Source organism: Martes martes (assembly GCF_963455335.1).
Source record: "Martes martes genome assembly, chromosome: 1".
Lineage (NCBI taxonomy): Eukaryota > Metazoa > Chordata > Mammalia > Carnivora > Mustelidae > Martes > Martes martes.
In genome coordinates this window covers 131,254,774-131,498,566 of record NC_137888.1, presented here as the reverse complement: position 1 = coordinate 131,498,566, position 243,793 = coordinate 131,254,774, and the positions used below count along the sequence as shown (strand labels likewise).

At 44.8% G+C, this 243,793-nt stretch overlaps 3 protein-coding genes and 1 long non-coding RNA gene across 7 annotated transcripts; 2 read left to right on the top strand and 2 right to left on the bottom strand.

The window, feature by feature from the left end:
* Positions 1–899: 899 nt before the first annotated feature.
* Positions 900–38,012, bottom strand: OXNAD1 (oxidoreductase NAD binding domain containing 1). 4 transcript variants are annotated; one of them, XM_080821709.1, is made up of 8 exons: positions 37,668–38,012; positions 29,327–29,453; positions 28,971–29,034; positions 16,393–16,499; positions 9,634–9,775; positions 3,161–3,403; positions 2,269–2,377; positions 900–1,605 (listed from the first exon to the last, which is right to left on the bottom strand). In XM_080821709.1, the coding sequence occupies exons 2-8, from the start codon at positions 29,443–29,445 to the stop codon at positions 1,451–1,453; spliced, it is 939 nt and encodes a 312-aa protein (XP_080677835.1). In that variant the 5' UTR covers positions 29,446–29,453; positions 37,668–38,012; the 3' UTR covers positions 900–1,450. The 4 variants fall into 4 exon arrangements, with proteins under 4 accessions (XP_080677835.1, XP_080677837.1, XP_080677836.1 ...); XM_080821711.1 differs by having other exon boundaries at positions 3,161–3,306; positions 9,634–9,755; XM_080821710.1 differs by lacking the exon at positions 37,668–38,012 and adding an exon at positions 31,222–31,303.
* Positions 38,013–38,220: 208 nt separating this feature from the next.
* Positions 38,221–45,140, top strand: DPH3 (diphthamide biosynthesis 3). Its single transcript, XM_080828609.1, has 3 exons — positions 38,221–38,454; positions 39,194–39,268; positions 42,703–45,140. Exons 1-3 carry the CDS (start codon positions 38,347–38,349, stop codon positions 42,766–42,768), a joined length of 249 nt encoding a protein of 82 aa, XP_080684735.1. The 5' UTR covers positions 38,221–38,346; the 3' UTR covers positions 42,769–45,140.
* A 23,591-nt stretch (positions 45,141–68,731) lies between these two features.
* GALNT15 (polypeptide N-acetylgalactosaminyltransferase 15) lies at positions 68,732–111,311 on the bottom strand. The gene is made up of 10 exons (XM_080803377.1): positions 110,226–111,311; positions 97,061–97,227; positions 92,989–93,193; positions 86,236–86,403; positions 83,820–83,937; positions 81,605–81,799; positions 78,859–78,990; positions 78,397–78,501; positions 73,204–73,347; positions 68,732–70,749 (listed from the first exon to the last, which is right to left on the bottom strand). Exons 1-10 carry the CDS (start codon positions 110,750–110,752, stop codon positions 70,606–70,608), a joined length of 1,905 nt encoding a protein of 634 aa, XP_080659503.1. The 5' UTR covers positions 110,753–111,311; the 3' UTR covers positions 68,732–70,605.
* A 37,062-nt stretch (positions 111,312–148,373) lies between these two features.
* LOC308354718 lies at positions 148,374–172,024 on the top strand. The gene is made up of 3 exons (XR_013967900.1): positions 148,374–148,468; positions 149,402–149,530; positions 171,432–172,024. It is a non-coding gene; the product is annotated as an uncharacterized lncRNA (long non-coding RNA).
* Positions 172,025–243,793: the final 71,769 nt, after the last annotated feature.

Sequence of the window (243,793 nt, the reverse complement as noted above, 5' to 3'; positions counted from 1 at the left end):
CCTCCTGCTGAATTTAAATCTGGGATTGAAACAGTTGAGAAATGATCTCTGCTTAAAACTTGACAAAATTCAAAATGGGGCAGAGGCTGGAATACTGGTGCCAGCCATCATCAGGCCCCAAAAGTCAATGATGTGTCGAAGCCCCCAAAGTCCTCACACTGTAAGGCCCACAGCCCCAGAGATGACAAGGGCCAAGCTGTCTTTTCCCGGCAGCTCAGGAACAGAATCCCAGCTGGGGCTCCTGTGTCCCCAGGACTGATCTTTCTTTCTCCCCAGATTCCCTTTACCCTCACAGTGTTCTCCAAGCTGGTAGCCTTGGGCCCAACACTGTGTGTCACAGAAAGAATGGCCTGGCCTCAACCTATGCCCTCCTTTTGGATTTTATAAAAATCTAAACAAAAGTAAGGACAGCAGTCTGCTTTCTAGCAGTTTCATTAGAGCAGCCTTGGGATGAGATGAGGCTCCCCCATTGTCTCTAACTATCTTGGAGACTGCCCCCATCCCTGGGCTTAGCAAGGAGTTAAATGTCATTTGCTTTCTTTCAGTCCTTTAACAAGTATGTGTTGAAGAGCTGCTGGTGCCAAGAAGAACCCGGGCAAAGAAATGAAATAAAAGACAGGAAAACAGGATTTGGAAGTGGCTCTGTACCCCCTAATCAATCCTCAGCACATTCTTATAGCCAGCCAGCCTAGTCACTGAAGGCAGGTCCGATATACAATCCAGCAGTCACCAGTGCCTTTGTCCCAAACAAGAAGCCGCCTCCTACACAGGGTGTGAAGGCAGGCGGCCAAGACGCAGAGCACGGGAAGGGTTTTGTTTGAGAAGAAACTAACAATTAGTCAGGATACATACTTAGGACATTCATTAACATTAAGCAAACATGCCAGATACTCAATTCCCTAAAGCAGTTTTCCTCATAATCTTCCACTTCCAAACCCACCTTTGATGGTCTGAAGAAGCAAGGCTTCCAGCTATAGGAAGGTGAATGAAGACATTAAATATAAGAAATTTCCAAAGTAAAATTATTAGGAACTTGTTTAAATTTTAAGTTTATTGTGCTATCAAATAAAGAGAGCTTACATTTTACACACAAACGACATTTTTATATGATTAAATTTAAGTCTGTGTCTCCTTTTTCCCTAAGAGGAAAGAAACTCTTTATTGACCACTTCAAGATACATCATGAGATAATCAAACAGTTATTAATAAAAGAAAATCAATAAAGTAAAAAATAATTTAATCAATGAAGTCTTTGTAAAAAATTTATCATCTAAGTCTGTCAGCTGGTTTTTTTCTTTTACACTCCATCTGGTCACTTAGTTCAGCCTTAAAAAAAAAAAAAAAAAAAAGCAAAGCCAAGCAGGGGTAAATCCGTCGTGCCACAAATCCTGTCTCTGCTGCTGTCCTGAGGAGACTTCGCACCTTTCTCTTTTCTACCTTTGCCCGCTCCCTACCACCACTTCTCAAAGCAAATGTGTTCTGGGGGAACATGGCTGTTTTCCAGTTGCTTGGAGAAAAAGTCTGTCATTGGAGGTGGGCCACAAATATAGAACAAAGTCTCTTTCGAAATATGATCTCTTATCTCCTTTTCCGTTATTCTTCCTTCTACCAGAAAAACAGATAACACCAAATAAGCCCAGCATGCTGGTACTGGAACGAGGAAGGATTAACCACAACTCAGCAGCGGGGTTTACTTCCAGTAACCCAAGCCCCCAGAGTCCAGTGCGGACGCACTCACGCCGATGCCTGGTGGCAGCCCCGGGCCCCAGACCCAGGGACAGGGTGCACCTCCAGGTTCCCCAAGCGTATGGCGAGCCAACTGGGGCGCTGACCACCATGCACTCTTCAGACAGGGCCAGTTAGCTTCCTGGTCTCTGGTAGAGATTCAGGACTGGCTTCAGCAAAGTAAATAAACTGTCCAAGTAGGGGAAACCACGGGTAATTTAAATGACCATTAATGGCAAATGGCATCAATTCAGTCGGGGCTGGAACATAAATTCTTTGTATGCATACTACAGCGATGACGCAAAGGTCCCTTTAAAATATGTGGAAAATGAATTTTTAACATGGGCAGTAAGAACCCTGTATATAATAAGTAAATCCCACCAAATCTCTCCTCCTTTTTCCATGATGAATCACCTCCCAGTTCCCCAGGTAGGGACATTCCCAGCCGGCAACTCCCGACAGGAAAGCGTCTTCCCTCCACCAGCTGCCCGGGGCCACCACACAACTGTGTGGAGAGAGTCCAGATCCCTCTAAGGGACTCACCCGTGATGTATGGCTTGAGTTCTGCACTGATTTGTGTTGTCTGTTTTGTAACATGCAAACGGCACGCAATCTTCTCAGGAAATTCATTTACTAAATCGAGGATATTTTTCTGGAATGTCAAACGTATCTGGTCACACTACAATTTTAAAAAATCAAAACAGATGTGCACAGCCACTGCCGCTGAACCTCGACTCCCATTCTGCACACGTCTGCCACTCTCTCCACTTAGAGAGGTATTGTTTGCAGCCTAGCGGGCCGGAGCCTTCTGAGTACAGAGGGCTATTTGGCTTTAATTGAAATCTGAATATGCTAACAAGCATATTACTAACTCTCCGGGAGTTTTTTCTTTTCCCTTTTCCTCAAGCATTGGCAATTAAGCAGCAGTTTCACTGACCACAGTTGTGTCTTTTAACTGTGTCTGTTCTTTTGTTCATCCCTGCAGCTGCAAAGCAATCCAGAGTGAAAGGCTTCTCCTGTCCCATGTACTTCCTTTCAACAGACAGAACCGACGGAGGTTTCATTCACCCGGTGGGGGCCAAACTCGGTGCCTCTCACCTCCACCTGTACCCGTGAGCCCCTCTGTAGGTCTCCTGACTCCGCGGCCGCTTGGGCTGTGGTGACCTTTCTGTACATCCGCCCCCCGAGTCAGGCCCACCAAACCTGTCCTTATCCTGTCCTTTCACTGGAAGCCTCAACACTAGCTGTTTCGCTGTCCTGCCTAACAAGTGTTGCTTAACTCCCCACCTGAGCATGGTTAAGCCTTGCCAGGCCTAATGTTGCAACAAACTCTTTTGGCAAAGACAGAAGTAACGGGAAGAAAGTTCCGTGGACGACTCACACCCCACCACGCGTTCGCTCAGGGCAAGCTAGGACACGTCCGCTTCTCCCTTACCTTAAACAGGAGCTCACTGGTGTTTTGGGCACTGTAGAAGAGCTTTATCGTCCCCATCTCGTAGCCGCCTCCTCTGTCTGCCCATTCTCTATGCAGGTCAGCCGCGTGCCGCAGGATGGAGAGCAGAGGGTTAATTCCGACTCCCCCTGCAATCAACACGAGGTTTCTGGGAGCATCTGCAGGCTGCGGGTCAAAGAAGAACTCTCCGCCCACTCTCACGGCCACTTCCGAGTCAAGTGTACACTATGGCAGGAAGGAAAAGATCCCTAAGTGCCTTGGGGCACAGGCCTTACACCTAATGCTCGCCTTTAAGAAAACGGACTACATCCACCTCCTGCCTTTTTATCAGTGTGGAGGATGATTTTTACAGCCACTCTCAGTTGTCGGGGGGCCTGTGACCTGGTTCCACTTGTCCATTATGTAGGCCGTTTGCTCCTCTGCCTTTGTGATCCATACTGCACAGTCGCTCCAGAACTGAGAAGAGGGGACTCCCTTCAGTCATGCTGCCACTTGTTCACTTCTTAGGGGATGAACGGGGCTGTGAGAGAGACACTGGACCCAGTGGACAGCTCTGAAGCAGGAGTTTCCTGAGTGGTGCTCCTTTTCTGGTCAAAGCCATGGAGTGGAGACAGGCAGGTGGGGCAGGTGTCATTACACTGCGGCTGCCCTGGGCTGGTCAGAGAAGACTCTGGGTCCCAGGGAAGCTCCCTCCGGGCCACCAACAGGGCACAGCCAGAGCTGCTGCACAGGCTTAAGGCTGGGACTACAATGCTGACTGGGACTGTTCACTTCTCTCCGGAGCAGCAAGAATGGGCAGCTCAGGCTTCCCTCACCAGGCAGCGACTACCATACCTGCCCACCCTTGAGAGCACCTGTTGGGTGAGGTCACTTAGGAAACACCATCAGAGCTGAACGCACCAGTTCTCCATGGGGGTGACAGCAGCCCTGGAAGGGGGTGTTTGGGAAATACATGGTGATACTTTTTTATTGTCAGAATGGTTTGGAAAACCCGACTGGCATTTAGAGGGCAGGACCAGAGATGCTAGGTGTCTTGTGAAGTTAGCAGTGCCCTGGAGCTGGCTCCCACTCAGCTGATGGTGAAATTTTAAAGGATTTCATGAACCAGTATTTTTTTTTTTTAAAGATTTTTTTATTTGAGAGAGAGAAAGACAGCACAAGCAGGGGTAGCAGCAGGCAGAGGGAGGTGGAGAAGCAGGCTTCCCTCTGAGCAGGGGGCCTGATGCAGAGCTTGATCCCAGGACCCTGGGATCATGACCTGAGCTGAAGGCAGATGCTTAACTGACTGAGCCACCCAGGAGCCCGGTGCACCAGTTTCTACTGGTAGTTTGAGATCAGCCATTGAGGGAATATCTGCAATACAGAGATCAGCAAATCCTGCAAATCACGACTTTTCGTACTCAGCCGATTTAGCAGCATATCCTCATTGCCAATGCACAGGACTGCCCTGCAGAAATTGCTAAATGGCCCACAGGACATACATGGAGGTGAAAACTGGTTTGTAATGATCTGAGCCTAGATCCTAACTCATTTACAAAAAAAACAAAGCACTGTGTATGGATCTAGTGGAGTCTGAATTTTCTAGAATGTACCCATTGTGTAGACTGTACTCTACTGAATCCAGAACATCACCAAATATGTTCATCACTGTTCTGGCCAACAACATGCCAGCTGGAAACCTGCATGTGTGGTCCTTCGTCATCACACAACCGCCTGTCCCATCCGCACCTGCAGACAGGGCACTCACGACGCTGATTCTATGCCGAGAAACAGCCATCTGACCACTTCATTCTCTCTTCTAGTTAAGATCTGCCCAACCACTGATCTAGTGAAATACATGGTCTGTGACTAGGAATCCCTTCTTTTTATTTCTCCTTGGCATTACACCTAAGAGAATTATGTCACCCCCCAAAAAAAAAATCTTTCATGTGTTGATTACATTAACTTTGAATTTCATTTCAGGAGAGTTCTAGAAAGAGGGCATTGGATCTGACAGGGTTGAGACCTCTAGTTTGGAGAAACTGTACTGACGCAGGAGTCAGAAGACTGAATTTTAATCACAGTCTATGAAATCCATCAAGTTCCTTCATGTCTCTGAGCCTCTGCTGCCTCATCTCTTAAACGGGTACCAACATCTGTCCTGCTCACCTCACAGGGCTGTGGTGGCCATCACATGACACCTGGTGGGAAGGTACTCCCTGCTGGCATCAAGCTCTATTATAAGAGAGGGTTCTAGTCATTGAAGCCGCCAGTGAAGAAAAAGTGCTGGGGGTGCCTGGTCCCTTCTTCCCTGTCACTAAAAAACAATCTAGGACTAAAGAAATTCGTATGCAGAGCAAAGGTTTGGCTCCATTACATGTTCCTGATGTAAATCAACGAAATGAATTCCCTCCTAAGAAGCAGTAAGTTGTAATGTGCTTTTTAAAGACCAAACCCTCAGCACTCACTCCTCGGCGCCCTGCATGGCAGGTAGGCAGTTAAGTACTTTTTGACATGACTTTACTTTGGGGCTTTACAACTTAAAAGAAGTCAAATCTCAAAGAAGAGTTAATCTCAGAGAAATAGAAGAAAAAATGAAAATTATTTTAATTCACAAAAGAGGTCCTTTCTGGTATAAAACTATTAAATGAAGGGAAATCCTTTCTCTGAGGGAAAAGAAAAACATCTAAACTTAAATATGTGGGCCATTTTTATATGGAGGAGGATAGGTGAGTTTTATTTTTGACAAAAGAAATGAGCAGCAAGGGAGCATTCTGTTAGGAATAAGTACAATCTAGGAATTACTATACTGGCCACCAACATGCTTTAAAATGCCCCTTCTTTGCAAGTTTCAAAAACAGAAGCTATGGTATGAGAAGTTCTGCCTAATGATGCCAACAAATTGAATCTCTCTGTCCCCTCCCTCCCAGTCTCGCTTGCCTGTGCACCTCTCTTTATCCCTAAGAATCGAAGAGTAAAAGAGACGAAGAAATGAGAGAGAAATCATTTTCCCCAATGGTCATCTTTAGCAGGCTTAGTAATGACAACAAAGCCTTTAGGATACTGTTTTTGAAACCAGAGTATTTTTAAAACCTGAAAGTTGGCCAAAAAATTTTTAAAAAAATAATAAAAATAGAAGAAAAGAAAATGGGCCTGTCATCTCCTTGGTGACAAAATAATCTTAAATAGTCTGTCTTCTCATTTGCTAGCATCTGGAAAGAACAAAAAGCCATCTTTGTCTTTTATTGATCAATAAAAGCTGCCAGGGTAGCACAAACACAACACCCCGAGTACCGTACACTGTAATACGGAAGTGAGCAAAAAGACATTACCTTCCATTATGCGGCCATGTTTCGGGTATAGATTTTCTACTTGTAAAATAAACAACTTTTCCACAGCAACCGGAGCCCAGCACACAATAGGCGTCTAGAACCCTTTACCCTGCCAGGAGCCCGAGCCAAAGCAGATAAAATAAAGGAAGACATTTATGGCACTTTATCCCATGTCCCAACAGAGCAGCCTGTTGCCACCCAGACATTCACGTGCCTCCATTGTCCACCCTAATGGCTTAATAAGACAAATCCTCAGGAGGAAAACAGCCACCTGAGAATGGCTCCAAGAAAAATCTGACTTCATAAGGGCTGTTTGCAACTCCCACCGGGCAGAGTGGAGCAGGCACTACAATTAAAATGTGCATTCAAGCAATGCCACTTGGAGATTTTTTACAGCCTCCAAGAATAAGTTCCTTCACTGAAATGCCAATGAGGCATGAAACCAAGCAGGGGGCTGTAGACCAGCACCAGGTCAGGTCACATGGGAGGCAGATAAACAGAGGGAGCTCCATGGCCCTAGGAGCCAATATGGCCAAGCTCACTGCAACCCTGGGCAAGGGATGCATGGAAACCTTGTCGGTCCCACCCCCACGGCATTTTTTAGAGGCTCAGGATACAGCCTACAGACAGTAATGGGTGGAAATCCAAAAAGAATCTAAAAAGGAATGAGGCAGATGAGGACACATGGAAGGAATGACTCAGAAGGTCAGAGGGTAAAAATGTGACAGGATACACTTAGAATGGAAATGCTAAGGCAAGCAGCTGCCTTATTCTGAACAGATACAACTTGACATGTAAACCATAATTAGATTAGACATTTTCTGTGCCCCTATAGATTTAAAAACCTTTTTTTTTTTTTTAAATAAATTATCTTGCAGTAAAACTTGCTTGCGGAAGCAGGGGAGGGAGTATAGTTCTGTGAATTTTAAGACACATAGATCTGCCTACCTCCCACCAAAACCAACATACAGAATAGTCTTGTCACTCCCCACCCGCCCCCCTGCTTTCCCTCTATGCTCACACCTTTCCCTACCCCTAACCCCTGTTAACCACTCATCTGTTTTCCATCATTGTATTTCTGTCTTCCAGAGTGTGAAAAAATGGGATTATGGAGTACGTAACCTTTGAGACGGGCTTTTTTCCACTCAATATGTGGCCTCTGACACTCACCCAAGTGCAGTGCATGAATGGTTCATCCATTTTTACTGCTGAGTAACAACACATTGTATGAATGGATTACAACTTGTTTATCTGTTTACCTCTTGAGGAACATTTGGGATGTTTTCAGTTTTGATAATTATGACTAGAACCACTATAAATGTTCACATACAGGTTTTTATATGAATAGAGCTTTCAGTTTCTCTAGAATAAAGACCCAGGAGCAGTATTACTAGGAGTTAATGATAAATGTACATTTAATTTCATACAAAACTACCAAAATGTTTTCCAAATTGGCAGCAGTATCTAGCATTCCTGCTAGCAATATAAGCTATATAAGGAGTTCCAGTCACTCCACATCCTTACCAGCACTTGGTATTGTTAGGATTTTTAACTTTAGTCATTCTAATAGGTGTGTAGTGATATCCCACTATATCCGGTTTTAAATTGTGTTTCCCTATTGGTGGTCAACATCTTGCCATTGCTTACTAGCTGTCCTTATATCCTTTTTAGTGAAGTGTCTATTCAGTCTTTTGCCCATTTTTAAATTACGCTTGTTTCCATTCTGCTGACTTTTGAGAGTTCTTTATGTATTCTGGATATTACATATCCTTTGTTGGATATCTAATGTGCAAATAACTTTCTCTGAGTCTGCAGCTTGTTTCTTAACATTCTGTTAACAGTGACTTTTGCAGAAAAGTTTTTAACTTTTATTAAGTCCTATAAATCAATCTCCTCTTTTACGGATCTGGCTTTGGGTGTCATGTCCTAACACATCTGCCCTCAAGTTCAGAATATTTCCTATGTTTTCTTCAAAAATCGTTATAGTTTTGTGTCCTCTACTTAGGTCTACAACCTATTTTGCGTGAATTTTCAACATATAGTAGGACGCTTAGGACAAAGGTTTTTTTTGCATATGGATAAACAACTGTTCCAGCACTGTCTACATGCTGAAAAGGTTATCCTTTCGCCACTGAATTTCTTCAGTGCTGTCGTCAAAAATCAAATGGCCATATGTGTGTTGGTCTACTTCTGACCTCTTTATTCTGTTCCATCAATTTTATGTGTCCATCCCTTTACCAAGACCACACTATTTTGATTACTGTAGCTTTAATTTTAAATTTGAGCAATGTGATTCTTGCCAGTTTATCCTTTTCCAACTGTTTTAGCTATTCTAGTCCCTTTGCCCTTCCATATAAATTTTAAAATCAGTTTATCTATAGCTACACTTTTTGTACTGGTACATTCCTTTCTGGCAAAGATAAGAAGATGGGATGGGATGGGACAGAGGTTGTTGGTAACTACAGAAGGCACACTCTAGAAATAAAAGGGATGGTCAAAAACTAGGAAGACAACTGACTTGTGCTGAGCTCATTCCTTGTTATCGGAGTTCTCGGAGGTAACGAACAGTCAGCTTATGTGGGATTGTGTCAGGTCCCGTGGTGAAACATGAGTGATAAGCCACAAATGTGGATTTCCTGCCAGGATCCTGCATGAACAGCTCTCCAGAGAGGCAATGGCACCATGGATTTAGCCGCACTCAGCTCTGGGCACAAGCGGGATGTAATCAGAAACCACTACCTTTCCAAATGACAGAACGATAGTTCAATTCCTTTTACTTAAGATACTTAGGGGACAAAATAACCTGATTTATAGATTTACCATTTATAAGACATACAGACAGAGAGCCAATTTAAAGAAACTTAAAGTAAAATGTTTCAATACTAAAGTAGTACTCAACTGAACACTGGTAACCTAGAAGATATTTTAAGATCCCAAAGTATCTTTGCATCTTCCTTAAGGCATCAGAAAGTTTCTGCTTCTTTGACCATTATGGAGTCTGAGTACTGGGTGGGGGGGAGCTCATTGTGAGCATGTACCCCTCCCACTCAAGCCTAGGTTTCTTAGGTGCATTAAGTGAGTTGAGCACAAACTTTGTGGGTAGGAAGAGATGCCCAGATCTCCAAGTTTAAACAGTTTGCTCACCTGATTGTGAATCCAGAGAGCAGGAGGGTGGTTCGTATATTTCACTGCCAATTCTATCATCCTCTCTTCTTCCAGCAGTCTGGGGCTGGAGCATATTGAGAACCCACCAACCACTGAGACTCCTGGGATAAAGAAATCAACCCTATAAAGAAAGGCAAATAAACTGAAAGTGGGCAACAAAATAACTAAAACTGACAAACTTTAAGCTAGTTAGGAGAAAAGATAAAATTAGTAAAATCAAGAGTAGAAGAGGGGATATCATCACCAGCCTTACAAAAATAGAAAAGGTTATTACAGGAATTCCATGAAAAATTGTATGACAAAAATTTGGGTAACTTAGATGAAATGGATACATTCCTAAAAAGACAGAAATTACCAAACTGGACTCAAGAAGACACAAAAAATCTAGACCCCTAACAAGTAAATTGTTTTAGTTAATTTCAAGACTTACAGAAAGAAAAGGATAGGCATCACTGGTGAATTCTACCAAACATTTAAAGAATGCTAATCTTTTACAAACTCTTCCCAAAAAAACAGAAAAGAACATTTACCAACTCATTCTATAAGACCAGTATTACCCTGCTACCAAAACCAGACAAAGATACAAGAAGAAACTAAACTAGAGTTCAATAACCCTTGTGAATATAATGCAACAATCCCAGGAATACTAGGTTGGTTTAACATCTGAAAATTAATCAGTGAAATACACCACTTAGTAGAATAATGGGCAAAACCCAGGTACCATCTCAATAGATGCAAAAAAAAAAAAAAAGCATTTGGCAATATTTAAGACCCTAACACATAAAAATACTCAACAAACTATGAATAAGTGGGAACTTCCTTAATCTAATAAAGGACATCTATAATATATCCAACATTTAACGGAGAAAAGCGACAAGTTTCTCCCCTTAAGACAGAAACAAGACAAGGATGTCAGTTCCTACCACTTCTTTTTAACACTGTACTAGAGGTTCTAGCAAAGGCAATTAAGCAAGAAAATGAAATAAAAGGTACGAGATTAGAGAGGAAGAAATTGCAGATGACATGATGTTGTATATAGAAAATCCTCAGGAGGGCGCCTGGGTGGCTCAGTTGGTTAAGCGACTGCCTTCGGCTCAGGTCATGATCCTGGAGTCCAGGGATCCAGTTCCGCATTGGGCTCCCTGCTTGGCAGGGAGTCTGCTTCTCCCTCTGACCTCTTCCCTCTCATGTTCTCTTTGTCTCTCATTCTCTCTCTCTCTCTAAAATAAATAAATAAAATCTTAAAAAAAAAAATCCTCAGGAATCTATATCTACTATAAGAATATTAGAACTCACAGACAAGTTCAAATAGTGTTGCAAAATACATGAGTAATAAAAATCAATTGTATTTCTATACAGTAGCAATTAACAATTTAAATATGAAATTAAGAAAAATAGTTTTATTTATAATAGCATAAAAAAGAATAAGACAACTGGGAATAAATTTAACAAAGTAAGTATCCAAGACTTGCAAACTGAAAAATTACAAAACGTTATGGAGAAAAATCAAAGAAGATCTAAATAAATAAAAAGACATCTAATGTTCATGGACTGAAAGAAAAATATTAAGATGGCAATACTCTCCAAACTGATCTACAGATCCAATGCAATACCTATCAAAACTCTAGCTGGTTTCTTTGCAGAAACTGACAAGTTGATCATAAAATTAATATGGAAATTCAAGGAATCCAGAATTTAACTATAATCTTTTTAGATTTATATCTTCTCTGAAATGAGCAGGAAATAGAGGTGGCTGAGTGGCTCAGTCAATTAAGCACAGTACTACCAATGTCTACAACACAAACATCCAATCTAGATGTTTCTGCGCCATCAAAGAGCAAAAGTATCATTTATCCCCATTATTTTATTTTCACGTAAGCCAGGAGGCCTACATGAAAATCACACTATGTTCTCTACTGATTTGATTTATGACCTTAAAAGATGTTCTCTTCTGATCTTTGGCCTTAAACATCTGGACATTTTCTGAGTCTTAAAAAACCAGTCTGGACTGGAAGTGCTACAGAAAAGGTCCCCAGAATACTTTTGTCTATAGTCACTTGATTGTTTTCCACCAGTATTTTTATTTCCTTTTTTTTTTTTAAAGATTTGATTTATTTATTGGACACAGAGAGAGCGAGCGAGCGAGCACAAGCAGGGGGAGCAGGAAAGGGAGAAGCAGGCTCCTGGGATCATGACCTGAGCTGAAGGCAGGTGCTTAACTGACTGAGCCACTCAGCAGCCCCTATTTCCTTTTCATTTCAGACAAGATATAAATATAAAATAAAATATAAATATAAAAAAACTATAGTTAATATTTATTAACACAGTTGCTGTATGCTCTCTGAGAAGAAATATAATAGTATCTCCACAGTTTCCATGTTTAAAAAAATAAGTTAATCGACGAGCTACTCTTGCGGCTTCATCTCCTGAACTCTAGCGCCCTCTGCTGCTTGACGTTGATCAAGATCATTCTCTCAGGTGAGTGAAAGGGGATCCTTCTCTAGTAACTTTGGAAAGCAACCTTTAAAAAGAATGACTCCCTCATTAAATGCTACAGAATTCAAATGACATAAAAACTTCATCTGAATGGATTTAAGAAAATATGCATGATACATATTTAATGAAGCATCTGTGTAAGAAAAAATTTAAGTTTTAAACACACACACACGTACACTTAAAAATGCCCCTTGCAAGATTAGCATTCTTGAAGCCGAGAGCTGAGGCACCTACTGCACTCTCAGGTGAGTGTATATTAGAAGAACTGGGAGGAAGAGCCTATTTCTGTAGTGAAGCCGCATATCCGCATCCAGCTGTGACCCCAGACAGCCCCGTCCCGCCCACAGATGCCACCCAGTGCCCGGCACACAGCAGACACACAAGTCGCGGCTGAATGTTGATGCTTTACCATGAGATCCTACAACTCTTTAGTCCTCAGTGTGAGGCTTGGAGGCCCTGCCTCATTCCCTAGGCGCACACCACAGACAGCTCCTGCTCATGATCTACAGGCACCACTGTCGGTGCCAGAGGTAGAGATGCCAGCATGTCTGGATTCCTGCCCTCAATAAACTCACCCTAACAGGAGGAAAACTAACAAATGTAATTACATGGACTCTGACAAAAATCTGCTTGGAGGACAGAAAATGCCCATCACTTAAGACCTGTCTGGAAGAACTGGTACTTAGTGTAGATTTCTTCGTAGTCCCTACATATGTGATTCTGATTTTATCAGGAAAATACTAATAAAACCAACTATTTTATTTTTTAAACATCTGTTTGGAGGGAGGGAAGCAAATGAAGAAGCAGTCAATTTTACCAGGCAAGGAGGGATTAACAAAGACTTCACAGAGGAGTCTTAAAAGACATACAACACTCACCAGACAAGCATGGAGGAGGACACAGTCTGAGCAAGGACACCAAGGACTGCGGCACTGTCTCTGTGCTGAGAGACACAGGGCTCTCACACGTGAGGGGCAGGGCTGCCGAATGCGGCCATGTAGGTTAGATGCTGTCTACAATGCAACGGCCCTGCTAGAGGGAAGGGGTAGAGTCCTTTTTCTCTAATCTTACTCCTCTCCTCTATTTCTTCTTGGAGTCCTTCTCTCACTCACTTTCCAACATGAAAACTATGTTCTCTCATATTAAGTCAAAGACCTTGCTCTTTCCAAAAATGCTTTGGCCTTGCTTCCTTCCCCTCAGTGCCATGCAAGCCCAAGTGTGGAATGTGTACTGACTAAGCAGGAAGGGTGCCATCTTAGTGGAGATGCGCACTCATCCACTACTATCTGGCCTGCTGCTCTTCCAAACAGCAGGGGAACCAGCCAAGGAACTAAGAATTGGAATCTGTCCCCTGGGCCTCACCAGCACAGATGACTTAACTGACTGAGTGAAACACCAGCTATAACAAAAAGCAAAAGCAAACTAAAGAAGTTAAACATTAGGCATTGTGTTAAACACCTGACATATCCCAAAACAAAGGAATATTACTATTCCCTCTTTAACGACATGGAAACTGAACTCAGAGAAAGAAACTACCCACAACACAGAGCTAGAAAAGACAGCGTGTGAGTCATGTGGTCTCCAGAGAACTAGGCATATGACACTGTGGTAGAGACTCCCTCAGGGGATGGACCCCGCCCACAGCAGTGAGCTCCGCAAGGAACACTGAATCTGCCAACCTTAGGCACGCACACACTACATGAGGACTGCTGGTGGCACTCTAGCCCCAAGAGAGAATCCCAACCTTTCTACTATCAGGAAGGAGAACTGATTAGGTCAAGAGTGGGACTCATGAAGGAGCTACATGCTAGGCAGTGGATCTACTGGTGATAAAAACCTAAAAACCATTGCTCCTAGGAGCAATGGTTTTGAGGGAGTACCCTCTTTAGATTGGATTTCTTGAGTTCTTGGAACTGGTTTCCCAGTACAGGAACTAGACCCCTCTGTATAGCACAGGAAGAGCCCCAGAGGCTGATGTCTGGTCTATACTGAAGGGTCTACCTGGAACTCTCTACCCAAAGTTTCAGAACATTCATCCAGAGCCTCCCCGTCAGTCTGGCAGGTGTCAGAGGAGGCCAGTGGTCAGGAATTCAGAGACGTGGGATCATGGCCCAATCTCTGACCCCAAAGATAAGCCCAAGAACAACCCTCTTACCTCTAGTGGCACTCCACTCCAATAATCCTAACTGTACCAGCTGCCCGGAAGCTACAGCCATAATGTCTCTCTCTCCCTGACCCTTCCCTTCTTCCCCAGAATGCCACACAGAGCTTACTACCAAGCTGATGGCCTCAGAGAGCACATAGCGAAAGCCATCCCAGCAACAGCACCGAAGATGCAGACATCACCAACCCAAGCAAATGGCCATCCTGTAACCAAGCAGTCAAATACCCAAAGGAACTTACAACCCCCAGAGCCACACACGAAGTCAGTGGTAAGGGAGCAATCTTTTAAAAGGGGACATTCAGATGCCAGGAATGAATGCTGATGGACACCTGACAGGGAAAGATCAATCGGTACTTAATAGCCAGAGATGACCCTTGAGACATCTGCCCTCTGGAGCGGAGTCTGTCAGGCACATTCTAAAGCCAGTCCCGACATCAGTGAGATTACCAAATCCATTCATCAATATGGGATACAGAACACTAACCCTGAAAATTTTTACCTTGAGGATCACAAGGGAACCCTATTTGTTTCTGAATCACTAAAAATACCACTATATATTTTTCTGATCAGGTAACTGCAGTTCGCAAGAGCTAATACACTTGCAGGCACACCAAGGTAGCAGCATTATAAACCAGCGCCCGGGCCTTCTCTAATCCAGTGTCTTGATGCAATCCAGAGCCAAAGGCCCAGAGACAATGCTGTGCACGGGACCCAAACGCTTCCACAGAAGGGAAGTATGGAAAGACAGATCACTACAATTAAAGTTTCCACTTTTCAATGGAATAACTGCTTAACTATTTTTGAAGGGTAAAAATGTTGCCCGCCCCCCTAAAACAGCCCAAATGCATTTAATATGTATCACTGAACATGTGCAAAGATTGCAGTAAATTGCCTCACAAACGCAAATTAGTGCAATCAGCATCTTGTTTTCTAGTTCTAAATTCAAAGGCAAACTATTAACACAAGACTGCTCTCTCGCTATTATCACACATCCTCCTCCTAACAAAACCGCATTTCCAGATGGACTGCCAAAATTAGTCAAGTGACTCCTAAGAAACACTACCAAGATTGACACGCCAGAAATTCACTTAGAAATGAATGCTTTATTTAAATAAAGGAAACATACACCCAAACACACCTTTCCTAAGGAAATACAAGCTGCTTTATTTACAACTCCACTTGAATTGTAACTCGGTGAGGCCACTCGCAGGAACAGTGGGATAGCTGGGCCTGTCAGTATTCTGACCAGTCCCAGACCACCCCATTCAGCAGGGAGTCAAACTGGGCAGAATCAGGAGCGTGGTGCAGGTTGGGCCTGATTGGGGAATCCTGATAATAGATTCAGCAAAATATTTAAATACAACTCAGACAAGTAAGGCAGGAATTCAGTCGAGAGGGTGGTCAGCTCTGTGACCAAACTGGGCATTCTTCTTTCCAGACTGCTGTGTTTACTCTCTATCTGACACAACAACTAATTTTTAAAAAAATGTATCCATCCCCAACAACAAATAATCAAGCAGATTAGATTATTCCAGTGGATTCTATCATAGCAACCATTTCTGAAGAGCATAATCATCAGTTATCAGGTCCGTGGCTCAGAACTAAGCTTTGTTTCAATCTACAATACTGAAGGCTGCAATTTTCATCTATGACTGAGAAGATCAAGAGCTCAAAACCAAGGTGAACTCTGGGGTGAGGAAGGGAATCAGATTCTCCATGCCGAAAAAAGGCTCCTCCTGAATGGAGATGGTCTAGAATTCCTATTCCTCAGGAGAAACAGCTAGTCAGTAGTCGTTTCCAGAAGAAAATATAAGCCCTTCTAGGGGCACCTGGGTGGCTCAACTGGCTGGGCATCCAACTCTTGGTTTTGGCTCAGGTCATGATCTCAGGGTCATGGGATCAAGCCCCGCATCTAGATCTGCACTCACGACAGTCCACTTGAGATTCTCTTTCTCTCTCTTTCGCTCCAACCCTATCTCCCTCTTCCTGCTCTCTTTCTCTAAATAAATAAATAAGCCCTTGTAGTTGACAGCACCTTTTTGAACACACAACACTACGGAAACAGAAAAGCCACTTACCACTGGCCAGCTTTAAAAGAAAAGTCTTTATCCGCAACAAGCAAGCGGAGCCTCTTCACAGACGGCGACTCATTCGCAGCCCCACACACCTTAGCAGCTGACACAACCTAGAGCCAAGAGATGAACTGTGGCTGAGGTTAGTGTGTCTACACACCAGGAACAAACAGTGGCTTTCTGGTAACTAAGGTTTGTTGAAATCTACAAAGACATGATTTTTGAAAACTACAAACCAAGGAAAAGCACACTTTGCTTTAAAATGCTGCCCACCACCTGGTGAACAAATTTAATTATTTTTGAGAGACTTGCCATCCTACTAATTGAATTTTATTCTGCAGACAAAATTCATCTCTTAAAGGGGCTGTTTAATAAGTATTGGTTTGTTGAGCATCTAGTATGTTCCACGTACTGGGCTGGGTCATCTGAAAAGAGCCTGTGGGAACGGGAGCCCTGTGAACCACCTGCCTAGTGGGAGTATGTATGACATACATAAAGTGAAATCCACTGTAGGATATGAGCTTGTGTGTGTTCTGAGCCTGCGAGAAGTCCAGGACTAGCAAATTTCAGAAATTACAAGCAAGCACTAGAAACTTTTTTTTTAGCAATTTCACAGTCTGTTGAATCTAATTATAGACAACAAATTGAGTTTGTATTCGCTATGTTTTTGGTTTTTTTATTTTTTCTAAATGAGTGTTGATTATTTTTTATAAAATACAAACAGTTCACAACCTTTGAACAGTATCAAAACAGCCCTTCACTACACATAGCTTGAGAAGCACTATTCGAAACAACATATCTGGTTTCTAGAAAATCCTAAAGTGTGAGCTAGGCTCTCCTCAGTGTCATCCACACCTCAGCATGCCCCAAATTCAAAATGCCTCTATTTCTTCCTTCCTTTTTTGTTTCTTCCTTCCTTTTTTGTTTCTTCCTTCCTTTTTTGTTTCTTCTACCTTTGAGTTTTTCTTCCTCCTGAAATCTATTTTCATGACAGAGGAGAAAAGACAATATGACGATATGACTCTCTCCTTGACCTCTGACTGCCATTCAACTCCACTTCTGGAAGCAAACAAAAGCAGTAGCAGGTGACCAAAATACAGTCATCCTCCTTAGGTGGTGGTAGCTTCACTGTTTCACCCAAGCGTGCCTTGGAAAGTTGTCAAGATCAAAGGACCTCACACCCTAAGCTGGCTCCTTCAGCCCCCTTCTCCAACAGGCCTAGGTCGAATCCAACTACCAGTGGGAAACAACTTTTAAAAACCCACTGCAAAGTTCTCCAGATGGATGGTGGTCTCTCTCACTGACTCAAAACATCTCTGGAAATGTCTTACCCTTCTCTTGCTCCCATAAAATCCCTTGCTTCTCTTCCTCTGGATTTTTGCCAGTCTTCCTTCTCCTCTTCCTGAGAGCAAGTGGGGGGTGTCCACACCGAGCTTCTTCCTGCACTTCTGGTCCTAGTCTTGCCCTCCCTCTCCAAACCAGGGTTGAACCTACTCCCACCGGCCCCTTCCTTCAGGGTCATGATTCCTCCCCTTAGACCTCCTATTTATCAGACACGGTACCTACTGCCATTTGCCTGCCCTAAACAGTTCAAGGACAGAATAAAAAGCAGCAGCATAGTGTGGCTGCCAACAGCACGGGCTCTGTCACCACACTGTCGCACACTGCCTGGTGTGTAATCGTGCCCCCAGCACACACTTAGCAGCTGTGGGCCTCTGGGCACATTACCTAGTCTCCCCTCGGCTATAAAATAAGATCAACACCTGTATCTCAGAGCTGCAGGGGGGAAGTAAAGAAGTAATACATGCAAACCACTTATAATGCTGCTGGCTTGTAGTAAGTACCCATTCAATGTCGGTTATAATGTATCTTAATGCATTCGTTATAATTAGCTTATTAGTGTTTATTATATTATATTATACATTACCCTATATTCATATATTGATATTTATACAAAACTACCCCAGGGCTGCCACGCAGGCCCTCACACACTGAGTGCTGCACACCCCCAGGGGCCTATTCTCATGAACAACACTAAGCACCTGTAAAGTACAGTGGTCTCGTACCACATCCTAGCTATTCGCCAGAACAGACTTCAAAGCCATACTGTCTTTAAGCTATTTTAGAAATCTTGTCTTTAATCTCTGGCTCTACTGATCCTTGCTCATTCAACAGAATCTTCTCTGTCCTTGACACTCTTGGTCAACACAGCTAACTGGGCTCCCACTCTCCAGCAATAACTTCTAAAGTGCATGGACACCTGCCTGAACAACCAAACTCAAATGTACAGGCTCTGTTCTCCCCCTCCCTGAGCTCTCTGCGCTCCATACTTTTGACTTCCTTCCCTCCTGACACATTCTCCTTGCCTGGGAGAGCTGATACGGAACTCTCCAGGTCTCCTCCTGCCTCTCCGACCCGGTCCTCGTACTTCCTCAATGGCCTCTCCCTCTAAACTGCCTCACTCCCACGCCCTCTCCCACCTCTAGGCCACAGCTCTCAGGCATTCTCAAAGTTACTAACCCTCACCCCAACTCATCGTTACTTTTCTGGCAATCAGGCCCACATCTGTGCTCCCCTGTGAGTAACACCCAATGACTGAGGAGCGTTTATCTCAGGTGTATTCTAGGTGCGGGCTTAAGGGTCTCATGGACACCAATTCATTTAGTTCATAGGAATAATTAGATTGTATCCCAACGGATGCTGCTACCCTCCATTCTGAATGAGGCAACAGAAAGGTTCGGTAACTTGCTCAAGATCACTCAGGAATGGCTGAGTCAGGATTTGAACCTAGATGCACTTGGCCCCTTATTCACAGCAAGCTCACTTATGTGTCCAACGAAATCCACCATATTCATCCCTTCCACAAACATTCCCTGAGCATGTGCTGCCTGGCACTGGAGACGCAGAGACAGGGTCCCACAGAATCAGCTGCTTCCCCTCACCAGGATTTCCATTCAGTTCTTATCCTGAACTCAAGAGTCAAATCCATTTTCAACTGGTACATGTATACGTGTAAATGTACACACACACACAGAATCCTTGACTCTCCTCCAAGCATCCTGTCCCTACCATGAACAAGTTTCACAAATTCAGCTCATGTCTTTTCCTCCCCATGCTTACCCACTGGCATCCTAAGCCAAGAATTTCTTCTCACTTGAACCGCTGCCTTAGCCTTCCTGTTTCTCTCAAAGCAGCCAACAGCTAAATACTGCTAGTATTCTGACCTCACTGAGTGACCCTCCAGCTCAAAAGCCTTCAGTGGCTAACACTCAACTGGAAAACAAACAAACAAACAAACAAAAAAAAAAAAACCCAACAAAAAACGCTAAATGGCCTTTGTAGCTTGACCTCTCTTGTATCCCTAGGCTAGTGGTTTACCAGCCAAGCTGGACAATCTGCTGGTTCTCAAAGGCACCTGACATTTGCCAGCCTCCCAAAACCCTGCCTAGGTCATTTGGCACACACCACTATCTCAGCCCCGTCCGTCAACCTTCTACTCACCCTTCCAGGCCCTGCTCAAAGACTAACCCCTGCCTGATGTTTTCCTGCTTCTCTCTACCCCATCAATTCTACCAATAAAATGTTTCCATCTTCTTATCATACTTAGCACATCTCAATGTAACCACCAATCCTCAAGAACGAGTCTCTTCCACCACACGAGACTACAAGCCTCCCAAGGTCAGGTACAGGGTTCAATATGCGTCTATATGAATTCCCCAGATCAAGCACAGGGCTCAATGCATGCTGAAGATTGAGTAAATACTCGCAGAATGAATGAAAACTCTAACTACGAGTCACTTAAAGTTAGTTTCCTGAACAAAAATTAGACGTTCAGGAGCCTTTTGTTGTTTAAGAAGAAAAGGAGGGGTAGGGGTAACCACTACAGAAAATCTAGATTCATGCTTAATACTGTGAGAGAGGTAAGGGAAGGCAGAACTTCTTCAGTAGAACAGGAATCTTCCTTCGTCTGCCAGATACTATTTTAAATACCTTATTACAAAAAAAAAAAGTAATAAGATGCACCAGAGGACTTTCCATTATGTTATTGCTCTTATTTTTCTTAGATATACCAAAAAAAGTTTATTGTATAAACATTCATTATTTTCTTTCAACATAATAATCTGTAAAAACATAGCCAAGAGCTAGATTATTTCATTTTTAACAGTTTAACTGGCATCTGTCGGATTCACTGATAAAACTAGACAGCTTTAAGAACATCCTCAAGAGTCATCTGGGGGCAGGGAAACCAACATTCATAATCACTGAGGGGGAGCCAGGCAGAGGGGCACAGAATTTCAGCTGGAAGGTCAGCATGCTTCAGTCAATGAAAATGAAATCAACAATCACTTGCTAATGTTCAAATATAAAATTCAATGAAGAAAGGAAAGAAGTTACACTTTCTATTAAAAAGTCATATTTTCACTTAGATAGCTTTTATGAACAAAAATGTTCCAAGATATTTTATGCTTATTGCTATTAATACAAACGGTAATACAGCTGTTGTGATCAGTCCTACTAACCCGGGCAAAACTGCTCTAACCAGTCACACAAAATATGTTGCATGATTCATTATTTTTTAACACATGCCTTCCTATTAATACTTTATTTTATCCAATTAATACAAATCTACATACTACATAAAGAATTCTAATAATGTAGATTAAAAACATTAGACAAATCTTTTTAAAGGCCACATCTTTATTTTATTCTGGAGCTAGTTTCATATAATTAAAATCTGTAATCATGGCCCTTGTTATATGCCATTCTTTCTTTACTTTTACGAATAAGCAAAACATGATGGAGACTATACTTTTTAACATTTGTACTTGTTCTCATGCTTAACGGATCAAAAGATTTCACAACTGAAAACCTCAACTAGCCATGTCCTAAGTTAAAACACATGGCAGGAAATGAAGTTTTCCATAAAATAACATTTAGACTCTTCTACTGTTCAATAAAATAACAATAGGTTTGCCAACTTTTACTAGCACACATTTTTAATGGTTTGACGGAGTCAGCATCTAAAAGGAAATTCCATCATACTGATTTTAAAAACTGGTTTTATGTAGGGTACTTTGTTGTTACTGTTGCTGCAAAACTCTCTGTGCAGGAAATAGGTCTTTCTTTGGGAAACCTAGCTGGCTTCCTCTGTTCACTCCCATCCATTTGTTTGCTGTTTAAAAATGTAGACAAAGCCAGGATTAGAGAAAACCTTAAACAAAAATACCATTAGGACACAGAGAATTTCAGAGTTGAAGGAAATTTTAGTCATTATCCAAAATAGTACATCATTTTACACATAGGGAGATCAAGGCCCAGAAATATTCTTTAAACTGTGGCAGAAAACCAATGTGATAAGTAGGAATCTGACTAAAAGAAACTGGTTTTACTGAAGTGATTTACTGACAAGGAAAGATCACAAATTCCTGCCAACTGGACACCTTTGTAAGTAGCTTGGCCTGTCCACACCTTGTCCTGGCATGACAAATGGAATCTCCTTGCTCCTACCAAAGGCTAACTTGTCCCCCTGGGCTGAGTTTCCTCTCTGCTTTCTCCAGCAGTACCCTCTCTCACACATCACTCCTCTTCTCCCCTCGCCACAAGACAGAGATTTTGCAAGCACGCGATCTTCCACTCACGTAATGTCCGCCGCAAACATCTACGCACAACTTACCACGCGCCAGGCACTTCGTGTACACTCATTCATGCATTCTTTGCAATAAATCTAGAAAGCAGGCATTATTATTGTCATTCCCATTTTTTTTAAAGATTTATTTATTTACTTCAGAAAGAAAAAGAGCACAAGCAGGAGGGGGCAGAGGGAGAAGGACAGAGACAAATCTTAAGCAGACTCCACACCGATATCGGTGCCCACTGCGGGGCTTGATCCCAGGACCCCAACATCATGATCTGAGCCAAAACCAAGAGTTGGAGGCTTAACCGACTGCCCCACCCAGGTGCCCCTCATTTTATATATTTTATATATAACAAAACTGAGGTCCCAAGGCTAATAAGTGGCAAAGCAGAGATTCTAATTCAGGCATCACTTTGCTGCTTCTCAAAAGACAAACAAAACAAGCCTCTCCCTTAATCCAGTTGTCTGGCCGTTTCTCTGCTCACATTCACATAAAACATTTTCAAAAGGGCATATAGCCCTGGCTTCACTTCCTTCTCCTTCTCTCCCATTCTCTCTCCAACAAGCTCTCCAATCAGGCTTTCACTCTCAGCAACGTACTAGCGGTCATTCTGGTCACCCATCTTCTATTTTGCTATATCCAATGATGCCTGTCCACATAGAGTTAACAGTTGACCACTCCTCCCTTGAAACCCTTTTTCCTGGCTTCCCCAACCCCCTGCTGATTTCCCTCTGGCCTCACTGGTCCCTCCTTTTCTGCTGCACCTCCAAACGTTGACACATCCCAGGGCTGAGCTGCAGGCCCCTTCCCCTACTCTCTACAAGGCTAAAACCTTTTATTTCCAGCAGTGAACTCCAAACTCATATATCCAACTGCTGATCTGAATTTCCATTTCAAATGACACATCTAACATAAAACTCTTTTATCTCCCCAAGCTTCTTCCTTTTTATCATTATGGGAAATTGAAACATATACAAAACCAATAGAAACAGTATAATGAATCTCCACTGTATCTGTAACCCAGATCAACAGCTGATAGGAGCTGATGAAACTTACCGCTAACCTTGTTTCATCTCTAACTCTACCCACATTCTACCCTCCCACCCCAGATTATTCCAAAATCGAGCACTTTGTTTCCCCTCCTCCAACTCGTTCTTCTCCATATTAGCAAATATATGCATCATTATCTACTCAGATTATTCAAATCCCAAAGCTAGAAATCTCTTGGTTTCTGCTCTTACTGCATCCACTACAGCCCTTTCACTCCCAATCTGTGAATCCTATCAGCCCTTCCTCTGTCTTAGTTCCCCACCTGAACCCCTACAACCCTATTCAAAGCCACTGTGACTTCTCCTGGGACCGGGTCCTTTGCCTCTAGCTGGTATCAAAGCCCATCAAAAGCTATGTTCTATCGAGCAAGAGGTGACCCATTGAAAATACAAATCATATGGCATTTCTCGGCTTAAAACCTTTCTTCATCCCCCTCAGAATCAAATCCCAACTCCTTATACAAGCCCATAATAGTTTATACAACCTGGGCCCTGCCTACCTCTCATCCTACCACCTTCCTCTGAATACGCCAAGCTCATTCCTGCCACCAAGCCTTGGCTCTTGTCTGTTCCTCTGCCAGAAATGCTGTGCCCGTGGCTGGCTCTTCTCCTCTTGTCTTGGCTCTGGTGTTACACAGTGTTACACACCAATTTAGAACAGCACCCCGGCCGCCAGCCAGTCCTGCCTCCCAGGACCCCACCCTGTGTTACTGCCTTCATGGATCGATGACCTCTGACATTCTCTGGCTGACCTGCCCCAGAACGAACTCCAATAGAGCAGCGACTTTACCTGCTTCAGGCACTGCTGTAGCTGCTGCACCTGGAACAGGGCTGTGCACACAGCAGGTATTAAGAACAGGTCTGCCGAATCTAAAATAAAATCTATATCATCAGGTTAGATCCCCTAGGGAGAAAATGGAAAAGAGCCTTGCTTTTCAAATGGCTTAATTTGTTGAGCAAAAGTATGTCTGTGAAAAGCACTGACACTACACATTTTATTTCTTATTTTTATTTATTCATTTGAGAGAGGGAGAGCACAAGAGCACAAACAGGGGTTAGGGTCTGAGGGAGAAGCAGACTCCCTGCAGAGCCAGGAGCTTGATGGAGGGCTCGATCCCAGGACCCCGGGATCATGACCCAAGGAGAAGGCAGATGCTTAACCAACTAAGCCACCCAGGCGCCCCTACACATTTTAGACAGTAATAAGTTCTGGGTACTGCTAGGAAGTGGCAGTATAGGCAAGTCCTCATTTTTCATAGCTCCCACCTGTGCAGAACCACACAGTATACTTGCACTGTCACCGCCTCCCTTGAGATGGAGACCATTACCATTCCTACTACAGAGTCACTCATCCAAGGCAGTACAGGTGATCAGCCCCAGGGAGGTGGGGGGGTGGTTAACACTCGTTTCTTCTACTCAGTGAACATGGAACATGGCCTCTGTGCCACCAGCACTGTGCTGGACCCTCCGGATCAACACTGGCATGCTGGGCCTTCCACCAAGAAGCCCCCTTCCCCATTGGCCTCCACCCGGAGCAGGGTAGGAGCCACAGGCCGGCTGCCAGGCCATCATACTACACGGCCCTGAGAGTCTCACCGCAAGACTGGGCCCAGGCCCTCCACAAGCCAGACAGCTACCTCTCGGAGATGGAGGCCTGAGCTTTCTCCCCACCACGCTCTGCTGTTGGAGCTGAGAGTGTGGTAAGGCTAATGCTGTCTACGGCTCATCCTAGACTGGATAATCTCTCCAAGGCTGTCTATCAGACACTGATGAGCACAGCAAATTAGGCATCAACTGTTAGAAACATTCCAGATTAAGGAGATACCTGCCCAGAGGCCCCCAAGTTGGAGAAGGCCATTCCAGCACACAATCTTCCAGAATGTGTAGGTGATGACTGGCAGAGAATTTTAAGGGTTCAACTCAGGACACGGTCCAGATCTCCAGTTAAGCAGCTCACCCCACTCAAACCCAAGCCTCCACAAAACCACAGATCAAGCAGACTATTAGCACTTGACAGTCAGCACGGGGCCTATAGGACCCCCAGAGCTCTCTGCCCCAAGAGCCCAGCCATTTGACTTTATTAACTAACTACTATGCCAGCCCCAACTCTCTCCTTTCTTACATCGACACTTAAGTCAAGTTTTGGTTTAGAACACAGATGAGGGTATGTGAAATTTATCTTCCACTGTGTTGCTCAATTAAACTTGGTCTAAATCAAGTGTCACATTGTTCTGTTGTAGTAGAAAGAGAAACCAATTTGATATCAAAGATCTGAATTCAAGGGCTGAGGCCCCCACCTACTAAACAAGTCCTTCAAACCTATGTAGGCCACAATGTAATTTGCATCAAAAACAGGGCACTTGAGGGGCGCCTGGGTGGCTCAGTGGGTTAGGCCTCTGCCTTCAGTTCAGGTCACCATCCCGGGGTCCTGGGATCGAGTCCCGCATTGGGCTCTCTGCTCAGCAGGGAGCCTGCTTCCTCCTCTCTCTCTCTACCTGCCTCTCTGCCTACTTGTGATCTCTGTCTGTCAAATGAATAAATAAAATCTTTAAAAAAAAAAAAAAAAACAGGGCACTTGAGAGAGTGAAATAGGATGACAGCCTGGGCAAATCAGGAAGCAGGGTCATCCCACCTAAATCTCATCCGTGAAATGGGGTGAGGACCCCTTCACCTCCCTTGCAGGGTGCCTGTGAGAATGAAGTAGCAACTTGTAACAATTCAGTGCTTTGTCAACAAAAAGGTAATGACACACAGAAGGCATTTTTGGATAAGGCTTATTAGGCTTCTAAAAGAAGCAAACTAGCACAACTGAAAAAGGATCAGAGGTTTCTCTGCAGTGAACCAGGTGCATAAAATCAGCCTCTTCTGATCAGCTCCCACTAGAACATGAGGTCAAGGACTTTATGTATCACGCTCAGTGCTGCATCACTAAAACCTAGCCTAGTGTCTGGCATATCTCCAAATAAATGCATTCGAATTTGTCATTTTAAAAATGCCTTTCCTTACCAAACTCTGCTGTCAAACTGAAGGACAGAGTCCCTCTTGCTCAGTGGGCGGGCATTCTAGAGGCCAAGCATGGAGTGACCCCTCCAGTGAAATCTTGGTCTCACTTCAAAAATCCTTACAGCATTACATAATCATACTTTTATCTCCTTGACACTTCTAAGGTTACCCACACAGCTTATTCTTTGAGCCTTAAGAAAAAAATCTGAACTTGAACACCAACAGTCAAATGTCATCCAATCCAGACCTCAGCTTCCTGCATCAGCATGACCTCAGGCTGGTTACATTTACAGCCCCAGATAAGAAAGAAGCATTAACATCATAATATGGTCATTCAATAAATTCTTCAGAGGGAACTCAAGCCCTAACAAGGAAAAAACCTTTCTGCGTGGGTGAGTGCTCTATTCTTTAGCCACTCCTGGAGGGGCAGCAGGGTCCTGAGGCCTAGGAGTCAGAAACAGGGCTGGAGCTTCCCTCAGGGAGAGCCACTAGCTTATCTCCTTGGCTCTGCTTCCTCATTCATAAAATGCAGATGCCGTTCTGTTCTGAGGCTACCTCACAGACTTGAACTCAAGAGCAAGTGACATGCCGGGAGTCTTTTTTGTAAAGTGCACTTGCAATACAAGTTAAAGGCCAGAGTGGAATGAGTCGGTGATCTATCCAGTTCCATTAGGGCCCAAGCTGAGATGTTGTTCATTTCCGCCAAGTCCAAGGTCAGGCTCCTGCTCTATGGCTAGGAGCCATCCTCTGGAGGAACTGTGATGAGACCCCACAGACCTTATATACACACTGAAGCTGTAGCCCAGACACCATATGGCTTTATCCAGCTCCTCCTAGCTCCCATTCTGTTTGGGAGATGAGAAGAAATAAAAAATGAAGAAAAAAAGAATTGCAAATGGAAAGTTCTTCTGCCAAGGTCATACCATGGGTACATTTTCTGATTTCTGGACATTACAATTCTTAACTTTGCAATCACACTATTAGAGCTTACATTAACTTCCTGTGTAGTTTTCTTAAAACTTTACTCAGGGACCCCTGGTTGGCTCAGCTAGTTAAGCATACGCCTTCAGCTCAGGTCCTGATCCCAGGGTCCTGGCATCAGACTCCCAGCTTGGGGAGGAGTCCACTTCTCTTTCTGCCCCTCCCTCTGCTTGTACACACTCTCTCCCTCCCTCTCTCAAATAAATAAAATCTTTAAAACAAAAAACTCCTCTCAAAAAACAACCCAATAGTCTCAATACTTTTGTCCTACAAAATTCTGAAATGCTACTCTAATTCAGCAATTGGCAAACTATGATCCACTGGCCAAATCTGGGTATTTTGATAAATAATGTTTTATTGGAACACAGTCGCTCAGATTTATTTATAGGTAATGTATGACCCACTTCACACTACAAAGGCAGAGTTTCGTAGTTGTAACTAAGACAACATGGCCCATGAAGCCTAAAATACTTACTATCTGGCCCTTTATAGAAAGTATACCAAATCCTGTATACCAAAGTATACCAAACAACAGAAAAGAATGTAGTTCAAGCTTGTCAAATAAACTGCTTTTTCTTCAAAACCAGCAAGAGTTCATTTTTTTTAATTAAAAAAAATTTTTATTTATTTGTCAGAGAGCAAGAGACAGCGAGAGAGAGAGAGAGAGCACAAACAGGGGTAGTGGCAGGCAAAGGGAGAAGCAGGCTCCCAGTTGAGCAAGAAGCCCAATGCAGAGCTTGATCCCAGGACCCCGAACCAAATGTAGATGCTTAACTCACTGAGCTATCCAGGTGTCCCAAGATTTCACTTTTTAAAAAGAAATCCTAACAAGTTACATATTTACAGAATGAGCATTTTTGTATGTTGAGCAAACCAAAAAGAAAAAACGAATTTTCAGATTTATCATCACTGGGGAAACTGTACTTTCCTCTACATCCATAAATCTATTATGCTGAACTATTGTATTGGCCTAAAGTATTGGCCTAAAGTATTGGCCTAAGTATTGGCCTAAGTATTGGCCTAAAACTGAATCTACAAACACACTACCCCTGATCCCAAAGCAATTTTCTTCAGAATTAGCTTGAAAAATGGGGCCTAAACAATAGTCTTTTACATTAAAGTATTATCTTACTATTAATGCTAAAAATCAAATTCCTGCAACAATGCGATGTTTGACCATGTTTATAGAAGTGTGTAATAATTTTCTTACTGTTTGAATACACAACAACACTAAGCTAAATATATCTAAATATGTGAAGAATTACTCAAAAAGCAAAATCCAATATCCAATTTATGTTTGTAAAACAAAATGGGATTACTCACTGAGTTAAAGGGTGAGGATCCTTTATTTCCCAGCCCTCGACACCCCTTCAGGTGGTAGATTAGCTTTCTAGGGTCTGAAAATGGTGGGAAAAAATCTGCACATGGGAAGGATAACAAGAGCTCATCCACTTTCCTTTCTCAGATGTTAGTGCTTTCTCCTCTGATGAAATAAGAAGTTGTTCTAAAGCAGGGATAAGAACAAGGACTTTAAGACATGATGCCAAAAGAAGCAAACAAACAAACAAACAAACAAAAATAGAAAGAAAAAGGTAAGCTACTCATAAAATGTAGGCTGCCAAAGTTCTATCCTTAAAATATAACCCTAAACACTACACGTCCTGAGCGAAGGTCCTTCAGTTGCTGTTATACTCCATTTATTCTCAGTTTTAAAGGAAAAATGTGAGTATTTCGCTGCCAACTTTCCGAATCAGTTGTCATGTCTTATCAGCAAAGTTCTGAACAAAAACATAACAAACTTTCCCAGACTGTCCTTCAAAGGGATGGAGCTCATCTATGGCCTCTTCCATAAGCTGGTCATAACTGTGTGCACTGTCCAGCCTAGAAAAACTTGCCACAGCCCAAAGATACAAACCTCCCGACGAACGACACTGGCAGTTCTCTCCAAGTGATCAGTTTTCCTTTTGGATTTCATTATGCTTTAATAGAAAGTAAAATTAGATTATTAAGTATTATCTTCATAAAAGTAATTAGTTGCCCCTGTAATATCATGATTATCCAAAATACACAACAACATTACAGATCCTATAAAGTGGTCAGTGAAAATTTGCACATCTAACTCAAGTTTAACAGTCTATGGGTGGCAAGCATTATTTAAGCAAGATGTTCTGCTATGCCTTCAGGAGTCTGATAAGCCTCCCATGACCATCAGCAGGTCAGGTTTTTGAATCACCTCAAATGAGCCAGAAACTCAAAGGGCCAGAAACCCACCTTGTCAGAGTAAGGTGGCGCAAAGCGCTGGGTGTCAGTCTCAGTGAAGCAGCCGGACTGCGGATGGTTCCAGAAGAGCTTCGCAACAACCTAGGGACCAAAACAGCAGCACAGGCCATGACACCTCCTGGGCAAACAGAAAACTGAAGTTAAAATATTTTAAGAAAAAGTAGGGAAATACCAGACTATTTTAGGGGCCAGTGAAGGTTTGGATTTTTGCTTGTAGTGTTATGATCTGATCTAACAAAACAAACAAAGCAGTTAAAGGCCTAACTCCACCCTGACAAAATTTCTGCCACTATTTAGAGCTGATTCACCTGATCTCCACAGTACATATATATGTAATTAGTGGTACCATCAAATACTCACGCTATTAGTTTCCAAAATCACTAACCAAGCTCATGTGACTAATCTTGTGCTATGATAGAAGAGGAGAGTAGATTTTATAACTGCCCAATAATTGTACTCCACCCAAACAGCACCACATATGTCTTTAATATTTCTTGCTAGACGAAGTGCAAGGAGCAAATCTTCCGACGTTCAAGGCCATGAAGATAAACTAACTGCATCGATATGCGGGCACACAGATGAGCATCAAATACCACACTGAATGAAAAGAGTAAAAGCCGGACTCAAAAAGAGCATATGTTGCATGAGTCCAGTCATAAAAAGCACAAAAACAGACTAAATTAATCTATCAAGTTCAAAATCAAGTTAGCATGTAACTTTGGGGAGGTAATAGTGGCAATGCTGTTTCTTAATCTGAATTCTGATGGTGTGGGTATTTTCATTTTCTAAAAATGCATCAAACCACATAAGATTTTTAGGGGATTAAAGATACTCTGTCCGGTACCATAGTGACAGCAATAGATACATGTCTTTATCCGTTTGTCTAAATCCATGGAACACGCCACACTGAGAGTGAAGTGAACTACAGATTCCGGGTGATTACGTTGTGTCAGGGCAGCTCGACAGCCGTCACGGATGGACCACTCTGGTGGGGGACGCTGACAATGGGGAAAGCTACCCAGGTGTGAAGGCAGGGAAAACACGGAAAATCTCTGTACTTAGCCCTCAATTTTGCTGTAAACTTAGAAATGCTTAAAAAAATGTTAAAAAAATTAATTTCAAGCTGTCCAAGGATTTATGTACTTCTGTTTCAATAAAATGTTAAAAAACAAAACAAAACCAGAAAGATTACCCAACATTTAAATTCTAAAACCTATAGGCTTATCAAAAAAAGAACTGATAGTGAGTCGGATGATATTTTTGGTTCCTACCATTCTGTTGTCCTCTGCCAATTTTTGAGTATTTGTCTCAGATGGTCACACTTAACATATTATACTGCCATATATAGCTATCCTTTCCTATATTAGAGAATAAATGAAAATGTATATACACAACCTTTTTTCTGAACTTTATGGAAGATACTATATAAATTAATTGTAATAAATTTAATGTTAGAAAAATTCAAGCTAACTGTGCTTACGTTCCTACTCCGTATTTGTTAAGTTAGTTCTCCATCGGACATATAAAGAGTCCATTATGTGGCAGACACTGGGGATACAGACATAAATGAAACGAAGACCTTCTGAGGGAGGTTACATTTTAGAAGACAGAGACAGAAAACAAATAAAAGTAAATAATCAAGTGATATAAAAGTCAGTTATAACCAAGTCATATCAAAAAGCACTGCTTTCTGACTAAAAGATCCATTTCCTGTCACAGTGTGTCACAGCATCATTGTGGGTAAACATGCTACTCACTTTTCTAAGAAATGAAAAAGCATGAGGCCTTTCACCTCATGTATGACTACTAAATGTAGTTTCTCTCCTTTGAATGTACTAAACTAAAAATGGGGCATTCGTTGTTGGAAGAAGGAAGGTGAAACTTACTTTAGAAGTCCATGAGATTTTAGGAGTCATTAAGTATGTGGCTGGCTGACTGCCTGACATGCAATACTTTGGTCCTGGTATTATAGTGAGACCTTTGGATAGACAATGGTTGGAATAAGGGCGGTGTTTCCATATACTGAAATTCTCACAAAGTTCCTGCAATAGCAGAGATGACATGTAAGAACCATGTTCTGGGAAACCATGAAAAGGCACTCTGGGCTGCAAAAGGCAAGGCTCATTACAATCAGCAAGCATCACCTCACAGCAAGTCCACTCTTCACTACCTCCTTCCCAAAAATTCTTCCTCCTTGTGTTTCCACTTGTGTCTTCTGATTGTTTCCTCTTAATGCTTCCCTTTTTCAGCTTCCTCGGCCTTTGACTCTTTCTCCTTATGATAACCTGCCCCCACCCACATCCCATGAAAGCCCAGAGCAGGGGCCCCTGGGTGGCTTAGTCAGTTAAGTGTCTGCCTTCTGTTCAGGTCATGATCCTGGGATTGAGCCCCTTGTTGGGCTCCCTGCTGAGCAGGGAGTCTGTTTCTCCCTCTGCCTCTGCCCATACCCTCCATTCCTGCTCTCTCTCTCTCAAATAAATAAATAAAATCTTAAACAAACAAACAAACAAACCAAAAAGACCAGACCAATGGCTGGAATGATATAGTTACATGTCACTTAAGGCTAAGTTCCCTGATAAAATTGAACTGATACAGAGTTAACATAACACTGTTTTGCTCAGTGTTTTAGGAAACCATTGCTAAAAAAAATTATCCTCAAATAAGACACACTTTTTAGTGATTATGCTGTTTAAAGGGTCTACTGCTCAACTGAACTTGAAAATAAAGAAGTCTTAGGGCAGGCATCTGGGTGGCTCAATTGGTTAAGCATCTGCCTTTGGCTCAGGTTATGATCCCAGGATCCTGGGAGAGAGCCCTGTATTGGGCTCCCTGCTCAGCAGGGAGTCTGCTTCTCCCTCTCCCTCTGCTCCTCCCCACTGCTCATGCTCGTGCTCTCCCTCTCTCAAATAAATAAACAAAATCTTTGAAAAAAAAGAAAGAAAGAAAGAAACATTATTTTTTTTATTAACATATAATGTATTATTTGCCCCAGGGGTACAGGTCTGTGTACCCCTGTGTACAGGTCAGGCTTATACATTTCACAGCACTCACCATAGCACATACCCTTCCCAATGTCCATCACCCAGCCACCCTAACCCTCCCAACAACCCTCAGTTTGTTCATGAGATTAAGAGTCTCTTATGGTTTGCCTCCTTCCAGATCCCATCTTGTTTCATTTTTTCCCTCTCTCACCCTGCCTCTCAAATTCTTCATATCAGCGACATCATATGATAATTGTCTTTCTCTGATTTACTTAAAGAAATGTTAATTTTTAAAAGCTGTTCTCTTTAAAACTCTAAAATCTGGTTTTTTGAATGCCAGTAAGCATGACCAAGAGTGCCACCTACTGGTTTAAAAAAAAAGGTATTTTTATCAAATTGTGTTCAGAGGGCCCCCCAAAGCATTAAGGTATTAAAAAAAAATAAAAAACAAAAATATACCCATTTTTTGAAATACATCCAGTGGTTTCATATATTCAATGTAAGTATTTTGTTAGCTATAGAAAGTTAACATACATTAAGGATTTTCTAAAACGATACAAGAATATTCCATCAATGTTTCTATCCTCACAGGCCTTACCTCAACCGAAAAATTCATACTTAACTCTATTACTGAAACAGGAAATTATCTTATGATAAGTAAATAAACAAACTATCCACTTAAGCCATAAAAAAATTACTGCAGGCAACAGATTAAGATTTAAAATGAACTATACTGGTTTCTGTTCAATAAGTACACTCATTTTATTTAAGAATTGCTGGGGTGCCAGGCACTATTTTGGGTGTGGAGACACACTAAAGAACCAGACACAAAGCCCTTGTCATCATGAAGCTTTAAGTACAGTGTGTCCAGCCAATGACAGTAAACAGGTAATTAATGAGACAGATACAGATTACAATGAGCATGATAAAGGCAATGAGTGGAGGAATATCAGGAAAGCTCTCTCTCAAGAGACATCTGAGCTGAGACCTGAAGGGTGAGGAAGAGGCAACCATGCTGACAGTAAGGACAGAGCCATCAGGCAAAGGCCCAATCACAGAAAGAAGCCTACGATGTTACAGGAATCACAGCCAGTATGACTGGAGAGCGGGGAGCTAGGTGACAGTGACAAGAGGTTAAGTCCACCAGATAGACATGTGCCAGATCACATCAGACCACGGACAGAATATTTACTCTAAGGGCAATGGGAAGCAACTGAAGGGTCTGAGTAAGCCTGGAAAGGTTTACATTAAAGGATCTAATTTACATTTGACAGAACAACCTAATTTACATTTACATCAAAAGAGCAAGCTACTGTGTAAAGAATGGATCACAGAGGGCGAGGGTCTCCAGTTAGAAGGCTCCCGTCCAAAATGAAAGCAGGATAAAGTTTTGAGATGGCAGAAGTAGATGAACAGGGAGCATATTTTGGAATCAGAGTCCTGCACTTGGTAACAGATTGGGTAAGGTGTGAGAGTAGTTAAAAAAAGAAAGGTAGAGAGAGAGAACCCAAGAATGCCTCGCAGAGCATTTATATACTGAAATGAAGTAAATTCACTGAACTATTATGGCACCTGTTGATTCAGAACCCTAAGTGTCACTGAGGAAGCAAAGGGGCTCCCAGCATCTAGCTTTTGCTAAGGGAATCCTAGCAGTACCAAAGTTACGGAGTGCTTGACCTGAAATGGGTGAAACAGAGCTCAGATCTGATTCCTTCCTACTCTTTCATCTTGAACAAGTCACCTCTTAAAATTTTTAAATTGGAATGCCAATACCACTTCACTGGATTGCTGAGAGGAACAAATGTCTATGCAACTGCCTGGCAAGCAAGAGTGTTACTAAGAATCAGGTCAATCCCATTAACCCCTGCCCTCTGCTCCCTGCTGAACTCTACCTAGAGACGGTGGGATACCACCAAAAACAACTCCCCTCAGCCTGATACACAACCGCATTCACAAAACACAGTTTCTATTCAGAATTATGAACTAGTTCTAAGTTCAATCACATGCTGAGAATTTTGGTCATTTTCCACAGCAGCAGTGTTAACATTTTATGATTGAAAAAGAATTTTTTTTTTCTCATTAAGCTTTTAATGGGTCTCAAAATTCTGTGACAGATTTTTGGTTGTTACCATTAAAAAGTACTGATTTTAAAAACTAATAACTTGGGGCGCCTGGGTGGCTCAGTGGGTTAAAGCCTCTGCCTTTGGCTCAGGTCATGATCCCAGGATCCTGGGATCAAGCCCGGCATCGGGCTCTCTGCTCAGCGGGGAGCCTGCTTCCCTTCTCTCTCTGCCGGCTTCTCTGCCTACCTGGGATCCCTGTCTGTCAAATAAATAAATAAATAAATAAATAAAACAAACTAATAACTTAAAACTGCCACATGCACAAAAAAAACACAAATGGTCCGCAAAACACTCTTCTTTCCTTCTGGAGGTTTTAGGATGCATTATCATCATTAACCATTTACTACTAAACGTAAATGAGCAATAGATACAAATAGTTCTGAGGCCATTCTTCCACCACCAAGTAAGACTGGGGGCAGGAATGGGAGATCATATTCATTTAGCCTTCTGAGCTTTCTGGGCAGACTTGGTGACCTTGCCAGCTCCAGCTGTCTTCTTGTCCACTGCTTTGATGACACCCACAGCAACTGTCTGTCTCATGTCATGAACAGCAAAACAGCCCAGAGGATGAGTCAGAGAAGCTTTCAACACACACAGGCTTGCTGAACCATATCAACGATGGCAGCATCACCAGATTTCAAGAACTTGGGACCATCTTCCAGCTTTTTTCCAGAACGACAATCTTCTCCTTCAGCTCAGCAAGCTTACAAGCAATGTGAGCTATGTGACAATCCAGCACAGATTTGGTCTGGATAGTTCAGGATAACCACCTGAGCCATGAAGCCAGCTGCTTCCACGGGTGGGTCATTTTTGCTGTCACCAGCCCCACTGCCATGCCGAACATCTTCGACAGATATGTTCTTGACAAAGAAGCCCACGCTGTCTCCAGGGAGAGCCACACTCAAAGTCTCATGGTACATTTCAACAGACTTGACTTTTTTGTGAATTATAAGTTTGTGATTGCAAATGATCCTATAGCAATTAGTAAATCTGCTTTGGTCCTACCCTCACCGTCCAAAAATGGCTCATTACAAAACATTTCCACTCCCTTTTAGGAATCAAAGTAAAGTTTAGTAGTCATTGTGATGTTTTATTTAAAAATGTTAGGTGGAGTAAAAAAAAACAAAACAAAACTGCATTACATGTTTGGTTATGGGTTATACTTTCTTCAGGACAACATGAACTCAAACTGCGCAGCACCATACAGGGAATCCCCTCTGGCAGACAAGGCCTATGGCCAACAGACAGCACGATGAAAGCGGTATGGAAAGCCAAGCAGACTCCCAAATCTAGGTTTCAAGGGCACCAGCACTGCTCTAGCCAGACAATCTCAGCAGTCTGCAGAGCTTCAGGGCTGGTATGTTTCACCTAGCTCTGCTTCAATGCCATCATATCACAGATGACATCAAAGTTAATTAAGAGCCTAAGTTCTAGCATCTGACAGATCTGAGTTCTCACCACAATTTACTGCCACTTACCAGCTTTGCCTCCTTACTTAAGTTCTTCAGCCCCTGGTTTCCCAATGTTGCTGATGGGATTAATGATACCTATACCTCACTGGCTGTTTAATGACATCATGCGTACAAAACATTTGATACAGTGCCTCACACATAGAGTCCATTATTACTGAGAAGTGGTCCATTAGTTTTTCTTTTCCCATTTTAGGTAATACATACTTCAAAAAAGTTGGAAAGTTACAAGGAAATTATTTTAAAAAATTTACCCAACAACGCCTGTAACTTCCAAGGCTATTAACCTCAAATTTTAAAATTCCCCAGCATATTGTTTTTGCTAGGTCCAAATTGCTTTCAAAGAGGTCTATCAATTTATACTTTCAAGCACCAAATATGAATGCAATCATTTCTGTACATTCAAAAATGGCTCACCTTTAATTTGTACATACTTATGCTGAGAGGCACTGAAGAACTAAAGATGATTCCCAACCTCAAAATGATCACTGGGACTACAGAACAGACCCTGGAAAACTCTCCCTTGTCCTCCTGTCTCCAAGGGACTACCTGGGAAGTATCTGTGCCTATAGAGATACAGGGAGCAGCCACGGAGCTGGGTGGGCTTTGCTGGGATTTCTCCTCTGCCCAGTCACACCAGAATCACCCCAGGTAAGCCTCAACAAGTTTCACAAGTGTTTCCTAACTACCGGGTAGATCTTCAGTTATCCAAAATGTGAGGCCTTTGGGATAACCTTCCACAAACTTCTTAAATGTAACTTCTTGACTTTCTCCCAATGACTCCTCTGCCTTCAGGTTTTCAAGCCTCAAACCAGGTGGAGCTTCAACTCAGTATGCACAAAATTGGTAGCTTCATGCAAACGTGAGTATGTGTACATAAATAAGAAGAGGAATGTGTATACATGTAGGTATTACATGAAACATACCATGTAAATATAAAGGAAACATGGTATATATAAACCAGCAAATCTCGTAATTTCCATGCAAAAGTAGAATGTTAGATATGTACGTTATCTTGCATATCATCTCTAATCCAAAACTTTTTTAGTCAATAGACAAAATAAGGCCCAAAAGAATGTAAATATCTAGCTCCCAGAGCTAGCTCCCAACAGTCAGTCTGATCCCGACCTATTTCTTAAAAGTATCTTTTTCACTGCACTGCATTCCTTCTCTACCGAAATTTGAATAACTGTGTGGTGATGGAGCAATATCCCCACGGAATGTGGCTGTATTAAAACAGGCACTACCAAAAAAAAACAAAAAAACAAAAAAACAAAAAAACAGGCACTACCATTGCTTTCAAGACAAACCACCTTTTATCTGCATTCCCTTTCAATGCATAAAGAGGCCTCATGGTAGTATCTGCTGATGCCATTCCTGGTTCAAACCGTGGTTCAAATAAACTAAGTAATTTGTCTCCAGGTTTCGGGGACAGACAGGACCTTCATTTCCTAACTGGGTGATTTTTCTCAAGATACCCAACTCTCTGTATCTCAGTTTGGAGGTTAATAATATGGAATAACATCTAAACTCCCGGGGTTTATGTTAAGAATCGTACCCAGCGCAATAACCTGGTACATAGCAAACTCCCCATAATAAAAGGGGATGTTATTGCTATTTTACAAATCACTGTCATGTAATGATATGCTTGGCAAACACAGGACTAGAACGCAATCTGCCTTCACTCTCTTGGTCTTCTCGACAACACAGTGTAGGGTATTTGAAGATAAACCGGGGTGAGGAAGAGCCGGGGGTGTACCTGAGTAGCGAGTGCAGCCACAAACTACAAGGCAGGCGTCGCCCAGAGCTCAAGGTCATTCGGTGAATCAAAATTCCAAGAGAACTTTTCGTCCGTCACCGGGGACGCCGTAAGGGACGTCCGAGAGGCAGAGGTGCTCCGGTCGCCGCCTGAGACCCAGCAAAAGAGCGACTCCCCAAGGACGTCAAGGGCCGGGTCGATGCCACCGATTCCGCGGACCCAGCTTAAGGCCTCTCTAAGCTCCGCGGACTTGAGGACGGCGGCCGCAGAAAGGGCCCTCCACTGCTCGCGCCGCGGGAACCAAGCGAGCCGACCTGCCGAACTCTGCCACCCTCTCCTGGGAACTTCCGGTAACGTGACGTCACAGCAGCGCGAGCTATCCTCACATTTTATTGGTCGGTAACTCCGACCGCTGGCGTGGAGCGCATAGTACCACGCCGCGAGCCGCCACATCCAGTGTCTCCGCCTCTTAGCTCCGCCATCTCCATGGCGACCGCCACCCGGTCACCCATTTGGCCTCCGAGGCCGGAGTTGCGTCATTGTCTATGCGCCGGAAGCGATCGCTCCTGAGGCGGCGCGGGCTGACAACACCCGGCTGGGACCAGCGCCCGCGAAGTTAGACCTTCCCGAGCAAGTGTCGGCGGGCGGGGTCTTCGGACCTCTGCTGGCCCCTGGGACAATGTCCGTGTTTCACGACGAAGTAGAGATCGAGGACTTCCAATATGACGAAGACTCGGAGGCATATTTCTACCCCTGCCCGTGTGGGGATAACTTCTGCATTACCAAGGTAACTTCAGAGTCCCGCCCGGAGGTTTGTCGGAGCACGCGCGTTTGCTCTTCCTCGTTCCTTCCGCCGTTCTGTCACCTTGCGGCTCACACGCCCTCTTTATCTTGTCTCTGAGTCCCCGTAAAATTGATACTTTGATCTGTCAGTGGGCACATCGTCCTGGTCTTTAGTTTGGCCGAGGGGTGGAGAATGGGGGTGGGAAAAGCTAGATGGCGGGAGCATGAGTCTTGCCATCCTTCCCCACTTAGGGTCCCACTTGCTGGGATAGTTATTTGGAGGCAGGGTTACGTTTTCATCCCAGGGGTTTGAGGCGACGAACCTTGGCTAACCTTCCTGGGTCAGGTCTGGTCTTTTTTTGAGAGAGGGAGTAGAGGCGGGGGGGGCGGGGTTACGGCATAGGAGCAGAGGTAGGAGAGAGAGAATCTTAAGCAGGCTCCAGGCCCAGTACGGAGCTGGGGTGGGGCTCGACCTCAGGACCCCGAGATCATGACCTGAGCTGAAATTAAGAGTTGGTTGTTTAACCGACTGAGCCACCAAGGAGCCCCTCTTCCTGGGTATTTTTAAGTACCGCTTGGCCGGAAGAATGGAGTTGGTATTTCTCTGGGCAGGCCTTTTTGCCCCTCACAGACCTTTTAGGGAGGTGAGCCACAAAGGAGCTTGCCCCTAGGGGTGGAAGGAGTTTGGAAGGAGGAAATCGCAAAGGGAAGACGATACCAAACGGTTTTTTATTTTGTTATAGGAAGATTTGGAGAATGGGGAAGACGTGGCAACCTGTCCTAGCTGCTCTCTTATTATAAAAGTGATTTATGACAAGGTAAGTAGTTGAATTTTAAAAGGTGTCAGGGAAGGTTGCGAGGCAAGGACCTAGAGCAATCTGTAAGTGCTGGAGAATATTTCTTAACAGTGTGTTAGGTAAACGCTATGTTTTTTTTTTTTAAACAAATTTTACCCCCCCAAAAAAACACAAAATTTTAAAACTATTACTAAACAGCTGTATTGTAAATCACAACTTGAAAAACTCAAATTAATTAACTCATTTTAGCTTTTGAGAAGGCAAAAAAAAAACTGCACTGTAGTTAATGAAAATTGTTGATTACTTATTAAATAGAAAAATAATATTTAATTGGCAGTCTATTCCTCTTTTATTTAATAAGTAATTAAAATTGCAGAGCTCCTAGACTTATTTTGGCGGGAACAGTTGTATAGTATTTCTTACTTGGCTTCTATGTATAGAACTCCACATTATCTTGTTTGAGGTATGTCATAGCTGCAATTTTACAATTTCATTTTGGTCTTTAATTTACTTACTGTTTTTCACTCAAAGATATTGACAGTAGAAAACAAATGTTCAATAAGAACAATAAACCCATCCCTACCCCAGCTTTTGGCCAGTATTTTGAATGGAGTCTTAAGTAAGAAGCTTTAACAGGATTTTTTCATTTTTCCTTTTTTTTTTTTTAATATGATTGACATATAATGGAGCTTAACATTCTTAAGGCTGAACCCTAAACTGAGTATAGGGAATGTAGCACCAGGCACTTAGTCTCATGTGAGAAGCTTGCTATAATTTAGAAGTTTACAGATTTATTCTTATATCAAAATGTGTTCTAGAACAAAAACAACAGAATAAGGGAGATTAGGAGTGCTGGTACGAGAAGAAGTTGCAATTTTAAATAGGGTGATCAGGGCAGGCCTTATTGAGAAAGGCCTTATCAAGTATAGATTGAAAGAGGTGAGGAAGTGAGCCCTGGGGTATAAAAAGCAGTCCAGCAAAGGGAACTTTGAGTGGACAGACCCTAAGGCAGGATATGTGTCTGATTTTATTGAGGAACAGCAAGTGTGACCAGAGCAGAACAGATGAAGGTGAGAGAGTAGCCCAGGAGGAAAGTAGCAGAGTCGGGCAGATCACAAAGGTATTTCTGGGCCACTTTAAAGACTTTGACTTTTGCTGTGAATGACTTAGGGAACCATTGGAGGATTCTCAAGCAAGGGAATCCAACTTAAGTTATAATAGAGTGACTTTGGCTGCTGTGTTCAGAGTAGACTATGTGGAAGCAAGGATAGGAGTTAGGATATAGCAAGGGTAACAGTTAGGAGGCCCTTAGATGAACCAGAGTTGGAGATGAATGGCTTGGACCAAGCTGTGGCACTGGAGGTGGTGAAAGGTGGTTGGATTCTGAATACACTTTAAAGGATAAAGATTATTTTTACTGATTGAATATAGGATATGAGAGGAATCAAAAATGATTTCAACATTTGTGGCCTTCATAACTGGAAGGATGCATTTACCATCAACTGACGGGGAGGTGTCTGCAGGCTTAGGGGCTAGAGTTAGACATACTAAGTTTAGGAGGTCTTTTTTTGATCCAGTTGGAGAGCAAGTAAGAAAGCAACTGGATATGTAGGTCTACTGTTCAAAGAGAGAGATCAGCTAGTGCTGTAAATTTGGGAATTATCAGTATATAAATAGCATTTAGAGCCATGAGATTGGAAGAAATCACCAGGGCTGTGAATATAGGTAGAGATGGACAAAAGAAAGAGCTGAGCTCAGCCACTCCCAATATTTAAAGGTCAGGGAGGAAAGTGGGGAATCAGCAAAGCTGGCCAAAAAGAAAGGAGGAGGAAAGCAGCGGTACCATATCCTGGAAGCCCGATGAGAAAAGGTAGAAGAAATGAACAACCTTATCAGATGCCACTGATAGATAACTGGAAATTAACCATTGGCTTTAACGGGGAGCCATTTGTATGGTGGTAAGAGCAGTTTTGATGAAGTAATAGAGACGGAGCCTGATTGGTGGAAAGCTTACTGGAGAGAACAAGAGAAGAATTTGAAGTAGCAAGCATAGACTTTTTTTTCAAGGAGTTTGCTGCAAAGGGGAATAGAGACATGGGACCTGTTGATAGAGGATCAGGAGAGGGTTAAGGTGGTAGACAATCAGCTGTGTTGGTGAATATAGACACAGGAAGTTAGATTTAACCAAGTTGGTGGTTTTGTCAAGTAGGTAGGAGGGAGTGGCAGAAGAGGGATTGTAATAATTGACCGTGGACTTTAAACTAGGTCCAGAAAACATAGAGAGGAGCAGTGATGATATATGTCATGACATAAGAGTCAAAATTGGTGGGTTGTAGGGAGAGAAGGAGAACAGTGGCTGAAAGGAGCAACCAGGCCCTCCTCCTGTCTATGTGGTACCAGTGCTCTGAGAGAACTCCCAGCCACTGGGGAGGTTATAGGGGAAGCAGTGTCTTTAGGGGTTGGCCTGTTCTCAGACTCAGCATTATGGTCATTTGGGGCAGAATAACTCCCTGCTGTACAGAGCTGTCCAGTGCATTGTGGGGTGTTCAGTAGCATTCCTGGCCTCTACCCATTTGATGCCAGTAGCACTTCCCCAGAATGTCTCCAGATAATGCCACATGTCCCCTGGAGACAATATTAGCACGCCCCTCCCACTACCTCTTGAGAACCACTGTGTTAGAGCAAGAAGGCATGGGAATGTTTTAAGGAAGAGGTTGAGAATATGGAGCAATGTGCTGATCAAGAGATCATAAATTCCAAAGAGGAAGTTGGGGTGGGGGAGGAGGCCCCAGGTGCTGGGTAGGAGTGGACTGACCCTGCTGGAGATCAGCCTACATGAGATGAGGGGTAACCTGGAAAGCACAGGTGTCTTGTGGTAGTGGACGGAAGCCAGGATACATAATCAGACTGAACATTTACAACGTAGATGACCCTGCAGGTTATCTGGTCAGGAAACAAAGAGCTACCCCTTTTAGTTGGAAGAAGTGATTACCTTGAAGAGGATAGGTCTTCAAATGACTGAATAGTGAAGTGGAGAAGTTTTAGTGTAGTAATTAATACAGAAACTTAAGAAGATGTGATATATCTTTACAAATCAGATAAGGTGTTTTAAGTGTGAATTCAGGGCTAAAAACTGAAAAGCACTTTTAAGATTATAATTCTGGTGCTGTCGTGGACTCTTTGAATAAAGACGAAGTGGTGTAGCAATGAAAAATGAACAGACCTGCAGGGCCCCTGGCTGGCTCAGTTGGAAGAGCATGCAACTCTTGCTCTCGGGCTTGTGAGTTCGAGCCCTACGTTAGGTGTAGAGATGACTGAAAAATAAATAAACCTTGAAACAAAAAAAAATTTTTTAAACCTTAACAGCTAGATTGATTCTCCAACAAAACTAAAGTCAAATATTGATGCATTTGTGACACACTCCATGATTAATATAATTTCTTACTCTGTCTTAGGATCAGTTTATGCGTGGAGAAACAGTGTCACCCCCTTCCACCCACAAAGAATTAGTTAAATGCTAAAGAGGACTTTAGGAATCTACATCCTGAACATTTGGGAGTGAGCCAAGCTGGAAACATCAAATGCAAAGTCACCGGCTTCCTTCACGAGGACAACCCTTCCATAGTTGGCTGTGCCATTAGCGTGTGGCTCTTTACCATTGGCTGCTGAGTTCATCTCCAATTAAAGAAGCAAGTCCATGACGTGACATGCCTGGATTTTGTGCTTAGAACTTTGAATTGAAAATGTTCTCCATTTTCCATGTGAGTTTAAGGGAAGATCATTTCAAATCAGCGCTTTCTTTCTCTCAGTATCATTTTTATGTCTTACACCTGATTTCTTCCTTATCCGATAACAGCATCATCTACCTCAAAGTCATTAGGATTCCTTAAAAAAAGGGGGGATTATGTTTTTGGCTTAGTTATTAAGATTATTAGAATTAGCCCTTTCTTTGAAATTGGACATCCACTTTGCCATTCTAAACTTAAGCAAATTTGTTGCTTTGTCCCGCTGTGGTTTCAGGTCCCACACCAAGCCAGTCTGCTCAGTCTTGCATTCATAAGAACTCAGTTCCTGTTCTGTGTTGCATACCATTACCATTGTACTTCCTACATTCAGTTCTGGTCATGGTATTATAGAGAAAGTATACCGAGCTCACAATTTTTCCAGAGCCCGAAGATAGAAAGTAAGGTCAAAAAGTGAAATGGTCAAGGAATTGGAAGTTTCCTTATCCATATTCTACATGTGCCTTGAAAATTGGGACAAGATAAAAAGAAAAGCAGCCAAAGGAACTGAAGTTGGAAGCAGAACAAAAAGAAAAAGTTGCCAACTTAGTAAACTGAATGCTTGAGTGGCTTTGCCAGATCCAAGCAGACCATATTTGTGTGATCTGGTCTTGTCTGTCGCACTGTGTTTAGCTAAGGCTAATGACATGACGCGAGAGAGGGCCCCCTATCAAGGCTTCGTGGCCGGCAGCAGCACTTTCGGCGTCACCTCGGCATCAGGTCACTAGCCCTGAAATGTAGAGCTGCTACAACAGCTCTTGCTGAAGATGAACCTGAAGATGAGATGCCTCTTCTAAATAAATATGTCCCTAGGGACACATCTAACCAGTGTTTATAGGCTGTAACTGAACCAGACATCCACTCTTACAGAGAGATGTTGCCCTGGAAAAAAACAAATTTATAAAGGTAGGCTATCAGTCCTCCTTTGCTGTGGACAATAGCAAGAAATTAGAATCACATGAAAATCCAAAAATGTCTTTCATATACACAACTTTGCAATGTGTTTCTAAAATTTAAAAAAACAAAAAACAAACAAACAAAACAACCTCACTGATGCCTGGCAAGTTGTTTGGGGAACAGCTCCTGCAATTAAAAAAAAACAGCTTGCCAGAATGTGACCATTCTGACCGTTCTACTACTGGTTGATAAATGGGCTGCATTAGTCTAAGGCCTAATAATTCACCAAAAATTGTATGTGAGAAGGACGGGGTACATTATGTATTATTATATGACATTCTTCATGGCATGAGAAGTCTCATGGCTATTTGGGGACACTGATGTCCCAGAATTCACCCATGGATTAGAACCAGTGGCAGCTCAGACGAAGAGAGCATGGTATATGTTACCTCATGGGAATGAACTTCAAAGAGCAAAGAACTGTTCCATGCTCAATTTTGTTGGTTTTATAGATACCGGTAATACCAGCTCCTTCAGCTGATGATGAATTTAAAACAAACAGGCACCCTTGATGTTGTGAACATCGAAGGAATAAAAGTTGCCCCACTCCAAACATTCCAGGAGGAGTGAATTAAACTGCACTGGCAATCAGTGACCAGTGGTAATCCTGCAGTGACGGGAGTGAGTTCGTTTCCAAAGCAACTGAGTTACTAAATTTGCTAACTACAAAAGAACTTTTCTGTTAAGCAGAAAGTAAAACCAAGGTCTTTCAGACACGATTACAGTTCTGTGTGATATTCTGTGCCTTGTGTACCTTACCAGACATTTCAGACCACCTCTGAGAACTGATCTGTAATCCATGCTCTGTCTCTTACTAGCTTTGTAGTCTTTGGCAAGGCCAGTGGATTTATCATCTCTACAATTTGAACTGTCAGTATTATAACTTGCAGGAGCTGAAATGATAATTGAAACCTTTATAGACTCAAAACTAAATCATGAACTACTAGAGAAAGACAATGCTTCTTTATAACTTGACGTCACCACGCTTCTGAGTTTGAAAATAAAGTCAGCTATTTAAAGTATTCTGCACATATTTTAGTGTACACATTTGGAAGCAGTTTTCCTGGGAAGCACCCAACACTTTTGATTGCTGTACAAATAATTTATTACCAGAATAAATTATTGACATACTAAATAAAGTCATAATTCAAATCAGTTTGTTTTCATGTGGTTTTCTTCCCCTAAATACCAGCATCTTATATTAAAAAAATTGGGGGCCTCCTGGGTGGCTCAGTGGGTTAAGCCTCTGCCTTCGGTTCAGGTCATGATCTTGGGGTCCTGGGATCTAGCCCCGCGCTGGCTCTCTGCTGGGTGGGGAGCCTGCTTCCTCTCTCTCTCTCTGCCTGCCTCTTTGCCTCCTTGTGATCTCTCTCTCTGTCAAATAAATAAATAAAATCTTAAAAAGGGTGTAAAAAATTTTGATGTGATTTTGTATGAGGTAGAAGTCTTTTCAACCTGTTTTGGAAAATTGTAAGGAAGTTTCTGGTATGAACAGGAGAGTTTTGAAATGGTAAAGAAATTGCCACTGATTCTACAGTTTGGCCACATGGGTTTTGATTCTGGATTTTTTCCCCCTGGGAAAAATCTTTGAGTCAAGTGGTGAAAAGAGTTGACATTCTTAGTTGAGGAATTCAGTTTTTGCTGGAAAAGAAGGCTGCTATTCTGTTTAAGGCTGAAGATCCATTCTTGCAGCAGTTTGAGAGCCCAGCTATGATCAGAACACAGTTTGAACCTCAGTTTCTCCACTATGATCTTGGACAAGTTACTGAATCTTTTTGTATCTCTCTGTGCTTGTATGTGAAATGCAGATCATCGTAATATCTCTCCTATGGTTGCTCTGGATTCATTCATTAAGGAAGTGCTTATGGAGTCCCCACCACATGCTGGGCACTGGGTAGGGTCTCTGCATGCAAGTGGAAGAGAGGAAGTAAGATTAACACGCTGCTGTTAGGGCCCAGAAGGAAACACACTAGGTGATGGGAGCTGCGGCAGGTGCATTGATAAAGGGCAGGCAGAAGGTGTCTCAGGTCCCATACTTTTTCCAAGATCTGAAAGGTAAGAAGTCTTGTGACAGATTAAGTGAGCTAAATAACTAAAACATTTAGCACAATGACTGTCATATGTGCAAAATAAAGGTAAACTCTGCTAATTCCAAAAGGAATTCAACATGGTTTTGAGCATTGACAGCATTCTTAGACTGAATATATGAAGTGAAAATTATTGGACACCCTTCCCCCACACTTACTGAATCTGGGGTGGGTTTTAACAAGCACTGCAAGTGATTCCGATGCAGCTAACATTTGAGAACCTGAGAATCTCTGTGTTGATTCTAATATGCAGCCAAAGCTGAGAACCACTGGACTAGAAAAACAGAAAATTCATAATCACAGAGTAGAGAGAATCCAATTTTTTAAAAATGGTCACACCTGCTTTGCCTGTGGAAAAGGACTGTGGGCTCAGTTGACCCCACACCTTGTATTCAAGCGTGCAGTCAGCCTCAGCAAGTGACCTGAGAGCCCAGGCTGGGCCAATGAGCACAGTGGGAGAGCCCCACCCTGGGCAGTCCCTGGGCTGCACCCTGTTTAAGCAATCATGTGTTTTCCAGCATACACTCTGGCTGCTAATTACACACCTTCCAAAAGTGACAGCTTCTGCAGATGTAAGTAATTAGGATTACTCTAACTCCATTTGATGATGCCTGTCATTCCCTACTTCCTACAAAGCCAATTGCTCATGATTACATGTTTGGGAAGCCATTTTACAAATGATTCCTCGTTAAGGGTTTAAAACAAAAGATATATGAATAAGAAATAGTTAAAAATACTCCCACCCTGCCACCAGCTCACAAAATGTTTAAAATGTGGGAGGTGTATCTAAGGAAGTCACATGAGGGGCATTTGACGGGGGTAGGTGTTCGATTCAAAGTGGATCCCAAATAGAGGTAAATGTCTAGTAAGGGATCAAGCATCCCAGTAAGTGGCACAGGGTCACAGAAGCCACTTCTGTGGGTCAGCACTTGGGACTGAGGCAAGTAGTTCCCATTTGAGACCTGATCATGGTAGCAGGGTTTAGTCACTAAGCAAAGATTTGGCAGCTGACTTCATTCTTAGAGGGGAACTGAGTTCTTGGATAGGGGCAAATGTGAACCTTTGGACAAAAATTAATGCCAAGATTGAGGGTGGAGAAGAGGGGAAACAAACCCTTAACCCAAACCCACACCTATGTTCCAGGCTCTTTCTGTAGGAACAGCACTCGCCATCCAGGGTTACCCAGAGGGCACTGGGTCCCAGTCTGCAATCCCAAATGGAAGAACTTGGAATATTACTGTACTGGCAGGTATCTCTGAACTACCAAGTGGTGATAATGGCAAGAGTGAACCAGCCTGGATGAGGAATGTGGACCACTTAATGAGATGAAATGAAATAATACATTTGTTAGAGTGCACATAGTAAGGGCTCAAGAAATATTTAATCTCACATATTTCTTGCTCTGTTGGAAGTGACTCATGACTATGGGTCTGGGGAAGTTGCCTGAATTTACACATTAAGACAACAGATTCAGCCATGATGTATAGGGGTCTATCCAGAGACACCAAAGAACCATGAGTGATAGAGAATGAGGGATTTGTTAAAGGATTAGACTACCCAGTTGTGAGAACTGGAGGCATCCAAGCAGGGCTGTTACCTCGGGATTGAGCCTAAAGTAGCTATAGGTCAGCTAACCCGGTAGTTGGAAGAGAAAGCTTGATATGAACAAGAGAAAATGCAACCTGGAACCCACCTCTGTCTTTCACCACCTCCTTGACGCTGTGGGTGACTTCAGGGGAAGCTGGTGTCCTTCCTTGTGGAGTTGCATAATTAGTCAGCCTAGAACAAGGCAAGCTAGTAGATCAACAACAATGTGTGTGAGCACCCACTATTTCCTGGTCCCCTGCTCCAACCTTTAGAGCATAAAAAAAAAATGTGTGCTGCTTTACAAGTCTTTTTCTTGTGGTCACTGCTCTCTTAGGACCATACCAGAAAGGGAATTCTGGGAAGGCAGTCCTGTAGTCCCAGTTTAGCTAATTTGGCACCACATGCAATGTTGGGGAAGCTAAGGCAAGAGTGGGGCGCTTACCTGTTCTTAAGCAGGTAAAGTGATAACAGCAGGATGTCATTTAGATTACATTGTGATGTTGATATCATTATCCCCGTGTTAACTGTTAACGGAAACAAAGTCTTTATCAATGTGTCAATCAGGTGTTGTATTTCAAAGTACCCAAAACTTAAAACAGTAGTCTGATAACGTCTCTCTTACGTGTCTAGGGGTCCCTGGGGTTGGTTGATCCTGGCTGGATTGGTGGCTGTGAAGAGCAGGCTGGGTCTGGATCTGGTCCCATGCCACCCTTCTTCCTCAGACCAGAGACTAGCCAGGACAGAGGTGCAACAGCCATGTCTGCCAGTTTACAGTTGGCCAAAACAAGTCACGTGGCTGAGCTCACTGTCAAGGAGACAGGGAAATAGAATTCTCCCAGGGAGGTGGTGGGAAGGGAAGGAGCGACTATTTTTAGAAAGTAATCTAATCGGCCACAGTCATTAAGTGTCAGGCTTGGCATTTCAAGCCAATACTTTTGACTCCAAATCGCATGTTCTTTCTTCCGTGGCAGGGTTGGAATAATTGAAAAACTTCCCAAGTGATAAAATGGAAGCGGTTTGAAACATTAAAGCAAGTCAGCCCCTCTCATGTTGTTGGCCAGACATCAGACAGCAAGCCCATGGGACTAGTTTTTGCTACATACGCGTTTTGAGATGCGCAAGGCTTTGGCTGCCTTTTCCATATTCAAATTCAGAGCAATATAACTCTAGTCATAGCAGATCAATATTTCCAAAGTCTGCCATGCAATCCAGTTGAAGATATTTATTAGCTCTAATTATAGAGAGAAATGGGGCTTGGGCTCATACGATGTCATTAAAAATGAGATGTAATACCCACGGGAACCTACACTACCCACCTTCCTGATGTGTTTGTTTCCCGGTTGCTGGAACCTCAGGAAGATCATTTTGAATGATCCTATGGCAACTAATTCCCTGACGCGTTCCAGCGGTGCCCAACAGTTTGCTCTCCAGAATTTTTCAAATCAGGTGAGCAGTGCTCACTTCAAGTCTCAGATGACTTGTGTGGCCATGTCTGAAACCTTGAACTTTGGACATTGGACAGAGTCTGCTAGTTAGAGCTTACATGTTTCTAGCCAAATGTGACCTATTCATGACTTGTCCATCTGGCATGGCTAAGCACTCACCACTCTCTGCTGAGCTGGGAAAAAAAAGTCAGTGAAGTTAGACACGAAGCAGGACTTTCTGCTTATAAAAGTGTGAAGATTGTTAGTAGTTACCCCCAAAATGTATAAGTAGTGTCATTCAATCAGTAAATATGCTTGAAGCATTTTTTTGTTTATGAGAGTTGAGCCTAATCTGTACGGGGGGGTATTTAAAAAATAGAATTATATTATGGAGAATCTTTAAGAACAGGATGGAAATGTTTTTCATCTGTAAGTGACCCAGATGCCTGTGTTGGTAGTTAAAGGATTGGAAACTTGGTGCTCTTTGCCAAACTTATACCTTACGCATCATCACTATTTTTTTAAAAGATTTTACTTATTTGGGAGAGAGGGAGGGAGGGAGAATGAGAGGGGGGTGCAGCAGAAGGAGAGAGAAAATCGGGCTGCTTGACCAGGGGTTCTATCTTAGGACCACAAGATCACAACCTGAGCCAAAGGTAGGTCTTTAACTGACTGCAGGCACCCCCGTCATCACTTTTAAGGGAATCACTGCATGGATGTTAACTAGGCAGAAAGAACGTCGACCACGGCCAGATGGCTCCAGTTTTCTTGCTTGCTCCTGTACCATCTGTGAGCTCAGTGGGTCAGGGCCCTGGGGAAAGAGGCCAAGGACATTACTGGTCACCTGTCCAGGCTTTGGTCTCTCAACTGTAAAACCAGGGGGGTGTGAAGAAATAATTCTGAAGGTCTTTCTCAGCTCTGTTCTGATGTGACTTTTGAGCAGGTAAATGATTATTTCTCTTGTTTGATGTAGTTGTCCTGATCTGCCTGCAGGAGGAACCCAAGGATGAGTGCTGTGCTCTGGGCTGGGGGAGGGGGTGGAGGAAGAGAAGGAGTGGAGAGCTGACAGGGGCTAGGGCTATGGAGGGAGCCAGAGCCCCACCGGACAGGAGTGTTGACAGCCCAAGACCGTGCCAGCAGCTGAAACCTCCTGGGTCCACATGCTCTCCTTCCCAAGGGGCAGCCTACTTAAGGTAAGCGACATCTGTGGGAGCTTCACTCCAAGGTCTGAGGCAAACACAGCTGCCTGTTACTGGCCTAGGTGACATCTTGAGACCACCCACCTAGCATTCTGGCTTTTGCATTCTGGAACTGCCCTGTCCAACATGGTAGCCACTGGCTACATGTGTTTTTGTTTTTTGTTTTTTTCTTAATCTACATTTCAATTCAGATGAAATAAAGTTAAGAAGTCAATTCTTAATTTTGAGTACGCGTGTACACATGTAGCTGTGGCTTGCGGCTACCACATTGGACGATTCAAGTAAAGAACATTTCCATCATGACAGAAAGTTCTATTGAATGGCTCTGTTGTAGAATGCCATGCTGTGCTCAAACACTGAAGAAATATAAAATGCCTCTCCCGACTTCCTCTTCTTAGTTACCTTTCTTTCTTCGCTTGCATTAGAATGGCCTAGTAATACTTTCTTAGAGACTGAAAAAGATGAGATGTTTGACATCAAAGACCTGGGTTCATGTCTCAACTTCCCCATAGCAAATTTACAAGAGTCACTTCCTCTGTTTCTTTGTCAGTAAAATGAGGGTAATGAATCACCTCCCCCAGGCTGTAAAGATCAGATGGGATAATAAGCATGAAGTTATTGGTAAGCCCTATTACTGTACAAATTCTCATCAAGTAATGCACAAAGAGTAGAAAGGGAGGAAATTGTCATTAGAATTCTGTCCAAAAAGGGTTGGCTTTTGGAATAATATTCGTGGGCTTCTCAGAGGGACTGTAAAGGTAAAATAAGGATAATTTCCTTGAGGGGGAAAGCACCTACCTCCCACTTCCCGATGCTTAGGGGGTCTTCGTGCAAACACGGTAGGCCTGAGAAGAGGCACGACCTTGTGATTTTATAATGCAAGGTCAAGGGCCTTCTGACCCCTGGAACTGTAAACACACACCGTGAACATGAACTCAGGAGTCTCTGGAGGTACTTGGAAGATCCTCAGGAGGCTCGCTGTTTGTCTCAAGGAGAGGAACGGCAAGAGAGGTTTTCCTTCTTCCTTCGTCCACGTGACTGCCTAAATTCATGTGAAATTGTGTCCATGCTCCAGTCACTTTCAAGTCACCTCCCATGTGAGTCTGTTGGTTCTCACCTAACAATAAATTGTTAATAAATTAAATTTATTGAATTAATTTATAATTAATTAATTAATTAATTGTCAATGCATTGTCTCTCTTCTGTATGAGTGTGAAGGGATCTTTTTTGTTGGCAAGATTGTTTTCTTTGCCCAGCGGGACCAGAGGATACTTGGATTTCTGATGTGGAATGGAGGTACCAAAGGGAAAGCCCCCTTCTGGAGGAGATGGGCTCAGAGGAGGCAAGGGCTGGGTTTCTGGCTGATTTCATGCTTGGGATGCTGCAAATGAGACTAGGCCAGAGGACAGCAGCAGCTCTGGTACCCCGAGGTGCAGCAATGACGCAGCTCAGGAAGGGAGAGGAGTACTACAGGCCAGTCCTCAGACTGCCGGGCTTTATGCCTCTAGGATGGCAGACTCATCGATGACTCTTAAAGTGTTACCTCTGGAAAAGTCCTTGAAGTGAAATCTCTCTCTCTTTTTTAAAGATGTTATTTGTTTGTTTGTTTAGGGAGTGAGCAGAGGGAGAGGGAGAGAGAGAATTGCAAGTGGACACCACGCTGAGCACAAAGCCCCATGAGGGGCTCGATTTCATGACCCTGAGATCATGACCTGAGCCAAAAGCAAGAGTCAGATGCATAACCTACTGAGCCCCACCGATGTCCCTGAAATTTCTGTTTTAAGTGCTACAAAGCTTTGCCTTACATGGGATTTCAAATCGCTGAGCTTTCAACAACAACAGAAGTCCTCTAAGTTTCCCAGAAGCTGGGAAGGAGCCCCAGGTCATCCTATGAATTAGTGGTGGAAGCAGGTGGCAGATTTGGGGAGCCCGCGTGCCCTTTGCAAAAGGGTGGTGGGTGATGACACACACCTAAGTACAATGCTACGCAGGGGCAGGGTGCAGGGCGCAGGCGCAGGGTGAGGGGTGCCCAATGGCTGTGAGAACTAAGATGGCCAAGGGACAGACAAATGAGGGAGGCAACTACTTCTTCTCACCAAATCTGGAGCTCACGCTTGGGTCCAAAAAGCAAGTCAGCTGGTAATTTCTAAGACGAATTTGGCCAAAACCAATATATACATATATTCCAGTCAATATTTTCTCCATTATTCCTAATTTTGTTACATCGTGGCATATGATATTGGACAACTGCTTTGCACACATGTATAATTTGGGGGATCTTTTCCCTCACTCCACCTCCTCATGTAGGCATTTCGTCATGTCACATCATCACAAAAACAAGGATGAGGACAGTACAGTAAGATATTTTGAGCGAGAGAGATCACAGTCACATAATTTTTTTTACAGTATCATTATAACTGTCCCATTTGTTTAATTAGCTGTTGTTAATCTCTTCCTGTGCGTAATTTACAAACAAGACGAGCATTGGTGGGTATGTATAGGGAAAAACAGTATATGTAGGGTTCAGTCCTACAGGTGGGTTCAGGCATCCATTGGGGTATTGGAACGTATGTCCCAAGGGTACGGATTGGAGACTACCGTAGTGAAAACGGCGAAGAGAGGCCTGCAACCGAGTGGGGAATGGAGCAGTGGGTGTGCAGAAGGAGAATGACTGGGATGGGGAGTTATAATCACCCAAATGTCCTGGCTGCCCACCGAGGAGCTGGAGGCCTCTGGGCTACGAGCAGAAGCCCTGTGGTTCCCAGGAACACCATGAGCGGTGGGAGGTGTTGCCAAAAAGCCGGGCCTTGTGGGCACAAGGTAGATCTTCAGTATTCAAACAGGATGGAAGGCAGCAGATTGGGGTCAAGGGAAGCCTTGGAAATTTGGATGGGTCAGGGGGATGGTAAGGGGCTTCTATGACTCTCGTGCAGAGAAAACAAATTCGTATTTCAATAGAAAACTCCGCTTGATCTAGAGGACACTCCTGCGGGTTTTCTGGATCCAGCTTCTCATTGTCTTTGAGCTATTTTGCAACTCCAGAGTTGTAGGCAACCCCGGCTTCACCACTAGACCATTCTGGCCTGCACGTTCTGTATTGTCCAGTAAAGGTTCCATTGTCTGCCCTCCCACCACTTGAAAAGCCAGATTGTGCCTCCATTTGCATATTCATTTCAATATTCATCCATGAATGTGTCTGTTCCTTGGATTCTCTTTTGAACTGGTTATAACATCTCCTGGTCTCTCCTTAGTTAAATAAAATGGTTCCCCCATTAGTTAAATATAATCTTTAACATGTTCCCTTTTGTATCTGTATGAGGCTCATGGTTTTACCATTTGGTTGAGAATTATCTTCTAACGGTGTTCCCAGGATTGTGGAGAGGGCAGCTGGAAGTGGGTGAGGAGGAAGAGCCATCTGGACACACCTGGGCGCGTGGAGAAGTCGGTGATGGACACCGGGTATATGTGGAGGGACAAAGCCCAGGCACAGGTGAGGAAAGGAGTTGGGGGTGCTGTCATGAGAGTCTGCAAGGTCTGGATATCTGGGAGCCTCAGGGAACCCACAGTCCTGGGTGAGGAAGCTCTGTACAGGACTCCCCCTAGCACAGCGCCAGTTCTCTGGTGACGAATTTTCTTATCCTTGAATCCCTCGTCTACAAAACTGAGGGTCTTAGGTGCTTTCTGAGAATCCCTGCAGGATGAGGATTCCACGTTGTTCGGGAAGTATCTCAGGACTAGTCCAACGGTTCTGCTAAGAAATCATCTGAAACCTATAAACAAAGCAAAATGATGGCTGTATGTCCTTCCAGTATCATAGCGGGATATTAGCCAACAGGACCTACCTAAGGATGATCTAGATCTCTATAGACACGTGAATCTGGCTTACAATATATTATTGGCTAGGGCTCGACTCATGAGATTAGGTGTTAATTTAGGTGTTAATTTGTGGAAGAGTGGGCAGTTCTAAGTGACTTGATCCTGGTACAGAAGCAAATAATTTCTATCGACCAGAAAATATAACTCCCAAAGATTTTCTTGCCCTGTGAGACATTACCTAATTTCCACATCTTATTTCAACATTCTTTCTTCCCCCACATGATTATGCCAGTCTCTCCTAATCTTCTTTGAACCAACTTTATCAGTCTGCGGATTCCCTCATTAATGAGCTAAATAAACCTTCGGCACATGCTCACTATAATTTGAATGAGGGCGATATTGTTTTAACCTTTTGAAATTTACCATATTGACAGTGCGGTTGGCAGCTTGAGGTAGACTCTGTGTAGTACCGTCCTGAGGTCTCCCCAAAGAGCAGTGTGATCCCCATTCTTCCGTTATACACCCAGTGCCCACCTTGTGCCTGACACCACGCTGTGTGCTGAAGTTGCGGGGGGTGGGGTGGGAAAGAAGCAGACACTGTTCTCAAAGAATTCATACCTGTGGCCAGAGAAAACTTGTTTGTTTCTTAAATTGACAATTATAATGAAATGTGAGTCCCGTAATAGAGGTTTTCCAAGCTAAAGCTTAGATACTTAAAACAACCCCCAGCTGACACATATGCTCATGTCATCTTTCGTATAATGGGCATTTAAAATGGATGTCGAAGATGGTAGCTGGACTTAAAAAGGAACGAAATCTTGACATTTGCAACTATGTGGATGAAACCACAGAATATTACTCCAAGTAAAATAAGTCAGTCAGAGGAAGACAAATACCATATGATTTCACTCATATGTGGAATTTGAGAAACAAATGCACAAAGAAAAAAGAGACAACTCCCCAAACAGACTCTTAAACTATAGAGAACAAACTAATGGTTACCAGAGGGGAGGCGGGAATGGAAGGGTGGGTGCGACAGGTGATAGGGATTAAGAGTAACAGCAAGGAAGGGAGAGAGGGAGGGAGGGAGGGCGAAAAAGAGGAAAGAAATAAGGAAAGAAAGAAAAGAAAAGGAAAGGAAAGGAAAGAAAGGAAGAAAGAAGAGAAATGAAAAATGAACAAATAAAGTGGTAGCTGGAATCTTTAGCGGCTGAACTGGTTTTGAGCTACTCAAAAGTGTGGTGACGTTTGAAAGGAAATAGGAGTTTCTTCTCTGAATCATTTCACCCCTTCAAGGCATGCCCAGCAGCCCAGAGTTTTGAACTTTCCTGAAATCTCCTGACACTATTTGTTCTTCTTTTGTATTATGGTGGCATTAGCTTTTGTTGACTTTTTTGATCATGGTGTTGGGGTGACGGTGGGACACAGGCCCGTTTGTTTTTCCAGGTTTCAGGAAACTTTCAGGGGCATGTGGTATTAATTGCGGTATTAATTGTCCGATGCGCGAGGACCTGGTGCCTATTCCAATTGTGCCACTAGATGGCGCAAGTTCACCAATCTGGGCGGCCGCAGCTTCACACGGAAGAACGCTAGGGCATTGAGATCCGGTGCTTCGGGATTTGAATCCTTTGTTAGTTTTGTGACCTTGGGCAAGCCAGTTTCTCCCTCTGTAAAACTGGGATGATGCTGGCTTAGGACAGCTCCGTCAGGACCGGGTTCGTGGGCCAGTGTGCCCTGAATGGAGAGTGTGTGAGAGGTGGTTAGGGCTGGGCTGTGGGTGAATTGCATGGAACATTAAGCGGGTGGGATCTTTGTCTTAGACAATGGAGAGCCACAGCAGCCTTCTGAGCGGAGGAATAATGGGACACTGTCACCTGTCATGACCCCTGGAAAGAGCAGGGACTGCCCATGGCTGGGGACTAGATAATTTCATCCTCATTTCCTCCCCAAATCTCCTTCCTTCGCCTACCTCCTCTTTTTCTCACCTTCTCCTCCTTCCTTCCTTCATTGATTGATTCATCCATTCAATAAATATCTATTAACCATATCCCATACTGAAGATATGTTTTAGGTACTTGAATTAATCAGTGAACAGCAGTGACGAAGCTTCTTCCTGGAGCTTACAGAAACCCATTCACATTACTGTATTTGTAGATTCATTTGTCTTCTTTAATATGAGCCTCCTGAGCTGTTTGGGGTCACCTTCCTCTCCATGTAAAGAATCTGTGTCATGCTACTCTAGGTTGTATTATACGAGATACTAAAGTAACCTAACTCTGTATCTAAAGTAACTAGATACTAACTCTGTATCTAAAGTAACCTAACTCTGTATTATACGAGATACTAAAGTAACCTAACTCTTAAAGTAACCTAACTCTGTATCTCCCAGCCTCCGTATGACTAAGCACACTTAAGTGCATGTCTGCCACATGCTGCCGAAAGGTGCCTGTTAGAAAGGCTGACCCATCAAAGAAAACGGAAAAGAACTTGATTATGTTAGGGTGCAGGACTAGCCCTGTAGTGGGGCCTGGGGCTCCATGGCAGGATTCTCAGAGGCCCTGGTCTAATTTTGCAGCTCTAAGTTGAAGAAGGAATGTACTAGGAGAAGGAATGTGTTAGCCCGGAAAGCTAATGTAATAAAGGAAGACTGTGTTCATGTGTGATTTCATTTAGATTCTTCTGAAAGCAGAGCCTGGGGCAAAGTTTTGGTACAGTGGTTGACATGGGAGATGAGCCTGGGTAGTAGGACTGTGGGAGTGAGGAAGTGAGATAGGAAAGAAGGAAAAGCCAATTTAAGGGCACATTCTCAAAGTTGCAGCCTGTTTTGCTAGACCCTTCTGAGAAGTACACAGAATGCCTCCTAGAATTATCCAGCTAAAAAAAGGAGACAGGAACTTCCTTGCACAGATTCCCATCCCCACAGTGACTAAGAGTTGCCTTGGGATTGTTAACTTGCCCAGCAAGCCCAGATTCTTGCTCCCGGGCTTTGTGAACACCTCTGTTTTCAGAGAAGACCCTTATGATGGGGCTAAGGGAATCAGAGTCACACAGAGCTGTCCAGGAGCCGTGGCTGGAAGAAGAAGTGGCCTGATGGCATGTGACGCAGGCACCGGAGATGTCTCAGCAATGCCTTACTGAACTTCGTAGTCATAATAAGTTGTATAACCCAGGCTGGGTGAGACACTGCTGGCTAGATGAGGTTGTCTCTGGCTTATAGCCAGAATACTAGCCTCTGTGCATAATCCCAGTCTTAAACATGGTGAGAAAATGTTGAGCTTCCAGAAATTCTGATGAGATCCTTCTTTGATTTTGCACAGTTTGAGTGGCAATGTGAGGCTGATTTGGGGATCAAGGCGTGTGAACCTTCTTTGGAACATGTAATTTTCTCTACCACGTACCCTGACTCTGCTGACTTTCTTAAACCTTTGACTTGTCCAATGGCATTAAAATGCCTGACTGTCCTCTAGCCTGGGCCACTGTAGGCATTGGTCAGCACAGTAGCCATGCACAAACCTTGCTTCAGAAACTGCTCTACATGCTCCAAGTCCCATTTAAAGTACTTCTGTGATAGTTGCAGGCAGCCACAGAGTCTACAACATGTGGCATGCCTGTCACTTTCCTCCCTGACAGCCTGACTTCGTTTAGCTGAAGTATTTTGGGGCTGGGAAGGTTGTCTGAGCCATCACCATCATGCTTTGTCACCTGCAAACAGACGGCAGGAAATGAATTGGTGAGCCCTGATGGTTTCTGAGGTTGGGCCGTGAATATCATGGTTGTGAGTCACTGAGGAGGTAGAGAGAATCTTCTATGTCTCCAGTCACACTTAGAGTTTTTCGAGAAATGGAAGAGTGCTCCTGATCTGTGCCTACTCTTCTGCTCCTTGTGCTTCATGAGTTGATTTTGCTCAGAGCCATGCAGCTGGGCTAATGAGGGAACCTGTCACCTGTGAGGGCAGAGCTTGTATCATATGAGACCCGAGAAAGAAAAAGACACCTGCCACCAAGCCTGGCACCCATACCTGGGCTGCAGAGTTCCCTCCCTGCTTAACACACAACGTGATGAACATCAGCCTTGGACAAGGTCACTCTGTGTCCAGGATGGAATGAAACAGAGCAAGGCTACATTGTCAGCATGGATGAGCAAAGACAAAAGCAAGAACTGAGCAAACTACAAGAATGGTCCAATAGCCTTCTCTTGCTGGAAAACATGAATTGTTGTTGATCAACCATACTTTAGTCCCCCTCTGTTCCTCCCACTGCCTTCTATAAAAAATTACTAAGATTCCCAATCGTAAAATTACCCCACTTTCTGACAGCCTCCAGTCTAGAGCAAGACCATACTTCCTGGAACTCTTCCCAAGTCACCCAACTCGAGCTCTGATCTTGTAAGCCTCTTTCAACAGCCTCCTACATGGTTCTTCATGGTGTATGGTATCCCTTATTGCAACAAGTGCCAAAGAACCTGACTTGGATTGGCCACAGGTGGTGTTGGCTGGTGCCACCAACAGGCCCAAAGGGAAGATGGTCTGTGCTGATCTGCTGCATGGGAGGGGCCCGTGGATGCCTGCCACATCTACTGCAGAAATGTTCCCCTGAGCCACTTGGCAAGGTGATTTGGGCTCTGACCCCGCAGGGGACTTTGGTTTGTTGGCTCATGCGGCAGGTGTTTTTGGTACCTAGAATCACATCCCTGGTCTTCTTTGGATTTCAGCATCGGCTCTGGGAACACATTTCCATACATCTTACACCATATCTTACACCATATGAAGGTCAAGCCCATGTCTTCCCACTTCTCTGCCTGGGGTCTTCTCTGAAGCCCTGGGAGCCTGCTTTGCTTCTGCAGGTACAGCCTGTTAAGGTGCATTGGAGATGCCCCCAAGGGAAGCCTCCAAACTAAGGGAAGGGAGCTGGTGGGAAAATGTTCCAAGGTAGAAGAATCAAGCCTCATTGCTCACAACATTCTTATATTGGCTCTTCCTCCCTCCTTGTCTCATTCCCACTACTCCCTCCCTCTTGCTCCCTGGGATTACCTCCCAAATAAAGCACCTGCATACAAGACCTTGTACAGGTCTGCTCCTTAGGTTAACCCAAACTAACATCCCTTCCCAGGACCTACCCACCACCATTCCCTCCCTATAGGATTCCTTAGCCATAATATTGGCTGGGATTGTATCTACACCCAGCTCCAATCACATGACACCAACTGGAGCCACATGAAACAGAGGAACTGCCTAGTTGAGCCATTCCCAAACACCTAACCCACAAAATTGTGAGTTATAATAACAACAGTTGTTTTAAGCCATTAAGTTTAGGGATAATTTCTTACACAGCTATAGAGCACTAGAGTAGTGTAGTGGGTGGGGGTGGGGGGTGTGAGGTCTGGAATGATTGTAGCCAGAAGAGGAGTCTAAAGCCATCAAGGGACCATCTTGGGGGAACCAGGTAATAGAGCTAAACCAAAGGAAATCAGAGCAAGTGATGGATCCTTATGATCCTGTTTGAGTTCTGGATCAAGCCAGACCTGCAGGTAAACTACTCCAGACTTGCCAATTACTTGATTATTATTTCCTCCTTTTGCTTAAACCAGTTCAGGCCAGGTTTTCTTTCGCTTGTAAACCAAAATATCCAGAATGATCCAGCCCCCCCACCCCGCCCCATCACCAGTTTTCCTTTATGTTGTGAAGAATATAAAGTTTAGTTTTGTTCTGGCGTCTGCAATTGTTGAAGGGCAGTTACCTGATAAGGGTACATGTCAAGGACATCAGAAACCCCTGAACCTGGCTACATGTCGGAATTCATCTACATAGAGATCACCGGGTCTGTAGCATTTACTGCCTCAGGGGAAAAACAACAATTCAAAGAAAAGGTTTGAGAGTGTGTGAAAGCCTGGGTTCTGAGGGAAAATGAGAGTATACCCCCATATCCTAAACTCTCCTGAGGAGCCAGAGAGAAACATCCATATAAGCCCCCGCCTCGTTGTCTGAGAGATTGGACATGCCCAGATGGAGCCCGGCAGACTTGGGAAAGCGGTAGAGTGGGGTAGAGGCCGGTATGTGCTTTGGAAAGGGTGCCGGGCCAGTGCCCACCCCCGACTCCAGTCAGGGGGCTGTTAAGTGCAGGGTACATCTGTGGCCTTGCAGGAGGGCCCCCATCTCCCTGGTTTGCTCTGAAACCCACAGATTCCATGTAGAATGCCACGCCTTCTGCGGGGGAGGCGGTTGTGTACTTCCCATCCCCCAGCACTGGTGTCTTTCCTGTCTACCACTTCCACGCCCTTTGAAGCTTTTCTCCTTAGTCTCCTCGGTTAGAAAAATGAGTTGTGCTCAATCCATTTCTAGTCAGAGCACTCTTGGCTTTTCTGATTTGTGTCCCTGTGTGCACTATTTGGAAAAAAAAATTTTTTTTTAAAGACATTCTACTTTGTAAAAAGATTCCTTTTGATCTCAATGAACTAGACTTGTGCACTCTTCAAAGAAAATCTTTTCTCCACTGATTGTCTTTGTCTCCTAGTCTATCAATGCTGGAAGACTGAAAAGTGGTCAGGAAAAAAAGCCTCTGAAGTTTGACCTCACGTAAGAGCTCTTGGGTGACTGCGTTTAAGTTCTCCAACTTTTCTTCTCTTGCTTTTTTACTCCACCTGACTCTGCATACACACACACACACAAGACACCATGACCACTTCAGTTCAAATTCAATAAACCTGTGTTTTGTATCTAACAGAAGTCAGAAAGTGTGCAAAGGCCTCCAGGCAAAAAGGTATGCAAAATGTAATGAGTCTAGTGGAGGAAATGTGTGCAGTTATTGTAATACGGAGTGGTCCATGTTTAGGCAAGAAGGTGCACGTTAGGTCCAGAAGAGGTGCACTTAGCCCAGCCTGGGAGTTTAGAGGGATGATGGATGAGCAAGTCTTGCACGATAAGCAAGATGGTGAAAGGAGAGAAGGGTGCTCTGGGCAGAGGGAACAGTGTGGCCAAAGTAGAGACAATAAAGTGTTGTGTTTGAGGACTGTGTGTTAAGAGATGGTCCAGTGAGTCCAGAGGTTAGAGCCCAGGGTTAGAAAAAACCTTGTGGGCAGGTTGTGTTGGGAGGGCAAGGCATTGTTTTGAAGGCAATGGGGAGCCATGGAAGGATTTCTGGCAGGAGAGCAATTAGGCTATATCACTTGGGCTCTAGTGTCAATGGAAGGTGCCTGGATGAGTGGGTCTGAGGTTCCAGAGGAGTCCAGGCTGGAGAAATACCTGGAAATGATCTTAGCATAGCTGAATTATATTTCAAGGATCACTGACGGCTGGGCATGTCCTCATAGCAATTTTGGAAAAATAATTGTTATGTTATTTACAAATTTAGGTCTATTTTGTGTCCTACTTGGCAAATGTATCAAAAGGCGCATTTGCTTCCTTTCCTGGAATTGTTTTTTAAATATCTCTGCCTTCCCAGAAACTGAAGAGTACATATCCAGCTCGGAGACTGAGCTGACACAACATGCAGTGAAGATGATATTTTGCAATGTTTCTGATTCATGGGTGATTCATCAAGATCAACAGAGCTAAAGTTCAGAACACACAGGGGACAAGGACCTGGAAATGTTCTCGGCACATAGTAGATATTCAAGGAATATTTATAGTTTTTTGTTTGGAAAGTGACCCTAAGAGTCTAGAATTCACTCTGGAAAGAGCATTATAATCTGGGTTTATAGGAGTAAACGTATCACTCAGACACTTAACTTTGTGCTTTGTAAACCTAAGCCAAGCCATTGAAATGTCTGGGATTTTCACTGCTTTGCCTTGCTTTCAGAGCCCAGAAAGATTTTAGCTTTCCAACTTAACCCTCACGGGTATCAGCCAGATGCTCTTGCCTTCTGTGGTTACTGACTGGATTAAGAGGGAGAAGATTAGAACCAAAGAGCTGGGAGTTTTTTATTAAGCCCCCGCCTTATGGAAAAGCCTTGAGAAAATCCAGAGGCCCCTTGACATGATCGCATAATAGCTTTCCTGCTCATGGGAAACAGATGGGGTTCACAGGCTGTAACTCGTTTTAAGCAAATTCCCAAGCATCTTCCTATATCATATACTCACTCCCATGTGATATACAATAAAGGAAGAAAACCACAATACATCCCATGGGAAGATCACCCTCTCATATTTTTAAGCCATGCTTCCTTGTTTTCTATGTTTCTTTTAAAAAGCAAATAGAAACCTGCCTCTGGGAGACAGAAATAAATGAAAAGGGCTTTTTGGGGTGGTACTTTTGGGCCGTAGTGTTTTTCAAAGAGGTGTGTAATAAAAGAGATCAAAACACTTTTGCTTTGTAGAATGTCTGACCAGTTGTGATGGTGGAGGGTAATTTCCAGATGGCAGGCACCCTTATGCCTTCCTCATACCCCAGCATGGGTAAACTGAGCCAGGTCTGGGGCAATTGAAGAGTCCTACTTTGGGCAGGGGGTAGGAGTTGATCAGATGATACCATGGGGTTGGGTGCACAAAACTTTATAGGTCTTTGTCTCAGTGTCCTGTCATTTTTGTCTCATAATGATACACTTGATCTTAGCCAAAAGGCCACAAAGCGATCATCATCTCATAATGATAAAAAAAAAAGAAAAAGAAAAAGAAAAGAAACAAAGCCCACCCTTGCTTGAGGGAGGAGTCATTCCCCAAATACAGACACTGTTACTGGTTAACCATCAAGCAACTTCCCATCTTCTCCACTTGCAGACGCCAGTTATGTTCTGGATGGCACTGTGCCCGGCCTGTTCCCACTTTGCTGAGGTACCTTCTTGGTCGTTTTCCCAGCTTTCCATGCTGCCAAAGGTGACCATGTGTCACGGTTCTGACCAATGAGACAGAAGGAGAAGTCCGCTGGGGAACAAGGGGGCCTCTGGGGAAGAATAGAAATAAAGACGTTGGGGAGGAGCTTCCTTCTGCTGCCTCTCTTCCTTCCTATTTGGGATATGGGGGCAAGGATGTTTGGTGTGGTGTTTGGTGTTGTGGCAGCCATCTTGTAATGACAAAGAGATAGATACCAGAATCAAAAGCCACGGGGGATGGTAAATGGAAGGTTAAGAAGAGCCTGGGTCCTAGATGATGTCTCTGAGCCATTGCACCGAATATGGAACTAGCTACCATTGCATTGGGCATGTGTGATGACTAAAGATCTTTATTTCTTCAGCCCCTGGGAGTTGGTTATTCGGTTAATGATGCCTGAACACATCCAGACTAATACATCTAATTTTGGCAGGTCCCAGGTCACCTTGGCCCTGATTTTCACCTCTCTCCATTTGGAAGGTCACTGCTTTACTTCATTTTCTTTACTCACAAATATTGGGAAGGAGTAAAATGTGTAGGTCAAAAGCAAAGGCTTCTGGGCCCATTTATATCACTTTCTAGTTGTATGGCCTTGGGAAACTTATCTGTGTAAGCTTCTCTTTTCTCAACTATAGAATGGGATATGTAAAATAGAATAATAAAGGTACCTACTTCATTGGCCTATTTTGAATATAAGAAGAAATAACGCAAATAAGAACTTAGTACAGGCTTAACACTTGTGGTTATTACCATTATTTCTGATGATGGGTACCTATATTTGTTCACAGAGGTCTTACTGGTTATTGTTCATTTGGTATCCAGAGTTTTTTAGACCTGATTTTTCTCCCAACTCTTGACATTTCATTCTTCTGTATCCCACCTCCCGGATTTTCCTTCTCCATAATATAATCCATGTAGTAAAGAACCCAGCCCTGTGGTAATGGTAAGGGGGGAAACAAGGAAATATGGATCATGGCTCTTTGCTTTAAAAAAATGCCTATTGCTTAGTCTGGAATATAATTCCACCATGAGCCACATTGAATAACAACATAAGACAGGAGTCATATTAAGGCAACCTGTATTGTGTTTCCATCAGGATTCCACATGCAAGGTTAGGGCTAGCTGGATAGGGAAGCTATGCAAGGAAGTGGCAGATGGCTTGGAGAAAGGTGCTGGAGACCAACCTGACCATTTGGCCATTGCCCTAACAAACATGTGAAGGGATGTCATTGCTGGGCACAGAGCTGGAACCTTAGGGAGACAGTGGGGGCTCTACCACCATGCAAACCAACCCACCTCCTAGAGCTATGTGTGAAGGCTTCCCTTGGAGAGTGGTCAAGGATATTCGCAAAGAGTTGACTGAAGAAGAAAATGATGTTCCCAATGAATAGTAAGAACAGGGCTTCTCATTCTTCCATCACTTTAAGCATCTGATGAACACGGGGGAAAAAACAGGATCTCCCCAAAAAAGAAGTCAACAGCCTTCAACTGTGGCTTCCATCTGGGTAACCTGAGCTATGGAGTCATCTGTCCCTTGTGCATGGTGAAGGCTCACGGAACAATGACAGGTGGGATCAGCAGGGGGGAGAGTAGATATCTCTCTACAGGTTGCAAGGTAGGTTACAAGGTTGAGATGGGCTCGGACAGCTTGGGCCCTGTCTGTGATAGTGGGGAGGAGAAAGCACCCTAGGCTTTTTTTAAAAATCTGGAGCCAGTCTTGGATGTGCCAACATTGACACTTGAAGGGGCATGATGGACCAGCAGCCCCAAACATAGATTATAAGGATCAGAAGGAGCCCCTGCATCTGGCCTCTAAGCATGTGTTACAGGCCTGTGCTGGCTTAGGAGCACAGGGAGTGAGACTTGTTGGCCTGGTACACCCCTGGCCTCAAGCCAAGCTTTTGGAAATCCCTTGGCTCCTCTTGACTTTCGCTGTTTGTGTTTTGAAGCCTGGTGAACTTGGATGTCGGGGATGAGAGTTTATATAAACACAAAGAGGTTATCACTTTTGCCCACACGAGAGTTGGTGCCTGACTGACTTCAAATCCCAATTGCAAGAGAGAACTGTGGCAGGAAAGGGAGGGAGGGTGTGTGTTTCCCTTCGTGAGCATCTTCACCACAGTAAGGAAAACTACAGTGACAAATTTTATCTGATAGCACAGTGTAATCCCACCGGCTTGGCTGAAAGGCTTCTTAGCAGCCCTCCCTCCTTCGTCGCTGGTCTTACTGCAGCCTTTGGCTCACTAAGAAGGCTTGTTCTGCCTAACCGCCAATGACAACAAAGGCCATTGGAATCTGTATGTCCCCAGAGGAAAGAGGACTATGGGCCGAGTGTCAATGTTTTATATTTTGATCAAGAAAAAGAGATTTATTTGTTTATTCCTATTTCTTTCTAAAAAGGACTGAAGTCTGCTTACCCTGGGAACGTGCTATACTGTTTTGTTTTTCTTTGCTTTTTTGTTATTTATAGTGCAGAAATACTTTGTTTTTATATTTTTCAAGGATACTTACAATTTCTTTGGTACTATTTTTCTGTTTTTTTAAAATCTGTGATTTATCTCCTTCTGCAGCTGGGTCAAAAACTCTACTCCCCGGGGGGTGGCAAACTAGGGTTGTGGGCTAACTCTGTTTTTGAAAATGAAGTTTGATTGGAACACAGCCATACTCCTTTGTTTACTATTGTCCATGGCTGCTTCTGTGTTACAGTGGCAGATGTGAGTAGTTGTGATGGAGACCAAAGAGCTCACAAAGTCAAAAATATGCATTGTCTCACCCAGTATAGAAAAAGTTTGCTGATCCCTGCTCTGGTCCATAGCCTAATATAATTTTAACAAACAATCTTGCCTCAGTGAATTCATCCTTATTGACATGATGTGGCAGCAAGAACTTGTGTCCGTTCTTCTATACACCAATGTTACCCTGCTTCCACCGAATGCCTAGTCTCACTGGTATCAATCTACCCAACCTGCACAGGCTCTCTCTTCCTTCTCTGTCCTGGACAGGGAGCTCAGCCCTGTTCCTTGATTTGCACCCTCCAACACAGCACACAAGTCAGTACATGAGTCACGGCCAAAAGTGTCTGGTGAATATAAGGAAACACCTTTGTAGTGTGAACTAGTCACCTAACTCTGAAAAATCCCTCTGACAACCCCTCCTGCCCCCACTGGAAAGACCTCCAGGATCACGTTGCTCTTCAGGACTTTACCATATTGTCTGGCCCACCTCTTCCTCAATACCCACCTTATATCTGAGTCCCCACACTTGGTCATGGAGAACAACCATGCTCTCCGCTCCTAACTTACATGGATACCTGTACATCCTCTTAACACTGGTATATACCAGTTACTGGACAAGAACTAGATATGAAAGGGAACAGTGTGTGTGTGTGTGTGTGTGTGTGTGAGAGAGAGAGAGAGAGAGAGAGAGGGATATTCAGGGGGAACCTAGGCTCCCTCAGGCTTCAGGATTCTACAAGGAAGGATATCAGTTAGGAGAATACTTGTGGCCTCTCTCTACCACCTCACTCATTCTTCCCCAGGGAGGAGGGATGTCTAATATTATTGAATATTTGGGATAAAGTCTGTGCATATTGCTCTTCCTCAGTCTCTCCCTTCCTGAGACACACCTTCCTAGAGATCCATTCTCTGGTCTTACAGTTCAGTGGAATAAGTTCAGCTCAGGGGAGTGGGGCGTCTGATGGGTTGGGACAACTGATCAAGACTGCCATTTGATAAGCAGAATAACTCCCTCAGGTGGAAGATTTTTGAGGGCCAGGCATGTACGTGAAGGCGGGTTTGCCATTAAGAGACACTGAAGTAAGGATTTGAGTGTAAGTGGTTTACCTGGAAGGTGAGTTTGGAAAGCACCAGTAGGGGATGGGGTAGGAAAGGAATGTAGCCAATTGAAGATGTATTATCAAGTCAGCCAGCGCTGTGGATGATTGGAGTGTAATCCTGCAGTAGGCTCTGGGAAATAGTGTAGAATTTGCACCTCAGCCTGAACCTACTGGAGCAGTGAGGGAACTGAGGTATCTATACTCTCAGCAGTCATTGATTGAGGGCTGCTTCTTGGGGGTTACTTTCTGCCCTGCCCCACATCATAAAGTAGACTTCTTCAGCTTTAGGAAAAACACTTAGGCAAAGAAATGCAGATACTGCCAGTTGAAAGTTCTTCAGGAGTTCCCTGAAGCTGTAAGACAGGAGGGAGGTGGGTTGGGCCAGAATACTCTGTGTCACCACCAGAGACTCCCATGTCAAAGGGTAAATTTGGCATCTCCTTCTTGGTTAGTTGTGCTTTACCTTTATTGTGTGACTAAAGGATTGAGAGAATCAAATTTTGGGCTTTGGCAGGATTTGTTTTCTGGTCATCCAATCTTATGTCTGGCTATTAGATGTGGCTGTATTCAGAGGTCACAGGTCCTGACCCATCTCCCAAGGGTCCCCTACATCTTCCTCTCTGTAGGTCCTCTATATAGGGCTACCTGGCTGCCAGACCCCAGCCACCTCCTCAAGACAAGGGCTGTATTCCCATGCCCAGCAGTAGGTCCTTTAGTAGCCCAGTCATCTCATGTTCATGTGAAATGACATGTCTACTCCTCCATACTCTGGATTATTCTTGGAGAGAAGCTAGGGCTGAGAAGAACTAAAAAATTCAACAATTGATTGATGTGCTCAGTGTTCCAAAAATCCTTTGGAGAAACTGATGGTGTTCACTCCATCAAGATTGGTCAGTTGGACTTGGTGATGGAAGGGCATAGAATGCCTGAGAGAGGAAAGGGAGAGTGAGAGAAAAGCTGTCACAAGACCATGGATGCTGGAAAAGCAGCCTTGATCAGAGATGAAAAAAAGGGGGAAGCTGAGGACAAGATAAGAAAAGTGAGGAGATCGTAACATAACCACAGGCCAAGCAGAAAAATAACAAGAAAGGTAAAGAACTCTCCTGGTCAAAAGAGTATAACTAGTAGACAGAATGAGAAAAGAGGAAAAGTGTTGATGGAGAGAGGAAAAGGAATTACACTGAGCAAGGTGTGTTTTCTTATATCATACAGGAACAAATCATCCTGCCATGTAGATTCAAACAGAGCTCGATGAGAAGCAAGGAATAAATAGTCCAAGAACTGGTCTGGTGGCCACTCTCCTAGTTCCAAGTAGCAACAGACTGCTGTTCACTGCTCAGAAAGTGGCCTACAGACAGCATCAGCATTCCCTGGGAGCTCTTTAGGAAGGCAGAATCTCAGGTCCCATCCCAGACCTACCAAATTAGAATCTGCGTCTTAACATAATCCCCATGTGATCTGTGAATACAGTGAAAGTTGAGGAGCACTGGATTGAGCCAAAATATTATGGCATGTCTCATGGACTCTGAGGACAGGGATCTAGCAAGACCTCAAGAACAAAACAGAAACATTAACCTGAATACAATCAAGATGTTCCATCGATCTCTTACCTCTACTCCTGAACAATAAAGTCCAATCATAAAAGTGAAGATCAAATTCTTGGGAATCAAATCTTTCTACTGTCAGGTTTCTCTACTTTTAAAATGATCATTATGGATAAAATCAATGCAGGGTCCACAGAGAACAGAATTTGAACACTTGGTTACACTATGAGGAAAAGGTTGAATGTCTTTTTGAACTAAATGGAGACATCTGTTTTGTTTAAATTAAGGATTTGTAAGTACCAGCTAGGGACTGAGTTGACAGCCATTTCTATAATAAAGTAATAAATCATGGGGATGGTTAAGGAAGCAAGGAACCCCACATTCTTGCTTTATTCAACCAATTAAGCAATAAGCCATCTGGGTCCTTTTGTTAATTACTGTCAAACACAACTTAGACAATTGAATTCAGCCTTTTATTTAATTATATTAATTTATTCCAGCAACTTCAAATACTCACAATGCCAATAATTAAGTTCATTTAAAAAAATAGAGGTCTTGTTTAATTTTTAGTTTGCAACTATTAATACCATTTACAAGGTTGCTGTCTGAGAATTTTTAGCTCCATCTCAGCCTCAGGATATTAGAGGAATTTGTTTTAAATATAGACATGTCTGAAGAAGAAGACAGTGGCTAAAATCTCTTCTCTCAGTGGGATGATCAGTCTACCCAGATCAGTAGAACTATCTGCCATGATAGAATATTCTATGTCTGTGCTCTCTAGTACAGTAGCCAATAGGCATGGGCAGCTATTAAGCCCTAGACATGTGACCAGTACAACTAAAGAACTGAGTCTAATTTTTTTTATTTTTAGTGAATTTACATTTAAATAGCCACATGCGGCTAATGGCTATTGTGGACAGCACAAGTCTGGAGTGTATTCTGAGGAAGGAGAAATGCAGTGGGCCATTGACTTAAGCTGATGGAAAAAGAATACATAATTATAATAGGCATTGTTTAGAAACCCTCACGTCCTACCTAGTTTTTCTTATTTGAAACACACTGACTTCTGAGATAGCCCAGAGGAGACCAAGATCTTTGAAGGGAGGTTTCTAAGCTGACCATAGGGAGAGTGAACTCTCCTCGGAGGAGAAATAGGCATAAATGGTGTCTCCCTAACAGCAGAACCAAGCCCACTCAACAGCTCCTTTATGGCCGAACCCGGTAGGCCAGGTCACAGCAAGGAGAGCCGTTCAGGTCTTGCTAGCACTGGCTCTGCTCTACTGGAGGCATGTTCCTTGCCCAGTTGTGAACATTCAACCTGCAGGCACATATGGGGGTCCCAGGCTAAGAGATGGCCACGTCAGTCCTAATGGACATTAATACCCAACTCTAGTTCCTTTCATATGAATTTTGGCTCAAATGCAGGCATTTCCCTTCTAGCAGGCTTGCCTTTTTATGGAGGTTGCTATTTCTGATCCAGTCCATGCAAACCCTATAACCGGGCATCAGGAGAGTTTCTCAACTTCGTTATTGGGAACGCTCAGTCTGAGCTGACCCTTCCAATACCAACGACTAAAGAGAAATACATTGCATAAGATTCTGGTTGGGGTTAACCAAGGTATAGAAGGGCTAGGGCAGGGCGAATGGAGGTAGAAAGTATGGAGGAAATTCTCATTTACATGAAAACATCCTATTCCAGATCCGCTGGCTCTTTCCAGCTGCCAGGTTGAGCTGGAAAATTAAGTCAAAGCTCTTCCATCTCTCTTCAACCCAATTCTTTGCTCAGTGGCTTCTCTTCCTTCGTCTATGGCTTAGCCAGTGAACATGGAATTTGTCCTAATGAGCTTAATCCAAAGTTCTGGAAACTTCAGGCCTTTACAACCTCTTCACACTTTAATTTTCATTGTTGGCTACACAGATGATCCAAAGTAAGGCTATTTGTAAGAAATTTATCGATTGGATTTATGTATCCTTGGAGGTATTGCCTGAGACTGTCCATGCCTCTTTCCTTTATCAGAGATAAAAGCAATTATCAAGTGCTTAATAGAAAAAAAAATCTTATGTACTATGTGATGACCATCTACCAGTGATGAAGACAATGAGACAATGAATCCTCTTTTTTCTTTTTCTAAAACAGCCAGCAGTCAATGCAATAAGGTGCAAGAAGGAAAGACTTTCTATATTCATTCACAGAGCTTTCTTCTCTACTATCACCAGGAGTACAAACACAAAAGGATCTGCTTCATGAAATATACATGCTCTTGTAGTTCTCTTGGGGCCAAACTGTGATGACCAAACTTCTCTATTCCTTCTGACACTGGCATTCATCATTTATCCACACTGCTGACGTTGTCAAATCGCCACAGCTGGCTGGCTTTTCCATCACACTGGCGCAGGTACAAATCTTTACTGTTTTCCTGCACCACAGCTTCCATGCATTTCCCAGAAAGAATGTGGACAATCATTCCATTCTGAAAAGAGGGGAAAAAAAGGAAAAGAAAAAGAAAGGAAAAGAAAAAAGAAGAAAAAAAAAGTCAGTTCCCAGCAATCAGTCAGCAAAGGATATTCCTAAGCTTTATGCTAATCATTATGAGACTCATAGAGGTGGTGTGAACTGGTCTGGTAAAGAACTGTAGTATGTTGGTTAATATAAAATATAATTTAGTAGCCCTAAATAAAAATATCATTTGGAACCTTGAGGTCATTAATTAAATTATCTTTACTGAGGTTATGTAATTGTGCTATTTTGGAGAGTTCTGGTTGGTAGCATGCCAGTATGTAGAGCATGTTTAGTCTTTATACCTTACTGGCGACATTCACTGTTATCACTGTACTTGTACATTTTTGTTTTCAAAAACATTTAGTTTGGGGGTGCCTGGGTGGCTCAGTGGGTTAAGCCTCTGCCTTCGGCTCAGGTCATGATCTCAGGGTCTTGGGATCGAGCCCTGCATTGGGCTCTCTGCGCAGCAGGGAGCCTCCCTCTGCCTGCCTCTCTGCCTACTCGTGGTCTCTCTCTCTATCAAATAAATAAATAAAATCTTAAAAATTTTTTTTTTGGTTTGATCTCTGCCCCCTTGTGAATCCTGCAATTTAGCACTTCTGCCACCAGGTTGCAGTAGAGAGTAAAGGCTCAAGGATACACAGAGGGCCAGTCAGTCAGGTTTGGAGGATGATGGCTGCTTCCTGCTCAAAATCCACCAGATTTGATATTGAATCCAGCCATCCCTTTTTCAACAACAACAAAAAAAGATTTCTTGTTGAAAAGTTAAACATTTAACCAACAAGGCTGATAATGTCCATTTGTGCGTTTGTTTTTTGTTTTTTTTTTTAGATAAAACTCACAAACCACAATATTCACTCTTTTCAAGTATATAACTTGATGACTTTTAGTATACTCACAGAGTGTATGCAATCCTCAGCGTAAAAAGAAACCCACTATCCATTAACAATAACTTCCTGCCCCTCCCTCCTCCTAGCTCCTGGAAATCACTAATTTGCTTTCTGTATTAATGGATTTGTCTATTCCGGACATATCCTATAAATGAAGTCATAGAATACATGGCCTTTTGTGATTGGCTTCTTTCACTGCATGATATCTTCAAGGGTCATCCATATTGTAGCATAAATACACCTAATTTCTTTTTTTTTTTTCTTTTCATTGTGGTAAAAACAGATAATATAAAAGTTACCATCTTAACAATTTTTTAAAAAATTTATTTATTTGACAGACAGAGATCACAAGTAAGGAGAGAGGCAGTCAGAGAGAGGAAGGGAAGCAGGCTCCCTGCTGAGCAGAGAGCCCCATGTGGAGCTCGATCCCAGGACCCTGAGATCATGACCTGAGTTGAAGGCAGAGGCCCTAACCCACTGAGCCACCCAGGCGTCCCCATCTTAACCATTTTTAAGGGTAAAGTTTAGTAGTGTTAAGTATATTCACGTTGTTGTGAAACGGATATTCAGAACTTTTTCATCTTTCAAGACTAAAACTCTATACCTATTAAACAACTCTCCCCCACCCCCAGCCCCTGGTAACCACTATTTTACTTTCTGTTTTTATGAATTTGACTACTTTCGATACCTTATATGGGTGGAATCATAATGCATTTGTCCTTTGTGACACATTTATTTTACTTAGTGTGATGTCCTCCAGGTTCATCCATGCTGTGGCATGTGACAGAATTTCCTTTCCTTTTATTGAATAGTATTCCATTATATGTCTACCACATTTTGTTTATCCATTCACCCATCATTGAATGCTTGGGTTGCTTTTACCTCTTGGCTATTGTAAATAGTGCTACTATGAACAGTACTTCATTCCTTTTTATGGCTGAACGACAATACTTTAAATTTTAAAGTATTAGTTTTTAATATCTGAATTATACTGGGTGAATCTTACTCACTAACATTTTCCTTATTATTTTAAAATGCTCTTTTTAAAATATATCTTATCCACAGGACTTGGTTAGAATGGTCCTTTATGATCATTCATAAAGGACCTTAACTTGGTTTCCAAGATGTCTTTGAGCATGTGTGAGCCCCGAGTTTTAGGTTCACTTGTCACCAAGTAGAGAAAGAAGGGCCATTCTATCGCTCATAAAACCACATCACTGAAGTAGCTGACTGCTTCTGTAACACGCTCCGTGGTCTTACTGGTGACCTGAACTAAGAAACTTCAAAAAGGGACTATCTCTCTGTCTGCCATGGTCACGGTCAGAGCTTTACAGAGATATGACAAATCAGTACACTTTGTACTGTACAACTTTGCTGCAAGGTTGGCTTTACTTCTCCCTGAGGACTTAATGCTAAGTCACTAAGCTCAACAGCAGGGGCACTGGCTGGTATGGTAGCACTTGACCTCTTGGAAGACCCTGGGATACCGTCCCAGCTGGAGACACTGCTGCATGCTTCTTGAACAGATTACATACCTCTTGGAAGTCCCAGTACTGTTGATGGATGTCAGGGCCTTCCTCCGTGCAGTTCTGAAGAATCACCTGCTCTTGCCTGACAGCAAAGCACAGGTGCTGTGGGCTGCCAAAATGGATCCCCTTCCTGCTGGTGTGCTTCAGGTGCTGGGATAGGGGAATGGTCGTTAGCATAGCTAGAAGGAGATCTTCTCCAAAGCTGGAGATGCAGGAAGAAGAGCTCACCATAGGGCTGAGGTCCAGGGGTAATCTTTAGATTCTACGAGGGTCAGCAATACCATATCTCATAGTTAAATCTACACATACAATGCTAGACTACACTTAGCCTCTGAAATCTCCACATGCCACCTGCTGTTGCATTCATATTTGTATGTGTTCTGGCATGTGTTCCCATTATTCTATTTCCTGCATCAAGGATGAGGCCATAAAGAATGCTGTGTGTTGTGGGAGTGCCCTGGGAGAGGAACAGATGAGGAACGCTCTTGGGACCTAATGGGATCTCTTTCTGGAGAGATCTGACCTGGCCTGTAACTAATTCTCCTGCTGTCTGTTGCATCTGCTGACTCTTGCTCATGGTCATTTTGTCCTCCCATTTTTTTTTTTTTTTAAGATTTTATGTATTTGACAGAAATCACAAGTAGGCAGAGAGGCAGGCAGAGAGAGTCGGGGGAAGCAGGCTCCCTGCCAAGCAGAGACCTTATGCGGGGCTTGATCCCAGGACCCTGAGACTATGACCTGAGCGAAGGCAGAGGCTTAACCCACTGAGCCACCCAGGCGCCCCATCCTCCCATGTTTTATAGTATTGGATGTGCATGTCTTTGCAGAGGGGCTTTAACTGTAGGAAGGCTGTGTGGCCCAGCTGGAGAGCACTTTCCTAACAAAACCATTTTCTGTTCCAGCCAGGTGTAGCCTGAATGATTTTCTATATTAATTTTGTGGCTGGGAGACAAAGTGATCTATGCATTCATGTGGGGCCTCATGCCTAGAAGAGTTCAATGGTTTGGGTTTAATATACTTGGTTTCATGTTCTGTTGTTACTATATTGAAATTCTTAATAATTGTTGAATGATGGACCCCACATTTTCATTTTGCACTGGGACCCACGAATTAGGTAGCCAGCCCTGCTTTAGGATCCCCATACCACACATAAATTTGAACCCTAAACCCAAATTAGATGCAGATTTGTGGTTAAAAGAATTTTTTTTAAGTTCCTTTCTCTTATACAAAGACCCTGTGGAGACAGACAAGTTTCCTTGTCATCTTCCTGTGGCAGTGGGTGGATTTTTCTAGTCAAACTTTTGGCAGATAGGTTACTCTTTGAAGGTCAAAGTTGGCTTTATGTGATGTCTCATTTCCAACTTCTCTTCTGTCACAGGCTGTAGGTGGGCTCTCATTAACTACTCTTACATGTAACTAATGACTTTGGATTCCCCAGGTTCCCTCACCTCAGGCAGGATAGCTTGGCCAATGCCATACAGCAGCATTTTCAGTTGCCTTCTGATTTTTGGCCCCTGGAGATTTCCCTTTGTTACAAATTCAGACAAGCATGTATTTCTTCTTAATTTTTATATGGCATATCTAAGTCCTTTGAGGAGAAGGGCTTTCAGCTTATCTAGCTCGTGACTTTGCTACATATCCTTGCTAGTCCTTGCTAGTCCCCTCTTCCCCACCAAGAATCAGAAACCCCACAAAAGTGAACATTCTGGTGGCACGCAGGAGACTGCATGATTCCCAACTGCAGAAGAGGAAACCAAGACTGGGAGGTGTTAAGAAAGCTTCTGGTGTCATACAGCTAGAAAGTGGTGAGCTGTTTCTACCATGTCACATGGCTTCCTCACTTAGCTTTATATCTATGTCCTCCTCCCCTGTGCCAGGGCTGAATGCATTTTGATATGTTCTGGAACATATCTGGTAAAGGGCAAAACTGAAAGAGGCCACATGGATCCTGAGCACCTGGTTCCACACGTGCCCTCCAGGTGCAGGCCTTCCTCTGGGATCCCCCGGCCCACACTGCCAAGCCTGGCTTCCTGGGTCCTCCCTGCAGGGCTGGACTCCGGACCCTCCAAGACATGTTCTGGAGTTTGCTCCTAGTCTCTTGGGGCCTTACTTGACTCATTTGATCAACGATCAACTTGTATTTTGTTATTTATTTTTAACAGAGGCCTTAAAGCAAAGGCCCCTGTCACAGGCAGGAAAGCTAGGCTTTCTAGGTTCATCCAAGTTGTGAAATGAGTGGACCCACCAACCCTCAGCTAGCATCACTGAGGCTTTCCCACACCTTGGAAAGTTATTCTGTGATAGAAATTTGAAAAGAAACGATACCATAAGATACAAAGAGACCTTTCCAATAACCAAGAGGCCTACATGGGTGCTGGAATGACCCTGCAGCATCTAGAGCCTTTCCCTGACTTAGTTACCTTCTTCTCTCCTCAGGCAATAGTGGGCATGAAGTTTATCAGCCTCTGCAGTGCTGCAGGAGGAGACATGGTTCTTCATGTTGACTCCTTCCTTTAGCTTCTGGAAATTACGAACCAGGGGTTTTAGAGCCCATGGACCATAAGGGGCTTCAAGAGATCCATGAACCCTGGAAATTTTAAAAAATTTTGTCCAGATGTGCTTACATGTTTTTTTCTGGGAAATTGTCCTTAGAATTCATCAAGTTCTTAAAGGAACCATGTGACTTATAATAAAGATTCTGACTCCATGTGTGATGTCTGACCTCTGAGATTTCAAGCTCCACCCCCTTCGCCTTATCCCCTTGCTGTGCTTCAGGGCAAGCTCATAAGAAATCCCAGTCCTGGGGTGCCTGGGTGGCTCAGTGGGTTAAGCCTCTGCCTTCAGCTCAGGTCATGATCTTGGGGTCCTGGGATTGAGCCCCACATAAGGCTCTCTGCTCAGCAGGGAGCTTGCTTCTCCCCCCTCCTCTCTCTCTGCCTGCCTCTCTGCCTACTTGTGATCTCTGTCTGTCAAATAAATAAAATCTTTAAAAAAAATTTCTTTAGAAAAAAAGAAATAAAGAAAGAAAGGAAGGAAGGAAGGAAGAAATTCCAGTCCTTTCTTCTTTGGTGTTGGCAGGAAGTTCAAACCAGGTCAGCCCCGTTGGACCTGGGAACACTCACCTGGCCCAGCCCCCGACCACATAAGTGCCAAAGCCAGTTGCCTCCTGCCTGGGAGCCTACCCTGCTCTCCCCGAGAAAGTCTCATGATGCTTTCCATTCTCTCCTGTTTCATGTGTGGAGTCATCAGTCTCCAGATCTGAACCAGATTTGGAGTCAAGGGTTGATCTGCCCCCATGGGGCAACTGTCATATATGACCTAAAAAGGTTAAGAACCACAGGTGGGGAATGGACAAGCCACTGGACTGACTCGTCCTTACTAGGCCTAGATTTTAACCAGGCACCACCTGGATTTCTCAGTGTTGATTTCAGACAGTCTGCCCTGTGGTGAGCCACCTCTATCCAAGAACAAGAACTCTGGCTCCAGGACGGGCCTCTCCCTGTGGGCAGGGTGCCTGTTGGGCATGTTCAGCCTTTCTCTTCAGCTGCCCTTTGGGCCTTAAGCTTCTGCTGTTGCCAAGGCAGCCCCATCTTTGTTGGGTCCTGCCAGGGCCAGCTGTGCTGCAGAGTGGGGCCTTGGGGGAAAGCCATGCAATTTCTGTCTTCACTGAAGCCTCTTGTCCCCTCCCCAAACAAGGCATCAGAGCACTGGATTCAAAAGGGGCCCTAACAACCTGGGCATCCCCGCAGAGCTCCTGTGTTATACCCCTCTGCTCCCGAGGGACATTTGTACCCTCTGCTTTCCTTCTGAGCATGGAGGAAAAGGCTTCCTCCCTGTGGGAGGCATTTCACAGACTAAATTGCTCTGTGCTTGGGAAATGTCCCGAATGAGGCCAATGCTGAACCCGGGAGCCAACGGCTCCATCCGTGTGTAAGCCTTCTTCTGGCAAGTGGAGCAGATGGTCACCTGAGGCCACGAGGCCTGTCTGCCCCAAACTCAGCCCTCCTTCTCCGCTTCACACAGACACACAAACACATGCGTGAGCACACACACACGTGCAGAGACACCCACACAGAGAGACAGACACACACACACCGGCCTCCTGTGGCGCCCTAAAAATCCCCCCTTTGTGCACTCTGGCTCCTATAGAGCCGCATTACATTCCTGAAAGCCACAGCACACCTGTGTGGGAGGCCTCAGAATCAGGGGACTGAGAAAAGCCTGTAACCATGAGTCATGGGTTTGAGGCACCCCCGCAAATGGAGAACACTTTCTGGGCTCCCCTCGTCTCCTCAGTGCTTCTGTATCTGCACAGCCCACTTGGGTGACCCGCTTTCCCCGTCTCTGGTCCTAGTTGGCTGAAGATCTCTGGCTGGTCCACATGTTTCTGCCCATGCCCCAGCGGAAATGTGTGTGCACGTGGTGGTTTTCTTTGACCTCTGATTATAGATGTTTAATTTAAATGAGGAGATTTTCCATAAACCCTGGACTTCAAATGCCTTTTAAAATTTGGGGGTGGGACACCTGGGTGGCTCAGTTGGTTAAGCGTCTGCCTTTGGCTCAGGTCATGATCCCAGGGTCCTAGGATCAAGTCCCACAACAGGCTCCCTGCGCGGCAGGAAGCCTGCTTCTCCTTCTGCCTCTGCCTGCTGCTCCCCCAGCCTGTGCTTGCTCTCTCTCTCTCTCTCTCTCTCTCTGATAAATAAATAAATAAATGAATAAATCTTTAAAAAAAATGGATGTGATCTCATATGTTGAGCCCACTTTCAAACTGAAGAGAAGACATCTGTTGAGTCTGGGGGACGGGTACCACCGTGCTTTCAAATGGGCATGAGCTCCTCAGGCCTGGCAGCCTCCACCCAGCTCACTGTGCTCACCCCCTTTCCCTGCCTGACCCTGGGCATATCTGAGCTTTTAACCCCCAGGCTGGTCACTTTCTGAATCTCAGTTTCCTCATCTGCTCCATAAAAGCATCGACCAGATAGTCTCCATTTCCCTCAAGCCCAGATATGTGTCTTCTCTGATGATGGCCCGTGTTTGTGCTTGTGCCTGGGGGCAGGGTCAGAGTCAGACAAGTCATCGGAGTGGGGGACATGGGACCACTGAAAGGAGGTGCCCCAAGGGGAAGTGAGAAGCATCCCAGGGAAGACCATTCTCAGGTCAGCCCTTGCTGTGACACTGAGAATTCTGATTACCCACCTGCTGCTGCCGGCTGTCACTGCAAGGAGCTAGCCTCATGGCGCAGCCCAGGATGTCCCCCTCCGCCTGGCAGTCTACACAGAAGCCAAGTCCAGTGTTGTGGAGCTGAAAGTGGACACCCATACAGAAGTGAACCCCGACATCCACTGTAAAGAAACCCTCTGTCAGGCGCCATTCCTCTCCTCTCTCTCCCCAGTGTAGCTCATGGGGTCAGGTTCAGACCCGAAATGAGCAACGTCAAGCTGAAGCCTCTAATCCCAAGGGACAGGAGGCAGGCCACACCTGTCACAAAGAAGGACTCTGAGACAGGTTTCATGGCAACCAGTCACCTCCCTCAGGGCAGGCACAAAAGCATCTGGGGCCCCATGGACCTTGGGACTGTGTGGCCAGGGTTCAGTTTCTGTCTTGGGAGGCTGCCCGCCCTCTCTCCTTCCTGTTCCTCTTGCCCGGGTCATGCCTTGCCTTTCCAGAGAACCTGGGCCTGCACTCCGATGGGTACAGCTCAGGGTAGATGTTGGCCAGAAACCAGTGGAACATCCGACAGCCCAGCCTCCTTTGCAGCTGCAGGCGTTCTGTGCAGTCTGGCTTCTCGGCCTGAGAAAGACACGGGCAGTGAGACGGGGAAGAAGCCTGCTGTTCGCCACCATTCACACTCGGGGAAGGACAGAGGTGGCTGAGGAAGTGGGACAGAGAGAGGGGACAGAGGCCGTGGATCCCCAGGGCTGCAGACAAGGGGGAAGCTCATGTGTTGGGAGAAGAGGTTTAAAAGGGACAGAATAGGATGGATGCTCCCTAAAGAGAGTTGTGGAACCAGCAATGTGGGTGTGAGGTCACTCCCTCCCCATAATCCCTCACATTTTCGGTCAACAGAGACCATTATGCCGGAGCTCTAAGGACTTTTCTGTGGAAGCTGGCAAAACGGTGGGGCTTTGCTGGTGTGGTGCAGCACTAGAATGAACCTTATGGAGGCAGGAAATGGCCCAAAGGCCACTCAGATGAAATAAGCTGGGAAATTGTGGGGTGCGGTGGAGACAAGGCAAGTTTACTTTTCTTCCCCTCTAAGTGCCCAATCTCATCCATTAATGAATCATTCCTTTGGGTGATGCTATCCGCTTTCCTTGAGATCTTCCTTTATAATACAGTTGTCCTGGGATGGATATCAGGTAAGTCCTTAACACTTTAGTACAAATTTACCTATTTGGCTATATTGATAAGATCTGAGAAAACCTGCCCATACATTTGGTACTAAGTCCCGGTTTAGGGAAGACAGGGGTGCTAAGGAGTGGTTGGAAAGATCAAAAACAAAAACAAAAGTGGTGGGGGGGGCGCCTGGGTGGCTCAGTTGGTTAAGCATCCAACTCTTGATCTCAGCTCGGGTCCTAATCTCAGGGTCATGAGTTCAAACCCCACTTTGGGCTCCATGCAGGGCACGGAGCTTACTTAATAAAAGAGAGAGAGAGAGAGAATATGGGGTGAGGAGAAGAAAGGAGAGAGGCCTGGAATAAGAGGTCCATTTCAGAGTTTCAGCTTGATGGCCTCTAGGCTGCCAACTAGACACTGGGCTAACAGACTGTATGAAGTGAGTTTGGTTTGATTCGGCTTCCTCCTTCTTTTACTCCTCAGATGGAAACGTTGGAAGGAGTAAAGCCTGAATCCTCCATGCTGAAATGCTCTCGGTGTGCTCCTCAAATTGCAATCCCGAGCACCTGGCTCAGAAATGCCCAAGGAAATTGTTAAAAATGCAGATTCCTTGGCCCTATGCCAGACACCATGGTTCAGTAGGTGGGGGCAGCACTCCAGGAATCTGCATTTTAATCATCTCTCCTGGTGAGTTTCAGCCACAGGAAGTTTGAGAACAACTTCTCTGAGGCAGGAATGTCTTGCTTGTTCAGCATTTGTACCTACCATTAACCAAGAGATCTATTACTCTTTCCTCTAGGAAATTAGTGTAAGTTTTTTATCATTTCTTGGCATTCTGAGTGTTTGCCTAAGACCTCGCCAGCCACGCCGTAGGGCTGGACTTTTCTCCCAGAGCAGGAACATTCCTTCATGCGCATCCCATCCCCTTCACCTTTCCTGATAATGAAACAAACTGGCAAATCAACCCTGTCCTTGTCTGACCTCCAATGAGGAGGCATGCTGACAATGAACTTGTCCTTCTGTACAACCTTGCCTGAGAGGGAAAAAACAAGACAATATTAACTCTTCCAACAGTGAAACCCTGGCCTTGTCTTTTGGGTGCCCAGAATTTCTGCATCTCAAAATCCACGTGAGGGTTTTGCAGGTGGAGTGGGAGAGGGGAAGGAAGGATAGAAATTGTAGAGCGAAATTAATTTTTAATTATTTAAATTTAAAGTAAATGCCTCCGCCTTCAGGGAGGCAGTGATATTCTTAACATCTCGACACTGACGTCAGCAATAGGACATTTCCAAAACAGGAATTAATAGGAATGCTCAACAGGGGAGAAGAACAAAAAAGGTCTTCTCATTTACCAGTAGGAGGTGCCATTGTCCTTATGAAAGTCATCAGATGAACAGATGGGGAGATCTGTGGCTCAGAGAATAGAGAACACCCAACAGTGTAGGCTGACAAGGGGCTTGAGGGAATTGTCCCAAGACCTTTGTGGGTCCAAGACGTTTGTGGGTCCAGATCTTACCTTTGGAGCCCCTACTCCCAGCATAGCAAACATCAATGGGAACCCACATCTCATGTCAAATAGTGTTTATGTGTCACCCCATAAGAATTGAGCTGAAAGGCAGTTGAAAAAGCACTGCTTACGGACATTTAATTAAATGTTTAAACTTTAATTTTTCTGTGACTTGTTTTAGATCTTTTATGTTTATTTTTATACTTTATTTGTTTCTTGTCTTGGATAATTTCATAGCCTTGAGCACTTTGCCCAGGATTAAAGGGCCCTCTGAGACCTGTTACTGCTTCTTTCTTGCCCAATCTGTCCTCTGCTCCCATGTGTCCTATGCCACTTCCCATAGATGTCATCCCACCGACATCTCTCCTGGTGGGCTCCAGACCAAGACCAGCTGGGAGGCTCTGATGCCTGGAAGAGATGCTTGGGAGAGATGGGCAGCCCTGCCTGGTAGAAGAGCCCCTTAAGAGGGGCAACTTAAGGGAAGCACAAGCCGAAAGCTGTTGTTTTCCCCTCCGGGCTAGAGGGAGAGGTCCAGAGGCCCCTGCCAGGATCTCTCCTTACCTTGCTCAAGGTGAAGGCCTCTGGGCTGTGCCTGTAGAAGGTCTCTTTGAAAGAGCCCAGCCAAGTCTCAGCAATGCGAACCTTGTTCCGCAGAGCGGCCTCCTGATCAACAGGGGAGTGGGTTTCCCGATTCCGGTAGATGTGCCCCACCCGAGAGCAGGGGAGGATTTCAACGGAGCCACCACAGAGCCAGACCTGCCAGAAAAGGAGAAAAATAAACATCTGAACACTATTGCAAGTTCACGGGAAGTGAAGGATCCAGGGGCTGGCAAAATGCACAAGAAATCAGGAGCGCGAAACGGGAAAGAGAATTCTAGTCCTCGGGGTGCCGCAGAGTTTCTGGGTCTGAGAGTTCTGGGCTGGGGAGTGACAGGGTGGGAAGAATGGGTCCAGCTGTCCTGGGTCAGAGCCAGTGGAGTAAGGGGGCCAACCTGAACATGTCCTTCCCCTGAAGCACACCCACACATTTAGAGCTGCTAGATGTGTGGCTTAGTATCTCTGTTCCCCAAAGCTGCTTCCACAGGGAATGATGGGTCCCTAGTGATCAGAGAATTTCTCAAAGCTTGTGATGTCCTCTGTTGCAAAGGCACCAGAGCCATTTATGTGGAGATCAAAGCAAGCTTTCCTTAAACATAGTCAGTCTCCCCTTTTTCAAGAAGGTTCTCACTTTTCTCCACTAACCTTCCTGCCTGTTCCCACAGGCCTGGAAATCATTTGACAGGAAGCCTTTCATGTCATCCTTAGGGATAAAGAGGAAAAACAACAACGTTCCTAGCATAGGCAGCATATGAACTGGAACACGCCAAAGATGGAGTTCCCAAACTGTATGCCAAGGTACCCCAAGGGTGCCCCAGAAACCTCAAAGGGCCTCAAAAGTATATTTTAAATGTTTGAGAGAAATGTAGTGACATCTGTCGGATGTTCTGCAAACGACAAGCTTGAGGTAATTCATGGTTTCGACATTAGATGGCTGCACTTTGGATAATAAACATCTCTACTAGGTCGGGATTTCAGTGGTTGCTGTGATGAAAAAGCCAGTATCGTGTTAAAATTGACATGGAGCGGGAAACGAGGGTGGTGGTGTCTGATCTGATTCTGAGGTTCGAGGAGCTGTGTGGTGCCCAACAGGTGCTGAATTTTTAGGACAAATACTTATTTTTTGGAGCTATAGTAGTTCCCTCTTATCCATGGGAAATATGTTCAAGACCCACAGTAGATGCCTGAAATCACGGATAGTTCTGGATTCTCTGTATACTATGTCTTTTCTTAGACATACATACATATGTACCTGTGATAAAGCTTCATTTATAAATTAGGCACAGAAGGAGATTAACAACTAATAATAAAATAGAACGATATAATGATATACTATAATAAAAGTTACATGAATATGGTGTCTCTCTCTCAAAATATCTTCCTCTTTTTTTTTTTTAAAGATTTTATTTATTTATTTGACTGAGAGTGAAGGAGAGAGAGAGAGATTAGAGAAAGCACAAGCACAAGCAGGGGCCCCAGGAGAGGGAGACACAGGCTCTCCTCTGAGCAGGGAGCCTGATGCGGGACTCGATCCCAGGACCCTGAGATCATGACCTGAGCCGAAGGTCGATGCTCAACCAACTGAGCCACTCTGGTGCCTCTTTCAAATATCTTCTTATAGGGTACCCGCCCTTCTTGTGATGCTGCAAGATGATAAAATGTCCCCGTGATGAGACGGAATGAGAGAAATGTGGCAGACACTGTGACCTGGCATTCGGCTACCACCAACCTGACGATACCTCAGAAGGATGATCGTCTGCTTCTGATCATGGCTGACCACGGGCAACTGAGACCACGGATAAGGGACCACTGTACTTAGGGCACGGAGCTTTCTGGCATTGGTTTGGGCCTATGGGTGCTGTGAATAATGATGGAGATGCTGAGGGGCCGTGCAAAGAGAATGTACAGGAATCCCTGCGTGACAGTATTCTTGGCTGATACCGTGCCCTTTCCTATGGGCAGGTTTCCTAGCTGGCTTCATGAGGGAAACTGGGGGCACAGTCTAGGTAGGGCATGAGACAGATGGGAAGGGGAGATTTGACATACCCCATTTCATGATTTTACACTTTGCCTGCAGCCTTCGACCTTACCAGGAGCATTTCTAATGGCTGCCCCCAAGCTGGAGCCTTACCCACTACTCAACAGAAGCCCCTGGCTCCTCCCTTGGTCCAGGACATACCTTGAGAGACAGCTCGAGGTTTTCGCCACCCTGCAGAGACATGAGAGGGTCATACGCTCCAGTGTTTTGGAAGTAATGTCTGTCGATGGCCACAACCCCGCTGGGCACCACGGGGCTCCTGGGCAGAAAGAAAATGGAACAGACGGCAGTTCAGAACCCCGAACGTATCAGGAAGGCTTACCCTGCGGGAGCACCAGTGGCCGAGAGAGTGGGCTACGGGCCCAGATAGACCTCGATGCTTTTAACTGCAAGACCAGAGCCAAGCAACCGTGTCAAAAATCCCAGCATTTTATGAGAAGGGAGCTACAGTTGCCTGGGCCCTTTTTACCTCCTAAAGGGAGGGCCATGGGGCTGTACCCAAGGCTCCCCTGACCTCTGGCTTGAGTGCCTCTAGAGAGACCTTTGGGAAGAACCAAGAAGGTCTTGGTTCGCATAATATAACCTTAGACAGGTAACACCAAGCCTGCACAAAGGGAAACAGTCAGGATTTTTCTTCCCACATCCCAAGGTGGGACTTGGGCAGATACCGAGAGGAGGGTGCAGACCGCTGGGGGCCGGGTGTGCCAACCTCTGGCTGGAGGCCATGACTAGTCAAAGTGCATCGTGGTGAACACTGATGCTGGACAGCTTGAGCCCAAGGTGGGACACTCCCTCCCCACACCGATGCTGTACCCCCCGCAGAAGTCTGGAGCTCAATATCAACTTCAGGGGGACAGGGAGAGGGGACAAGCCTAGATGATAGATTTGAATATGAAGTCACTAAGCTGTCATGGAATTTGACTAACTTGCATGAAAGTTTTCTGCTGTTAGGTGCAAAGAGGGGTTAAGATAGACATGACCTAAGTTCAGTTGTTAGAAAATAAAGACCATTTTTTTTTTTTTTTTGCACTTCCAAGCTTGTGGCTTATCAAACTTCTGTTAGAGTCATACTCCCTTGGGCAGACCCTTGGTAAGGCCTATTTGTGCCTAATGCCTTCATTCTGTGTCCCTGTAGTAGGCATTCAGAAGCCAGCTGCATAATTGGTGGGCCTTGGGCTGCGTATGATGGAGATGGACCATGGCTACTGGAGGTCAACTGCCCAAGGTGAACACCACAGGATTCCTTGTCCCACAGGTTCTTCTTACAATGTGACATTGACGTGAGGGGTAGGGTCTATGACTCCTTCCCTTAAACCTAGGTGGGCCTGTGATTTTTCTGGAAATGACCCTGGGTGACTTCTGAGGCTTAGTGAGAGAAGGGGATACATCCTCTAAAACATTATACTGAGTGAAAGAAGACAGACAAGAAAGGTCAAACATCATACGATTCCATTTATATGCCATATCCAGAATAGATCTATACATAGAGACAGACAGTGGTTGCCAGGCACTGGGGGGAGGTGGGGGCGGAGAAAACCACTTAATAGGTATGGGAGTCTACTTTAGAGTGATGGAAATGTTTTCGGCACTAGATTGAGGTGGCGGTTCACAACTTGGGCTACTTGCTACAGGATTTTTCGTATTTAAATGGCTCGTTTGTGGTATGTGAAATTCACCTCAACAAATTGTTTTTCTAAAGGGAGAGGGGGATACAGCTTGTTTCACTTGGCCATCTTGGGATACTTAGTCTCAGAACCCAGTGTCATCATCCAGCAAGTCCCAGGTGCAGTGGCCTGCTGGAGGGATTGGGTAAGTTCCCGTGGGGGTCCCAGCTGATGGCCAGTATCATTGGCGTCCCACCCCCACTGCCATCTTGAGCCATTTCCTGCCATCTTGGATACCATGCAGCAGAGACCACCAACCCTAGTGCTCTCTTTCATAATTCCTGACTCCCAGAATCTGTGAGCTTAATAAAACTGTTGTTGTTCTACAGCACCAAGTTTGGGTGGTTTGTTATGCAAAAGAAGATATCTAGAACATCTTCTTAAACAGAATAATCATCCAAAACCCAAACATGCCCCAACACCAAAGCAAACAACCCATAAAATTTGATATATTTTGAGAGGGCGTCTTAGCATTTACCTGACTGAATCCTTCTTTTTTAGCAAAAAAGCACCTGAGGTTAAGGAAATCCAGTGTTACCTGGGGAGGAAGAGTTAGGTCAAGATTCCAGCTCAGGTTCTCTCACTGCCCCAAATGGAGACATCCACTGAAGAAATCACCTGAAAGAGCTTAAGCTGGACCCCATTCCCATATGAATATACTAATAATAACACCAAGGGTTGAGCGCCCAGTACTATCTCCATGCTTTTCGCATAGTGACTCTTTCAATCTTCACAACAACCCCGTTATCCCCAATTCACTGATGAGGAAACTGAGGCACAGATTAAGTAACTTGCTGGGAAACTTGTGGGGCCAGGATTTGATCCCAAGCAATTTGGCTGTCGAGTCCTTCCTGAGGAAGCAAAGGAGAAACAGGCTGTGTGAAGAGCCTCACCTGATGGGGCTGATGGGGGACTGGAGGGCCTTCCTTTCTCGCTCTGGCAAAGGCTCCCAGTGGAAATCCAGCTTCCAGTCCAACACCCCACGCTGCAGGTCCTTAGAGGGGTAATACTGGAAAGTCTTCCAGTCAATTACATCTATGACAGGAGACACCACTCGGCTCCTGGAAAGAATCATGGAATCAAATAAGGGATACAAACTGTTCACTTGCTGGGGGATAGACATGTAATCTACACCCACGCTGTGTAACATGGCAGCCAGGAGCCCCATGGGGCTGGTGGGCACCTAAAATATGGTCTGTCTGAATTGAGATGTGGTGTAAGTACAAAAAACACACTGGATTTAGAAGACTTAGTATGAAAAAAAGATGTAGAAATCTCAGTAATTTTGACATCGATTACATGTTGAAATGATAACATTTTGGATATAGTGGGCTTACTAAAATATATTATTAACATTAATTGCATCTGTTTCTTTTTGTTTGGTAATATGACTATTAGAAACATTTAAATTATGTACATGGCTTATCATATTTCCATTAGACAGCACTGTTCTAGAAAGTATGTTTTTCCATAAGGAATCAGGGAACCATTTAAGTAAAGAGCATGCCTGCCTCTTTCTTTTTTGAAAAACCTCTGTTGACAGCAGCAAAGGACAAGAGAGTGGGATTCTAGGCTCAGCTCTGCTGCACGTGTCTGGGCCTCAGTGTCTTCAGTTGTAGAATGGGAATTTGAACCACTTTCCATAGATATCTTTCTCCGCTGTAACGTTCTGAGACTATGGCTCTTGACTTCTTTACGGGCCTTTGATCCCTTTGAGAATCAGGGGAAAACTATGGACACCTCTTCAGAAAAAACTCGAGCAGCGTCCCTGGTATAAACGCACGTGTATGAGCACGTGGTGTCTACAGGCCAACCACAGTCCCAAGTCGAGGCTTGCCTGGTTACCCACTTACTGATGCTGATGGTGACTGGATTTTACCCCTTTTGTGCTGTTGTCGTCGTTTGTTTTGTTTTGCTTGTGCAGCCTGGGGTATGACTTCAGAAAGGGTGATGGGGGGAAATGATATAGGTCAGAAACCTCACCTTTTAACCAAACAGGTCATCACTTAGGCGTACCAGGAGCTGATCTCCTCCTAGCCAATATCTCAGTCACATTTTTTCCTGGCCTCTCATGACTCTTACTTCTAAAATCTATGCCATGGTGTGCCCAAGTGGCTCCATCAGTTAAGCCTCCAACTCTTGATTTTGGCTCAGGTCATGATCTCAGGGTCGGTCGTGAGATCAAGCCCCGCATTGGGCTCTGCACTGACCCAGGAGCCTGCTTAAAATTCTCTTTCTCTCCCTTTCCCTGTGCCCCTCCACTTCCCCCCTGCTCACTCTCACTCTCTCTCTCTCTCAAATAAAATAAGTTAAAATCTATGCCATAAAGTGGATTAGGCCTGAACTCAGGGGGTGCTGGAAGTTCTCATTCGAAGAGAAGAGAGATTCCTGGCAGGGAGAGGCCCGCCACACTGTTTATACTTCTATCGATTTCCATCTCTATTCCTTCCATCTCACAGATGGCCAGGCTGGAGTAGCCCAGGCTACATGGAGAGGGCCAGGCTGGTCCTAGGCCTCAGTTATCTGTCCTTAAGTGGCTGACATTGACAGAGGAGTCATGGGGTTTATATTTAGAACAAAGATCCCAATATGATTTTCCTGTCCTTTTCATACTCTTCCCTCTGGAAGGTAAAGGAAACTTACTCCGTCTGGGTCCCCTCTACTTCTGGCATCCTGAATTGATCTGAGAACACTGAGAAGCAAGATCAAAGAAAAAAGGAAGACACCCAGCCCCCCTCCCAAGTCCCCACTTACTGGGGAGTGAACTGAGCAGATGGAATGGATTTGGCTACTGGCAAAGCATTTTGTGGAATTTCAGAGTCAAGAGCCAGGGAAGCCATGTGGCTGAATCCTGAAGAATCCCATCAAATTCGTGCCGTCTTAGTTATCACAGCAGGACAGGAAAGGACATTGCATCCAGGCATCCATACAACTAGCTGGTCTTAGATCTTTGATCTGGGTCCTTCCTGACAAAGCAGTACATTACTTTTGACCAGAAAATGGGAACTCTAGAATATTGTCAGGTTTCTCTATTTGCTCTGTCTTGTTGGAAGCTCAGAGTCCTATGCAAAGATCATGGTTGATACCCGTACCACCCCAAATATCCAATGCTATCTTTTTCTGTCTGAGATCTCCCTTTCCTTCTGTTTTAACGAGACACCTAAGTAAAGAATCAGGAGACACTCTGAGTGCCCTTTGGATAGAGACAAAGAGGATAGCAGCTGCTTACCCACGGCTGAATTAGGGAGTAACTGCAGTCACGTGACTCAAAAACAGTGATTTAAAAAACCCAAACAGTCTTATATTTAGTTTCGGGTTCTATACCTACAGATGGGTCTGGTGTTCTTGGAATACATTTAAAGCAAAATAGCAACGCTGCCCTGTTTGACTTGGAAGGAGCTAGAAGTGTCTGCTTACACCTTCATTCTGTCTTGCAAATTGAGTTTTAACTCTCAGGCAAGTACAAGGTTGATTCTCTCTTAAGCCTTTCTAAGCTCCAGGGAGTCACGCAGCTGGGTTTCCAAAGACAAACAGGGGTCGTAGAGCTGTCTGCAAAGACTGGCTGACTGCAGAACGGGAGCTCAGCTAATAAACCACTGGCCAAGTGTTCAAAGGTAACTGTGGCTTCAACCTTACCAACCGGACCTAGGCTACTCATCAGCCCTAGCTTACCTCATCCCTCTTTGTTACTCCTGCAGCTCCCTGTTCTTCCGGGTCTGTGATATCTAAAGTCGTTTTGGAAGTTCACTCAAATTCTTGGTGTTGCGGAAAGTATCTTTCTTTTTTTTTTTTTTTTAAAGATTTTATTTATTTGACAGAGATCACAAGTAGGCAGAGAGGCAAGCAGAGAGAGAGAGGGGAAACAGGTTCCCTGCTGAGCAGAGAGCCTGATGTGGGGCTCGATCCCAGGACCCTGAGATCATGACCTGAGCCGAAGGCAGAAGCTTAACCCACTGAGCCACCCAGGGCCCCTGCAGAAAGTATCTTATATCGAGATGTAAAAGTCTCTGAATTCCCTAATCCCAGAGCTCTTGCTTCTCAAGCGTGCCCCCAAGACTCAAGAGTCAGCCGTTTCAGGACTCTGTCATGTCGAAGGGTGTGCGGTAGGATGAGGGCTGGAGAGTTTCCCTGGGGCAAGAGACCAAAAGAAGGCTGCTCCCTTTATAGGCTGGAGGTAGCTTGGTCCCCCTGTTGCTCCTCACCACACACACACACACACACACACATTCACATGGAATTCCTCAGACTGCTTTCCATCACTTAACCCCTTGTACGGCAGGGTGATTGGAGGTGGTCTGTTCCCTGTCCTACCTTGCTCCTCCCCATTGAGCAACCTCAGCCTTAGCTGAACACTATGTGACTTCATGAACTAGATGTCTCGAAGATACAGGACCAGATCAAATTCAAGGGGAAAACAGCTTGGACAGCCTGTGGAGCCGGTATCTTCCCTCAGGGGCTGTTATCTTTCAGCACTTCAGAAAGGACTGCCCCTTTCCCAATGGAAACCTTCATTTTTCTAGCACCATGACTCTCACTTCATGGCTTGGCTATTAGAGCTGACAGTTAGCAGAAGGCAGTTGACAGCTGGCAGCTGGAATAACAGCTACCCCTGATCTTCATCTTTGTTACTTTACCTGGAAACCAACTACCAATCAGCACCTCTAACACTACTCTAAAAAATGCTCTTTGAACAACTCTGTCTGCTGCTATGTACAGTTATGTGGGTTGTGCACTGCCCAAACTTAGAGAATGCTTCAAATATCATAGACACTGTAATTTGCATACTTAATTCTAAAATTTCTGGTAGTTATCATTTAAGTAACTTGTTCTAAAAAAATGAATGTATTATGACACATGTTCTGAGAAATGAGAGTAAAGGGTAATGAGGAAGGGAATCCTCTTACCAGTTCACACAAAGTTGCCATATGGCTCTCTATAGACTTGTTCTGTGGGCAGGGGTAGGGAACCAGAGCTAGGAACCAGGACTTGAACCCTCTGGTCAGGATGCTGAGGAAGTTATGACTCTTTGAAATAGCTGATTTATGGCTTATTACACTGTTACTCATCACCCCACTTTACCTTTTAAATGAAAGGTCTTAAAGACCATTTCTTGCCTTCTGCACAATGGGTCCTCACCTGGGGACAGAATGTTTCTTGCCACGAGCCTCAGAGGCAGTTGGGGCCCCTTTCCTCTCTTCAAGGGCAGCAGCTATTAGAAGTGTGCCCAATGGCTTCTACAACTTAGCTCCCCATGAGGTGAGCTACTGTGGGAGGGCAGAGGAAACACTTGAGCAAAACTGCTGTAGGAGCAAAGAAGACCTTGAAAGGGCCACTCTCCCAGGCCATGGATTTCAGAGCTTCACTGGGTGTAGAAAGAGATGAGAACCCATGAGAGCTAGCTTTTCTTTCAGACCCTTACCTACGAAGGCCTGCAAGCCGAACACTAGGTCCCAAAGAAAACAGGGTACACAGGAAGTTGTGAAAGAGGTGTGGGATGACAAAAAGATGGTTAAACTATAGAAGAGAAGGGACATGAAAAGGAAGCCAAGCCAAAATGGGGTCTAAGACCAGAGGCCATGTGTGTGTGCATGCGTGTTGGGGGGCGGAGAGGCAGGGGGAGAGGGAAGGAGAATAAGAGGGAAGAAGAGGGGGAGGGGAGAAGTTGGATAAAGAGGGGAAGGAAAGAGCCCAGGAAATGAAAATTTCATGGACCCACCTCTTAACTGTGGAAGGTTTCTCAGGGAGCCCCATTTTATTTATAGCTGAGGACACTGAGGGATTGCCAAGTCTTCCTCTCTCAGCCTAGAGTGAGAAATCTCCAGATCTGTGAAAATGGCACCAATGTGAGAAGCAGACGTGAGGGGCTCGTTCTAATCAATGTTTTAACACATGTCTCACAACGAGGGTGGAGGGAGGGAATGAGTAAATGTCACTCCCTGATCAACTTCTCCAATTCTTAAAATAACTCAGACAACAAAAAGAGCAATAGACTCAGAGTTAGAACACCTGACTCAGTGGCAAAGTCTCCACGTGCCCTCGTAGATCACGTCACCCCGTGAAATCTCACTATCCCTCTCTGTGAAACAGAAACAGAAGTACCTGCCTCAGGCATCTCATGGGGGGTCAGTAAAGAATTGTATGAAAAAGGTCTATTTGGGTTATACATACATAAGGCTATAAATTAAGTCTTGGATTCCTAAATGTCTGCATAAAAGAAGCATAGACAACAGCCTAGCTGTTGAGTGACTGTGTGACCCTGAGGGGTGTCCTTTGCCCTCCCTGGAACTCAGTTCTTTTCAGCAGTGAAATCGTGAGATAGGTCTAGATGACCTTACAGGTCCCTCTGAAAGCCATCTTTCAGTGACACGGGGATGAGAATTAGATGGGGAATAGGCTGGACCAACTTTAGTTCCCATGGCAATGATACACGGTCATTGTCATTTTGAGGGCAGAATCCAAGATGGCAGCATTTGTCAGGTTTGTGTGTTTGCTTGTCCTCGTCCTGGTGCTGGATTTATACACGTCTCCTTTTCTTCTGCGATAATAGACAGGAGTGGGTGATAATCTGTATCACAGTACTGGGCAAAACTAATCCTTAAACTCTGATTGTTCTTTATTAAAAAGGAATTGTTGGACTATTAGCAATTGACATCATATTGCTTGAAACCTCCCTCATCGAGGGGAATATGCTAATTCCTCTACCTCCTCATCCAGAGAGGTCTTTTCTCAGATGTTGTCAACCCCAACTTCAAAGGAGAGGGTGAACCTTCACCATGGGGAGGAGTGCAAGAATAGAAGTCATAAAGCTTGGTTCTGGCATCAGCCCTATCTGGCTGGCCATCATCAGAAACAATCGTTTGTTGAGCTCCTACTGTGTGATAGGCCTCCACAAACCCCCAGGAGTATGCCTGGGTGGGGGGCCCAAGGTGGGCTTGCCACCAGGTTTTGCTTTCCTTACTGAGATATTCAGATTGAGGAAAATGGTTGACAGAGCATATTTAGGAACTGTATGAGGAGAACAGGGAAGTGGGGAGTGAATGACAGCATGATGGGGGAAGAACAGAGAAATGGTCAAAGAAAAATTTTTAAATGTGGGGCTAAGGTGTGTGTAATGCAATTCTCTCTGACTTCACATTCCTGAGGACTCAGTTAGAACCTTGGAGACCCCTCATCCCGAAAACCAATGCTGGTTCTTGATGGAAGTTTAGCAATCACAGAGTCTAACATGTTCTGTTTAGGGGTAAGTACCTATGAGCAAAATAGGAAGATTTTTCCCAGTTTATCTGATAATCCTGATTAAAATTTCTGACTTTTCAATGAAGGGAGTGATCACCATGGTAAGACGTTACCCTATCCAGGAGTGTTTGCCACTTAAGAGAAGCTGTTTCTCCAGGCCCCTGTTTTGGTCTTTAGAAAACAAGACAGATGGGCTGGAGGACCTCTAACTTCCCTTCCAATGTACCTCCTATGCTTTCGGAAAAGGATCGAACTCAAACATCTGAAAAAGACAAAGAAACATGTTGCTCTGGCATGGGGGAGCCTTGGGGACTTGTTCAACGGTGACTAGATGTTCTGTGAGTGGCGGAGACTGTAGACTCTTTCTCCCAGCCCCACCTCCGCCCCCCAGAACCCGGGGGCGAAGTTACCTGTCACCAGCTATTCTGCTGAGAAGGGGCTCCAGCCAGCCCGGGTGGCACTCACAGTGGGAATCCATGAAGACCAGCACATCCCCGGTGGCCCTGGTGGCCCCCAGCCTCCGGGCCCCGATGGCCCCCAGCCTCCTGTTGCTTCTGAGCAGCTTCACCCCCTCCAGCCTGGCCACATACTCGCTGAGAGAAGACTTGAGTTGTCCTGGAATCAACAGAGTTGTGGTCAGCGGGGTCACAGATGCTGCAGCCAATGAGATCATGATGACTTGTGTCTAAAATCATTGTCAGCCAGTCTCTCCCTTGGGAGCCGTGGTGAGCACCAGGGTCCCAAGAGTCAGATACATGACACTGTGGTCGTTGCTGAGATATAAGTTGCTTCGTTAGTTTGTGGTGGATCAGTACTCTCTCCAGTAAAAGCCAGGAGAGATGGTGTCATAAAACCAGGAGAGGGGAGAAATGGCTAACCTTCTCTAAATGCAATAGGGAAGTTACGCAGATACTGTTGGTGCCTGACTCAGATGGCCTGGGGTCCCTTTTTAGGTTTGGTTTGGTTTGCACGTAGTCAGCAACTGTAGGTCTGCTGCTAACTAGTCTGCACCCTTCTCTGGAGACACGCCTTTGGGTATCAAACTGCCTCTCCAGTGAGTGCCAGTGAGTCCTGCAGAATGCCGCCCCTGGCCCCAGGTGCCAAGGGTCAATGACCTACCAGCGCAGGGCAACCAAAGCCCACTTCCTTGCCTCGAGGCAAGACAGACTCTGAGATGCAGTTGGCACTGCAGAGCTCTCCATGGGATCAGGCTATGGCTGGACTTCATCTGAAACCTCATCTTGGCTCAGCTCCTTCCTCTGCATCTCCTGCTTCCCCTACCCTCCTACAGGCTTCCCCTGAGAGTACATCCCCTAAAATTCACAAGCCCATAAGTCCCATCTCAGGCTCCACTTTTAAGAAATCTGACCTAAGACAGTGGTCAAAGAGGTCAAAGACAGAGGTCCATTAAATATGGCCACCAGTAGATCATCAGGGGTGCTGGCCAAAGTGGCTTCATTGTAGTGGTAGGGGTGGATGGACAATGCAGTGGGTTGAAGAGAAAGTGGGACATGAGAAATCAAGACCAACAGTCTGATGTTCTCTTAGGAACCATGATTCTAGAGGAGATAAAGGAAGAGAGAAGCTTATTAGGTTTTGTGTTTAAGATAAGAAAAGCTGTGTGTGTGCACCCACATACATGCATACATCAAGATGAGCAAGCCAGTGGAGGCAGTAGAAATAACGCATTCATGGAGAAGTAGTGTCCTTCATGAAGTCTTGGAAATGGGGTGCCCTTAGTCCACTGAACTAAGATCTCAAGGGCAAGGATTATACCTTCTGCATTTCCAGGGCTCTGATCCCTAGCACAGGGCTGGCCCATGGTAAGCATTCAGTATATGTGTGTTGAACAGAACTGTGCCAAAGGGCAAGAGTTTCCCTGGTTCTCCAGCCCAGAGGCAGTCTTGATGGGAATGCACATAGACTTGCTACTTTGGTAGCTGCGTCTCCAGGGGGCTGGGGAAAGCTCAGGCAGCCTTACCTGAAGACCCCACCAGATTCCCTGGAGAGTTGTCTTCTGAGTAGCATGCAGCTCCTCAGGGAGACTTTTCTATAAAGGAAACTGTCCTGAGCAGTGGCCATAAGGTTTCCCAGTCGATGGCTGTTGGATTTCTTGGTGGCAAAATATTATGCCAATTTATTACTTTATAATTATTTTTCTGGTAAGCTTGTTAGTCCCAAGTCCATTCCCTAGAGAAGGAGCTCTGTTAGCAAAGCTATTAAAATTTCTGAACTTGAATGTATGATAGCCAGCCCCTCGGTGACCCCACTGTACTGAGAACTGCTAGTTGTCTTGTCCAACATTCATTCTCCCCTTCTACCGTACTAGCAGAAACTTGATTTTGTTCAGAGCAGCTAAAAGCACTAACCTACCAAGACTCTCTTGCTGTTGCTAATAGCCTTTTAATCTAACTCTGGTGGAAATACACTAGGTGAGAAGATTCTGGAAAAACTATTGTTTTACTGATTTTTTTCTAAAGGACAAACTTGGCTGACCGCTGTCTATCTGCATTTCTCCCTTTCTTACTTGGAATGTGATGTGATATCCAGAGGTAGAGCAACCTCATTGGATTATGAGACCAAAAGCCACACTCCCAAGTAGGGCTAACTGGAAAGAAGAAGATGCAGAGGGCGGGGTGCCTGGGTGGCTCAGTCAGTTAAGCCTCTGCTCAGGTCATGATCTCAGGGTCCTGGGGTTGAGCCCCATTTCAGGATCCCTGTTCAGTAAGGAGTCTGCTTCTTCCTCTCCCTCTACCCCTCCTCCCTGCTCTATTTTCATTGTCTCTCTCACTCAAATAAATAAATAAAATCTTTTAAAAAAAAAAGGTGAAATGATTTAAAATAATTAAAATAAAATAAAATAATAAAAATAAAAAATAAAATAAAATAAGAAGAAGATGCCAAGGACATTGGAGGACCTGACTGCCCTGGAGCCCAGCTCCTCTGCTTCTGCACACACAAGGAGAAGGGAAAGCTACCAAAGGACACTGACATAACACAGTTCATCAACTGATAGGGGAGGAAGCACAGATGTGCTCTTGGGTGGACTCTGGCACAGTCGAAAGTTCAGAGACTGTGGGTACTTCCACCAGCAGCCAAGCCCAGCCCAGGAACTGCTCAGTGGTCCTGCCTAATATGCAGCCGAATGTACCCCAGTAACCTCAGGCACTTCCAGAGCCTCTGGCTAATCCAATTCACTGCCATGCCCGAGCTAGGCAAACTCCCCACATGAGGACCTACAGAAGACCTAACAGAGGCCTGTGGCTACTCAAGCTTGTCTTCTGTCATTCCCTTCAGAAAGGTGTTTTTGGGACCTCAGCAAGCGTTCATTTTCCCTGGGAGCAGTCTGTTCTCCCCACAGAGCCAGGGGGGACCTCCACAGGCCATTTGGTTGAGCCAGAAATAAAGCCCGAGGCTCCAGCCGAAGAAGAGCAGTGGTTCTCAAAGTGTCATCCACGGACCAGCATCATGCATGTCACCTGAGACCTTGTTAGAAATGCAAATTCGGGGACACCTGGGTGGCTCAGTGGGTTAAACCTCTGCCTTTGGCTCGGGTCATGATCTCAGTGTCTTGGGATCGAGCCCCACATTGGGCTCTCTGCTCAGCAGGGAGTCTGATTCCTCCTCTCTCTTTCTCTGCCTGCCTCTCTGCCTACTTATGATCTCTCCCTCTCTATCAAATAAATAAATAAAATCTTAAAAAAGAAAAAGTAAAAGAAATGTAAATTCGTGCGTCCAGTACCAGATCCAGAAACTCTGGGGAGATCCTAGCAATCAGTGTTTTAACAAGCCTGTCAGGCGATTCTGATGCACATTCAAGGTTGAGAACCACTGACCGAGAACCTTCTTCTGGCTCCATCTTCTCTGAGTGATTCAGCCATTCAATGGACTGGGCCCTAGAAGTGAGTTTCCCGTCAGTGGAAACATTGGAGCAGATTCTGTAAGTCTGGGCTCTGGGCCTGACTCTGCTGCCCTTGGCATGACTCAGTCCTGGTCAATTCTCTTCTCTAGGCCTCAGTTTCCTCCGCTGGAAAATGAATGGATCGGGCTAAACGAGAATGATTTGGGGACTCATACCTGTCAAGTGCTTCACCCAGCATCTAGGAGGCAGTGAGACCTTAGGAATGGCCACCCGGCTGTGATTCCTGAGTGTCTGGGGAAGAAGCATATTGGACTGTGTGGAGGCTGGGACTGGGAGAGATCCCGCTGGAATCAGGCTGCAGCGCCCCTCCTGAGATCCTCGCCGGAACCTCCTTGTCTTGCTTGGCTGCTTTGTCTTCTCTGTCTTCTCCCTGCAACTGCCTTACTGGGTGCCCCTGGGGCTTTTCACTAATGAGTTACCTGCACCTGATCATCACCTGGAGATATGCCTCTGGGAACATTGACTCTACAGGCTCTAAACCCTAATCTTTGCGTGGAACTCCCTCCCACCCCTCCCTAGGTCTCAGCCCACCCGAGGAGCCAGGAGGAGCCCATAGCCACCTTGCTGACTGAGGTCGTCCACCAAGATGATCTCCTTCAGAAAGGCCCTGGGCACCGTGTCAAGGATGCTCTGCACGGTCCTCAGGAGGGTGGACCAGGCCTCGTCGTGGAAACAGAGGATGACGCTGGCAGTGGGCAGGCTGTCTCCGTGGTGCTGCTGCAGACACCTGCAGGGAAGAGGAGCAGGAAGCCATGGGAAGAGAAGACCGAAAGGAGCACTGGACCTCCTCCAACACACTCCCTGGGCCCTGGCTGGGGCTCCCTTAATCAGATAGCTCCCCAGCCCCCAAACTCAGTAGCTCTCTGGATTTGCTTGAAATTTCCATGGAAAGAGAACCCAGCACGTCCTCACAGTAATGCTGTCTGCTGTCTCCCAATCCTCACATCCCAGGAGCAATGTTTAATCCACGCCTCTCTCATAGCAGTTGAGAGGTACTGGCACTCTTCCCTGCAAACGACTGTTCTAACCTATAAAATGGGAATATATGACATCACCAACCTCATAGAGCCTAAAGAGGATGAGGTACATAGTGAGTGTCCTGTGAGCACGCCTTGTCCTTCGTTTAAGGGCAGAAACACAGTTTTCTTTATTTTTGTATCTATATCAACTAGCACAGCACCTGGCACATCATAAATGTTAAGCATTATTAGTGTTCTTGAAGAAGGGAAGGAGGGAACATTTGTGAGTGCCAACGATATGCCAGATACTGTGCTAGGTCCTCTACACATATTACTGCTTGTTCACACTGAAATAAGTCTTTGGTTTGGGCTCTTACCCCCATTTTGTGGATAAGGAAACTGAAGCTCAGAAAGTGGTCAAGACTTATCAAAACTCCCAGTACTGGTAAGTAGCAGAGCTTTGAGCTCCTGGGCCGTTTCCCCTCTGGGGGTTTGTGACTGGAGAGGTAGGAGTGGGAGGTACCACCTTTGAGAGGAGCCTGCCCTGTTCCCTCTTTCCTTTGCAGATGAGTAAGAAACTCTGTTTTTGCATTGCATCTGGGGAGAGTTCTGAGTGAGACCACAGTGGAAGGACTTATAATAACAACTGGATGCTGGGAGCAGTGTGTGGCTCACAATTGTTCACAAAAGGTACTTTTTTTTTTCTAGATAGCTTCTGAATGTCCCTCCCGATTTGCATTTGAGCAGGGGTTGGCTCAAGGACCTCAAACTCCAATACCTAAAGGCAATTATGACGGTAGAACTGTCTGCCTGACAGACCGCCGGACTAAGGCTGGCCCAGCCGGAGGGAAAGGCACTGTCCGGTATAATCCTAACCAAGGCTGAGCCTCTCAGTGTGCAGGACACCTGTGTGACTCCAGGTAAAAATCCTACATCGGGGTGGAGGGGTAATACAAGGTAAGTGCTTTAAGGTAACAGTAAAACAGAAATACTAGATTTAAAAAAACAAAAAACAAAACAAAACATATGAACATCTCACAAATCAGCTGTCAATTATTTTATCAGTTAATATATTAATGTACTATAATGTGCTATTTCTTTTCATAAAGGATTTGAAGTCATTCCCAAGGACTATGCATGATAAAATAACGGTAATATAAAAGTAAGGATGGGGGCACCCGAGTGGCTCAGTTAGTTAAGCCCCTGCCTTTGGCTCAGGTCATGATCCCAAGGTCTGGGATCGAGCCCCACATGGGGCTCCTTGCTCAGTGGGGAGCCTTCCTCTCCTTCTGCCTGCCTGCCTACCATTTCCCCTGCTTGTACTCTCTCTCTATCTCTCTGTCTGTGTCAAATAAATAAAATCTTAAAAAAAAAAAGTAAGGATGAAAATTCAGGACATGAGAATATAAGTAAGAATAGAAGTCAAGAGGTACCTGGGTGGCTCAGTGAATTGAGCAGCCGACACTTGATTTTGGCTCAGGTTGTGATCTCAGGATGGTGAGTTGAGCTCTGAGCTCAATGAGGAGTCTGCTTGAGATTCTCTCCCTCTCCCGCTGCCCCTCCCCATGCCAGTGCCCTCTCTCTCTCTCAAATGAATAAATAAATCTTGAAAAAGAAAGAACAGAAATTCAACATCTAGAGAAAGAACATAAACATATAGGCCATAAGGGCCTTGGAGTTTCCAGAATGAATTTAAAGTTTGAGCCTCCCAGTAGCCAAAGGAAAATGGGAGGTTTGTTCTGCATGAGAATTGTCACCATCAGAAAAACTATATCCTAGAATCTTTAGGGAAAGTGATGCTCTTTCTAGTACTTTTTTTTTTTTTTTAACAATTTAGAACTTTTATTTTGAAATAGTTTAAGACTTGCAAGAAGTTGCAAAAATAGTCCAGAGAGTTCCTGTGTTATCTTCAGGCAGTTTTGCCCAGGGACGATAGATTGCATAACCATCCCCCACGAGCAGAATCGGGACTCTAACACAGTTCAAGTACTATCAGCTCAAGTACAGGCTTTATTCGAACTTTGCCAGTTTTCACATCTCACACTAGTTTTTAAGAAGAAATTCCTGCAGACTTTAGAAGAAGTCCCTAAATGGGTGACTGTCCTTAGAAGAATCCCTAAGACGAATGAAATCATGAATTTTATGTGCACTTTTCCAGGCTGCTTTCAGGGCTGCTCACATAACATGTCCAAAGTGGAACCCCAACCCGCCCTGTAAGGTTTGGGGGGGATAACAGAGGCCCCAGGGCTCTGAGGCTCTGTGGAGGGATTCTACCCCTGGGGCCCCTCTTTGCTCTCACCCTCCTCTCTCAAGCCCTGGTGGCGCTTTGCTCCCCCACCTCACCTGACTTCGAGAATTTCCACTCTGCACTCAGGATTGCTCTAGACCTGCTTACAAACAGGTTCAAAATTTCCTTCATGTCCTAATTTCTTTGAGGTTGGGAGAGTAGGAAAATCCAAGTGTCTAGGATTGGGGCCTCCAGTGGCTGTGAGAAGAAATCATGCCTCAGTAAGTTCAAAGGGTACAAATGAAACCAAAAACATTACTAGGGCAGTGGCTCAGGGGCTGGCTCTTTTCCAACTCAGGAGAGATGCATGGGGACAGGGACGCCTGCATATGGCATTCTCGTGGCTGCAGTTTTATAAGGACTGAAGTCTGTCACCTGAGGGCAGAACACAGCCATGCCTTCCAAAAGGACAGGTCTTTTCTCACCCCGAGCCCATAGAATTCGAGCACTGGAAAAAGCACAAGTGTGTGTGTGTGTGTGTGTGTGTGTGCGCGCGCACGCGCGCACATGCACTTGTATGTGCTTGCATTCATGCATGTGTGTCCTTAAGAAAAGGTTAAAGAGCTTAGACTTCAGAATCAAATTTAGATTTCAATCTTCACCTTGTTTCCTAACCCTTTGGGTAGTATACTCAATATTTACAAGCCTTAGTTTCCTCATCTGAAGACTGAATAATATTTACCCCTGGGCCTGTTGTGAGAATGGAAGAGTAATTATAGGCATTACACAGACAGCGACCCTTTTATAGCTATCTTTGAAAAAATGTACTTTACGTGTGTATTGTATTTATGCTTATCTTTGTAAAATATAATGATCTCTAAACAACCACTCTACAGGATAGTGTGAAGGGCTGCCTGAACTCCCTTCAGAAGTTGTCTCCTCATGAGCAATAAGGATCATGATATCTATGGTGTTTCCTTTTTCAGTCTGGCCGCCAGGAAGCTCAGAGTAAGGAACCAGGATATTTAGTCATTGAGAAGTTTCTATGGATTGCCTACCTTCGTCCTAATTTTCTCTTTGATCCTGACATTCCAACTCTTTCCATCCAGTCATTTAACAGGTATTTCCTGACAACCTGAAGTCTGTGAGGACTGAAAGATGAATTAAACAGATAAGATCCTTAAAGCAGAATCTGTGGTGCCCTGCCCACAGCCCCTTCAGCTGCATCCTTAAAGTACACCACTCCGTGCTTTCCAACTGCCTGAGGGCTTTCTCTGCCTGCTAGAGATGCTCTCCCCATGCTGATCTGAAGAGCTGACCTCCCCTGGGAGCTGCCCTCAGACTGTGACTAAAAGGAGCTGATGTATTAGTACCCTGACCCTAAGGAGGTCAAATATGGATAGGCTGTTCCACAGCCCCTCCCAAATTCCCCAGCAGGCTGAGCCCTAGTTGCCCACTGAGGTAACTGCCTTGAGAACACACCTTTCATTGGTCTATTTTCTGCTCCACATTCCCAGTCCCTTACCAGGGCTCCCTGGCATCGAGCGCAAAATGAATCCTTGTCTCAGGCTCTGCTTTGGAGGAACCCAAACTAAGACAGTCTCTGAGGTCATGGAGTTTATATCCTGTGAAGCTGATAATGAAATAATTACTTAACAGCTGCACCAAGTGCTCCAAGGAGACCCTCAGGGAGCCAGCAAGCTGGGCAGTGATATGGAAGCCAGGACCAGAAGGGTGGCCAGGTTACCATTGAAGAAAGGGGTTTAGGTAGGGAACAGGGTTCCTGGCAGATGTCACAGCCTCTGCTAAGGCCTGCGGGTGAAAAGGAGCTTGGGCATACCAAGAGCTGAAGGGGAGGTATTCCAAATTGATTTCCCCTTATCTTGATTAACATTATATTAATAGCAATTTTCTATTTTATGATGTATTTTTAAATTGTCCGAGGGAATAAAGTAGGTAGGTAAGCAAACAAGTAAGCAAAAGGGCCCCAGGCAAGTCACTCCCCCTCTGCATGTTTCTGATTCTTTCTGTCAAATGTGGGTGCACGTTCCTCCTGCTCTACCCCTGCCATGGCTTCGCGGGGTGGGGGGGGTCGGTGAGGTGGTGCCTGGAAACTGGTTTTGAGCCTTGCAAAGTGGTCCCCAAATGGGACAAGTGGCTGTGAAGTGATCCCTGAAGAAATGCTTGTTCTCCTCCTTTCCCAATGCAGTTACCTTCCTCGTCCTTCGACCACGGAGCTGGTGGATACCCCGCTCTCTCAGTGAGTACACTTCCACAAGCTCACCCTGCCCTCGTTTGTCCATCTTTCCGAGCGGCAGCAGCGGGGAAGGAAAGACCAAGGGCTTCGGAATCAAACCAACTTGGCTTTGACTCCTGGCTCCATTTACATCCCCTAATTAGCCAACACAGGGAGGCTGAAGCGTTCCTATAGCCCGAGGGTGCGGCCGGGATTAGAGGACTCCTCCAGACCCAAGCGGGTTGCTAAATAAATGTTAGCTTCATATCTTCACGCTCCGAGATCAGAGGAGCCCAAGGTCTGTGTTTACACACAGATGCACGCCCTTGCCGCGTGCAGCTCCAGGATCCCCTGTGAACTCAGAAAATGCATTTGGATGATGATTCTGAGAAGGATGAGTCACAGCTTTGCGCCAGATGGCCTGGCTAGGCCACCAACACCACCCCCACCCTTTCAGTGCCTGGCCAACGTAGAAAGGATTCTGCTGGGTTTTCTGTTTGGGGGTTACTGACCTCCAGCTTCCACCAAATCGGCGGAGGTCCCCCACTCAGATGAGTTTCCGTATCGCTGCCTGGAGCCCACCAATGCAACAATCTGGGTCCTTATCTGCATCCCTCAGGGCTCCCCAAGCCCTTTGGGTTTAGGGCAGGCTCTTGCTCACCTTCTCACCTTTCATAGTCGCTGAATAAATATTTGTTCAGCGAATGAAGGTGTGGGCACTGCTCTTGCTTTCAAGGAGTATATAGACTGGTGATCTATAGAAACAGGCGGGTAAGGCCACTGAGTCAGTGCCCCACGTTCTGCGAAAATCCCAGTGCTCAGTCCGTTTTGTCTGTAATGGGTGGGGTTTATCTTGGGAATACCAATTTCCAGGCCAGGCCTTGGAGATAGAAGGGCTGGGACACAGCCTGGGAGTGATCCTTTGATCATGAGAGAGGTGGATGGGACAAGCTGGAGCCTAGAGCTGAGCCTGAAGCTGCCCACCCATCATTCCCCAGAGTTGGAGAGAAGTCACACAAGAAGCACATAGTCCCCTTCTCTTCATGCGGCCCTCAGAAGCCTCACCGCCTCCTCCTGAGGAGCTCCAGACATCCTTGACTCTACTCTGATTCTGCTCCCCGGACCTGGACTAAAGATGGGCTCTGACACTGACCAGGGCCCATAAGGCATCCTGGGGCAATTGTCCCCCCAATAGGCATAGCCTTCCCCAAGTCATGGCCGAGTGACTTTCCAGCCCCTCTATCTCAAGGAGTTTGATATTCGGACATACAAAGAGGGTCAGCAGTTGGTAGCAGATCATAGAACAGGCAGCAAGCCAAAGACGGGGAGCAGAAGCCGAGAGGTTGCTCAGGGCCTCTCAGATGTCAACGTCCACCTGTCGTCCCCTTCCCTGTCCCCATCTCCATCCATAAACACAGATTTGGATCCCCGAGGCTGCCCTTCAGGTGGTTCTGTTGCTGCTGGCCTCTGGACCGGAGCCTGAGCATAGGACAGTGGTTGTTAGTGGTGAGACATTAGAAGGCGAGTAGCCAGGAAGACAACCAGCACACTCTGGGGACACCAGCTGCTGGAGGACATCAGGAAGGCCCAGCCCCCGAGGGGCTCTGGCTTGTGAGCCTCTTGCCTGTCCTCCTCCTGCATACCCGGCCCTCCTCCCTGGGCAGTCCCAGCTCCTCACGCCCTGTGCAGACAGCTGTGAGCCCACCACCAGCAGCAACACCAGGGTCTCTGCTCCCGCACACCCCAAAGGGCAGCTGCACACTAGCATCAGTTAGGAGAGTCCAAGCAAGCTGTATTTCACTGGCTGGTCTGGGGTGGGGCCTGGGCGCGATGAGCGGTGAAACTCTCTAGTTGATTCTACTGCGCAGGCAAGGCTGGGAACCACTGGCCTCATCAGAGTTTCTGAAACTCTGACAGGAATATCAATCTGCTAGGGATCTTGTTAACAATAGAGATTTTCATCTGGTAGGAGTGGGGCCTGAAATTCTGCATTTTCAATGCTGCAGGCCTGAGGACCACACTTGCAGGGGAAATAGCAGTTTTTTTTTTTTTTTTAATTTTTTATTTTAATAAACATATAAGAAATAGCAGTTTTCCCAAGAATTAAAAAAGATAAGAGAGGAGTTAACCACCTCTGATCTAATCCCCCAGCCTAACCCGAAGCACAAAGCCAGACTTTGCTGCATGGACTCCCGTGAACACATTTGATCTCAGAAAGTTATCTTCAGCCTATCTATAGCATAAGCCCACTAAAGGGTGACAGATCCAGAGTGGAAATTGAGGGGCAGTGCCGGGAGGCACTGCTTCCAACCATGGCTGCCCTGGGCTTGAGGGCAGAAAGCTTGGTACATGTGTATGCCCTCTGGACTCCACGGGCCAGGGCCCAAAACCAGCACTCCAACTGTCCACACTGGGTTGTCTTCCCTCCCTTCCAGGTTGGGAGGGCGGGTAAGCTGAGCTCCAGCCCAAGGTGACTGCCCCAGCCTGCTCCTTCTGCTCTCGCCTCACAGCCCCCACCCTGGGGTCGTGCCCACCCCACTCACTCAGACTTACTGATGCCTGCCAACTGTCTTCTCTCTCTTTGGCCATCCGGGTGTCAGAGCCAACATCCTGGGGTGACTCTCCCTGCCTGTTGGGAATGGTTGACAGGAAGGTAGACTGCAACACCACCCTCTCCTTGACAACAAAGCTGCTGCCAAAGCGGCCTCTGGGCAGGAGGGAAGGAAGAAAGGACAGGATACCCCTGCCAGGGTCTCCCTACTGGCTGTGGACCTGGGGCCTTGCAGCCCTGGTCCTCGGCCCTGATTGTGCATCAGAGTCACCTGGGGAGGGCCAGGCCTCTCTCCAGACCAACTAAGTCAGAATCCCTGAGAGCAGGACCCAGTATGAGTAGTTTTTAACACTTACCAGGTAATTCCACTATGCCACCAAGTCGGTGATGACTTAGTAGCCCATGGGGTAGAAAATAACTCTTTGATCAGAGATAGGACAGTGACATGCTGTCCATAGCTGCCTGCTCTTACTCTTTTCCACCTCTCAATTCATTCCCAGGCCCTACAATAGGATAAGGAGGGAGCCTGGGTGCCTCAGTCATTGGGCATCTGCCTTTGCCTCAGGTCGTTATCTCAGGGTGCTGGGATTGAGCCCTGTATCAGCCTCCCTGTTCAGTGGGAAGCCTGCTTCTCCCTCTCCCACTCCCCTGCTTGTGTTCCCTCTCTTGCTGTCTCTCTCTCTGTCAAATAAATAAATAAAATCTTTAAAAAAATATATGATAAGGACACCTTTTGTTTGGACTTGAATACCGAGTGGGGAATCAACACACATTTTATCTCATTTAACCCACAGCCCACAGGATGGTGTTATTTTAGCTACATTTTAGAGGAAACTGTGGCAGGGAGAAGTTGAGTGACCACACGGGTCCCACAGGAAGAGCTGGTGCTGGAATTCAGCCCCAGGTCCACTATTCTTTGGGCGTATGTGTTAGTCACAGTTGTGGGGATATAAACCAGGGAGACATGGGCCAAAATAGGAATGCAAGTTCCAAATTGATGCAAGTTCCTAGCTCACAGCAAGGTAGGACTGAGCTGACATTTATATTTAAGTACAGAACTCTGGGTCATGAAAGGGACTATGTTCTCTGCCTCTCCTTTCTATTTTCCAATCCCAGTACCACCTCCTCCATGGAAGCTTCCAGAACTCTACTCCCTCTCCATTCACTGTCCAAATCAGCGGTTCCCTGAATGAACATCAGCTTTTAAAAATTCAGATCACTGCACTCCAGCTCAGAACGGTGGAGAGTCTCCAGCAAAGGAGTCTGAAAATCTACATTTTTAACAAGCTGTATGGGGAATCTGACAAGTATATACTTTGGTGACCCAACAGCCCCTTGCTGCTCAAAAATGTGGTCTGTGGACCAGCAGCCCCAGTCCCAGCTAGGAGCTTGATGGAAGTGTCCCATCTAGGGCCGAACCCCTGGTCTACTACACTAGACTGCGTTTTAACCAGAGGCCTGGGGGGCGAGGTTACATACACTTTAAAGTTTGAGAAACGCGGCTCTGTCTAACCTGTTGGGTATAGAGGGTCCACAGATCAGCAGCATGAGCATCACCCAGGAAACTTGTAGAAACCAAATGCTTGGGCCCCACCCTTGACCTACTGAGTAGGGTGCTGCAGGAGTGGGGGCCAGGAATCTGCATTTCAGCAAGACCTCTAGGTGATCCTAAGTGACTCAGCTCTGAGGGCCACTGCCTGGACCAGGAGATCCCAAAGCACTTTCTCAGTCGGGAGCCTCTTTGATCCTGGCCATCAGTTGCCCTACGCCGGATGCCAGGATGATCAAAGGAGAGCTGGGCCTGGCAAAGCCTTGAAAGCTGTCCTGCCACACAGACTGAATGGGCAAGGCCTCTTTCTCCCCGACCCCTTCTTTGATAGCAGCTTTGAAGGACCAGGAGTAGTCAGCCCTGGTCTTCGGTCTGGGGCTTTTCATTTCATCCATGTGTTCATTCACTTCTCGCTCCCCACCCCCCACCCCCACCCCCGCCGCCGTCCCCAGGCCCCTGCCCTCCCCAGAGCACGGCCAGTCCCTGGAGCTTTATCCATTCTTATAAAGAACGCACTGGTCAGTGTGCTCAGAGCTCACATTCCCCCAGTGATGTCATGCTACAGACCTCTTTTCTGCATCTCATTTGCTTCGTTCCTCGTGGTGCTTGAAGCGCTCCCCCCATCAGTATTGTGCACCGAGTCTGTGCCTTCTGTCTCCCGCAGAGTGCCCCTGGGATGCACCCAGCTCCCCCAGTGCCCTCTGATCATGTGCTCAGGTGGCTTCCCAGTCCTCAGTGCCACCGACGCTGTGACAGACACCCTCCTCCCTGTCGCCCTGTGGACCCGTGTGAGTTCTCCCTCATTCACAGGTGGAGAAATTTGAAATGCTTCCAGCCCAAGTGACTTGCCCAGAGGGTATGATGTGGTGGTTAAGAACATGGCTTTGGTGCCAGACACACCTGGTCAGACAACCTGGCCTCCGTCCCTTCACCTTTCTGTGCCTCAGTTTTCATATCTGTAAAATGGAAATGACAAAGTATCTAGCTTCTGGGTTCGTTATGAAGATTAAGTGAATGAAAACCACTTAGTAGCATCCCCAGCACACAGGAAGTGCTCAGATAAATGTTCACTGTAATTTGGCCTTTCTTTCCAGAGCCTGCCTTTTGACCTTTTATACTGATTTTCCCCCTCCCCGTTTCGGTCTTGTGTTATTATTGACTTCCTTGCATGCTGCTTTTCAATGTGACCTTCAGCAGTGACCCTAGAGGTCCTCAGATAAAGCCTGTGGCTTTGGGGGGGAATGAGCAAAGGCCAGGACTGGTTTGGAGATTTTGGTGCATGAATCAGGGCCAGCAGGACTTGTCTGGGTCAGGACAGGCTTGCAGGAAGCCCTGGGATGGGTGGTGCTCGGTACACTACAGCCGAAGGTAGAGGCACGGGATTTCCAGAGTTCTCCTTGGCCTGGTGGAAAGCAGGGCAGGACCCACACGGGGTAGGACCTTCATACACGGCTGGTTTTTTAATGAGCTGGATTTGGGCCTGGTTTTGAAGTGGGGAGAGGCGGAGGGTCCCGTCCCCCTGGTTGCCTCACTTTGCAGAGAATCCCTTGTGGGTCCTGAGAGGGGCAGGAGGGGGAGACAGCAGCACCTGAGAGGCAGAGGGGAGAGGAGAGAGAGGCTGGGGGCCAAAGCCCCGGCCGCACAGGCTGCATGGGGGAGCTGAGCCAGCAGAGGGCGCCACACACCTCCACACGGAGCTGATGGCGGGCCTGGGAGAACCAAGGCAAGCTGGGGGAGGGGGTTTTCCTTGGACTGCGGGGTTTCCCAGTCTGGAAAGTCCCAAACTGAGACCAGTGGGTTACGCTGGCTTGAAGAGGCACCCACTGAAGAGGCTCCCACACACATGCGTCGGTGAACATTGCACACGTGACACAAACCGTACCCGGACTCATACCACACATGCAAACAACACACACATGCTCTTTACATCCCAAGCATAGCACACGCAACACACTTGTACACACACGTACAACTCGCCTGACACACTTACAACATGTATGCAACACATTCAATGCACACGTGTACCTGCAAACTTGCAAAATAACAGACACATGTACACCCCACACCCACATACACGCCACCTACAGGTGCACAACACACACTCTGCAAAATTCACCCAGACTTACATCACACACACACACACACACACACAATACTCATGCACTTCACACCACATGACTAGTACATAACGCACCTACACATGTACAACTCAGAGAACAGGTTGATACCACATGTGTGCAACACATCCAACCCGCACACCCACACAAGCACATCTGCACACGTAACGCAGTCGCCACACAGTGTCCATGCATGTGTGTGCTACAAACACACACACAAAACAAAACCCCAGTCACAACTCATACCTGCATAATGCATGTCACACTATGTGCAAAACAGACATAATCACAAATGTACCATATATGCCCCTTTGTATATCAACATGCACACACATAAGAACATGGACACGTGCATGTGTGACTCCACACCACACAACTCATACCTGTGCACAGCACAACACAACACACGCAGGATATGTATGTATGTCCGACACAACAGACATGCAATGTACTTTCTACATGAAACACACACATGCACAAACACACATATACAAGGTACCCACAGATATGTGTATGCACAGCGCATTTACATAAAGTACACACACACACACACACACACCTGTGGGTAGCCAGAGACCCTCTTGTTTGAGGCAATGTTTCTTATTGGCAAAATGAAGACACTCCTTCTTGCACTACGCCAAAGCAAAAACATATGCAAAGAATTTGAAAACTATATATTCATTCATTCAGCCCTCATTTCTTTCTGTCTGCAAGGCAGGGACCCGAGCATTGGGCAAATGTCAGGGACCACTTAGTTTTGGTTGTAGTGAGTGTGATGAATTCAAACTTCTGAGAGCAAAAAATCGCCCACCAGGCGTGGGCCTGGCTGGGTCTGGAAGTTCCCTGAAAAGAGCTTTTAAGCCAAGACCTGAAGCTGGAGCAGCAGGATTAGGATGGGTAAGATGAGCGAGGCAGCCACAGGGCAAATTATTTGCATGCCCCGAGGGTGATGCTGGCCAGTCAGGCTGCCAGGGCACCCCCCACCCCCGCCGCCCACCCTGGGCTCAGAGGAGCACATTGCCTTGACTGCAACTCTACGTGGACCTGCCCACCCAGCGAGGGTCAGAACTTGTGTTTGCTAGGTGGGAAACTCGCTGTGCTCTAGGAAGTGCAGTGGCTTCTAGGGAAGGAACTTCCCAGAGCTAACCAGCCACCTTGGCCCTGGCTGCTGGACTAGAGCCCTCCCCTGCAGCCAGCCATGGTGATGGTGGGGGAGGACAGGGGATGCACAAGGCAAGCTCAGCATCTCCCTGGGTCCAGCCTGCATGTTGTCACACTTCCTAGCTTGCCTCTAGGGTGCGGCCAGCCTAGGTTGCCAGGCTAGGCTGCCGCAGCACTAGCCCCTGAGGACTGGGACTGTGTCCCGAGTCTAGTAAACAAAGGAGGGTGGCATGGGGTGGCAGTCCAGGGAGACTGGAGCTTCTTGGATTCCAGTCTCTGCTTTGGTACCTGCTGGCTGTGTGACTGTGCGCAAGTTACTTGACTTCTCTGTGCCTTGTTTTCATACCTATAAAATCAGCCTGAAGGTAATCCTCTCACTCATCTGACAGAGTTGTAAGGACTAATATATGAACAGCTCTTAGATTAGAATCAGGCACCTGGCAGGAGTCACAGAAATGTTAGTTTCAATTGTTATTTTGACCCAAAAGGAAAGCAAACAATAGCAACAACCATAGTATCCAAATGCATGGAGGCAGAGTGTTAGAGGTGGAAAGTGGGTTGGAGAACGTCTGCCCCACACTCACTCTGTGTTGAATGGATAAAGCTGTTTGACCTGATCATCCCGAGACAGAAGGACTAGCACCGGTGTGGGGAAGAGCAGTAAGAGCTCCTCCTTTTCACACCTGGAGGGCTGGTTAAATCCCAACCTATCCAGAGTTCCTCACTCCCTGCATCTGGGATGTAGTCTGAGACCACCCATTACTAACAAGTCCCCAGGTGATGCTTCTGCCACCCAGTCCAGGGACCACATCTTGGGAATTACTGCCCTAAGGATAGTGGAGGCAGAATGGAGAACGTTGGCGTCCCAGAGTCTGCAGATAAGGCCTCCGGAGCTGGGGGAAGGGAAAACCAGGGCCTTACTTACAGTGGATGCCGTACCTCAGGTAGCGCCCTCTGCAGGGGGATGCGGGCACTGAACGCCTCCTCCAGGCTGCGTGGGGTCAGCTCATCTTCAGATGCTGCCCCATCTTCCTCCTCCGCGGCCCAGTCCCTCTCTGGGGCCTCTTCATCCTGCCTTCTGCTTGGCTGTTTGATGAGCCGGTAGCTGCCACCTCTCCTGCTCTGGGTCTTGTTCCTTCTGGCCCTGGGTGAGGCCACGGCCACCAGGAGCTGATCCTCCCGCAGAGAGATAAAGGGGGGCAGGCCCTCCAGGGGGCTGTACTCTTGGCCCTCATCCTCGGCCTCCAGCACCCATTCCTGGGATTCCCCGAAGTCCAGGCGATACCCAGCATCTGGGCTGCGCTGGGCGGCCTGGGCTGTGACCGCAGGGTGTGGGGCGTGCGGGGGAGGGAGCAGCACGGCCACCATCAGCAGCATGCACCCCAGCATCAGCAAGAGCAGCAGGAATGGCAGTCTGCACGGTCCATGCCGGCATCGCTTCCTTAGGAGCATGTTGCTGGAACTTGCCAAGTGCAACAGGTCATATTCAAGTTTGCGTCCTCCTTCAGCTCCAGGTTCCTTCAGGCTTGCAGGAGAACCTGGCTTCCTAGTTCCACCTGGAAGTTTTTCGCTGGTCACTTAACCTGCTCCTTTTTTTCCATCTGACATTTGCCAATAGCATGTGCAGGACTGACTTGTACTCACAATCAGAAAGCCACGGGACCCAGGTCCCACACTGGTTCCTCCCTCTCTGAGTGGATTTCTGTAATTGCCTTCTGAAAGCCCATTCACGGGGTCTTCAAATGAAATTGTTTTTGCCCCCTTTACCCTCTTTATCTCCTTGGGGGAAAAAAATTATTCCATTCTGCTCAGGTGTTTGGTCTCACATGTTTCATCTCCCCCCCAACCCCCTGCCCTTGCATGAATGATCAGGTTGCTATGCGATGTCTTGAGGGGAGCTGGTGGGTCCTCAGTCCAGCAGAGCTGACAGTCGTCCTCCTTTGGACACTTCAAGTCAGGTCAGATCAACAGATGTGAAGCCGCAGGCAGCGCCTGATTTCCTTTCACACATAGCTCCGAGCTCAGCTGAGAGCCCTCTGCCAGACACATCAGGAGCCAAGCGTGCGCCTCGCTCCTGGTCCTAATGCCCTCACTGTTCCCAGGCTTTGCACAATCCCACAGAACACAACTCTGGGGCAAAATAAACACCGTCACCGCCAGGACCAAACCCAAACAGGAACTTGGAGCTGCAATTTTAATCTCGTAGATAGGAAGACTTCTTTCCCCACCCACAGGGGCAGTCAAGAGTGTTCCCTCCTGATTTCAGGAAGGCTGTAACCTGGGGCATAGATGCAAAGAGTTAGCTGTCGGTTTGTACCCTTAGCCTCCCACAAGTGATCTGGGAAGTTAGGCTGGACTCTCCCTCCTTCTTGAGGACCACTGTTCTCAGCCTTCTGAGAATGAGGGAAGCTGGGGGGAGATGCTCTTACACTTAAGCCCCTCCTGCCCACAAGAGCATCCAAATGCCTCCTATACACGGTCACTAAGGGGGGAAGTCAGGGAAGGAGTGGTGTGTTCTTCAGTTATAAAACCTTCATTCAACCAACCGATTTTAATGAACAGCTACTATGTGCCAAAACTATCCTGGGACTGGGAGTGCAGCAGTGAATAAAACACCAAAATTGGTCCTTTGGACTGGAGTTTACATTCTAGCGGGACAGACAGACAGATAATTAATTGAAAAATGCAGTGGGCCAGGTGCTGGTAAGGGCTCAGGAGAAAAATAAAACAGGGCAAGGGGCTGGGAGCATGCACTGGGGGGTTGACAACAGACACTGAGTGGTGAGAGAGGATTTCACAGAGGAGTTCACTTCCGCGGAAGGAGGAGGCCAGGCAGCAATGTGGGGACGAGCATCGGGGTCAGGGGATAGCAAAGGCAAAGGTCCCACAGCGAGCATGTGCTGGACCTTTCCAGGAGCAGCAGAGAACCTGTGTGGCAGGAACAGAGTGAGGAGGGCAGAGTGTGGTGGAAAACAGGATGAGAAAGGCAAGGGGGTTAAGAGGTGGGGGGCAGGGTCATGGAGGGCATCGGAGGGTATTGTAGGGATTTGGGCTTTTCCTCTTTCCTCTGAGTGAGATGGGAGCCCTGGGAGTGTTGTGAGTGGAGGACAGACACAACTGACTTAGATTTGAACGAGATCACTCTGGATGCCATGTAGGGATCACACTGGATGCTGTGTAGGGATCACACTGGGGGAGCAGAAGGGAGGAGCAGGGAGACCAACTCAGGTGCTGTTGCAGTGAGAAATAATGAAGGCATGGACCAAAGTGGAGGTGGGGAGGAGCAGTCAGCTTCTAGACATATTTGATATCCAGTGTAAAGAGAAAGAAGAGTCCAGGATGATTTCAAGTTTTGGGTCTGGTGGTTGGAAGGACAAAGTTGCCATTACCCAAGAAGGGGAGGAGCAGGAGTTGGTAGAAGGAGATGTAGGACAGCGGCTGTCTGGGCCATGTGAAGTTCGAGATGTCGTGTAGGTAGTTAGGGGGAGGTGGGCAGCGGGATATGCGATAGCTGGGGTCGGAGGGGAGAGGTCTGGCCTGCCGATGGTAAAGCCACACAGGGACGGTGTCTGAAGCCATGAGATTCAAGGGGGTGATGTAGATGGGAGAGAGGAGGGAATCCAGCAGGCTCAGAGTTCCTGGGCTTCTGGCTGGCATAGCTGATTAAGGGTGACCAACCATCACGGGGAGGTGCATTTCTTCTTCTCACTGCAGAACTGCTAGGCTGCCCGGTAACCAGGAGTGGGGTGGGAGCGAGGGTCGTGGGGGAGGACTGCCATTGGGGAATTCCTGAAATGAATTACTCATTGTTTCTACTTTGATTTTGATCTTAGAATGTGAACTTAAACATCTCGTGGAAAAAAATGTTTTCCCTTTTGATTCAGTTGCTTCTTCCAGAGCTCGAGCGCAGTGTGTGTGTGTGTGTGTGTGTGTGTGTGTGTGAGCATTTCCCCTGAAGACATTCAGAGTCAGAGGCAACATAGTGAGTTATACCTGACTGCTCTTCACAGCCCAATGTAGTGTCCTGATGGACAGCAGTTAGGATTGCTGGATCGGACCATATCTTCCCAATCCCACATCAGGGTGGAGTGGGGTGGGAGTTATATGACTTTCAGGTTCAAGAGGCAGGCACTCTGGGAGATGTCATTTAGAATTTCTGGGACATTTTGAGGTAAACCAGGATGATTCCAGACTTCCAGAGAACAAGCAATGCTCGGTCTCCAGCCTCAGGGCATAACACCCTCCCTGACCCTCTCCAGAAACACTGGTTTCAAACTCACCAGCCAACCCTCCCCACCCCTGCCCAGGGCCTTTACCTGACTGATCATTTGCTTGACCTTTCCTTCCCCAGAAAGCCACCCAGAAGGCTCACTTACTTTCTTTCATGTTTCTTCCAATATTGCCTATTCAAGCAAGGTGTCCCCTGATCCCTTACACCAGTAGCCCCTCCATCTACGCATGGCGTTCTGTCCTCTTGCCTCGCTTTCTCTGAGGCTCTGTAGATTTGCCCAACACTTGATAAGTAAGATAGCTTGGTTCTTCGTTGTCTATGCTCCTATCCCACCCTCATAAAAGGTAAGCCCTACAAGGAGAGCTGTACCACCCGTTTGTTCACTGCTGTTTCCCCGGAGAACTGTGTGTCTGAGTGGGCACTCAGAAAATATTTCTCGAATGAACGTAGAGACAACAATATAGCTATTCTGATTCAAGTCAAGTGAGGTCAGCGTGTCCTCTGAGACTCCGGGATTTGGATCAGCCCTAAAAGGATCCCACACAGCCCATAATCATGGGATGATACTTGATGATACTTGAAGTCTGCTAAGAATGAAGTAAAATTCCCACATACTTCCCCCATGGACAGTCACTCTGAGCTGAGGGAGCAACAGGCCTTTCTGGCCCCAGGCCACTGGGACCATCTACACATGCCCTCTGCCCCGTCCCAGCTCCTGGCTCAAGGGAGTGAGCTGCTTGTACACCTTCTCCCAGCTAGAGCCTCCCGTCAGCACCCAGATGTCAGCAAGTCCTCCTCAGTCTACAACCCTGGCTCTTAGCTTCTGTCTTTGTGCAACTGGATTTCCTTCGTGGTCTCTTCTGCTCAGAAACAAAACCAAGCAAACCGTGGATCCCTCCCTCCCTCCCTCCCTTCCTTCATCCCTTTCATCCTCTCTCTCTCCCTCCTCCCTGACCATGGGTTTTTTTCTGATCACTGAATTGTTGAAAACGCCAACCGTATTCTAAAACTATGGTCGACCAATTCTTGCTAATGCTGGGTAAGTGTTAGGGGATGATTTGAGTTTTGTTGATCCTTACACTGAATTTTCACTGCTACAGTTGAGAATCACAGGCTCTAAGTGAGTTTCTCTAAATGAATTTTTTTTTCGTAGTTTTGTAACGATACGTATATGTATCAAGAAAGCTATAACTTAGGGTTCGGTTGTGGGTTTTTTTTTTTAATTGTTTTTTTTATTTTTTCAGGATGATTTGTTGATTTTTCTAACCTTCCCGAAATTTGAGCTTATACCTCAATAGAACGGGGATATTTTACATCACACAACTGCAGACAAAGAGGAGTAATCCTGGGAGTGGGGACAACGCACACTCCAGTTAGACATCAGGATGTCTGCATTTACTTCCTTTAGCCTTTTATCTGCCTGTTCTAAGGCCACAGACCCTTTAGTGTAGAAAAGTCTGCTATTTGCCTAGAAAAAAAGTTAAGTCTTCCATGCAGTGTGGCAGCAGGTCAAAGAGCCTGACCAAGCCAGAGACCGAGGCCTTCACTGAGGGAACAGCGGATGTCAGCTAGTAAATAAACTCCCTGTCACGCGACAGGACACCGGGCCCAGGCCATTCTTGGCGTCATCAGCAGGTGAATGTCTGGTCACCGTTCGGTTCCCGTATGAACTTGAGGTAGAGAGAAGAGCCAGAAACAAGAGGAGAAGAGAAAACAGTTCCCGCAAGTACTTGACCGCAGGCATGTGGTCTGTGCGATTTTGTTATGTTAAATGGTGATGGCTGTTCACTTTTTGGCCTCCCCTATTGACGGTCGCTCCATCTTCGTCTCTCCCACACATAGCACGATGCCTGGCCTTGCAACACGTGTCACAGAGATCGGATTAGTACACTAGACGTTGTGCACTGACTGAATCGTTGCCAGTAAGGTAACAGCCTGGGATGGGTACCAATGTTTGGCCTTAGAAAGGGGAGAAGGGAGTGAGAGGCCATGTCAGCGCCCCCTCCTCCCTTCCCTCAGACCGCCTGACAGGACCAGGCCTGAGGTGGACAACCTCACTCCGGCTTCTCTGACAGAACCCCTTCGGCTCGGCTTTCCTTGTGTGGGGACCGTACTGGAAAAGAACGTGATCACTGATCAGAGTGTAACTGTGTGTGTAAATACCACAGCGGTAAGCAATGACGGAGAAGAGTTTTTACACAGGGCTGCCTTAAGAGAGGAGCAACATCTATGATGCTTACAGAGTCATCTTCAGATGTAAGAGTGGCCAAGAACAGAGGCCCTTCTTAGGCCCTTCTCAGACTTCCTGAGCTAGAGTTGATGGAGGGTGGGCCCAGGCATCTGTGTTTTAACGAGCCCTCCAGATCCTTCTGATGTCTGCCAGGGATGGAGGGCTCCCTTGTAAGGAAAACTGCCAAATCACTATGCTATACACCTAAAACTAATATAACATCTAATGTCAGCCCTATTTCAATTCAAATAAAAATTTGAATATATTTGAAATATATTGAAATACATTTGAAAAATATATAAAGAATACCTCTCCCCTAACATGACAAAGAAGAAATCCAAACTCAATTTGCTTCTTTCTGTCTTTCTCTCAAGGCTGGGACCTAGTCTTCCTGGGCATGAGAGGGCAGCAAGGGAGCTCAGTTCTGTGTGTATAAACCCCAGATGTGCGAGGCCACATTCTCCTTGGTGTGGGTTTATGAGCTCATTTGCCCCCAAAATAAAAACAAAAAATAAAAACACTCATCTGGGTTCACACATAAGCTAGTCTTAGGCCCTTCAAGATTTTCCCCTGGGGGCAGGGTCTAGGTTGTGGGTGCTACCCAGGGCCCCGGCTTGAGAGCGAGCTCACCTGTCCTCCTCCTTGTTATTTACCCATGCCAGGGTCTCCTGAAAGGGCTCTGGTCCCATCTGGCCCCCAAACGCAAGGTTTCCTGGGGCCACACTCCTTGAGACCCAGCCGTGTCACTCTTCTGGGGGGGGGGTGGGCACAGGGAGCTCTGTGAGACCACCTCACAATCAGCAGCCTAAACCCAAGCAAGACTTTACTCCTGCTCGCACAGCATGCTGGTTGTAGAAGACTCTGGGGGCTTGTCACTGCCCCAGACGGTGAGCATGGGGACACTGGTCCTCTCTCTCTCTCTGGGGCTTCGGTCGTTCACCTCCACATTTGCTTTCTGCCTTGGGGATTGGCTTGGAGGAGGGACATAGGGCAACTTTCCAGGGGTTCACTGGGATCCAAGGTCTCTTTGCTCTCCCTTCAACCTTTCTTCTCCTGGACTACTGCATTTAAAAATAGGTACATTTAATATATATATTTATAATTTCCAAAGGGACTGTAGCAGCTGCTGTACTAGGTCCCTCAGCCTCGCTCTGAGTTCACCTGCAGCTGCAGACAGACGTTGGCTGTGCCCACAGACAGGGCACCACAGTGCCCGCGTCTCCGCCACTGGGGAACTCGCTCCCTCTTTGAGCAGAGCAAGGCAGGACTGCTAGGGACTTAACTACAGGAGCAACTTTAGTCATAAAGGAAAGGAGATTGGTGGATAAATGCCTCAGTGCAAAATACCGGATAAGCTCAGTGCAACTATTCTGAGATGTGGTTTACATAATTCATTAGAGAATTCCTAGCGGTACTGAGGTCCCAACTGTCCACAGGGACAGTCCATTCATCAGTCTACCCTTTATCCACATTCTCCGTTCTTCGTCTCGTTTTCGCCACCCTCTCGCTTGTACTTCTTGGTTCTCTTCCCAAGTAAACTCCTGACACCTAACTTCTTACTTCAGGGTTTGCTGTCAGGGGAATCCAAAGTAAGACAGGGGTGCCACCAGCATAAATACTTGATCTATGCCTTTTGTTTTCTGGTTGTGGAGGACAGTAATCACTGAAAGAGGTACCTTCCTCTCGTATTCTGCAAGGTTATTTCTGTTCTTTTTGTGTAAGTGGGACTGTGACATGTTTCCTGATCTATGCTCTGTGCAAAATATGTGATCATTACTCTTTTAGATCTAAAGTCCTCAAAAGAGTGAAACATTCTTCAGCATATTCTGTATGATGCCTAGAATAATATGTTGCAGGGTAAAGGCCATACCCAACATTGTAAAGACAGCCTGTCTTAAAAAAACACAGTTAGGGGCGCCTGGGTGTCTCAGTGGGTTAAGCCTCTGCCTTCAGCTCAGGTCATGATCTCAGGGTCCTGGGATCGAGCCCCGCATCCGGCTCTCTGCTCAGTGGGGAGCCTGCTTCTGCCTCTCTCTCTCTGCCTGCTTCTCTGCCTACTTGTGATCTCTATCTCTGTCAAATAAATAAATAAAATATTTAAAAAAAAACACAGTTAATCCCAATAATTCTAACAGTATTTTGGAATTCATTCTAACCACCCAATTCCACTAAAAAAAATTTTTTTTTAAAGCTCCTGTTATTTTGTTTTCAAGTCATGGTTATATATTTTTTTTTAAAGATTTTATTTATTTATTTGAGAGAGACAGAGAGCACAAGTTGGGAGAGGGGCAGAGGGAGAGGGAGAAGCAGCCTCCCTGCTGAGCAGGGAGCCCGAGGCAGGGCTCTGTCTCAGGACCCCAGGACACCGAGACCATGATCTGAGCCGAAAGCAGATGCTTAATTGACTGAACCACCTAGGCGCCCCCTGATTATGTATTTTTTAAGGGCAACAGCTTTTCACCTAAAAATGACTTTTGTTCCTAAAAACAAGTACTGAGAAAATAACCCCCGTTGCTCAGTAATAGCAGGTGGGGGTCAGATTGGGAGGAAAATCATGGACACTAAGCTTATTCTCCATGGATCCATCCAGATAGGGTGGTGGAGAGGCAGCTCTCCTGATTCTGCCTGCCTGGGGAGGCCTAGACTCCGGCAATGGCCATGACCCAAATCAGCATCTTGCTAAACCCAGAAACAAGACTTGAGGCAGCTCCAGCCAGCTCCCACCGCAGATGTACCAGAAAAATAACTCCATACAAATTCAGGCGGTGTGCATGTCAGTTTCATGTTGTGGGACACTCCAGGAGAGTCTCCACTTAGTTCTTCCATCTTTTCAGCTACCGCTGACTCTCTTGTCCCTCTGAAGGAGGGACCGGGGCCGGGACCGAGATTCTCGGACCACCTTCAGACTAGCCTCATGAGCCCCTTCTGGGTGACATCAGTCACTGTCAACACCACAATCTACGCTCAACAGACTGCTCAGGGGACAGTTGGCTCTTGTACAGAACGGGGAGGCTCTGTTAACAGTCTTCAGGTGTTCTTTGTTGATTAATTGATTGATCGGTTGCTTGCTTGATGTCCCCTTTTAGTCTATTAAACTTGGAAAGCCAAGCATCTGACTTCTTTGTAAGCAGCACTCTTCAGTGTCCCCTTTTCCCCAAGGCAATGAGGATGGGCGTCAGTTGTCAGAATGGGGAAGGGCTAGGGCACAGAGGAGATTACGGAGAGCAAACTTCTCAGGCATCCTCTCCCCGCCCCCCCCCCCCCCCCCCCCCCCCCGTTCCAGGCGTCTTTGAAGGTTGAAGCCAGTCTGGGAGAACTACAAGCCTCTGTCCCTCATTATTTTTCTAATTCTGAGAACAAAGGTCTACTTTCTGTTCTAGTGCAAAAAGCAGGGTGAACTCAGCGCTCTCTGTACTTGAAAACTTGTAGCTTTTGGGTGCATGTGTCCACACAGGCATGCGTATGCATTTATACTACACATTTGAAATAGACTTTGTGGATAATTACACTGACTTGAGCTGGGGTTGCCAGGATTAAAGATGCTGCCAAACTTTTGAGAGGACCTGGAAGACTAATTGCACAGGGCATGAGTGGATTTTGGAGATAGAGATGAGTTCTGTGACTGATATATGAGGTTTGGAGTATCTGTAATGATTCTTTTGAAAGAGCACTGTGAAGACCTACTCGGTGTATTTACTATTGCAGTGTCTCCATTCATTCTAAAGACATTACTGAACATCCACCAGGTGCCAGGCAAGGTGCTCAGCATGCTGAATAAAAAGATGAACAAGACGTGGCCAGTAAGACAGGTCCACAAGGTATGATAACCGCATACCGTGCTGGGAGTACTCCTGGAGATGTATACTAACTAATATTTGGGTACGTGTGGTGACAAAATAAAATGTGCAGGCCTGACGTTTCTGCAAGCCTGTTGATAAACACCAAAAGTGCAATTACTTCTCCACCCGCCCATAGGCTGTAAGATCTTAGAAAGCTCTTGGGATCTCATGTGCTTGGTTCCTGCTGGTGCTGTGACTTCAAAAGGGCTTTTTAGTAGTGTGTTAATAATGAATTAAAGCCAGATTGATTCCAGCTTTGGGGCTGGCACTCTCAAAGCCTGGCTTTCCGTTCTGTGAGATAGAGACAGAGCTAAGAAGGAGTTTACGGCAGATGACCTTGAGGGAGGAAGGTAATCCTGCCAAGGGTGATTAAAGTTTTATTTATACAATTTCCCATTGGGTCTTGATCCACAGAAGCTGGGTCTAGAGGGAACATTTTTGTCTTCACCAGTTCATTTTAACCATATGGAGGATTCTGATCATATGGAGAGCTTTTTCCTTATCGACCCTGTTCCTGGACTTTTTCTACAGCAGTTTTAGGAAAATGGATAGAGAGACACCGAACTAGAGAGGCCTTGGTAAAAGGAATGAATTCTTGTGTTGGTAAGTTCTCAGGTTCTGTTTTGGTCTGGGAGAATCTAAACAATGGGCCAAGTGGAGAAGAAAGAGAAGAAAGAGGCAGAAAACTGAGAGCCACCATGAGAGAGGCTATATAATATATATTATATATAATAAATATATATAATAAAAACATAAGGTAGGAGAAAGGAAAAAATGAAGATCTTTATCTCTATCTCTATCTATATATAAAATAAAAAGGTAAGATAGGAGAAAGGAAAAAAAAAAGAAAAAGCCTGATGGATTAGGCATAGAGAGTGAGAGATGTCAAGTTGGAGGAAGAGATGCTCTGAACGAACCATAGGGAACAGAGGAGGGGAACAGAGGAAAGGAATTTTAAGTGGTGTCTCTGTTATTCACTTATCAATAGTAGAATACACATTCTTCTGAAGTGCATATGGAACATTCTCCATGATAGACCACATGTTAAACCTTAAAACAAGCCTCAATAAATTTAAGGATTGAAGTCATACAAAGTATGTTCTCCAACATACTTTTTGTTCTCCAGGAACAATCAATACCAGAAGGAAATTTGAGAAACTTACAAATATGTGGATATTGAACAATACATTCCTTAATAACCAATGGATCAAAGAGGAAATCATAGGGAAACTTAGAAAATACTTGGAAAAAAATGAAAATGGAGGTACAACATACCTAAACTCTTGGCATGTAGCTAAAGTAGATTTAGAGGGAAATTTACAGCCATATGTGCCTATAAGGAAAGAGAAGAAAAACTTCAAATCAAACCTATCCTATTACTTTAGGGTACTGCAAAATAAAGAGTGAACTAAACCTAAAGCAAGCAGGAAGAGGAAAAAAAATAAAAAATCTTGGGGATTTTCTCATGTAAGAATTTATAAAGCTGCTTCATTTTATTTAATGGCCATATAGTATTTCATTGACTGGATAAACTATTCAGTGGTTAATTTAACCAGTCTTGTACTGATATACATATCTATTATCAATTTTTTGCTCTTATGATAATCCTGCCTTAAATACCCTTAGACACACAAACTCTCATATGTATGTGCATATACTTGTGAACTCTTGGAAAGGAATTTCTGGGTCAAATAAAATATGCATTAAAAACTTCAAAGCTATTACAATTTGTACTCCAAAGAGGCTGAATTAATTTACACTTACGATAAAATATAAAAATGCCCATATCCCCATAATATTACCAGTATAGAGTGTTAGTAGCCCTTTTAATCTTTGCCTACCTGAGAAGTGAAAAATGGTGTCTCAGCCACAAAAGCTTTAAGGTACCTAGTAATAAGTTTCACAAAATTTATGGGACAAACTATAATCTTTACTGAAGGAATAAAAGTAAACCTGGAGAGAAATAACATGATCCTCGGTGAAAAGACTCAATATCATAAAGATGTGAATCTTCCTCAAATTCATCTATAAATTCACCCTCATTTCATTCGAAGTGCTAATTGAGCTCCATAGATCTTCACAAGCCATCCTACAATTCCTACAGAAGGGTAAAGAACAAAGAACGGATAATTATGAAGAAAAAGAAGGAGATCCCTTTCCCTGGATATGCAAATTTATAAAGTTATAATATTTAAATTGTGCAGCATTGGAAAATGAATGAGAAAGAGATCAATGAACAGAATAGAAATTCCAGATAAAGACAGGTAAAATTTTTAAAGTTTGATAATATCAATTCAGTCAGGGATGTGGGGGATGGGGACTGTTCACATCACCGGAGGCAATGTAAACTACCTTTGAGGAGCATTTTGCCGATATCCAGTAACATCAAGGATGCCCACATTAGACAGCCCACTGTTTGCACTTCTGGAAAAATCTTTTGTATATTTCTACAAAAAAAGATGTGCAGCGATATTCACTGAAACACAGTAATGGCAAAAAATAGGAAATAACCAAATGTCACTAATGAAATCCACACAAACAAATCTCTAAAACACCACATCGAGTGAGAAATTAAGTTATAACAGGACAATATAATATCTACATGAGTTTTTTAAAGAATCAAAATGATACCACACATTAAGCATATGTAGTAAACACAGAAATTATCAAAAAGTAAAACACTTTTAGGAGATGAACACTACTGGAAATGGAGAAAAAAATAGAATAGAATAGGGGCAGCAGGTGTAGCTGTATCTGTAATTCCACATATTAATTAAAACCAAAGTTCTGAGGCTAATATGACCACGAGTCAACTTTTCAAAGCCTTAGAATGTACATATGAGTCATTTACATTATTTTCAGTGAGTTTGAGACATTTCATAATCAAAAGAAATCTAACGGGTATGTTACTGAGGTTTGAATAGCTATCTCTGCAGGGCCTCAGCAGTTATTTGTGGTAGATCCATATCTCCTGAGAATGGGCTCAGAGATGTCCATTGAAAAAGGCAAATTCACAGCCATTTTTATGTTTTACCATCTCGTAGAAACAAGAGCTATGAGACCTTAGTGTGGTATTTAGGACATTTCTCTCAACTTCATTTTGTTGTTCTTGTCATTTATCCTTTCTCATTAATGAGTAGATGGTCTTAAGACAAAAGGTTCCTGTGTTTATAGGAGGCCAAAAATGAGGGAAGGAACTGGAGAGACAGAAAACTCCATAGCCATTCTTTCCATTTCCTGGGAAGAACATCCCTTAAAAGTATAGCAGACGACTTCCCAGCAAATCTCTAAGGCCTGGAAGAGGAAAGCTGGGGCATGTTGGAAGCCACCTTAAACTGAGCATGACAGGAGGTTTGTCCATCCCTTCCCCTTGACAGTGTATCTAGGGAACTTGGCCCCTAGTCCAGCTTCCCCATTGTGTCTCCTCCCAAGGATCACAAGAGCCCATATACCATAAGGTTCCAGGAACAGACCTAAATGACGTTCAATTAGAAGCCACACTCTAACAATGCCTCTGACTTCTCTTACTCTTTTCCTTTTTGAATTTCATTTTCTATTTCTAGTTTCTATTGCTCTGTCTTCAAGTTAACTAATCTTTCCTTCTGTAGCATCTAGTTTGCTGTTAATCCCATCTAGTGTGTTGTTTCATTTTTCATTTTAGACATTCTGGTTTTATCACTAGCAGTTCTATTTGGATCTTTTTTTATATCTTCCATGTCTCTACTTAATATACTCCATCTGTCTTCCACTTTCAAACATATGAAATATAGTTACAATAATGGTTTCAATGTTCCTGTCTACTAATACTACCATCTGTGTCATTTCTTGGTCTGTTTTTATTAATATTTCTCCTCACTATAGATCATATTTTACTGGTTCTCTGCATGCCAGGTAATTTTTTCTTTGATGCCATATGTTGTGAATCTTATCGTGTTGGAAGTTGGAAGTTGGTTTTTGTATTCCTGTAAGTATTATTGAGCTTTGCTCTGGAAGGTAGTTCACTTAGTTGGAAACAGCTTGGTCTTCTGAGCAGTCTTTAGCTGAGGGCCAATTTTTTTCCACACTATCAAGGCAAGACCCTTCGAGTACTCTACCTGATGCCCCAGGAATGATAAGGTTTTCCACTCAACTGGTGGGAACACTATCTGCAACCTTGTGTAAGGTCTGAGGATTCTTTCCTCTGTTCCTTTGGGTGGCTTTGGTGTTTCCTCACACACATGTTCTGATCAGAGTTCATATGAGGTTTCACACATCCTTACAAACCTCTGGAGCACTCTCCGAGCACAGGTCTCCACTATCCAGTACTCTGCCTTGCCAACTCTAAACACTTCGACCTTCTTGGTCTCCAGCTCCATCTCTTCAACTCAAGGGGACCCCCAGGCTCCACCTGGGTTCCTCTTTCCTGCAGTATAGCCTGGAAATGGTCGCTGGGCAATACTCTGGGGAAATCATAGGGCTTACCTCATTTGTCCCCCTCTCTTGGGGATCCTGTGCTGACAGCCATTGCCTGAAAACCATCATTTTATATTTCTTCCCCAGGGTTTTTAGTTGTTCCTGAATTGAGGAAGAAAGCATTTCTATGGTGCTGTCTTTATTTGGGGTCCCCTGGAAGCAGACTCTGGGGTATAGTTGATATTTATTATTTATGGATTCTGTATTTGTGAATTTGCTTTCTTACTGTAATATTTGTAACTTCAAAATCAACATCTGTGGCACTTTCACATTTATTTGTGGGCATGCACAGCATGGCAAAATGTTTGAGTTACCTGATGGGCCCATTACCAGCTGAGGTCAAACAAGGTAACGCTCTGCCTTCTTATTTCAGTTCTTATGTTGTAGAAAAGTATCCTTTTTATATTCTATTTAGTGACACATTTTCCCCATTTTTGTTCTTTTCACTGGTGCCCCCAAGCCTAGTATTGAAGTGCTAGCTAGTGTTCCTAAGCCCAAGAAGCTTGTGAGTGGTCTATGGAGAAAATATGTGTGTTTGATAAGCTCCATTCAGGCAAGAGTTAATGTGTTGTTACCTACGAGTTCAATGTTTATGAATCAACAGTGTATATTGAATAACATATCTTTGAACATAAACACAAAAAACAAGGTTCTGTATTGACTGGTTGAGGAAAACATTGTGCCCAGAAGACTAGGAACCCAACCCCAGAAGCAATGGTTCAGTATTCACTAATTCTGCATTCACAACAACTGCATAAAACACAGCAACTACAAGTTCTTATTATTATGCAATAAACTGTACACTGAATTTATTCAGGTGGCAAAAAAGGAAAAGAAAAGAAAAGAAAAACTGCAAGTGGAGAGAAAAGAGAATGAAGAAGGTAAGGCAGCCTTTAAAGGGCATGTCGTCTAGGCAGTTACCACAGTGGGTAACTAGAGATTAATACCTTTGGGAGTTTCGGGAGCCAGGGTACAACCTGTGTGTCAGAGTGATCCCAAGTGGAGGGAGGAAGGTGGGGTATTTATCCACCAGCTCCAATCAGCTGGAGACTTCTGGGAAGGAGCAATTGATGACCTGCTGGGGAACAGACGGAGGAATGAAAGTCCTCAGGCAAAGAGGTATGTTCACTGGCAGTTGAAGTCCAGCCTGGGGTTCTACTACAGTGGGAGAGGGGGATCTGCTACAGACAGGATGCCCAGGGCTGTAAACTTCAGTGGCTTTAGAAGCCAGGCAGGTAACAAAAACAAGAGAAATAAGCAAGGTGGGGTTGCAGGAGCTGGCAAGTTCTTATCCCTGCTGCACAAGAACAGCTGTCCCTTAGTATGGCCAATTTTTGCCATGCTGGAAAAATAGGCCTATCCTTGCCAAATCTTCTGATTTTTCAAGAAAAGTGGGAGATTCGTATTTTTAAAAATGTGAAATCCCCGATTTGCAAAAGTTGGCAATAGATTCAAAAATTTTAAAATAGACCGTCAAGGCCAAAGAAAACACGTTGGCAGGCCAACTTCAGCCCACAGACTGCCAGTGTGCAACCTCTATGGTGGAAGATGTATGAAACCCCACCTGTTGGGTACGAGCCCAGGAAAATGTATCTTTATCTTCTGCGCAATCTAAGCCATTCTAGGTGGGGCAAGAGATGCTGAGAAGTCTGCCCTGACACGTGTGTCACAAATTACCTCCGTGTCTGTCTAGTGACGTCATCTCTCTCTCCTGCCTGGAGGTTTATTTGATGTCCAAGGACTGCCATTTGTCATGGCTGGTGAAGCTCTCCGTGATTTCTTGTCACTGTTCTGCCATTTTTCTTCTCGTGATTCTTTGACTCATAGTGACCCACAGGGCTTCTGTAGCTAATAAGGACTTTTTTTTTTTTTTTTTTTTTGGCTAAGTCCAAGAGGGCTTGGCTGTTCTGGCCTGTGACCTCATTGTTTATCATCATGTTTTAAAGCTTCTGCCTCCCTTCCGTAGGCCAGATCAAAGCTGGAGACAGCAGGGTTGATGTGTGAAATAAACTCCAGCCAGCATTACTATAATCTCGAACATCCAAACAATGGGTCACATGTCTACAGCTCGTGACTTCTCCGCAGCTAGGCTGACCCTGAGCTCTTCCGCTCTTATCTGCCATTTGAGATGAGAAGTGTTGGAAACAGCTAATCTGTGAACATTTACAGTGTAAAATCCAAATGGATAGGGAAGAGATGAATTGATGAGCAGCCCAGTCTGAGCCTTCAGGGAAAGACTAGAAAATACATATAGTCAGACATGCAAAGATCTGTCATGATCCAGATGTTGTCAGTTTGGCATCCAACCCTCCCTACACTGTACAGCACCTGGAAGGGGGAAGGCAGGGTGCCATAAGACATTCAGGTGTAGGAGGACAATGAGGACAATGGTTCCCAAGATGGAGGACTGGGATTTACTCCCTGGATGTTCTTCCCACAGTGTCCCAACTTGCAAGAGTGGAGCTGTCTCTAAAGAAGACTCTTGAAAACCTTGCATGATCTCTTTATAAACATGAGATGATCCCTGAGAGAAAGTGTAGAGGCTGGAGATGACTCTTGACAACAGTGGTTTGCTAAGAATCAAGACTGGGACAAGCAGAAATGTAGGTCTTCCTTGAATTTAGAGAGGAGGCAGGGCTGGGTTCCCAAACAGAGAATTCTCATGGCCTGCTGGAGCCTTCCGGTAGGCCTCATGTTCAGAAGGCTATGTATCCAGACAGTTTGGGGCATGGGCCACCCCCATCCTCCAGGCACTTTTGCAATTCTTGAAAGAAGTACATTGTCATGAATGTAACTTGGATGTACTCAGTAAGTTGGAGGTAAGTCTGGAGGAACTTTCTGAGAGATTGTCTTAGAGGCTAGAATTGACGTTGACACACCTGATTCTGGGTTGGTCACAGGTATGGTGAACATTGGATCCCAGTACAAATTCTGCAACTCATTCTATGTGTAATACTGGAAATGTTTCTACATATTCACAAAAGGAAAGGGCTGGATACATTGTTCCCCAGAGATTTTTCACCACTCATGTTCTATGATGGAAACTGATGGAAACTGGATGTGCATTATAAAATGGAGATTTTACTTGAGCCACTTATACTGAATAGTCATGCAGCTGGAGGAAAGTGAATAACTCTTAAACATTCCATGTACCCTCCCTGCTTTCAGAACAAGAGTTCTTGAGATAACCAAATTCCTAGCATCTGCAAATATAACCCCATTTACAACCAAGTCATTAGCCACAAAGAACCACAACTTCAGACACAAGACTACCCTGCATTCCCATTAAAAATGCCCATTCTCTTGGCTCAAAATATTGATTTACATTTTCAATTATATTTGCATATGGATTTCAAAAGACACCTCCACCCCACAGCTCTGTAAGTAAATCAAATAAATTAATTAGGAGAACTGATTGTGGTAGCACTCCAATCCAGCAGGGAAAATCACTCACAAGTGCAGAGTTAAGCTTATAAACCCATCAAGATGATTGTGTCACTGATTGGGGAAGAGAAGTACACTGTTGAAGGTAATCATCTGCTCCTTACTGGGACTCTGGAAGAGACCGGGAGACTGTGTCAGAGAAAGACCAAAGGCATTTCTTGGGTTAGTACTTTTTCTGTATGAGTCATGGGGGGAAGACTGAATCTTGCAAAGGTAGCTTTGGATTGAACATTGGAAGCCTTGCATCATGAGAATCAGCATGATCTCCTTTATAGAGTCTGTCCAACATTTTTTATGCTCTGTCGCTTCCTAAAAATAGCTATTACCATCTGCATTTTATTTATTTATATTTCAGGCCTTTCTTCTGAAAGGATTTGTGGCAGCTTGTGTGTACATTCAATTTAATAGGATGGAATAAATAGCTAAGGACTCTGGGTGGAAGTGAAAGTCAGCTTAGAGAGTATGATGAAACCAGAAGTAAAGTTAGCACATGAAGCCTAGACCACAATCTATGCAATTGCTAAAACTGAGCCACTCTGATCTTCCTAGCAGCCAGCATAAAGAAGGAAATATGATTAGTCTTCAGATTCACAGTGTTCATAGATTAAGAACATCCTGACTGGACAATCAGTAGATTCTCCTGGTCATTGTCCATGAAACCTGGGGTCCAGGCTTTTAGTCTTTATTTTATTTGTTCAGAGTTTTAATCTTTAAATGGCAAGTATCTAGAGAGAAAATACCTATGTTGGTCAGTTAAAACCAATGCAAAATGCTTTGACAATCAAGAAAATGTAATATAAGCGTTATATTCTTTTTGGTTTGAAAAAAAATTGTTCACACACTTATGCCTGTATGGAGGTCCACTCCACACTTGTGGGGAGATGGGCTGGAGGAGATTGTGAATAGATGCAAAATTTTCCTTAGAAAACTGTTTTTTGGACATAGGAGCATTTAAGTGCTCAGTGTTCTAGGTCCTAGGGCAGTGGATCTCAACCTTGGCACACATCAGAATGACTGAGAGCTTTGAACAACATTAAAACCCAGTCCCCCAGAGGATCCTCGTGTATAGCCAGAGATGAGGACTGTTGCCCAGGGCATGGATGGGGTTGTTTCAGGTGGGAAAAACCCAGGATAGCTAATACCAATCACCAACCATAGCCATAGTTAATAAGATGCCCTTGCTATATCCGATTGTGAGTGATGAAAGATCCTGGTGAACAGTGAGGAAAAATGTACCTAGAGATAGTAAAGGAGTTGACCTGTTGCATTAAATTGTTGGAACGTAGCCAGTTAGTCTTGGAGGATGCCTGCCCACAGAAGGGACTTAAGCCTTTTCAGAATGGGGCCTCCTCCTGTGACTTTAGTTTGTGGCGTGACCAACCATCTCAGTTCTCCCAGGCTAACCAGGCCATGGGGCTTTCGTTGCTCAAACTGGGATGAGTTGGTCATTCTGGTGGTTTGGCTTCTTCTCAAGACAGGATCAAAGAGTAGAAAGAGGTGACTTGGCCAATGAGGAAGAGTCTGAGGCAGAGCAGAGCTGTGGTTCTCTGTGAATGTTTATCTGGTCAACCGTGGCCTCCTTTCTAGAGGGGCTGCCAAAGGCAGGGTTCTTCGCCTTCACCTCTGTCCCTATCTTCCTGGGATTTCTCTGTGTCCTCTCCAGATTTCAGTGGTGTCCCAGGGCTCTGGAACCTTTGAGGTCTTGAGGAAGTGGAACTTCCCTAAACCTTGAGATCTGTCCTGCTGGACCCCGTAGAATCATGGCTCTCCTCCAAAGACAGGGCACAGGCTTTCAAGACTCACTGCATTTTGCCTGGAAGCCTTATCCTTGAAAATCGGGTGGGCAGCCCCTGGGTTACAAACACTCAGATAATGCAAGATCTTCACAAGCAAATGGTGACCTGTTACCAGGGTTGGTTTCATGGGTGTTCACAAAGGGCCCGTGATCAGAAGGGTCCATGTTTGGTTTAATAGTCTACTGTCACCATTTTGAAATCTTCAATAAATTTTGAGCAAAGTATCCCACAGTTTCATTTTATGCTGGGTCCTGCAAATTATGTAGCCCAAAGTTTTCCCCAGCCCAAAGGCTTCATTCCACCCCAACAAATGCCTTCTGCCGCCTTTGCCAGGTATGCCATCATGAAAAAAACTGACAATAAAATGGAGAGACTTGACCTCAGGAACTCACAAGCCTGGCCAACTCCCGAGACTGTTTTACAGCACGTCACTCTAAAGTGCTTCCAGATACGATATATGTAAATAACCTCGGGTGCATAGATAATAATAATAAAATGTAATAAAATAATTAGGAAGTGATAGATTTTGAGTATCCATTACCTTTTCTTTTAATATACCTCACTCAAGTATACATTTACATAATTTAATATTTAATAATGAGTATGTTTAACAACCAGCTAGTAAGATTCCTGAAATTTAACAACTGACTCTGTTTAGCTAGCACCTGTTGGCTGGAGCACATCACCACTTCTAGAAACGGGCTCAGTGATTAACAGGGCTGTGATCAATTAACAGTGTCTCTTAAGGACACAAAAGGGAAGAGAGGTGGCACACATTTTCTAAATGTCAGTGACTTTATGAAACCGACTTTTGTTTTTTTAATTGCAAAGAACCTGGGAAGGAAACGGCACATTTTTCCCTGGGAAGGAACATGCAAATCTTGCCCCTGGTTTATAATGCTTCTTCAGTGCTATCTGACGGCCTCTCACTGGCATTGTCAAAGTTCTGGAGAGAAAGGAGAGGAAACAACCTGGGGAAAAAGTTCTCATTTTTGCCCCGAGTTGCTAACAACTCCATTAGCACTGTACACTCCAGGAAAGTCAACTGCTGAAATGTGGGCACAAGTAGTTTGCAGATTCTTTTGTTGGAGTAGAGAGAGTGTTTAAGGTCTGAGTCTCACGGTTTAATACCTTCTCAAGACTTTCTGCACCACCTTTCCCATTTCCCTTTTGTTTTTCCTCGTGGTATTTGACTGCAGATGAGCAGATCTGGGGTCTGCCCGGTTCTCAAAGGGCCCAGGCAACAGCCACCTCAGTAGAAGTATGGAGGAGTTAAGGTGAATTTTGGAGTGTCAAAAACTGTCTTAATGAGCTGTTAGCATTTGGTACAACTTGCCTCAGCGGCTGTAACTTGAGGACTTCCAGATATTGCTTTTGGAGTTGAAAAAGGCTCACGAGTTCTGGAGACCAGGCTCTCTTCCCCTCACCTTATCAATATATCTGTGGTTATTGCAAGATTCTGCCCATAGTGAGTGTTTGGTAAACTTCATCCCAGGTTGTTCCATTGGAGGGTGTTAGTTAAAGTGAAGAGATAACCATTCTTACCAACAGACTTTTTTTTTCATTTCTTTGTTGAGTTATACTTTACATATAATAGAATACACATATCTTAAGTGAACAGCTCAATATTTTTTGTATATACATTTGTAAATATCCATGTGACCATCACCCCATCAAGAAGTAGAATATTTCCTTCATCCTAGAAAGTTCTCTCGTGTCCTTTTCCAGTCAATGCCAACTTCCCCAGAGGCAACCATGATTCCCCTCTTGTCTTGGGGTTGCCATAATAAAATAACATAGATTAGTGGCTTAGACAACAAAATTTATTTTCTCATGGTCTGGAGCCTAGAGGTCCAAGAATCAAGGTTCTGGCCAATTCAGTTCCTGTTGAGAGCCTTCTTCCTGGTTTGTGATAGCCATCTTCCCACTGTGTCCTCACATGACCTCTTCTTTGTATGCATATGAGCCCTCTGGTCTCCCTTCTTAGGAAGACACAAATCTTATTGGATCAAGGCCTCTCCCTTACGGCCTCTTCAAACCTCAATTTATTTCCTAGAGGCCCCATCTCCAAATAGAGTCACACTGGGAATTAAGGCTTCAACACAGGAATTCGGGAGACACACGAACGTTCAGTCCATAATAGACCACGGTTGTTCTAGAGCTCCATATACATGGAATCATACAGTACACGCTCTTTTGGGTGTGCTTCTTTTGCTCAGTGTAAGGCTTTTGATATTCATCCAGGTTGTTGCATGTGTAAGGATTTGGAATACTGAGAGGTAGTTTGTTGTACAAATAAGCCATAAATTATTTATCCATTCTCCTATTGATAAATATTTGAGTTGTTTCCAGTTTGCCAAGAGATGTATTTTTTTAAGATGTATTTACTTATTTTAGAGACAGAGAGAGAGACAAAGAGAGAGAGAAAGTGGGAGGAGGGGCAGAAGGAGAGGATCCTCAAGCAGACTCCCCACTGAGCGTGAAGCCTGACGTGGGGTTTAATCCCAGAACCCTGAGATGGTAACCTGAACCAAAAGTAAGAGTTGGACGCTTAATTAACTGAGCCACCCAGGTGCCCTGAGATATTTATTCTTTGTAGGTCATTATGTTAGCTCCTGGGCTATAAAGAAATGTAAAATATGTTCCTGCCCATTAGAAGCTTATGCTTGGGGGTCTGTGCTTGAAAAATAGCTAAGCCTACAACAACATAGCAAACAAACTGACTCAACGAATAGAGACTGAGGCAAGGACTCAGGAGGAGGGAGCTTTGAAAGGAACGTCAGTAAAGTCTGTTTGTAAATACATGCACTTACAAGATGAGGCAGCTTAAAAACATCAGCGGCCAGAGAAGCTAAAGCAACAGCAGACGAGGTCAGAGCTGGCCGGTAGTTGGACCTGTTGCATGGGTACTGCTGGGAGGCCTCACAAATGCCTCATGGCCTGTGTCCTGGGCCAAAGAGCTCAATGAAATGGGAGCAGGGTGAAAACATTCCCCTTGGAACATAGCTGGCTCCTGTTTTGTTTTTGTGGTTTTCTCCAAGAGGGCGGGAGGGAAAGGCCTGTCCTCAGAAGGATGGCGAGATGCCACATCCACGGTCAGCTAGGGCTCTCTGTGGCCAGGCATAGATGTTCCAAGTGGTGGGAAGGCAGGGTGGGCAAAGGGGATATTGGTCCTGGGTCCCAATTTGGGTCTAAAGGGTGCATATTGAGCAGCTCTTCCCCAATGGTGGATTTGGGTGAGTTGAGTAGAGTTTGGCTTTGCCTTTCCTTGCTCTGGTCACATAGCACGATTGAGTTGAAAGTGACCTTGGAGCTCCTAAGCATTCAGAAGGAGTGAAGGAGTGATAGAATGGGCAAGTTTGGGGAGATTTCTGGAGAGTTATTCAGTGAAATCTCCAAACCATGGTTTCACGGCTATGTCGGTGGCAATGACATCAGTAAGATCACATAAAATTAGGGTTCTGCTTGCTTCGGTTTTAAATTTTCTTTTTTCTTTTTATTTTTTTCATTGAAAGGACAAAAAACATCTTAAATAAAATTTGGAGAAAAAAATCAAAAATCTTCCTAATAGCATTTCCTCACAGATATTTTCATCATGTTTGTCTTAACTTCCAGTTTATATTGTGTATACTATCTTCTCACACGCTCACCTCTGCATTTTCCATGTTGGTACAATAGTTTGACAATGATTATATGATTCTAGCTGCATAGTATTTAATGTTGATGTACCATACTTTCTTATTTTCTGTTGTCGGATATCGTAGAGTCCAGATTTTGTTATTATCTGTAACTCTGCACTGAGTAATTCCTTAAAAACTTTTTTTTTTTACCCAGAAGTGCCACTTACCACAACCTTGAGGGAGGCCCACGGTGTCATCAGTGGCTGAAGAACAGAAAGATGAAGAAGACCCATGACTTGAAAAACTGCATTGTTTGGGGTACAAAGAGAACCAAAAATGGAGATGCAGTGGGGGGAACAGCCCCAAGCATAATTTTTAAATTGCTAAAAAAGCATAATTCTCATACAAATACTTATGAGTCCATGCCGAAGTTTTATTTTAACTCATTAGTAAGAGAACCACGTATACAAGATCTATAAGATGATGCATGTACGGTAGTAAAAGAAAAAATGTGGAATGTGTCGGGTGACTGAGTGCCTCAGTCACTTGAGCATCTGTGGTTTTGGCTTGGGTCATGATCTCAGGGTCCTGGGATCAAGCCCCCTGTCATGCTCTATACTCAGTGGGGAGTCTGCTTGAGAATCTCTCTCTCTCTCTCTCTCTCTCCCTCTGCCCCTCCCCCAATTTGGGTGCATGCACAAGCTCTCTCTCTTGCTCTCTCAAATAGATGAATAAATCTTTTTTTAAAATGTGAAATAAGTTTACTAAGTTAGATACAACACTAGTTCTTTTTCTTCAAGGCTGCAAAACTCTAACCTTTACAGTTACAGTTTCTCTCAAAGTCATTTTGATCTCTACAGGAAAACCCATTTTTACCACTATTGGATAAACACCATTTGTATCTTAATGATTTTATTAAGCTAAATTAATAGCTAATCTTGGAGAACTCTAGCATGTTGGAGCAAGAGTAAATAGTAAGTCAAACAAAGTTACTAGAAAATCAAGTGACCCTGAGGCAGACTTGACCATGAGAGTCATGCCTCTATTTTGCTTTATGTCTGACTTTGGGGGGTTCCTGGGTTGCTCAGTGGGTTAAAGCCTCTGCCTTCCGCTCAGGTCATGGTCTTAGGGTCCTGGAATTGAGTCCCGCATCGGGTTCTCTGCGCAGCGGGGAGCCTGCTTCTTCCTCTCTCTCTGCCTGACTCTCTGCCTACTTGTGATCTCTCTCTGTCAAATAAATAAATAAAATCTTTCAAAAAATTAAAAAAAAATATTTCTGACTTTGGGATATTGTTTTTCTTGAAGAGACAAGTGACCAGAGAGGAGAGTCTGGGTGACTGGTACTAGGAAGTGCCCCTCTAGTTATTTTAGTGCAGGGATGTAAGTTCTCTGGGCTCGAAGCCACGTGGGGTCCCCAGGGCCCTTGAGCACAAGAAAGGGAACTTGGAATAAGGAAAGCTCTGCCACTGGGGATGGACGGAGAGGGAGGGCCCCGGCAGGTGAGAGGAGCAGGAGTGGAGCCCTGAGATCTGGCCCGGACTGCCCCTAACTCCAGGGGATTCTTGGAAAGCTGCCTGGGAGGAACCTTAAAAGCTCAGGTGCAACCTGGGTTTTTGTTGTTGTTTTTTAAGTTAGATTCAATTAGCCAAAATAGATGCATATAACATTTTGCAAAGCGGAGTGATCCTTTCCTTACAGGGTGGCGTTCCGCCGTGGTGCTTTTGAGCCATTAAGAGTTATCATTCCCTTAAAAGAAATAAAACTTATCTGCTGATTAAGGAAAAAAAAAAAAAGAGTGGTGTTCCCTTTACACCGATGCCACTGTCTTACCCCAAACATCCCTTAACACCCTGAGACTAGAAGCCTAAAAGCCTGGCTGTGCCTCTGGCTCTTTTCTTTCCGCTCCAGGCCCCGGCCCAGGATCATCGTTACCCCTTCTTGTGGTTCCAGAGCAGACCCAGCCTCTGGGCAGCAGAGCAGTGGGGGTAGCCTCTGCTTAAGGAAGGGAACTCCACTCCCCGCATTTCCAGGACTTTCTGGATTAAAAAACGGAGAGTCCCACATCCTAAGATCCCCCTCAGCCCAGGCAAACCAGGACAGTTGGTCACCCTAACTCCAGGCCCGCTTGCCATGGGAGCAGCTGTTGGATGCTGCCAATCCCACTCCTGGTGGTTCCTTTAACTCTTTCTTCTTTGGTTGCTCTCCTTGTAGCTCTCTTTAATACCCTCTTAATCCCTGAGGCTCAGGCCATAGGTTAGGACTCTAACAGTTTCCTGTGTATTTCAGTCTGGACCGGAATTGGATACCAATGTTGCATTTTTGTTTTCTAGCCCAGAGATATTTAACAGGATGGGGTGTTTGTTTTCCTGGATCAGAAAAGAATCCCATCGTTTTCTTTCAGTCATGGCACAAAATGATAAAGTCACAAGGAGGAAAAACAGAAAAAAATGTTTTCTGGTGGAGATTTGTGAATAAACGCTCCTGCGTGGAGACCTGGGATTTCGAGACAGAGATGGAAGTGGTTGACTGTGGTTCAATCTCGAAGGACGCTTAACTTGCTATGCTTATTTACACCAGGGGGTTGTTTCCAAATGTTCTTTCTAGGTGTTTATTCTGCTCCAGGGTCTGCAAAAAAACAAAACAAAACAAAACAAAAACAAAACAAAAAAAAAAAACCAAAACAAACAAAAAAAACCCCACCAGATTTATAATTGGCCAAGGGAAGGGAGGAAAGGGGAACTGTGTCAGTGTGGAATGGTCCATGGCCGAACTCCTCTCAGGGATGAAGGCAAAAACAGATCCCTGGATAAGGGGGCATCACACACAGCTCTGAAAATAAAACGTTATTGGCTCAAGTCTGAAACTGTCAATTTCCACTGAGATGGAATATATTACTCAGAAAAGAGAAGCACCAAATATTATGCAGACTGCCTTTGGGGAAAGAAAAAAAAAACACCCACTTCTTATAAAAACACTTTTTTTGGATGAAGGATTTGATTTCAACTGATGAGTCATCACTGTGTTTTTTTTTACCACCTAGCCAAAAAATGAGGTTTTTAAAAAAGCATTTCTTGAAGCAAATTCTTCCATTGCTTGGGTTTCCCTCATCTGAGAGAAAAGGCATTCTAAGCACTTAGATCCACAGTGCCAGAAGCTGTCCCAATTAGCAGAAGAGAAGTAGTGGGACAAGATTCATAACTATCAAGTTCCAGAGTCTTCATGAACAAGCAACCTCAAGGTAATAATTATGATTTAGAAGAAAGAAATGACCAAAAAATTAATTTTAAGGCATAAATTTCAATGAGGAAAGAGTATACTTCAGTCTCATAAAATGACACAATGTATGTCAGAGAGGCAACGGAATTTAAAAGAGCTTGGTGAGCATAGTAGTAGAGGTGACCTGGCTTGGTTTACCAAGGCCAATTTTATTCATACTTGAAAAGCACCCAGTTTTACTCTCAAAAGGTCTTGCTTTGGACAGTGAGTTATACGGTCACTCCGGGTGTAGTGGTTCTAAAACATGTCTGCAGACTCATTGGCACTCTCACCATCAAAAAGCAACATCTGGGGCGCCTGAGTGGCTCAGTCGGTTAAGTGTCTGCCTTCAGCTCAGGTCATGATCCCAGGGTCCTGGGACCAAGTCCCACATCAGGCTCCTTGCTCAGTGGGAAGCCTGCTTCTCCCTCTGCCTACTGCTCCCCCTGCTTGTGTTTTTTTCTCTCTCTTTGACAAATAAATAAATAAAATCTTTTTAAAAAGTAACACTTATTTAAAAATAAATAAAGTTAATGTTCCCAATATTCACTAGATCCTATCTGCTTAAGCCTACTTGAGACTGTCAGTTTAGAAATTCTTCATTGTGTCCTGTAATAAGGACTTTTTGTAGGGCTCTTCCTAGATTATTTCCATGTGTATGTAAACATTATTTCCCTCATCTTAAAAAATCTTCTATTAAGGGGCACCTGGATGGCTTAGTCAGTTAAGTGTCAGCCGTCGGCTCAGGTCATGATCCCAGGGTCCTGGCATCAAGTCCCTCATCGAGCTCCTTACTCAGCGGAGAGCCTGTTTTTCCCTCAGTCTGCTGCTCCCCCTGCTGTGCTCTCTCTCTCTCTCTGACAATTAAATAAAGTCTTTAAAAAAAGGAGAGAGAGAGTCTACATTCCCTTCCCTTGAAAATGGGTGAACTTTTGTAACTGCCTGGATAAGTAGGGTGTGATATGGTGGGACTTCTATCCTGCTAGCTATCAGGACACACAGCCTAGAAACCCAGCTACCACCTTTCAGGAAAGCCCAGGCCACATGGGGAGGCCCCATGTATGTGTCCCATCTGGTAGTTGCGGCGTAGGTCCCAGTAGGGACGCGCTCTCCCCTTTGAGTGCTCATCAACATGATGCGGTCTATTGTCATTGTTTTAAGACTAGGCTTTGGGATGGTTTGTCATGCAGCAACAGGAAATCAGAACACCGCTATATTTTTATTTCTTAGAACTATCCCAATTGTGATATATAAATATTCTTTAAATGATTTCCTAAATGTCTGTTTTTCTTCCTATATTGCAAACTACATGAGAGCCAGGACCCTGAGGGCCTTATCCATTGTGGTATTTCCAGCACGTGACTGTGGCTGCTCAATCAACAGGTGCCCTTACATATGTTTATGGAATGAACGAATCATGTATACAAAGGCCTGAAAAGTACATGGGAATGCCAACAAGATGGAAATGAAAAATCAGAACAGTTCCTGAGGATCTAAAAAAAAATATTTTGGTTATTAAAAAAGTGAGGAAGGATATATTGCTCATGCAAGACATCTGTGGAGCTGGCTGCCATTTTGTAGTTTTCCATTTATTAACCATCTATCCATATTTGGGTGCACGTAACACGCTTTCTCAACAAAAGCCTTTTGTAATCTTTTGACACCTGAAGAGTTGGGTTCAGGGTAGATTCTTGGCTCCCGCAATTTCATTAACGTGTTTATACAAGATTTAGCTGTACCCACATGCCAAAACAAGTATCCTCTCTCACGGGTAGAAAGGTGTGTGTCAGACTACACTCCACACCATATAGTTTGTTTGAAGGTGGGTTTATTCAAACTGGCAAAGTAGGAGACTTAAGGAGTTAACAAGTGTTATTGTAAAACACTTAGCGATTATTTTTGAGATCATATGGAAGACCGAGGTTTCAGAGGGGAAAGTTACAACAGTGACCATCTTTTCAAAAAGAAATAACTTCTCAAGAAAGGAGAGGGGCACCTGGGTGGCTTAGTCCATTAAGCATCCACCTTTGGCTCAGGTCATGATCCCAGGGTCCTTGGATCGAGTCCCACATCGGGCTCTCTGCTCAGCAGGGAGCCTGCTTCTTCTGCCTGCCGCTACCCTGGCTTGTGCTCTCACTCTCTGAGAAATAAATAAGTAAAAAAGTAAAAAGAAAAAATTTAAAAAAAGAAACGAAAGAAAGGAGAAAAACAGAACAAAACACCAGTTTATGAACTTGTGAATGCCAGTCCTGAGCAACCAGCTTGGCTAGAAGAAGATGGATTCGGAGACAGGACCGGCTAGTTGCCTCCGATGAGAGTGACAGACTATGTAAACAATGGTAGAGTCTGAATGACTGCATTTGGGCTTCTCCAGTGTTGACTGCAGGTGAACCAATCAAATGCCTCTTCAAAGAGTTGGGCCTGAGAAGAGTTGGGGGGAGAAAGAGACAGCCTTGTGAATTGGAGCCACTCAACGTCGTATAACTTCCATGGGTCACCCTTCTATGTACTACCTCTTCTATCCATCCTCTGGCTCAGTTTCTCCAAGGATGGCATCTCTAGTCTCCTCTGAGATGGGAGAAGGGTAGACATCAAATACCAGAGATGGAGAAGGGGTCCTCACCTACTGACTTTAGCTGGTGATGCCCCTCCTCTTTTATTTATTTTTTATTTTTTATTTTTTAAAGATTTTACTTATTTATTTGACAGACAGAGATCACAAGTAGGCAGAGAGGCAGGCAGAGAGAGAGAGGAGGAAGAAGGCTCCCCGCCGAGCAGAGAGCCCGATGCGGGGCTCGATCCCAGGACCCTGGGATCATGACCTGAGCTGAAGGCAGAGGCTTTAACCCACTGAACCATCCAGGCATCCCACCCCCCCTCTTTTAAACCCAGTGTTCTATCTGTCCCATTTAGAGTGCAATGGACTGAATGTTGGTGCCCGAGTCCAATTCATATGTTAAAATCCTAACCCCCACTGCAACCGTATTTGGAGCTGGGACCTTCGGATGTAATTAGGAGTAGTGTGCTTATAAAAGAGACCCCAGATTGCTCTCTTGCCCTCTTTCCACAGCGTGGGACTACCACAAGGAAACCACAGTCTACAACCCCGGAAGAGGGCTCTCATCAGGACCTGACCATACTGGTCTGATCTCTGACTTCTAGCCTCCAGAACTGTGAGAAATACATTTCTGTTGTTTGTAAGCCCCTCAGGTTACAGTTATTTTGTTCTAGCAGCCTGAGCTAAGACCTCTACCAAACCTCTGTCCTTTCTGAACTCATTTTGTTCTCTCTGCCCTCTGTAAGTTTGCCCTGAAATACCCGACCCTTCCCCCTCCTATATACTCCTGATAGTTAACCTTGACTGCTCTCCTCTCAAGGGTCAGTTCAGGCATTGGAGTAGAAACCTCACCCTACCAAGATCCCCGGTAGGTAGCAGGTCCACTCACTCCAGCTGCTCAAAGCTGCCTCCTTCTCCAGAGACTCACCCGCTGCCAGCAGGAGCTTCTCCCAGAATAACGCAGGCCCTTTCCCGCCTGGGGAGCCGCCTGTAGCCTGATAAGGAGCACAGAAGTCTGACCTCTTTGACCCCATGAGGGGCAAACCTGGTACAATTTACACTCCCTCCAGATCCACCTTTGGGATCAGACTAAGGCTAAACCCCGCGGCTGAATTCACATCTATGCACACATCTATCAGGCTTCCCTCATTTCTTCACAGGTTTCTTCTGATTTCCTTCAATAAGCCACTTGTCCAAGATTTCTCCTCGCCGTGGGATAGTGGTTAGCGCCGTTGAAAACGGAATGCAGTCTGGTAGGTGGGTCAGTGAATGATTATCACGTCAGTTATGCACAAGGTACATTGGAAGGTTTTGGTTTTTTGTTTTTTTTTTAAATGTCATACATGGGCCTGACTTCAAACAACTTAAAATCCAGTTTGGGAAAGATTGATTGTGAATATATGAAGGACCATTTCAGAGCAGAACACAAACCGACTTCTAGCCCCAGTAAAGAATAGGAAGAAATAGGTTTAAATCATGGCGAGAAATACAGTAAAATCTCTGAATCAGCTTTTTGATGGCAGGGCACTGGCAGTCTTGTCAGCAGGGACAGCCTCTGTCTTGACCAAACTTGAATCAGGCTCCTCCATGCCCTCTTCTCGAACAGGCCTCATCCTCTGCCTAGGAAAACTGCAGACTTCCAGAACAAATTATTCTTCCACCTTTCACACGGAGAGACTTAAACAACACCCGCACAGCTTCTAGCAGCTCAGCTCAAGGACGCATTCCTAGGATGATGGCCCCAGTCTCTTCAAATTCCTGCTTTGAGAAAGTTCCACGCTGCCAAAAGAATTTACTGTTTGTTCTAAAACATGACTGTAGGCTCCTGACCTCCATTTTCTTAGAAGCATTAGTTTTAAAAACGTGCAATTGAAAATCTTTTCTCTGTCCTTTCGTGACGTACCTTCCACAGGCCAGGAATGTTTTTCTCAAGGACCTGGGAGCCATCGCTTTGAAATGTAATCATCAAGAAAGGTAGGACCCTGTCACCCAGTTTCTGGGGGCGGGGAAGATGCCGACTATAATAAGCAAGCATGGGTAGCCTATTCGCATCAGTCTCTCTGCCCTGACCCCAAATTTTTCCAGTGCTTTTCCTTTAGCACACCCCAGCACTTGAAAATCTTTCTGCCTTTCATTTCAGTGAGGTCAAACTGAGGTCTCTCCCGTGTGCAGTAGTGCTGGATGAAATCGTGCTGCCTTCACTAGGGTTTGGCTGTTTGTCTTCGAAGGCACCCAAGGGGAGCTGTGACTTCAACACAAGTGGACAGCTCTGAAGAGAAGAGCGATGGGGCTCCACATTCGAGGTTTCGTCCTGAGTGAAGTCAGAGGTGGGCACAGTGTCCTTTCACACCCCTCTCCTGACCAATTTGTCAGATTCATTGGTAAAACATCCCTTAGCAGCTCTGGGAGTTTAAGGAAAGGACCAGGCAATGAATTAAGTCCCCAAAGTAAATAGAAAAGTTGTCTCTCTAGTAATTAAGAATGAGACCGGTCCTGACCCCTGCTTCTCCATTGCTGGGTGACTTTAGATAGATTACAGAACTCCCCCCCACCCCGCCCCAGTTTCCCCATTCTTTAAAAAGAAGGGTTTGCCCTAGATGATGTTTAAGCTCCTTCCCTACATCCCTGAATTTTCTGGAAAATCCCTCCTGCTAATCACCGTTGATGCCTGTGTTGAAATCCCTGTCATCTGTGTGTTGAGGTGGAGGGGAGGGAGCCCTCTCCTGCGTGCCAAGAAAGAGCTCTCACACCTCTTCTGGGGCCATATGTGGCCAGGATCCCCTGGGAAACCAAAAGCACACATGGTTGCCAGAGAGTCTAACTTTGGGACTCAGCAATTGCCATCTGCTAAACAGCTTTTAATTGAAGCTCCAAGAGGCAGGAGCTGGCTGGAAAAATCTTGCAAGTTGATCCAATAGGATTATCTTCTCTAAAAGAGGTTTTTCTATGTTTAATTAGTTGGAAGCCATTTTGCTACAGATGGATTATTCAGGTGTCTGTCCTTTTGGTGCCCTGCCCCCTCTCCTCTGTGCTTGAGTCCCACAGATTCTTTACTTAGCAGCAGCCTCTGATTTTTTTCCACCCCAGAGACTGCCCTGCCCATCCTCCGTGGCAGCCAGTGCCGCGGGAGCCATTTCTCCACCACTCAGGACCCAGGTGAGCTATTTTGCCATGGAGGGAGAAGACAAATGCCATCAGTTCTCAATTTTGGGTAATCTGAGTCAGTGACTTACACTCAGGAACCAAAAAAATCATGGTCACGTCGATCCGCACTGAGTCATCGGGAAGGCACGAGCCTGAAAGACAACACTGACCAAAAGGAAACCCAGTCATTTCAGGGGCAGAGCGGTAACCCTTTGCAGTCAGGGTTAGAGAGGGCTTTCAGCTTTGGCAGGCAGGAGGTGGCTGAAGTAATAAGGACCCCAAGTTAGAGGCTCCTTCCAGTCTGGAATTTAGATGGCTGCAGTTCCTCATCTGTCCTCACGGGGCGTAGTGTGAGATTCTGCTGTGACAAAACTGGTATCGGGCAGTGGAGACAACATGGAACCGATGTCAGATGCGGCTACACCAATAAAGATGCTGTTCAAGGTGCTTCTAGGTTTGCAATTGAGTAAAATACTCAATTTCAGCATGGAAGTAGGTAATATTTTCTTCACATAACCTTTTTATTATGTATGATTTCAAAACATACAAAAGTGGAGAGAACATTTAAAGAATTTCCATATACCAATTGCCCAGTTTCCACAATTATCAACTCGAGGCCAGTCTTGCTTATTTCCTCTATACCCCCACCGGTCTCCTCACGCCCACCTCAATCCCCACATAATGTCTTCACATTTCATAAGGAAACCAAGGCTAAAAGCATAAATGGGGAAGAATAAATTGGGTCAGTTATCATCAATGAGTGGGGAGAGGCAGAGGGTAGAGGGCATAGATTACATTCTTCAGTGTGACGTGTGTGTTTTGGAAAAAACAAGATCGATAATGCACTGTTATTATTTAATTTTTACTTGAAACATGAGAAAACAATACCTATTGTTTTCATAATATAAATTACAGAAAACAAAGCTGGACAAAAGTTTTCATGAGTCAGAGGGTGGGAATGACATCAAACCTCTCAGTCTGTGAGATTTTTATGTTTATCAGAAAGAGGTCATAGGTGAGAATAGGTCACAAAATATAGAATTAGAATCTGTCTGAAGTCCCTTTCCTCTTTCTCCTTCCAGGATTTACTGTCCTCACACCTGGGAACAGGAGGCCATGCCTATTCTCTTTTATAACATCTAGCCCCAGTTCTGTGTAACCAGGAGACTTTACTAAATGCCTTGGAGAAGTGGCCTTTCCTAAAGCTGTAGTTAAAATATGAACCAGTGGGACTCTTAAAGGAAATTGCTCATAAACAGCTTTCACATGGCATTTCCAAATTGGAAAAATAAGCAATCTCCAAATTGGAAAAATTGTTTAAAAATAAGCAAACTCTGTAGTTTTAAAACTCTGTTCCCTGGAACCTTACGGCTGCAAGAGGGAATTGGTCAGCACTGACATGTCCCAATCAACCTTGGAAGAACTGAACTCTGTATTGCTTCTGTTTTATATTTGGGTTTTGCTCTACGATTTCATCAACATTTCAAAAATGAGTTCTACTGCTAATAAGCCAGTGATGATAGTCTCCTTCCCCAGGGGAGGAGCTGGTGATGAAGAAAGGGTGATGTTACTTGCCCAAGCTCACACAACAGGGTAGTGGAGTTGCAGGGACCAGAGCCTGGTATCCTGGGATCTATGGGTCCAACATGGTTGTTGGACTGGAAGCCATGGACAAAAGGGCTATCCACACAAGTTCTCCTCTCTTCCAACCCCAGGTCAGGCCCTGCAACTTTCCAGTGGTTGGTTCTGTAATGGTTCCAGGAAAGGAGAGGCACTGTGGTCCAGGAAAACAAATGAATAAATGAACAAACAAAAAGCAGAATCAGACCTATAAATGCCTAGAACAAATTGATGGTTGCCAGAGGGGAGGAGGATGGGAGCGGATAAGGAAAATGGGTGAAGGGGAGAGGGAGATACAGGCTTCCAGTTATGGAATGAACATGTCACGGGAATGAAAGGCACAGCATAAGGAACACAGCGTGGGGGGACAGATGGAGCTACATTTGTGGTGAGCATAGCATAATGTATAAACGTGTTGAATCACTATGTTGCACACCTGAAACTAATACAAAATTGTGTGTCAACCATACTCAGATAAAAAATTTTAAAAAGAAACAAAGAAAAGAAAATGTCTTAGATCACCACCATGCTGCTGGTCAAGAGACACAATATGCTATGCCCCTGAGCTTGCAGCCAGAGGCTCACCTTCCCCAAATGTTCCTCTCTCACTCAACTAATTCCCCAGAAAGGAGACCATGGACCCATCACATCATTAAGGAGCAATAGAGGAACCTTGGACAGGATATTTGGGAGGATTCCTGCAGAGGAAGCCATTGCTCAGAGACCTGGTGACATGATGAGAACACAGGCTATGGTTTTCTCTGCTGAGCCAGAGAACCCTTAACTCATGGCCCTTGGAGTACCTGCTAGCTGAGCTAGGGCTCTGTCAGTGGTTGCAAAGGAATGGTCAGTATACTGAGCACTATCCTCAGCTGTGTTTTGTTTGGCTTGCCTCGTGTTTGAATTTTTTTTTTTTAATTAGTCACCAACTTAAACTGGGAGATTAAAAACTAGATTTCTGAGGGGCTCCTAGGTGGGTCAGTCAGTTAAAGGTTTTAGCTCAGGTTGTGGTCTCGAGGTCATGGTGTCCAGGTTGTGAGATGGAAACCCACAGTAGGCTCTGTACTCAATGTGAAGTCTGTTTGTCTCTCTCCCTCCCCCTTGGCCCCTCCCCCACAAGCACGCACACACGCTCTCTCTCACATAAATAAATAAATAAATAAAATCTTTTAAAAAAAAACAAACCAGATTTCTGGTGTCTCTGAAAAAAAAAAGAAAAGAAAGAAAGATCTGGTAACACTGGACAACACTGACAACACATCCTTTTCAGGATGTGCTGGAAACTGTACTACAGCCTTCTGTTTGCTTTGATCCCTACCATTCCCTATTACCGTACACCCAGCTTGCTTCACTTCCTCAGTTTACCTCCTGGACCCTATAGCAATCTGGCTTGGTGACTCAGTATTCTGACAAAGCGCTTCAAACAACAAGTCTCAAAGGTAGCATCAGAATCCTCTTAGTGCCTGCCTGGGGCTCTACGCAAGAGAGCCTGATCCCAGTGCATTCATAAGGCTCAGGATTTGCACTGTCAACCGGCAGCCCCCAGGACTCTAAGGCGGGTGATTCTATGTCATCGTTTAAGAGAAGCAACCATAAAGTCAGGTTCTCAATACCGGGTGCACATTTGAATCACCACAGGAAGATTATATAATACATTCAGCTCTTACCGCAAACTAAATCAATCAGAAAACACTAGCGGCACAGCCCAACATAGTTAATATTTCTTCATGGCTTTTTTTTTTTTAATTCCTCCCAATACACAAAATTCTGAAGAAGAGTTCATTCAACTCCTTTAAACTTATCTAAATGAACCACTGGTTAACATCTTGCCATATCCACACCATCTCACGCCCTTCCCTTTAGCCAAACCATTCCAAAATTGGCTGGAGACGCTTGCTTTTTGGTCCCTGAAAGTTCCAGCAAGCCTCCCTTCAGAGTGTCTTCCTTTACACAACCACACAGAGTCACCAAGCCTGAGAAGAATCACTGCTTCCTGGTGATTCGATTCTGGTCAGATATTTCCAGCAAGAACGTCCCATAGGTGATTCTTGGTGACGTTGCAAACTTCCCCCCACCCACATCAGGAGGTAGATATGCACTAGCTCACAAACTTTCATGTGCACCTGGAGGGCTTGTTAAAACCCAGGCTACTGGGCCCTACCCTGGTAGATTCAGATTCCAGAGGTCTGGGACGGGGCCCAAGCACTTGCACTTCTCACGAGTGCCCAGGTGATACTGATGCTGCCAGACCAGCCTCCCAGCTTGGAGAACAAGGTCATCCTGCCATCGCCGGAAGTATCAGGGACTATGACATGCAGGCAGCATTAAGCCCCACCGCTAGTCTGACCCCCTGATACTCAGATACAGCCCTCCGAGCCGCCGCCACAGCATCTCACAAGGTCCTTAAAAGAAATGTACGATCTCAGGCTCCACCCCAGATCTACCAACCCAGAATCTGCATCTTAACAATGTCCGCAGTGATCCAGGCACACACTCAAGTTGGAGTGCCTGGGAGCTTCTCCCACACCTGGCGCCTGGGGGCTGTGCACGCATGGCACCCGTGTGGGGGAGAGGTGTCGGGTGTCTCTGGGAGTCAGCTGGAGCCTGCCACAGTGGGAGGGCCCCAACCCTGGAGGGAGTGGGGGAAAAATACCACCTACCAGCTTCTCTCCATGTCCACTCTCCCTCCCCTGCTTCAGGTTTGTCAAGCCCTTTTAAAGAGCCCTCACTTGAGTTCCCAGATACTGCTAAGTTGGGTGCCTTATATATCTTACTTCTCCGGCTTGGGGTCCTCAAACATGGCCTCATTTAATCTCAGAATTTCTCAGTGCACAGTGTTTTGCTAAGCCCTAAGGATATGCAGGGGCCTAAAGCAAAGTCCCACCTCAGGGAGCCTATGGCCTGGTTCTCTGTTTCCCACCTGGCCACCTGCATGGCCTTGTAAGGTTCCCACCTCAGCCTCAGAGTCTCCCTTCAGTGGCCTGTTGTTCCCGCCCACTCATTGGCTCTGGACCTGCAAGGTTGGGTCAGACATTGCGATTGTCTGACCTCTTTTTCTTTTCTTTCTTTCTTTTTTTTTTTTTTTTAAGATTTTATTTATTTATTTGACAGATCACAAGCAGGCAGAGAGGCAGGCAGAGAGAGGGGGAAGCAGGCTCCCTGCTGAGCAGAGAGATCATGAGATCATGACCTGAGCCGAAGGCAGAGGCTTAACCCACTGAGCCACCCAGGTACACCCTGACCTCTTTTTCTTTCCAGTTTAGGGGCGGGGGCTATTTGGGGCCAGCTACTATCAAATAGTCATTCATCAAACATGTAGAGGGAACCCACTATGCAGTAGGCCTTGGATCCTGTGAAGACATGGTTCCTGGCCTTTGATCACCTACAACATGGAAGAGGAGATGAGGCACTTGTGGAAAAGGAAATGACACCAGGAAGACTGTGTTTGGAGACTTTAGTGAGATTTCAGACTGGGGAGAAATCACTTCCCATTAATGGGATTAAGGCAGGCTCTGTGGAAGAGGGGTGACATGTGGAAAGAGGCAGTTGACATCTCCAGCGTGGGCTAAAATAACCAGGTGGCTCGGTCCTGCTTTGAGACAGGCCCAGGAGTTGCTCAGATCCAAACATTGTTTACTGCAAACCCACTTCCGCACCCTGGGCGTCAAGGAGAAGGCAATATATTTGCTCATAAAGCATTTTACAAGCCTGAGCAATGGGGCATGGATCGTAAAGGGCTCTAACTAATTCAGTGCTGGGGTGGAAATAGCTTCAATATGTGGGAGGAGAAGAATCAAGTGGGTAATGTGACAACTGGGGATTGGAAACAGCTGCCAAAAGGACCGGTCTGCACTTTCCTCTCCTGGCAGAGAGCAGGTCCGTCAGGAACACAAGCAGATGCCTGGCCAGGGAGCCTCGGAAGCAAACCTGGGGCTGGGCAAACTGTTGTCCTGTGTGAGAGTGAGTTTGGGGATGGTCAGGGGAAGGGGACGGAGAAGAATCAGAATGAGAGAGGCTATCTGCCCGTCGCAGAGCACCGGGCAAGGCAGAACCATGATTCCTGAGCTTGGTCATCGGTTCAGAAGGAGGCCCCTGCTGGGGGTAGTCAGGGAGGGCTTCACGGGGGAGGGAAATCTGAAGACTTGAGTGGAGACTTTCCAGGTCGCTGAGGAGTGGTGGGAAGGTAGAGAACAGCCCACAGGAAATACAGAGGTGTGAGCTTACGTGCTGTGTCCTGGGAGTGATAAGACCATGACGAGCCACCATGGCCACCCCCGTGCTGGCCATGCTTCTTCCCCTCCCCCTGCAGCCCTGGCCTTTGCTATGAACCTGGGGTACCCTCCCACTGCAACTCTGGCCCAGCCCTGTGCTCGCTTTGACCAAAAGGATGAGACCGAGGAGAAGGTGGGCAATAAAGGATGAACTCAGCAAGTCTGATGGTCCAAACCCCAAGCATTGCAAAGGAAGCTTTTGTCCTGGGCTAGTACCTGGTTCCCAGGAGGTAATCTCTAAGACCTCAGAATAGCCTGATTGATGCAGGCGAGGCCTGGGGCCAGGCCAGATAGTGATGCCAACGATGCTGTTAACGATGGGGTCCTTGGGCTCCATGGTATCAGCTTGATCTCTGGAAGGACTGGAAATGGGCATCAACCACACGGCAGTCAGCCAAGCTTCTGTGACCAACGCCCGGTGAGAACCCTGGACACCAAGGCTTGGGTGAGCTGCCCTAATTGGCAATAGTCCGTGTATGTTGTCACCCATCAGTGCTGGGAGAAACAGCACTGTTTGTAGAACTCCATGGGAGAGGACAGCTGGCAGCTTGCCCCTGATGTCTCTTAGACTCTGACCTGTGAGCTATTGCTGATTTACTCTGTATCCTTTTGCTAGAGCAAATTGTAGCCATGAGCACAACAGCTTTGCTAAGTTCTGTGACTCCTCTTACACCTGAAGGTGGCCTTGGGGACCTCCAACCTATACAAGGTATGCCAGTGCTGGGCCTAGGCCTGAAGAAGCCTTAACCATGTTTCTCATTGTTCTCTTACATTCATTCAATTGCCTTAGGAAATTGTCTTAGGAAGAGTATGCTCGAGGCTGCCCACTAGTCCAGGAGGGGAAAGAGAGGTGCGTGGAGCAAGGCCACCGCCAACGGGTTTATCCTAGACCAACTTACCACCAGCTGGCTGTCCGGGAGTGAGCCCTGCTGAGAACAGCAGAACCAGTCAGCGGCACCACCACTCCCCTACACCAGGCTGCCCCACAGGCTCGTGAGAAATAATATACGCATGTTGCTTTAAGCTGCCGAGCATTAGAGTGCTGCACTGGCCGGCAGCAGTAGAATTGAAAGCTCCCTGGTGGGCCTGGCCTGCTCTAACTGACAGCCGGGCCTCGAAGGGCCTCGGAAGTGGGTTAGTCTGAGGGACTATCCACCCTCCACTTCCAAGTCGGATTACAGTCACAAAGCAGCCAACCACGCATCTTCACTCATGCACACGCAAGAGATCAGGGTCTCCAAAATATGTCCGAGTGTCCCCAAGGCTTGGAGGAAGGGGCATAGGTAAGTGGAGAAGGGTGGTCTGAAAGCAGGTTAAGGTAAAAGGGAGAAAGAGTGGGTCCCAGGGAGACGTGCAGAAAGAGGAGAAAGAAGAACAAACATGAAGAAAAGGAAGGTATGGAGGGTGCGGTGTGGAAAAATGCGTTGGGAGTGTTTTTTACAACCTTCCATCGGGGGTTTATGTACTCTTATACCAGGCAGGACGTATCTCCAAAATGCTGCAGGCTTCCCAGGTTCAGTCCTAGATGCAATTATGTCTTTCCTCAAGCTCCTACTCTTCTTGGATATACCATTGCCCTTTTGGACTTCAGCACGGTTTTGAATTCTCTGGCTCTGACTCTCTGTCCCCTCCCTCAAATAAGGTTTGCTTCATCTCTGGATCTATCCACTCCCACCTTGCCTGCTGTTCCACCCCTACTTGATGGAACCCTAGTCGCCAGGATCCTCCCCAGACTGATGCCCTCCAGCCCAGGACTCTACTGACACTTGTGGTAAGTCAGATTACTTTAGAAAAAATATTCCCTACCTTTACCCCAGCTCCTGGAAGGGAGTTGCTCACACACACATTGATAGAGAGCTTGCCCATGTGACTTGGTTTGGGCCAATGAGATATGAGCGTGAGTAAAAATGTTCTCATTCCAAGCTTATGTCTTAAGGGACATCAGGTTTCTGCCTGTTCCCCTAGAAGATTCTCTTCCCCACCATGAGAGATCATGTCCCAGGTCCCTGCTGCTTCTTCGTCTCAGGTCCAGAAGGAGACCTGGGGGGTGATGTGAACTTGATCCTCAGCTTGAAATAGAGCTACCTTGGTCAACTTACAGGCATTAAAACCAATTTGGGGGCAGCTTGTTATGCAGTACATTAAATTGGCTGCTGACTAGTGCACCACCATGAGGGGGGAGCCAACATCTTGCTGAAGTGGGATCAGCATTATCTACCACAAATCACTAATTAAAGAAGATTCTTTTTATTCAGAGGCACTTCCATAAGCCCATCCTTGGTGTCACCATTTTTTTTTAAAAGATTTTATTTATTTGTTTGAGAGAGAGAGGGAGAGATCACAAATAGGCAGAGAGGCAGGCGGGGGAGGGGTGAAAGCAGGCTCCCCGCCGAGTGGAGAGCCCGATGCGGGGCTCAATCCCAGGACCCTGAGACCATGACCCGAGCCAAAGGCAGAGGCTTAACCCCCTGAGCTGCCCAGGCGCCCCTGGTGTCACCATTTTTAAGCTGCATAGAATTTGGCTATTAGTTGTTCATGAGATTTGGGGAAATAATGCTAAAACATGAACGCTTGGAAGAACACTCAAATGAGAACTGGTCTACTATCTCCAGTCCAAATGAAGTCAAGATATTAAGTGTTATTATTGTCTCAAGGAAAGAAACTTGTACACAGGCACTTTGGAAAACCTCTCCCCCTTCTTTTTCATTTGGCTGGCTGCTTTGATGTCAGAAGGATCTAAGTCTGAGGGTATGGAAGTGCTTCTTTGATACCCTGCTACAGGATGGGCTTATTAAAAAGGATCTTGCAGGGGCACCCAGGTGGCTCAGTCGGTTAAATGTCTGCCTTTGGCTTAGGTCATGATCCCAGAGTCCTGTGATCTAGTCCTACATCAGGGTCCCTGCTCAGGAGGGAATTTGCTTCTCCTGCTGCCCCTCCCCCTGCTCATGTTCTCTCTTATTCTCTCAAATAATAAACAAAATCTTAAAAAAAAAAACCTGATAAGATAGTTATCTTGGAATATGTGAAGGGTTGCCGGGGGGAGGAGGGATTAGACTAGTTTTCTGTGTGAGGTGGAAGACATAGGAGTCAAATCAATATTCAGAAGAATTCTCTGAAAAGAGACACCATGTACTGCCAAAGGAGAGGAGTTTTCCATCACCGGAGCTATTTATGTGTTGAATGGATGACCTCTTTCATTCAATAATGAAACTCAATAAATTCCATTCAGTAACTATGTCTGTAAAGCCTACCACATGCCGGGTGTTGTGAGAGGGGCTGAGTGATGAACAAAGCAAGAATAATACCTTCCCTCCTGGAATTTTGAGTCTGGTGGTGAAATTAGGTATTATACATGCAACACATAAGTGGATATATATATGAGTGGCAAATTGCAGGAAGTACCTTAGGAGTACAATGACCGCTTTCCATTGGGTGGCCACGGAGGATACATAACAGATATTTGTCGCTAATGTGTCAGATTACTTCAACTTCAGGTGCTAGAAAACCCTTTTATCTCAGGCATACAGGCCCTTCACCAGGACCAGGAGATGACTTGAAGTGGTTCTAAGTAGTCAGTGAACTCTCATCTCCCTTGATCAGTGACTTGGTTGTAGGGAGGTTATTTACCAGTGAAATCAAAGTCATTTCTGGCCAATGAGAGGAAAGTCAAAGTCTGCTGGCTAGGCCTTACTAGAAAACTTTCCTTTTCTGCTAAAAAAATGGACAGACGCAGATAGAATGGCCTTTGCTTTTTGTTCTTCCTTCTTCATTCAGACTGAAATATTTGGATGATGTTTGGAGGTATGGCAGTTATCTTATGACCATGAGGCCACAGGTCAAGTACCCTAAGAGTAGAGAGATGGAAAGACAAGGAGAACCTGGTTCTTGACAATATTACCAAGCTGCTGCATCATCTCTGAACTATGAACTTCTGACCTCTTCGTGAGTGAGAAAAATAAGACCCTATTTGTTTAAGCTAGAGAAGTTGAGTGTCCGATCATTTGCAGTCGAACACATTCCCAATTGATGAGTCCAATAGAACTCTACTGATGAATCATTGAACACTACACCAGAAACTAATGATGCACTGTATATTAGCTAATTGAATTTAAATTTTAAAAAAGAGAGAGAGAGAAAGATTCTCTGAGGAAGTAACATTTACTGAGACCTGAGAGACCAGCACATGCTATTTGAGTGGAGAATGAGACAAAAGTATTGCAGGTAGAGGGGCAGCATGTGTAAAGACTGTTGGCAGGAAGAAGCTTGGCATGTTTGAAAAAACTAAAAGAAAGGCTGGTGATCTGAAGTTAAGAGGGCAAAGCATGGCCAGATCAGGCTGGGCCTTTAGGATGGGATAAAGAGTTTTCTTTTGCAATCCACACTTTACACAATTTCAACATTTAAAACACATTTCAACACCCTCCAGTCCCATGTCAACAACGCCAACCATGTGCTCTCCCAGAGTACAAGGCATGTGCTACTGATCTCTTGCTGAGCCTGGGCAAACGCTTCCCTCTATCTTCCCCTCAACCCGATTAGTTGTCAATGTGCAGGCAGAGTAGGAAAATGGGACAAAATATTTGGTGGTTTGATTACTGGCTGGTTTGCCTTGGTGCTAGCTATTGATCATATAAAGAGAAAAGTAGCCATCTTTGCCCTTCAAATATGGATTGCACCATTTTTGCCTTGACAATGGAAGGCGGCTTTTCTTTCTTTCTTTTTTTTTTTTTTCCTTACTATGAAGAGAGTTGATAAAGGCACTATTTTTGAACTGTGTAGAGAAACCCCAAGGCATGATGCAGTATTTTTGAGACTGGTAACCAGGGGGAACTGACACCACCTCTAGAGCTGAAGGTGCCAGGAGAGAGAATGTTGCTTGAGGACTCATAAGGGTGGACATAGCAGAGACCAGAGAAAGAAAGAGATAAGTGACAAGGGCTTCCTGAAGGAGCTGTGTGACCTGTCGAGGGACAATCAGCTCACAGAGACTCTGTAAGGAACCAGAAAAATAAACATCCACCCTCCATCTCCTACTCACTCCCACCCCCCCCCCCCCCCGCCACAGTGGTCCTCATTGGCAAAGTCCAGCCAAAAGCAGGGAGCATGGGAGAAGATCCCGCTGACTTTTAATTGATGAGAAAAGGGAAGGTAGGTTTTAATGTAACAACAAAACAATATAGGAAGGAAAATTTCCATTACTTTTGGAGAAATAACACTATTTGTTTATAACTATTTGTTATAATTTTTAAGAGTCTAAATTGTGTCCATTGAAAGTATTTCACTCAGGACACATCATCTCTACTTGGAACTCCAGGCTGCTGGAAAGAGGCAGAACCATCTAGCTTCAAAACTATGTCAGTCAGTTGTCTTTGGGCTCTAGGAGATGGAATGACACCAAGCCAGGTGGGAGGCAGGCTGGTGGATGGTTCCCTCCTTCACTCCCCACATTTGCTTTAACACATGTGTTGAGCCCTCCTGCCATCCCCACCCTACTGTTGATGGTGCACGGAGCAATTTCGGACCAACGACTGAAAAGGGACTGTAGAGGCTTAACCATGGGATCTCAGAACACGCAGTGAGAAAATTCTCTAGTGGGGACAGCTGAAACCTAGACTCATGTCCAGTGGATTGACAATGGGCACCTTGGCCTCAGTCAACATTACTAGGCATTCACTCAAGGAAACACTGAAGTAAAGGATAATGAAATCCCCAAGTGCTGATGGTAGGAAACATTCACATGCACCCCATGAGCTATAAGCACATTCCTTCTCTACATTCCCCTTGGCAAAGGTGGGTGGGACTTGCATTGTCCTTAATATGGGCTGCACCCCAGAGTAGGTGTACTTGAGCCGCAGGGTGGCTTGCCTTGAACCTTGTTGTGTTTAGAGAAGGCCCAGTACACCTGAGCCTATCGAGGAAGAGTAAAGATGAGACAAGATAGAACACCAAATAAATCCCACACACAGGATCATAGTACCTTGACCTCCTCCCATTAGAAAATCATGGACTGGTAAATGTAGACATCACTTCCCAATGCTAGGGCCTTACTGCCATCCCCACCGAACCACCCAGTATGTCTGCTTTTGCCCCCCACCAAGTCTGGAGTTGGCGTCTGGCCACCATATTGTTTCACAACATCTGAAGAACACATCCTTTCTAAGATAGTTTCTGACCCATTCCTGACACGTACTAGCAGATCCACCAGAGTGAACTTCACATCTGCAGCTTCATGACTCTAGGTGATGAGATTTCCACAAAAGAAAATCAATATTTAGTTGCCACAGTGGAGATTTATTTATTGTATTTGCTATTACAGTCTGATGGCTAAAATACGTGAGTGGCCATAATTGTCATTGATTGGTGCGCAGATGAGTTAATGGAAACAAGGAGGGCCAGGTAGGAAACACACAGTTTTCACTCAGAGCTGGACTCCATATTTGCACCTGCACAGCAAAAGAAAGTCATGGACTGATATCTCTCAGGCACCAGCAGAGATTTTGCCAACTGGGTTTGGGCTGAGAGGGAAACTTCTGGGACTTTGCCCATGAGGCTCATGTCTTTCCCCTTCCTCTTTTCCACAACCCTCCACCCCTTTTAAATCCTACTTGCCAAAATTGCCCCCAGACCCTGCCCCATGCTTCTCCCCTCAATGATCCATAAATCCAGCCTTCAGAGACATCTCCTTTTGGAACTCTGCCACCTTTATTGTCCAAGGCCCCAGCACCTCCTTTCCCACCACCTCCACGGCCCTGACTTCGGCTGTCACTCAGCAAATGCTGCTGTTTTGAGAGTTTTCCCTACTGAATTATAATCTCTTGGCAGTCAAGGACTCTTGGTGACCCATCTCAGTCATGGCTCCTTATAGTCATTGTCATGGATGATAAATTAAGGTGTGATTCTATCCTCAGTGATAGAAAGAAATGCCACGCCTCCTATTTTTCTCCTTTGCTTACTGAAGTTAAGGTATACTTGGTCCTCCAACTTTCTTTTTACCCTCACCTTTCAGGAAAAACCGCTTTTGGGTTGTAAACATTGCTTCCTACCAGTTATCAACACAGGGACACCAACCCTCCCAAGGGTTTTTTTTTTGTTTTTTTTTTTTTTTCTGGGAGGTTGCAGGGGATGAGGTTCTTTGTTTACTGAAATTGAATGGACGAGGTGCTTAAGGCAGCATTCACAATTCACGTGTTCTTCTCAAACCTCCAGAGGCTCTCCAGAGGGGAGGGGATTGTAATCCATCAGCCTCAGGAGGAGAAATCAGAGCCTGGGTTCATCTGGGGTGTCCCAGTGGAGTCACATTAATAATGAAAACCCAGGTTCTCTCTCTCAGGACTTCTAGACTCCTGTAGGGCCATCACTTCTGGGACCCCACGGAGGATGTCTCTGATGTGTTCTCAGAAAAGTGCTCTTGGCCACCCTGTGATGGCTACCTTGTTCCCTGGTCCTGCTCGGGTAGCCAGTCTCCAGATGCCCCCTCCCCAACAATTCTTGCTTTCCGGTTTTCATGCTTTTGTGTAGTTCCCTCCCACACTGGATCAGGCCAACCCATTAGCCAATAGTATTTAGGATATGATGGTATGTGACTTCTGACTAGGTCAAAGAAGACACTCAGGCAAAAAAAAAAAAAAAAAAAAAAAAAAAAGACATTTTTAATCCTCCTAAGATAGGAAAAATTACCATTCCATTGTAAAAAGAGATTGAAATAGAAAGGCAAGGCAGGGGATAATGGTATGAGAATTATCACACAATTTATCAAGATACAAGTACTTAGACATTCTTTTGTTTCTTCAAATCCCACAATAATTATTCTGCTGTGGCAGAATAATTTCAGGCAGATCACCCTCGTTCAGCTGTGTATGTTTCTAAGCAGCCTCATTCCCTTGCCTAAAATTGGTACCTCACTTTGCTGATTTATTCTGAACACCAAATAAATATGGGCTGCAGATATTCCCGTGCTCGCTTTGTTTTAATATCTGCAATCTTTTCTGGGGATGCCCCAGTTTACAGGTTAGACACTGAGCAGGTGCAGCGGGGTGGACTAGGGAGGGAAGGCTCTGAGTCCTGGCTGGGTTGTCCTCAACCGTGTGCCTCTGGACCACTTTGCCTCTCCCTGCAGGTCTCAGTTACTTTATTTTCAGTAACCCTTCAGGGTCGTGGCAAGGGTCAAAGGAGAGTTGGACAAAGAAGCACTTTGTGAATTGTGATGTTTTATAGAAGCACAAACTTCGAGGTACCGAGGGGAATGTAGAAATGAGCAGGACTCTGTCCTTGACCATGGGCAGTCCTGCCCTGGAGCATGAGGTTCTCCACGCACACAGCTGTAAACCTTACTAGCACTTTGCTTCTCTTCCCTTGGTACCAGCCAGCCCAACTAAGCGGCTTCATCGCCCTCCCAGGCCACTCAGCCTTTCCCTGGGTCTCATGGGCACTAAGCCCACGATACAGCAGCCAGGGGAATTGTTTACAAATCTAATCCCATCAGGTCACTCACACACTTAAAACATTCTGGCAGTTTCTTCCAATTGTCTTGAAACCAAGTTTTAAGTTCTCTCCGTAACCTCCAAGAGTGGGTTTGCTCTGCCAGAGCCCATCTTTCTAGCCTGAGTTCAGACCCCTCCCAAAGACTCCTCCCCCATTCCTTCTCGGATTGCAAAAGGATTCTCCCTGCCTCAGGGCCTTTGTTCCCAGTCCTCAGCTAGAAGAGCCCTTTCCCTGTGCTCTCTCTCCACACCTGGCGTCCTTTCAGATCTGTGGGCAGCCTTCAGCAGCCCCGCAATCTCAATTAGATCATCTAGTATTCTTTTTCATTTTTTCATTTATTTATTTCATTTATTTCATTACATTGTAATACGTATTTTTCATTTGTTTAGTGTATGTCTTCCTGACCCAGCTGATAGGCTCTGAAAGCTGTGATTATGTCTGTTTCATTCATTTTTGTATCTGTCAGGGTGTTTTGGATGAAAGCAACAGAAATCAGTCTGGCTAATGGAAGAAAAAGGAAATTCATTGGAAGGACATCTGGAGTTAGTAGTCAGGCCAAAGAACAGGCAGGGCTTGGAAACAAGCAGGAACAAGGCAGCTCTAAAAAGTAGGAAGCTAAAATGGCAGGAAATGTTCTGGTAAAAACAGCCTGACTGGAGTGTGAGATCCCTGAATGCCAACTTGTTTTTAGTCTCTTTAATAATCTGTTTTGATTTGAAATCCAGAGTGAGAACATTTAATTGGCCTGACTTAGACTGTGGGCTCACCCTCGTTTGGGGGAGGGAGAGAAGCCTCCCTGGACTGGATCCAAAAGAGAGAAGTAATCTCCATTCTAAACAAACAAACAAACAAACACACACACACACATCTTCGGCCTTCCAAAGGGGAGAGTGTGTGCTGCCTAGCCTCAAATGAGGTATCTATCAGGCCACTGTACCGATGCTGGCTGAACATCCAGACAGGGTAGCTACCCAAAAAAAACACTTGTTCAGTGACTAAATGAAAACTGACTTGTGGGCAAAGTTCAGAGCTTGCTCAGTACATGTACTTAAAAAGAAGTGATTGTAAATACCGGTCTTAGTGCTTCAGAATATAAACCTCTTGGTGCATTTAACAATACTTGGAACCACACATCCTGACTTAGTGTCATGGAATCCATAAGCAGTTGGAGATACTAGGGGTCGTGTACCTTCAGCTGAGGGTAAACCAAAAATATTCCTGAAATGTCATACCCAGTACAACTTTTAATGAACTCAGAAGATGGTAATGTTTATCTCTTTGGGTAACTTTCTCTGGCATTGTCCAGGAGAATTTCCTCTTTGGTCTTTAAGGATATACAACCCATCACACACTGAGCCACCTCACAAGAGATTGGGCAAGAAGACAGGAGGCATTTGAAGGGTGTTTTCTCTCTTGGTGTCTCAGGAGGACCAAAAAAATCAATGACCATCCCTTAAACTGATATATTTACTGAGGAGGAAACTAGATACGTGAGAAAGGAATGTGGGGCAATGAGTGAGGGCTTGGTCTTATCTGGCTAGTTGGTGGAACATTCTTATACCTGACGGTTTAAGGATTTATTTTCTTTTCAGGATTTGTGAGTAAAATATTTTCAATTTATAGGAGAAGGGGAGAGAACAGATACATTTCCAGATTCTATTTCCAGGGCCCTTTGGCTATATTCCCAGTGCCAGAAAATTTTCTCCAAGGGTCCTAGGCCAGACATCTGGATTTCCAGATGAGTTTTGTAGCCAAGAAAATTTTAGAGAGGAGACATGTTTCAGTCACCTTTTGTAGATTTGTAAACCATTCCCAAAACAGTGACATAAAACAGCAGTGCTTTCTAATTCTTCATGATTCTGTGGACAGACTGATATCAGCTGAGTTGTTCTTCTGTTCCACATGGTACAGCTGATATTCGGCTATATTTGGCTGCGAGTCTGACTGGATCTGGGTCATCAAAAATGGCCTCTCATCCTCTAGGACCTCTCACCATTCAGTAGTTTAGCCCAAATTTTTCACTATCATGGCAGTTTACTTCCAAGAAGGAGCATTTCAAGAGGACAAGCCCCGACGTGAACTCAGTTATCAAGCCTCTGTTGGCATTACCTTGCCAATGTCTCAATGACCAAACCAAGTCTTGTGGTCAAGTGCAGAGACAGGGAGGGGAGTACAAAAGGGTGTAAAAGCCAAGGTGGGGTTCATTGGAGACCAAAAATCTATCAATCTACCCCCAAGAGAGCAGGGAGTTGGGCAGGCTGAGTCTTCCCAGTTGTCAGTGATTGTCAATGATTTTGCCGTTCCAGAAATTCACTGTGATTGGTGTACATCTAGCCCCATCATTTTCTCTGCAATTGCCTCTTATCTACAGACCCTGCCAAAGAAATGAGTTTAGGTTGTCATGTTTTTATTTCAAGATCTTTTCTCCTTTATTTCTATTATAAACCACTGGTATTTTTGAGGTTGTTTATTATGCATCATTATTATGCCAATAGCTGACTGATACAAATCTCGATGTTAAAGGTCCTGATTGGCCAATTTTCTGCTCCACTGATCATTGAAGGCCTCAGTCTCCTTAATCTTGTGGTTCTACCAAACCTTAGGGTATGATCCTGAGCTGCATGTTTGGAACCTGACTACAAGCCTATTCAGGCTTTGTGAAGAAGAAAAACATTCATCATCTTTGGGAAGAAGAAAAACACATGAAGAGCCACATAGGTAATATTTAAAGGCCAAAACTTGGAAGTTGAGGGTATCAATTTCACTTACATTCAGCTGGCAAGAGTATAGTTAACTACATGATCACCCCTAACTGCAAAGGAGGTTAAAAAATATAATGTCTGCCTGAGTAGCCAGGTAGCTAACTACAGTGAAGAAAAGGAAGACAGATTTTGGTAAACAATTGGCAATCTCTACTTATAGATGGGGAAAATGGCTAAAAATCTTTGAAGGTTTTCACGGATAGTAAGATAGCGTGAGTTATCATAGTGACATAGTTTGTGAAACAAACTAGACGGGGAAGCAGTTATTTGATTTATACAAGTAACGGAGAAAATGTGATAGTCCTATTTCTTCTATGCTGAGGACTTGGGGACTTGAACATTAAAGAGCATATTTGGGAAACAAAATGACTGCCTTCAAATGTTTTAAAGTAGGTCATGGTGAAAAGAGATAAAATTTATTCTGTTAAGTCTCCAGGAATAGATGTAAGATAATAAAAGGAAACTACAGAGAAATATATTTATGTTCACTATGAGAAAAGGAGGTTCTAGCAGAGAGATCCAAATTGATTTATGCCTCAGACACATTTGGGGCTACAAGCTACTGAAAAAATGCTAGCTCTTGTCGAGTACCTACAATGTGCCCGGTACAGCTCAAGCACTTTCACATACTCTTCTTTCCAAACTCTGAAAGTCTATAAATGAAGAGGCCGCACCCTACATTTTCTGAAGTTTTCTGAAGAGGCCACTTTCCTCCACATTCATTCCTACTACTTCCTATCTGACACTTTCCTCTTTTCCTGATGTTGTCTCCAAATTCCAGAGGCAATTTACTTCAACTCCGTGTACTTTTCTTCAAATCCTATTTTTGGGGACTCACTGATAATCCTTAACATATATGAGTTAAATGTGTGGGGTAGAACTTCCTAGGGAGAAAACCCTGGGGGATGTTGTATGTATACCAAGTTGTGGGTTCCGTGGTGGGTGGAGAAGCTGGCCATGGCAGGGAAAGAAGGAATCCTACGGCTTAGTAACTTTCCGATTCCCAGCAGAAAGCCAAGATCCTTGAGAGGGACGAGTATAGCTTTGTGGTGACCCTCATGTCTACTGCGTTACCACACGGGGGAGTCTAGAGAATACTGCCAAGGAGAGTGAGTGGGCTGGTTTGGAAGCTCTGTCCAATGCACAGATGTCCAGTGTCTTCCACATACCTCTTCTAGGAACTAGTGGGGAAAGAAGCCTTTTCTGATCTATTAGGAGTTCCTCTTTCCTAATGAGAGTGAAGAGTCTTTTTCTTATTCCTTGTGCCAAATTTTCTGGATTTCCCAGATGTTTCCAGTTGCTTCTCTTTAAGTTCAATAGTCACTTCAGTCAATCCAGAACCTCTGATGTTATGTTATTCTTCCAGGGGGAATCCCAAACAGGAGACAAAAACTGACATTAAGGTAGAGACCCTAAAACTCCAAATCTCCTTAAATGGTATGAGAAGATTTAATGTTTTGTACACACCTGTAATAAGTGGTAAGAACTTCTGGCATATTCCCAGGAAATTGAGAGAGAACTGAGAGGGCGTGTTAAGAACCTAGATGGACGCATAAATATCCCAGTTAATCTGTCAGGGAGACAATTCAAGGATCCTGGAGTCAGATAGTGGTGTCCTGAAGAGCCTACTTGGAGAACAAAGGTGTCCTATCTCTCACCCACCCACACCCCACCTGCCAGTCTCTTCTTGTGTCTTTGAAGCCCTAGAGCTTCCTATTTGGCTAGAGGTTAATAGAGGTTTGCTATGCTCACGAGTCACAGGCTCTAAAGTGTGATTGGGAAAGTTCCGGTCTCACTAGGGGCTGGGAATATTTGAAAATTGAGTTTAGAATAAATCCTTATTCCTATGTGAAGCTCCCACTCTGAGAATACACCAGCCTCATTACACGCTAGCCATGCCTTTGAAATGAACTCACCACATTAACTGGCAACATTTTGTTAGTGAAGGAAATAAGGAAAGGCAATCTTCTCTCAAGAAGAAAGAAGTGTCCCCAGGAAATCTCGGGTTTCCTCCTCTAGGTAATTTGTTTAAATGTTCCTATCATTAAAGTATTTGCATTGTCTCTAGTCTCTTGATGGGGAACAGGCTAAGGAAGACAATCAGGAAAAAAAAAATGTTGAGGTCTCCATTAAGTTGCCCTCCGGTTTGGGCTAGTTAGTTAATTAGGCTGATTTTGGCCACAAGTAAACAAAAAACCAACACAAAAAATAATTTATAATCTCCCACAGAATGGCCCAACAATGTTTTCAAGGACACTGATTCTTTCATCTTCTACACTGTCATTCTCAACATATTGGCAGCATTGCCTCCATGCCGGCTCTGCTCAGTCACAGGACAACTGTGACCATATGTTGCTGCCATAGCTTCAGACAGTTTCATACAGGTTGAGTATAAGATGTCTATTAGACATCCAAGTGTGACTGTGGAGAAGGCATTTGTGTGTGTGTCTGGAGTTTAGGAGAGAGATCTGGTCTGGGTGTATAAATTTGTGAGTCACTGGCATAGAGGGGGTGTTTAGAGGCATGAGACCAGATGTCATCAAGAGAGTGAATACAGACCAAGGAAAGATCAAAGATGGGTCCCTGGTATTAAAACGTTAGAGAGAAGTGGCAGAGCTGGCACAGGAGCATAAAAAGAAGCAAACAAAGAGATGGGAAGAAAACCAGAAGAGTGTGGCAGCTAGAATCCGAGCACAGGAAGGACACCAAGGAGGAAGGAATTATCAACTGTGCCCAGTGCTACTAACGGTCAAGAAAGAGGACTAAAATGCAAGAATTAGATCTAGCAACACAGTCATTGCTGTCCTTGATAAGCACAGTTTTCCTTTAGTGTAGGGGCAAAATCTTGTTTGGAGTGGCTTAAGAGAGAACGGTTGGAAAGGAGTTAGATACTGTGAGTTTAGAAAAATACTTTCAGTTTTGCTACAAAGGGAAGCAAAGAAGATATAATTGAAAGATTTTTTTGATGGGAAGATAACAGCATATTTATATAAATAGGAATGATCTTTAAGAGAGAGAAAATTAAAAATAAAGAGGAGAAGAGACAAGTGATTGGTGTCTGATTATAGGAAAATGGGAATTTCTATTAAAACAAGGTATTTCTTTCTAGAGAAGTACAGATAATCCATCTACAGTATTAGGTAGGAAAGCAGATGGAGGCTGGTGGGAGTTCATAGAAGCTCTTCTTTAAATGTAAAGAACAAGGTCATCAGCTAAGAATGAGGATGAAGGGGGTGGAATTGGAGGTTTGAGAAGAAAGAAAAAGATGTGAAATCATTGTGTAAAGGTAAATAGACTAGGAAATACTGTGTAATTGGCAGCAATAAGAAAGGCACATTTGAAGTTCATGCCTATAAAATGGGGATGATAATAAAAACACCATGTCAGGTTGTCATGAAGATTAAATAAGTCAATTTATGTAAAGTAATCAGAATAATGCTCGGCATGCGGTAACACTGTGGAAGTCTTAACCATTATTGGAGTAGCAGAAAGGGGTAGATTTGTTAATTCAGCAGAACTTGAGCAGTGGGTGAGATTCCAGTTGTGTTATATTATTTATTATCATAGATCATATGTCTAATAATAAATATAAGTAATAATAAATACAAGAAATAACAGTTAAGCTAGGAGAAGGCAGAGTACCTCTATCTTGGGAAGACTTTGAAGCACTCACTCAACGTCTACTTTATGGTGGTCCTTAATTCATCTAGGTGTTAGAGATCAGGAGAACAGTTGTCTTGTGGGGGTGGGGTGAGTGGAAAGGGGAGTGAGAAGGTCTTCTGAGATGCAGGTAATAATTCTGTTTCTTGGTCTGGTGGTGGTTACATAGGTGTGTTTCATTTGAAAAAAAAAATGTATCAAGCCATACACTTGAGATATATGTACCTTTCTGTGTGTGTGTGTGTGTCTCAATAAAAAATTTTAACCACATAAAAATTTAACTTAAAAAATTTTAATGAGCATAGAAACAGGGAGATGAATGTCTGCTAATATCAGTAGGCTTCCTCAGAGAATGATAAACTTTATCCTTATTTAAATTTTCCTTTTTTAAGCTATCTCAAGTAGGTTTCTTCAGCCTGGAGGATGAGTCATTGATTCCCAAGCCCTTCTTCTAGAAGCCAGTCCTCCATAATGACAGATTTGGGACCCAGAAGTCTTCCCTTCTTTCCCCTGAATCCTGGTCATCTTCAAAAGTAGATGAATCTGTACCCTGCAGAAAGCTAAGTCATTTTCAGATTATTAATCTCTACCATCTCATCAAGATCAACATTTATCAAATTCTGGTAAGAATCTTGAGTTCTTGGAAAGAAGATAGTGTGAACCACTAGTGACTAAATCGCATCTAAAAAGTCACTTCAAAACAGAGGCAGGGTCTAACTACAAACATTCTAGAGTCACCTTGCCCACCAAATGTTCTGCCTCCACAGAGGAAAAGCAACATCTCCCTTAGGCCTGGAGTGTGAGATGAGGATGCTAGAGGCTGGATCATTAGCCAACACAGGGTCAGGACTCCCAATCTGAGATGTCTTGTGATCAGCCCAGACACCGGGGACTGTGGTTAAAGCTATGGTCTCAGAAGCTTGGTGATATATACCTCCACCTCAGTACCCTAGATGGCTTCATGAGAAAATAGAAACCAACTCAAGGTCCAATTCCTCCCATATGACTTCGAGAGGACACACATCCAGCTCATGAAGCAAAGGTGGCAAAGCAATGAGGTGTTTGCTGCCAAGCAGAGATCAGACCCTCGGTGCTGAGCTCTAACCCCCTCCAGATGGCTCAGCCGCCCAAACCTAACCCAGACCCAGACAAATGAGAAAACACCTTCTCTAGACAGGCTCAGATTGACCCAACTTCAGCCAATACAGTAATTATTGCAAAGCCAAAGCTATGGAAACTTGACTCTTGACATCTGTTCTTCATGTATCTTGTATGACCATTTTCCCTCCAATCTTTCTCTTTGGACGGAATGGATGACTTCACTTGCCTCCAACCACAATGACTAGGACTTAAAGTTTGCTCAGAAATAAAATTTGGCTTCAGAAGCATCATTCTGCCTCTGTGTGGGTTCTATGTCTCCAGATCTCCTGTACTGTCTAGAAGACACGAGTTCTGAGACTGAGTGCTTCTGGCAAGCCCACTCACTGTCATGACCGAGTGCGAATTTTATTCATTTACAACAAATATTTAGCGAGCACCTATTTCTTTTCCATGAACCATTCTATCTACTGAGAATATGTCATAAACGAGATAAACGAAGTCCCTTCTGTCATAGGTTTTACATTCTAGAGAGAGGGAAATAGGCAATGAACAAGGAAACACAAAATCTTTAAAAAGCATTTTATTTATTTATTTGACAGATAGACAGTGAGAGAGGGAACACAAGCAGGGTGAGGGGTAGAGGGAGAGGGAGAATTAGGCTCTCCACTGAGCAAGGAGCCTGATGTGGGACTCGATCCCAGGACCCCGGGATCATGACCTGAACTGAAAACAGACACTTAACTAACTGAGCCACCCAGGCACCCCCAGATAAAAATTTTAAAGACGGTTTCAACTGTTGGTAAGAGCTGTGAATAAAAATGAAACAATGGGGTGAGAGCAAGAGTGGCTATGTTGGGAGCGAGCTGCTTCGGTGGGGTGGCAGGAAGAGACCTCTCCGGGGAATGTCACAGCTAATCTCGGATTTAAACTACAAGGAAGCATATCCCAGCAAAGATCTGGGGGAGGTATTCCAGGCCGGAAGAACAGCAAGTGCAAAGGCTTGAAGGCAGGGACCAGCTTGGTGTGTTCAGGAACGAAAAGAAGGTCAGTATGGCTGGAGTAAAGGAAAAAGGCCAACGAGGCGTGTAGGGGCTGTGCATTGTGATAAGAAATAAAATTTGCGGGGCGCCTGGGTGGCTCAGTGGGTTAAAGCGTCTGCCTTTGGCTCAGATCATGATCCCAGGGTCCTGGGATCAAGCCCCGCATCGGGCTCTCTGCTCAGCAGGGAGCCTGCTTCCTCCTCTCTCTGCCTGCTTCTCTGTGATCTCCGTCTGTCAAATAAATAAAATAAAAATCTAAAATAAAATAAAATTTGCCTGCCTGAAAGGGATGGATTGTTCAAATGTACTGGGTAGCCCCAAAGGGGGAAAAAATAGTTTTGAGTGTGAAGGAGGCACCTAGCAAAGTGGTTAGGGGCTCAGGCTCTGGAAATAGTACTCTCTTGGGCTGTATCCCAGCTCTACACTCTGCTACGTGAGCTAGGGCAAGTGGCTTAACCTCTTGGGGCCTCAGTTCCCTTGTTTTAAGTTAAATGTAATAGTAGTTTTTACCTCAGAGATATTATTTTGTTTTGAGGATTAAATAAGTTTATATATTTATGGAGTTTGGGATAATTCCTGGCATGTGGTAATGCTTCTATTTTAAGTGTTTCATTGTTGTGTGTTACTACCGTTATAGACTTCTTGATAATGAGAGAAGGACTTTCAGTGTGTTCTTTACTATGTTATATTTTACATTTTTAATGGTTATTAGAATAACATTGTCACAAGTTGCATTATGTGTCCTTAACTCTTCCTTCCCTTACTTCCCCTGCCATGGCTTCTGTATTAGTCTGCGAAGGTAAACAACAGAAATTTTTCTTATTTAAAATTTAAAAAAATCTGGGTGGCTCAGTCAGTTAAGAGGCCAAGTCTTGGTTTCAGCTCAGGTCATGACCTCATGGGTGGTGGGATTGAAGCCTTCATGGAGCATCGCGCTCAGGAAGGAGTCTGAAGATACTCTCCCTTTGCCATTCCCCAGACTTCTGTCTGGCCATGTCCATGCACATAATCTCTCTCTCTAAAATAAATGAATAAATCTTTGAAAAAATAAAATTACTAAAATTCTTAAAAAACAAATTTATTTTCTCACATTTTTGGAAGTTAGAAGTCCAAAATCAAGGTATTAGCAGGGTTGGTTCCTCCTGAGGGCCATGAAAAGCAGGTCTCAATTTCCAAATGACCACCTTCTCTGCCTCCACATTGTCCTCTCTCAATCTGTCTCTCTGTGTCCAAATTTCCCCTTCTTATGAGGACACCAGTCATTTTAGATTAAGGCCTACCTTAATGACCTCATTTGAATTCCATTACCTCTGTAAAGACCCTATTTCCAAACCAGGTCACATGAGGAGGTACTGGGGGTGAAGACATCTCCATAGGAATTCTGGTAGATGTAATTCAACAGGTTCACTGAGGGAAATACACCTTTTCATCCCACTTACTTGGGGCTTGGTCATATGACTTGCTTGGGCAAATAGAATGCGGGCAAAAGTGACAGTTTCAAATTCCAAGACAATATCTTATGAGATGTTACATGTTTTCCCATGCTCCTCTTGATCTCTGCATTTGATCTCTGCAATCAGGATGTCACACCCCAGTCAGAGTTTCAAAATAAAACCAAGGAGAACCTAACCTAAAGTCTTGAGTCCAGCCTAGCCAAGCTGATCTACATCTGGCCTGTGATCACCTGAAAACCAATGGGCAAAAAACAAATATCTGTTGTTATAAGCCACTGGATGTTTTGGGGTTATTTGCCATGCAGCATTATCACAGTAAAAACGGACTAATAAAACATGAAACATATTTCAAACATTTTTCACTCAGAATATAATAATCAACTGTTTTGTTTTTATACCCCAGTTCTTCCCATCTTAACTAAAATCTACATACTTTTTTTTTTTTTTAGTAGGCTCCATGCCCAATGTGGAGCCTGGTGTGGGGCCTGAACTCACGACCCTGAGATCAAGACCTGAGCCTTGGCTCAGTGGGTTGAGTTGAGTTGGATGCTCAACCCACTGAGCCACCCAGGTGCCCTGGCTATATACATTTGTAGCGTTATTTAGTTATGTGTTGTTATCATTCCAGGCTCTGATTTTTTTTTCTATTGAGCACCATGTCAGACACTTTCCATGCAGCTTCACAGTTGTCCTAACAGTCCAATTTCCTGTCTACATAATACCTCCTTCATCTGCTCCTCTCTGGGGGTCACCTGTGAACTCAGGTGATCTCTACCATAGCTTGCTTAGTCCTGACCATTTCTAATGCTTCCAGATTGTTGCAATTATAAACACTGTCATCAAAAGGTGTGGTAAAGCCAAGCTGTCTGCTGGCCTGCCTGCAACCACCGGGAGGCCCCCAGGATATGCCAGGCTTAGCCATCTTGCCATTGGTCCATGAGTGGTCTCCAGCTTTGCTGAATTTTAGAAGCCTGACTGTGTTGGTACTCCCGAATTAGCCAGAGGCAGAAAGACAGTGATGTAAGCCAAACTGATGCATTTCCAGTAAGGAGAAGCTCCCCAGGTCAGGGATTGCATTGCTTTTATCGCATAACAAGGGTTTCTACTCTGCCAATACTCTTGTTCTTTTTTTTTTTTTTATAAAAAATTTTTTTTAAGATTTTATTTATTTATTTGACAGAGAGAGATCACAAGTAGGCAGAGAGGCAGGCAGATAGAGAGAGGAGGAAGCAGGCTCCCTACCAAGCAGAGAGCCCGAAGCGGGGCTCGATCCCAGGACCCTGGGATCATGACCCGAGCCGAAGGCAGAGGCTTTAACTCACTGAGCCACCCAGGTGCCCCAGTACTCTTGTTCTTGAGGAGCTAAATTTGTCCCAAGATTCGCAAATCTTGAATCAGAACAAGAGGGGAACGGGGACTCTGAGGGCTGTTTCATCCAGCCTGGGAAAATAGGGCTGATAAGTGACCACATGAGACTGTGCTGGAGACTCAGGGTGTCTTACCTCAGGCCTGTGTCGGACAGTCACTCGGTCTGTTACTCTCTGACACCCTGGCATTTCTATGTTCTCTACAGAGGAATTGGAGGGCCTCAACTGCTGGAGATGGGGAGAATTCCCCTCCTCAAATTCTTTTGTGTGGCTGAAAACATGTACTGTCACCACTTGGGATAGTACATTCGGGCTAATCTCAAGAAATGCACTTGAAGTATTATAAGAATATTTGGAAAGGCTTGAGTTTTTTGCTTTGGCTGAAAAACTTAACCTCTTTGAGCCTCAGTTTCCCCCATCTGCCCCCAGAGGGCAGACTTTCAAGGTGATTAAGGTGATCAAGTTTTCAGACCTTGTTAGTTGTTTCTATGGCCGCCTGGGGCTCCCCTCCATTGCTTAGAATTCTCCAGACTCACCTAACTCCTTGCAAAGTTTGCCAAGGTAGAAGGTACCAATGTCTGTTATACCCCCAAGAGACCCAAAAAAGTCCCTCAAAGGGTAAAACAGTAGCAGGGGACATAAATAGCTGTCCACCTTCCACACACATCTCTACTGCTCAGTGACCCGTGGTTGCATCCTTTGTCTCCCCTCTTGAAGTCTCATTAAAGACTGGCTTTAACTTGGGGACCCAGGTGCCGTCGGCGATATATGGCGATCCTAGCAAAAATGTCAGGGTCTGCAAGTGACATGAGCAATGATAAGAATGGCTAACAATAATCAACATAATCATATCTCATGCCTTTCATTTCTCAAAGTACTCTTGGAAAAAAGTACAAAGTCATCTTCAGTATTTGTAAACTGAAAGACATCTATACCAAGTGCTTCTGTGGTTTGTCTTCTTCTTCATCTTCTGGGTGTATTAAAAGCAGAAGGTGCAGGTGACCATTAGCAAATGATGTGTGTGTGTGTGTGTGTGTGTGTGTGTGTGCGTGTGCACGTGCATTCATGCACACACATGGGGGGGCATGAAAAGAACAAGAGACAAGGAAAAAGAGAGAGAGAGAGGAAGTGGGAGGAAAAAGAAGGTGAGTAGACAAGGAAGGAGAGACATTCAAGTCAAATTCAAAGGAGGTTGCAATAAATTCCAGAATAACACTTCCTTATCAAAGATAATACTTTCTCAGCATTCACAAATTGCTGCCCACTCTCCTGAACTCCCTATTCCTGGACTCCGATGACATAATCAGAATCAGACTGGCACTCTGGCAAGTCTGGTGAGTTATTTTGATGATCTCCCAGAAGGGCCCAGACTCAACTATTTTCTAGCCAAAGTCCTTATTTCTGCCAGTGACTCTCCATGAGGTAGGTATTATCATTTTATCTGTTTTTCAGAATAGAGAACTGAAGGTTGTAGACACTAAGGAGCTTGCCCAAGATCAAACACATCATGAGGATTTAGACGTCAGTCTAACCACAGGGCCCAAGGACATAACAGTTGTGAGCATAGTTAGAAATACACCTGCCACGTGATAGACATTCAACACAGCTGCCACCCGTGTTACCACTAGACGCTACCACCATGTCCAGGGAAATGGACAATTCCTGCCACGGCTGGCCAAATCAATTCTCCGTCATCTTTGCTTTTTGCATCTCTCAGTTGGCTGTGAATATGTCTTATTAACTAGCCTAAGTCTGGTATTGGAGCTTCCAGGATGTTCTGGGAATTGCTACATAGTCGGCAGGAAAACCCATAACCACTGACCTGGACTGGTACACACAACATATTCAGGCAGAGCTCTTATTAGCTGAAACACAACAATACAGCCAAAGCATCTGTTAAAATATTGAAATCCTTCCAAACTAGTCGGTAAGTCATCACTGTGCCCAGCTCTCCAGTGCCCACCACCATCCAGGAAATCCCAGCTCTTCCCTAAGATACTCCCTCAATGCAGCAACCATGATGGTTAATTTTATGTCACTTTCATCCGTCCATGGGGTGCCCAGATATTTGGGTAAACATTAGTCTGTGAGGGTTATTTCTATATGAGATTAACATTTGAATCAGTGGACTAAGAATAGAGCAAATTTCCCTCCTTAATGTGGGTGGCCATCACCCAAGGAGTGGAAGACCTGAATAGAGCATAAAGTCTGGGCAAGAGGGACTTCTCTCTGACTGACTGCTTCAAGCTGGGACATTGGTCTCTTCCTGCCTTTGGAAACAGACTTGGGCTGGAACTGACACCACCGGCTCTCCTGGGTTTCCAGCCTGTTGACCACGGCTCTTGGGACCACTCAGCCTCCGTAGTCACGTGAGCCAATTCCTTCTATATTGGAAGACAGATAGATAGATAAATAGGTAGATAGATACAGAGAGAGAGAGAGAAAGAGAGAGATTGGATTTGGTAGATATTGATATTGATATTGATATTGATATCTGTTTCTCTGGAGAACTCAGACTAATACATCATCTAAAGCGTTGATGCCTGACGAGCCAGCAGCCTCTGGAAGTTTCCTTGAGCTGGTGTGGCAGAGTGTCATTGGGATTAGTTACGGCCGGAGAGCCCCCAGTAATTAAGCACATTAGCTCCCCTCAAGAGGTGCATGCCTCTGAAGGTGCCAGACCACCACAGCCCTGGAGAGCACGGAGCGGCCAGGAGGAGTCAGTGGTCCGACCTTCTCCTCCATCCCACCAGGTCCCACCCATCCTGCTGCTTCTCAAGCCAGCCCAACCTCAGTGCCTGTTCGTGAGGCCTGAGCCAAACTGCTTCACTAAGTCATTGCCATCTGTGGGTAGAATCTACTGCGGGGAAGTGGGGGGCCCCCAGAGAGGGGATGGGGTGCAGTTTACTAGGAGACGCATAGTCCAGAGGTGTCTGGTTTGTGATAGGTCTGCGTCCAAGATCCAGATCCCAATACCTGTAAGTCCTTGCCCAAGGGCCCACGTGAAAGGGAACCTCGGTTTTGTCTTCGTTCTTTCTGGACCCATTCACACACAGACTCAGATGGGAAGGAGCTGCATGGTCTTTTCCACTCTGCGTGTATTTGCTAGTGTAATCAGATGTAGGAGAAAACCATGTGTCATCAGTAAAAGAAGTCGGTACGTCACAGAAACTTCTGTAGGAGGGGGAAAGACTCAGAAAAACCACAGGGTAACAGACACACTCCCAAGCTGATAGGGACTTGCCGCTGCTGCGTGTCGTCTGTGCTCAGCCATAAAGCCATCTCAACACCGGCGCTTTTGAAAAAAGCCATCAGTTCCTGCATGTTAGTGCGGGTTCAGCGGCAGTCCCCGGGGCTCTGGTGCTCGTTGTTCTGCATGAGATATGTGTGGAAAGAGGGAACACGTTCGTGTGTGAGTGCGGGGATCAAAGAGGGAGGAAGAGTGGGAGAAGGAGAATATAGAAAGCAGAATTAAAGCAGCATTTGACACAGATGGCAGGAGAGGAATGAAGACATTTCCTTTCTTGGTGAAACTGAGGCAGTGGATCAGAGCTGAGTGTTGAGTTCCAGAAGACCGCTGTGTGAGAAGCCCCCAGGGGAGCACTGGGTTGTACCTCGGGAGCTGGAGCCACCCAGCCAGGGCTGCGCACAGAGTCCCGGAGGCTTCTGTGTGGGCAGCTCTCTGTCCCCTCACGTGTCTAGGTTACACAAACTGACCGGACACCAGCACCTGGCATTCCCTGACACGTTGGTGAAGGCCCACGTTGCTGCTTGGTCTTCAAATATTTCTCCTTTCCCTTCTCGCAGCTTTGGGATTTGTCCTGTTCTGCCCTTGGGGGAGGATGCTAGCCATCCTCTTGGTGACAAGCTCCAGATCCAGGACTCTTGGGTGATGACTGAAGGCCAGAGGATGCCAAGAGCCCAGAGAGGAAGAGCAGACTCCTGGCCTCCCCTGCCAAAGATGAAGATCACCAAACTGGGAGCAAAGGTAGCATAGGCTCCTGGGTTTCGCCTGATAATGAATGGCCCAGGACATTTGCTGCCCTGGCTATGGTGGAAGAGAGCGAGGAACAAATGAAGAGTTTCTTGGGCTCACAGAAGCTTTCGGCCGGACTCGTGATGTCTCCTTGGCATGCTCAAGTGTCAGAATGTCATTCAACTTTCCCAGGGTGCTGTGAGCCAACCTGGTCTCTGACCTACTCAGAGAATTTTCCAACACCCATGACATTAATATGATAGGAAGGGATTATCTTTCCCTCTGGGCAGAGGGCAGATTGCCACAGATTGTATTGTTCAAAAACAGCTGCTGTATCTCCCATTGTATGTGTTCTTCTGGAATAGGGGTCAACAAACCACAGCCTGTAGGCTAGCTGTCTGGCTTTGCGATACAAGTTCTATTGGAGCACAGTCTTGTCCATTTTGTCTGCGGCTGCCTTCGTATGGCTGCAGGATGCTGCGGAGCCCCAGTGAGCACTGGGAAAGCTCAGGTGGGGTCTTGCTGGCAGGTCCCCGTTGCTGGCCTGAGCCACTTGCCGTCGCCTCTGCTGGTCTTCATCCATCAAGGCGATGGGTTGCAGCCTCAGGTCCCCGTCTCCACTCCAGCGTCCCTGAACCCCACCCCAGCGGTCTGGGACCACCTGCCTCGCCTTCCCTGTGACTCTCCTCCCTCCCCACTTCTTAGGATTGGAACACGCATGCAGTGGTGGGCCACTCCCTAGGCTAGGATGGAACAAAGAACAAGCAAGAAAAGGGGAAAGTCGGGCTCTGAGAAAGAGGTCACAAATTTAATAGATGCCTTTCTTTCTGGAAGGACTCACAGGGTTCCCCCCATAGGGCAGCTTTTAATTTAAATTACTTCCAACCCGAAGCAGCACTGGTCTTCATCCAAGATGGGTCAGTTCCCAGGATGACCCAGGGCCATGTCTGTGCAGCAAAAGGGTTGAACCGTCGGTCTCAGGAAGCCAAACGGACAGCCAAGGGCCCTGGAGATATGCCCTTGGTGATGCATACGCTGTTACAAAGGCACTGACATGTCACATCCTCCCCCAAGAATTGTGGATCATTCCAAATGGACTGGCCGCTCTGGGGAAAGGCACACGAGTCCATCCGAAGGGTGGAGGTCAGGGCACAGTGGGCAAAAACAGCCACTTCATTTTATGGCTGATTTAGTAGCTGTTTCAGCTGGCTTAAATTTCTTCAAGCACTTAGCAATTAACCCTTTCTTAGCATGTTCCAGAAAATAAAGTATCTTGTAGGGTCCACAAAGCATTCAGCTCAGGTCCGCAGCTCATTGTCTACATGCTCCCTAGCAACAAAAGAGCTAGTGATGGCATTCATGTGAACAGATCAGGTACAACTTACGATTTGTGCAACCATGGAATTTTTCCCAGGAACAGGGTTTGGTTACTGTCTTTAAAGAATTAATTGTACTTGACTTTTTCATTAGGAAAGGTGAGGAAGGAGAAGGTTAATGAGCTTGAAGACCTCAGGCCTTCCCTGGATCTGCAGAGGTTTAAGCTCTTGGCTCCTCAGTTTCTCCCTCCAGAAAGAGAGCATGGAATTATCTGCCTTGCAGGGAGGTCGTGAGGATCAAAACGATAATGTGGCTGGAAGACCTCTGTCAGCGGTGAGGTATTAAAGGCAAATGGGAGACTGATTCAAATTCGCTCCCTCCTCTCATACCCTCTCTCCTCCTTCCACACACACATAAGTGCCAAGTGTACAAAGTCCAGGTTTGCTGTTGAAATTACAGATGATCAGACCTGGAAGGGCTTGATTTTATTCCAGCTCCCTTTTTACGTTGTCATCCCAAAACCAAGCAGTGATTAGACCAAGAGCTCAGGCTAAATGAGTCCCAGATTTGGCAGGATTTGCCTCTAGTGTTTTGACAAGACTGTGCGTGTGTGTGTGGCCCGCACACACGTGCACATGCATGTACACACATGTGTAAGTTCTCGTGAATACCAGGTATAATCACTCACTGAGATCACTCCAATTAATGACACGATAGAACTCGGTGGACTCTGCAAATGTCCCTACAAGACACTCAATCCAGGACCCTGCATGTCACATTCATCTCTGCATTCTTCTCTTTCTCATGGATATGCAACAAAGAGCTGTTGGAGGAAGGCTCTGAGTGTGTTAGGCTGAGCCTGGGGACTCTTTCTGGGATTCTTGTATATTTATTGTATTTGGGGTTTCTACAACCTCATTCATTTTCTTTCCCATGCGTGATCTTTGCACTAGTAAGTTGGCAATAGTTCATAGTCCCATGCAAATGTGCCTGCCTTAGTATACTGGCAGCTGCCCTGGAAAAACTCACCTTGGGTTCTAGAAGATCTCCTCCCCTTGCACTTCCAGCATACATCCTTTACTGTAGGATAGAACTCCCAAGAGAAAAGAATCCCTGCCCCTGAGATAAATGTATCAATTGTAGAGAAAAGGGGGAAGAATCACAAAATCATAAAAATTTGGTGGGAATTTTGAATGTAAAATTCCGCCGAAGTTTCCTTCCTGCTTAAAAAAAAAAAATGTGTTTTGGAAAAATGACCCTGGACAGGAGGAGAGAGTGACTACTCCAACGAGATCATTTCCACCAGCTCATTCTCCTGGAATTTCCATTCCTTGGAACATTACTTCTGGTTAGCAATGTGGCCTGAAGAGCCAGGCTGACATCTTTGTTGGATTTTGAAAGACAGTCTTTCGTGCCTTGGATAAGACAACTTCAATAAAGAACCACAAATTCAGTACTCCCAATTTATTCCTTAAGCTCATTCTGATGTTGCGAGTCTTGGAGGGACAGAGGCCAGGAAACCTGCCATTTGGTGGCATCCACAAAAAGGGCACAGTTGAGCAATTTCAGGAAAACATAACCCAAGGTGAGTTCAACATACAATGTTTTCTACCATCATTTGCAATCAGAGGATTATAAAAGGAAATCATTTTGTACAATACATAAATTATTAATGATGTAGCTATGAGCATTCCTGCTTCCTGACCTCCAAAATGTTTGTCTCCATTTTACAGACCATCAGATGTCTGTCTCCCAGATCAGCTAATACCCCCAGACCATGCTCCCTGCACCACTCTGGGCATACACGGGCCCACCCTGATCTTCTACACTCTCTGCCCTCAAACCCTCCCACTTTGGGTCTCACATTCTGCCTTTGCTAAGAGTTTCTAGAGCCTTGCCATCTTCTCTGAGCCTTTCTTTTTCCTCTTTACCCACTATCCTCTCAAAAGCCTACCCTCCTATTTCTCCAAATTATATTTTGTGATCCATCTTTCTAGGGATCCTAAGCATCTAGGAGGTTGCTAGCAATCTCCCTGGCCCTCTCTCCCTGCCATGTGCTCACCTGGTTAGTTCCCAATTCAGGTTGAATTCACCCCCCACCACCCCGCCACCCACCCACTCCAGACCTCCCTCTGACTAGAAACACAGCTGCCAAGACACACCCGCTACTCTCAAATCCAATCCTCATGGACTTTCTTTTCTGTCCTCAGACGGCCCACCTCCCCTCCTCTGGCTTTACTTCCAGATGAGTATCTTATTTGATATTTTACTGAACAAATAGAAATCAGTCAGAAACTCTCCCATATTCCCATTACCGAATCTGTCAATTTACCTACATCGGTCCCCAAACCTCTGCTTTCCCTCCTGTTACAATGGATAAAGTATTCCTGCTCCCCTCTAAAGCCAACATCTCCCTCTTGCCTTCTCAAGGTTGTCACCCCTGAAGTTATGCCTCCTCCCTAACTCTGTGGACAACCTCAAAGCCATACGCTCTCCCCAAGTGTCTCTCAAAAGAGCAGCCCTTATCTCCCACACCTTATCCATGGGCAAGGGCAGGGACTAGCAGGCAACAAGAGAGGCACCAGGGTCCCTGTGAGTGTGCCCTTTAATTTCCAGCCCTCAGTGACTTTCTTGCTTCATTCTAGTCCTGACCCTGTTTCTAGGTTCGTCAAAGTCATGCCCCAGTCTCTTTTCTTATCTTTTCCTCAGACTGGCAAACTCCTATCTCTGTTATTACATTTATCACAAATATAATCATATAATTATGAAATTACTTGTCTGATGTCCATCTCCCTTGCTGGAATAAAAGCTCCCAGAGGCCAAGACCAGATTGGCCACGTTGGCTGTTACAATCTTCATAAAAACTCTTTGTTCCTCAGTTTCCCTGTCTATAGAATGGGGTAATAAGGTACCCAGTGAATGTTGGCATTTATGATTAACAGTATCCCTAGCAGCTAGTAGGTTCCCAGCACATCAGAGGGACTTCATCAATAATTATTGAATGAATCCATAAATGAAGGAATAATTCCGGGACTGAGGTATGGATGCAGATTCCACAGGGTTGAATACTTTTCTGAATGAGTAAACTATGAAAATGTGGCAATAAAATGGCCCAAGGATGCAAGCCTTCCTCTCTTTCTGCTGGTTGGTGAAATGTGCTCCCTATCCTCCTCTGTATTCGTGGTTACCTGTGTTCTGCTGCCCCAAGTGACTGACTATTACCAAACCAGGTCCAACCTTCCCCTTCCTTTCCAGTTCCCAGGGAGCCCCAAGTGTGAAACAAAATCATTAGAGCGGCTTTCCCCTGACGCCCTGGCTAAGGCTGATCAAGCTCTTCAGGGAAAAAGAAAGGCAGAGAGACTGCTCTCTCCGTTGCTACAACAGAGCAGTTGCTAAGGAAACAGCCCTATCCCTCACTCCTTTCTGGGCCCCTCAGGGCCTGCCCACTCCTCCCAGGGCCCCTCACCACTTTCCTGAGCAGGCCCTTGTGCCTCTGTACCCTCTGTATACTTCCTCTCCTCAGAGAGGAGCAAAGAGAGAACCAGACCAGGCCAGAGAGCCAAGGAAGCCCTGCGGAAAGCTTCAAGGCTCTGGCCTGGGTGACCCATGGGCTTCAGAGGCCTCAGCTCTCAAAGCCGATCCTCCCACTCCCGTTTCTCCCCTCCTCAAACACTGCAAGCACTGCGCCACAAAATGCCCGGATGCAGGCTTCCTCGTAGCCCCTCAGGATTGTCACAGATAACTCGGGCCTTTGTCAATAATAGCTACGACCTGTTCATACTATCAAGAAGTAAGTGGTGTGGTGGCAGCTCCCTGGTCTCTGGCTGTGGTTTCTCTCAGCCTGGCGGCCTGGACTACAGGGCTCAGAGAGGAGTCATATCAGCATGGCCTGCCGGCCCCACGGCTGCATCTGCAAGAGTGATCTTCTTTGATTGCCTCCCCTCACCCACTGTTTCTCTGCCAACCTCCCTCCCTCCCTCCCTCCAGTCAGGTTTCTGACTTTCTTCAGGTTTCCCTTGGGGTCAGCTGTCTAATAGTTGATTTTACCTCAAAGGTGCTAGGGACTTCCCCTGTTGCCCTCTCCTGAAGCATGACCCAAATCTGAATGCCTCCTGGGCTTGGAATGGGAGAAGCAGCCCCATGTTTCGCAGCTTTCTAAAACCCTCCTGTGTCTGTCTTTCCCTACCCATCAGCCCTTGCTTCAAGGTGACTTTGCTTCAAAGCATCAGTCTTGGCAGATGTCTCCATTCCTCGGCCCCCCTGGAAAACCTGTGGCTTTGCTATCAGACGGAGGCTCTTTTAACCATACATGTTGCTAGTGGAAAGCTCTCTAAATATTTGTTCTAAAATAGGAGTTAACAGAAAAACATAGACTCCTTCCAAACCAGCCTTTCCTCTATATTGTTCTGAAGGGACACTCTTGGATCCAAAAGAATAACATCTTTTCAATTCCCAAATGACTTGATTTCCAGTAACAGAAATATATATATATCTATCTCTCTCTCTATATATATATATGTATATGTATATGCATATGTATACACACACACACACATACATGTGTGTGTATATATATATATATATAGGTCAGAAATTCATTGTTAGATTTAACCGGACACTGAAAATTCCCATTAACAGTAGCAGTGCCTTATCTCTCTGCCTTTTACAAGCTGGTATGCTGGGCTTTGGGGCAGAAAAAAATACATCATTGTTTCCAACAACCTGAGTGCGTTGAAAGCAGCCTTGTTGTGTGTTTCATTCCATGTTTGACTGAACTGAAAAATGAAGTAAGGCACAGCGGTATGTGTAGGGACCTGCCTACTTAGCTGTGTGACCTCAGGTGAGTTACGATTCCTCTCTGAACCTCAGTGTCCTCATTTTTATAATGGGGATAAAACTGCTATCCTTATGCCATTATTGTTAAGAATTACATTGAGAGAACTTATGGAAAGCACCTCATATTGATATAAGGAGGCAATCAATGAATGGGAATCACAATGGGAAAGGTGGTTTGTGTGCAGGCTCAACCAGGGGGCGTGGGGGGGATTTGGGGGGGAGGGACTGTTTGCCACCCAGGGCACCAGACTCCTTACAGCATACCTATCCTGCTCGTGCTCCTTATCTTTGATATCTGAAGAGGTTCACTTCCTAGGAACTTCCTTAGGAGAAGTACAGGTCTGATGAGGGATGTCTGAATCCAGGAAATGGGATGGAAACTGTGTGTAGTTTATTGTAGTGACTAAAAATCAAGTTAACTAAAAGTTGTGGTTAACTAAGAGTCACTAGTGGGGCAGCCCATCAGGGTTTTCTCCCCTTCTTCTTCAGCAAAAGAAGCTGTCAAGTTAGGGCTGAATAAATCTTCGAGGCCACTTCTTGCTGTGAGGCAGTAATCCAAGGACACCCTGTCATGGGAAAAACACCTTTTATATGACTAGTGAAGCTGCTCCTCTTGTGGCATACAAAGGTCTGAAGAAAATTTTCACAGTCATTACAAGAATCCCAGAAGGCAGAGAGAAAGAATTCATTGTGCCTCACCAACCATGGCCAACATGGGCAACAACCGTCACCGCCACCAATACTCTCAGTTCTCTCACCATCATCACACTGCCCACCATGATCACCACCACCTCCACCATCTCTACCATCAAAGCCACCATCACCGCTACCACACCACCAACCTGCACCAGTCTCCCTCTTTGCCACCATCCCCACTCCACCTCTACTGCTACCATACTACCTTCTGCTGTCACCACCAGCATGCCTCCTACCACCCCACTTCCACCCCCATCCCCACCTCCATTCCACAGCTCATCACCATCATCATCTTTGGCACCACCTTCACACCCACTCACCATCCGTATTACCACCATTCATCAACAACCCCCGCCACCACTATTACTCTCAACATCAATGTCACCGCCAACAACAACATCACCATCCCCACCTCCATGGCATGACCGACCCCCCGCCACCTTCACCAGCACTCCATCCCATGAAATTCAGATCTTTAAGTTTAGAAAAAGGGCTCTTGGGCTAGGCCTATTGGTCCAAAACCCAAAAATATAGTTGAGAGAGAGAATTTGTGAACTGACTTTGACCCTAAAAGGGGAGACAGAAAAGGGAATGGTAGTTTTGTCTTTTTGAGGCCAAAGCTCTTAGGATCTACTTATACCTTGGTAATGAGCAGTATATGTATGTAGAAAAACACAGCTGGCCTTTGGGAGCTCAGACCCTCGAAGGCTTGAGGAGCCCTTTCAACAGGGAAAAAAGAATATTTTTCCTTCTTAAAGCATGGCTGGATCTGTCAGTGTTAACCACCTCAAGAGGCAAATGGACTCCAAAAACAGCTCCAGTTCCACCCTCATTGAACAATCTCTCACCAAAGGAAATGGCAGGGTGAGATCAGCAAGCAGGCAAATGGCCCCAGTGAAGGCGAGCTTTGAAGGTGATTGGACACAAATTCTGGGCTTTCTGAGATTCCCACTGAGTGGAGGAGGCACAAGGGTTTCTCTTCACAGCCCGATGTGACTTACTCATCCTATCTCAAATGATAAAAAGAAAGAAAGAGAATTTGGGGAAAGCAAAATGTAAATCAGAGGTACTTGAAATACTATGTGATTGTGGTATGAATTGTCAGTTTCTCCTAACTGTGAATCAGAGGAATCCTCACTGGGGGTGACAAGCACGTCTGTGTCCTCAGCCAATCCTTCTTCTCCTTTTATCACCTGGTTCTGCAGTCCTCACTGATCCTGCTTTGTGTGTCATGCCTTCCACATTCCCAGATTTTAGGCTGTCAGAAGGACACTTTCTTGAATAAAAGTGCCTGGATATTTTGGCTTCTACACTGCGATTCCCACTCTCTCCAACTTCAGTTTTTCATGGTTCCAGCCTGAAGATTCAGCTGTCTTTGTAGCTTTAACTCTGCCTTTGCTATTGGGACACTAAAGGAGTCTGCCATCCTTTCCCCAGTGGGTTGTGAAATGCCTGCTCCTGGCTAACTAGGAATGACTTGTGCTGCCTGAGCGGCTGGGCACTCTGCCTTTCCCCTCTTCAGCCTCTCTGTCAGCCTTGCAAGAGGAGGAGGAGAGATTTTTTTAAAAGATTTTATTTTATTAGAGTTGGAGCTGGGGGGAGACAAGCAGGGTAAGGGCAGAGGGAGAGGAAGCAGGGAGCGTGACACGGGGCTTGATCCCAGGACCCCGAGATCATGACCTGAGCTGAAAGCAGATGCCTAAGTGACTGAGCCACCCAGGTGTCCCATGAGGAGAAGGAGATTTTAAAGCCGGCCCTGTTTATTGGGTGGCAAGTGATGTAAACAGCCTAGAACGGCCAGTCCTGAGTCATCGCCAGCCTGGCTAGCCTTGAGTGGTGCACTGTCCACACCCCCCAACCCCTAGCTACAGCTCTTTGAGGTTTTTATTTTCATGGTTTGTTATTTAACTATTTCATGCCTGCATCCGTTCAAGCTTCCTAGGTAGTGCTCCAGCCACACACTGCCCTGCTCTGTTGGGACCCAGGAATTCAGCCTGGAACTCTGAATTCAACCCCAAACACCACCTGGGCAGCTGCCACTGGGAGCTCGTTTAGTGACACTAAAGGTACCAGACAGAACGGCGTTCCCAAGGCTTCAAGCTGCCTGGGCCAGACATTAGGCCGAAGCTTGAGGAGATTCTTGGTCCCTAATATCAGAATCACCAACTTTAGACCGGTGATTTTTTTTTTTTATTAGATTTTAGATAACCCCTGTCTAAAACCTAAGGTGTAAAGGCACTGAAAGGCAATCAAATTATGAACATTGTACTTTGGGGGTGATGATTGTTTTGGTTGTTTTTAGTATTATCAGCCTTAGCAAGAATCTCTGTTGTGTTGACACAAATTTTATGGCCAGTATGCAGATGTGTGCCGTGATTTCGAAATTTTTATTTTGTAACAAAAAGCCCAGAGGATCTTTTGAAAACAAAAACAAAAACAAAAACACAAATAATCACCAGAGAAGGAATGTAGCAACGATAAGACCCCTAAACAGCCATGCAGTAAACTTAAGAAAAGTTCTAATGGGCTCCATTCTAATTCCAGCTAAGTTCTCCTCAGAGAAATGAGATAAAGTATGTGTGTGTGTCTAAATGTGGGGGGAGTACATAAATGCACGTGGGAGTGTAAGCCCGTGTGTGAGTGGGAATGTGAAAGCATAAGCATGTGCGAGCCTCAGTGTAACTGAATGTAAATGTGAGTGTGCAAGTGGGAATATCTGTATGGGTGTTGAGTGAGAGTAAATGGGAGTGTCTTTGTATATAAGTGTCGTTTGTGTAAATATGAGCATGTGAGTGTGAGCACAAGTGTGTGCCTGTAAGTTATATGAGTGTGAATGAGTGTGTGTTAGATGCATGAGTGTGTAAGCGTAGGTTGTGTGGGCATGTGTGGAAAAGTGTGTGTGTCCGCGTGTGTGAACATGAAGTGTTTATGAACGTGTGTTCCCAGAATGTGTGCGTTTACTGGGAAAGAGGACCCAAAGATGCGACTTCACAGGATCTTGACTGAAAATCAGTCACTTCTGAGCACACACACACCAGCTTGTACAATCCTGGAGAGGCCATCGCAGGAACTGGTAATGAGGAGGAGGACCGGACTTCCCAATTTGCTCAAGTCAGAGCTCATGGATGCCTGTTATCCCGGCATAATTATCATGACTTTATACAATACATATTGGTATCATGGCTGACATATAGCTTATATCAGTAAAATACACACCTTTTAAGAGAGCAGGCCGATGATTTTTTACGTAAACACATACCCATGTCATCATCCCCCAGATCAAGATACAAATATTCCCAGCACGCAGTATCAAAAATACCTTCTTGATCTGAAATATGAGTTGCCCTAGTAAAGTCTTCCAGGACTTCTCAGCCCACCTGAAGGACGGTGGATTTCACTGTCCATTGATGTTATCCCATATTCTGGCCTTTGTGTCATATTTTACACAGGCTGGAGAATCACAGTAAATGTATTGCAGTGGTTGGGAAGCAGGAAGGGTTAAATTACATCAGCTAGACTTGACAGGCTCTGAGGATGTGTGGATTCTGGAAGGTGGAAACTATTAGAACAAACACCTTCATGGAAATTGCCATTAATCCAAAGTGTCTGAACTTCCCTTTACCCTGTCTCCACCACTCCAGCCTTCCCCTGCCAAACTTTCCTTTCATTAAAGGAGTGACTCATCCCCACTGGGAATCATATAGGATCTGTGGGAAAGAGTATGGGATTTGGAATCTGCCAAGCTTGGCTTTGCGACTTGACTGTATCATTAGCTAGCTCTGTGTCTTTGGGTAAGTTAGTTAACTTCTTGAGGCCTCAGTTTCCTGATCTGTAAAAAGGATAACATGATCTACTCTGCAGAGTTGGGGTGAGGCTTAGATTTGATGACTCCAAGGTGCCTGACCCATGGGCACCAAATGTGTGATAACAAATATTTAAGTCAGATTTCAGGATCAGAATAAAAACAAGATATGGGGGGGCGCCTGGGTGGCTCAGTGGGTTGGGGCCTCTGCCTTCGGCTCGGGTCATGATCCCGGGGTCCTGGGATCAAGCCCCGCGTCGGGCTCTCTGCTCAGTAGGGAGCCTGCTTCCCTTCCTCTCTCTCTGCCTACTTGTGATCTCTCTCTCTCTGTCAAATAAATAGATAAAATCTTAAAAAACAAAACAAAACGAAAAAACAAGATATGGCAGATCAGCTATTCCAGAAATGGCCAGGGCAATGTCTCCAGTCCCATTCATTCTTCTTGAACTTTGCCACTCCCCACTCTGGGTATGGCAGACTCTCCCACACCCCCACACTCTCCTTGAACTCGACAGGACTTTGTCACTGCCTCAATGAGTGACATAGGGCAGAAGCAATGCTACATGACTTCTAAGGAAAGGTGAAAAAAGACAACACAGCTTCTGCGTAGCACTCTCTCTCTCTCTCTTTCTCAGGATAATCTCCTCAGGGAACAAGCCACCATGCTGTGAGGAAGCCCAAACTGGCCCACATAGAGAGTCTCAGTGGAGAGGCCCACGGGAAAAGGAACTGAGACTCCCCAGCCAAGGTCTACTATCAACCACCAGTCTTGTAGATGAACAAGCATTTAGATGATCCTAACCTTCAACCACTGAGTCTTCCAACTGGGCCCCCAGAACTGGGGTAATAAATTTAAGCCAATTGAAAAACAAATTTAAGCTGCACCCTATTCAAAGCCTCACCCCATGAATCCGTGAGCATAATAAATGCTTATTTAAGCTTCTAAGTTTGAGGATAATTTGTTGTACAATCATAGCAACTGGAGCTCGGTGTAATCAGGGTCTTGTGGGACAGGGCTGATATTTCTCACAAACATCGGCATCAGGCCCAGTGAACTTGAACACAGCTCTCTGCTTTAGTCCATCTCAATCTCCAAGGTGGAGGGAGTGTTTGCTACACACATTTGTCCTGTTGCCTGTGATTAGAACCTGGTGCATGTTCCTGCTCACAAAATGAATTGATTCCATGACTCAAACTCAAAGTGAATTCCTATATGCAAACTCCTAGAGCTCTGTCTGTTCTTTAACACTAAACATTTACTAGCCTATGGGAAATGGAACCATGAAATAATGCAACTCTATTAAAACCAAAGATGCCTTAAGTTATATATGCAAATTGGCTGTTATCCTATTCAAACACCAGTTGTGAAAGCTCTAATGCTATTTATTTTCCATCTCTCGAAGATGGAAACTTCACCCCGTGCCATGAATGCATCTGGGGAAGGAGAACGTTCTGGCAGACTAGCCAGGCCTCCAGTGAGAACCACAGACCATCGGGAAAATCAGACCACAAAATGGGGCAGCAGCAAAACCAGATCTCCACACTGGCCTGAGGCAAGAACAATGGGTCCAATGGCCAAGAGCCTGTCGCACCGTCATGGCAAAGAAGTTAGTTCAACAGAGTGGTGAGACTGTGGATTTTGGATCATATAAACCTGAGTTCAGATCTGGTTTCTCCATATACAGGCAGTGGGATCTTGGTTAAGTACCTTAAGCCCTCAATTTTGTCAGCTGTGAAGACAGTACTTACATGTGGCAGAGGCTGCTGGTTGTCTACCAAGGTATGCATTCCTCTGGCATAGTACAGTTATAGCTGGGAAACAGCTGCCCAGCATTGAGGTTGGACCACATGACAAGATGGACCAACGTGACCAATGCATTTAGTGTGCCTTGCCTGCACGGTCATCCCCTTTCATGGTGACCTTGGGGGCCAAAGGCTAAAGATGATGACTTCACAGGATAGAGGGAGGCTGGATCCCTGTGTCACCACTTGGAAGAGGGCCATTTAACTAGGAACATACACATCAGACTTGGTATGAGTGAAAAACAAACTTTTGTCTGGTGAAGACACTGAAAATTGGGGTTGTTTGTTACAGAAGCTAGCCCACCCTGACTCATATGTTGTTTTAGGGAATGGAGACATGCATCATTGTAGGTAATTACAAAGAGTTATTTACTATCTCTCTTCCCCATTTGACTGATGCTCCTTGAGGGCAAGGACTGGGCCCTGTTGAGCCAGTGTCCTCCACTGGGTCTGGTACATACCAAGCATGTCAGCAAATCTGAATTGTTTATCTGCAGCTTGATTAAGAGAAGAGAGAATTAAAATCTGGGCGTTTTACCAATAGAAGAAAGAAAGGTTGATATTAAAAAAAAAAAAGATCATTACATCAATACTTCAGTACAGAATGTACTTATTTAAACACTTATCAAAAGGACCAAAAACAAAAAACAAAAAATATGGATAAACAAAAAACCCCACCTAGCAAAAAATTCATCATTTGACAGTTTAGAACTTTGATGCCAAAGGGGTCCAAAGAAATAAGTTTTCCCATTAGAAGTTTTGGAACCCAAAGCTGGCTATTAGGTTTTCTTTCAAGTTCCACAAAGCTTTTACAAGTTAATTAAATGGTTGGCTTAACCACCGGTTCATGTTTCCAGCAGATGAAGTGGAGTAAGCTAGGAGAGGAAACAATTGTGTAAACGCAAACTTGGTAGCAAGAATTGTCCCTAAAAACAATACCTTATCAGTAACCTCGGAGTTTTCTCTTTGAATTATCAGGGTGAACAAACAGAATTTGCGTTTCTATGGAGCACTTTCCTTTTTACGCTCCCACTGTGTTCTCACAATAATCCAAAGAGTTAGGGCACGTTTTACTGTCGTCATTTCACAGATGGAAAATCCATGAAATAAAGTGAGCCGTGATTTGGCCAACATCTAATGGTTCATGCAAGAATCAGAAGCCAGGCCCCCTGACTCTCAACTTAGGACTTGCTCTCCACCGGACCTCCCAAGTTGATATGGTTCAGCGTGGATGACAGCCTACTGGGACCAAGCCAGCAAACTGGTTTTGAGCCCAGTCTGGGTGATATCTCATGCTTGCATATCTTAACAGGGTAAAAGGTAAACTAAGACACAGTCCTAAAGTCTAACAACAACCAGAACACCAGGTAGGCTCGATGGAGGAAGTGGGATTTCAGAAAAGAGTAAAATTCTGTAAGAAAAACTGTCATATCTGCTCAGCACCCTTCCTTTATTCTTCTGAAAACGTACCCCCCTTTCTTCAGGAGGATTGTTCCTTTCCTTATTCCCGTCATTTGAGATTGATTCTGGATGCGGCTGCCAGTGATAGCATCCTACACCTTGGCCAGTAGTGGGCATGAGACTTGTTCTAGCCATTAGAATTCTTAGGGGAAAAAAAAAGAACTGGAACTAAGAGAAGGATGCAGTCCTGCTTGCACAAGACTCCTGGTGGCTACAGGGCCTGCTTTGTGGAAGAGACTGGGCTGCAAAAAGGCAGCTGACATGAGGGATGGGGCAAGAGAATCCTGGTGGCATTGGGAATGTGGTTCCAGCTGCCTCTGCCTCAGTAGAGAAGCCTCTGCCTTCCCTGCAGGATATGGTTGCATTGAGCTAATCATTCTCTTTTCCGGGGGTGGTGCAGCTCAGGTCACTGGCAAACATAGCCTGGCCTAAGGCAACAGGTGGAGAGGGGAGGGGAAGCCACCCTCTCTTAAGGAGAAACTACTAAAGGAGCCTAAAGGGAAAGTGAGAAGACGCAAGACTTCTTTGGGGACACTGAAGAAGCCAGGGTCGCTAGGGATGAGGATCGGCATAAAGAAACAGTAAGATACCAAGCTCTGAGCACACTGAACTTGAGACTAGACCAGAAGGTGTCCACGGAGACACTGAACGGACAACAGGATGGGGAAGTGGATCTTCAGGGAGAAAATAAAGTTGATGTAACTCTAGTGAAAAGAGTGCTGCACTCAGAGTCAAAAAGACTCCAAAGAAAGGGCTTTTGTCCTGATTAAACCGGTTCTTGAATTTAAGAGAATAATATTAATTTGGGAGCTATCTGCATGGAGGGAACAACAGAAGTCATAGATGTAGAGAATTCTTGAGAGAAAGAAGGGAAGAGAGTCTTGGATAAATGCTCACAATTAGTCAATACAATAAAAGCATCAAAGAGCCAGGTAAGCAAAGAGCTTAAAGAGGGAGAGGTTGAGTGAACGAGTGAAAGCAAAAGAGTGACACCAGTAAAAAAAAGTTGGTGAGACAGAAGTCTGTTTGAATTGAAGCAGCAGGAAGTTATTGGTGAAATGAACTTGGATATGGCAGAATGCCAGCCAAATGATGGAGAGAAGTTATGGGTAAGGTCATGTGTGCTGTCAGTGCCCACCCCCATTCCTTTCATCTTCTAGGGGGTCCTGCTGACTTTCCTTGTGACATCTGCATCTCTGTGCCTGAGGAATCTATCCCTCAGAACCACTGAAGGCTAAGCTGCCCTAGCCCGAGAGGCAAGCCAGAAAGGGTAGGGAATTAGCCCCCAGGAGCAGCCCTTGTACTTACGAGTAGGTATATAAACACCCCACCTCTCTTGCCTTGCATCTGGGATGGGGCAATTCTCAGGCATGGATTTTGCACTATTTCTCAGTTTCCACCAAGATTAAGCTCCGGGTGCCCGCTGTGGTAGCTGGCTTCCCAGCGCGTTCTTTATTAGCTGTGCTCCTCTTCCCATTTTACTTCTCTCGTCCTTGAGCAGCATGGTCCCTGCATTTCCCAAGTAAATGGCTTGTACTTGAATCCTCGTCTCAGCCTCTGCCCTGAGGGAAACTGAGCTAAGACAGGAACTCATGTAACTTACAGCACAAACTAGGACACCTGTGGAGAGTGAAAAGGGGGAGGGGACACTGTTAATTAACGACGCTGAAACAAGTGGGGCCAAGCAGGATTTTGCATACCTGAAGGTCTGGCCTCCCTGGTTCAGTGCCCCTCCTTTGAGAGGATGGAATTCAAATGCCAGTTTTTAGAATAACCCGGAGTGAGGAGTGAGGACGGGAAGGACGTGCTGGGAGTAAAGATGCCTTTTCTTTAGTGACCATTGGTGCCCTGTGCCCCATTATCTGGAGGGCTCTGGAAAAAAATATGTCAGCTCAAGTGTGGGAAACTATCTCAGGAGGAGACTGGACCATGAGAAGTAGGTCAATGTCCAGCCTCCAGGAAAACGAGAATTGCGCATCTCTGTGATGCTGGGCTCCAAGGCTGCGAGCGGTCCTGTCAACCGCACTCGGCAAGATGCTCCTCTCACAGCATCACTGGGCACCCCCTTCTTGCTTCTTCTCGCCTCCCATTAGTCATGTCGGTGCGCTCCTCTCCATAGCTGCACAAATGGACAAACCTCCTCTGACAGCACCTCCCCCCTCGCTGCTGGTGCCCACTGCCCTAAGGACAGCATCTGGGAACTGGGATCCTCCGGTGACCCAGGCCCTCTGCTTCATACATGTCCACATCTACTCTTTTATCATGTCTCCTTGATAAAGAGATTTTTTTTTTCTTCTGCCAGAAAAATCTTTCAAGAAAGCCACTCCATTTTCTCGCATGGTTGAAGAGCCGCTGGATGTGATCATGTGGGGAAAGGACAGGACACTAATATTTGTTTCCCCGGCCCTGTGCACAGATTAATCCCATGCCTGGATTCGAGCTGGGAGTTGCTGTGTGACGTCAAGGGTGCCCATGAAGTGACTCTGCGGGGGAAGGGCGTTGGCCCTCAGGTGCCAGGTGTGGAGCTGGCTGCTTCCCGTGGCTCTCAGTTCACCCCTTCCTGGGAGATGCCACTCATCTCTCTGGCAGCCTGTTCTTGCCAATCTGGCTCCCAGCTGCCCCACTCAAATTTGGAGTTGATATCTAAATAGAGAGATCAACACTGGGGCCCTGCAAAGCCCCTTCTAAGGGTCAGCTCACTTCAGCCTCGCGATTCCATGAAGCAAATCTTGTTATTCGTTCTGGGTTGCAAGTGAGAGTGGAGATACAGAGATTAAGTAGCTTGTCCCAGCTCTCAGATAGTCAGCTTTGCAGTCTGAGCATCAGGAGACAGAAAAGCCTATGGGGTATTCCATTAGACACCCGGGTAAGATGGGGCTGGTGGGCTGGGTTGGCTGAGGAAGGAAGGGCTCTGTTCGGTCTCAGTACCACAGACTTGTCATTAGCTTCACGGATTAAAATCCTGTTCTGTAGCTACACTCCTGTCCTAGACCTTGAGCCTGAGGGTATGATACCCCATGGACAGTCCGGGGAGACTTTATCAGAACACCAGATTGTGCTCCTTGTCTCCAAAACTCAGCTCCCTTCCCAACTCCCTACTTTGCAGTGGGCTTTTCTCCTGAGAAAAGCTGCCCACTCGTAGCACAGACGAACTTCATTACCTCCTCAGGAAAGACCCTGAAGGCCCTTCCACCCTCCCACTGCTCTCAGGTCTTACACACCAGCATCCTCCTCTGCCTGTCCTTTGCACAGGACCTTGTTTGTCCTCCATCATGGCCATTGGGAGGCCATGGGTATCTCTAGCTAGACCAGCCCCTCGTGTCTACATTCAAAAGGCTACTTGCTGAGCCCAGCTACTTGGTGCTCCCCAAACACAGTCGTAATTTCCTGTCTTGATGGCTTTGCTCATGCTGTTCTCTCTACCATGAAAGACTCCTCTCTGAGTGCCCATCTGTTGAGGCATAGTACTGTGTAGCCCCTGCTTGAAGCTTTCACTGAGCCCCTCACTGGACATCCTCTGAACCTCTCCTGAAATGCTGAATGCTTTTTGTCTGTATCCCTTTCAGGTCACACATGTGCTGTCTTCTTCTCTGAGGTATGCATATTTATGTACATGTTTTCTTTTCCAGTCTATGGGTTCATCAAAGGCTGAGCCACAGTAATTCAACTGTGCTTCTTCCAATTTGCTTAGCAGAGAGCCAGGCATGTGGGGTGTTTTTGAATGAAAGAAAAGGGTAGATTCACACAGACAGGGGAAACAAGCAATGTCTGATTAGGAAACCTTTGGAAACCACAAATAACGTTATTTGCCAAATAGATGATGTACCAGATACATCAAATAAAATAATATTTATATTCTAGTTCCTGTCCTTTGGACGTGGGGTCCAGGGTAACTCTGAGAATCCAAACAGATCAACTCTCCACTTAAAAGAGTAGGTTCTGGGGGGCACCTGGGTGGCTCAGTTGGTTAAGCAACTGCCTTCGGCTCAGGTCCTGATCCCAGGGTTCTGGGATCGAGCCCTGCATTGGGCTCCTTGCTCAGCAGGGAGTCTGCTTCTCCCTCTGCCTGTGCTGCTTCACTTGCTTGTTTTCTCTCTCTCTCTCCATCAAATAAATAAATAAAATGTATTTAAAAAAAAAAAAAGAGTAGGGATGCCTGGGTGGCTCAGTGGGTTAAACATCTGCCTTTGGCTCAGGTCATGATCCCAGGGTCCTGGGATCGAGTCCCTCATGCACTGGGCTCCCTGCTCAACAGGGAGCCTGCTTCCGCCTCTCCCTCAGCCACTTCTCCTGCTTGTGCTCTCTTTCTCCAACAAATAAAAATAAATAAAATTTTTTTAAAAGAGTAGGTTCTATCATTTAATTATATTAGTCATGGGAGGAGGTTTGAGAGAGGTGTCTCAGGGTAGACGTCGTTAGCTTCTCTCCTCACCTTCTATCTTCCGGTGGAATGTTGACAAACCAACTCCAAGGAGTCATATTTTCTCGGTAATTTTTAAAAAAGAGTCTGATACTGAATTAATGACATAAGATCTATAGCAGGGTCTTCTTCATTCCTTACTCTTTAGAAGCCATGTACCTTCTGGGTAGATTTGGAGGTAGATCTGGTAATGATAATAATGATAGTACCAGTAGCGTAGCAATAGCTGCCAAGCTTCTTACAGAACTCATCACTCAGGGCATTTTGATCACAGGCAACAAGAACCAACTCTGGCTAATTTAAGCAGAAGAGGGGCATTGAGAAATGTAAATATGCTGTCAGTGGTCCACTCAGAGCCTCAGTATCTTTGGCACAGTCATCGACCAGCCACTGTGAATGTTGATTACAGACAATGCATAGCTGTCCCCTTCTCCAGACAATTGGCCTCTGCCAACAGGAGTCTCCTCACCTGGGGGGTTACTCTCCACCTCCCAGCAGCTCACAGCCAATGACTGAGTGCTTTGGGGGTCAAAAAAGGTCAACCACCTTGCCTCAAGGGGAGATTTGCTCTGGAGTGCAATTCACACCTGGAGTGCAATTCACACCTGCAGCCACTAGGCTGAGGCTAGACCCCTGCTGAGAAAGCATCCTGGCTCTTTCCCTGCCCCATCTTGCTTCCCTCACTTCCTTCCAGATTTCTCCTGAGGGCATCAATAATCCATTTGGGAAGAGGCCCCTCCCGAGGCTCTGTTTCTAGGGACCCCAACCTAAGATCAAAGGGCATTGGAAAGCCCACAGAATCAAAAGAGGACAAGACCCACAACAGCCCTCAGGGTGGGAGTGGGGGCTCTGGAGAAGGAATTGAAGTCTGATCTCTTCAGTCTGCCTGTTTCAGGATGAATTGGCTCCAGCCATTTTCAAGGGTTTTTTTTCTGCCTGTTGAAGATCCAGATTAAAAAAAATCCGTGTCATGGATCACATGCCCAATTTAGTGCAAAGGTAGAACAGGGCATCTCCTTTAGTTGTCCTCCCAACCTATACAGTTTCCTGGGTACCTTGGCACCTTGAGGTAACAAATAGCATCTCACTCAGTCCCTCACAGGTGTGAGGTAAATCTGTCATATATCTGAGGAAACTGAGGCACAATTCAGAAAAGAGCAGGAAGCACATGCAAAATTTTTTGATTAAAGGATCCTACTTTGTAGAGTTGATTCCCCAATATCCGCTCTACCCCATGTGGGTAGTAAGCCCCTCATGGCAATCCTATTTCCCTTGGCAGTTACTGGTTTAAGAATGGTCATGTGTCTGTCTGTGTCAGCCAAAGAGGCAGGAGGGAAAACTGAGCCTTTCTGAGATAGATATAGATATATAGATATGCATATCCTTGTTCTTTAAAACAAGATATATATCTTATTTTAAATATATATAAATATACAAATATATTATATATTTAATATATATTATAATAATATATAATAATATAATTATATATCTAATATTATACTAATATTATATGATTATATACATATATATATATACACACACACACATATATATATATACACATCTTGTTCTTTAAAACAAGATCTAAGGAGAGACCATGTCCAACTCTTCCTCTGGACATCGCTAAGTCTGGATCCAACAGCCCAAAACTTCTCTGGCATCTTGCTCACTCCTGTTGTCCAAAGGGAGATAGGCAAGACTAAAAGACTCACAGAGACATGGAGCCAGTCTGGAGCCTACTAACCCTCCAGTGTCTTTGTTACATGACAGAAGAAAATTCCCCTATCATTTAAGATAAATAGCCCAAACTGGGGATATCTGTTATTTTTAACCAAATGCAACCCAACTGATGTACTCACTACTGTGGACTGGGAAGATGCCAAAGGAATGAGGACATTTTCAAAGATAAGACCTGGGACAGCTCACAATTTTGGGAATTGCCATTTACTAGCTGTGTAACCCTGGACTAGTTATCTAACCTCTCACATGTAAAATAGAGATAATACTTATGTCTACTCCATGGCATTGGTCATAAGGATTAAATAGGGCCGGGCGTTTAGAACGAGAAAGCTACCACCAGGCACATAGTGGGTTCTCACTAAATACTTGGCTATTAGATATGCTCTTGAACTAAAACTTGAAATAGAATAAAAAATGAATATCAAGGGGCACCTGGGTGGCTCAGTCAGTTGTGCATCTGCCTTTGGCTCAGGTCATGATCCCGGGGTGCTGAGATTGAGCTCCTCATAGGGCTCTCCACTCAGCAGTGAGTCTCTTTCTCCCTCTCCCTCTCTGATCCTTCTTACGTTCCCTCTCTCACAAATAAATAAATAAAATTTTTAAAAAATTAAAAAATAAAGAAAATGAGTATAGATTGCTTTCACATAGCTGGTGAATATTTAACAATTTTTTCCTATACTCCCTCCAGACCGTTCCTGATATTTACCTACCTGCGTCCCTGACACAGCCATCACTTCCTCTCCTGTCACGCAGCATAAGGCCATCAGTGCGCCCACTGACAAGCTTGTTCATATTTGAACTGTGAACTTCTAGAAAGCGAAGAGTCCTCCTGCTCTGTTTATTTGAATAACATGATTCCAGGAACATGGGAACACAATATAGTCTTGGCTCAGTGATTTCTTAACCCCAGGTCAAAATCAAACGGGACTGCATCAGTTCTTAAACATTTTTGGATCATGAACCCATTTTGGGAATCAAATGAATGTTGAGGACCAACTCCCAGACAAATAAACAACCAAGCAAAATATCTATTTGGGCCATGGGCCAGCAGCTTCACAAACCTCATCTTACTGAATCTTTGAAAAAAATGTCAAGGTGAAGGGCTTCCCCCAGACTTCCATGCAGGGTCAGAGATGACGGGTGTCCTGGGTGAGGTCACCCAGCCACGTGTTCCATGGTCCTGGCGTACAGGCCTTCCTTGTTCCCTCACAGGCCTGCCATAGATCACTAACCAAATTTGTAGGCTGGAAAAACATTTTCATGCCAGTTCTGCTGTGAGGAAACAGAGGCATTCTGAGAAGGCGTCGTGGGATGTAGAGGTAGTAAGATGAGGTCCACCCAGGTCACCTGAGCCTGATGAGGCCTTCGCTCATCGGTTCTCTCCTTCCTTCATTCTCTCAGACATCGGAGCATCATAGGTGACAGGCACCATACCAGGATCTGACACACGCAACATTACAGAAGGAATCCGTGGCAAGGAGGCCTGGGTTTGGATTCTAGCTCCAACAGTTAGCTGCTATGTACCTGGAGGGAGCTAATTAATGCTCTGAGCCACAGTTTTCCTCATCTATAAAGTGGGGTGAGTGGTGGGGGTTGTCCTGCAGATGAAGGGGACCTTTGTCAGGAAAACAAACTATCCAGGGCCTACACAGCATGCCTCCTGGACAGAGGTCACTTGCAAACACATAGAATCTATTTTGGAGTTGTCAGATGAGAAATCCTTAGAGGAAAGAAAGAAAGAAAGAAAGAAAGAAAGAAAGAAAGAAAGAAAGAAAGAAAGAAAGAAAGAAAGAAAGAAAGAAAGGGAAAGAGAGAGAGAAAGAAAAGGAAAGGAAAGGAAAGAAATTCCTGCCCAGGAGAGGGACCCAATGAAAAGGGCAGAGCAGGGACCTATACGGACACAGGGAACATTAGCTTTCTCTTCTCTCCAGACCACTTAGCTGACACTCCCCTTTGTTTTCGTGTTGCAAAGGGAAAAATATTTTCCTGGCAGCTGGAAGCAGAGTTTTTCCATTAATCTTCTCTTTGCCTGTTGTTTCACCAAGGTCCAAAGTGACACAAAACAAACCCCAGAATTTCACACCAAGGAGGATGGAAAAATACACCCTTGCCAGGGCTGGGTACAGCTGTCTCCAGGCAAAGGAGCAAGGAGTTGTCTCATCAGGGGAATTATCAGCACCCCGACAGCTGTACCCCAAGAGCACACACAAAGGCAGCTTCCCTCAGACCTCCCCCAAATATTTGAAGGCAGTCCTGAAAGAGTGCCTTAGACGTTTCCAGGCATCTAAATAAAAATGACATGCCTAGGAAATATGAAGACTGCCACTGGGGGGCCAGCCAACCGCATGAGTCCTATCTTCTGCCCCAAAGTCTCCATCAGGGGCTAGTCCTCAATTTTTATATCCAGGGGCTCATCAGTTTCCTTCCAGCCATGCTGGATGATATTTAGAATGAATTCCTGTGGCCAGTCCAGTCTGATATGCTGTCCAGATGTGGGCACCCAGATATGGAATGGATCCCCACCACACGTATAGAACAAAATAAACAGGGAGAAGAAAACCAAAGCAGATGCCGGCCCAGAATCCAGTCAAGACTAACTAGAACGAGCCTTGAAGTATTCTCAGTGTTTGGCAGAAAATCAGCCTCCCCTCTATCAAGAGGATGGTTGTTTTGCCACTGAACAGCTAGCTATTGATTGTGCCAATGGATCTTTTCTTTCACACCGGCGGGGGGGGGGGGGGGGCGGGGTTAGAAGGGTCAGTCAGTCATCTGGATGTGAGCATCTTGGCTCTGGACACTATCCTGCTACTTGGAGGTTCCTGGGTGAGCAGGGGAAGGAGGGGGGGGGTGTGAGATGCTCCTAACTTGCGTATCTCTTCCTCCATGGGCACATGGAGCCTGGGGATGTTTCCTGTCCAGTCTCTACAACTCATGGCCATGTGTGTTTGTGATGAAGGAGGGGAGCAGAGAGCAACAGTCTCTCTCTGGTCCATCTTGAAACCCCTTCCCAGCCCCTTCCAAAGAAACTCATACCTCTCCCTCCTTCAGTCAAAGAACAAAACCTCTGTGGATATTGACCCAGGGATAGGCCTCCAAGAAGTCACAACCTATCAGTTCCACAAATAGCCAGACTCGAATCCCAGTGCGGGCTCAGCAGGAACACCCCATTCTCTTTGAATCCCTGCCACTGGCTACCATGGTTGAGAGCACAACTGCTGTTCACATTGACCACTTCATACACATCTCTCCATTTAATCTTCAATCCCACCCTAAAGTTGAGGAGGAAACTGCTGTAGGAGATTGATAACTCCCCCAGGGTCACCCAGCTAAGAAGCAGAAAGCAGGGGTTTGAGCCTACCACAGCTGATGCTCTCCCAACATGTTCTGCTGCCTCCCACTGGTTGAACGAGCCCATGGCCCCTTTGTGGTTCAGTTTTCTCATCTGTAAAATGGGTTATTCTAATGTTTGCATGAGTTAATGTTTATAGAGCCTCACTATGTATGTTGGGTTCATAAGGCCTTTTTCTTCAGCTATGTAAGTGTGTGAGAAGTGGTAGAAGATGCATGTTGAGTAAGATCTTCAGGAAATTCAAGTGTGTGAAATGGATCTTTTCTGCCCATAGACAGCCAACCCTTTCTGAACACATTTTACTGGTCCTGCTCACTGCTCAGCACCCTCTTCTCCCAGATGGCCAGAGTTTTCCTGCATCCTGCTCTCCTGCCACAGAGGAAAACACCTAAGATGTCAATCCTACTGGGGGTTGGAGAATCTTGCCATGTATGAGGCCTGGAGCATTTGCATTTTTTAAAAGGTCATCAGGAGAGGAATGCTTCATGTAACAGATGTAATTACTTGTGGTGGTGGGATTTGAGGCACTGCGGTATTTGGGGTTCTGCCATTTAGATGACCTATTCATAAAGTTGGTCCTCCAGCAGCCACAGACCAGAAGCATCGCTCACTGCCCGAGAACCAGCCATGGCCACTGGAGAGGAGCCACAAGTCCAGATAGAAAGAAGGGTAGAAAGGCTGACTCCAGACTACAAAGTCACTCCTGCTCCCAATTAGTAAAGATTCTGGGAAGGGGAGAGAGAAGTAGGACCCATCCTGTGCCATGACGCAGAGCACTTGAGTTCAAGTTCTCCGTGCCTACTCCAGCCTGCCAGACTCCCCACACAGTGTGACACTAATGTCACACATCCAACCTCACCTCCCGGCCCCGACCTGACTCTCCTCTTGAATTTTCCCGAGCACTGCCATGACGGACTGATCTGGAAGACCTTGAGTCATCAATTGCTTCTTCCGGCCCTTGGCCTCCCCACCTTACATCCACAAGGTCTCAGGCACATTCAGTCCCCTGTTCCCTCAGTGAACGTGCAATGAGACCTGATGTAAAAACTCTCAGCCACAGAACAGGTACTCAAGAACAGTTTGTTGAACTGATCGGACTTGTTTGGCTTCTACCCGCTTAGCGATCTACCCGTTACTAGGGAATTTCTGGACTCCAGGCGCTGGGCCAGGTATTTTATACACATCCTCCTTTGTCACCTTCTTATCAACCCCACATAGAAGGGTCTTTTATTATACCCATTTTGTGGGCCAGACTGAGGCCCAGAGAGCTAAAGTAATCTGTCCGTGGTCTCTTAGAGACAGGGCAGAGCAGAGACTAAAACCCAGGCCTTATTGTCCTGCCACAGAGCCTCTCTCAAAGGTTTCCTTCTTTGTAAACACAAAGCTGGGTGTCCTCCCCTCTTCACAGATACGCCTGGAGAACCAAATGGGAGATCAACCCAGAATGGTAGGCCTGGGAGGGCCCTCAGAGACCATCCTGTCCAACCTCCTCATTTTGTAGTTGAGGAGACTGAGGTCTCTTCCTGAGGTGAGCCAGGAAACTCACCCAACGCCCAACAGCTACTGGTGGAACCTGGAACCACAGGTTTCTAACCACTCTTTCTTTCCTTGTGGAAAGATAGCCTGCATACAGAAAATTAAATGGCTTAATGAAATATTTAAAATGAACACTCTTGAATCACCAGACATGTCAATAAATAAAACATTCCTGCAGGCCAGTAAACCCTCATCTCATTCCCCATTCCTTGTCTCCCTCTTAAAGGTAACCACGGTCCTGACTCTTAGGAGAATCATTTACTTGTCTTTTTTTTTTTTTTAAAGATTTTATTTATTTATTTGACAGAGAGAGAGAGAGACAGTGAGAAAGGGAACACAAGCAGAGGGAGTGGGAGAGGGAGAAGGAGGCCTCCTGCTGAGCAAGGAGACCGATGCGGAGCTGGATCCTAGGACCTTGGGATCATGACCTGAGCCCAAGGCAGACGCTTAATGACTGAGCCACCCAGGCATCCCTAGAGAGTATTGTCCTCGTTGCATGCAGCTGTAACCCACTCATTTTCACTGTTGTATCGTATTTGTATGGGGTAGAAAACTGTCTCACAAAAATTTCACTTCCACACAGGACCCCAGAACGTGACCTTCCTCAGAAATAGGTTTTTTTGCAGATGTAATCAATTAAGATGAGGTCATACTGGATTAGAGTGGACCCGAAGGCCATTTGAAGACAGAGAGCAAAACAGAGAGGAGAATACAATGTGAGGACAGGCAGAGACTGGAGCGGTGTAGCTACAAGCCAAGGAACGCCAAGGATTGCTGGCAATCTGCACGGGAGAGACACAGAACAAATTCTCCCTCAGAGCCTTCAGAGAGAGCCAACCCTGCAGACATCTTGATGTGGGACTTCTAGCCTCCCAAACTGAGAAAATAAAGTTCTGTGATTTTAAGCAACTCAGTTTGTGGCAATTTGTTACGGTAGCCCCAAGGAACTATGATACTACTACACCATGTCTTGATCCATTCTGTAGTTGAGATAGTTCGGATATCCGGTTGGAAATGATTATGGATAATGCCTCTGGGAATATTGTTGTTCATCTGTCCTGCTGCAAAAGGACATGTGAGTCTCTGGAGGGCGTGCCTCCAGTGTGCCCTATGGCTACCTGAGTGGTCATCCTTCTATGGCCAAGGCAGGAGAACGTGCCGGTTCCGGCCAGACGAAGGCACATAGGACAACAGTGCAATCAGCGGAGCTCTACTGGAGATGGACCCTCTGATCGGCCCCAGCTCCAGTCCAAGCTTCAGAGTCAGGGGCCTCTCAACTTCTCCTGCCCAAACTCTCCCCCATGCCTCCAACCCTGGTCTTGCTGTGGCCCTGAGCCAGTTGCACCTCCTGTGTTCAGGAACCCCCGCCTCCCCCAATGACTCTGCCCCCAGCCAGAGTCTCTGAGCTCCCTTCCGGTCCTTTCTTCTTTTGCTGGTTAACTGGGTTTACAACTGGACCCTACTCTCTTCTTTGTTGTCCACTGGGCTCAGCCAATGCATCTCAGACAAAAAGTCCTTAACCATGGGTCCTCCATTCAAGGGGAGGCTTCTGAAGTATTTTCTTTCCATCTACCAGGATATCCACTGGGTTTGGGGAACAGCCCCTCCTAAGGACAGAAAGGTTGAGGACAGAGAATATAGACATCAGTTTGGGAGGCTAGAAGTCCCACATCAAGATGTCTGCAGGGTTGGCTCTCTCTGAAGGCTCTGAGGGAGAATTTGTTCTGTGTCTCTCCCGTGCAGATTGCCAGCAATCCTTGGCGTTCCTTGGCTTGTAGCTACACCGCTCCAGTCTCTGCCTGTCCTCACATTGTATTCTCCTCTCTGTTTTGCTCTCTGTCTTCAAATGGCCTTCGGGTCCACTCTAATCCAGTATGACCTCATCTTAATTGATTACATCTGCAAAAGAGTTTGGGGCAGAAGAGTTTGGAAATGGTGTGTGTAGCAGAAGCAGAGCTGCAATAGCATCTTCCAGTGGCAAAGTCACAAGAAAAAGGATGTTTGTGTCAAACTCCAAAGGGCTGAGGTAAACGGCTGCTTTCACTTGGTGCCCATTCCTCAAGATGAGTCACTTCCTAAACTTCCAGTACTATGAGTACGATTGTTTATCTGACACAAACCTCAAGCTTGTTTTCATTGCTGCAACACTATCCCAAAGCATACTGGTTTGCCTTGTTTCTGAGCAAGAACATCCTCTTATTATGAATTCTGTATTTCATTTGGACATATCTTCACAGCATTCGTATTACTCTGTACAACTCATTCTGGGAAATTGTGAAAATAGCAATACTGAGGTAGATATAATTCTTTTTCTTTCTTTTATTTTTAGGGAAATCCTACTGCTTTGATTTTGAAATCTGATGACAAATCTGTGGTTAACTCCACCCATCGGTGCTCTGAAGCCAGGAGTTGATTTTTTTTTTTTTTTTCCTGTGAGGATTTCAGCAGCCAATATTCATTCACTCTTTCTCAAAGTCCTCCTACAGAGAAGTTCTGGGGAGGTGGTGGGTGAAGCGGAAGTGCAGTTGAGAGCCAAAATGCCTAGAGTTAAGGTAAATGCAGAATTTTTCAAAAGAACCATGACTTTTCAGTGATATCAATGTCTTTCCTTCCAAATCATAAGCTAATTGGGGGTTGGAGGTGTATCAGTCAAGGTTCAATTAGGGAAGCAGAACCCTGAGAAGTAACACAGAAAAATGCAGATTTGGTATAGGGATTAGACCTTGAGTATTGGTGGCAGCCAGTGAAGAGGTCTGCACAGAGCTGTTCCCTCTCATCTGGTGGGGATCAGACCTGAAGTCTCTGTAGGTTGGCAGGAAGGTAGGACATGAGTGGAGGAAAGCAAGGCAAGATAATTATAACCTATGGAAACAACAGTGATCCACAAGGACAATCTGAAATCCATGAGGACCAACTGCACCCCATATCTGTCTCCCATCATTTCAACTTCTACTACATGGAAGCTGGGACCCTTTGTCATGGAGCTGTTCTCACACCTGGCCAGGGCTCAGAGAAGCTTCAGGAGGAAGGCCAGAGGGAGTGGAGGACATGCAGGCCCACTGCTGCCCTGCACCAGCTGAGTCAGCCTGTGGATCAATGGGTAAGCTACAGTAGCACCTTGTGCCCTACGCTAACCTTCAGAGCATGGTGGCCACAGCTTCCCTTCTGGCTTCCAAATCTCGTGCACATTTTTCATACAGCAGTTCTAGCCCACATCATATAGGGAAAGGAATTCTGGGAAATATGGTTCTGGTAACGAGGTCAGCGTAATGCAAAACCATCACAAAGGTGCAGTCAGAAATACCGGGCAGACGTTAACTATGGCACTCCATTTGGGAGATACCACTAAGCTCACATATACGTACTACTTCCTGTGTGCCAGACGCTCTTCTAAGCATTTACATATATTGATTACGTATACTCATTTAAGCCCTATGGAGTGGTTGCTTTCATTTTCCTTATTTCACAGATGAGAAAACTGAGTCCTGGAGAAAATCACAAAGCTGGTAACTGAGAGGCAAATCCTAACAATCCCAATAATAAATCCTAATAATAAATAATAATTTATTAAATAATAAATTTATTAAATAATAAATCCTAATAATTCTAGGCAGTCTTTCATTCATCCTTATTTTTTTATGACCTGCCATTCTTTAATCCTGAATCCTGCTTTTGTTTATTTTTCCACTTTTTTAAAACATATTTGTCCCTCTCTCTGAGAACTGAGGACCTCTGATGGTGGTCCATGAATATATTACCCTGGTATGTTTATAGCTCTCCTCTTCCCCACACATCATCTGAAAAAAGAAACCTATGTATTTTCTCATCTAGTCTTTATTCCAGAGTAAAATTCTTTACCTGGGAAGAACTCACCAGAGTATTAACCAGATTCATTTCTCAAGGTTTTATAAGTGATGAGGGAGCAGGAGGCTGACTGAGGACAAAGCAAAACTGGCACCTTGCACCCCCTCCCTCTCCATCCGCTCCCCTCAGTAATAGGTGTAGCATTCCTCAGGCACCCCTGACCACCATAAACGAGAAACAAATAGTTAATTTGCAGAGATCACAATCCTGCAGGACAGGAGTCTCCCTTGGTTTACAAATGTCCTAGAGATCTACAAAATGAAGTTACCTTATCAATAGCACAATTTCCAGAGGCAAATAACTCAGTTCCTCAAGCCCTAATGTCACCCTCCCCTCCGTAAGCAAAACTGAAGGAGGCTGGGTAGAAGGAAATGTAAGTAAAGTTAAGTTTCTTCTATACCTAAATCTCACTAACAAAGATGCTTGATAGCAGGATTGTGACACCCCACCAGGAATCTCCCAGCTATCTTGATGTTAATGGCTTGCCAAAAGACAACATTGATCAAGCAGCAAGACCTCCAGTATCCCTGCACCTTGTAGGTCCTCTTTAGCATATGAAAGCTCCATTGAAACCCCCCTTTTCCCTCACCTTCCTCCAACCGCAGGGTACATAACCTGCCATCCTCACAACCCAGGGCAGCAGCTCTTGCTGCCCACGGGTCCTGTCCCCTTGCTTTAATAAACCACCATTTTGCACCAAAGATGTCTCAAGAATTCTTCCTTGGTCATCTGCTCTGGACCTCAGCCCACCGAACCTCACCTAGGTTCTAAAACTTCATCATAAGGAGGTGATTAAGAGCCCATATTTGAATTCTATCTTCGCTGGGTACCAGCTGAGTAACCTTGGGCAAATTAATGGCAAGTTGAGCTAATATTATTAGTGGTAACAGCTGTAGTAGCATCAGTTAGTCATTGCTGCATAACAAATTAATCCAAATAACAGTTTAGTTCTTTTTAAAGATTTTATTTATTTGACAGAGAGAGAGAGAAAAAGCACAAGCACGGGGAGCAGCAGAGGGAGAGGGAGAAGCAGGCTCCCTGCTCAGCTCCATCCCAGGGCCCTAAGGTCATGACCTGAGCCAAAGGCAGACACTTAACTGACTAATCCACCCAGACACCCCACCAAACAGTGGTTTAAACAGCACTGGTTAATTCTTGCTTGGGTATCCGAGGCTTTGTGTATCTGTGGGTCTGTTGATCTAGGCTGGCATCATCTGGGTGACTCTACTTCTAGCTGAAGATCCAGCTGAGCTTCAGTCTTCATTGATTTGGGGCTTATGTCTTTTCCATGTGTGTTGTGTTGCTAGGAGGCAACGGCTGAGCACAAGCTCTTCCCATGGTGATGGAAGAGGTACAAGAGAAACAAACAGAATCCGGCACTGCCCCTTTAGACCTAGACTCAAATCTGTCATACCATCAATGTCTATTCACATTCCATTGGCTCAAGTGCAAGTCAAGGTCAAGGAAGTACAAATATACATGGCCAATATAGATGGCAGAGGGTGTAGACAAGGAGAGAGGGAAGAACCAGAGCCAATAATTTATTATATTTAACAATATTATTATTATTATTATTAAAAAGCAAACAACTATTCTTAAGTTCTCCTTTAAATACATTTCTAGATCTCAGAAATTTAACATTCAGAAGAAAAGCAGAAGTGAATGGGTATCTCCAATTTGGACAGTTGACTAAATGGACAGCAATTCAGAAGAGAATTTCAGGCTTGTTTCTCTGCTCTCCTCCCAACACCTCTAGGTCAAATTCTGCCCCATGATATCCATTGTAAATTCCTGTGATCCACTGGCCTGGGTCAACTGCTCGATTTTTTTTTTTTTAAAGATTTTATTTACTTATTTGACAGACAGAGATCACAAGTAGGCAGAGAGGCAGGCAGAGAGAGAGAGGAGGAAGCAGGCTCCCCGCTGAGCAGAGAGCCCGATGCGGGGCTCGATCCCAGGACCCTGGGATCATGACCTGAGCCAAAGGCAGAGGCTTTAACCCACTGAGCCACCCAGGCGCCCCGTTTGGTCAATGTTAACTACATATCGGGATCCTTCCGAATCAACTGCAGGCCTCAAACATGATTAGTGAACTTGCAGCCTGACCTAGGGGGCAGAGGGCCCACTCCAGGGTCTCACCGTCCTCCATTTCCTTTCTAAACATCTCACCCAAGGATATTTCATCCCCAACATATAAAATTGGGAGCATGATTTTCAAGAATTCTAGGGACGGATCATGCCTCCAGGGAGGAAAATCTGTTCCGTCTTTGTGACCCAGGTACATCGGAGGCATGCAGCTTGAACTTCCTTACTTCTACATGTCTACATCCTCTATCTTCTTATTTGCTTGCTAATGTGGTAGTTGTTTAAAAAAAAAAAAAAAAAAAGGTTTGTTCCCATGGTGGGGAGTGTCATCCATATTGACTCTCTTGGGTGAGCTTTCTTCATTTATTTCTTCTGGAAAAACAAAACAAAACAAAATAACAGGTTTTTTTGGAGCAGAATCAACATTAGTCAGCTGAGTTCTGTAATTGGGGCAGCCTGCCCCTGAAAGAAACTTTGACTCGCAAAAGTCTTAACAACAACAATAGCATCAAATCAAAACCAACTCCCATTGCCAATTCCCCACCACACTACAAACTCCTTGAAGAAAACAAGTCATGTTGTCTTCATATTTAAATTTGCACAAGGCCTGGCTCAGTTGGAATTCAAATTACTTTTGTTAATTAAATGAGTAAATTCTAAACCCCTGTGACAGAGTCCTTGTGGCAAGACTTGTGAAAACAAGAACATTGCCACCTTAAGTTGGGGTGGGCGTGGAAGTTATTTTATAGGGAAGGATCCATACGAGGCAAAATTATGACTTGCACATACAATTCTCTTCAGATCTCAGACTCTCTATTCTATAGGCCTCACTCTCAAAGTCTCCCTCCCCTACCCATGACACAAAAATATAGATGGGTTTAAGGCTATTTGTTTATTCTGATTCACAGTGATTTCATGAGCATCTATTAGAAGTCAGGAACTATGTAGATTTGAGGGATTAAAGGTCAAATACAGCACGGTCACTGTCCTTAGGGCGTTCACAGTTTAACGAGGGATATAAATGTGTAAACTGATGATCATCATATGGCATGACAAACTTCCAAATGCCCTAGGCATCCAGAGGAGTTTCCCCTAGGCCTTCCTGGAAGAGGGGACATCTGAGCCGGTTCTTGTTGGACAAATAAGAGTTGGGGGTGGGGTGCAGCTCTAGCAGAAGGAACAGCATGTACAAGGGATTGGGTTGGACAGCAGCAGAACATTCTTGGAACACCACGGAGTTCAGCATGACTGAGGAAATGGGTGTGAGTTTGGGTGTGGCCAGAGCCATAACCAGAGAGGGAAGCTGGATCATGCCTGCCACCTCTTAAGGCGTCTTGAGAAGTGTTGATTTATCCTGGGGGCAGTGGAGAGTCGCCAAAAGTTTGTAAACAGGAAAATGACCAAATCAGATGTATGATTTTAAAAGATACAGATGTGACTAAAGGAAACCAGTTAGGAGACCGTTGCAATTACCAGGCAAGAGCAAGCAGGTCTGTCTAGAGCCCCCTGCTCAGTTACAGGTCAGTTGTGACACAGTTTCACCCTGTGATGTCCTGCGCAGGCTTTGGTCTATGTGTCTTTAACGCATTACAAGCTTTGGCTCCTTGATTTGCACTTGACTTGAATTTCCTTGTTTGGTGGTCATTTTATCCTGCCAAGTTTGAAGCTTACGGCCTACAGCGTTTGATGGCTTTTCAGTACATAGTTTTCAGATCTTTTATTTTTTCGTTAAGTGGAAAACTGCAAGGATTTTTCATGCTGGAACCCCAGGAGTGCATGAATGAATTAGTTCAAACTTTTCCCAAAATATTGACATTGGGTCAAGACCAAATATCTGAATTTCAGGCCAGAGCTCAGTAATAGGCTAGATATCTTTGTGGTTCCCTCTTTAAAAGAGAGAGAGAGAGAAGAGGAAAGAAAACAAGAGGTTTCTCATTTCATCATTTGAAGAATTAGCATCTGAAAAAAATTTTAAATATCCATGTAAATTTCTCTGATTCTATAAAAGATGGCAGTATCAAATTCTGAACCTTTCAATTGAAATGTCAGACTCCGTATTCCCCATCATGCTAAACCCTCTCCTGCCGTCTTCCTTCCCTTCCTGGCTGTCCCTGCAGTCTCTTCCTTCCCTGCAGTCCCTGCAGATCCTCCCACCAGGGCAGGATCCCAAGCAAGACTGACTGGCCTGGGCTGTTTGTTACTAGGATAAAGAAGAATTTTCCAATGATACTCCAAAGAGAGGCAATTATCTAGTAAAATTAAAATTTTGATTTCCATTTTCTCTGGCCTAGCTACCTACTTGATGCTGAAGTTCTATTAACGTCAAGTGTAATGCAATGGGATATAGCCCATTTTCTGTCCTCTCAACATCTCCTTTACACCAGGGTTCCGAATACTGTGGAAATTTAGGAGCTGTTTTGGTTAACTATCACTGCACAAAACCGCCCTAGGTCATAAGGACCTAGAACAAAATAATTGATTATTTCCCACAATTCTGTGGAGTGACCAGGTGTTGCTTATGACTCGCTGGTCCTGCCGGGGGTATTGGGATGATGGGAAAGTCTGCAATGGCTTCATTCACAGGACTGCGACTTGGTGCCAGCTGTCCCCAGGGAGCTCAGTTGGGGCTGTAAGTTAGAGACCTCAGTTCTTGTCCACTTGGGGCTTTCACGTGGCTAATTGGACTTCCTCACCGTGAGGCAGCTGGGTTCCAGAGAAGGGATGTTCCAACAGGTGAATGAAGATAGCAGCTGCTGTTCTCACGTTACATGGAGTACTTCTGCTATGTTCCGTTGGTTAAAGCCAGTCGCACACCTAGCCCAGATTCAGGGGGAGGAGAAAGAGACCACCTCTTGCTGGAGAAACAACAAGGGAATATGGCGGAAGAGCACGAGGGATGGGAGATACAACTGTGACGTCTCCGGCGGGTAGAAGAGGAAAGCCAGTTCCAAGAGGCTATGGGCACAGCTAACTTTGAAGTGCTTAGACCTAGATGCAAACTGTGAGACACAGTGGTCCCCGGGGAAGGATCAGTGGGTAGCTAAGCACTAACCCTATAAAGAACAAGCTCCCTCATAAGCTTATTGCCTGGGAGGTGGTTATAAATTTGTCCTGTAAAAATGCTCTATTCAGTCTTTGTAATTCTGGCCCTGCACACAACCTCATCCTGAGGAAAGTAGTCATTGTAGTTTCCTTCAACATAAGTGGCCAAGCTGTGAGTCATGAGACCCTGGCCACAGGTGATGGACTCAGGAGCCCAGGGTGGAGAAGCTGGACCCAGCGGAGAGCAGCAGCCAACAAGAAGACCTAGCATGAAGCTCTGTGTGATAGGAAACTTCTTACTGGCAGTGAGGAAACGACTACCAGGATGCTCAGATCCTCACCCTAGGGAAATGTTAATGCAAAATGAATTGAGAGAGAGAGACGGTGGAGCGGAAACCTGAAAAGAGGAAACAGAGAAAGAGAGAAGCAGAGGCAAAAAGCAGCTGAGTAATGAGGTTCTGATGGACTCAATGGGGAAGAAAGAAGTGGACTCCCAGTGCTGGGGAACGAGATGCTTAGGACACAGAGCAACTGTTGGGTTGGACAATGAACACATTAGTTCTCTTTAAGTCCGCTCACCTTTACTCCCTGTATTCCAGCCCCATGACCTTCATGTTCCTTAAACTTGTCGAAGTTGTCACTTAAGGAGCTTTGCACCAGCTGAGCCCTGTGCCCGAGACATTCTGCCCTGCCCTTCTCCCGGCTGGCTCCCCGGGAGCGCTTGCGGCCCAGCTACAGTGTCACTTCTTCAGAGAAGTCTTCGTGGTCCATGCAGTCTGAAGTGGCCTCACAACCTTCTCCCTTCTCCCTCTCTATCACATCACCAGATGCTTTTCTTCATAGCACTTATATTTTTGTACCATCTGTCAACCCTCCCTTGAGTGGAAGCTCTATGCAGGCAGGAACCTAATCTGTCTTACTTACCGTCTTATCAACCATCTGACTCGGTTGGTGATCAATGAATGTCTACTCAGGAGAGCATTTCCTTCATCTCTCATATATTGAAAAAGCCTCACACAACAGGTAGAAGACTTTGCAGTGAGGGACCCATTATACCTACAGCAAGGTAGCCAGAGTCATAGAACCCATCTGCATTGATGAATATTTAAGTTCCCTAAAAATAGAACAGAAGCTATTCCCCCAAATAAAAGTGAAGCTAAGGCCATTTTGCTCCCTTTTAATTAACAATATTGGAAACTTTCCATTCACACTCAAGGACAGTCAAGATGAGTCAAGTAATTTCTGCTCACTAGAAACTTTTGAGGATCTTCTTTCCCTGAACAGCTCACCATCTGCCCTCCCACCTCCCACAAACATACATTTTAAGGTAACTTCTATAAACACGTTTGGATTTGCAGATGATATGCTGAAGCTCTGTGCCGATTTCTGAGTCTGGTCCGCTAAGCAAGCATTCAGTGTCCAGGGCATTTTCGCTACTAGATCTTATAGGCAGAGCTTCTGAGGCCAAAAACTTGTGAATGTCCTCGAAAAGATCTGACACCTGAAAAACATATTTTTTTTTCAAACAGAATAAATAAAATTCATTCAAGAAATGCTGAGGTGAAACATATGCCAAACAGGACACAATGTCTACCAGTCCACTGCACTACATTCCTGTGCTTCCTGGGTGGGGGGTGGGGGGTGAGGGAGGGGTCAGAGGGCCTTCTAATATTTTGGGGGGATGGGGATGCTACGTGCCAAGCATTGCTGGACCTCTTTAAATGGCTTGCACACTTTTTGGTGTGCCTAAGCCTTGACCCACGTGGCCTCATCTACACACATACACCTGTATGTGAAATCCTTGCCACACGAACAAGATCTAGAGAAGAAAACCGGCATGTACCTGATTTTTCAGTTAGGGCTTAGTATGGGATCTGTGACTAAGATTCCCAATTCTCTGGGAGAGACCCAGTCTCAAGTACAACCCATTTTCCCTTAAGTACACTTGTCCTTATGAGATCCCATGTCCTTGCTTTAGTGTAGAGGACAAGGATCTCAGGGTGTGGCTGGGAGAAGCGAGTCTCAGGGTCAAGGTTCCCTTGACTGCCTTCCAGGCTCCCTCTCTCATCCCACTGCCTCCATGTTTCCTAGCAAACGCTGCAATAGGGGATTATGGGCCCATCAGGAGAGTCTTCTGGAAGCCTTGCGAACTGGATGCAGAAGGAGATTAGGAAGTGGGGGGCGGAGAGTGGGGAAAGCATGCAAAGATTACAAACTCCTTTATATAATTAATGGAAGTGGGATGTTACTTAATGGGGAAAATCCTGTCAGCCCTTGAGAGGTGGGTTTTGAAACTCCATTTCTGTGGTGGATATGATTTTCCATACAAGTTAACTCTCCTAGATTCCCGGCCAAATATTATTTTCCTTCCTCCACATTGGAACTCAAGTGTCCCTGCTTGTTGCAAAGCATCTTCAATATGTATTTAATATTGTGTGGGCAATCAAAGAATGTGGGGATTTGTAACAAATCTAAAACAGTTTAAAATCAAGGGTTTGGTGTAAATAAAGAGCTTTGCGGTTACCATGTTTTCAGTTTTTTCACAGGCTCTCATTCCAGACCATTCCAGAGGGAAGAGAAGTCATCCTATTTTTAAAGACCTCCAAATACATTCCACTGTCTTCTTTCACAGCCCAGTCTGGTGTCTACCAGCTCTCAGTGCTGGCAAGTCCTCCTGGGGTTCTAACTACATTCTGCCTGCAGAAGCAGCTCTGGCCACCCAGCCAGGGGAACCAGAGGAACTTTCCGCCATCTTTGATAGCATCTTCCTCAGGCCTTCCAGGTCAGTGAGCCTTTGGAGCCCAGATAATCCTAACTTCCATAGCCTCCTTTGAATCTGGAGAATCTGTTGTTCTATAAGCTCAGTATTGAATATCTTCACTGAAGAGATCTTTTTGCCTGCTGGGGAGAAGGAAAGCAGCTCCAAGTAGCACTGTGAGCAGAGCTTAGTTTAGAGGGTGAGTATATGAGGGAGCAAGAGGGCCCTGTGCCCACACAGGTCTGCTGGCTCCTACTCCTAGGCCTGCCAGCAGCTGGCAACGGCTCCCCCAGCGCTCTGAGCTCCAAGTCAGGGGACTAACATCCCTCCCCTGTGTGTGTCCTCTGCTCTTCAAGGAATAGGGGTCAGAAGCGTCAAGGAAGCTTGGCCTCGCCCGAGAGGAAAAGGAAGCTCAAAGGCCGGGTCAGAGGGTGAGGTACTGCTGGGTCGTAGGATGCATCTGGCTTTAACATTTCTGAGGAAGGAAGGGAGGAAAGAAATCAGATCCTGGTGGCCTTCTGAAGGCTGCTCAGCCTCTGAGATTTTTCCCACATGCCTCTGGTTGCCCAGATTAAGGCTTCAAACTGGCTTAAAAATCTCTTCCATCTCACATCCTCACTCCGAGAGACGGTAGGTCCTGAGCACGAAGTGTTGCCATGCCATACAGTTCTAGAGGGTACTATTCACACAGGAAGGTGAAAGCCTGAAAAACAAAGATGTGTGGGTAAAAGGTGTATGGGGGTGCCCTGCCTATATTGGGAGAATGTCCTTGAAAAAATGCACAGTTTAGAAGCTCCCAGACTCCCCATGGCGGTGCATGGTGTCCTTCAGAACGCAGCTCATAGTGACGGGCATAGTCATGGGGGGAAAGAACACTAGCCTTCAAGTGAGAGGCCTGAGTCCCACCCCGATCTCCAGGGAGCCACTAGGGATCTTAGATTTTTCTGGGCTAGATCAGTGGTTTCCATAGTGGCTACCCATTTTGTGCCAAAAATTGTCACAGACAGACCTCCAAATTATATATCTTCCATGGTGAGTTGAGTTCTAAAGAAAAAATAGAGGGTGAAACTATTGCCCGATAAAAAACGTTCCTTTAAGATCCTTTAAGTTACATGCAAACACAGAGATGCACTTATTCTGATAGGCATTTGTTAAGATTGGAGACCCATCTTAACAGTCCCATCTACCAGTCATTCCCAGCCCAGGCAGCCCCTCATCAAGAGGAACGACAGTCAAATCACCAGCCTTATTCAGTTTAATTTTTTGTTTTGCTGTTTGTGAGTGTCTTTGCTAAGCCCATATCATCAAATTTCAGTACACACAAGATGCAACTCTATCCTAAATGTATTTACACATCTTTGTTGGTTTAAAAAAATACATTGTGATAAATGTGACTAGAAACTCAGAAAAGTTTTTATATGAATGTGTTTTATTTATTGCAACAACATCTATGTACATTTGCAAGAAATTTTTTTTTTTAAATGTGCAGGTGTGGTGAGATAGGTGAATTATCCAGGGATAGAGGTTGCTAAAATCAGATGGCCTAGGTGGCCCCTGGCTCTGTGGCCAACATAGGCAAGGGAGAGCCAAGTTAATGAGATGGGCTAAACTAACCACAGCTTGAAATCCTAATGCGTTTACGCTCTCTAGGCAAGTCCACGCTGACTGACCCAGGAGGATACCTTGGCTTTCAACCCACATTCAAAAAACCAATTTTGAAAAGGGATAGTTGGACTTAGGTTTGTTTAGCCCCTGGATTCCAACTATACCTTACATGCTGCCTTGTCGTTTTGGCAGTGTTCGTATGCCTTATTATCTATGGCTATCGGAACAGCCCTGGGAGGCAGGCAAAATGAGTATGTTTCCCATTTTTCAGACACAGAAATCAAGGTTCCAAAATCCGGGGGTCTTGTCTGAGACCCAACAAGCCCAACAAACGTTAGAATTAGAACCAGAATCCAAGTTTTCTAGTTTAAAGACTGTCTAGTTTCCAAAATATTAATATAAAACACAGACTTTATCACTGTGCTTATCTAGAAAGGTTTGTTTACTCTTGCCTAAAACAGAGGCATGCCTGTGTCACCGCTGAGCTCTCTTTCCAGAGGTAGAATCATTCTTTAAATTCTCAGCCGGAATTCTACATGGGTGCTTTTCTCTGGACCCTGTTCGTCTGCCCCCCTCTGGTGGCCATTACACAAATAACAGGTGGTAGAGCCACTCCCAAGGCGGTGTTGGTTTCTCTCTCAATCATTCAGGCAAACAGCACCTACTATATGCCAGGTTCTGCACTAGTTGCTGGACACACAAAAATTAATAATCTAGGGCGTTGCCTTCGTAGGTGGTAGACAAACAAGTAAGAAGATGATTACAAAATAGCGGGACAAGTGTAATGGGGAAATATGCAGAAAATGCTGGGAGTGTACCAAAGATACCTGGGCTGGCCTCGTGCGGGAAAGAGTAGATAGCTAAGAAAGGGAAGGCAGTGCTGGAGCTGAGTTCCCAAGGCCAAATAGAAGTAGGAAATGAGAGGAGGCCTTAGGAATTCAGGAAGCTGCCAGGATCGAGTTCAAGATGGTGAACTTGATGAACAAGATGGTGGCATTCAGACCACCGGTGCAAGGGACAAGGGCAAGAGGTGGGTCAGAGGGATTAGGCCAAATTAGGAAAAGCTTTTTATACCATGCTAGCACTTGAGCTCAAAACCTCTAGGCTAGTGGTCTCCAAACTTTTTTTGATCATTTTCCCCATCAATAAAAAAAATGAGTGTGCATCCCCAACTTTTAGATATTTATTTAAATATCGTATACCCAAGCAATATAGTGTAATGATCAAGAGCATGAGGTCTAGAGTCAAACTGACTGGGTTCAAATCCTGACCTTGCTACTTATTCACAGTGTGATCTTGAAGAAATAACCTTTCTGTATGTCAACATCCTCATCCGCAAACAGGAATATAGCAGATCTAACCTGAGAGACTGTGGGGAGGAGTAAATGAATTCATTCCAGGGGAAAGCCTAGGACAACACTTGACACATAGTATATGTTGTTGTAGCTAGTAGCTGTATACGCTTTTGCAATCTGGTGCTATTATAAAAGTGGTGTTGAGATTTACAACAAGTAAGGGTCCCATTTACTCCCAGAAGTTCTGTTTCAACACAAGCTTACTTCAAAATGTCAAGAATTATTCTAGTCTTTAAAAACAGCAACATGAAGAAGAGACTGTCCCCCTCCCTGCGCGCCCCCCCCCCCCGCCCCTGCCAAACACCGACCTAAAAAAAAAAATAGCTTTGTCACCCCTGGATCCTACTCATGCCTAAACTCATGCTTAAGGGTGACTTCTCTTCTTTTTAATTCAAATTGTCCATGGAGAATGGGCCAGAGACCCAGGGGATGATGCTACCGGTCTGTGCACCAACCTTTGGAATTTTAAAAGGAAAATATAGGTACACCTGTGTGGCTCATTGGTTAAGCATTCGACTCTTGATTTCAGCTGAGGTCATGATCTTAGTGAGATCCAGCCCTGCCTTGGCTCTGTGCTGGGCATGGGGCCTGTTTAAGGTTCTCTCTCTCCCTCTGTCCCTTCCCGACTGCCCGGTCATGCTTGCTCTCTAAATAAATAAATAGATGAAAAATATAAATATGTAATAAACTACCTTTTAAAAACATTTTCATTTTTCATTTTAGGGGCACCTGGGTGGCTCAGTCGGTTAAGCAACCGACTCTTGATCTTGGCTCAGGTCTTGATCTCAGGGTCATGAGTTCAAGCACTGCTTTGAGCTCCCTGTTGGGCACGGAGCCTACTAAAAAAATTTTTTTTCATTTTAATTATTAGGATACAAGCTATTTTTGCTCTCTCTAAGGAAAATGTGTTTTGGCAAAGACAAAACTTGCTTGATTTTTCTTTTTTTAAAAGATTTTATTTTATTTATTTTACAGAGAGAGAGAATCACAGTAGGCAGAGAGCAGAGGGAGAGGGGGAAGCAGGCTCCCCGCTGAGCGGAGAGCCCGATACAGGGCTCAATCCCAGGACCCTGAGACCATGACCTGAGCTGAAGGCAGTGGCTTAACCCACTGAGCCACCCAGGCACCCCATTGATTTTTCTTTATAATCTCAGTTTTATACTCTGTAATATAACCATTCAAAATTCTCGTTCCAAATTCAGATTATTCCAGTACGTGGTTTTGAAATAACTGAAAAGGAGCTTCACCAATATGCATAAATATCAAATGCAAGAAGTGTTTTTTGGATCATGCCTAATAAATAGTGATAGTCATCTTCCCGTTTCCTCCACCAATTATGCAAATGTATTTGTTGAAATTTAGCTGACAGTTTCCATTTTTCCTGAAGTCAATCAGTTGTTCTTGCAAAATAATTGGGCGATTTTACCTTTTCAAACTGTTAACAAATTGGTTTATTTTAAAAAGATTTTTGTATATAACATCAGAATATCCTGTCTCCAAGTTTTTAAAGTAAGTAGATAAATGAGCTTTTATAAGCGTCCCACTTACATAGTTTTCAGCCTCAAAAATCACATAACTCTGGAGAAATGTCCACTATCCATTTTCAGTGTAAACCCATGGTCTCCAAAGCATGAGTTTATTTTGGAAAGCTATTACTCTCTCACACTTTGTTACAACATAACCTTTGCCTCCCTGAGACAAGTGTATTTATTTTTTCTAAATATCTTGTAGGTACATTTTACTGACTCCACTTTCGTCATGGAAAAGGTCAACAGATTTAAAACATTGTTTATTTATAAAAGAAAGATTCATAACAGGTTTACATTTGACAACTCTTTTAAGTACGTTGCCACAGGGAAACCCTTGTCACCTCACCTCGTATTGAACGTGAGACAAGCTATATTTCTCAGCCCCATTTTTCCTACTTCTGGGTAGGGAGTTGTACTTTTTTTTTTATTAAAAAATTCATATATACACACATATACTAAACAAAAAACCCTCATTGTGCCTACAGATAAAATACATAACACTCCTGCCTAGCATAATTTTAATCCAGTGGTATGCAGTTAAATGTTTAACACCAGGACTCTGAAAAGAAGACAAAACCCTGATTTGTAGTATTTGCCAACTTCCATGGTTAAATATTCTCACTGAGGTCAGTTTCAAGCCACCAACACACTGTCTCCGATCGCAGAGCTGGGAAGAGATGCAGGGCAGCAGACCATTATATACCATGTCCATCCTCCAGGTGCAAGAAATGTAAATGACCTCCAAGAGCATGCATAATAGCAACATGTAGTAAAATAATTAGGAAGTGATGAGTATATTTAAGTATGCATCATATTTTAAATAATTTAATTATAAGTTTATATGCTTTATTTTTAATAATGGTTGTGCTTATCAACCAGCTCCAAAACTCCTGAAAATTTAATAATAAAATATAAAATTTTATAATAATAATAATAATAGTAATAATCATGATCCATTATAAAGCTGTTCCGCACATACCACTTTGACCTTGTTAGGCTAAAAGAGGAGGGTCCCCTCTGTATGTGTAACGTGTGCTTGTGGGCATTATGTACATGTTTGTGTATGTTCCAACTACAAAAAATCTTTACTTCTGGAGACATTTTACATGACTGATTTCTGATTTTTTTAATATAATGAGCTTTTGAAATTAAATATTTTTTGAAGGAATAATTTGGTCAGGTTCTGACAAAATGTTAATAATCTGTTTTATGTTAGTGTTAAGCGTTAGTAATCTGAACTGACATTGTATTTAGGGGCTTGGTTTGGGAATAATCAGCATCTTTTCAATATTGGCTTCGAAGCTTTAAATGAGCATGTCTCTCCGTTTATTCAAGTCTTCTCTTTGTCTCTCAATAAAGTTTGGAAGTTTTCCTACTGTTGGGCCTTTTTAAAAAGTGTGCTATTTGGTAATACACAATTCTAGTTGCCATGGTAAATAGAATGGGTTTTTCCCTGATATTTCTATATTGGTTATTGATATTACATATAAAACCACTGATTTTATATATAAAAGCTAATGCTTTTTATATGTTTACTATATAAGCGAGTTCTTATTAAAAAATATCTTTAGGGGACACCTGAGTGGCTCAGTGGGTTAAGCCTCTGCCTTCGGTTCAGGTCATGATCTCAGGGTCCTAGGATCGAGTCCCGAATTGGGCTCTCTGCTCGGCAGGGAGCCTGCTTCCCCTGCCCTCTCTCTGCCTGCCTCTCTGCCTACTTGTGATCTCTGTCTGTCAAATAAATAAACAAAATCTTTAAAAAAAATCTTTAGCTTTTATTTTGTTATTATTTTTTTAAGATTTATTTATTTATTTGACAGACAGAGATCACAAGTAGGCAGAGAGGCAGGCAGAGAGGGGTGGGGGGGAAGCAGGCTCCCCGATGAGCAGAGAGCCCGACGTGGGGCTCGATCCCAGGACCCTGGGATCTGAAGGCAGAGGTTTTAACCCACTGAGCCACCCAGGTGCCCCTATTATTTATTTTTTAAAGATTTATTTATTTATTTGACAGAGAGAAAGAGAGACAGTGAGAGAAGGAATATAAACAGGAGGGTGGGAGAGTCAGAAGCAGGCTTCTGCTGAGCAGGGAGCCCCATGTGTGGCTGAGGCCCAGGACCCTGAGCCAAAGGCAGACGTTTAACAACTGAGCCACCCAGGCCCCCCTATCTTTAGCTTTTAAACAGTGTGTAGCAAGGCTCCCCGGAAGCAGTACTGAGACTCTCAAGCAGGCTCCAGAATCAGCTGGTTCAGGTAAGAATCCAAGCTCTACCACTCACCATCTACTTTACCTTCTGGAACTTCATTTCCTTATCCATAAAACAGAAGCAACAATAAATGCATCTCGGAGTGTTCTTGTAAGGGTTAAATGAGATGATATATGTAAAACACTTCACAGAGATCCTGGCAGGCAGGAAGCACTTGGACAATAAAAATCATTTTATATTCTTGGAACACCTGGGTGGCTCAGTTGGTTAAGCATCATCTGACTCTTGATTTTGGCTCAGGTCATGAGTGGGCTCCTCACTCAGCAAGGAGTCTGCTTGAGATTCTTTCCTCTCTCCCTCTGCCCCTTCCCTGTTGTGCTCTATAAACAAACATACTGTAAGGGCCTATTTAGCCTGAGCATTCCATCCTGTTAAGCAGTGATTTTGTTGTTTATGCAGTAAAACTTAAACTGACTTAAACTTAAACTGACCCTGCCCCCCCCCCCCAGGGGAACTTACTTAAAAGCAAGTCCAGTAAACCAGTAAGCCAGTAAACCAGTGAAATATGGCCGACCAGACCAGTCCCAGGTAACAGAGCCCAAATACAAGGGCGGGTCAGGTCAGGTGGAGATAACAGAGCCTGAATGCAGGGATGAGTCGGGCCAGGTGGAGACATCCAATCAGTAGGGCGTGCATACTGTCTCCCTAGCTACCAAGGAGTGTGGGCTCCGCCTTTTGGACGACTTTTGGACACCAATTCTGACCAAGGTGATAGGCTAGTTCAAATAGCTAGTATGGGGTGAATTGTAATTCAATTGGCCACCCGTGTGTGACCTAGCATGACTGTGCAGCTTTCTCTGTGTGTTACAATCTCATTGGCCACCTGTGTATGGCCAGGCCCAACCACATGGCCTTTGCTCTATAAAAGTTAGTCTGTGAGGCTAGGAGGGGTTGCCTCTTTGTAAGAGATGGCCCCGACCAGTCGGTTTGATTCTTGATGCTTGGTGAGAAATAAAGCTTTGCTTGACTTTCGCTTTGTATCGGTCTCCTTCCTTTGATTACGGACCCAACAAAACAAACAAACAAATAAATAAATAAAATCCTTAAAAAGTTATTTTATATTCTTGAGCCTCTTGGATTTGCCATATATAGTATCACACCTATGTATAGTAATACTTTCAGATTCCTTCCGAGCAACATTGACATTCTCTTTTTTCTCTTTCTCTTTTTAGCTAAGATTACTGGGTTCTTTCTTTTTTTTTTTCCTATTGAATTGGATTGACTACAATTTTGAAAATGTAAAGTAATAATCATGCTATTGGCCTCCCAAGTCTTATTCTCGACTTTGTTAAGTAATCCTTTAGCTTTTCCTTGTTAAATATGGTGATGACAATCAGTTTAAGAAAGCTATTATTGCTCCTATTTGCTTAAGAAGTTTTCCCTATTTACTATTTCTTTTAATTTTTTTAAAGATTTTATTTGTTTATTTGACAGAGAGAGATACAGGGAGAGAGGGAACACAAGCAGGGGGAGTGGGAGAAGGAGAAGCAGACTCCCCACCCCCCACTCCCCATGATCTGAGCCAAATGACTGAGCCACCCAGGTGCCCCCCTATTTACTATTTTTTAAAGTCATAAGTAGAAGGTAGTTTTTCTCTCTGGGCTATTAGTGAGATCAATTATTGTAAATTATTTTTATATGATTCTTTTATTACTTTAGTTACTCAAGCAATATTTGATCACATTCCCCTTGTAAAAATGTTAAACAATACACAGCTATACAGAAAAGATAAAAGTTGAGGTGCCTGAATGGCTCAGTCAGTTAAGCATTCGACTTTTGATTTCGACTCAGGTCATCATCTCAGGGTCCTGAGATCGAGCCCCACGCCAGACTGTGTGCCGGGCACAGAGCCTGCTTAGAAGTCTCTCTCTGCCCTCCTCCTTAAAAAAAAGGAAACATTTTAAAAGTTTTTAAATTAAAAAAAAAAGAAAAGATAAAAGTTCTATTCTTTAGCTCCCATTACTATCTCCATTGACCCCATTCTCCTTTCTCAAGTCATCTTCTCTAGAAGAGAAGAGCCTCTTTTTTTTTTTTTTTAAAGATTTTATTTATTTATTTGACACAGATCACAAGTAGGCAGAGAGGCAGGCAGAGAGAGGAGGAAGCAGGCTCCCTGACGAGCAGAGAGCCCGATGCGGGGCTCGATCCCAGGACCCTGAGATCATGACCTGAGCCGAAGGCAGAGGCTTTAACCCACTGAGCCACCCAGGCGCCCCGAGAAGAGCTTCTTTATATTAATTTACAAACACATGTATAGATTTGTAAATCTGTACTTCTATTTTTAATATTAATGCATTGTTCTATAATAAGTTTTGTTTTGTTGTGTATTTTTACCTAATGTGTCAAAGATTTTTCTGTCTCAGTTCATATAGAGTAACACATTCTTTTTTAGTAGCTGCTTCATATTCTTTAGTATGGAAGTAACACTGTGATTTAGTCATTCCCTTACTGATGAATATTTAGGTTGTTTCTCTTTTTTTTTGTAATTAAAAAAAAAAAACCCACTACAGTCAACATTCTTGTCGACGTTCTTATGTGATTATGAGAATACTTTTTAGGACACAGCTATAAGGGATATTGCTGAGTCACAGACTGGATGCATTTCTAAATTTAGTAGATTCTACTAAGTTACCCTTCCAAAGGGCTATTCCCATTTATTCGCCTACCAACAATGTCTAAGATTTTTCTGTTATGGTTACATATATGTTATATTTTCTTCATCCTGAATAAATTTTGACTACTTGTGTTTTATTAGAAAATCATTCATTTTACCTACATCTCATGACTTTTAGTACAGAGTTCAACATAACAATCTATATAATAAAACCTGTAAATCTCTCCTTCATCTGTGGTTACATTCCTCTCCCTATTCTATGGTGTTTGTTTTTTCCTGTTCTTTGTCTTGATTAGCTTTGCAAAAGGTTTCCCTTTTCTTGTGTTTTAAAGAAACATGTCTTTGATTAACAATTGACCCTTGAACCACAAGGGTTTGAACTGACTAGGAGTTGACTCCTATGAAGATTTTTTACAATATAGTACCATAAATGCATTTTCTCTTCCTTATGAGCTTCTTTGTTCTAGCTCACTTTATCACATGAATACACACAATCACATGAATATAACACACAAAAGACGTGTTCATCGACTATGCTATCGGAAAGTCTTCTGATCAACAGTAGCCTATCAGTGGTTAAGTTCTGGGAGTTTAAGTTGTACATGGATTTTCACCTGGTGGGGTTCTGTGCCCCTAACACCAGTGTTACTCAAGGGCCAACCATACCTAGCAAACTTAATGATTTTCTCTCTTCTAACCACTAATCTCTGTTTTAATCTTTATCGATTCCATCTTGCTTTTCTTAGTCATATTTTCTTAGCTCTCTTTTAACTTCTGATTGAATGGTTTATTTTTACTCTTTTTTCCTGTTTAATTATAAAAGCTGTTAAAGCTCCTAGTGGGTCTATATGCACCGCCTTGGCCTTCTTGCTTATGTAATATTCTTGTTATCATTGTTTTCTAAATAATCTTTAATTGCACTTTTGATTTCTCTTTGATCCAAAAGTTATGTAGGAATATGTGGGGTTTTTTTTTTTTCTTTTTAAGTTTTGGCATTAACCTTAAGTTTCTCTGCATTGTAGTCCAAGTTTGTGGCCTGAATGATTTCTTCTCCCTGGAATACATTAAATTTTTTTCTTGTGGCTTGATCGCTGATCATGCTTCACAAATGTTCCATTGGCTTCAAACAGATAGATTCTCTGTAGGGAACAAAGTGTGACACATATCTATAGTTGGGAAAATATTCTGGTACAACCTGATTCAAGTCAGTCAACTGAGTCTCTGAATGAAGTTCTTAACTCACAAAAGACAAAGTGGGGTTTTTTTTGTTTTTTGTTTTTTTTCATTGTAAGGGCCAGGATTTGTTGACATTTTAGAAGAAGGACAGGGAGGAAGATGAAGAGGAAGAGAGGAGGAGGAGAGAAGAAAGGAAGGAGGAAAGTTAGTTTGCTCAGAATTCTAGCAACTAGAGTTTAAATAATAAGAACCAATTTTGGAAGACTAGCTAACTATAGAGATTTGTACTGTCAACCCTAGACTTGAAAAGGCACAAAAAATAATAGAAGCCTAATTTTCTATCCTGGAAGGGATAAATGCATAAGCAGAACAATTGGAGAGGAGATAAGAAAGTTAGATACCAGTGAGTGTTTCTGTGTGGGGGCTGTGGTCCTGTCCCCTCTCAATGTTGAAGTCCTGTAAGAGGGAAGGGAGGATTGGGATTTGAGGGTCTGAAGAAAGCTCTGTTTCTCCCCTGCAGCCCTAGAAGAAGAGACGCTCTCCAAGTGTTCTATATGTGACCACCATGGAGTAGAAAATGGTGACAAGGCTGGTCTAAATGAAGAGAGGACCCAAAGGGTCTCTGATGAGAGGGTTGGAGGGAGAGTTCACCAGGGCCAGGGGTGCAGGGACCTGCATAGATGGCCAAAGGCTTAGGCTCCAAAGTCACAGACAGACCTCAGGAGATCTACCAGAGGTGAGATGAGACCCAAGACTCCTGGGACCCCTGGGCACAGGTCTGGCTAAGAAAACAGACTAGTTATGTCCTTTGGCCACCAAGACAGGAGGCTACCACCAAAGACCAAGTGGGATAAGTGTGTGCCGTAGAGGCCGGCCTTGTCTCACACATCCTCCAGATTATAAGGTCATCTGAGCCTTGCAAACTTAAAAGAAACCCAGAGGAATGGGAAAGGCAACTTGGAGAGAAGCAAATTTTCTTCATATTTTAATATCTCTGGGATGGGGATGTGAGTTGCAATCAGTGGCCCCTTATAGTTGCTTCCAGTTGGCCAGTTTGTAGTCATGACATAGCTGCAATTGTCTATTTACCTATGGAGATCAAAAGCACCAGTTTCAAAACTTGCAGAATAAATGGGCATCAGCAACTTGGAAGAAAAATCCCAAAGTAATAGAGAAGCATTCATTGCTCTTACAAATAAAGTATTTGTATGGAAGGATAAGAGAAACAGTCAATAAAGCACTCCCAAAACAGAACCCAAAAGTAGGGGTTGCAGGCGGGGTTCCCCCAGGAAGTAGATGCTGATAAGGAGATGACCATGCAGAAATTTTTTTAGGGAATGTCCTTGGGATCAAAATCTACAGAAGGAGCAGATGGGGCAGAGAAAGAAATTGAGCTGTGATGTAGTCACAGTGAAGGCCTCAGCCCAACCCATCAGGAGCTCAGAGCTGGCCGACCCTTTACAGTAGTTTCAAGTTGGGGCAGGGGGCCAGACCTTTATAATCCTATTGCTGGCCAACTTTCAGGAGGCACACTTTGGGCGAGGCGGCCCTCTTCAAATAAGGCAATCCACAAAGAGAACTGAGAAGTAAAGGCCATCTGCCAGCAACATTCCCAGCAGCTGGGGGAATAAGAAATTCCTGGATGAAGGAGAATCTGGGTTTCACCACAACAGGCTGGTTCTACCTAATTGAAAATGTAGCTTCAGAAGCACCTAGCAGCAAAGGCTTTTAGGTTTTTTATGGCTTCATTTCAAGAAACACTATACCACCAAAGCTCTTGATGGCATAGAGGACAATATTGTGCAGAGAACACACCACCAATGACTCTGAGTGAAAACAATGATACCATTGGATAATGGTGCTGCATAAGGTTGTGCAGGCATGAAAAGAGGACCCACACCCAGAACAGGTGTCCATTGCTGTGACAACAAATAGCCACCACGTGCTCAGTTGGTCTCCTGGAAGAGAAGGTTCATATCAGGGGCGCAGCATTGGCTTCTGTTGCTGACAAGTGGGACATTCAGAAGGGGCAAGAGCTGTATCTGGTTATTTTAAGTGGGAGTCCATGCAGTTAGGTCCATGTGGAACCTCTCTCTCTGTACCATGGCCACTTCATTTATTAGTCCATTTGATAATTTATGATGCCGTTCTGGGAGAGCTAATGATGAAGTCTGGCTGATGCCAACTTTGGTTTGGATGGGCACTTTGTCTACTCGAATGTTCTATTCATGTTCTGTGGGGGATGCTCTATGGTGGACATGAACATATCATGCAAAACTCTTCACACTTGATGCTCACTCCCCGTGGCTTGTCTACGTGCCTCTACCCCAGGATTTTTTGTTCCAAACCTTCCAGCCATTGCCCCTCTAGACCTCTAGATAGTACATCAACTCTTTGACCATGGCCCATGGATACATAATTATTCTTATCTTGGGCTACTTCTATTTCCACACAAGGTGGATAGCAGGGGCACTACCTGCAACTCTACCCAACAACAAACTTCTCCATTTCCACTTTCTTTCAGTGCCAACTCTGAGTGTGGTTGTGATACAGTACCTTCATTTCATTTCCAGCTTTTGTCCATATACTGAACCAACACAAATGTAAACCAACTGGTCTTATGGGATCAACTGGTCTTATGGGATCCCTCATGTGCCTATAAAGGTAAGCTGACAGAGGGGTACAAGTGCAAGCAGGGTGGGTGATAGGGGGTGATAGGGGGTTATGAGCCACCTACCTGCCCATGTAGTTTGCTCATGCCCTCTAGTCTTGCTTAGGTTTAGTTCCAGATGTACCATTTCCATCTTATAGTGGATTGCTGCTCAGCTCACCCAATTTATGACTAAGAAGTTCCAACAGTTTTGTATGAGAAACCTAATTCTAATGTCAAAAAATCAGAGTCAGTCGTTGCTAGATTTTCTCCTTCTTTGGATTTACAATAAATATAACATTTAAGAAGATTTCCCAGGACCTCAAGTTTCCAGATGAAGCAGAAAAAATAGGGCAGGAGATGATTTGGTTGTGAAGTAGGGATCCACGATGGTGGGAATCTGGGATCTGGGGAGCAAATTCTGTGGCAATACAAACTAGTTCCAAATGGTAGTACTTGTTCAGGGGCAGAGTTGGAGGCAGAGAAATTTCTATGGTAAGTGGCTGACTGAGATGAAGGCATTCATAAACAATGGAGCTACATATTCTAGGTGCTCATATATTTAAGGTTCCTTAAGTATCTCTTTTATTAAGCACAGGAGAGATATGAAGCACAGTGGAAGGTGGAAATTGCCTGTATTTGGTTATGTGATAGATTAAATAAAGTCACAAATTCTTTGCCACTCCTCCCAAGATAGAGTCCCCTCCCCTTGATAAAGGCAAGTTCTGTGACCTGTTTTGACTAATGAAATAGGGTAGACATGCCACTGTTGTGCAACTTCCAAGATTAAACCTTCAGATCACCAAACTGTAAGGGAATCAAGTGTGGGGAAAAAGAGAGACCATTGGGAAGAGCACAAAAGCACTAGTGATGTGCATGAAGCCAAACTTGATGCTGGGTGCAGCCTGATGAATGATCCCAGCTGACATCACCTGCAGCAGAAGGACCAGCCAGCTAGCTCTTCCCTGCCTGAATTCCTAATCCACAGAATTGTGAACAAAGTAAATGATTGCCGTTTTAACCAACTAAGCCTTAACGTAGTTTATTGTGCAGCAGTAGGTAACTACAACAGGTTACTACAGTGTTCAGTGACAAGTGGGCTTAACAGAAACCATCATCTGGATGATGACTCTTATCCCTTTAGATACTGTAGAAATGAAACCATCAGCAGTCTGAGTGAGGAGCAGTGGAGAGAATTCAGAGACAATGACTCAGGAAGTCTGTCTCTTTAAAGGGAAGTCATTTTCTATTTGGTTTTCCAGGGCTCTCTGTCATAAAGGAGACACTGGCTTTATTATTAGAGCAGCTCATATGATTAAGCTAATGTTTCTATATTCCTCCTCCTCAACCACACCTCCTTCTCCCCACCGCCACCACCACCACTGACAACAACAAAAATCCTTGCTTGAGGCTTATTCTGCAAGTATGACATATGTACATAAAATCATCCAAATAAAAGAACATTTTCAATAAAATTAATTTAGCCCAAAAAATTCTTTAGAATTTTTACAAAGCTTTCTTGACCTTGTTAAAAAAGTAAATGCAGCAGATCCCAAGGACATCTGTCCACTCAGCTCTGCAGAGAACTCCCTGGAACTTTTCCCTTTAAATCCACTTATCAGTGAAAAAAAAAAAAAAAAAAAAAGGCCAGGACTAGATGGTGGTGTGAGCTCTGGCAGGGGAGAAACTGATTTCTATCTCCAGTTGCCTCAATAATATTTATGACTTTGAGTAGGCCTCAGATTTCTCATCTTTAAAATGGAGTGTCGGGGCTCCTGGGTGGCTCAGTGGGTTAAAGCCTCTGCCTTCGGCTCGGGTCATGATCTCAGGGTCCTGGGATCGAGCCCCGCGTTGGGCTCTCTGCTCAGCAGGAAGCCTGCTTCTCCCTCTCTCTCTCTGCCTGCCTCTCTGCCTACTTGTGATCTCTCTGTCAAATAAATAAATTTAAAAAAAATAAAAAATAAAAAAATTAAATTAAATAAAATGGAGTGTCATTCATTTGACAAGTATTTATTGAGCTCCTACTATGTGCCAGGCACTATTCGAGGCATGAGAATACATTGGCATACAAAATTGACAAAGACGACAAAAATACTTGTCCTCTTGGAGCTTACCTTCAACTAAGGAGAGACAGACAATAAATACAGTAAGTCTAAATTATATAATAGAAGGTGATAAATTCCGTTGGAAAAATAGAACACGGTGAGTAGGAATAGCATTACAAGAGAAAGGGAGCAGGTTTTAATACTGAATAGTACCACACCCACTGGGGTAGCTTTCACCAAGATGATGACTTTTACACAAAGACATGGAGGAGGAGAGGGAATGACCATGTGGGTAACTAGGGGAAGAGCATTCCAGGCAGAAGGAACAATGAGGGCAAAGGTACTGAAATGGAAAAGTGGCTGGTGATTCAAGGAACAAGAAGACTATTGTACCTGGTGAAGAGAGAGGGTGGGGAGAGACTAGTAGTTGGTGGGATAAGCGTCAATCACATAGAGCCTTCAGCCATTGTGAGGTTTGGCTTTACCTCTGATTGAAATGGAGGCCAATGGATAATTCTTGGCAAAGGAATGACATATTCTAATGTGCCTTTTCAACAGAACCCCCTGGCCTCTGAATTGAGAATAGACTGTGGGGAGCAAGGAAAGAGGGAGTCTACTCCAATAATCCAAGAAAGAGACGAGGTTCCATGCCGTCTTTCATTTGCCTGTTGTGGGACTCTGTTGAGTAAAAGGTGTGTAAAACATGGGGGGAAAGAATGAGAGGAATGTAAATGGTTTTTCCTGTTCTCTTTGACATACTAACTCTGCACTGGACTGTGGCTGGAGGCTGAATGGGTCCTGGCTGATCTTTTCTGGGGGTTATGACAAATGTGATGAAGGTCGTGAGGGAGAAACGGAGACCGTTTCCCTCCAAGTTTGTTGGCAACTGCTCATCTTAGAGGAGTGGCTGGCTGATCCAGAGAAATCTGATGCTGGCTTGATGTGTATTTTGGGGAACTGAGTGCTTGTGCACTCTTTGAACAGGAAATTCAGCCAGCCAGTCGATAATGGCTGAGATTTAAAGACTGAAAATACATCTCAACCAGGAGCACTGGCACCCAGGTTCCTTCCAGAAGTGTAGGAGGAGGACCTTGCAGCCAAATATTCAGCAGGACACGTGGGCTGAGAGGACAGTAAGTTCTCTCGGGCATTTGATCTTCTATTGTCACTTCCCTTTACATGTGATTTTCACGGAAAATCCCATGCCTGCTGCATTCAAGGGAGTGTACGATGAATGGTAAAAAGGAAACTGTCTGGAAGGATTTAGCCCCAGAGCTGAATCCAAGACACACATCAAATACTTGGAGAGAGCTGATTACCTTGTGACTCTCCTATTCCTCTAAACACATGATTATCCCCAAACAAACCCACTTCATCCAGGGCTCTTCTCAGTTGTGGTTTGTTCAATCAAAACTTGCTGCAGTTTATACAGAAGTTTAGGAACCCTAAAGAGACTAAAATTTTAATAGGTGGCCTATTGTATCTTCCATTGTCCCTTTTCTGTACATGTGGCCTCCTTTTCTCTTTTTCCTCAGTTCTGCCCCTAGCCCCTCAGCTCACTCCCAAGACTCTCACTGTTTCTTCCAACCAACTCCTTTAGGGTACCTCCAAGTTACCAAGCACTGAACTCAGCTTTACACGTTCAAAGCTAAATAATTCAAAATCTCTGCCTTTCAATTGTATTTGCTGTAGAAAGTAGAGGGACTTGTACAGAACCCTGATGCGCTGTGAATGAGGGCTGTGACTAAGTATCCCAAAGAAGGGTTAGGTTACCCTCTGTACTAGGTCTTGGACTGTGAGATAAAGAGAGAAAAGTATATTCATAGCAAAGGAAATAATAGCTAATAATTATAACCACCCCCCTGAAAATATGTGTGTATATATATACATTTATTATAAATATGTTCATAGGAAAGATATATAGCGCACAATTTACAAATAATAACATAGTACACAATACTCATTATTGCAAATTCCATTAGTCAATTAGTTCTCTTAAAATCTTCTCGTTGATTTTTGCTGAACTATCCATGGTTGCAACCAATATGAAGATTGGTTGATATTTTGTTTAGGTTAATGAGTAAGATAAAAGTGAGATAAGAATGCATGCCACAACTTCACTCAGTGGTTGGTAACATGAGCAACTTTGCTGAAACAGATAATGTTTTCAAATATCAAAAGAGTATTTTCTTAAGTTTTTATGTACTCATATTATAATAGCTGTATTCTTGGCACATTTTTAAATTTAATCTGTGTTATTAACATGTACCATCATTTTCTTAAGTGTAGGCAATCAACAAGACAATGCATCAAGTCCTGGTTTGTAGCATTTGCTGATTTCTGTAGTGGCCATGGTCAATCTCAAGCAACCAGTGTGGCAAATAGATGTACAGTATTTCCAGAGTTCAGATACAACAGCCACAACCTTACTGGCATAAATAACAGAAAAGTAGAGCAAAATAGAAAGTGATGAGTTTTGAGCATGTATTTCCCTTTTTAATATCATTTATTTAATTATAGGTTAATATAACTTGACGTTTAATAACGGCTGTGTTGAACAACTGTCTTGCAAAATTCCTAGAAATCAGGTACTGGGCTCTCAGAAACCTGTCCAAACCCCCAGCACACTGCTGGATCTAGCACACAGTAGGAATTCCGTTAATTACAGCTAACTTGCTTTCTTTTACTAAGGAACAAAAAATAGAAATGGATAAGCTAAGGTGGGTAAAAAAAAAAAAAAAAATGATTGGCATGAGTCCATGAAGAAAGGGCTTTCCAGAAAGCATTGGTGATGTTTGCCCTTCCTTTGTCTGAGTGCTTTCTGTGTCATTTTCTTCCGGAAGCATCAGCCCCACTTTGCTCTGTGAAGGAGAAAGGTCTCTGTGGAATGACCCCCATGTGTCAGTCTCCCCCCTGAGCAGGCTGAGTGTGATGGGCTTCCCCACAGAGCAGATAATGCTCCCACTTTGTGTCCAGACAAGGGCGCTCACCCCGGCCTGACCTCACACGCTGTGTCAAGTGACATGGAGAGACTGTCTCCAGCGGCTCAACCATCTTCATGCCCAGCAAGATCTGGAAATATTTGTGACTGTGGCACAAAGAGCACTTCTCAAGTGTCAATCAGGAAAACACTCCGTTCTTCTGAAACCCATGTGACAGAACCCACAGGGAGTAAGCTGCTAATATTGAAATAACAAAATCCATATGTTCCCTGACAGCAGTTTGGGTTTTAAAATACACCTCGTCAACTCTGTGAGCTGGTGCTTAACAATCCCTCCTCAGACACTTCTGCCAGGCACCAGCGGGCTTGCTCCCAGGATGGCAGAGAACCAGAGTGTTCTGAGTGATGGTCCTAAGGGCTTTGGAGAGTGCCATGGCACCTTTTACTGGGAGCTCTTGGCTAGGCTTCCTTTGCCGACAGGTTGGAGAGTGGGGACAAGTAAAGAGGAACAGAGAGAGCGAAGAGGAAGTCGTCTTCAAGTTAAGCAAAGTTCCGGTCAAGCTAGTAATCAATTCCCATTTCCCTGGTCAAGTGTCTGGGGATGCCTGCTCCCTCTTCTTTCTCAATGACCACAAGAGATGGCAGACAGGACCAGCCTCATCGGACATCTATCACTTTGTCCTTCACTATCTCTACTTCTTGGCTCTCGCCTTTCCATTTTCTAAGAATCAAGCCACACAGCTTCTGAGGGAGCAGCCAGTTTGTGCGACGTTACCCTGCTCCTCCAGCTACAAGTGATCGATTCAGGGATAGGCATCCAACCCGACTGACGCTAAACAATCTTATCCCTGGGCTTTGGAAAAGAGATAGGTCTCTCACCAGGATGCTGAATCTGCCCCAAGTAAAACTTTGGTCCAACTGGCGTCTATGCTCTTCTGTGTAGATTAGGTAGGAGACAGAACCAGTCATTACAAGAAAGAAAAGAAGACAAGAGAAAAGCAGAGGCAAGCCATCTTGAGAAATCGTTTCAAGTCCATGGTTCCATTAGGATCCTGAGGCCCAAATGCCCTGCTATCTCTAGGTCCATAACTCTTCTATAAGTCTTCTCAAGCCCTAAATAAAGAGCTAACTTTCCAGAAAATTCTGTGCTGGCCAGCAGTGTCCTCTGATCAGTTCATTAGTCTACCATATGGCTTCCTGTCTGCTACTATGAAAAATGGCTATTTCTGAATTGTCACCTATGGCAATAATAATATTTATGGAACATCTGTGGGTAGCAAAACAGTGAGTTAAGGACTCTACATGAAGCAGTGCCTGGGTGAGTCAGTCGGTTAAGCATCTGCCTCGGGCTCAGTTCATGATCCCAGGGTTCTGGGATCAAGTCCTGCATTGGGCTCCCTGCTCAGCGGGGAATCTGCTTCTCCTTTTCCCTCAGTCTCTCTCCCCTGCTCATTCTCTCTCACTTGCTCTCTTTCTCAAATTAATTTAGAAAACTGAAAAAAAAAAAAGAACATGATTTAGTTCATCTAATCCTCCCAACGATCTTGTACAGTTGATATTATTATTATACCTACTTTATAGATGGGTAGCATTGAATCACAGAGATTTCCATGATTGTCTATACTTCATGGCTGCACTAGACTATCTGAGCAGTACTGTCCCTTGTGCACTCCTGTTTGTCTCACTAAACATCCTGATTTTTGTTTCATAAATATGTTTGTTCTATTCATTTATTTATTAATTGTCTTTTGTCTTTTTGAGGAAAGAACTTGAGGAAAACTTCTTAAAAAACATATATATGTTGTACTGTGAAATAATAAGTTTCAATGAATGCTCAGCTGGGACAAAGATAAAGTACAAGTAAGATGTGATGACTGTGGGAATAACGACAGTGCAGCAGAAGCATGAGATGCAGGGTAATATGGAAGACACTGATCACAGCATTTTTTTTTTATTTTTTTGTTAACATATAATGTATTATTTTCTTCAGGGGTACAGGTCTATAAATCATCAGTCTTACATAATTCACAGCACTCACCATAGCACATACCCTCCCCATATTAACACTGGAAACAAAGCATGGGTACCACATGAAGAAACAGAATACATTGGGACACATCCATGAAATAAAATGTACCATAAAAGCAGACTAAGGACATTGGAAAATGCCACAATGTATTTTTTCATTAATAAAACAGAATGTGTGTTGTAACACCTATGTTGTAAAAACTTAAGGGAGGTAGGAACATATCTTAAGGCCATAAATTCAAGTCTGCAAGAAGTAAGACTTCTTTATTTTTATAACTTTTGAGTGGTAGGAAGGTAATCACATAACAGCAACTCACCTACCCAGAGTTCTGGACACTGGATCCTGAAAATGCAATTGGGCCATTCAAACCCTCCTACCTGTGCCTTCTCCCCATTTCTTCTGTACCCAATGATGTAGACACATTGGCCACTTGGGAAAGCCCAAGGAGGAACAAAAATTCATTCAAGAAATACATGCCGATATTATCATTGGGTATGTGAGACATTGAATTATAAGGCCACATTTATCACTCTCTTGGACTAGAATTATCCACACTCTAGCTGTAGATTCATAGAGGGTGAGTATGCTGACTCTTGACCGGACTGGACCATGTGACCCAAACAGAGTCTTGAAATGGGTTTGCATGCCTGAGCCACTCTCTTGGGCTCTCGGATCCACTATGAGAAAAATACACTCTGCGTAGTTGCTGCCCCTTTGGCTTGGGCCCTGTGGAGCTGACCTGAACCCAACCTGAGACTGGAGCCTGGAACAGAACCCCGACCCAGCTAGGTTGTAGCTGCCCCACAGAACGGTGAGCAGAGACTCAAGGATTGTTTCATGCCTCTAAACTTTGGGACAGCTTGTTACACAGCAGTGTTGTGGTGACAACTTGCTAATGCCTGTGCACCACCTCCTTCCCCATAGCACTTCTGCAACAAGAAAACCCCTGGATCCTACCCTTCTGAGAAGAAGAATGCCTAACAGAGGAGTTTATCCAATAAAGTTATTGGACCTAAACAAGTATCCTTGTCGTCTTTCTGACTTGGTCTCTGGCAAGGACTTAGCGAGTCTCTTCCATGGTATTGCTGCCTCAGCATGTGCATTGTTCGGCCAAGCAGCCTGGACAGGCCTCCTGCTGATGGTAGCCACCTCAGTGGACCCTAGACAATGGTCCACAGAGTCACGAGCAAGTGTAAGTTCCCCATAGGACTCCCCCTACAGCCCCTGTGATAAACAGTCTCCTTCACCTCCCAGGGTCTTCCCCTGTGTGCCCTGAGATAAGCACCTTACCGGAACTCTGCTCTTTTTGGTTTGAACTGACCAATCTGGACCTAGTCTGGGAACCCTGAAATACTCCCCCCATGGACCCTCGTAAAGCCATGTGCCCCAGGGTCTGTGGCGCTCTCTATCTGCCCCCTGCCTTGACCTCCCAAATGGACCCTGGAGGCATGCTGTGTACTTCCTCCAGACCTGCGAGTGATAAACCTATTTCAGTTTCTCCTGTGGCCTGTTGTTGACCCACAGCTCACCATCCCGGACGCTGTGCTTCCTTTAACAAATGTTAACCTAACAGAGTTCTAACAGTCTCCTTTTCCAGCTCATAGGATCTGTCTGAAGTGTGTCCAGAGAGGAAACAAATGGATATGGCCCAGGATGACCTCACCACGCAGAGTCAAATGCCAACACCAACAGTTCAGGTGAACATCAAAACATTTGCTAAAAGACCCCAAACCCCAGGGTATGTTTCCAGCATGGAGACTGATTGTCATCTAGAGTACATTGTCCGGAATCTCCGGGGATGAAATGAAATCATGTGTGTAAAGCTTTGTGCTCCCTGGTGGGAGTCCCAGTCATTCCATATTTGAAGTGGGAATAGCAAGAGGGGCTGATCCTTGGGCATGGGCCAGGCTTTCAGCTGAAGGAGAAACCAGTCCATCCAAAGAACCGTGCTTGAAATGGGTCACGGGGCGGGGCGGGGTGGGGAGACCCTTTAACAGAAGCTGGAGGGCAGAGACAAATGGGGCAAAGCAGCTAAGAATGCAGAAGCAAGAAGCAGTAAGTGGTCATTGGTGAATGGGCAGTGGTCTGCAAAAATTCCAGAAAAGTGGGATTAATTCTTAGGACCTGAGTCTCCATGCTCCTTCTGAGGATACAAATGGCTCACCCCATAGCCATTCAACCTGACTGAAAAAACCAAGCCTAGTACCTCATGCATAGTAGATATTTAATAATATCTTTTATGGCTTTTCTGAGTACTTGGGGATCTCCTTCTTGACTCCCACTAGTCAAGGGATCTTCTGCCTCTTTGATCCTCCAAGCCTGCCAATCATTGATTTTGTCCAAGTCTTTAGACAGCCAGTTTCTCTCTTCTACAAACACAGTTTCACTGTATGTCATATAGCAAAGTGCTGTCTACTTAAAAAAAAAAAAAAAGCATTTACTTGTGTCCGTGAAAGGTTCTAAAGAAACAATTAAAATGTATAATTTCTTGAAGTTAAATTTGACCGAAGAGCAGCACCAAAATTTGGAAACTGATTTCTTTTTTCCAACCAAGATGTATTGGAGAAAATCCAGAAGCTCGAGTCATGGGGTGAGCTCTCCTGAAGCAGAAAGACCATATCTCCTACATGGGTCTGCACTGGTTTCCCCCACACAGGCTTGTATATCAGGCAAGGAATGTCAATGTTATCAATTGATTCTGTAAAAGGATAAACCCGGCAACCCCAGGAAGAAACACTGCTATTTCCAAGTTTTGTGGAGGATGAAAGGAGAGTTTCAGCCCAGGGAGCTGCCCAAAGAAATTCTGACAGAAAGAGAAGGGCCAAAGGGTTGATGGGTTACAAGCTATGAACAGTCATAAGTAATAGTGTTCCCTGTGTCACTCAAGTAAACTAATGTCCCTCATCCTCTCTTTCTGGGGTCTCTTCTGGGAAGTCCAAATTAAGACATGAAGATTGCTCAGATGCTTTTCTTCTTGTAGAGAGACTCTGTCTTTTTGATACATTCAGCTCATAAACTAGGTGTCTTAAATAACAGAAATTACTGTCTCCCTGTCCACAATCCAGGTGTCAGCAGGGTTGTCCGTTCTGGGGCTGTGAGGGAGAATCTGTCTCATGCTTCCCTAGCTTCTGGGGGTTTGCTGGAAGTCCTTGGGATTGCTTGGCTTGTAGGTACATCACCCCAATCTCTGCTTTCATGTTCTCCTGGTGTTTTCCACGTGGACATGTCTATGTCCAAATTTCCCCTTTGTGCCAAGACAGTAGTGCTGTTGGATTAGGAGCCCACTCCCATGTGACTTCATGGTGACATAACTAATTACATCTCTAATGAACCTATTCCAAATAAGGTCACATTCTCAGGTCCAGGGATATTAAGACTTCAACTATGGAAGTAGGAGAGGGGGACAATTCAACCCACAACCATGGGCTGAAGTAGAGTATGACAGTAAAAGCATGGAAAAGAAACTGACTTGGTGTGAATTTTTACTGTGCCATTTTCTTGCGCCATCACCTTGGGGAACTGCTTAACCTCCCTGACTATGAGCTTCCTCATCTCTAAAATGGAGATGGTAACGGCTATCGCCCAGAGTTGTCAGCAGGATTAAGTTCCGGGATGATTCTAAGTGCAAAATAAGTGAGAACAAATCATCCCTATGACTGTTCATAACTTGTTGTCCATCAGCCCTTTGCCCCTTCTCCCTCTGGCAGAGTCTCTCTGGGCAGCTCCCTGGGCTGAAACCCTCCTTCCATTCTCATTACAACTTGCAAATAGCCATGTCTCTCCCTCTTGTTCTTCCAGGGGTTGCCAAGGCTCTTTTTCCTTCCGAGTCAATAGATAATACCAATGACGTTCCTCACCTGGGATAGCAGCCTTTGGGGGAAACAGTGTGGTGGGGCATGGGAAAGTGAACCAGGAAGGGGGCATCTCCAGTGGAGAGCGTCTGAGCGGTGGGCAGCCCCCATGAGCAACTGGAGCCTAACCCTAGGGAGGAACTCCAGGAAACAGAACACAGGCCGCAGAGTTATTGCTCTGAAGGATGGAGCAGAAGGGTATTCATATGCATTAATTCCATCAATCCTGGGCTGAGAGCTGATCCCGAGACACTTCAGCCTACTGTGTGGGCAGACAGAGAGGCCTCCCATGGTTTCAAAGAAAGCCCTCAGGCAAGAGTTGCAGGTACTTGCAGCTGAAATTCAGCCTGGGGCCCAATGAAGGCCCCGAGAACCTGGTAGAGACACTTTCATAGATTTTTACTCACGTCCAAACCAACCCCCCAATGGTGAATCATATTGCTGAGAAAATTAAAGTTGGGCTTGAACGGCGAATGATCCAGAACCGAGACCACAAGAGCCACCAAATTAAAATTAAAATTTCTGGAGAACCCTCATTCTTATTAGCAGGAGCCCTGCTACCATAAAGGGAAATTCATTTCAAAGCAGTCCAGGAAACCCATATGAGGTTAGGATCGTTAATGTTAATAAATCTGGTGCCAAAAACCAAGTGCTGTCCCACAGAGTAAGGGTGTCGGTCCCTTACTCTACTACAGGCAAATTTGGAGCTTGGTATTCTATCTGGGTCAAAAGGGGTTGGGCTGATTACAGGTAGGTGGCCAACTTAATTGTTCCCTGCATCCGGGGAGATGCTCCACTCACAAAATAAACTTCTGGACTTGTGTTGGGACCCTTTCTTTAATCCCTGCAGGGCCTTTTTCTCTGTCCAGGGCAGGTCAAGTTCACTACTCCCTACCCATCAATCTTGCAGTAGCCACTTGGTCTAAACTTTCACTCAGAACACTAGTCTGGTCTGGCAGATAACACTGAATGAGGCAGAGCAGCCATCAGGAGGCCACCAGGAGTCCAGCCGAGACAAGCAAGGCTTCGTGCTAGCCTCCCTGATATGAGGATGGGTGGCAACAGAACCTTCGAGTCTGGGCGCCTGGGTGGCTCAGTTGGTTAAGCAGCTGCCTCTGGCTCAGGTCATGATCCTGGAGTCCAGGTATTGGGTCCCCGCATCGGGCTCCCTGCTCAGCAGGGAGTCTGCTTCTCCCTCTGACCTTCCCCCTGTCATGCTCTCTCTCTCTCATGCTCTCTCTCTCTCTCTCATTCTCTCTCTCTCAAATATATTAATTAATTAATTAATTAAATCTTCAAAAAAAACCCCAAAAAACAAAAATAAAAACAAAACCCTCTGGGTCTCCTCTAAAAATCTCTCTCCTGTCACTTATGTTATTATTGCCTTCTATCTTTTGTTAATTCTCATTATTATCCAAATATCCCTGCTTAGGTTTTGTCTCTGCAAAGCCATCATTAACTCCTTTTGGGCAGAGATGATTACTTCTATGGGTTTGGGGTATCCTATAACTCTTCCTTACCAACAGAGCTCTATTTCTTAAATTTTTCACTTATTTATTTATTTGTTTATTTTGAGAGAGAGAGCAAGCAGTGGGGAGGGGCGGAGAGAGAGAATCTTAAGCTGGGCATGGAACCCGATACAGGGCTCAATCTCATGACCTCAAGATCCTGACCTGAGCCAAAATCTAGAGTTGGATACTTAACAGACTGGGCCACCCAGGCGCCTCCGGAACTCTAATTTTGTTCAGGAGACAAGATGTCCAATTTTGGAAAGTGAGACCTGCAAATAAGTCTGTTGTGAGGGTTTCTGGGAAGGCTCCTGTCTTCAATACAAAGAGGTCAATGATAGTGATGCTGTTCCCTTTTTGACTTCGTTTTGTTTTGCTTTGAATAGAGATGTGATGGCTGGAGCTGAAACAACGGCCTTGTAACCATGAGGGAAGTCTGAAAGAACTGCACAAATGCTGATCGTGACGTTGCTGAACTCATGAACCAACCCAGTGGTTGCCTACTTCCATACTTGTTATGAGAAAGATAAGCCCCTGTGTGTTTAAGCCATTGTAGATGAGTTGTCTGTTGCCTACAACTTCACAGTCATCTTTGATGGAATAAAGAGCAGAAACAGTAGGAGTACAACCTCCATCTCACTGTACTCATTTCTGCTTCCTGAATCCCACAGAAGTAAATCCACTTGGCCGAACTTGTGTCTCCTGTGAAATCTGAACTGTAGTCAGATATCTGAGATGTAAGGAAGTATCCGCCTTTCTAGTGTTTAGATTGCCTACTACAAAGGGGATGGAATGGAGTTGAGGAGCTCGTCTGCACAACCTACCATACCTTCCACGATAAGTAGGGCAATAGGGGACCCCCGCGGGCATTCCTAAGCCATGTCTGTTGTATCAAAGTGACACACTAGCTGTTGTAGCAGACAAACCCCAACATCTCAGTGGCTTAGCACAATAGAAGTCTATCACTTAGAATCCTAAGTCTTGCTAATTGTGGAAGGAGGATGGGAGTGCCCTGTACTGTACAGTCATTCTGGGATCCAGACTGATGACGACTTCTTCTTCTTCTTCTTCTTCTTCTTCTTCTTCTTCTTCTTCTAATGGGAAACAAAGAAAGAAAGCAAAAAGGGCATGCTCACTTCTTAGGTGTTGACCTAGAAGAGACACATATCACTTCCATTCATATTCCATTGATGAAAACTCACCATGTCACTTCCACCTTCTAAGATACAAGGGACATGGTCTCTGGCTTGGCAGCAACCACCCTACAACACTTCTACTCTGTAGATGGAGAGAACAAATCTTTGGTGGACAGTTAGCTATCTAGTGACAGAATCACTTTGGATGGTTTCATCCCTAACATAGGGCACTGGGGCCCAGTATGCCTTTAGTAGATAAATGGATGAATAAATGAATCTTCGCATCTCAAGTCAATCATTGAATTTAAAGAAACTAAAATCTTTTTGATGTTAGTGTCCATAAAAATCATTTTTCTTAAGAATCATTTTAGATTGTTGCTAAATCTTTTGAAGCAAGGGAAACATTTATTAATAACTTGAATATATCATTTTAAATCGGGGTCCTTTTTTTTTAAAGTTTATTTATTTATAATCTCTATACCCAATGTGTGGCTCAAACTCACAACCCCCAGACTGAGAGTCACCTGAGTCGCATAAGCTACTGACTGAGCCAGCCAGGCGCCCTCATATTGAGGTTCTTTTTATTTTTTTTATTTTAATTCCAGTATAGTTAACATACAATGTTATATTAGTTTTAGGTGTACAATATAGTGATTCAACAATTCCATACATGACTCAGTGCTCATCGGGATAAGTGTACTCTTAATCCCTTCACCTATTTCACCCATCCCTCACCCACCTCCCTTCTGGAGACCATCTGTTCTCTATAGTTAAGAGACAGGTTTTGGGGTTGTCTCTTTTTTCTCTTGTTCATTTATTTTGTCTCTTAAAATCCACATATGAGTGAGATCATATGGTATTTGTCTTTCTCTGACTGATGTATTTCACTTAGAATTACACTCTCTAGATCCATCCATGCTGTTGCAAATGGCAAGATTTCATTTATTATGGCTGAGTAATATTCCTCTGTGTGTGTGTGTGTGTGTGTGTGTGTGTGTGTATAAATATATCACCTCTTCTTTATCCATTCATCTACCGATGGACACTTGGACTGCCTCCAGAATTTGGCTATTGTAAATAAAGCTTCAATAAACGTAGGAGTGCATGTATCTTTTCTCAAATTAGTGTCGTTGTATTTGGGTAAATACCCAGTAGTAGAATGACTGAATCACAGGGTAGTTCCACTTAAAAATTTGTAAGGCCCCTCCCTTCTGTTTTCCACAGTGGCTGCACTAGTTTGCATTCACACCAACAGTACACAAGCGTTCCTTTTTCTCCACATCCTCTCCAACACTTGTTGTTACCTGTGACACTGAGGTTCTCCACCTAGGAAGCCTGTGGATAGGATTCAGAAAGTTTGTACTCTGGAAAGGAAAAAAATAACACTTTATTCTCACTAATCTGTAATTGAAACTTCACATTTCCTTCAATTCTGCATGTAGGTAACCCATCATCATAGGATCGTTAGTAGCACCTGTGAGGGTCAGGAAGCAAAATCAAAGACATTTTTCTATTATCTTACCATTACTGTAGCTATCTTAAATTATTGCTAATGCTCGTCATTGCTTTGAAACTTCTGCAGTCAGTGGATCTGCTACTGGATCTTGATTGCATGTTAGCAACGGAGCACATATTATGTTTTAAATATTTTGATAGTCATTCTTTAATAACATAGTTGTACTATGTTTCATGCATTTACATTTTTCTTCTGCAGGGGGGTCCAGAGGTTTCACTAGATTGCCCAAAGGATCCGTGGATCAGGTAAGATGAAGACCCCCTTGCACGAGCCTGCAAGACTATGAGTGCAAACAGCTTCCCACCCCCCATTTAAGTAATAGTTACTTTCCTTTTGCCCCTTCCCCACCTCACCGCCCCCACTCCCTACCCCAGCTCCAGCCAAGCCCTGTTCCTCCAGGTTTTGGGGGATCTTCCGTTGTCCGTCGTCGTGCCGCCGCCCCCACCCCCGCCCCCAAGTCTGCTCCCAAACGCTGGTGGGAGGCCTGTGGTTGTACCTGCAGGACTGGATAGGGTGGGCCAGGCGATGTCCCCCAGAGAAGGGGAAGCAGGGGAAAGTGGTCACTTCTGATTCCTCGGCTTCACCTCAAATCACTGCGCCAGGCTTAACCGTGTGGACACTCCCCCTGAACCCCTGAGGGCATCAAAGCAACCTTTCGGTTTCAGCCTTCTTCCCTCCCAGCAAGCCTGGGGCTTTTGCCTGATCAGACAAGCTTTTGCAAGGAGGCGCATAAGGATTGCTTTCCTCCCTGGCAAACATTCACAGCTTCCTCTTGCACAGTTCCAGGAGATGGTAATAAGTGCTATTAATTGGGGCCTGATTTGCATACCTTATGGATTATTAGCTGTTTGTAGCTAATGGGGATCAAAGCTTGCACATACAACCCCACCCCGCTCACGCCTGCAAGGGCCTGGATTACCCCAGTCTGTTCTTCCATGCTTAGTGAGAACGGGGAATAACAGGTTTATCATGCTAGGGCCAAGGAGGCCTCTAGAAATGGAATTGACACACTCCCCCAACTCCAGCATGACACAAAGGAAGCCCTTCCACTGTGCAGGCTTGGGAGGATGGCTGCATGACTTTTGGGCTGTGCTGTGTGATTTAGTCCGCAGTAGGAGGTTTTTGCTGGCATCCCCTGCCCCCAGAGCCCTGCAATGACAATCATGCTAGCATTCGAATTTTGAAGAGGTATTGTATTTTTTTGTGTGTGGTTTTTTTTTTTTTCTTCTTCTTCTTTAAATCATAGTCTTTAAGCGCTCTTTGTGTTTATAATTAGTCGTAAGCCCCCGGGATGGCTCAATTCGCTTCCCTGTGCCGGCCCCCGCCCCCCTTGCTTGCCCAAGTGCTGTTAATTAGCCCTGCAAAGATCGGCAAGCCTGATTGGCAGCAGCTTTTGCAAAGGTTCCCAGCCCTCTCAGCAACAAAGAAAAACCTTCTTAGCATCTAGGCGTTAGAGCTGTCGTCCGATTCTCTGCTTTTTCGTTTTGCCGCTGCTGAGGATTTCATGGAAGCGTTTTACGAAATTTGAAACGTGAGCACCAATGTTTGGGTAGAAATTTGTAAATCTTGCTCTTGAGAAATAACGTCATGTTTGAGATTTGTCACAACTCTAAGAAGGGATGGAATGGGGGCAGGAAATTCATTTTTAGATTAAGAATAGGGCTAACAGTTTAGAAAGCTGCTTGGCAGTGTCACCAGAGATAGAAACAGACACGCGCCCGGACCCAGCGATTCCACTCCTGAGTAGTGCCCGCAGCAATGCACCGAGTACTGCCCCCAAAAGTACTGAGATGTTCCCGTTGCCCTGTCAAAATAGCCTCAAACTGGAAACTGCCCAAATGCCCATCAGCAATACCATGACTTTTTTTTTTTAATTGGGGGAATTCACACAATGGGCCATGGTACAGCAATGAGAATACATGCTGCAACCACATACGACCATATGGATGAATCCCAGAAATGTAAGACTGAGCTAGAAAAAAAGGAGAATATACTGTGTCATTCTGTTTATAGAAAAAAACAAAAATTGGTGAAAGCTAATCTATTCTATTAGTCCAAAGAGCTGTGAACTTTGGGTGAGAAGGGCAGTAGTGACTAGAAGTGTTTCTTGGATGCCGGTCATGTTCTATTCCTTGACCTGTGGGTTGGTTTTAAGAGATTGGTCAGGGGTGCCTGGGTGGCTTAGTTGGCTAAGCATCTGTCTTCAGCTCAGGTCATGATCCCAGGGTCCTGGGATGGAGCCCTGCCTCCGGCTCCTTGCTCAACAGGGAGCCTGCTTTTCCCTCTGCCTGCTGCTCCCCTTGCTTGGGCTCTCTGTCTCTCTCGGACAAATAAATTAAAAATTTAAAAAAAAAAGCAGTCAGTGTATGAAAATGTATTGAGTTGTAAACTTGTGTGTGTACTTTTCTGTGTCTATATTGTACTTGGGTAAATACTTTTTTTTTTTTTAATGGGACTAAGCTCACTCAGGTTACTTTCTCAGTAGGAAGCTTTAAGGCTGACTTGCTCACTTAGTAAGTTGGAGTAGACAAGGTTGATTTTTCTCCCTGGCCAGCTGAACTCTGGCTGGAATATGGTATTCTAGAGGCCTGGGGCTGCTCTGAGGACGGGTCTCTTGACCATGGGCTGTAGTTCTGAAAGCGTGGGAAGCCATCCTAATCACGGCTCAAAGAAAACCAGTTAGCTGACCTGGAGAGCTCTAAATAAATAAATAAGGGGAAAGTCAGGGATGGAGAAAAAGGGATGTGACTGCATGCGAAGTTGACCAAGTTGGTGTCCTAAGTCACCTAGGCGTGGTGTCCAGAGCCTGGGAGCACCTTAAAATCCTATGGAAAATTTTGAGAGCTTAAAAACATATGTGATGGCTCCAAATAGCAAAACAGAAAATTAACTGATAAAAATCAATAAATAATGAAATGTCTACAAAACATAACATAATGTAAAGTAATTCAGTATTTCTCAAACATTAATGAGCATACGAAACCTCTGGGGATATTGTCTGAACTCAGATTTGGATTCAGTGGGTCTGGGATGGGGTGTGAGACTCTGCATTTCTACCAAGCTCCCAGGTGATAACGCCAATGCTTCTAGTCCATGAACCACACTGAATAGCAAAGAAATCGTTAATGGCAGCTCAACCCAACTCTTACACAGTTGTAAATGCAATAGATGCCAAAAATATAAAATGAATATTTTATTTCTATGAAACTCAAAATAATAACTTTTATTGTAGTAAAATACATATAATGTAAAGTTTACCATTTTAACCATTTTTTTGTGTACAGTCAAGAGGTATTAAGTACATTCACATTATTTTGAAACCATCATCCCTACCCATCTCCAGAACATGTTCATGTTCCCAAACCAAAACTCCATACCCATTAAACAATAACTCCTTGTACCTGTGTCTCCCCAGCCTGTGGGAAGCACTATTCTGCTTTCTGTCTCTGTGAATTTGTCAGCTTACACGTTTGAATTTAACTCTCAGTTACATCATGTAGGTGGATTGATACAATATTTGTCTGTCTTATTTCACTTAGCACAAGGTCCTCCAAGTTCATCCATGTCATAGCATGTATCAGAATTTCATTTATCTTTTAGACTGAGTAATATTCCATTGCATGTATACACCACATTTTGTTAACCTATTCATCCACTGATGGACATCTGGGTGGTTTCTATATTTTGGCTATGCACCCGAGTGTGCAAATATTCGTGTCCCTGCTTTCAGTTCTTTTAGGTCTCTACCCAGGAGTGGAATTGCTGGATCATATGGTATTTCTCTGTGTAATTTTTTGGAGAGCCACAATAATTATTATTTTAGGACTTAGAGTAAACTGTCATTTTGGTGACCCTGATGAGCACATCTCCCCATATTTATGCCTTGTGTAATTCCATCCCACATTAACTGTGAGCTGGGCCTGTCACTGCTTTGAGTAAAGAAATGTAAAGGAAACAATGTTAGGCCAATTCCAAGACTAGACTTTAATTGATCTGGCAGCTTCTGCTTCCTCCCTCTTGAAAGGCTTACTCTTGGAACAGTCCTTCCTGGAACTCAACCACCATGCTGCGAGGCAGTCCAAGTAGCCACGTGGAGAGCCCCACTCCAGAGAAGAACCAAGGCCCCCAGCTGACAGCCCCCGCCAAACTCCCAGTCAAACTCCGTCTGACTCCAGATGCCCAGACATTCCAGATATTTCAACCTCAGCTGAGCAACTGGTCAAGCCTTTAGACAAATACAGTCACCCACTGTTACAGCTAACCCCATTCGGAAGAGAACCATCCCTGAAATGGGGTCCGTTGTTATTTTAAGCCAGTAAGTTTTGAGGTGATTTGTTACACAGCATTAGCTAACTGGAACAAGACCCTTTCAAATGTTTTAGAGCAAGAGCAAAAATGCATTTCATGTGAAAGTTGGGCAGAATGGAAGATATTAGATACAGAGTGAAATCGGCCCAGAATTTTCAAAGATCTTAAATATCTCAGGTCCTAACAAAAGCAAAGGTGCAGGGCAGCTGGTGAGAGTTGGGCTCCTGCATAATTACAGTCCCTAGAACCAGCAACTGCTGAAGGATTTTTGTAGTTGTTGTGGCTGTTGTTGTTTGTTTGAGTTAAAGGCCTGGCTGGCCCAGATCAGCATATCAGTTAGCTGCTATCATCCTTATAGAAGAAGGCAGCTGGAGATTCTTCCCACATATGTGTCCTGGCATATGGCTTCCTGGGGATTTGAACTCTTAATTAGAAGCTTCCTTTTGCCCGAAAATTATTGTGAAGCTGGGCGATAAGAATGAAATCAGCCAAGTCTGATCTCAGCTTCCCATAAGCATGCCAAATAAGCAGACTCCACAGGAAGCCTTGAAGGCAGTGGCTGGGATGTGATGATTGCTGACCCTGAGCCTGAGTCCCTGAGCCCTCTCTCATGGCCACACATGGCAAGGGAACCAGCTTCCACTTTGCTCTGTCCTCCCAAGCTGGGGCCCCATGGCCCACACCTGCAGGAACCACCCTGACCTTAGGCAGAAAGAATGGTGGGCAGTGGTTCACTCTTCATCCAGTAGTTATATTAAGAATGTCCTACGCACCAGGCAGGCACCTTGCTGGGCGTATGTTGGCCGATAGAATAGACATGGTCCTTCCTATCTTGGAGGTTGCAGCTCAAGGGAGGAGACAGATGATAAACAGGTAAGCATGCAAACACCATACAAAGGCCACCTACTTTCCTGCCTCAGAGGCACTTTGTATGATGTCCTCTTCCAAAGTTGCTCTTCACTCTCATACTTTTGTTGTCAGGGGTCAGCTTAAACAACCTGGCAAAAGCCTTCCCTGCCACCCAGTGTAGTCCATCCCTCTGATTTCATTCTTTGAGTAGCACTTACTATTGTCAGATATTTTCTTATATATTTATTGGTTTATTATCTCTTTCTCAAAATCCAAGAGGAAAGGCTCTCGTCTGTCTTGTTCCCCACTACATCTGGAGCCCTGAAAATGGTACCCAGCATATAACAGATGCTCAGTAAATTGGAATGAATCGATGAATGAACCACGACATAAAGTTGGCCCCTCACCTTTACCCCACCAGCAAAGTTTTCTTTTTTATCATATACAGCTAAGTTTTCACATAAAAGAAAGGAAGAAGATTCTGATAATTTGCATATTTTTCTTAAAGGACAAGTATGTCCTGACAGCCAATTGTATCTTCTCATGAAAAGCCTGGGGTCATCAGAGAGGATTAACAGAATTCCAGCCAGGAATAACGCAAGTGGACACTTTAGTCAAGGGGGTTCTTAACCTGGATAAATGTGTTACACCCAACTGGCCCTTTAGATATCTTGACTAGTGCCTAAGCCCACATTATGATTGTCACAATCTGCAGGTGGGCATGACTGACCGACTTGAGGGACTTCTATCAACACTGGAACTCATGATCAAGATCATTGTCCATCCAGCCCACCACTGAGCACATGCCTGCCTGATGTGGAACAGGTGCCGTGCTAGACACAGGTCTACAAAGGTGAACAAGAAAGACGCAGTCTCTGGCCTCAAGGTGTTCAGACCTTGGAGGAGACTGAGATCAAAGCCAACAGGCACCGAATGCTGCGATTCCTACAGTGATGGAGCTGGGCAGAGGAGCACACCGGTAGGACACCTAACACAACCTGGGAGGGTCAGGTCAGGGGCTGCCTGGAGGAGGTGTTTCCCAAGTTGAATGTCAATGAACAGGGAAGTGGAATGGAGAGAGTGGGACAGAAGAGACAGAGAGTATGGCACAGAGGGGAGAAACAGCATCAGTAGTCAGAGAACCATGAGTAGCAAAGGGTGCTGGAGCAGAGGGGAAGGAGGAAGGGTGGGGAGTTGAGCTCAGCCAGACAGCAAGCACTGGTTGGTATGAAGCTGGACCCCAGTACTGATGATGAGATGCTATGTTGTTCCTTCTGTCCTCCCTGTCTTAACATCCCACCTGGGACCAGGTACCCTGCTGTGCAAGAACAGGACCCAGATTGATGAACCACAGCATGAACATTTCTGTCATTGTTGATATCTTTAGGACTTTTTTGCCCACATTGGAGAATCTGAAGGTAAGCATTTTTCTCTTGTACTTTTCCCCTCTAGTAACAGCTAGCTTTTAAAAAGTCAGCATATGTCCATTAACTTTTAAAAACTGCAGCAAAGAATCCAGGAAATTTCCATTGTTTGGACAACTGGCGAGGAGAAAAGATCTCTCCCAGCAGCAGGCTACCATTTCACTCGTATGGCCATCAGAGAGGACAGACAGCAAACCAGACAGCAAACTGGACAGAGAGATCAGCATGGAACAGAACCTGATTTTTTTTTTCTGGTTTCTTAGAAACACTGGAGACCTGAATTTTGTTTTCCTCTTCCAGAATGAAAACGTGAATATTTCCTGTAAATCCTTCTGCTTTGTTAATCCGAAAAACTTGGCCACTAAAATAGTAGCCATGGTGCTGAGAAACCTGAAAGGGCCATTTTGGAAGAAGCCAGGCAGGAGGTTTTCCAGCTCCCCTCCCAGGCTGTTCACCAAGGGGCAAACGAAGTCCCTTTTAACATGAACTGCTCAGCAAGAAATGTTTTGCCCACATTTGAACCATACCCAGAATTCCTTTGTCCTCTTAAAATCCATCCTGCTGGACTTACATACACTCACATCAGGAGACTCGGAGGGGTGGGGGGCAAGGGCTGTGGAGCCCTCGAGAGAGGGGCAGGGGGACCTCAGATGAGTGTGTGGGATCTCCTGCGACATGCTC

Coding starts and splice junctions, on each gene's coding strand:
- OXNAD1 (XM_080821709.1), bottom strand. CDS start 29,445: ATGGCCTGTGCTGCTGTTTTGGTCCCTAGGTTGTTGCGAAGCTCTTCT. Junction 9,776..16,392: donor TCTTTTAAAGCTGGCCAGTG/GTAAGTGGCTTT, acceptor CTTTCTTTATAG/GGTTGATTTCTTTATCCCAG. Junction 1,606..2,268: donor ACTCAAGCCATACATCACGG/GTGAGTCCCTTA, acceptor TTTTTCTGGTAG/AAGGAAGAATAACGGAAAAG.
- DPH3 (XM_080828609.1), top strand. CDS start 38,347: ATGTCCGTGTTTCACGACGAAGTAGAGATCGAGGACTTCCAATATGAC. Junction 38,455..39,193: donor ATAACTTCTGCATTACCAAG/GTAACTTCAGAG, acceptor ATTTTGTTATAG/GAAGATTTGGAGAATGGGGA. Junction 39,269..42,702: donor TAAAAGTGATTTATGACAAG/GTAAGTAGTTGA, acceptor ACTCTGTCTTAG/GATCAGTTTATGCGTGGAGA.
- GALNT15 (XM_080803377.1), bottom strand. CDS start 110,752: ATGCTCCTAAGGAAGCGATGCCGGCATGGACCGTGCAGACTGCCATTC. Junction 97,228..110,225: donor CCTGAGGTACGGCATCCACT/GTAAGTAAGGCC, acceptor TCTTCCCTGCAG/GTGTCTGCAGCAGCACCACG. Junction 93,194..97,060: donor GGACGACCTCAGTCAGCAAG/GTGGCTATGGGC, acceptor TGTTGATTCCAG/GACAACTCAAGTCTTCTCTC.